Raw genomic sequence first — 258,256 nt, 5'->3', positions numbered from 1 at the left:
TTTCTGCAACAAAAACTAGCCCAAAATGATGTTTTATACCACATTGCAAAAATGTACATATTCATTTTTCATAAATATGCACATTATCTTACTGAAAGGAAAAACTACAGCAGTAGTTTGGTGGTAAAAGAAAAGAATGATGAGATCTCAGAAGTTTTTGTGGCCCTGAAGCTGCAAGGATCCTGTGTCCTGCTTCTCCTTGTGACTCCTCGGCTGCATGTCTGTTTGATTTTGTGCACGAGTCCTTCCATGAAACCCCCCAACATTAGCCCTCTGCCTCGGCATCATTACTCGTCTAATGATAGAGGTGTTACTTCTATTACAACTGCTACTGAGGCAGCTGCACCACATGAAAAGAAAATATGTACTATTAAAGAACTGAGGCTGCAAATGTGTTTGTTTGTTATGCACACAGGGACCCCTAGTGGTGGGAGGAAGAATTCAAAGCAGTGCGGTTTGGGTGAAGATAAGGATAGATGGCCTGAGGGCAGAATGATGGTGCTTCAAAGAATATGTGATTATGATGGATAATAAGAGGTGGCTGGTAGCTTTAGGCAGCACCCCACTGAACGCTTTCCTTCTCCTGTCTCTCTTCTCTGCTCACACACACAAACACACGCTCACTATCTTCACCCGTCTCTTGCTCAGGTTCCAATATCCTTTGTCCTGCTTTGAAGACGCCAAGGAATAATATTGACTTAGTCTCTGGTGAAATGTTATTGTGGTTTCTCTTTCCGGACGTCCTGGGGAAAATGACTTGGAAAGAAGGTGATAGAGGAGGAGAGTAATGTTAGGAGGTGGAAGATGTCAAACGATGTTAGAGGGGTTCCAAAATGAATCTGTTCAAGACATTCACATGAGCTTTAGGTAGAGATAGGTGGTACATGGAGTCAGCTAAATCAACCAGTATGAATCTCCTTAATACACACTGAAGAAGTACACTCTGATGTTGATACTGAAGATTGAGATTGAGATCTTCTCTTCCCGGTATCTGCAGTAACTCTGGCTGTTGGACTCATGTGGATGGCTATCTGTGTATCTTCATCCTCCAGAATGAGCAAAAGCAGGAGGGGAAACCAGGCAGCAAAATATAAAGAGGCAGGGGTCATTGCTAAGATTGCTTTTCTGGCAGCAATGTCTGAAATTAACTGTTTTATAAATTAGTCATTAGTCTAAGTTTTAACTGTTTTTCTTCATGTGGAACTATAAGAGTAGAATATCTATAGAATAATATCTGAAGCCCATTTCACATATAGTCACCCAGACAGCTGACCAATGAAAGGAATATATCAGTGTGTGTGTGTGTGTGTATATATATATATATATATATATATATATAGTATCACTATAAAAATATATATATAGTATCACTATAAAAATATGGTAATTTGCTTTTTGCCAGATTTGGAAGATCCTATACTGACATATCTGTCTGTAAGGCTAAGCTGGCAAACTCAGACTAGCATTGGAAATAGGGCAGCAGCTTATCTGTATTGAAAAAAAACCAAGGTAATGTAGGCCTTTACAGTTTTAGAGGTTCTCATGGATGTTCTTTTTTAAATTTTGTTTTTTAAATGTCATGTGCCTTCTTTTAAAAAAATATGTATTTATATTAAATGTGCCTGATCTCAGGACAAGGGTATTTCGCTCTCATGTATGCTTTATGGAAATTATAATAAACTGAATCCTGAATGGTAAGTCTGGAGAAGCAACATAGCTGTTTTACCTTTGCTATTCTTTTGCTCAGCTACCTTGTTGCCGGAAATAAGTAAGTTGTCCCTCTTCTCCTCAAACTTGTCAGGACAGATATAGTGTATTTTCCAAAAACGTTGCTTTGAAGGATAATTAGAAAGTTGCGGGGATATACAGCAAATTTAAACGCTTTCTTTAGCAAAACAGTGCAGTTCCTAAACATAATTGAAATTCCATCGCTATCCAACAAACATTTGACTCTTTATTAAGAGTCTTTTAAAATAAGTATTGACATTGTTTTTGAGACTTTTTGCAAAACCCCTCTAACTCACTCGTTCAAAGAAACCTACATTGAGGGAAAGATGTCCTTTTATATGTTATCCTCCCTGTAGATGACATAATGAAACATATACTGTCATTATAAAGATGAATCCTTTCCTGAGATTTTAGCCCAGTATCAGTTTTGACTATAATGTTTATTTTGGCTCTTTTTGCAAAAACACACACATACTTACTGCCTCTCTCCACAGAGAGACCCATCTTTTATTTGCTTTCTAAAGGCTTATAATGCGCTCACATCAAAGGCTCTGTGGGCAAAGTCTCCCCATGATGCATTGTGTTTTTTCCCACTGATCATTGGCATTGTGAGTAATTGTATTATCCATATCGGGAACCCCCTTTGCTTTCTTACCTCTCATTCTGCCCCATTTCCTCCTGAGAGCCAAGGCAGGGGGGGTTAGAGGAGTGAAAAGACCTCTCCTGCTGTTAAAAAGATCGAGCTTTGGGCTTTGAATGGTAAAAGAATAAGATATAAAGGAATAATGATGCCTCCCCTCTTCACATTTCTAATACCACAGTGACTGCACATCTCAGCACTGAACAATAGATGTATTCATAACATGATATTATGGAAATGTGATATAGATGTCTAATGTTATTCAATATAATACTTGTATAGTTCATTGTCAATGTCCTGTTTGGGGTTTGGCAATGCAGGGGTTCAACAGAGGCTTCGAAAGAGCCAAATAAGAACTCAGCATTGACAGTGAAAACAGCCTGTTATGATACCATTAAATCAAAGCCTCAGCTTTGCTCTGGTGTGCAGGAACCCCACATGGATTCCTGCCTGAAGGAATCAGATGATCTCTTCAAAAATCTGGATTTGGACTTGACCCTTTTTTGAAGATGGTCATCTGGTCTAATGAGTTTCTTTGAAGATTATCTTGTTGTCCAAGATGCTTTAATGCCACATGTATAGTAAATGCATGGCATCAAAGCAAATAGTATGCTTAATGATCATCAGAGATGGGTGCTCTTCTTTGCTTGTGTAATGTGAGTTTAAAGGACTCACTAGAAAGCAAAGCAGTGTGTCAGTCAGTGCAGCCTCTTTCTGCTTGGATGTAGATAGTTCAGGGTTTGGCGTTTGAGTGAAGCTCAAAGCTTGTTTATCCTGCATTAATCCAAGGTTTATTTGGTGTATGTCTAGCTCATCCCTGTCTGTGGTTGTGTTTTATCCAAGCTGATGTGGCCTCTGTCTGTGGGGGAGTCTTAGTCATGAGCTGTCTCGAACTTTGTTTACCCACATCTGTGAAGCCATGGTGTCCAAAATACCAAACTGTGTAAACTCGAATTTAGCCGCTTTTTTTTTTTTTTTTTGGAGAGGCATGTGGCTTGAGTATACATTTCAATAAAAACACTTCAAATGCACCCTGACCTTTACATTGGCTTCCTTTGGATCATTAAAGACTCCAGCAGAGGCGTGTGCTTTAAACTCACAGAAATAGGCACAGGAGGGCAAACATCTTGACTTTTCTGTGAAAGAGAACCATATAAAGCATTCACAAGTCCTTCAATCTGTGTGATTAATAATACTGGACTTCAGCAGTGAGGTCGGAGCCAGTATAAGGCCGTGGGAGAGAGGGGGTGAATAAGGTGGAAGCCTTTCTTCCACGCATTAATATGCGTTTAATTTTGTTTTGGTAACACAATATGACACTTCATGCTCTCCATCATCTGCTCTTGCCTTTTCCCCATACATCCCCCTTTTGGTTTTGGACTCTGTTTAAGATTAAGGCGCGGCTCTCTAACACTTGGCTGGTCTGCTTTTTCAAACAAAAGACTTAAGTTCATGTGTCAGTGTAGATGTGCATTTGTCTCAATATGAGACATAAAGGGAGGAGAGAATGAAGAGAGAGAGAGAGGGAGCAGGAGAGTGAAGGAGAATTAAAAGAAAATACCCTAAAAGGGAAAATGTGATGATTGAAAGCAAAGAGGAAGAGAGATGATTAGGTGTGGTTGATGACTCTGTATTGACAAAACACAGACATAACTTATTGCTTTAAAGAGCATATTTCAAGTGTCCAGAATTAATGGCTTTAAAAAGAGGTCAAAGGCAAAGGAGGAGGTCGCAGCTTTCAATACCTGTCTCCATAAAAAACAACCTGGCTGTGGAGTGTGATAAACACACGCACAAAACACATAGACAACACCACAGGTGCAAACATTATGTACACACAATCCAGATCTTTCTGGTCTCTCCTGCTGTTACTCTTCACTCACACGTAGAGCTGTTCTCTCTCTCTCTGACAGGGAGCAGAGGAGCTGTCACCAGGCCCTGAGCTTGTCAAGAAGCAGGCCGCGTTACCACACTACATACACACACACACACACACACACACACACACACACACACACACAAACACACACACACACACACACACACACACACAGATATAAACACAAATCCATACATCCACACGCAGTTGAAAAATGTCATACAGCAAGACACCTTTGACAAAATATACACATGAATAGACGGTCAAGAGACAAATTAACAGCATAGTTTAAGGTCTGTATTGTATTCACTCTCACACACATTTACACACACATTTACACACACACACAACTTAAACACATCAAACAGCATGACCCCTATGACTGAATACACAAACACACGCACGCACACACACGCAGAGACAAATACACAAACAATCAGCCCAGTAAAGGTCCAGAGACATAATTTTCTGCTTCCTCAGCTGATCCTGAACATGTGTCAAGGTTTAAACTGTAATCTACTGTAAGAGACTGAGAAAAGAAAATACACAAACTCTGCCTCTCCTTTCATTGCTAGATTTATTTATGGTCTTGCCTGAAGCGCTGTCTGGTATTAACCACTCCACTGCATGAGGCAGATAATCATGGAACATTGTCTTTAGATTGGTTCCTAAAACATGATCATCTCACAGAGTATCCCTTGAAGAGATTGTGCTTTCTTCTACCAAACCTAAGAGAACGTTTAGCTCTATTTCTTGGCCTGACCGCAGCCCATCAATAATGTGACGATGACAGCCTCCAGTCTCCACCTGGCCTTGTAGAAGATGAATTACAGCCTGAATGTGATGGAGCTCTGACGCTCAGGGCCAGCTGGGGGAAACACTGGGAGCCTTAATGCTCCACCAGGGAAGTCAATAACACAGTATGAGAGATATAGATGTGTATATTTAATATATATATATATATCACATAGTTACCAAAACCTCCCAGCTTTTTTTACCCATTTTGTACATAAAGTAGTATCTTAATCTAGCCTGTGTTAAAAAAAAAAAAAAATTTAAATCCCAAATTAAAAAAATGGGGAAGATTCAGTTTCTTAAATCATTTTTGAAGTGTTTGTTAAGACAGAGTGGATGGCCTGTATTTAAGGGATTTTTCTGTATTTTTGAAGTTGTATAAAGAACTTGTCCATAGTAAGTGTACTAGCCACAGGAGAGGCAGGCCAGAGTGCATGCACAGAAGCTAAGCACTATACTTCAAAGCACAACGTCCAGTTTCCTCTGGAAGCCTACATGAGCGACGGACAATTACTTGGGTCTTTAGGTGTGGCCAGAAGTTATTCAGGTAAGTAGTAAGCATAATGAATATATAAGACATAACCATGCAAAGTAGTAAAACAAAACAGATGAAAATATGAGATCAATTAAAATGTAAATAAATATCGATTAAGAGAAGAGAATGTAATTAGGGAGTGATTCAACTTATGGAAATACTGCAATTAAAAGGTTTTAAGCCCTAAAAGAGTTTCTCTGATAGTCCTTGTTAACAAATGCACTAAACTAACATGTAAAAAAAAAGTCATTTGAGAAATAGAAGGGAAAACAAAGAAGTATATGTGTAGACTAATCACATCATCAATTCTAATAATATTCTAAGTGTGTAATAAGAACAGGTGCTGATAATCAATAAATGAAAAAAAAAACAATCAATGACTTTTAAACTTTTCGAAAAGATAAAGAACTCACCCAGCAGTGATCCTGTTGACCACTGTTACCCCACAGAGGCCGTGAAAACTGACTGCAGAGGGTTAAAACATGCATTAAACACTGGAGAGTTCAGGAGTCTGCTGCAGACTTACAGAGACAGTTGCTTGATTTATGAGCCGGAGCCGAGACTAGCACAGTCCACCAGGTCGAGGCACGCCACCATGATTGAAAGTCACATCCAAGCCAATGTAGAAGCTACTCACTCAGCACAATGCACGCGTCCACAGATAACTGTGCTCTGTTTTGATATCGTGGGCACTCAAATGAAGTTGATAGTGTAGCATTTACATAGTAATTTGAGCCCGAGGGCTACAGGTTTTACTGTTGTAGTTAAGTGGCGTTAGAAATTCTATCTCCTCACATTCCTACATTGATTATATCTGGCCCTCTTAGATAGCAGAAACCGAGTAAAGCCTTGTATTATAAACAGAAAGTTCACTTGCATGTTGACATTTCTCAGCCATGATAGTGGTCCTTCTGATCCATTGTTGTTGCAATGCATTTTGTTAGCCTGCATGGTGCATTGCCATTTAATTTTAGTCACACTTCAATATCCCCCTTAGGAATATATATCACTAAAGATCACTTTGTTGGTTCCTTCCAAATCCAGCAGAATGATAGGGTCAACAATAAAATCTGTTCCTATAGTTTGGGTTATGAATAAAGGAATCCACAGCTGATGTCATTCTAAGCAGCCTCTACTGCAGTTTTTTAAGGAAAACTGGTGGTGATTGTATTAACTGCATCATGTTAACAATGCCATAGTGAGCACGGTGTATCCTGATGTAAGCATGTAGTTCAAAGCAACACTGTTCCTTACTCTTGGTTTTTTTCAGATTTAATGGATATGATGTTATAGTGTATATACCATACATTTATCTTGAAGCATTGGATTTGGATTTGGTATGAGCAGTTCAGAATTGGTGTCAGTATAACTCTTTTCATACATAGGCCTACGGAAATCTCCTGAAAAACTCCGGAGATTTGGCTACCTGGAGGGACTTTAGGCTATGTGTGAATACAAACAGCCAAATTTTTCGCGTGGACTTTACCCAGAGTTTCTCCGGCCAGACCCCTAGTATTTTATCCACAGAAAGTCTGAGTGAGCTGATGTCTGAACGCGGCCGCATACTCTGGAGATTTCAATTCGAGCCAATGGGACCCAACTGACGTTTATCTACAGTGACTGCCTAAAGTGTCTGAACATGACCTCTACGATCTCCGTGCACGTAATTAAACGGCTGCATTATGTTTTCTGTTCCTCAGTGTGTTGTTCTCCTCTCTTTTGTGGATGTTGTCATTCCATTGGACTACACATAGCATTGATATAAAGGCAAAGATTCTCATTATAACGTTGTGTAGCAGACTCTATTGCTTTGGCTGCTCGTTCCACATTGTTTATTTACGCGTTGTTTTTCACGTCTTACATCAGGAAATCCCCCAAGCCCCCTCCCCTCTGACAGGGAAAGTCAGAGGGGAGGGGGCACTGTGAGGAGCATATGTGAACGGCTAGGTCGGGAGAATCTCCGGAGCGGTCCTCCTGCAATTGTCTAGATATTATCCGGAGTGCATATGTGAAAACGGCTTATGAGTCAGTCTACCAAACCATCCAAATTTTCATTTCACAGTGATAATATTTAAGATGAGTTTATCCGATACTTCAGGGAGATAACAACAGTTGGGTGACCACTGACCAAGTGACCCTGTGGTCTGTTTTGATGAGAACCTTGTAGCTGACTTGAACAAGTATTTGATTTTCAATAAATTACATACAATTACAACCTTCTGATGACATTTTCTTTTCATTTGTTTCCAAACTTCTTTAACCATTTTTTAAATTATTTTTCCACATCATATTAGAACAACTTACTGAACAATTTCCAGAAATGATTGTAGGGAGTAATTTGTATTTGTAGCCAAATAGTTTTTGCACATAGAAAAATAGATTTGATTAACGACATTAAAGGCCCCAAGTGGGAAAAATCATGTTTCATCAGTGTCATGAATCACTTTACACTCATTATTTTCATATGGGATGTGTATTTCTAAACCCATTTTCTCAGAGAATGTATCTATTGTGTACTATATTGTGCTGCTTCTGAGTCAAAAAGAGGGAACATCTTTGCCTTTTCTCTCTTCTCTTACCTTTAACATCCTCAATGACATCATTAAACATACATTAAAGACTGTTAACAGAGCTAAGAGTTTCTTTTATCTTTAAAGTTGTTCTTCATTTCATGCTGTTTGCATATCACTGGACATGTCCACATGCAACTTTTAATTTTTGCAGCCTGTGTGGATTCAGGGAGTAAATGAGCCACAGAGTCAGTCATTTGAGCTGAAATCCTGCCATAATCCCTGACGGAGACTCTTTTTAGTGGAAACATTCTCCAAACCAGACATCATTCCGGAAAGTGAAGAAGTTGTCGATAAATACGCCTCAATTATTCTAAAGCTACTCTTTCTTTGCTGCTATGTTACAGAAGGACAGAAAGGGGGGGGGGGGTCCTGGTGTTGCACTTTATTAGGGTGGAACATTAAACTGGTGTTAATGATAGTAGCCTATCATGAATCTGCTTAAATTAGTTGTCATAAAACAAAGAACCAATTTAGATAGATAGAAGAAAACAAGTGGGTTCCTGGGTGGGACACTTTTTCATGGTCTACAAGACAATCTTCACTGAGGGTTAGCAAAATCCGAAAGTGCAGACAGATTTAACCTCCATCCAAATTAGATTCAAAGAAAAAACTGTTCATGTATTTTAATTTAAATAAGAAGTTAAAAAAAAAAAAGCATATTATAGTCAAGTCTAACTTTGTAAATACTAGAGAAAATCAAAGGTGAATTTCATTTTTCAAAACCAGAAACGGGGGAAGCTCTATATTGTTACAAATATTGTATTCATATTTCAACTAAAGCACATTTTTCATTGAAGTGCAATGATACGAAATGGTCCCGTCCACTGGCAGCTTACCAAATGTGAAAGGAGGAGAGATGTTACAATAAAATATTACATTTAAAGAACTTCATGTTTTTTGGACTGCAGCATTTCCTCAGAGAGAACTTTCAGTGAAGAACCCTGCCGCCTTCACAGATCAATGGACCGGGAATGACTGAAGTTGCAGGATTATAAAAATGAAGAAATAATCTTAGTGATGAAAGCAATGCAGTGGTTTTGAACTACTACATCATTTTTATGCAAGGAAGTCATTCCAGCTCCATCATCACTTAGAAACATGGCTCAAACTGGGCTCAAACAAGTACTGATGTTTGCATCTTAATGGTTTTTGTGGGAACATGGTGTCACAGAAAGTACTGGGGGATATGTGATGAGAAAAATGTCTCCTGCAGCTAAAAGGTTTCGTGCAAGCTGCTAATGTGTCCTTATGCAGCAAGGCAATCTGAATCATCTCAGTGTAATTTAAATAAATGTCCTGTCAAACACAGCAGGACTCAGGAGCTAGAATTTTGACACCTGTTGATAAAATTACAGTAAACCCCAACATGATAAAATTGTGGGTATGGGTGTGAGTGTGTTTTGGTTTATGAGCCATTATTATTATAAGCCCATGTGCCCATGTGGATGTGGGGGTACTACACAGACTCCCTGTGTTTTTCATTAAAAAAACCTGCTGGAGGTTAGAGTAGATGTCGGCCTTATGGGCTTCTCCTGCATCCGCTGTGATGTACTGTATCAACCAGGCAGTCCAGATCTGCTCCTCATGGGACTTCCCGGCCCCCTACAAACCTCCAGGTAATATGGCCATACAACAGTTTACCATTAAAGCTTATAATTGTCAAAGCTGAGGCTGTTAAAGAGACAGTATACAGTTGGTTTAGAGCAATATTACCAATTAGTCTTCAATTAGCATCTTACTCAATGCCTGACCCCTGGTCAAAGCCCCCTGATATGTCTCCTAAGCAGAGCCAAGCAGCTCCAGTATTAATTGACCGTGGAGCCAAACAGGGGCACTGAGTTATGCAAGGGCAGCTTGTGTGTCCGTACCGTTTCTGTCTCCACCTATGCTATCTTAATATATGAACATTTAGTTATCTCACAGATGTTATATCACTATGTTTTGGCGTCTAATAAGACTCAAAAAATAAGGGGCAACAAAAATATTCTACATTGAAATGCCACAAAAGCAAAGCAGCCCAATACAACACATGCATGTAAGTTTAAACGAGGATCTCTCCTCTGATTGGGTAGATGGCCAATCACTTTTATTAATCTGGGATGGTAGTGTAAGATTTAAAAGTGAATTAAATTCATATATTTGAGTTAATTCATGTATTTAAGTTTAAGTTAAAAATAAGTTAACATTTATACAGTGAACTATTTACATATTTGAGTTTACGAAGTTAATATTGATGTATTTACTTTTTTTAAGTTTTTCAGTAGCACCTAGTAACTGTGACCAAATGATATTGAATCTACTTCTGTGTTTGTCATAATGTTTGCCTTGAGTTTAATCATCCTAACCTCTGATTGGCAACCAACGACGGGACATGTGATGAGTAACAAGGAAGTATTGTGGTGGTTGTGTAGCAGAACAAGGTGGATGACAGTAAAGTGCTGCTGAGAAAGTTATCCGTCTCCATCCTTCTGTTTCTCTTAAAGAGCCCATGTTATGCCCTTTTTGGGGTTCATATATTTAATCTATGTACCTACTAAAGTATGTTCACTATAGCTAAAGTTAAAAAAAAGTGTCTGTTTTCATGTTCTGCCGCTCCATGCACCGGCTCGCTTCTGATTCTCTCTCTAAGGCTCTGAAGTGCCCACGTTCAGAGTCCCCACATGTGCCAAGTCTGATCTGATTGGTCGGTCGCTCAGCGCGGTTTTCGGAAATGTCATGCCCCTTTTACCATATTGGGAATGCAGCCACGTTTGCTCCGATGAGAGCAAAAACATTAACACCTTAGCACTACTGTGCTACCGCAGGCTACGGTATATCATGGGCGTGCTACAGAAGTTAATGGGCATACAACATGAGCTGCTGGGCTTCCACAACGAGCCAATGAGCTTAGATCAGTGATCTCACACTGACAAGACGTCACACTGGCAAAACAATTTCGAGGGGGGCTAGAACCGAACGTTACATGCAGCTAATGCTACAGCTAACAGGAGGACGTAGGAGAATCCGCGTTTCCGCAGACTTTTTTTTTGCAAATAGATGTGCCTAAACATGCACAGGACACTTGGAAAACACACTAAAGAGCATATAAAACCAGAAAAAGTATTATATGGGCCCTTAAACTAGAGTAATCCATCCATCAGATCTCATTAAATTGGCCCAGTCATTACAGGATTTCATTTCAAAACATGTTCCAACAAAAACAAGTACCTGCTGAAAAAGTTCCATCGATCTCACAAAGAGTTTCCCTGAATCTATCACGCATTGTTTTGCTCTGGCAGACTGTAAAGTTCACACACACGGACACCAAGAAGTGGCATAATGAAACCATCTGTCTTCTTGACACTAAAGGCTCGCACACGGAAGGAGTTCACTGTCTTGTAAATCTTTCTCATGGCCCTGGCCAGTTTGCTCTTTGCAGTTATTACTGTAGGATCCAGATAAAATGCACCCTGCTCTGTTTCTCATTCTTGTCCTCCTTGTTTGTCTGTGTTGAGCACAGAGGTCCAGCTGAGAGACTTGGCAGGAGATGTAAGACAGAGGAGACAAAGACATGCAGCAGAGGGATCAGAGTTTTGAGGTTGTCTTGAGAACCTTCCATAGTGTCTCCCTTGGGAGCTGACATCCTTTAACCTATAACCGGAGACCTCAAGTTCCCTATGTTAAGGATCAGCCAGCACACAGAGGAGGCAGTGATTCATGTTCAGATATGCTGTGTGTCTCAGCGTAGTTTTCATTGACGGGCATGTATGTGTGCGTGAGAGAGAGAGATGGAAAGAGATGAGTGTGCAGAGAGAAACTTTTTTTTTTTTAAATAATTTATATGTGTAGGTATGTATGTGCATGACTTTTAATTTTTTTAGTGTGCATTTATCAAAAACAAATCTAGCATGCATTTGTTTAAATTAGAAATAGAAACAGCATGAAAAGAAAAGCCACAAATATTATGAGCAAGTTTTGTGTGTGTGTGTGTGTGTGTGTGTGCGTGCGTGCGTGCGTACGTGTGTGTGTCTGCCGGTGTGTGTTAGATAGTGTGCAGCACTGAGTGTTCGGCCAAGGACAACAAGAAGTGCCTTTTGGACAGAGGAGTTAGTCATGAATCAGGTGTGATACCTGCAACCAGATTCAGTTCAACGCCAAAACAAACACACCCAGAAGTGGAGCTGCTCTCCAGCTCAGCTTCACTCTGCGTGGAAGTAATTACTGAGGTGTTGAAGTTGTCACTTTGCCTTTGCCTTTTAACAACACTGGATTCACTGAAGACTCAGCACTTTAACAGGCTCATACAGGCTTACCAGTTCACCTTTGTGGAGCACTGAAGTTTGCATCAGCATGTGTCTTCAATAACAAGAAACATACTTTGCCAAATCCTTTAAGTTCAGACACTTTAGTTCTTCAAATAATGTATATTTGGTCATTGAAGTGGCAGTGATGATCTGGTTCCACCTCTGAAATACTCAGCAGCTGAGAATGAATTAATATTAATACATTTTAACACATTCAATGAAGTCATCATAATGACCTCACAGTGTGGCTGAAGACACGTGCTTCATCCTTGCAGAATGATAACTCAAAGAAACAATTGCTAGAATAACAAGCAGTTATGCCAGGTACAAGTTGTACCATGTAGACGTCAAATAGCATGGTCTAAAAACCTTTTTAAAAGAGCCTCTCAATTGTAAATCAGACTAGGAGACATTGGGAGTTACTGATGACAACAATGTTTTTACTTCCTGTGAAAGGAATAAAACAATTAGAAAAGAAAAAACTTTGAGCAAAACAGCTGCAAAGCAAACAGTGCTTACAGTAGTGACCTGTTACGTTCATTAGTACACACTGGCCCAGTAGTGAAATCATAGAAATCTGACCCCTCCATGTTTCACTGCAGGAGCTGTGATTTAAAACTGTCAGGACTAGCTTGAATTGTCTCCAGACGGCGTTCGCTGGGTCATGTGTCTACATGCAAATGTTTTAATTAATGAGTGACTCTGTAACAGAGATTTATCTGACAGTTATGGGTTCAGAGCTGAAGTGAACTGCTGGGTTTACAAGGCAGGGCAGCACCAGCGAGGCATTACCCACCGTGGGGTCAACAGTACCGGACAGACAGATCTACAGACCCCATCAGGGGTGGCCAAGCGGACACAGACATTTTATAGGAGAGGAGGCAAGTGTTGGGTTTCAGTGTCACCCCCTGCCCTCCTCACCCTGCATCCCCCATCACCTGTATTCTTTATGTCCCAATATATACCTCACTCCCCGAGTGAGCTTTAGCTGCCATCATGGCTCTCAGACCCTTCATACTCTATTTCACTGCAGTAAATGTCACCTGAGTTACTCTCTCACTCTGCTTTCCACAGACAGCCCTTTATGCGCCACCCTTTTAAAAAGACCCCCGCTCACATTTCATGTTTTCTTATTTTTACTACGTGCCAGAGAACCCTTTTCCTCCCCATGCACTCAGTCAAACGATAACACTCATATTTCTTCTTTGAATGCCAGATTTTCTCTCTCTCGGAATATTTTCGAATTAGAATTTGCAAGAAAAAAAATCACTTAACAGCAAGGGTGAATCTACACAAGGACTGAGCATCTAAGGTTTTACACTTAAAAAAATGGCCAGTTAGAGGCCATTATGTCAGAATATGAAAGTTAAGAAAATGTGCTGCTTATAAGGCAAGTGACTGCGGTTGTAAAAGTAAATGGAACAATTTTCAACTCCATTCATGTCATGTGACGACAGAAAATGAAACATTTCTGTGTCATGAAAAAAGTCTAAGATCGGATCAAAGTCAATGTTTTATGATTCATGATAAGAAGTGAACTGTCTCTTGTATCTTTTGAGAAGGAAAGTCTATCAGGTGTTTGAACATTAAACGTTACCGTTTCTGTTCAATAGGACTCTAGGAATAACAGCAACAGATCATTAAAACACTTACACTCTTGGTTTTGGACCTAACACGATACATTCACACTTGTTCCATGATGCGAGGTCCATATTCAGTAGAGGCTGTGAGAGGCCTGCTCTGACAGTGATGACAGCATGATTAATGCCCACCTCCTTTCCCACTCACACTCTCACTTCTCACAGCACGTCTAAGTGGCCTGAAGAAAAGCTGAAGAAAGCCGCCTACAGGGCCAACAAGGAGAAGCCAGTGTTCATGTGAAGATAAGACATGCTACAGTGTAACTCTGGGGAAGAGTCTGAACTCTATAGAGGTGAATGTTGAGCAAAGTTTGGCAAGTTTGGTAACCATTATTATTTTTGTTATATATTATTTAGAGGTTATAGGATACACAATGTTTTACAAAACTGCTCTGCAGCATTTTTACACTTATCTTGTAGTTTTTTTAACAAACTTATTTTACTTTTTCTTTTCTGATGCACCGACTATCCCTCAATCAATCCAAATGTAACTTTTCCTCAGAAGGATATTTCCCATGCTGGCTTTAACTATTTTTTTCTCAGCTGCAACTGGTTTCTATCTAAAAACTGTATAAAACTAGGTTGCAGAGATGTAAAAAACAGTTGATATAGTTATGAGTTGTCATATTGTTCCTAGCTGTGTTTCAAAGACAATTCAGATGTAAGATATTTTAAAACAGATCTGCAGGGATTTGAGTCAGTCTACACATTATAAATAATAACTGTATCTTTGCCCTCCTCATAGACATAACAAACCTCTACATAGACATACATATGCACACACACACACACACACACACACACACACACACACACACACACACACACACACACACACACACACACACACACACACACACACACACACACACACACTTACTTTCCTTTTTACCACCTTTTTTATGACTGTCTTGATTTTTTTATGTGAATTTTTCTAATTGTTTTTATTCCAAACATTATACTTTAAGATGGAGTGTGTTTGATTTATTGTAATCTAATTTAGTTAACTATCTATAATTGAACATATACAGATACAGCTGTAAGAAAGTGGAAGTAAAGGAAAAAATTGAAAAATTGTGAATAGGATTGTATAAGTTACAAGAAATGAAAAATGAAGTAAAAAAAAAATGGACAAGACAAAAAGAAAACAACTTTAGCAACAAATCTTTATGCAAATCACATCTAAGACAGCATTTTGTCATTAAGAGGTTTATGTGCATTTTGTAACTTTATGCATACCTTCGTTGTTCAATATTTACAAAAGTAAAATAATATTAAAGAATATTTAAAAAACTGCAAAAACACTGCACAGAAAAATCAAACCTTCCCATCTTTCATGAGCCTCATTTGAAAATACTGTACCATCCATACAATTAATCATAAGAAGTTAGAAAAAGAGCAGGCCATAACAACTAAGGCCAGACATACGATCTTCATCTCTAAACATGAATGAACCCTTAAATGTTTTACGTCTGCTTCTTCCCTCAGCAGTCAAAAGTGAGCTACCAAAGAGATGCAGTGATGCAAAGGAGCTCCTTCTGAAACCACCTTTATTCAACTCAACACCTTCATTAATCTTCCATAGGCATCTATAAAGGAGCCTGTGTGCAGAATAAGGAGGTTGTTTGAATCCTACATGCATGCCGGGGGCCAAATGGTAAGTCAGAGTAAAAGGAAACTCAGGCTGGCACACCGATTCTATGCCAGTCACTGCCAATACAAGCTATCAGCCAGACAGACAACAGCTCCGCACTGCAGAGAGGGTTTGCACGCTGCCAAGGTTGATGGCAAACTGAGGATCACTTAATGGAAACCATGGATTAAAACTGCACCTCTGTGTTTTTCTTTCTCCATTTATAGATTTTGTGTCATGAAATATGACATCCTGTAAAATTTAGTCCAAGTGTCAGAAACACACTTTTTAGAGTCATCCAAATATCACACATGTGAAATGTTTTTTCAGTTCTTCAAAATGGGATATGAGTGTTTTCCTTGTGTTTAACAACCATGTCATTAATCATGTTACAATAAGCCTTTTTCCCTTGGCATTTTCACATAATCTATTTATTATATGAGTCACAGTTCATGTTACACTCCTCTCATTTTTATTCCATCATACTAGCCTCCAAAATCTCTTAAAATGTCATATCAACCTCAGCTACTATCAGCATGCTTATCACTAAAAAAAAGCAAAACATTTATTGCTCACTTTTACGTAAGCAAAAATAATTATGCAATGTGATGCATCCAATGTTGGAAAAGTATAGTTGCCATATTGAAATGATTATCTTAACAGTGACTGATCAAGCATTCAAAAGGTATCTGCTGACTTTCTGTCGGTTACAAAAACAGTTTGTCAAAGCAGATCGAGCAGTATGGTTTCCCTTTCTGCTCCTTGAAGACGCCCTGGCTGAGCTTCCGCAGACAGAAAGCACACACAAAGTGCTCCGGGTGAAACTTGTGATCAAGAGCAGAGATACAGCGGCCTGTGATTGGCTCACCGCAGCCTCCGCACAGAGTCCCCTGCCGGGAGTGAAAGTGCAGCGAGCAGAGGGGTCGACCATCCAGCTCCATGAAACAGCCGTCAGTGAAGGGCTTCAGGCAGTCCTGAGGATAGAAAAGGGAAAGCGATGAGGGGAAAGATAGAAGAGAGGAGGGACGATAAGGGAGGAAAGGTTACGTTTGGTAAAATGGAGGAAGAAGTATTATAGTCCAAATGTACTCTCATATGTGAGTTAATATAAAGTCATTTTGTTCTGTTAGCATTTTTTTAAGGGGATACAGTTTGCCTTTGCTATCGTTTCATGTTATGGAAGCATTTTTAGACAAGGCAGCACTGGCACCCCACAGGTCATCACTTTGCTTAGAACAGGAACATGAGCAGGTCTGTACAGGAGGGAAGCTGCAAATGTTCTTGTGGTGTACTACAGGAGTTTCTCTTGGCAGACGTGTCATAGTAAAAGCACAGGTGTAGCCTAAATATTAATACTAGCAATGGCCAGGTTCCATTTCTATGTGCCAGTAAGCCATGACAACAAGCAGGTCCATCATGGAACAGTCCAGTAACGACAGGAGTAACGCCTGTGTTTAACAAGTCAAAATGCCCACTGTGAGAAAGGTCTGTTAAGGTTGGTGTTTGTGACAACTGTGTCTTAAAATATGATCAAGCAAAAACTATGAGGGATTGCGATTAAAAAAGAAAATCTCTTGCAGACTACAATCGAATGAATGTAGAATCAAAATGTTCTGTAATAATCAACGTACTTTAGTTGAAAATGTCACAGCAGTTTGAAAAAGAGGTAAAAAATGACCCTGTTACCCTGCTGTGGGGTTGTGGTAACATTTCATGGAATGGACATCTCTTTACTCTTAACAATACTATGCAGCAATCAACAAAGGTAGGACATTTTATGAACTACCTTGTACAATTATTTAGAGTATTAGAGTTGATTAAAAAGGCTCGGACACAGGTGGGTGGCCTCTTCATCTCCTCAATAGGGTGTGACCTGCTGCGAGCAGGTAAAATTGGGACCTGGCTGATTGTGACTGCTCCATAGAAAACAATGTTCAGTTCCTGTGGTTATGGTGAGTCATGGGTTAGGTGTTAATATTGGAGGCCATATTTGTGTTTTTTTGTTCATTCAATTTATGCAATTGTTTGTGTGGAAGGTTTTAAGAGTGATGTATTTTATGTTCAGGTTTATGATCAGTCAGGAATGATTTTCTTGAGCAGCATAAAATATGAAAAAAGAGTTGCTACCCTCTGTCAGAACATCTCTACTGAGAACATTTTCTGTCTATCTATCACTCGTAGCTGGGTAAAGAGAAGTAGACTGCACACTGAACCGTTTTCAACCAGATGCTGCATACACAAGTAGTTTGGAATAGAATGTAAAAGATACCCACACTGAGGAATATGGTTTCCTTGATTTATTTGCATCATTTCAACCGCAGCGTATTCATCAGCCATAAGGTTCTCATCAGCCTTGTGGTCCAAATGTTGCGAATAAAGCAAATGTGTGGGTATCTATCTCATTTATTCCCAGGCTTGTGCGTGAGCCAGAGCCGTGTGTGTGGTCTGAGGTAAAGGGCTCACCGCGCACACAAAGCACTCTGGGTGCCAGGTGCCATTGGCTGCAGTCAGGTAGTTCTCCTTCACTGACTCTCCACAGCCAGAGCACTTGGGAGCGAAGAGTTGGTAGAAGTCCCTGCAACAATACGGCTTCCCATCCTTTTCTAGAAAACCTGGGACAGGTAAAAGACAAATTCCAAGTTAGAAAATATTTGAAAAAAAAAAAAACATGCCTTTTTGCTGAAGTTTCAAAAAAAGATACATGCATGCACAAGCTTCTCACCTTCAGGTCCAAAGAGGCCTCCGCAGTGTGCGCAGAAGAAGTGCTCAGGGTGCCAGGTCTGGTCCAGAGCTGTCAGGATGTTCTGTTAAACAGACCAGACAAAAAAATATGACATTTCAATCAGAAACATCTGTCTCATCTCACATGATCTGATGTGAGGAAGAAGGAAATGAGGAATGAACTACATGAAGTGATGACTCATAGAAGTCACATTAGTTTCTGATGAATGACTTTGGTCTGCAGAATTAGACTGCAGAATCACAACCTGGTTTTATGCTTTACTTAAAATGTTACATGTGATAAATAAATAAAAAAGATCTGAATAGTTTCGTCTGTCACCATGAAATCTTACTTATCTTTACTTATATAATATAGAACAGAAGGAGAATGTGGTATGGCACCTATGTGTAGGATTTGGACTCAGAACAGTTAACAGAAGATTTTCTCACCTTCATTATTGGCCCCTTGCAGTACGCACAGGTAGGAGAGAAGAGCTGATGGTAGTCTTTGTGGCAATATGGTCGACCCTCCCTCTCGAAGAAGCCTGTGGTGCTCAGCTCCGTCTTACACGTCACACACACAAAGTGTTCAGGGTGCCACACCTCACCCAGTGCGGTTATCATCTACAGATTAAAAAAGAAAAAGAAAAGTTAAAACAGACCAGTTTTTAAATGTTTCATTTTGTTTAAAAAGGTATTTGTTCTGTCTTCGAATCTGTAAGGGTGACAAAGATTTTATAGCTTGCCCATTTGTTAATGTGACTTATTATACCTTTCCCACAATGCATTTGTTGCAGGACGCACAATGGCCCTTGGCTGTGGTGCGCACGCCGATCTTCTCCAGGTCAGAGCTCAGACTTCCAAGCAGGTCATCTATAGCGTCTGTATTCTTCTTCGAGGTCGAACCCTTCGCTTCTGAACCTGCTGTGCTGCTCTCCTTGTTCTCCTGTTTCCCAACTTGTGTTTTATTTTTTATCGATTGCTTCTGTGTCAGAGGTGGTGGGGTTGTAGAAGACTCGGGATCCTATGATGACAATACAAATAGATATGTTGTTTTAGCCGTGTAGGAAGACATAACTGAAGTTCATGTCTTTATAAGGACAGTGTTAAACAATGCTCCTACAATGCAATTCTCATAGTTAATGCTGTGCTGTTTGTACATTAATGCAATTCTGCCCTCTGTTGTCAAGCTGGATAATGACACTCATTTGCGAAAAGCTTCTCTACTACACAGTACACCCTCTGTTCTACCTTACCAAATGAAAAACCTGTATACTTTATGTATTTTTTATGTAAGTGATAATGGGATATGTTTTTATAGATTAATATTGACAATCAATTACAGTCCACATACACTACCTCTTCTCCCATGCTCATCAGATCCTGCAGGATGGATTCCAGCTCCTGAGTAGGTGAGCTGGGGGTTGGGGAAACTGCCACAGGAGCAGGCAGATCACTAAAATCCACACAGGAGGAAAGACAAAGTGTCATATGTCAGAAACTAAAAATGAACCTCCAAGTTTACCACACATACCATAAGGGATTATTGTTAAAAACCTATATTGAGGAAAAATGTGTATTGGAACATATTCTATGATGTGTGCAATTATTGATGGTAAACAATAAGAAAATTGAATTATAAATTAAATTCATAAACATTCAAATATACTAATCTACACCAAAGCCATACAGTAATTGTTATTGAGAATAAACTGTTAATTTTCAATTAATTTATTTAAAATGTGCCATTAATTACTTAGATTGTTCAGTAAATAAAAATGTTTTTTTTTTAAAAAACAAAAGCAGAAGATCTTGTAATTACAACATACTGTTCAATGAATTCATTTCAGTTCCTAGTACTTCTAAATAGGTTTACTCAATGAAATGTCAATCAGGGGTCAACATGAGTCTCAAAAAGGGGCTTCACCTGTAGATATTTGAGCAGACTAGGCCTTTTCCTTTCTTGTTCAGTGCAGAATAAATATCACCTGTCACCTGTGGACACAAAGCCAAAATAAACATCATATGTATCATATCTATCATGAAAGTCCCTAGGTAATGTAATTGTTTTTTAAAACAGTCATTTTATTTTCAGATCTTTGTTTGAGGATTATATTAAGGTTAAACTGAAATAGTTGATCAATAAGAAAAACATTTTTCCTATTTGATTGTTGTGCTTCTATCTTTACCTCTCCATCAGGTGGATTATTGCTCCTGTTTTCATTGACACTCTCTGGACGCTCTGAATTGAAGGCCAACTCCTCCAACAACAAATCTGTGGCAGGATACAGGCTTTAAATCTTATAACCACACATATTCAGATATATTAAAAATAAAGACATGCATACTGTACACTAAACAACCACTAAAACACATTGATTTTGTTTTCTATGTGTTGACAGTTCAACCAGAACATAATATTTGTGCTTGTTAAATACAAATGTTCCTGCTCAGTAAAAAAGAATGCTCCTTGATGCACATATCAAGGTGCTGGAGGATCAGTTTAAGGTTGCTTCATGCAAGTCAGCTTCCTCAGGAAGTGGTTGCTGTCATGCTGCAGAAGTGAAACTTTTCAAAAATGTTGCAAGAATCTGGCGACAATTATGACATTAAAATTCAACTCTCTCCTCCACACAAATTGTACTTAGACATAACATTATTTCTTTGAGGTCTCAGTGGAGAAGCAGACTAAAATAAGAGGAAACACGAGTTCAGAGTTATAGCACTGAAGTCTGTCTTTACATGTCAGAAAACACTGCACAACCTCCATTACATAACCCTAACCCATTTTTAGCAAAAAATAAATTAAATCAAATTGTATTTTACATCATGCTATAGATTCTGATGACTAGGAAAGACCAACCTTTTCTTTTTAAACTTTATTTTATCAGATTATTCTTAACCAGTAGTATACTGACATTACAGCATTTTTAACAACAAAATTAGTATGACTTAACGTAGGTTACAATGAAAAACAAAACAAAGAAACAAAAACAGCATGACAAAGTATTGTCCACTTTTTTTATACTGGATCGATTTTTAAGTACTGTACGTAGTGTATGTGTACACTGTACTTGGTGTCACTCAAAGAATACATAAAGCAGTCATGTTATAGCCTACTATTTTCAATTCTGCATCTCATTGTACATTGATTGATAATAAAACCAGCTTCAAATGAATGTATAAGAATTATAACAGCCATTTTAAATCTAACACTTTGTGGATGATCAGCAATGTAAAGCGTAACAGTTGTCTTACCCAGCTCTTCCATGTTGTCTACGGCTCTCACTGCGAGAGTCTGTTTTTTTGGGGCTGGATTGTTACTAAGGTAACCAGCCAAATTTATCTTCTGGTCAAAATCATCACTTCCTCTGACAAAGTTTTTTTCCCTCTTTCATTTCTTACTGAGCATAGCATTACCTGAACATAGATTGAATCATTGTTGTTTCCTTGTAAAGGAGGAACCCAAGAAGTTTCTGAGTATTTCAGATGAGATGGCAACAACTCACTTAGTGCGCAGTTGTTAAGTTTGCTTGAGTCTAATATAATCATAGAACTTAGATTTTTTTTAGAAATTAGATTTGGCCTTGACATGTACACATGTGTATGTTTATGATAGTATATCCCTCTACACCAACAACTGCACCTCAGGGGACCCTTCTGTGAAACTCCTGAAGTTCACAGACGACACCACCGTCATTGATCTCATCCAGGAGAGTGACGGACAGCCAGGAACAGCTGTTCCTCTGATGCAGTCAGAACCATCTGGAGCTGAACCCACTCAAGACTGTAGCAATGTCAGTGGACTTCAGGAGAAGCCCCCCTTTCACTCCCCCCCCCCCCTCACCATACTGAAGCGCACAGGGTCTACTGTGGACTCCACAATCTCCTGGGACCTGATGTGCAAAGCAGAGGATGCACTTCCTGCGTCAATTCAGGAAGTTGAACCTGCTGCTGATCATGTTTTACACCGCCATCATAGTTTGTTCTCTGCACTTCCTGGTTTGGATCTGCAACCAACTGTAACTGGCCAATAAAGCTGATTCTGATTCTGGTATGCCATATAATACAGTGACAGTTTACAACAGATGACCATCACCTCAAATTATACGAGGTGTTTAATCTTTATTTCTTTATGGGGCACAGTGGCCTATCAAACTTCTATAAATATTACAAATTGATTAACGCATTGAAAAGGTGAAAAGGATAAGCAATTTAATACAAATAAAACTAAATTGTGATAAAAATGGAAAAGTAACCACTACAATGCCCGTGCTCTCTGCACTATTTCACATAGTATAATAAATGGATCCATTAATATTAATTACTTAATTACTTCACCAAATATATATCAATGGAAAAACTAACTGCCTCACTCAGAAATCAAACTGCCAAATTTTAATCTGTCTGGAACCCAATAATCAACAACCTCAACTCATAACTACCCCCACAACATCCCACCCATCAACTCTTTCTTCCTGTGCACCAATTACACCCAACACGCACACAAACAAACACACACACACACACACACACAAACAAACACACACACACACTCAATTTATAAGTGATGGCATTTTCATACACTTTTATTTTTTCTCAAAAACAACCCCAAAACCCCGGCTGCAGTCAACTTCCGCTAAAACATAATCATTACACAAACTCTCACCTCTCACACCACAACTTTGTTTAACATCAACATATTCAACACATACCACTGCTCAACTCTTCAACTCTCTTCCACCTCTCAAGTCCCCTTTACTAAGCACCTTCTCTCCCTCCCCTTCCCTCTCTCTCTCTCTCTATTGCTTCTTTCACTTTTTGTATCCTTTCTTAGGTATTTCATATAGTTTTGTAGTTTTTCTGTTCGTAGTATGATGTGTGTCTATTGATGTCTTATTTTTTATTTTTTTATTTGACTGTATTATGGAGCCGTTGTCCTGACCTTGTCTGTTTTTTTTTTTGTGCCTCATTTGTGTATCACCAGTTTGTCACTTTATTGCACCTAATAAAAAAAAAAAATATATATATATATATATATATAAATTGCTTAATGTTTACTTAACCGATAGAGACCAAATTATCCAATAACGATAGAAAATCCCATGAGGCATGATGGGAAAATATTCAAGGAAAATCCATTATGGTTTGTTTTGACTGGATCATATGCAACAGCTCAAAGAAACCAGGTTTCTATGGAGGGAGAATAATGAGAGCAGTTCCTTTATTAATACATTAAGTTCATTATTTAACTGGTTTGACTTTTACTCAATGGGCTTTAACTTTGTCATTCTAAACAAAATACAGTTATGCAACACCAAGAGCTTCAGCCAACACTAAGACTGCACACACATACATATTTAAGTTGCCATATGGAAGTCTCCTCCGCCGCACATTTCTGATTGCTACCTGCGTTTTCTCACCCCACTTTGGTCCCAACCAAAAGGTTTGAAGGTAGGGGTCTTTGTGAGTTTGTATTATTCTTAAACTTATAATTAACACGATTAATGTAGAAATTTGTTAAAAGGTGATTTAAGTATGGTTTCTAATAAAAAGTAAGTTCCCCCCCCCCCCCCCCCCCCCCCCCACTTAAAAGAGGATTGGAACATTTGCTCCAGTGACTTCTTCTTTCACATTTTAAAGTAACACTCCCCCATCTCAGTGGTTTGGTCCTTTACCGGAAGAGTATGATTAAGAGTATGTTTTGCTACACGATGGCATCGTTGAGCTGACAAGAAGTGACGTGGGATTCATCTTAAGTTTTGTTCAAGCAACCAGTGTTGACGACTTTTAAACAGTGACTGAAATTGAGCGCCGCAACGCGATTAGCATGGTTGTATTCAGGCAGAAGTGTCGCCAAAAACCGAAGCAATGACAAGCTGGCTGACGTAGCGCAGTAGGTTAGCCAGCTAGGCAACAAACAACACTAGCTAGCTAACTTCTTGAATCGCAGCGGCCAACCCAGCGCAGTGAAACAGGTATCAGTGTGTTAATAATACTATTTAACAGTGGTTTATATCTGTGTTAAACTACTGGCAGCTTTCAATGCTTCGTTTGCCTTGCATGCTTGACGTCCCTCTGTCCTCCACATTGTCCTCCAGGTCCGAACACAAGCGTGGCGATGGGTGCAGAGAGCAGCGCGGTGCGACGCTGCACCCTGGAGGAGCCCCTCCTGACCCTGCCGTCCGGACTGACCATGCACTCGGCGATGCTCCAGGATGGAAAGCCCGCTTCCGTGTTTGTTCACAAGCGGGGCAATGAAGATAAAGTAAACAAAGCTGCGAAGGTAGTGAGACTGGGCGTCGTCTTGATAATAGTCGTAAATAAGAGGTGGCGGCAGTTCCTGCTCGGTTTCATTAACATGACTTTACAATTCTCAAGAAGCACTGATTCCATGATGTGTCCTACCATCAGTTTGTGTTTGATTTAAGTTTATAATGGGTTTCCATCAATGGATTTTCTGTCGGCTGCATGGCATAATATGAAATAAACAAATACTCTAATTTCTGCAGCACCTCAAAACTTTGAGGCACCCATGCCTGCTGCGTTTCCTTTCCTGCTCAGTGCAGGACGGCGGCATCCACCTGGTGACAGAGCGTGTGCAGCCCCTGGAGCTGCTGCTGGACAGCCTCTCCCCAGAGGAAATCGGCGCAGGCATCTATGACCTCCTGCAGGCACTTGTCTTTCTGCATGAGAGGGTGAGCATTAAAGAAGCCCCGAGTAGTATCTCCAGATGCATGTGATCCCTGCACAACTTTTTTTATTATTAGTAGTTGATAGAAAAAAACATTTTCATGAATCACAGTAGTCCTAGACCATTTATTGTCTTTCCTTGAGTGAGTGAACAGGCAGGACAAGTTTCTAACCTGTATTTCTTCACCACCAGGGCAAATCAAGCCACAACAATGTCTGCATCTCCTCTGTATTTGTCAGTGACGATGGCAATTGGAAACTGGGAGGGATGGAGACCGTGTGCAAGTTCTCTGAAGCAACACCTGAGGTAAATGATGGAATTAAATATTTCCCAAGGTGCAGTCTGTGTATGCAATTTTGTAAATGAAAAGCACCTGTCACACATGTCAAGACCCTCATTGTAAACCATTGATGGTTTTTTTTTTATTTCTACAACTACTTAGTTTCTTGCAAGCATGCAAAATGTGAGAGAGGCCAGCTGCATTCCTCCAGAAGAGCAGGTAAGCAGATTAAAGGCCACAAATGAAAACAGAAAATGACCAACTCCCTCTATTGCACAGAAGTTCTCATGAAACATGTTGTTGACAGGTTGAGGGCTTGAAAATGCTTCTGGATAAACATGCTCACTCTCGGGACTGTTACTCTTTTGGAGTGATGGTGGAGAGCCTCCTCTCTCTCCTGAATGGTTATGGTTAGTGAAGTGATGGCCTTTCAATATTTTAAAGTATGTTTACTTATGTTCTTCACAGTCTTTACATTATATCTATACATACAGGTTCTATCTCTTTCCTCTGTTTCCAGCATCACAGGAGCTGTCTGACAGCTTGAGGAAAACCTTGCAGGCAGGCCCACTGAACTCTGACCCTCTGTCTCGACCTCCACTCAGCTCCTTGCTGACTCATGACTTTTTTAGGTTAGTGTGGTTTTATTTGGTTTTTTTGTTGGCTGTTATCAGAATTTACAATGGATTTGTTTAAAAACAAACATGTATTTTTATTGAACAGGAATGACTTTCTGGAAGTGATCAATTTTCTGAAGAGCCTTACCTTGAAGACAGAAGACGAAAAAAATGAATTCTTTAAGTAAGAGACAATGTGGTCATTATTTAATTCTTTTTTTTTTTTTTTTAAATCAGTGACACAGAGTTTCCAGCACATGTAAACATTTAGACAAAGACTTCAATATCATTCTATAGTTATTATATATTTTGTATTTACAAATATTAAAAGAAAACGAGTCCTGCTTACCTGAACTCCTTCATTCACATCCACACCCCCACTCTTTCCCTCAACGCGCTGCCAATTTAAAGTGCTTATTCCCGACTGCACAACAAGGCCCTAAGTCTCTAGCTATACTCTTCTCCTCTGGTGGTGGAATGGATTACCAAACTCCATTTGATCTCCAGTCATTTTCTACCTTAAGGGAAACGCTTAAGACCCAGCTCTATGCACACCTCTGTACTTCACAATATTGATTGGACTGATGATATTTATTAATTATGATAATATTGAGAATGGTGTTCATGTTGACTCTCAGATGTAACTTTACATATTATGTCAAAGACTCCCTCACCATGCTCCTTGTTTGTTTGTTTCGCAGGTTTCTTCTTGACCGGGTTCAAAGTCTCCCTGGAGAGCTGATAGCTGCACGTCTTGTCCCAAAACTCCTCAACTCCCTCGTTTTTGCAGAACCCATGGCTGTCAAAAGCTTCCTGCCTCATCTTTTGAAGCCAAAGAAGGGTAGGATTGCATTTTACTAAACTCTTTCTCCTGCTGCTAATAATTACTCGGATCTATTAATCCCCCATCAAGGAGAAAGAAGCACACTCCAGCTGTCAGACCCAACTGTTGAAACTGGAAGGGGTTGATGCTCATGCACCTTTTCTTTATTTGTCTCTGTGGACAGAGTCCAGTGTCAGTGATGGTAGCTGTGAAGAATGCCTGCTGTCTGTGTCCCTTTACCGTAAGCATGTGGTTCCTCAGCTTCTCAAGCTCTTTAAGGTCAACGAGGAACATGTACGGATTGTGTTGCTGGCTCACATCCATATCTACGCCGAGTTCTTCTCACATGATGAACTCAAAAACCAGATCCTACCTCAGGTGGAGTGTTGACTTAATCCCAGATTTATAAACGCTGACATCATCACCTCTACATTTTACTATACGGATCTTACTTAGTTACATAATCATTTTTGTTTTTGGCTGCAGGTTTTGTTAGGAATGAGAGACACCAGTGATTCTCTGGTTGCCATGACGCTGCAGAGTCTGGCGGTGTTGGTACCCCTGCTAGGGGCTCAAGTGGTGGTGGGTGGAGAAAGAAGCAAGGTCTTTAAACGCACCAAACCCAACTTCACCAAGTCTACAGAGGTCACTCCTGAAAGTAAGCAATACTGTCCAATGAATGACCAGAGAAATGAAAGCTGCTTCTAGAACTCATATTATTGAATAGCTTACCACTCTCAGTCAGGGAAGGTTCCAGATTTGCCACATTCTAGGGTCCTCTGAAGCGTGACCATGTCTAAAAATCTATTTTTATCTATTATGCTTACACACATACATCTATGTATGCTAACTCCAAATGTGCAATTTACACCCATAGCACATAATCATGTGCAATACTCACTTTACCTCCCGTAGCAGCTCTTTAACTCTGAAGATCACTTTATCCTGGTTTGTTTAGAACAACATCACACAGCCACTCTTCTTTTTGCTTGTGTATATGTGTCTGTCAACTAATGTTTGTGTTACATTTGGTTACATTAATCTAACTTAACCTTTATTGTTTTTTAGCTTCCCCTGTCCATATAGTTGGAGGCGACCACCCTCAGATGGCTCAGCCTTCAAAAGTGTTGAATTTGTTTCCCAGACCGTCAGGAACTGAAGGTCTGGCCCTTGGTCCCATTGGTGACTTAGTAGGTAGCAAGGAAGCTCCAAAAAGTTACCCATCAGCACCAAACTCAGGTATGACTCTCTCTATACTCATAACTTCAAACGAAATTCAGTTTTCCTTGTGCCTGAAGCTCAGTCTATCTTGCTTTCTTTTTTTTTTTTACAGCTTTAAGTAGACAACTGTTACTGCCTTTGAATGGTTTTCATCAGGACAAAGGGATGAAGCTTCTATCATACAGTCCAGAGCAGGCTGACAGTCTAGAAGGCCCCGCTGAAGACTGGCCTGACTGGAACGAGCAAGAGGAGAGTGAGAACAGAGACGGACAGTCTGTCCAGATCCACATTCAGGCCTCCGAGAGAGAGGATCCAGTCAGCAGCAGACTGCCGCTCTCACACCCCAAAGTGGAAGAGGAGCCGTGGGACGACTTTGAGGACCCTGAACCTACGTCAGATCTCTCCCCCACGGCTCCTTTATCAGACCCTGTTATCCTTGCACCGCCCAGAGAGACCACTGCTACACCTGTGAAACATGCTCCTGAAGCACTGAGACTGGCTTCTTCTAAAGCCCTCAAACTGACCTCAACACTGAGACAATCCTCACAGAGCAAGACCACCTCCTCATGGGACGATGGATGGGCTCAAGAAGAGATAGACTCACACAAACCTTTAAACCCCAAGTCCAACCCTTCAGTGTCACTAAAGCACAGTGGGATTGGAGGATTGGGGGAGGAGTTCACTATTAAGGTGAAGAAGAAAGTAGAGCAGGATCCAGAGCTGGATTTGTTTGCAGACATGGTGCCTGACATCAAACTGTCTTCTCCGGCTCTGCTGCCACAAGATGATAGCTCTGTGACGGAACTTTGTACAGCCTATTCAGAAGCCACTCAATCTCTGCAGGTTGATCCATGCATCGATACTGTAACACTTACTGCCAAGTTTGCAGCGGACAACCTGACTGAGGTGAGTGTATATGTGGTGGTGTGTAAGCATGCTGCTTTTTTTTTTTTTTCCACTTAAATTTAAATTCAAGATAGGAAAAGGGTTAATTAAGCAGGGTGGCCACTACAATATAATCGTGACGATTTCCCCCCCTCTGATGGTAAGCAAAGTCACAATTGTTTCGATGGTTCTAAAGATGATGTCTCCAGATTTTTCTGTGGTATGAAGAATGTTTAGCTTATGCTACATGCACAGCCCATGTTCATGTCGTCTTCAGGACATCATCCTTTTTCTTTTTTTTTTTCCTGACTTTTCAGTCAAAAATAATCCTAAGAATTATAAACAATTCTTCCTCTCAGTTGGCAAGGTTAAGTGAATGCCATTAAAGAGTTGCATTAGCCCTATTTAACTTCTAACTAATTAAACTTAATTGTTGTCACCATCAGTTAAGGAAGGTCTGGGAGTCTCCCTCAGAAAATGTTCTGCATTCTGTTACATTGTTATTGATCAGTTTAAACAATAGACTCAGTCACACCTGCCTGCGCACACTGAATGCAAATTTCGGATGCAAATATGTGCGCACAATTTAGGAATCCGTGCCCACAGATTGCAAATTCAATGGTATTTGTTTTGTGTTTTCTCTTAAAGACTGAAGCTGAAGGCTGGGGAGATGGAGATGAGCTGAACTGGGAGGATGAGAATGCCTGGTGATGACATTTCATCTGTATGATTCATCAAATCCTAAAGACCACTTTAAAACTCAAACACTTCTGGCTCTGTATCAGACTTTGAGTTTTCATTTGACAGCATGATGCAGTAAAAATGATGATTATGGCCTAAGATTTTTATATATATATATATATATATATATATCTAATGATGTTGATTTCCTAGATATTTCTCATAGGTATCTTCATTAAGAAAACTTTTAGTTTAACTGGAAGGATCACTTCAGTTGGTGCTGGACTTGGACAAATGATGCCATTTTTAATTTTTGCCAACTGAAACTTTTCACCTCAAGACAAATGAAGATATACTCTGAGGGGGGGGGGAAATCATTCTGTTTAAATCTTCTTTATAGATTTTTTTTATGTGCCAACATCATTAATGGCATGAAGAGCAAGATACAAGTTGTCCAAACTGTATCTGGGAATGGGTTTACAGGAAGCTTGCACTATGAATGAATGTGAAATTAAAATGGACATAATTTATGAGTAGCTTTTTGGTTGCTGGTGAAAGTAAAGATTTTACTATCGAACATGGCCTGTTCTGTTTTGTAAAACATTTCTTCAATTCATTGAGATTAAGGAAATGTTAATTTATTCAAACACATACTGACTTGGGGTGCACCCTCCTATCCCCTTTCACTATCCTCTTTAAATTAACCCCGGGGAAAACATCATGAGGTTGAGGAAAGATGTCAGGAGAATTCATTAAGAGAAAGGCGATCGCGTTGCTCTGACAATCTGACCGCATTTCCACTAGGAGGTTATGACGTGGGTCTGCCGTGGTGAAACTACAATGTTCTGAAAATGAACTACTAAAAGCGCATCTCAAAAAAGTTCCCCTGTGCTTTCTTACCGGTGAAATAATCTGAATTACCACAAGGTTGGAATTTAAATTAACGGCTACCAGGCTAGAAGTAACAAAAGTGACATCACATTCCTGTCCACTCATAAATCAACATTCCTCCAAAATAGCCCAAGTATGATTGTATGAAACTAATGATAATTTATGAAAGATATACATAATATTTTAGGCATACACATTTACAACTGCACAAAGCATTCTTAAGTGAATTAAATATGTTGAATAAAACTTCATCTGGCTAAAAATGTCCCTTACATGATCTGTGTCCCTTTACAGTCATCGTTAATTTTCGTGAACGGTCAGATGCGAGACTTGCTTTAAATGTTGCGGCCGTAAGAATAGAATAGAATAGAACTTTATTTGTCCAAAAAGTGGAAAATTGTCTTTGGCTTCACAAGAACAAGACAGAGAAAATGTTCGGAAAAACAACAGAACATTTAAGCACAGCAGGAAACCAGGAGAGCGCCTGAAGTCCTCGACAACATCACAGTCAGCATGGTTCGTGAATTTAAAATAATAATTTAGTATAATAATAAGCCAGAGTTTTAAGACATTTCATAAAGTTATAGGTTTAAAAACAGTAATTGCATAAAACAATGTGCAGTTAGAGTTGAGGGGTGTCGTTTTTTCCTTTATGAATTTCATAATTTTTACTGCATTTGGTACAAATGATTTTTTCTAAAAAATGTGTGGCTCTCTCAGTCTGAATCGCCCTACCTGATGGAAGCACTTCGAACTGTGAGTGCAGTGGATGAGAAGGGTCACTTGTTATGTCCTGGGCTTTCTTTTTAGTGTTCAGTACATGCCTGTCACGAAGTGGCATCTGTGGTTTCCCTATGATTTTACTAGCGGTATTGACCACTCTTGTCAGTTTGCTTTTACATTTAACATCTAAATGCCCGTACCATGCGACCATGTTAAAAGACAAAATACTTTCTACCAGATTCTTATACACCATTTCAAGAATCTTTTTACTCACCCCAAACTCATTCAGCTTCTTAAGTAGGTGTAGCCTCTGCAGTGCTATTTTAAAGACATAGTCTGTATTATCTATGAATTTGAGGTGACTATCGATGTAAGTTCCTAAATATTTAAAGCAGTTTACCTTTTCAACAACTTCCCCCATGATTGTGAGGCAGGAGTCAGAAATATTGTTTTTACTGGATATAACCATTTCTTTAGTTTTACTAATGTTTATCTGTAAAGCACTCGATAGACACCAGTTCTGGAGCGAAGCTACATGATTAAAATATATTCTCTCCTTTAGTGTCCCCTGCACATGGGAGACCAACAAGTGCCATATCATCAGCATATTTGAATAAGCTAAAATCTGAGTCTTGGAGTCTAAACTCATTTGTATACACAGAGAAGGAACTGTCATCTCCTTTGGTAAAGGATGGTCCAGTGTATCCTATTCTAAAGGAGGTTATATAGGAAGCATTGATGCACCTTTCCTTAGCTTTTAGAGAATTCGAACGGCTCTTATCATGGCCGCCACTTAAATGCTTCGGGGTCATTTCACTCAGTTAGGAACGTTCCTAAGCAAAAATGACAATTCCAACGCACCCATCGACTTTTATTAGAGCAACAGATAAAAAGGGACTTAATAGAGGGATGTCTAATAGCACATGATAGTGAAGACTACTGTTTAACAAAAACAAATGAATCATGTTCTATATTCAAAAAAGTTTAATAAACAAGAACAAACGTGACTGACCACAGACAAGTTAAAAAAGGAAAGGGAAAGTTTTAAACCGCAGCAACATGTGTACAGAGACTGATGAAGATGTTCTGTACAGTAAAGAAGTTGTGAGTACTCAAAAGAAACCAGATCAGCTAGGTGTTGGGTCTAGCTGTACTGATGCTGGTTATGAGGTTCTGCAGCTCCTGTAGTCTGGACTCCAGCCACTGTGGAGGTGGTGAAGTGGAGTTAGCCTTACCCTCAATAAGAGTGTGAAGGGCTTTCAGGGCACTCTCAGCGATCTGGATGTAGCGGCTGTACTCCTCCTCTGCACTGGTCTCCTGACGAGCTCTTTTCGGGCATGGCTGACAGGGGAGGCATAATCAAAGGAAAAATTATTTATGGGTTTGTTGATTAAGTTCTCACAAGATGACTGAGTGAGAGGATGACTAGCTGGTACAAAATACATGACTTTTGACTTGCTGACTAGAATATTAGTGAAGAGCTTTTCTGAAGTATCTGGCTCAATGAATCCATGTTTTTACAGTACTGGTGTTATGACTGAATAACGTTCAGACTAAATAATCAAAAATATTCAACATAAGGAATGCAACATGCAAATCACACCAATTGATACTATAATGATATTTATAAGGTCAAAGAAAACTACCATGAGGTACAATTAGGTACACAAGATACTGGTTCCATGTATTACTGCACTCATCACCATTATGGTGATTTTCCATTTGAAACAAGAAATTAATTAGGGACATTATGTCCCTAATTAATTTCTGGCCAGTTATTTCAATCACATTAAATTCTCTAATGACAACACTCACTTCTGGATCTGCAATGACTTGAGCAGCCACTTTGTCAGAAGCACTTTCTTTGTTGTTTTCCAGCCTCTTGTTGTGTTGCTCAATAACAACAGTCTGCAGCCTGAGCCTCTGCAGCTGCGACGCCACATCTTCCTGTGCATTCACAGTCTGCAACAAAAAAAAACAGAGTTTACGTGCATCTGGTTGATCAAAGGTTGGTCTTCAGTCTAATATGTTAATAACTCTTACCTTGCTAAGGTAGTTCACGACTTTTGTCTTTGTTTCTTCTTCACACAAACTCTGGGAAATGACCTCTTCGTGGTTTGTAATCTTGATTACAAAAAGAAAACATTTTAGTTTTTTAAACTAGTTTTTAAAGTTTGAACTTTTGTACACTACTGTAACATTAAGTTAACCAACACGTTCCTGCCACACCTCTGCAAAGTGAGAAAAGGCCTCCAGAGCGTGCTGATGTAGCAGCCAGGATCTCTCAGACAACACGACTCCAAACAGGTGGCTCAGTCTTGGCAGAATTTGACTCTGTGGAACATAAAAGTTGGTCGGAAAAAGACAACACATTAACACTGTTATATTTACATGTCATAGAACATCAACTTTACCTGCTGCTATAAACTTTTATTTCACAAACAATTTATTTAGTCTTTAAAAAAAGCACCTCACAAGAAGTAAATACTCAAAGTACAGCTGAGTTTTAAATTCATGGACATGTAAAAGACTAGGTTTATGTTGTTGTTAGTTAGATTGGACTTGTGGATGTTGCAAGGTAAAAAGATGTCTGAAGGAGCTTCAAATAAAAACAGAAGTGAAATAATTTTCCTTGAAAAACTATTAGTGAGAAGTGTGACGAACCAAAACATGACATCCTTATTAACAAACAGTTCACCTGGCTGTCCGGAGGAATAAAGATCTTCCCTAGGGAACAGAGAAATGTCAGAGCAGCCAGCAGCAGCTGATCTGTACACTTCTGAGACACCATGGTCTCCACACACAACAGAGCCTGGGACACACACGTAAACACACAGGTTAAAGCACTGTCAATTCTTCATCTTTATACTGTGAAATGTGAAAACCATGATCATACCTGCAGAATGACTTGATGTTCAATGTCTTTCACTAAAATGGCTGATATAGAGAGGAGCAGCTGCAGAGTACACTGGAGCACAGAGTGGGTTTTCGCCTGCAGGACAACAGGTTCAATGGACAATAATGCATTGATGCTCCAGCTGTATAGGTGTGTATCTGGATCTCACCTGTTCTGGACTCATCCTTAACCAGAGCTGTGTGATAATCCTCACTGAGGACAGGACACACTGCTCCTCAGGAGATGACTGCCCTCCAATCACCACAAGGAGGGGTAACAGCGCCCCATTCTGGACACAAGAGGGACTTTGTAAAAACGATGTCTGCACACATTTTCCATTTGAAACAAACCACCCGTTGCTTCCTCACATTGTGTGGGTTTGTTTTGGCTGTATTCATCCAATCTGGCCTACATCTGACTGATTGTTAACGGGCAAGACTACTTCAACATCCAAAATGTTTTTTACAAAGCTCACTGAGGGAGCATTTAATGTATTTTAATTACATCCTTCAATGTGTCATATTCCAAAACAAACCAGAATAATAAAATTACAAAACTGTGAAGACTAAATGTTCACTCCATCTCAATTGATAGCTTTTGATTATATTCACAATAATGCTTAAAATACAATTGAGGTAATGTATTCCGTGTCAAATCATAGCCATCACGATCAAAGGTGAGGAGGTGAAAGGAGGTGATACAATTTTTAAAAAAAAAACAACAAAAAAAACAATGGAAGGACATACACAGGAGAAAGTAGCCTCATTTGTGCCACTATCAATGACAATTTTGGCACTCACTCCAGTCAGCACTTCAATTTCACACACAGCAAAGGAGAAAGGTCACTGAAAATAATTTTATCTGAGCCATCTGTTTTCAACTGTGAGAACAAACTTATCAACTTGTCATCTCTCCACTCTCGAACTTAATTGCACAAGGCCAGAAAACACAACAAGGTCCTTCATTGTAGCAGAAAGCAAATTTAATCATGATAGTTTGGGATTAAGGATGGTTAGACCTCTGCTAAGAATAATATCTGTCGCAGTCCTCACCACTTTGTCCACTTGTCCTAGTTTGTACCCCCCGTTCTGCCAGTCAGTCAGAGCTTTTTGAGCAAGGCCAATGATGTCGGTCTCTACACGGTGACGAGCATCGCATGACAGAGCCCTGACGAGGACGTGGTTCCATATTGAGAGGTTTTCCACCTCAGATGGTGGGAAGTGCATCACCAGCTCCATCTGGAAACAACAAAGAGACTCATTCAGTTAACTAAAAACAACCTTGTCTCACAGTTATAATCTTGTAGATATGAATGTGTTTTTATTTATACACAAGCAAGCATTCTTCTAGGCCAGAAATAAAAGGCTATAGACTGAGAGTTTCTTACAGTCAGTTTGCTCTTATGACAAAAATAAAAAGTTCTTAGAGTGAGGCTGCTGCTTCTTCATTTATTGATATTCATGTCACATGTAAGTAGGTAAAATGTTAATGATATACCAGATACCTTTATAATTAACTTTTAAGAGTGACGTTAGTAACGATGAGGACCTTGTGAGTATTTTGAAACGCAGAGGTAATTTGAAATTCCTTTTTTTAATTGTATTTCATTTACCAGGCTTTCTAACCTGGTGGTTTGGCGTCATAAGGAAAACCATGCGTTTGAGCAGCAGGCCCAGGTGGAACAACTGGTAACACTCGGTGCTGCAAGCTTTCACCTGAAGGAGAAGAGGGAGAAGCAGAGAGGAGGTGAGAAAGAGAGTGAACATGAGTGTGAAGGCACAGGAGGAGAAGAAGCACCAGGAAGTCAGGCTGGAGAACTGATGGAGGGTGGCGTTTAAGGAATAGAGTGGGATCAGGCTCAACCTGATTACATAATGACCAAACAGGATATGAAAAGGTGTCCAGCAACATTAATTGTCACCTCTGTTGGGGTGCCACAGTGAACAGGCAGGACCCTTTACTTCTCCATAACCCTACAGAGGGAGATTAAGGGGATTAAAAGCTATTTTTGGGAAAGTTGAGGACAAGGCCACAGCAATGAGAAACAGCAATGACCTTGTGGTTTCTATCGAAGTGCTGATGATGAGGTTCTGTCAACTATGTATGTAAAATATACTAATTGATTAATGCTTTGACCTTTCTTTCAAATCAAAACAGAAAGAACCACAAAGATGTATTCTCTCAAATGTCTTTTGTTTACTTGGTTTACACCCACCAGCTGAGCAATGAGGAGGACGTGATGGAGACAAAGTTCTGCTGTTCCATACCTGAAAGACAAAGTCAGCGGCAAAGGTTGAAAAAAAAAAAGAAAAAAAAAAAAGGGTTCAAATCACACTTTTCTAGTCAGGTGATTTCTGTGAACACACTCACCGTGCAGTGAAGCACCACACATCGGTTGCCAGTAAAGCTGTCTGAGTGTCAGCCTGCAGTAAAGCATTGACTAAACAACGCTCCTGAAAAAAGAATGATAAAGGAGACAGGAAGTCAGACCACAAGAGGATAGAGTCACACTGGAGGCAGAAACAACAAAGTTGACAAAATGAAACAGAAAAAGAGAAACTGAAGTGAAAGAATAACTTTCATTGAATGAAGGGAAATCCTGCATTAAAACATTACATGGATTAAAGACCTAAAGTACACAAATAACCCAAACAAAAGAGTCAAACTAAAGTCATGCTTAACCTTTTTGCACATCAGTTTGAGCAGTCTAGACAAAAATATTTGCCAAAATGTCAAGCGAAAGACCACCAGAAATGTTTTTAGTTAGTGAAAAAACTGAGAAAGTGATATATATAGTCATGGCAAGCACTCAGAGGGGTTTTGAGGTCAGGTCAGATCCAAGACTAAAGACGGCTGATTGATTGAAAAAACATCCTGGTATCTTTGAAGGCTTTTAGAAGGTCAGCCCTGACTAATCAAGAACCACACAACTACAACTGGAATAAATCCAGCTTCATTCAAACATTTGTGATTATTGGCTGCGGGTGCCTGAACTACTTTTTTCTTTATTTAGAAAGTGCTTTTAAAAATCAAGGGGAAAAGCTGACTGTGATGTGAAGCTGCAGCGTTTTGACAACAGTATTTGGTACCAAAACAACAGTGCTGTCCATTTGATAAAGTATTCGGCAGAGATGATGTCTTAAACTTGAATTGAACAAATAAAAATGATAACCCTAGGGCCCTAGAGCGCACTCCCCAAGTATGGAGGCTGTAGTCCTCCAAGCGGGCAGCCCAGGTTCAAATCCGACCTGTGGCTCCTTTCCCGCATGTCATTCCCTATTCTGTTTCTCCCTGATTTACAACTATATCCACTGTCCTATTTCTCTAATTAAAAAAAATGGCACAAAATGCACAATAAATAAATATTTAGAAAAATAAATATATAACCCAAACAGCTTTCAGTCATGTCTACTAATGCTGCTGAAGACACAATGTATGTTGTAGCTATGTTGTACTCACCAGTACAGGGAAGAACACTGGAGGAAGTGCAGCCACGTTGGCACAGAGTTGCACACAGATGTGTTGGTGCAGAGTGACCTTGACCTGGGCCTGACCCTTCATCATAACCCCTGGCAGGAGCACTGGGAACTGACGTTCAATATAGCATCCCCTTGAACTAGTGAACAAGGCCTGGTAGAGAGGAAGCCTGAGGGGGGAGAGAGAGAGGGAGAGAGAGAGAGAGAGAGAGATTAAGAAAATACTTCTAATACATATCTAATAACAGAAGACCCCCTTTTTTAGAACTGCTGACTGAAACATACATCTTCATATACTGTAGCCATCAAAGCATTTATTTGTGAATATTGAATATTCAACTCTACGAGTACTTCATAGCTCGTATCTATGATGCCTCATTTGCAAACTTCCTTGCTATGTTACAGATGAACATGACAGAAAATCAAAAACAGACACGAACATCCCTTAGTGGGAGCTGGATCCAAAACGAACAGAAATAAAGAAGCAAGAAGAGCTTCACACCAGCGCCTACATAAATCCTGTTAAATGATTTATTTAGCAACAAGTGACATTTTGAGCCAACATGCTTGAAAGTATATTTAAGATGGGGACTCACAAATACAATTTCAAATCTGAGGGGGAACATGATGGCTTTATCTGTCACTTGTTGCTAAATAAATCCTTTAACGGGAGCTCCCTGGTGCACTGAAGACACAAGACACCAATCTAAAAATAAATGATTTAGTCTCTGGAACCAGGGTTAAATGACTATCATAGCTCATCTTAGTTATTTCAGATCTGCACTGCAATGCAAAACGATCTATTTACATTTACAGCTAGTCCTTGTGCTCTACAATTATTGAAAAACTCATTTAGAATCTAACCACAACAGATGTCATCAAAATCCTATATAATCAGTTATTTTAGAGCTAAAAGTATTATACAGTAAAACTGAAATTAAAACTGTGCATTTCAAAGATTGTATTACCTTGGTGTCTCTTCTGAGAACTGGCTGCCAGTGTACCAGAGCTGCAGCACCTCCTCTGGTTGGGAGTTGAGCTTACCCAGGACACTGACCAGCAGAAGACACTGAGGGAGCTCATGTTCGGGACTTAGCTCTGCAGACAAGTAGAAACATAATACTTACCTTACTTAGAATGCAATCACTTTTTCTTAAAGATACAAATAATCAGATATTTCTTCAGTGTATAAACCTTTTTAGGGCCTTTTTGTTGAAAAGTGCTTGGTGCAAAGAGATTCAGGGCATGTTTGACCACACTTTGATATAGGTGGTGCACAATCTTGTCGCTAAGAGAGGCACAGGGAACAAAGAGGTTTGATGAAGCTGCTTGATTATGCAGACAAGATCAAACAGGATCTATGTTTACTAATGTTCTGTGTGCACAACAACAAATAAAGATAGGCTGCTTAATATTCATTTACTTGTTTTCTCTGGATTCCTTGGCTGTATTCTCTGGTGCGTTTGTAATGTACACTGTACAATCTGTCATAATAGCAGTGGGCTTCATTGTTGGTGGTACTCATAGTTATATTCAAGAGTTAATATATATCCAACTCGCTGTTGCATGAGATTGTGTGTTCTCTGCATGGGTTCTGTGTGTATAAAACAAAACAGGCTTTGAAACACACATAAATAAAGACCCAGCCTAGTGTTCTGTTAAAAACTCAATTTGATTGTATCAGGAAGTGCCATGATACTAAAGGTCCCATATTACACCTTTTCTGGTTTTATATGCTCTTTAGTGTGTTTTCCAAGTGTCCTGTGCATGTTTAGGCACATCTATGTGCAAAAATTCAAAGTCCGCGGAAACGCAGCTTCTCCTACCTCCTCCTGTTAGCTGTAGCATTAGCTGCACGTAAAAATTTGTCAGTGCTGTGTCATTGTCAGTGTGAGATCACTGATCTAAGCCCATTGGCTTGTTGTGGCAAACCCTGCAGCTCATGTTGAAATTTCAGAGAAGCGTGCTGAGCAACTGACCAATAACGACAGAGTGGATCAGCAGACCAATCAGAGCAGACTTGGCCCACGTGGGGTCTAACAGTCTGGGCTCAGCAGAGAGTAGCTGACAGACTCAGAGTGGAGAGGGAGCAAGGACTCGAACTTTAGCTATTGTGAACGTACAAAAGGAGGTACATAGATTAAATATACGAACCCCAAAAAGGGCATAATATGGGCTCTTTAAACTGTGTATTTGTGTGTGTGTGTGTGTGTGTGTGTGTGTGTGTGTGTGTGTGTGTGTGTGTGTGTGTGTGTGTGTGTGTGTGTGGAACAAGGTCAATAGAAGTGTGTTGTGAAATTGATATTGTGTATCACATCCTCTAAATAAAAGGAACATATTGCACCAAAGACTTTAGACAAAGTTCGAGGGGGGGTCTAATGCGCAGTCTTTGTCTGTGTCCTCCAGTAAGGAACGTGCAACTTTTGAGCCTGACCACACCTCATTTTAAGTCCACCACACCCCTGGGCGCTAACGGGGGCACAAGCTCATTGGCTATTGTACAGCTGTGACCCTGGGCAAAAAAATGACAACGGCATCAGGTGTGAAATAGGATAGACGCCTGCACTGCACGCTGATATGTTTTGCACCAGTAGACAATAGGGCCCTTGAAGGCAGAAGACTGCAGAGATGCAACAAACAACATTTTATACAGCCTATCATTCATATATCGGGGCACAGCATATTTGAATAAGAACCCTCTGAGGTCAGTGCTATAAACTCACGTTGGTCCTTGAGGAGAACAACTTCTGCAAAGGGCCTTAGTGGCAGCAGCTGTAGCAGGAGGGCATCCATGGGAACCATAGCGGCTGCATTCAGCTCCTCAGACAGAGCCATGGGCAGAGTTGGTGCACACAAACTGGGCGGGAACTTACTGAAAGACAGAAGACACATCAGAAAAACAGTTTTCTTCTAAAGGATAAATTATAATCTCAAACAGCTTCTTAATAATCACAGCCAAATCAAGCGTACCTGATAATCTGGAGGTAGAGTTGGTGAAAAAAGCTGCAAAACTTTGTCAGGAAACATTTGAATTCCTGCAAAAAAAAAGCAGGTCAAAGTTCAATTCAGCTGCTTTTTTGTTTCTGAAGTAGATTATTATTCTTTTTAAATATGTAGATGTGGAGGAAAAATGTATAGTTAGATATCCTAATTTAAAGTACTTTTAGGTAATGAACCAGAGTGTTGGCAAAGAATCGACACATCTTTGCAGTTTTCTGGAACAGCTTGAACTCTGGACTTTGTGTTGCCTCCTTAAAAAGATCGACAGAGCATTAAGACACAATAGTAACAAGAGCAAGTATTCCATGAACACAATATCTAAAAACTGGCTCATAGACATACACTGTGGAGCTGATCTAGTTGGTATCAGGATTGAATAGACAAAGATACATTGCACTGTACTTTTTTGAATTTTTCTTACATGAATTTTCTAGTCAAACAAAATGCCAAAAAAATCCTATAGAATTAAGTTCATACTCACAAATTAGAGCTTTCTTACCTGCAGACCAGCATTTTTCATTTGTTCAGCCAGCTCCACACAGTTGTAGAAACATGCCAACAGGTTGTCACACAGGCTTTTGCTAATGTCCTCGTGATGTAGATGTTCCTCAACCAACGTCTGGTATTTCAAACTCTGTCTGAGCAGAGTAATAACCACTTATAGTGAGTCACTTTTAATTAAATTAACCTTTAAATTGATCAACTCTCACAACAATTTCATTCATAGCATGGCCAACAATAAGACAGGACAATACGACATGATGAACACAAGTGTCAACGTGAATGTGCTTTCCGTACTTGATGAGGAATTTCCACGTGTTTGCATGCAGGGCTATGTCCAGGTTGGAGATGATAGAGCAGATATCCAGGAGGCTGTGAATCACTGAGCAGAGTGAAAAACAATTACAGTGCATTCAAGATACATTGAAGATGTACAAGCAGTGTTTCCCCTAGGTTTACAGCGTTGGGGAGGGACACGCCGACACAAACACTTGAAGGAATCTTGGTGTTCATGGGTTACTTTTAATGACAGCTGTCCTTTTCTATCGGAAAGGTTTCCTTAAATGACTTCTTTCCCTGATTACAGACTCTATCCAGGGACGTGCCGCCCCCCTAATATAATGGTAGGGGGAAACACTGATAAATAAAACAACAGAGGTGCTTGATAACAAGTGTGCGGTGGTGAAAAACAGACAGAAGCCAGAATTTTCCAGTTTAGACGGACCTGTTATAATATCAGAGACTTCCTCCTCTGAGGCATTGCTGTCGAGGGTGATCCTGTCCAGCAGCTCCAACAAACCCTTCTGGAGTGAGTAAGCCTCTTTAAAGAGTCCCTGCAGCAGGTCAGCCACCAGGGACAGACGGCCACAGTAAAGCACCTCACTCTCCTGATGACAAGGTAAAAAACATGCATTGTTTAAGCTAAACATTTTCACTGTAATTTCACATTTACATATGTAAAATAAATATTATCCTCACAAGACCCACTCTTTCACCAAATCAACTGTTGGCATGCTGAAATTCTAGAGGTTAAAACTGAAAACTGTAAAAACCTAAATGCATGACCGAGGCTTCTTCTAGAAGGTAAGGTCTGCCGAGAAGACGATCAAACTTGACTATCTAGAGGAAGTAAAAGTCGTAACAAGGTTTCCGTAGGTGAACCTGCGGAAGGATCATTACCGGTTTGAGATCCCCGCACCCGAGGCCGCGTGGCCCCTCGGTGCTGGCGGCGGATATGTCAGAAAAAAACATTTGTCTTAGTTTGTGTTGCCTTGGCCCCATTTCCTGCTTTATGATACTTTTCACAGCAGTTTTAATTTAATGAGATTATACTTGTGGTAAGTAAAGACACAATTAAAAGAAATGAGGAGTAGGCACATATTACCTGCTCTAGGAACAACTGTACTGCAAAAAATAAATTTCAAAATTCTGACTTTGACTTATTTTCAATTCCAAATTGCACCAACTTTTGAAATGGTTAATACATGCTGATGGAACATCGATAGCCTAGTGGTTAGTGCGCGCACTTGGAGGCTGTAGTCCATCAAGCAGGCAGCCCGTGTTCAAATAAGACCTGTAACTCTTTTCCCACTTATCATTCCTCGCACTCTCTCTCTATCTACTGTCCTATCTCGAAATAGAGGCACAATAAGCCCCCTGCCTTGAAAAAGAAATAAATGCTGATAATTTCTTTAAAGTTTTTAAAGTAATACTAAAACAAAATGCCAATTTAGAACTTATTTCTGCAACATGTAAGGTCAGATCTGAATACACTACACAATAAACATGCACTACAGATTGTTAGTGACCTTTATACAGTTATACTGGACTCATTACAACCACTTTTGAACTAAACCAACCTTGCAGTGCTGAAAGGTTTCTCTCAGGACTTTCAGGATACATGTAGGTAATGAACGGATTGAATGTAGGTCAGGAGCTTCCTCAAATGTGCCAATGTGACGCACGCAACAGGATAGGGCATCAATTATCTGCATCATTGCCTGAAATAGACAGACACCAGTTTTTATAGAATAAATCATACTTAGCATAAACTTGTTAGTTAGCAATTATATGAATAGGGATTAAACAGCCTTTGCAATAACAAGAGAACCTGCAGGATGTTCCTTAGTGAGGCACACAGTTCTGTGTTTTGACTCGACAGCCCTCCAACCTGGTCCAAGATTTCTTTCATCATGCTGTCAAACATGGTAACTGCCTGCAAACAATGTGACAGAAAAGGACACAGAACAGAAGTCAATCAGTATGATTTAACAAATGCTGCTAAAAGTATTCATATAATAGATCCTGAAGACACTTGTATGCACTCGTCAAGTTGTTTACCTTTGGTAAGATTTTGGAGAAGCACTCATCTTCCAACTCTGACAAGCCAATGTGAGGGAGGAACATGTCTGTAATTATCTTCAGAATACCTGTAGGGATGTTCGGTCTTTAAGGTCATACTAGGATCAAATATCAACTCAAGGTCCAAAAGAAAACAGTTTATGATAACACATTTTGCAATTAAGTTACTTACGTATATGTTCATCCCAACTCTCCGACTTATAATGCAAAGAGTGCAAAGAGTCAAGGAAAACAACAGTCACTTAATTTCCACTGTATAAAGCTGACAAATATGCCAGGATGACAATAGTTTGGGAAAAGCGTGAAAAGCATTAGCTTCACCCCAAAATCATTTTACATTAGCCCAATTTAAAAGTATTACTTGTGATACAATGCCCACCACCTCCCTCTAAAAAAAATGTTGTTTTGTTATTGTGTTCTTAATCCCAGAGACTGTGCACATGAGTTTTCGTTTCGGAGGATATGGCAAGTTGTGGCAGGACAGACTTGAGCTGCTGTCGGCAGGTTTCCTGACTCCACTGCACCACCTCGTCCAGGAGGGAAGTGTTGGTTTGAGACATGATGACAGCAGTCACTGGAGGAAGTCTGGATAATCACTGTCCGAACGAGAGAAACTTTTACAGAAATGTCACAGAGTGAGTCACTCAAATGGAAGTCATTTAGTATACTAGCTTTTAATGAGCTTTCTTCTAAAAAGAGGATATTATAAGATGTCGCTTTGACTGACGGGAGCTCATGTTTGGCTACATATCACATTATCGTTAGCATGGTAACGTTACTTAATATTTGGATACTACGTGTAGAGTCTTACCATTAATGATGCTCTGTGCCTTCTGTTGAGAAGCATAATATCACACAAACGTCCCTACAAGGATTTTTTTCCTCTCAACATCAACATTACATTATTGTTCACCACTAAAAAAAAGGCACTTCTCATTAAAGGAAAAACACAGCAGTCGATAGTCCACTGTGGTAAACATAAACCGCGCGCTGCCGTTTGAGCCGGAAGTGACGTTGTGTGAAAGCTATTCCTCTGCCGTCACTGTGATTGGTAGAGACGCTGCTTGCCAATGTTTTTGACCAATGACCGAACAAATGACTTTAAAGCGCTGAACAAAACAACGGTAACGATGAAATTAAAGGCATAAGATTTTTTTTTTAACATTTTTTTTCGTCTTTTGCAACTCTTAGAAAATTGGGGCAACTGAAATGAGATACTGATGATATTGAGATGGATTTTTTTTGTTTTAAAAAGCCCCATTTATTTAGATCTGCACTGTGTTTTGTGTTTTTTTCATTCAAGCATAATTCTAAAATAATTGAGATAGGATTTTTTAAAAAGATCAATACGAAACACCATCAACAAGTATTTTAGGAGTTGCAGGTATAGGCAGGGGTAATGATTTAAAAAAAATACTGATATTGTACCTATGTATAGTAATCTAAATAATTAAGCGGATAACTTTGATGATAGGTAAACCTCATTTGGCTACCTAAGGCGTGTAGTCGTTTTGGTATCAGTGTGAGGAGTAAATTATCAAATAATTTATATTCTCTCAGAACTAAGAGGAGCGTTAAGCTGAGGCAAATATTTTAGAAATCCTAGTTACTCTGGTTTATAAACTCTCATATCTGATGATCATGATTTAAGCAAACATCTATTGCAGGCCCATGCAAGCACATAGAAAATAGTTAAGCCTTTCTGGGAAATTAAGATTGTATGTAAATCAGTTAAGAGAAGGATGATGTTGGCTGTTCAGAGTCTGGAATTTCTCTGGCCACAGACATGATAAAATCAGTGTCTCATTGTTTCCCTGTTAAGATCTTGGCCATTGAAGTAAATCATCATCCTTTTGGGGGTGTTAGCAGTAGTCCCTGCAGGAAGGGGCTTACTTCTTGTTTAGGATTCAGGAGTCCACACTGATGCTTATCTCTGTACATGCAGTTTATTGCAGTATGCTTCCCAAAACATCAAGGCAGGGTGATCCTGATTCAGTATAGTTCATGACTTAAAGATCTATACATTAAAATAATATATAAGTCTAGTTTCCAGATGGTGAGGGGCATTTTTACATGTTTTTTTTTTAATGGTTCGCCAAGATACTTATTTTTCCTTGCCCTGTCCATGAGATCACAGTGCAGTATCTCTACAGTTAATGTCTCAGCATCACAACAAGTGCTCTTTCACAGTCAGCATTTTGAGTTTAACAGATTTTATTTTTAGGAGGAAAAACCATTTTCATGCTTTTTTACAAATCCTGATGAACATCTTTTAAGAAGATGGTTTTATGGAAAAGAAACTTGGTGTTTCTGTTCTGAGGTAGACGATGCTGCATGGCACATTTAGTTGTGTCCTGGGGACTCTGAAGTTATTGTATGTTAACCTGGGTAAGAGTATGATGTCCATAAACCGGTCTAACCATCCATCAATTTAGGGATAAGATCCTTTTAACTTTTTAAAATATTTTACATTGAATCACTTAGTGCTCACTCAAGTCAGATTGTACTTGTACTCACTGTTCACTTGTAAAGCTAGAGAGTACAGCTTTCAAACTGATAATCTTATCTGAATCTGGAGGTAATTTTATGTAAAACATTTTTGTTTAAATCCCCTGCTTTACATCATGGTCCAAAATCTCTATGGAAGGCAATGTTGCCAGGCACCATGGGATCCACTTATCTCTGGCAAAAGAAAATGACTACATTCTTTTTTAACTTAAATGTTACCTAATACTGTATATTGATAAAGAATATGTAATTGAACTACGAAAGTAATTTCATTGCAGATATAATTAAATATTATAAATAATTTAGCTGTAATGTGTTGCACATTAGTTGTCACTTAAAATCAATAAGCATTCTATTAAAAATTCAAAAAGAAAACTTATTTGATCTTTCTTTTGACTCTACATATGAAAGCTATAGTTAAGGGCACATTTCTTGCTTCAACAGGTCATGGCTTCATAGTAAAATAAAAATGTGTTTCATTATGGCATTTTAATATGTCGAGAGAAAACAATTTGAAATGCTTACTTCAAAAGCACAAGTAAAAAACACTGTATAAAAAGGATTTAACCTCATGAGAAGTTTTTTATGTTCATCAGGATAGTAAAGAATATAACAAGGCCTCAAACTAGACAAAGAATGGCCCATTATACAGAAGGTCTGTTTCATGTGAAATGTCATTAAGGCCTTTTACCGTAACATTAATATTTTCCAAGAAGGCCGAGCAACACACAGTTTCATATTTCTCCCTCCAGGGCTGACCTCCCTGTTTGTAGATAATAGAAAGGTTATCAGTCTGCAGGAAACTGGCTCCAGAATTGGGATGGAAAACATGGAGGAAGATGCTGCTTTGTTTTTCTTTTTCTGAGGTCACACAGTAATTGACACAGTACACTGTTAGTGTGTATGTGTCTGTCTACAGTTCTCTTCAATGTGTCAGCAGGAGCTATTTCTGTTCATGCAGTCGGCAGAGTTACCCGCCACTCTTCCTCCTAATGTTTCCTCACTAGGTAGTCACAGGTGTAAAACCGAATGCTTGGCAGGAATGTGCTCTACTGCTGGAACACGACATGAACCTTTAAAGACTGAGACAACCTAATGTGGGAAAACCCAAAGGAAGAGGATGGAGACTTTTGTTAAACCTAGAGTGGAATCTAATGAGGATCAAAGCAATGATTTGAGGTCAATCATTCTAAAAAAAAAAAAGTCTTGGTCCAATTTGGAAAAAAACAAAAACAAAAAAAAACAAAAAAAAAACTATTCAGTCCAACACACAAAATTGGAACATTTCAATATCTATTACAACCCCGACTCATAACAAGACTATTGATGTATCTTGTGAAATATCTACATGCATTTCCAAAACATACTTCAGCAGTCATGGTTCCAACATGACAAATCACTTACTGTTTATTATCTCATGACTGCCCTTTTTAAGCCGTTCTAATTTTCCAAATGTCTCTACAGATTGTGAATGGATGTAATATAAGTTTTCCAGACATTCACATTCAACTTTTTATGAATTAGAAAAAAAGAGCTGCTCTAATTCTAAATTGTGACAAAATCTCTTATAAATAATCATAATATTATATAGTAGCTAGAATAAAAATGTATACTAATTTACTAATTATAATCGAGAGGAAAATATAGATAATATTGAGTGGAAAGTGGAATTTAGGCTACTTGAAGAAGAAACTGAAAGCATTTTGACATCAAGTGAAAGCTAATCTCACCTCCTTGGTTTATTTTCCTTTAAACAAGAAACATTCCCCTCATAGGATGTTAGTGTTTCCAACTGGCTCACCCCTTCCTGTGTGGACTTTACGCTTGGCACCTGGCCTTAAATTGTTAATTTGAAAAATAAAAAATAAAAAAAATAAAGGAGCATATATATGAATCCTTCTATTTTAAGGGGGAATGATGTTTGTGTCCATGTATTTCTGTTTCCACTTCTTATAGGTGGTTTAAAATGATAAAGCCTGTAGTCAAAAAAGGGGCAAACAGTGAAATGCAGAATGGTGTATTTGAATCAAAGAATGGTTGTAGGCTACAGGAGGATGAAAGCATTAACATGTGGTTTTCTAAAAACAGAACTCGTAAATAAAAGCAGACATATGAAGCCAGATGCTGATTTAAACTCTATTTTTTGTCATCAGACCAGGTGATCTCATAGTCGCTGAAGGTGCTCTTCAACTTCTCCACGGACACGGAGTGGTCTGCTTTACCAAACGCCTGAAAATGAATAAATGAATCATTTACTTGGACACATTTAAACACTGCAGTGTATTTAAATAAAGCTGACATTGTTTCTTAAAATCACATTAACTTACAGTGGATTCCCCAAACACCCTTAGTTTTTTATCTTGGTTGTTGTGCTCTATCTTCCCTCCTCCAAGACATTTACACTCCATCCCCAAGGCCTCCATAGCTGGGTTGACCTTCTCAAATATGTGATCTGGAAAGAAGGCAACTCATCCTGTTAATCTTAAAACATACAATCAAGTTTACAGACAAATAAGCATGCAGTTTTGGAGGAATGAGCAAACTTAGCAATTTGTGTCTGGTCTCTTCTAAAGCTGTTCTCTTCAATATCTGCGAGGCTATATAAATTTGCGTATGGGTTTGGTTGGCAAACATTTCCTGTGCTTGTCTGTGCACTATTCATGCACGTGTGCACGCTGAACGTAAAGACCGGTTTTCTGACGTCTTTAATTAGCCCATTAATATTCTGCAAGAAATCACGAGTAGAGTAGAGTATAGCCTGTTAAACTTACTGTGATACTCTGCACTTTTTGTGCCTCGGACTATGTCTTTATGCACATCGCCATCTTTTACTTTCACTCTGACCAGAATGTACTTAAAGGTTCCTTCTGGATCGATCTCCACATCGGGGATTTTAGCCAGGGCGTCTGCCATTGCGACTAAAGCTTTACTGAAGGGGCCAGCAGACCCTCTCAAACCGATCAGAGGTCTACCGAGGATAGACAACATGGAGGAAGCTCACATTTATTCGCCTTTATTTGGATCAGCACGTCTATGTCCCACTTAAAGGGACAGTGCAAATGAAGCACGCGGCCTTCACTGTTAAAGACAAATGGGAGCTCGCAAACTGTCGACCCCTAGTGGTATCAAAGGGTAACCATTTGAATCGTAAAGCCTATACTTTAAAAAAGTACCAAAGTAGCTTGACAACGTTTACCATGCCAGCACAGAGTCCTGGAAAGAAATCAACAATACTTCCGATGTTGGCAAGCCCCTTTTTTACCCAGGAGACTGCTGCTCGTGTCAATCAGGAAGACCTGGTTGATGGTTCACCTGGTTGTGAGATGCTGCTTTTGTTTCAGGAGGCCTTAAGATTACAGCAGGGCAGGGTCAATGGTGATGGTTAATCTATTTGATCTGAAATCATCAAGTGTTTGGTTTTAAGCCAAAAGAAAGGTATGTGAGACAGTGTGAGACCTCTCTCTGGGAGGGAGATTCCTGCTTCCATCATGCCAAATGGACTGAAGGCACGCTTTTATTTTCTCGAATCTATTAATGTTGACAATATCTTCCTACTGTACTTAAAATATTGTCTGCAGTTAGAAACAAGGTCCCTTTGAAGTGTAGTTAGACTTTTCCCCCATATGGATATAATAATATTACAAAAATAACCATGTTAGTGTTTATTAGGCTACTTATTGTTAAATCTATGCTACCTGTTTTCATAATGTTGCCGTCTGTTTTATTGATGATATTGTTAAATCCATAATGTGCCACTTGGCTAAGTGTTCTACACTCATATCACAATTTTGATACATAATTAATGTAACGTTTTTATTTTTACTTTTAAGTCTTGTATTTTTTTCCCATTACTTTTATTTTATTGTGTAGATCAAAACATTTTTTTTACAGGGACTTGAGTACCTAATTTCTCTCCTATTCATGATGCTCTGGAATGACCTTAAACCTCATATTCATTGAGTCCTTAAAATGACATGAAAACTAAGTTTTTCAATGCATGATGAACTTCAAAAGACTGCAGGATGAATGAAAATAAAATCATGTTAAAAGAGCACAAATCAAACACTTTGAAAAAAAATGATTTTTCTCCCTTGGGTCTTGTTCTATTCGAGTTAATGAGGAAGTTCATATAATTTTTCTTTCGGAAGGGGTGGAGGTTAAGAGGTGTAAAGCAACAGTGGCTATACTATCCGGTGCCTCGGGTCAAAGAGGAAGGATATGAACTCTCTCGCAGCCAGCAGGCGCCTCTGCCTCTGCACAACGCTTCCCGTCCCTGAACAGTCATAAGATATACCAGTAAAGTGTCTGTTGTTTGCAGCTGCATTGTTTTGTTAACCACCTTCTTCTTTGGATGAGCACATCCTTTGAAAGGACAAGTCAGTTCATTAATCTGAACTATGAAAAGCATGTTGTATCTCAGACTGTCTGTAAGCACACTGTGTTCGACTGTTAAAATGCATCAATCCAATTAATCATCATGTCCAGATAAAGCTTAAAATCACAGTGGTCCAAATGGATTTACTGACTCGACAGTCTCATTATTGCTGCCAACAATAAAACTCTTTGTTTTCATTAGCACAAAAATATCTCAAAAGTTCAAACCCAAATGGATGAAAGGAGAGAGAAAGTCTAAATCTCTCTCAAACCCTCGGCCTAATCAGCTCTCAGGATTTCAAAAACCTGCAAGACAGTCATTTCCTCTTAGTCATCTCTCACTTTGATAAGAGTGTTATTACCAATTCCTCAGAAAACCTTTCACTTTCTCATTAGGAGGTATTAGTTAGTCTTGCCAAGTAGCCAAATTTGTGCATTGTCTGTACATGAGCACATTGTTAGACAAGCAATGATATGATTTACTTTTGTAAATGTACCAATAGAACTAAGACAAATATCCAATACATGTTAATGATTGATATTTAATTTTAAGACAAAGTGCAGAAGGATTAACAGGGTAATGTATTTAACCCTCCTACAACCCTATGTGTCGCACTTTTCGCCCCAACGACACAGAAAAATGCTTAGATAAAGACGGCAATTGAAATATTATCTATTAATGCATGATTCCAATTTTTTTTTTTTAAATGTGGATACTATTTACAACTTCAGCTCTTACCATACATAGCAAATATTCATTGTGTTTCTGAAATGTAACCCATCAAAAATGCCAGTTTTATAATTAGAACTTGATTTCAAAATAAGACAAAAAACACAAAAAGTGAATAATTTTCCATCCCATACGTCCAAAAATAGATTTTTTTGTGGTGGGATTATCATAGCCTGGGAGTGTCAAAAATTGGAATCAACATTGATTTTGTTTCATTTTTATTTTTGGTGTCTTGTCAGATTATATATTAAATGCTACATCTTCCTCAACGACACAGAAAAATGCTTGAATAAAGATTGCCATAGAAATATTATCTAATAAGCAAAACAAGAATGGCCCATTTCCTTGGGTAACATTATTTTCTATCTGACAAAATTTAATGACATATAGGTAACATTTTACAATAATGTCAACAGCATTTAATTTTCAAGTTGGTCGAGCTGGAGCCACTTTCTTCTATTAACAAGTGAAATTTAGTAAATCATTTTATCATAGTTTTCAGTTTTTCAGGAGGTGTTTGCACACCAAACTATCTCATGAAGTAGATGTGTAGGACAACAAATTCTCACTTGAAAAGAAAATAATCCTGCACACCACTCTTGCTAAGCATCCCCAATTTATTAGAGAGAAGTAACATTTCGGTCCACACTGAACACACTTGACAGAGGTTCAGAGGGACCGAAATGTTGTGATTTTTTGGTGCTGCTTAGCAAGAGTAGTGTACAGGATCATATAGTTTAAAAAAAGACAACTTACATTTAAAAAGTAAGCATCAAAAGTAGTCAAATGGAGTAAGTGTAAAAAATGAAAATTAAATGATTATTTTAAAAGCTATGTAGCATACAATACTGAAAAGAGAATAAATCCCTTAAAACTTTACAAACAAAACTTTCATAGACATGTATACTTTCCATTGTCAATAATATATTGACTGTCAATAAAAGTAAAAGTAATATTTAACAAAGACAAGAAAAAAGAGAGAGGGAAAGTTCCCAAGGACCACCTTGTAATTAAGGGAGGGGGGGATTTCCAGTGAAACGTCCGGCTGTGATGAGAGCTTCCAGGAAAACGGGAGCAGCACAATGTGTATAAAAGCAGGAACATCGGCACATAAGCCTCAGAATTCATTCATCCTGTTTTGTGCTCAGACTGAAGAGTCTTTTGCAGGCTATCACACATACAGTATCACTGAACATGGTGAGTTAGATGTACCAATTTAAGTGCAAATGTCTTTAATTTTTGCTTGGATCAGAGATACATTTATGGTATAATATTTGTCATTTTTTCCTCACTATTTCTACAGGAGTTCTGTTTTGGATTACTTCACACTCGAGGATCTAAGACCTCTTCCTCATGGATCAGCTTGACCTTTCTATGCTCAAGTATGTAAATCTTCTGCAAACATAACGTTTCCATTTTTTTTTTTTAAATCCACCTGTATTCCTTACATCTCTGTCTTTTTCCTCCATCCTCAGTGCTGTGCATATGGTCTAGTGTAGACTGCTGGTCCTACGTCTACTCAAATAGCACCATGAACTGGCAGAAAGCTCGGACCTGGTGCCAGACAAACTACACAGACATGGTGGCCATCCAGAACCAGGAGGAGATTGAATATCTCAAATTGTGGCTTCCCAAAAAACCCACCTACTATTGGATCGGCATCCGCAAGGTCAATGATGTGTGGACCTGGGTAGGGACCAACAAGGCTCTGACAGAAGAAGCGACCAACTGGGCAAAGGGGGAACCCAACAATGGAAAGAATGGGAAGGGTTCTTGGTCAAATGAGGACTGTGTGGAGATGTACATCAAAAGGGATCAGCAGCCAGGAAAGTGGAATGATGAGAGATGCTCAAAGTCAAAGACTGCTCTTTGCTACACAGGTGAGCAAATCTTATATAAATCTTATATTAACAGGTACATTTAGATGCTTATTTTTCATATTTATGTTCATTTTTAGTAAATAGATAATGAGTGATGGTTTATTTCCCAGCTGCCTGTAAGAACGACTCGTGTCTTCATGGAGACTGTGTGGAAACCATCAACAGCCACAAATGTGTTTGCCATGAAGGCTTTTACGGAGAGAAGTGCGAGCATGGTAAAAAAAAAAAATACAGTCATGTTAATCTTCCTTTTACTTCCATGTTACTTTAAGTCCCTTAAATCCAGGACTTGATATCTTATTGTGTCTTGTTTTCTCTGTTTTCAGTTGTTCTGTGTAACAAAGACGAGGTGTTCAACCCACATAAAGGAAAAGTACATTGCACTCACAAATATGGAGACTTCTCGTTCAATTCCTCGTGCCAGTATTCCTGCGAGGAAGGATATCTGCTGAGTGCACAAGGACCCCAGACATGCACGGCCTTAGGAAAGTGGTCAGAGCAGCCTCCTACGTGTGAATGTGAGTTTCAAAAGATATTACATATGTAACCTCATATTAATCCCATTGAAAGCAAATACATTTTATTATCGCAATGATGCAGCCTGCTGTAATGGGTTTTCTGCTCCCGTTCTCCACAGTGGTTCAGTGTCAGAAGCTGTCGCCTCCATCAAGAGGATCAATGCAGTGCTCTTCTCTGGGCTCCTCCAGCTACAACTCCACATGTGTGTTCTCTTGTGTTGAAGGTTATGTTATTGCTGGATCTTCCTCCAACACTCTGCAATGTGAAGGGTCAGGAAATTGGAATGACTCTCAGCCTTATTGTGTTGGTACGTCCATTTCTTTTAGATTTTTGGCTAGTGTCATATCACTAAGGAAAATCTTTATAATGTTCTTTTATTGGCTGCATTTCTAAAAAGAAAGCATCTTCTGATCCTCTGAATTGCAGCTGTTCAGTGTCCTGATCTCAAGGAGCTAGAGAATGGGGTTGTCAACTGTGGAGACAATGCAGATCTGCCGTTCAGCCAAGGAAGCACCTGCAGCTTCAGATGTTCCTCGGGCTACCGCCTGGTGGGGTCAAGCAGGGCAACGTGCACGTCTGCAGCAGAGTGGAGTGAGAAGATGCCTCACTGTGAAGGTGAGGGGGCGCTTTAAGTCCAATCCAACCCCTTTCTTTACTATTAGGCACATTTGTTTTTCATTTAGTTCTGTCAATACCAGCACACTAAATCAATTGTGTTCTTGTGTTAGCTTAAACACAACTTTCTTAATATGTCTAGGCAGTAGTTAATTTTGTGTAAATAAACAAGCTCAGTTTTTTTTAAATACCGTATAATGATGGTCAATATCTAAATTTTTGCTATCTTTTCCCACAGCTGTGAGATGTCCTGTTCTCGAAGAGCTTGAAAACGGTGAAATCAACTGTTCAAACTGGCAAGAGTACAACTCACAGTGCTCCTTCATCTGCGGCCAAGGTTACTCATTAGAAGGACATGACCTGCTGATCTGTGATCGCAATGGCAACTGGACAGCAGAGAAACCCACATGCCAAGGTAAAGCGCAGAAGAGTAAAGAAAATCCAAGAAGACATTTAAAAAGAACATTACATTTTTAATCCTGAGTGTACATATTTACATGATTTTATTATTTTAATAGCTCCAACTGCTCAGATTACGGCCATTGCCTCTGGTGTGGCAGCAGGGGGTACTCTCTTATCCGGTCTGTCTCTGGCCATGTGGATCCTGAGAAAACTGAAGCAGAAAGCAAACAAGTTTGAGTTGAATAGGTTAGTAAAGCATTTGATTTATCTTAAATAATTTGTTTTCCTTTTCACAAATGATTTGTTTATTTTGCAGTGCTCATTTTGTTTTTCTTTCTTGCAGCAACTCTGAGATAGAGCCTCCCCCACAGACCTACAAAAACAGCATTGACAGCCTCATCTAGGTCAATTACTCCTCAGCTTTTATATATCTTTATCATCACTGTATGTAAAGTACCAGTCATAATAGCTCGAGCAATGGGGCTAATTTGTAACAGTATGAAAACCTGTGGTCAGTAAGAGAAAAGGTATTTTTTAAACCGTTGCATTTCATTTTTCTGTTATGTTTTATTGAATTTCATGATGTACTCTGTTATGTTGTTCTGACACATATTTCCTCCCAAGGGGAGTTTTACATGGAACACATTGTTCTTCAGCTTTATGAGCATTCTGGAAAGGTGGCTTTATCCATGTTAATGTAAATGTTTCATAACAACATGGTTGATAACCTCCTCAATGACTGTGAATCATTTCACTCTATTGATGTCATTATTTATGTTCTATTTATCAGGTTGCATTCATACTGTATATTTAGTCATATTTCTGTGTGAATTACGATGTGCTGCCTCATAATAAAACATCAAACTATCATTTACTCTGGGTCATTTTTATATTTATTTATTTATGTATTTAAACTTTATTTAACCAGGTTATTCCCATTGAGAATGACACACCTTTTATCTGAGACCTGGCCAAGACAGGCAGCAGTAAAAACACAAAGTTAAGGAGACACACACAGACAAAGTACAATTCACAAACAATAAAATATGCATTAACTTAAGTTGAGTCCAACAAATAACTTTCTTGGAATCAGGCAAGCTAAAAACATGGACATCCAGAAACTGCTTACAACCCGCTCTTAATATCATGACTAATCACATCAAGCTGTCTTTATCTGTGTTGCCCAAAATTACAAACCACAATTTACATAAAAAGGCTTCATATATACATCCTAAAACCAAGGGCAGAGACGATATTTTTTTACAGGGGTGGCCCAACTTGGACTAAGTTTTGCATGGGAGGCATGAATTTTGTAATCATATCTACTTTAACTACAAATATTTAAGTATAAAATGTGTTGGTTTTTTTTACTTTCAAAATTAACAAAATTGACTGGCATCTTCTTAATTGTATAAGCTTATATGTATTATATTGTATGTGTAAGCAGTCAAAAAGAAGAGAAATGTCGAAAGTAAAAATTTAAAGTGAACAAAAAAAGGAAATTAACTACATTAAAATACATAAAAAGCTAAGAGCTGTTGTTAAACAGTTGTAAGACATATAGTTGATTTAAACTAAAGTCCTGTCTGTGCTGTGGCTGAGTAGTAGTGTCGGTCGTCTCTCATCGTGAAGGTCTGGGGTTTGATCCCCAGCTACTGCAGTCACATGTTGAAGTGTCCTTGGGCAAAACACTGAACCCCAGTTTTAACTCATTCTTACACATTTACACACTGCTTTGTCATCAGTGGTGATTCTAGAGTCTATTGGGGCCCTAGGCAAAATCAATTGGGGGCCCTCCAACCAGCGTTCATCCCCATTATCTCTGCCAGCGTCCCCACGCTTACTCCTCTTCCACTTTTTCCTTTTTTTTTACGGATCATTCCTCTTCATTATTCTTAGTTGACTTTCATTGAAAAACTTTGGTTTCACAGCAGTAATGCATGCAACGGTTAGCAGGGCAACAAGAGTGAGTGCTATCATATGGGGCCCCCTCAGGGAGGTTTCTTACTGTCATTGCAAAAGTTGAATATTTTGGGCCACTGCTTTGGAATAGGTTTGTTAGCCCTCTGGGGCCCCAAGCAGCGATTCTGTTGGTCATACACATTCACACACTGCTTTAGTAGATATACACAATGTGTATGAATGGATTAGCTAAAACTGATGGACACTTTACATCGCAAACTCTGATATCAAAGTGTGAAAGTGGTACTCGTATTACAGATAGACTACATGTAGAATGGAAAACATGTACTGTAAGGCATGTATCCAGTCTGCACTAATAAGCCATTGAAAAAGGTTAGACATCTACTACTAAAGCCACATAAGCCTATTACCCCCCTGATTTTAGAGACTAAAGTGCTGACTTTACAGTTTATCAGTTGTTTTCTCAGCAGTTTCAGAAGCAATACAACATTGACCTCTTGTCTGTTTTTGTGTCCTTCATTACAATGGTACTGGCAGAGATTAGTAATTATATAACAGTGAGAGGCATGCAAGAAAGGAAGTGTCATACTATACTGCTGAGATGATTGGTTTCAGAGAACATTACCTTGGCTTATTTCACAAAACCGAGTCTTCTTTTCTGCATCAGCTTTTCAGCAGATTCAGAAATAGATGTGACAAATTTGCCTGAACTTTTCCAGAAAAAGTGGTATTTCCCAGAAGGTCTATACAAGTATAACAAGTCATGAAGTCAGCTATTAATTCATCATTCATCACTTGCATACACCCTGTACTGTAAACATCCAGGTATTATGACAATGTAGAAATGAATAGCCTGAGAGAACTATAAAAGCGTAACACTGGTGTGTGCCTGAAGCAAACTAACAGGACTCATACAGATTTTTCAGCAGCGCCTTTCCGAAACCAATACTGGGCAGGTATGCAAATCCTTTGTCACCTTTTTTCATGATGATATTTGCCATTTTTGTGTTACGATTATTATTTTCTTTGAAAAGACAACAGGTGTTAAAATGAAGTTGACATTAACATTTCTCCTTGGTAAGTTTCAGTTTTGACATTAAATCAAAATGTGAACTTGATGGCGTCCCTTAAATTATCACAGTAGTTGTCCTAAACTTTATGTCTGTCATATTTTGTATCAGGTAGCTTCTTAACCGAGGCTACCTTTGGCTGGACATATCATTACTCAAAAACGACCATGAACTGGACAGTTGCAAGAGAGTGGTGCCAGGAGCGGCACACAGATATGGTGGTCATCCAAAACCAGGATGAGAACAACTACCTGGTCAAAAAGCTGCCAATCAAAAAAAAGTACTATTGGATAGGAATCACTAAACAACACAAGAATGAAACCTGGACCTGGATTGGGAATAACAGCACATGGATAGGTAATGAGTCATGGGCACCAAAAGAACCCAATAACAATCACAGCACAGAGTTTTGTGTGGAGATCTACGTGAACAACGACGCAAACAGAGGAAAGTGGAACGATGAGAAATGTGCTAATAAAAAATATGCTGCTTGTTACAAAGGTATGTAAAAAATAAGATTGGTTAAAAGGTTGTTGCAGCTTGTTAAGTGGAAGAGGGGGTTAAAGTATAGAGATTTTTTCCCTACCAGCTCAATGTAATGAAACATCATGCGACAGAGGAAGATGCCAGGAGACCATTGAAAACATAACCTGCCTCTGTGAACCTGGATATGAGGGGGACAGGTGCCAAACAGGTAAGGAAAAGGCTTTCTGTTTGATAACATGCTGCTGTAACACCACAATTTCCCAGTTTGGGATCAATAAAGTAATTCTATTATATTCTATTCTATTTCTGAAAACAAGTCACATTTTTTTCTTTGGTTACTGTCTTTTAACGTATTTTGCAAAATGCTGAGTTTGAAGTAATGATTTTGTAAAACAGTTGCAGTTAAAAGGACTATGACAGATTTTGGTGTTCAAAATAAAGCCATTATGGAAGTGAAATTAAACTGCAGTTTCTTGAGTGTCCAATTTGAGGCTGGTTGCAGAAGCCTTGAAAGTCACATACACACCCATTCAAATATGGCCTTTAGTTTTTTGTTTTTTTAAATAAATTTACATGTATGCAGCCTGGTTCTACAAAACAATTTTAGTCTGAATAGCTCACGTTTTTTTTTAGCACACACTGTATGGGAGGTGAATTTTTATATAATGAATCCATTGTGATTTTATAGAGTTGTTAATATGAAGGAGTCTGGCTGACCTGACTCATAGGCAGGTGTGGTGTTGCTGTCTGTCAAGAGGCTTAAGACCCTCCTCATCTCTAGCTCTTTATCTGGTGTTATGTTGACAGAAAGTTAGGTGCAGACATACAGCATTTCCAATATGGTGACCACCATCGATGAGCTTTTAAAGTCCACATCAGTTTTCAATGGGTGAGGTCACTGGGACTTTGTCCATGTTTATATATAGCAAACCTTAGCTGTTCTTTGATGTAGTTATTGGGTCATACCAATGTTGCTAGGCATATTCATTTTTTATTGTCTTTTAGTGTCTTACCAAGCTACAGATGGTATGATGATAATTTGTCATTTTAGCTTCAAATCCTGAGCATGCGATCAGAGGGGAATGGCTGCAGTGGTGATTTATAGCATCTTCCAGCTATTTTTGATCTGTACATTGTACACTAGCCAAAATGAGCAAAAAAGCAAAGTTTGCTTAAATTCTGAAATAAATGAATAACCTGGAATATAAAGATAAAGAGCCATAGTTGGCTAAGTACTTGGGCATACTTTAGATGAAACGTGAATTGATATTTGGTTCTTAACGGATATGTTTCCTAACATGTCATAATAGTTGAAAGTTTAAGATCAGCATGAGGTAATGGACATTGCTGTTTTTTTCTGTAAGACAAACAGCATCATCACAAAAGTGGAATTTCAGTCTGAGTGAGTCTTTTTATTTTCCTGTGTAGGTTTTTTATCTATCTCCTTCCAAAGAATAACATTTTAATAGTTAACTGACTCACACTGGGATTCTTTAGAATATGACAATTATTCCTAATCTTAATCTTAACATTGTCATTGCAAGTATTGCATCTGCTTCCTCCGTTTCCTGAGGTCAGGCTGAGGATCACACTTAAAACATTCATCAAAAAACCTGCATCAGCATGTACTGTATGTGCTTTGAAAAATGTTTTTATTTTCACAACAGATGTTATATAACTGCATCTTTGATAAACTTTGACCTGTATGTCCCCCTAGCTGTGGAATGCCCTCTCTCTCAGCCTGATAATGGATACCTGAGCTGCTCCAAAGGAAACAGGAAATTCAACTCAACCTGTCGCTATGAATGCTACTCAGGCTTCCTGATGATAGGCTCGCCAGCTGTAACATGTGGGCTCACAGGGGTTTGGAGCGGCCCAAGACCTACTTGTGCAAGTAATTATTTGACAATTTGATTTTGAAGAGTCAAGTATGTTTACAGAGATACAAATCCTAATGATGAATTCTTTCAGGCTACAAAAAGGCTCTGTTGGCTGTGACTGGGTGTGGAGCCCTCTCAGCCCTCTGCTGCATCTGTATGTGCTGGATGAAGCACAGAAAGAGTCAGTATTTCTCAATTTCATATAAGTGATGCAAGCAAATGTTATTACATCAAACCTCTATCGTGATTTTGTCTGTTCATTTCTCACAGGAAGGAGACTTGCCCAAGCAAGGTCAGTGTTGAAATGTACTTGACCAAGGCAGCTCCACCCAATTATACACATTTAGTATTTGAAAAGTTAATTTACTTGAATGTTACAATTCATGGCTGTCTAAAACTACTTTTTTACTGTGACTGTCAGTGTCCCTTCAATGTTGATCTGATTGTCATTCACAGGCAGCCTGAGGAATTTTCAAGTCTTACTAGTGAGGCACTGGGATGAAGGATGACTGCAATGTATTCAATGTTTCATTAAAATATATGTACCATGACCTATTTGCATGAACACTATTATAATTTTTGTACTTTGTTTATGAATAAACCCACCCCTATGTACTCTGAATTCCTCTATGCAAGGAAGGTAGGTTAGCTAAGCATATCTGCCCAATTTAGGCAACTTTACATTTAAGCTATGTCTATAGACCTGCATGGCTAAAGAGCTTGCAGTGTGAAGTTACATTATTTAATTGTGCATGTATTAACTCAGTAAAGTAAATAAATACGCAAAAATAATAGTGTCTCTATGTGCGGGCTTTTCTGGATCAGTGAGTATGTTTCAAAACTGTTATGTGTGATAAAGTAGTGCCCTTCCTGAAGGGAAGTTACAGAAAAAGAGATATTACAAAATTGGTTGTTGGCTCATTGGCTGAAGGTCAGTTAAAGAAAAAAACATTAGCACTGTAGAGTAAATACAGCAGCAACAACAAGTGACTAAGGACACATCAAATGGTAAGACACTTCATATGTCAGTGTAAGTGTTGTGATTAATGATTTTGCACTTTTTCTCCTACATGCAGCTGGACACAATTCTCTCTGTTTTTATTTCAGATGTTTTAAGAATTGATGGTCTGTAACCTAAACTAGCCTCTCATGATGCTGATTGCTGCACTCCTTGTTTTTGCCCTAGGTAGGTCTGCTCTTTCAGTTAACTTTTTTTTTCAGCTTTGCCAGTGCAGTTCTGTCTTATTGATCATTTCTCTGACTTCAGACCTGAGCAGCAGAGGAGGAGCACAGGCATGGTCCTACAACATCAGTTCAAACCGCAGATGGCTTGAGGCCCGTCAGTGGTGCCAGCAGCACTTCACAGATATGGTGTCCATCAGGAACCAGGAGGAAAATGACTTCCTCAACAAACGGCTACTATTTACGAAAAACTATTACTGGATAGGCATTAAAAAAGAGGAGGGAGAGTGGATTTGGGCTCCAAGCAAAAACAAGGTACCCCAAGAAGCTCAGAATTGGGCACAAAATGAGCCAGATAACATTGCAGCTAACAGCTGTGTGGAGATATACATTAAGAGGGATACAGACCCAGGGAAGTGGAACAATGAGCCCTGTCACAGGAAGAAGGGAACCCTCTGCTACGCGGGTAAAACACCCTTTATTTTTTATGTACAACTATTTAACAGACTTCTGTAGACTTATCATAGAATTTTTCTGTATGCATGCAGAGTCTTGCACAAAGGATTCCTGCAATGCCCATGCAGACTGTGTTGAGACTATTGGGAACTACACCTGTAAGTGCCATCCTGGTTTTACTGGATCAAGCTGTCAAGAGGGTAAGAAAAGGTGTCAGAATGTATTCAAAACAGCCATGACCTCTTTTTGTGAAGATCTAAACATGTCTTTGTCTACTTTTTTTGTTTCAGCAATTGCATGCGAGCCCTTGCTGGACCCAGAGCATGGTTCTCATTCGTATATCAATCCCTATGGGTTTAGTCGTTTCAACTCTTCCTGCCATTTCCAATGTGAACTCGGCTTCCAGTTGATAGGAGTTTCCCGATTGCTTTGCCAAGCTAGTGGTCAATGGAACCACCCTGTTCCTCTGTGTCGAGGTATAACTACTCAATGCCAACTGTATCAAAGATAAATGTTATTTCGAATGCACAGGTTATGAGAAAAATATTTGTCCCTGTCTGTCTAAGTTAAAACGTGTCCAGATCTAGACCACGTGAACATCAGCTCAGGTAATATGAACTGCAGCCACCCCGTCGCACATTACAGCTACAACTCCACCTGTGAGGTCAGGTGTAATGAAGGCTATGAGCTCAGAGGACAGGACCAGATACGTTGTGACCATACTGGCAAATGGACAGACAGTGTCCCAGCATGCACTGGTAAAGTGACTCATTACTTATTACTTATTACTCATTAAAAATGTATGTAAAGTCATATCCTGTCTAGACTGTAAAGCAGATTAGAGCAGGGTCACACGTTATCACTTCACTTAACACCCATTTATGCAAACATTGGGAAAACAACATTATAACTTAGAGTGGGTAGCCAGTTACTGTTTCCCATGACTGTAAATTATGCTCATGTTATGTTTATAAAAGGCAAGTCATAATACACTGACATGTTTCAGGACATTGACTTCCATTGAGTGGACTTTGTGTTTTATATTTGTTTCCCACCACAGTGAAAAAATGTTCCCCCATTCTGTTTCCTGTAACGGGCAACATGTCATGTGTGGACACTTTGGGGCCATTCTCTTTTGGCTCAAAGTGTAACTTCACCTGCCAGGAAGGCTACAACCTGACTGGAGACAACACACTCACCTGTCTGGCCTCAGGACAATGGAGCAATCCTACACCGACATGTCAAGGTTGGTCGCAGAGATAATGTCAGCTCTGTCTTAAAACAACACAAATTGTCTGTGCCTCAATTAGTGCACTGCTCTGATGACTAATCAGTTTTCTTCTCCTCCAGTCGTACAGTGCAACAGTCTGAAGGCTCCACCATATGCCTCCATGCAATGCCAAGACCCTTTAGCAGAATACAGCTATGGCTCTATGTGCACTGTAAAATGTGTGCAAGGATTTGACATGGTTGGTGCAAACATGACAAAATGTTTATCACAGGGGAATTGGAGTCATGAAGTTCCTTTTTGCCAAGGTATGACAACAGCTGGCTAGATGCTGAAGTACTCAGAAGAAATGTAAATATATGTTGGTCCTTCAGCTCATCAACAGTCTCCCTTTCTATTATTTGATTTGTTTAATGTGTCTGTAAGCACCTATCCCTCTCAGTGTAACTTTAAGGGAAGACGTGTAATTTATTAAACTCTCCACCTAATGGCTCCCTTAATTATTCTGAGCCAATAATTACAACAATTTAATGGTTCAGGTAGCTTGACTGTTTGTTAGAATGTAAAGCTCTTAAATACACACTATTGGTGTCTCTTCCTCGTTGCTCACAATCTGTTGATAATATCAGTTGAAAATATCATTTGTAGAGTCCTTTGTCTTGACTGGGTTTCTTTATCATGAATGGATCTTAAAAATTATTTCTTGTCTCTGTCTGTATCTCTCTTTAGCTAAGATGTGTCTCACTCGGAGCTCTCCCTCTCATGGCTCCTTACACTGCTCTGGTCCTCATGGAGAGTTCAGATTTGGCTCTCATTGTACAACGACTTGCAAGAAAGGATTTGTCCTGAATGGGATGGCAGAAAATGAGTGCAACTCTCTGGGCATGTGGAGCCGTACAATTCCCCGCTGTCTGGGTAAAATCTCATAATATCACAGAGCTGCACTTCCAAGAGGATTGTTTGGTCTTCAAATGATGTTTGTGCAATATCATCCACAGCACAACCATGCCCCCTTCTGGTCAAAGCTCCACAACACGGGAGGATGAATTGCAGCCATCCATACTTACCTTTCAGTTTTGGCTCCCTCTGTGACTTTGAATGTAATGAAGGCTTCAGGCTGAAAGGAAAGCAATCTCTGACATGTAATACCTCAGGTCGCTGGTCTCAGGATCTCCCCACCTGCCAGCGTGAGTGCCCTGCATGAGTTCACATCTACAATTTCTTTTAATATTCCTTATTCATTGATTACAATTCCATTTTTCTTTCCTGATCTTCAGCTGTACAGTGTGGTACCATTCATGCCCTGTCTTTAATCCTCTCAATGAACTGCTCACATCCTCTGGGAGATTACAGCTTTGGCTCCCAGTGTAATTTCACATGCAAAGAGGGATTCTCTCTGAAGGGTACGGATGTGCTGTTTTGCTCCTCTGGCGGGTTATGGAATGACAATCTACCTCACTGCACAGGTAAATCGGTTCTCAAATGTTGACTATGGAGCTATTATTGTGGCAAAACTATTTGAATTTGCGTGCACAGATCCACAAAAGTGTAAAAAGATCCACAAATGCGTAAACTAATCTGGATCAGGTCAACAAACCCCACTACTGTGTTCACAGATTGTCAGACACACATTTGCAGAGATGTGTATCTAATGTATCATACATTTGTGGATCTTGCACGGCAGGAGTGTTGAAAAAGTCACGTGTAAAATGAGAGCCAATGGAGAGGCCCGCCTCAGTTGTAAGCGATCGTTTGTGTGTATTTTCAGGATTTACAGCTGAAAAAGTTCACTGCCATTACTAAATAAGTAAATATTTCGAAATTGGTCTACATATTTGCAGATTAGATTACGCATTTGTGGATCTATTTACGCTTTTGTGGATCTGTGAACGCATATTCAAATAGTTTTGCCACAATAATAGCTCCATAGTTGACAATAACAATGATATATTGCTTACCGTATTCATATGGTTGATATAGTATGTTAGCATGATTGCATTTGGTATTGAGAGAAAAATACAAACGCCATTTGAGTTTGATAGGTCATTTTCTAACTGATGGTGGCGCTAGAGTGGAAGGCAAGTACTCACTAAAGTGGTCAGAATTCATTGTGAGGTGGCTCTTATTGCAAATTCCATGGCAAACAATACAAACATTTCTAGACATTCTTCTTAAAAACATGAAATGTACGCTTCTAGGCAGCAAATACATAGAACACAAATGCAGATCACTGATGTCATTCAGTCCACTTGGTATGAATGTCAGTACAAAACTGTATGGTCATTTGTTCTGAACTTCTTGAAATAGATAAAGTTGAAGTCCAGACCTTTAGCATGATTCTAAGGATTGCAAATAAATAACAAACTATGATATATGAAGCATATAAAACTTGCATTTCCTGTAACCTTTATGTGTTTCAGTGGTTGGTATGCCATTGGGGACTGCCCTGCTGACGTACACGGGTGTGGGAGCAGCCTCTGTTGCCGTTCCTCTTCTCCTGATAGGCCTGGCTTTCTTGATTATTAAGCGGTTTAAGAAAAGAGGTAAGAGGTACTGCAGTTGTCCCGTGCAGTTTCACACTATCACAGACAGCATCTTGTACTATTCATATATTCATTCTTATTTCTGAATTTTGCAGGAGATGCAATCGTATCTGATTCACCAGCATGGGGAGACAGAGAGAATCCAGCATTTGAATTTTGATTCTTTTTTTATTATCCTTTATTGAGACTTTATTTTTGATGGAATTTATTTTAAGCAACTGCAGAGCGTATAATTACCTGCTTCTTATTGCATATATCTAATAATACAAGGATTGCAGTAGGATTAAGGGCATAAAAAAATAACTAATCACAGAAGCCTTATACTTTACATAATTATCCACATTGTCTATGCAAACCTTTACTCTTTGTTTATAAATAACCCAATCAAGATACACAATTTGTCCATAATATATTTTTCTAAAAAGATGCAGATTTGTGTGCAGCTTTAGCTTTTGCTCTTTGTTGATGAGATAATTGTCAATAAAGTATCCACATTTCTTGAATCGTCTCATTAAACTTCTTTTGTTTCTCTGGCTGACTCAGCCAAACAATACTCCACAACGATACCAATGTTGGAATTCTCTTTAAAGTTATCCAGTGTCATTATGGGTGTGGTGAACCTTTCTTGTTGGTGCAGCAGAGTTTACTTACATTTGGCCTCCGTCACATGCACTAACAGTGGGGTCAATTGGGGAAGTGGCAAAACAATCTCTGAGATTACCGAACTCCCACAAAGTGTCCAGTTCAGCACATTTAGTGTCCTGTCACTGAGTGTTGAAGAGGTGATCTATTATCAGTGTCAGCTTAATGTGTCAGACTGGGCACGAGTCCCACATCGAGTCACTATACCCCCACCATAGCTAGAGTATATTGTACTAAATGTGATGTACTGGCACTTAAATGGATAAGCAATATGACTAAAACTTGGGAAAATTAACATTTAAAGCCTACCTATTTTAATTGAAAACGTATCTGCATAAAATGTGTGAAGTTTCAAATGTGTACATCATTTCTGTTCTGTGCATCTTTACCAAAAGAAAACCTACAGACTTAAAATATGCTGCAAAAGGCTAATGGAGTATCTTCAGCAAAGCGTGTGCATCTGTCTTGGCGCTGCAACAGCATGAAGCCAATTATAGCGGTTAAAAGACAGAGGGTTTGTGGCCTGTGGTTGGCACTAAGGGTGCAATAAATAACCAAACTGTTGACAGGGAACTGTTTGGCTACCATCAGAATAATAATGAGGTTATTGCTACCCGCTGTGACCGTATGATCACGCTTTGATAATTTTTTTCATGCCACCCACTGCTGATGGCAGCCATGTATGCATGCCAAGTGTGCACAGACTCGCACACAAGAGGGGGAAAGACCCCGCAGGTGACCACCTTGGCTTCTTTCCTAATATTTAAGTCTGGCTTTTCTTCCCAAAAGATACAAGGAAATACATTGCGATACTTCAGTGGTCACAACAAAGAGTGACTTTCCTCCTAATACGTACACACTAGCAGACACTTAGTTGATACAGACACAAAAAAGCAGACTAAAAGAAGCACACTCTGTATACTCTGCTGCACACTTCTTGAGCTCTGGTTGGCAGTGGCATACCTCGGTGACAGACAGTTAGATTGTTCCTGACCATTGACTTGCGCTCTCTGCTCTGTAAGGTCTGATTTCATAGTGGGAAAGATGAGACGGGTCCAGGAGAGGGTTCACGGCTGGGGCAAGGAGGCACTGCATACAGTGGGGCTTCATATCTCTGTGTCACCCTGGGCATTCTCCCCTGACACAGCTTTCAGCCCCTCCGTTGTCTCGAGGGTTTTCTCAACCTCCCTCCCCAGGATCGGTGCATTCCAGCTGGGCACAGAGCCTGGGTGGTCTCCCCCTCGCCCCTCCTGTGTGCTACGACTGGAGGAAGGAAAAGGCAGAAAAATGTAGCAAGGGCCTTTGACCATGAGGAGCACAATGTGAGCGTTGATGATGTCGGTGCGGTTGTGATGCTTACCTGCCACTGACCCATACAGCTGTCACAGCCAGCCGTTTTACAATCTGATGATCCACCCAACAGCCAGGGGGAAGATGCCTGGCTGACCTGTCACCTAGATCGGACCGATAAGCACCGAGGATGGACTGACCCGGCTTTAACCCTTAGCATGAACACGCCATCCTCAGCTTGTTCTTTATATTTACTCAATACTAAATACTCGCTGCATCATAACCATTATTTATTGATCACTGATGATTCATTCAAGATTATTAGCATACACACATTGCAGGAATAAATACAAATACACACCCAAAGAGCTATTTACATTAGTAGATGCAGATATAATCTCATGACTAACATTCAAACATAATGAGAGATGTCAGAGGTATCGTGCGTACACAGTCTGTGGGATTATAAAGCGTAAGAGGCAGTAGTGTAATCATGTTAACATGGAGGTGCACACGTTATATTGCATGGCATCACAGTGTACCCATGTCCCCTTGGCAGTCATTTTGCAACCACTTCTGCACAGTACGGGGCAGATACATGACGAGAACAGAGTGCTGCAAAATAAACACACACCTTCAGCAAAATGAGGGATGCAACACTTCTCACTGAGTCTGATCTTCACCACCCTCAGGAGGTGAAGTAGGATACCTGCATGGAGTAGAGGCGGTCGATAGGGGTGAGCAGAGAAGAGTCCCCCAGAGAGAGGCAGTCGCTGTCAGCTACGTGACAGAGAGGGTCTCTGTCCATGTCACCATATAGACCCTTAAAACCTATAAAAAGACACATATTTCATCACTTGGGAATTGAGCTTTATAAAACGATCATTAGTTGATTAAAGAGGCACATCAAACATTTTACTCAAGTTCCAGTTTATACTGTTAAAGCAGGAGGAAAATTTTGTCTGTCGGACTGAAAGGGAGCATCCTACAGTCAGAAAAACGAGCCTTAGTGATTTACCAAAAATAATAAGAATCACTGAAAGGTGCTACTATGTTGCATTATTTTGAATGTCTCAGAATATCTAAGCCTCTGATTCACATATTTTGACTTTTAAGACCTAGCTATTTTGAGCTTCATAACACTGCAGAACTCCTTTAAGAAAAAAAATGTAATTTGGAGAAGTTGTAAAGGTCCTTAAACACGAAAATACTGATGGACAAAAAAAAGTATAGTAACAGGGGGCTACGGAGGCTGTAGTCCTCAAGTGGGCAGCCCAGGTTCAAACTTGAGCTGTGGCTACTTTCTTGCATATTATTCCCCACTCTCTCGCTCTCTCTCATTTCCGACTCTATCCACTGTCCTGTCTCTTCAATAAAAGCCCCAAAAGCCCAAAAATAAATCTTAAGTGAAGTAGGTGCAACTAATAATCAAATTAAAATCCAAAACAAAGGGCCAGCAATCACCACAACCATTGTAAAGTATACTGAATGTTTCACTTTTGCAGCTGTATTAAAGAAGAGTGGATTCTGGATGTTGTTCATGGTTTTGTTTTACTACTTCATAATGCAATATATCATGTTATATGTTATAAGTCAGGTTTTATCCTCATTATTTTATCCACCTGCACCCAATGTATCAGCCAGTCTGGGCATATGAATCCAAGCTAAAAATACATATGCTGCTGTTCATTTCAAACCAATTAATCTTCTGATGATTAAAATCTTTATTTTTACATATCACAAAAGTATTGTTGAATAATACTTAAAACATGGAATTCTCCATCACTGCTCAACAGAGGTCTTTATTTACCGTAGGGGTGCATGTGATCCCCTGGCATCTGAGGAGGGGTCAAGCCCTGTCTGAAGGGGTCCATGTCATAGTCCTGCTGCTCCAGTGTGGTGAGTCCCATCTGCTGCTGCTGCTGCTGCTGAATGTGGGTATAAGAGGACCCCAGGTGCTCCATCTCAGAGGTCAAACCACCACGGGAGGGCGCTGTGGGGCACAAGACACAGGAGAAGGTTTTCCCTGTTGCCTGTGTCAGTATCTGCTTTCAGCGATCTTTAAGGGCCTGTGCTACCTTCAACATGTTAGAACTATTCAGCCTCTTTGGATTCTATAAACTGACCTTTTATGTTTAAGAATTAAAAAAAAATCTTTCATCTTATAAATTGAATATTCAATTATTTTTTTGATATCATATCATAATTAAGTACTGAAGCTCTCATTAAAAAAAGTTTTTCAAAGTACAATACCTGTTTTATGTAATGGGTGCTCGTGCTGCTCCTGAGTCTGCTGCTGCTCTTGCTGCTGCTGCCTCCTGGCCAGTTTCTTCATCTGAAAACACACACACAAAGTACGCATAGACTGTAAAACATTTCCACAGTCTTTCTGCCACCCACGTGTACGAGTGTGTCCACTGAATTGCAGAGTATTAACAGTGAGGTAAAGGACATCTTTCAGTGGAGGAGGGAAACCACACATGAGCCCACTTTGTGAGGAAATATGGGCTTTAATCTGTTGTGATCTCCAGTGAGATGTCATCAGTTTCCTGTATGAACAGATAACCAGGCTGATTTCCACGCTGGCATACAAACACAGTGCCGACAGAGTCCTTTTATTAGTAGTGCATATGACTGTGTGTGTGTGTGTGTGTGTATATGTGAGTGTGTACTTTGTATTACTTTGGCTCTTTGGTTCTGGAACCAGACCTGCACCACCCGGACGCTCAGACCAGTCTCTGCTGCCAAGGTCTCCCTTACCTTGGATCAAGATTGGGGGGGGTTAGAAACAGAGTAAGAGAGGAGGTCATTTGAAGGTTGAGAAGTTAGTACTACATCACCAATTTGACGGACTCAATCTGCCTCATACAAGAAGACAATTATTTTATTTTTGTGAAATATAAATATATTAAGGGTATGACTTTTTAAATGTTCCATCATTTGGACTTTCTCTTATTTTGTCTAAATAAACTGGCAACTCTATTTAACTTCATCATTTAAAAGGAATCAAGTTTTATACCCTTGCATATGATCATTTCCCTAGGCTAGTCTTTATAATGTATAATGTGTGTAATATACTAATTTTAATAAGACAACGTCCTCTAGCTTTAGTGGGAGTTTTACTTCAAACGTATGAAAAAAAATCAATTTTTTTCAGAGAAATAACGTCTATGAAAATTTGAATGTGCAAAAAGTCTTAACATGGACATGAAGTGGGGAAGGGTCTTCAGCTTTGTGTATCCACATACTATTGCATTTTCCTGTGTTCAGCTGCACAGCTGTGCTAAAGACACGTCCTCTAGTTTGACACTTTAATGCATACTTTACAAATAATATATTAGCAAAATCGCAACTTAAAGTATGCACATACTCTTTAATAAATTGCCGTACCTCTTTTCAGACACTGCTGCACCTTATAACAAAAATGATGCTGTACAGCTGTAGGTCTATGTACAGGACTAATTTTACTGTGTTTTTTAAACTGTACATAGGTATCTATTCTTATTCTTGCACAGGTTATTTACATTTTCTTGTCCCTCAGGATCATTAAAGTATCTATCTATCTATCTATCTATCTATCTAGCTATCTATCTATCTATCTATCTATCTCTGCAGTAGCTCCAGACCTCCAGTTAAAGATTTTTCTACCTTTCGGCAGGGTTTGGATGAGACCTCAAAGGAGGCTTTAAAGGTCCGTCTTTGTTGAGTGGTCAGAATTGTGCGTGGCCTTTTAGGACGCTTGCTGTCCAGATCTTCTGATCTGACTCGTCTGCCTGTAATCCTCCCAGATTCCTCTTCCTCCTCCTCTTCTTCTTCTTCATCACTTTTACCTAGAGGACAGATATGAGAACAAAAAAAAAGACAAAAAGAAAGAAAAAATTAATATGTCAAACAGTCCCATTGGTTTAGTATTTTTCTTTTTCTTATTAATAAAGCCATTTCTTCTTGACATGTCTGAACTCTACTTTCATTTTTAACAGCTTAGAGTGACTAAAAGCTTCTGGACCACATTACATTTCTCAATGTGTGAATGGCTAGTTAGTAGAAGAAATAGTTTTAATTAACATCACACCAGGCAATTACATTTACCCTATATATATCAATAATGTTGCGCCTTTTGTTGTTAAGTACCAGAGTATTAAACTATGCTCAGGGTGTGCTTAACTCAGTGTAAGTGAGATACAATGGTATATTCATCACCTGAATACAAATATGTTTATTCAGAGTCTTTAGTCCTAACTCAAGTTTGACCTTTGAACTGTGACAGATGTATTGTTAAACTGAAAAAGATATATTTCAATTTAAAAAAAGATGTCAAGACCGTGCTCACACACTCACACAAACACACGCCTGTACCTGTACCTGTGTCCGAGGAGGCCGAGCTGGCCACACACTGGTGATAGTCATCTCTTGCACACAGTAGCTGTCCCTCTCTAAGGATGCAGCAGTCTCCGGTCTGCAGACGGCAGGAACAAACGCTGCAGGTGAAGCAGCGCAGGTGAAACACAGCGGCCCCAGCACGCATCACCAGCTCTGCGGGAGATACGGCCTCCGCACAGCCCCCACAGCGCACTGCAAACAGACTGCAGAGAGGGAGAGGAGGGTGGGGAGGTAACAAGGAAGTAGAATTTGTGAGAGGTCAGTAAATAGCAGTGAGTAATGCACTTGTCTGGCTCATTAGAGTTTGAGACGTGAGTCCTCATTCCTCAGTAAGAAATACTCCATGAGAAAAAAAAGCTGGGTTGACTTAGAGAATGTTGCTGAGTCGAGCTGTCACTCAAAACAACTACCAACCTGACTTCTCCCCTCTCCTCCTCCTCCTCCCCCTGCCCCGGCCATGCAGACACATACCCTCAGCATGGCGGGTGTGCATCTTAGCGCCTGGCAACCGGGACTGGTGGGCTTAGCCTCAGAGACTGTTGCCGTGGCTCCGGCTGCCGTGTCCGAGGCTGTGCTCCTGGGGAGGTGGGAGAAAAGCTCTCGCCAGGCCATGGCTCCAGGCAGAGGGGGGGGAATCAGATGTCCTGGTGGGAGAGGCTGAGCCTCCAGTCCCATGAATTATCTGCAGAATTATCCCTAAGTCTGCTTAACCAGAGCGGGACAAAGGCAGAGCCAGCCCCCGAGCAGCAGGACCATTGTCCGCTGGCTGACACCACCGCATTTTGGGGTCTGTCATGCAGGATGATGCGTCATCATTCTGGAGCTGGTGTTTGTCTCAGACCTTACTGGGTCACTAGACCAGGGAGCCCATGGCATGACAAAGTGATAGGCTTTTTTAAAGTGTTTTTGTTTGCAACTAAAATTACTTTTTGTGGTCTTTTAGGGAAGTTGACATATACATAAATTGTAAATTGTTCAATATAAAAACTTTTTCTAGCAATAACAAAACATTTGAGATTAGAATGAATTAAAAAAGTAAAATGAATTATGTGAAGTTTGTTTTGAATATATAATTCTGATTAACTCAGTTACTAATGCCTTTACTTGGCCTTTAAGTTTTCATCTTACATGGTCACATATGTGGTCACCTGCAGATATTATATATATATACTGTATACATCTCCTTTGTAAGAAATACTTAAATGTAAAATTATTTTGATAAATAATTTACATTTCTAAACAAAAAATTTTGTAAAAGAAAAATACTTTTTATCCCATTGTGTGACACTTACAGGGGATACTGGAGGCAATTGAATTGTAACAGGTGGCAATCATAACATGCTCAATTCCTCCAATATGAAACAAGCTAGAGTGATGGCACTTTCTCTGCACATGCCCAGCAGCATTCTCTCTCTGCCTACAGAAAATGAGCGGGATTTCTTCACCAAATTTGCCAAAATGGTGGGGGTAATTGTGAGAATCTTACTTCTTTCATTGAATTGAATCAATATGTCTTGTTCTTGATGGTTAAACATATAGAAATAGCCTCATTATTTAGTGCATACATTTATCTTGTAATCTGTGAGTTATGGAGGAAATGTAAAAACAACGTTGCATTGCCCCAGGTCTCCCCTATGCCAAACACTTCTAGTTTAAACTGAATTTAAGTCCACATAATACCGATAAGTGTTGTCCAAATTTTGTCTAAAAATTTCAAGTTAGCTTCATGTAAAAAAATACCGCATTCTAATTTGTTTTTTGAATCTATGTAAAACAACTTTAGCACAATATTGACAACCTAACAAAACCTCTGTCTGAACATAGAGCAAACACTCAGGTTGACAGTCCCTGTCAAAGGTCTTAAGCTTCAACATCCTGAAGACAAACATTGCTCAGACCTCTCACTGTTGCCGTGGGGTCGCTAAGGAGACACTAAAACCCCATTCCCAGCAGCTCAGGAGGGTCAGACGGGCTGCTTGACCCGTCCGAGTCGTCTGTTCCATGGCTTCAATGGTATGCGCTTTAATATGGCCAACATACCGTCTGTGGTATGTTCATTCCTGTGGCAACACAAGATGCAACAAAAAAACATTTTTACAGGAAGTATGGCGGAGGAAATACCCGGAACATTTCTCTACGATGCAGCAGAGTATACTTCATTTAATGCCTGAATGTGATGCTAATGCTAAATGACAGTGATGAACAAACCATGGGCATTAACGTTCTTGTGTTTCGAGAATCGCTTTTCCATAATGCACCTTCTCCCGTTCATCCTATTATACCAAGTATTCCTGAGCGTTGTTAATGCAAAGGTAAGAGTAGCTCCCATACTTATGGAGCGGCTTGAGGTGTTTAATATTTCAGAGTTTCCGTTGGTGTGATTGGCGTTCAGAGACCCTGCGAGGAGAGCGGGAACACTCAGTCACGCTGGATTTAGTCATGGCAATTAGTGACACAATCATTATGGAGAAATAAGTCAGCAAAATCCTGCACTCCTCACAGACACAGCCATTCTTAAGGTGGATAACTTTGAGACACTCGGACACAAACACACACATTTAGTCCAGAGATAAGCCCTCTTTTCTTAATGTCTGTGACCTCAGTGCCTACCTTTAGCAGTCTACAAACAGACTGCTGGTCCAATGGACATGCAGAGACACAGATCCTGTTTCTCGATCAGGTTAACTTGGATCATTCCCTCAACACACACACACACACACACACACACACACACACACACACTATCTGTATCAGGTACAGATCTGCGGGTCAAGTGCACTGACAGTCAGGCCGCTGATCCGACGAACAATCTGATGACCAGTCCACTAGTCACTGAACCGTTCAGCCAATCTGAATCCAAGACACCAAAACATCACATCGCAGGCAGGACATTTGTATTGTGCTTTGTTACATTTCAGTTCATTGCAGTGTGTGTATATTATTCATATGCTGCAGGTCAATAAACTGTATGAGTTTTAGGGACAATCATGTCAGGGGTATTTCCCAATATGTCTGTTTTGCCTGAGAGAACTTTTATGCCAAAGAAACAAAATATGTGTTCATTTTGATTATTATTATTATTTTATCACTTTATCTAAATTACAATTCTTTTCAAATGCAATTATTTGTTCAGCGAGGGTGAACTAGCCAATCTACCACAAACAGCCCTTTCCCTCCTTTTTAACTTTGATGCTGCAAAACTTTAAAACACACTTTTTTTTTTTTTAGATTTAGAAGATTTATCATTTAGCATAACTAAGGCTCTGTTGTCTGTTTAACAAAGACTAAAAAACAAAACAAAACTTCTTCACTGGGTGCTCCAAGGTGTCTGAGTACATTTTAAGTGATGGTCTGCCCTTCTGCAGAAGGTCAGGATTTTTTAGCCCATGCTTAATGACAATATTTGCCACTGTTGTAGTTGATTTTGTTTGTATGAAGAATTTACCTTTACTTGATTTACACTTAATTTTCTCAGATACTGGGCAGGAGTTGGTTTAAATTTGCCTCCTTCATGACAATTTAAACTCCTTTGTTCAGGATATTCACATTCTGGCAATATTGTCTTTGAGTTTCCATTAACTGGCCAAACTTGGTGGTCTACTGCCACAAAAGCACATGGGAAAAACACGCAGAAGATCCAGCGTGTGGTAGGAGACAAATGTTGTCACAGTATGGAATAATCGTCACTTATGAGCTGGCTTCACACTCCTCCTGGAACCTTTGAAAAGAAGGGAGGAGAACACAGTTTGCACTGCGAGAGAAACACTGGCACAGTTTTTAAAAACCCTTATGGTGGACAAAGTGATGCTCATGTGTAATAAGGAGCCGTAACTACTCACAGGATGTAGCGGGAAGGTGGAGATGGGAGAGCTCAGAGGCAGAGCTCTGGCACCCGGCCTCCTGCTAATTGGTCAGGTCAGATAACTCACGGTCGACTGGGCGTCGTCCCATCGCTCGACACGCGGGCTGCTGTGAGCCGAGCCATCCAGATGCCACGGCACATAACGCCAGGGCTCATGGAGCGCTCTTTCCCTTTCAAAATAAGTTCAAACCAGCAGCATTGTCTCTGTTGTAGGGTTGCAGCACACCTTCTGACATATGGCTCTTCTCTCCTAATTACCTCTCAGTCCACATCTCTTCTTTGTGATCTGGCCAAGCGCTTTCATCTCATGCTCAGCATTTTGAATTGTGAATCTTTTACGGGAATCTGATCAGATTTTTATTTCCCATTAAAAGCTGGTTCAAATGTTTAGTCATCCAATGCAGCACATTAAACCTAAAAAAATTGATTTATGATACATGGCTCCTCTGTTAAGTTTCAGAAAACTTGGAAAACATTGATTTAATTGTTACGCTTACCCCCTAAATGTAGGCTATGTCACAACAGATAAATAACATTAATGCTATACCATCAATATATGTCTGTTTATGTTACCAATTACGATAACGTGAAGTCTTGATCAACAGATTTGTGTTAATGTGTTAATGTACCAGTTTGTCAGTTCCTTTTTTTATTGAGTATTTTATTTATAACATGTTCTTTTCTTTTATGTCCATGTAAAACACTTTGTGTGACATTTATGTTGTAAGAGAAATTAATGTTTTGGTTTTAACTGTTATATGATGATCCTGTTTATTAATTTTAATTTTAAATTATTTTGGAAAAATTATTATTGGTCATCAGTTTATGCAAACTCTGCTCAAAAAGGTCCATGGGCCTCAAACACTACGGCGATGTGACATTGTGGACTATTAAAGTGGTGATGAGGGAGAACATTTTGGACTACTAAGTGTAACATTTGTTGTCTTGGCAGAACGAGCGTCCCTAAATTGCTCAGAAATACTGAGAGCTGCTGCCTGTTATAGGTGTGCGGTTATGGCTTTGGTTCTTGAGGTGAAAGCGTGTTTTGGAGGAGAAATGAGAGGATGAGGCAGTGGGCGGCGATGGGTGATGATGGTAGGATTGTTGGGGGGCAGGGGGGGATTCTCAGCGACAAGACCATATGTTGTCCCCAGCTTGCAGTTGCCACGCCGATGGGCCTCCAAATTTTAACACATTTTGACAATGTGTCAGTTGAGCTCTACCCCTGGTTGTGTGCTGAATGTGTGTGTGTGAAGGTGTGACTGTGTTGTTTTGTAGGTGTGTATGTGCATGTGCGTGTGTATGGATGTCCACTATGCAGTAGTGTTCTCACATTCCAGCTCCCTTGCCACCCCTTCCTCCTACAGTCACCTTCATCTCTTGGTACACTGTGCCAAGTTTTCTGGCAGTCACTTAAACCATATACGCAAAAAGATTGTAACATGAACAAAGAAACATAACACAATGCTATTTTCATAAGCTATAAATTACACCCAGAAGTACATATGCAAATTTGTATAAAAAGAACTATATCAAGAAATCCCATGTTTCCTCACTCTGCTCTCTCTCACACACACACACACACACACACACACACACACACACACACACACATTCTTAGTCAAGGTCAAATCTGGACAAGGGTTCTGTTGTGAAAATTATCTTACTGTAATAACACAAAATAACCTTTAGGACCCCTGGGCCAAATAAATAGAATACAATTATTTAAAAATATGTCAAGCGACCAACAAGTAGTCTATAACTAAATAAAAGGGCATTGTTTGACAAAGTAAGATGTTTCGCCAATGCACAATAAAGTATGGGGAGTAGCTACTGTACTTTGCAAATGGGCGCAAGTGCCAGAGCTAACACAGCATGATGACAAGACAAGAAAAAACAAAGACATGGACTGATTTGAATGTAACAACATTATCAGTAATTGTCCTTATAAACAGTAATTAAAATGAAACAAGCTTAAACTAGTTCAGTTCAATTAGGCCTACATTACCATGTAAAATCACATCTACTTCAACTCTTCACTCTGACGAAGTCAAAAATGATTTACCTATTTGTGTGTTTTGTGATTTCAGCTGTAACATCAGGAAGGACAAAACAATAACTTATAAATCGAGTCCGTTACTCACTCAGCATAGTCCCTTTTGCAGTAAAGTTTATGGTCCCGCAGAAAGCAGGAGTTTGCGAGCGCGTCCCCGCACGCGGCGCACCGCACACACTCCTCGTGCCAGAGGCCGTCAGAGACTCTGAGCAGGAATCTGTCTGAGATCAGCCGGTGGCATCCGGCACACACTGCCCTCTGATCCATATCTGCAACGATGGAAATCCTTTAATAAGAACTGTTTACTGATAAGCAGGACGCAGCTGAAATATTGACCTAATATGACTGGGCAGAGTTTGAAGGAGGTCATAACAATAAAATAGCCGATTTGGTTTTTTTTATTAAGCACCTTTTAAACTAAAGTTTACTAGTTCTTTCATTTTTTTTAAAACATTTGCAAAATAATATACTATAATATTTTCATGGTGTAAAGAGAAGGCAGGTAAACATACATATGTGTTTTCATTCAAATGGATAGGCCTATGTGAAACGGAATGTACAGTAAACGAATTAATTAAGTTTGTGACCAACCAGCAAATAAATCGGCTAATTAAAGTTCTGAAAATCCCTTCAAAAAAATGTAAAGATTACATTTTTATCAAGTTTTATCAAAAATAAAAACAATGCTAATCGTTCCAAAACAGCTACTCTAAGGAAACACTGTGAAATATTTTGACTAAAGTTTTTTTTTTTTTTTTTTTTTTAAAGTCGTTATGTTGTGAAGAAAGTTTTGGAGCAGACCTAACCTAACGTTTTAAATGACATTTATAAGATTTCAAGAAGCCCATACCTGTTTAACGCGAGCTTTAAGACGATAGAAAAGTATCCTGGTTCTCAGTTACCGGTTCCTCTCAGTTCTGCTGCAACTTCATGTCCGGGGCAAAAAGCAGCGCGACCTCCCTGAGTCACTGTTATTGAGTAGGCCTGTTTGTCTATCATTTATTCTGTATTAGGAGTAAACAGGAAGAAGAGAGAGAGAGAGAAAGAAAGTCCCTCCATGTGCAGGTGCCGGTTACCTCTCTCTCCCCCTCCCATCTATGTCTCTCTCTCTCTCCCTCACTGTCTCGCTCTCTCTCTCTCTCTCTCTCTCTAGCTCTCTCTCTCTATCTCTCTCCTCCAAAGTTGAAGAAAGTGACCAGAAACGCACATGAACGTTTTTTTTTTTCCATTAGAAAACTGCTTATAGTGCTCAGGAAGTAAAGTACACGTGGAGAGGCCGGAATTATCGATAGATCGATTGATAGCCTCTATAAGGATGAAAAGGGATTGTCAGATTTTGAATCGCTTAAAAAACAAATTGCGATCTTACTCGTGGTATCGTTTCACATTGAATTATTTCTAATAATAAAACTAATAAAGTCCATGTTATGTATCAACACGTTCCAATCTCAACGCTGAAGAAATTGTCTTAAGTAGAATAAAACTAAATAAAGGGTCCTCTGAAGACCAAGAAACGGGGTGACATAGGTGAAATATAATAATGCAAATTATTAGTAACAATATAAATACTGGAGGGTTTGACACAATTCAGGTTTCCTTTGACTGTCGTCTTTAGAGCGTTCTCATATGCCTTTGAAGAGATTATATTATAGGCTGACTCAAAATATCGTTTGCATTGCATTGCTAGAATTGGCAGTTCTTATAAAAGTAGACATTGAAAGTGTTTTAAGTATCAGTGTTAGGAAAATAACAAGCTGTCATATTCATCCGCAAATTTAAAAAAAAAAAAGTTAAACTTTTTTCTTCATCATTAGGCTATCAAAGTTTCTGCTAACTATGTCTTTTTGGTGATGAAGACTCCGACAGACTCGAGGATTCAGGAATCTGCACAGACGGATGAACATCAAACATGCAGTGATGCAACATCGGTCTTTTCCTGTTCACTCTGTGATCGCCATCTAGTGGGCAAAGCCTTATTCAACCCAGAGTTATAGCAATGTTAATTCAAGCGCATTTATTTACTCAACACAGACATTGGGCTACTTTTGTCTGTGAAATAGTAAAGGAGAAAATAGTGTAACGTTTTACACAGTTTTTCTCTATATACCAACAATTCATCATAGAATGTTTTGAACTTTATCCAGCCTTTAACACTATAAGAAATGCCTTTGTGTTAACATGCAAGTGATAACACTTTGATTTTCTATTTTATTTCAATGTTCAAATCAAAAAATAAATGGTTTTCATTCAAAAGCATCGAGCAAAACTTTCAGGTGTTGAAAACTCAATCAAAAATATCCATGAAACAATACTGACTTTAATACATGTTGCATTTATGTGATGAGGTTTTATCATCTATTGTATAATGGGTGAAAATAATGAAGGCACAAACACATTTCAGATATTTTTTTAAATAACTTTATTCCGTAAGAATTCTCAAATGTGTTTTAAGAAATGCAAGAATGTTTCCCGTTTTATACAATTCCTCTTTGAATAAAATATGATTCTTTTTTAAATTGCATTGTGTTGCTCTTTAAATGGACACCTGAAATTATCTATTTACAACAGAAATCTGTTAACAATTCTATTAGAATTCATGTTGACAGTGCACTCCATCCTCCGTCTCACTGCTCCACCCACCACACAACCTCAAAATATTTTTTACTCCATTTTAATTACAATGTTGTGCTAGGTACAAAATATGCTGCTTTGCCAGTTTAATCAAGTCTTTCTTTATTCCATCTTCATGTCGCTGACAACTTGGGAGTATGTACAGGGGGAGGGGGGACTGGTGTCATGTGATCTGATGTGGCGCCTCTAGCATCTCCATCAGGAAGGTGTCGATGGGTGTGTCTCCAATCAGCTTGAAAAAAAACAGATGCTCCAGACACTTGAGTCCGATGGAGCGCAGGGCAGGCAGTCGCAGCAGCAGCTTGGCAAACCTGTGACAAACAAAGGGGAAGGATCAAAGATTCTTCTTCATCATAGTTGTTGATTTCTATTACACTACAACTAGTGATGTGAAAAGCAGTTCAATAAAATAAAATGAGTTGACACAGGGCTCGCGACCGACTCTGTCATGTTCTGTGCAGCAGTACGTTCAGTGGGACGTTCAGTACAAATCGAGTCACTGACTGACCTGCCTCGGAGGCACCAGTATGAGTCATGAAAGAGAGAGGGAGGGCAGGCTTGAGCGACTCACTATACTTGACAAGCCACTTGTGATAGAGAGAGAGAGAGACACGAGACGGGAGAGAGGAGAGCTCAACTGAAGTTGAGCAATGAACGACTCTTTTCAGTAAGTGATTCAATTCAGTTCGTTCACCCAGATGATTTGGTCTTTTTGAACGATTCGTTCACCAACGACACGTCACTAGATACAACAGCTAAAAAAAGTTAATGACATGAACAATTCATTGTGTATGTGTAGACAGTATATATACAACAATGTCCTACCTGCCAGGCTGGTCTGGGTATTTCTGTTTCGTGTATGATTCCAAAGAAGCGTAAACTTTTTCCCTCAGCCCTTCAACTTCTGGTGGGTTTGAAAGACCTTTTGCATCTGAAACACGAGCACAGACTCACAGTCAGGCCAAATGTTAAGCTGACATTACCTTACTGGAAAATAATACATGGGTCCATAGAGCAGCCCAGATTTCTGCCAACTTTCTTTTATGTACTACTACTATGCATGCACTATTACGCAGTTTTGCAGTATGCACAGTATGCCAGTTACATACAAGCACAACTGGAAGACTGTGATTAAAGCAAACTGTTTATATAGAAAACCTAGTTATAAGAGAGGAAATCAAAAATTCAAAATGTCATCTCGGGCTGTGTGTGCGGCAGAGCGACAGGAGGCTGTACGGACCTGGGTTGAAGAGGACGATGGCTCGCAGACAACCGAGCTCCGTCTTATCCATCTGCATGTCTTTCATTTTGGATACCAGCTCTGTCAGGACTCTAAAGGACATAAAATGAAAAACAAGTTTTGAAAAATTGAGTGTAGTATTAGTTCAGGCAGGACATAGAGTCATGCCAGTGTTTGCTTGGTAACAGCTGATCTGAATGCAAGCCCTCATCAACTGATGGCCAGCTGATTCTCTTCTAAGCATCCAATTGGCTAATCAAACTCATGCCGCCTTATCTAAGCTGCTCTAGCCTGTCTACTCTTTGCTGCTCCCTTTGCAGGCTGCATTTGCATACACATTTGCAATTCTCCTCCACCCCAGCTCCTCCTTTAATGGTGTGTCACGATGTTGTCATTGATGCCTTTCTGTTCTGGGTTTTTGCTGCATCTCTCCCTGCCTCAGGCTTTCCTTGTATGCACAGGAAAGGCTGGAATGTGTGCTGTTCCTGCCTACTGCTTTCAAAATAAGCCAGTTAAAGGGCAGGGAAAGCCCAGAACTGAACCATATTGCCAAATACAAATAACTGCAAATCAACTATTTTTCTTGACAAAGTGGTCCTGATTGAACTACAGTTGATGTACATTCAGCAAGTTTCAGCATTCCACCTTAGTAAAATATCAATATGTTTTACATAGAAGCAGCTAAGGCTATAGTAGCAGATGAAAACATCTTAGCTCAGGCAATACAGTGGATTAAAAAGGTTGCCTGCAGTGGTTTGGTAAAGTAAAAAAAAAAAAATAATAACATTATACTTTTTTCTTTTGAGGTCAGATAAGACTTGTTCCAAAACCAGAGACCGAATGATTAAAACAGTCTTACTATTACATTGTATACTGTATATTTTCCCCTAAATATTACTCTTTCTCTCTCTCAGTATTTTTCTGCACTGAAAAGAAGAAAATAAGACTAATCTTTAACCAACTTCTGGAGGTTGTGGCTGATGGTTGTAGTTAACTCTGCCTACCTATCAAAGATGGAGCCCACTCCGGCACTGTGGGCGCTGCTTCTGTGCACGTGGAGGCCCGTTGCCAACAGGATGCCATCTTTTACTGTGACTGAACGATGTGAAAATGAAGCAATTAGAAGCTCGTTCCAGCCTGGAGGAGACAAAAAAAACAACAACTGTGACTTCTCCAGCCTTTATCCCTTTCCTTTTTGTGGTACTGTAAAGGATGTACAAAATAATACTTGAGAATTTAACTTTTAGGAATAAGCAAGGCCTTTTACCTGCCCTTTTGTAACATTATATAACAAAGAGTAAGGTCTTTTACCTGCTTTTTGTAAAGTGTCTTGCGATAACATTTGTTATAAATTGGCGCTGCACAAATAAAGACTGATTGATTGAGACTTGTCTGTGGTAAAATTACAGTATTCGTCTGCTCCCTGTGTGTAAAATCTCTCACCACCAGAGGTCAGCCATGGTGCAGCTGCAAACCACACTGTTGGGACTTGGCAAATAGTCCAGTTATATTTGGTTTCACTGCTCCATTAAACTAGATGGTAAAAATGTGTTGAGCAAATGTAAAAGACTCAAATAGACTGCCTGCCTGGGGATGAATGAAAGCCCTGAAGGAAATTTAACACCACGATGAGGACAATGGGTTGTAAAGAGGCCTGTTTACTGCAAGAAGTACATGTTTGTGTGTGAGTGTGCATTCATGTGTAGGTGTGTGTGTGGGCGGGGGGGGGTTTCTCTCTCAAAATGTCTACACAATACATACCTCTAAATATGACTGCTGCATACAGGGCATGATGTGCGTGTATCTACCTGCTCGTAGTAGGATGACCTGGTCATCCAGGGGGAGTTCGGAGAAGTGAGGGATCCTTTTGGCCCACTCCACTAAAGTGAAGAGCTGCTTGTCTGCTGCTTGACAGATATTAGTTACAGGGTCGTTGGTCTGCAGGAAAACAAAAAAGGAAAAATGCAAAAACAGTCACAAACTGTATAAGCTTCTCCACCACCACTGATAAGGCTTACATGATAAAGCAGCGTATTTTTAGAAGACAGTGGTTCCCTGAACTGTAAGAAGCTGCCTCAGTATCATAATTAATAGTTTATGGGTTTAACCAAATCTAGCTCATCGTCTGTGATTCTTACTGAGTTGCTGGGGCTGCCTTCACTGTACGCCTCTGTTTTGGGCTCCACTGCCACCTCTGCATCCAGGATCTTGTCCACAGGCATTTCTTCATTGAAACTGCTGGTGGATTCCACCTCATTCTCACCCCGCTCCTTCCCACGCTGCCTCTCTTCCTGCACCGCTGAACACACACCAACACACACAAACACATACATTTAAGGTCAAACACCCTCTGCTTACTGTCCAGCATTAAAATTGACTCTAGGATCTACAGATTGATCATTAGAAGGTTATACATACAAGTCCTTTTTAATATATAATTTCTAATACTATAACCGTTATTAAATATCTTAAGATGTTTATGCAATGTGTAAGACACATTTTAATTGAGTTCAGCCTGCGACAAGATGCAAGATGTCTTTGAAAAATTGGACATCTTGACTAGAATTAAAAATACAGTTTCATCACGGTTGAGCAATGTTTATCCCCACAACATGAATTTATCATGATGGTTTGTGGGTTTTAAGATATCAAAGAACCAAAGCCTGGAGCACATATCCATACCTCTCCTGAAGCATGCATCCTCACACATGCACTACACACCTTCTCTCTTCATGCCCATGGCTAGGCACTTCTGGTAGCGACAGTATTGGCAGCGGTTTCGCTGCCGCTTGTCAATCAGGCACTCCTTCATGTCTCGACACGTGTAGGTAAGATCTTTGCGAACGGTCCTTTTGAAGAAGCCTTTGCATCCCTCGCAGCTGTACACACCATAGTGCTTTCCTATGGGAACAGGGTACATAACATCAGTCCTGCTTTAGGCTTTACATATATGTTAACCAGATAATGAACCTGCAATTGGGTACAACATTAGAAAGACAGTGTTGCCTTTATAAGACAATAACAATCCATTTGGAGCAGAAAAAAGCAAGGCTTTATTCATAAGAGCATTTTGAACACAAAGGGAATACAAAGTGCTTTAACAGCATACATTTAATCTAAATAGAATGAGTAATAATGAGTGTTATTTAGGGCACATTTTGACAAACTGTTACGGTAGGCCATGCAAATGGTATGTCTGCACGAATTAGCTTCTCTTCATTTTGTTGCAACACATCTTATTCTTGAATTACAATGCTTGCCTAAGTTATTACTCTGATGTGGTTGCTGACAAATCCAAAGTTCAATATAACGAAACGTATTTAACTTGGAATTTTATCAAGGTAGGTTCAGAATCATGTTGAAATACTCAGCATAGTAATACTCATTCCTTCCTCTTTGTTGCCAACTAGGATGACTTGTGTTTTTTAATTAGTGGCAATTTGATAACACCCAAGTGTTCATTGGTTCTAACGATAGTAAGGGTGTATGAAACAGTAGTCACTTTGTGAGTTTCCTCCGAAAAGCCTTAAAAAGCAACATAACTGAAGAGTATGATTTGACCTTAATGGGGGATGTCAGGTTAAATAAAAGTGGTCCAAGAACTGAACCCTGTGGGACTCCAGATGTCAAAGTGATTTGAAAATTCTGACCACCAATGGCAAACACATTGCCACTGCCTCGTTAAAAGTCTCAAAAACGGGTTATGATCAAATATCATCTAATACTCTGATCAGTGCAGTCTTAGGGCTGTGATGTGGTCTGAAGCCAGATACATTTGAACCACAGCTTATTTCACAGTTATAATGTGTTTGAGCTGAATAAAATGTTCCAGTAACAGGAAGATAAATGATTGGTCTGCTGGTGCTTTGTATCATTAACATAAATGTTGATAGATCCATTTTGTGTTTATTAAGCGACCTACCAACAGATTTCTACAATTTAACGAACCTGTGAGTAACTTTTGGGTTGTGTTGATCTTGCGACCACTGGACAAAGCTGGATTTAATTTCTCATTGCTGGTTTTGTCCTGTACATTTGTAAGAAGTGTTTTCTGACATAAAATCAAATCTTTATTTATATTTATATGGCTAATGTAAATGGACTTGAGTTTATATAGCGCTTTTCTAGTCTTCCAACTACTCAAAGTGCTTTCATACCACATGTCACACCCACCCATTCACACCCTTTCACACACTGATGATCGCTATGTAGTATCATCCATCAGAAGTAACTAATGCCATTCATACACCGCCACCGAAGCAGTGGGAGCAATTTGGGGTTAAGTGTCTTGCCCAAGGACACATCGGACATGTTGCCCAGCTGGGGATCGAACCCTTGACCTTCTGGTTGAGACTCTACCAACTGAGCAGCCGCCCGTGCAGCTCACAATGAATGTTTGGTATGGAAATTATTTTAAGAGGCTTTTTAGGCAACATGCTGTTAATCATCTTGTCTGTGTGTGTGAGTGACCAGCATATAAAATAACTTACTAGAAAGGATCAATTTTCTTTGATGGTCTTGTTTGTATTTGTAAGTCACATGGAGGCATTAGTATAAGTTTCAGTCAGATTGATGCTCACCAGCTAAAAACTCCTCACAGGAGATTTAGAAAAAACAAACACTTCTTCTCCATCTGCTATACCTTTCCGCATTCTTTTTTCTAACTACTATCAGCTGCAGTGTTTCCCCGCATCGTTTCCTGCTTGCAGAAGAGGCTTAACTTTTAAGGCTTAAAGATGTCAATAACTTTCTCTGCTGAAAGAGAAAGTTTTCCTGCTGACATTTTGAAAGGAGAACTTTACATTTCACTCGTGGCCCTTAAAAACAACTGACAAGTAACTTTGAAAGCAGTCTGTCTTTGATAACTTTCCAGTCATCTGTTGTGCAATGTTTTATGGTGACTGGGAGTGTACATTGTCATAGCCATACCTCTCCCCTATCCCCCCCCCCTGTAACATTACCTGAGGAGCGGTCCCCACAAATAGAGCAGATGTGCTTTGACATTCCCCCAGGGCTCGTACACTGGTAGTTGAGGTTTCCCAGGTTCTGTAGGCCCGGTGGAGGCTTGATGTCCTCTGAGCTGCTAACACTGTTCATGGAATTCATCTGAGGACAACAGGAAGACGAAAAAAAAAAAAAACAGCAGAGACAAAGAGTTATAAAGCTGAGGAGGCCAAAGTGAATTTGAACAGAGCAGAAGAGGAAGCAAAGGGGAAGTAAGTTTAAAAAGTGCTAGGCCGTCTCATGATACGCCCCCCCCTTCCCCTATTCTCTCATTTTGTCTTCCGCTCACCCTTACTATTTTTTCTTCTCCCCACCTACAAACTTTATTGTGAAAGTGTCTGAGATCACATGCTCAGTTAGTGGGTTGGGCTTCTGTCTGAGGCTTGTCATACAGGTATTTTAATGTTTGTTGACAGGGGAGGGAGAGGCTATGTAGGGAGTCATGTGTTCAAAGGGTGCAGTTCTCAAATACAAACAGCAGGGGGCACTTAACATGTGTTGTTTAAACATTGAGACACCACATTAACACACAATTTAGCAATAACCCTATCTTTTCATCAGAAGTCAGCGTCTTCTTAGAAATCAAAAGAGTACGAATTACTGGAACTCTGAACCAATCAACAAATCAAATGAAAAACAGACTAGTCCAGGCAACAAATATAACAGCCTTAGACTGCTTCATGCATCTCACACTTCATGTATCTTTCCTGCTCCCTTTGACCCTTCCCCACTTCCGAACACCAGACAGGATACAGATTTTAGTTGAACACTTTCTTTGTTCAATTGTTTATTCGCTAACATCTGAATTACAAGAAGAAACAACAAGCTTGACCTACTTATGTCCTGCCTTATGTCCTATATATTTGATGTGGCATGACATAAAGGACATCGTTCTCACAGTCACCTCAGGCTCTTCCTATCACTTATTTAAAACATGCACTCTCGTCTGTATCTCTTCTAATGGCAGACTGAACTCAGGCCTGTGACCTTAAATACAGCACAAGAGAGATTTTCTTTTTGTGTCTCTCATTTTCTCTGAAGTTTACTAGCTCTCTACACCACCACCTTCTTCTTGCCCAAAAGGCAAACAGTCCCACATGCATGAGCATTCAGCCCCTCATGCCTACTTGCATATGGAAGTCGACGGCATTGTACGACACTGTTTTCACAAATAATTGATTTTACATATGTGTGTTTGGTGAAAAATAAGCCTTGCATTCAAACACACATGTGGTTTCAGACAGACAACAAACTGCAGAAGAATAGAGTAGAAAAGAGCTACAAGCACTGTATATGGATTATTGATGTATCATACATTCTTTATATAACACATGCTACGAAGGACACACTGCATCAGACATAAAATGTTTACAGTGGTATTTAATGGGCCGGACTAGTGTCTCCACTGTTCAGAGGCAGACTTTGATCTCTTAACTTGGCTTATCTTTTGAACAGAATTAGCCAATACATTGATTAGTTGTAGATTAGTTAAGATTTATTTTGGGGCTTTTTGGGCCTTTAATGTAGAGATAGGACAGTGGATATGACATGCGGGAAAGGAGCCACAGGCTGGACTCAAACCCGGGCTGCCCGCTTGGAAGACTACAGCCTCCATACATTGGGAGCGCGCACTAACCACTGCGCCACCAGCGTCCCATACACTGATTAGTTGATGGATCAAGAATTAAACATCAATTTTTCTGATCCCAGATTAAGCATTTAAGTGATTTTTTTAGACAAAAATGCCACAAATCACTCATTCTGAGGTTCCAACATGGGAGTCTTTTGCTGGTTTTCTTTCTTTCCAGTAATACTAAACTGAAAATATCTGTGTCTTGTCAGAAACAAAACAGGAACATTTGATGTGGTAACTTGGGCTTTTGGAAGAAGTGAAGGGGATGTTGTCTGTTTTTAGTCATCAGCTGACTAAATGATTAGCTGAATGCTCATTACTTCCAGGGTTGATACAAAAAAGCATATAAACTATATTACACTTATACTTCGGAGAAACTATTTATCTCAAACTTATTGACTAGTTACTTCCTTCATCAAGCAACAGAATATTAGAACTGTGAGTTGAATTATTCCATATACGTGTTGTATACCTCGATTTAAAAAGTTGGTGATGTCTTATTAGAAAAAAAAGATATCAAAACATAAATGAGCAACGTGTTTACTTACACTCAACTACACATACAACCCACACACTATAGTATGAGTAGTACATTGAATATAGTGACGCTCCTTTGAGCCCAGCACTGCCATGAACTCCAGTTCACCTATGATAACAGCATGGGATGCTACGACACAATGACCTGACGGTGGCTTGGTCCGTGCTGTTGATGAGTAGTGAAAAGACGGTTACACCAAACATACAATCATATCAACCCTGATGGAGCCTGAAGGCAAAGATACATAACTGTGATTGAATTAATGTATAGAACTGTCTGCTGTGCCCTGCAGCACTGGCCTGGATCCCGCCTTTAGAGCACTTCATGTGTGTGCATGTATGTTTCTGTCTGTGTGGCCAATCATCAAAGCACAGAGACCACTTAGAGAATGCAGCTCTATTATTTGTGTGTCTCTCTCTCTCTCTCTCTCGCTCTCTCTCTCTCTCTCTCTCTCTCTCTCTCGCTCTCTCTCGTAGAGCTTTGTGACAAATTGTGAAAAGAGCAGTCCTGTGGGTGTTTCTGTTAATCATTTATTAAAAATTTGCAACCTCACAAGGGACAGTAAGCTGCATTAGCATCCTGATCAACTTAGGCAAAATAGCCTAGACGCAACTTCTGAAAGAGACAATGCTGGCAGGAGAGACGGTGTTAAAATGAGAAGAAATGTTCAGGAACTGCAAAAAATGGCAGAGAAAATGGGGGCTTGCTCTTTTTTTCTCCCCCTTTCCTCTCCCTCAGTAATCCATTAAAGGGGCTAATAGTCGCACTGCGTCTCAAGTCCCCTCGCATGACAGCAGAAACACAAAACTCAGGGATGACCTTTAGGGCGAGAAGTTTAAAGGTCAGCAGAAGGGTAGGGGAGAGAGAGGAAAGCCAAGGTATGCCAGCCAAACACATTGGATATGGGCTAACCTCCAACCTCCTGTCTGCTGGATGAGATTCCAGGAATTAGAGGCACATGATCAACCCAAGAACATCATAGTTTAGTGCAGACGGACCTTGCCAAAAGTAGTAATTTGAAAGCATATAAACCTCTGTGGAGGAAGTGCTTAGGAGAGTGCCGCAATGAATAGAAGGTTAATGTTGAGACTTTTTAAGAACATTTAAAACACAAAATAGCTTTAAACACAGCTTTCTGGTGTTTAAAACGTGGATAAAATATAAAGTGATATGTTTATAACAGCATGCACTGAACATCAACCTTTGAACATAAGCCTTCTACTTATTACTAGTCTATCATATTTATGTCAATTAGAAATGTATATTTTCACGAGTAAAAAGATGAAACTGAACTTTATCTGAAAAAATATTTTTAAGTCAATGTCCATGACTATCTGATGACCATGAAAACAACCAGACATTTTCTCACCTGTGGACTGTGGAGTTGTCCGAAGTTCATACTGGGTGTGGACGGCAGAGATACAGCAGGTGAGCCCAGGGAAGATGTGATGACGGGGTAAGGTGAGGCCAGGCCGTTCATCGGCGAGCCCAAGGTGGACATTGGGGACGGTAAGGGTCTGGAGGTGCTGATGACGGACGGGTGGCCCACCATGCCACCCATGTGAGGCGGGTGGTTGTGGGCTGTGGTCATTGGACCTGTAGAGTCTGGAAAGAAAGGAAAGGAGAAGGAAAGGTGTGTTAAAAAGATCAAGGACATACAATTTTTTTATTTTTTTTTTAGATCTTCCTGTGCAGGGACCACAGATGTAAATAAGCAATAATGCTAACTCTCAGGTGTAGTGTGCACAGTCCCTGTAAAATAAAACTATTCAACCTATAGGCTACAATCATACTCATTCATAATAATAAATCCTGTTATTACAACATGTTGAGGTGCAAGCGGGGGGAAGTGGAAGGTCGGGTATCAGAGTTGAAAAATATATATTACATAAAATGTAACTCAAATAAATGTTTCTTAGTTAAGCTGAATCAATAACTTAGAACCTGAAAAAAAGTGAAACAAGCTGAGGTTTGACAAATGCATCCAAAATAGATTTTAAGTGATTAATTAAAGCTTCAATTACTCCAACAAGCTGCCAACATTATCCTGACAGACATTTAGAGTTAGCTCACAGTGCCAGCAGTTAGCATTCACTTGGAGTCATGTTTAAGGTCACCTGCCAAATGTAATTGGAAAAAAATACGTCTCTTAAGTTGCCAAATAAAACAGCTGCAAAAATGTTCAACAGCTTGTCACAAAGTTTTTCAACCTGCAGTCTGGTGGAATAAGGCAGAAGTGGAGATTTTAGCCTGTTGTGGCTTAAAGCAACTGATGAGGGCAGTAAGAATAAACCATACCTCAAAAGCTGTAGATCATAAAACCGAAAAAGCTTAAAGACAATAAAACTCTGAGTAGAGCAGCAGAAATCAAGAGGCTTAATTTTAGGTACATCATGAGGGGCAACTTTGATTGTACACATACTTCATATATCAAGCTAAACACACCACGTTATCACATTTGGACCTCAATATGCCTTTAATAAGTGAACCAGCAGCTTTTATTAAAATATAACCCAAAGACATCCAAGTGCTTCAAAATAATCTGCATATAGGGAAAACAGCATGCATAAAGCAACAGCCATGTTAACTTCCATATAAATAAATAAAAAAGCCTGAGAAACAGGGAATGCATTGGCAAATATCACTGTTATATGAGCGTACCCGTCGGTGTAGTGTAAATAAAACTACACAGAGTGTAACTCGCCTGACTTTGGTCACAGGGTGCTGACTTCGCTTTGCATCCATTGATGTAAACCGACAGGCTGGCATTTACATGGATGACCTACTTAGAAAAGCTGTCAGTCATCTGGGTAACTGGGCGGGGTGTGTAATTCATCAACAACGAGTATAAGAAATACCATCAGGTACATACAGTCAGTGCATACAGGGACCAACATGTAGATTAGACATAGTGAATATGTTCAAATGCCACAGCCTGTCACTGTTCTGATACAAACTGATAAATGAAGTAGTTTTTCATCTGAGCAATTGTTGATGAATCAATGACATTTTTTTTAGTCACATTTCATAGATGAAGAGCAAAATGACATTTAATGCCGATAAACACCCTTAATAATCTGAAACCTCAGAATCTTAAAAGCTACTGCTTGCATCTCAGTGCACCATCCCCCACCCACCTTCATGTTTTTACTAATTATATTTCCAAATACAGTAAGGGACAACATCACAGGAATCACAATTATTTTACTTTTAAACGGTGTATTACTACACCCAACCTTTTAAAGATGCTATTCCATAACACTTCCATTTGTCAGGATGCGTCTTTTTCTAAGGAAATTAATGCAGCCCCTTGCATTTAAAAAAAAAAAAAAGATATAAAATATTCAGTGTTTCAGTGAACAAGTGAGCTTGCTCAGTGTCACTGCTGAGCCAACAAGTTTGGAAAGTTGCAGGAGATAAAAGTTCAAAAAAACAAGCCAAGATTTTATTGATTCTTGTCAGAGTCTAGCTCCAGGCCGCTCTGATAATTTGACCTGTTTATCTGCAGCGTGATGTCCCCGTTTCTATTGCTCTTAAGACTAAATCTGAAGGAGAGTTGTTCTATTGTGATTCATGTGACCTACGGTGAGAAAAAGATCTTCCTCATTTCCCAGGTTATCTTCCTTTAAAACCTGTCTGAATACTCACTCGTATAGGTTTGTTTAACTTAATGCTCGGTAATCAAAGGTCCTATATGCTAAATGTGTATGCTACAGGCAGGCTCTTCTCTCTCCCCTATGTAGACATGTGATGGTAAATATCAAGAAAAACTAGTTTGACATTCAGTTTAAATGTACTTCAAGTTCACAGTTTGACTGAGTAGACATACTGATCTAGGGGACAGGAACTGACTTACCTCTTGCAGTTTGCATTTGATTTGTTCTTCGAATTCATTACCACTGCTTAGGTTTTATTTCCTGTGTCTGTTATTAGTATGGCTACATTTTAAACTGATTCTGCACAAACAAAGATTAGCATATGCTTTTTACAATCGGTTTGAACAGAAATGCTAACACTGTCCGATCAAATTCATGGAATAATTACAGTAAATCTTCCTCTTGCCCACAGATAGTGGCTGCACAGAAACATCTAAAGAAAAGGGTCTCTGTGTCTTCTTCAGAGAAATAAATGCACATCAAAAAGGCCTGTGTTCGGACTGTTCTGCCTGTGAAGTTTTTAAAGTGATTCCCATTTTGAGACTGTTGCAAAGAACCTATTGCCAAGTAGTTTGCCATTATTTTGAAATAATTCTCTCATATTTAACCTTTGCCAATGAATAAGCACACATTTCTTTTTCTCCAGGGGATGTGACACAAATTACCTCTATTTAAAGGACATGGAAACTGTGAGTAATGCAAGCTTTCACATTTCAAGGAATTGGGAAATTGAGGGGACTGACACATTGTCTGCCTGGATGCAGCACTTTTTTTTGCTTGAAGATACACTCTAAATCACACAGCTGGCCATATACTCCCTCTTTGAATGCCAAAGAACAGATGTTGTGCAACTTCCTGTTTAGCACCGAGACTATAGCCTCCGCCCCCATTTTTCACTCGCCCACTTTCTCCAGCCCTCTATGAGGGATCCCGGGCAGGCAAATATGTATCGAGGCCTCCTTCACTGTCCAACAGGGCTGGCTGGATACACAAAATAAAAAGTATTTGAAAGAATTGAATGCTTTGAACATTATTCTACTTTCTGTATTGCAAAATAGCAGCTTGATTTAATTTCTATGATGTCGGAAGCGTTTTCCCAACTTTTTTTTTCCCCCCGAGTGCAGATTCAACTGAATAATGAGGTTATGTAATGGAGGAGCACTGTACGGCATGTCCTGTGTCGGATTTTGTGCAATGACCCCTCTCTTTATGTGCATGACAAATTCCCTTTGGGGCTCGTAAAGATCTATTCTATTCTGGAAGTGCTGAGTAGGAGATAAAGTAGCAGAGTAATTGTCACTCCTCAGGGCAGAAGTTTGACAACATGCACTCAAAGACCTCAAGACCAACAAGTAGTCTGATCGCACATGGTTAAAAAGAAGAAGTTGACAAAATAAAGGTTATTAGGCTATTTGAACAGATCTGGAACATAAATATGTGCTGGTAAAGGCACACAGCCACTTGACGAATAGAAATGTGCAGTTTTATTATCATTGTCAATGAAATGCAGTTATATTCTAGACTGCATTGTGTCAAAACTTTTCTCATTTGACATAAACTTTAAAACAAGAAAAACAAGCAAGGGAACTAGAACTGAAAATGAATTTTCACTATTTTACTATGGAGGGGAAATGCAGGGTTACTCACGATACCATATGTTATGTAATACATGATATAAGGCCCACAATAAAAATACAGTTATACTGATACAGTTCATATTTGGCAAGACAACTCCTAAAGTGAAGAATACAAAAGGCCCTATGAAGGTTAAGTGCAGGATCAATGTATTTATTCAATACAATTTGGTGTCAGTTTTCTTATTACCTTTTCTCCGTATGTTTGGCATTATCCCTATGTATTTTTTTCCTTCTTTTATCCAGCTGTCAACTTTTTCTTTGGCTAATTAACCTCTGTTCAAGTTACCCTCATCATGTCATAAGCACCACTGTAGGAGTGAGGTCATGACGCTGTGATGTGGTGAGTCAAATTGGCAGGGCAATCCATAATGTCACTGTCATGGGTCATACTCATAGCAGCGTGCCAATGACTTTGCCTCTGTATGTGGGGTGTCTGCTCAAACAACTAGATTCAACCGGAACTCAAATTAAACATTTCTTTTGGGCGCCAGTAGCCAAGCGCATCCCATGTACGGAGGCTATGGTCCACATATCAGCCACTGTGAGTTTGAATCCGACCTCGGCCCTTTGCTGCCCCACTCATTCCTCTCAACATTCGCTGTCTCTCTTCAGCTGACCTATCCAATGAAGACAAAAATGGACCGAAAAAAACTAACAAAACAACTTTCTTCAAGAGTCTTTTTGGTTCAGTATTGTCAAACTTGTGAATTTACTGTGCCTGTTCTTGATGATTTATAAAGTTGTTAATTGAAATTGAAATATTGATGGTTGGATAACAGTTGAAAACAGCTACAGTCATGTTGTGACCTCAGTCAACTTTGGAGGCATACGTTTTCTGAAATGTTCTTTATGTTACCCTAAAAAAACAGGAATCATTAGATTTCTGCCTGAAACATATTCAGGCCTGAGTGAGACAGGGCCTGTATGTGTGAGATAAGTCCATATTTGTATTATGTCCTCATCTGAGAGTCATTAACTTCAGTACAGGGGAGAACAGGAACACATGGACAGTCAGCTGGTGGGATGCCTCACAGGGAATGGCTGACGAGCTGAGCATGCTTCGTAAAGGGAGTGTGTGTTAGTGTGTGTAAAAAAGGCCAACATGTTCAGCAGAGGAAGCATAAATTGGCCCAGAGTGGATAAAAGGGCCTATCCTCGCATGACCCACCTCAACCGGCTGTTCCGTCTCCATTCTATGTAAATCACCTCAACACAAAGAAGCCTCAGGAATGTACAAACTCGCTGTACAGCAAAGAGAGATTTATTAACAAGCACTCTGGGATTGTTCATAGATCACGGACAGCCTTAACTCATAGTAAGGAACTTCCAGCCTTCCCTCGGATTTTGTTCATGCACTCCTCTTAGTCTCTGATGAAATCTATACAGTGCTGCAGAAACATCTATCTGAGAGCAAACAAACAGACCCAGCAGTGAAGGGCACCTTTGACCGCTGGCGCTGCAACTCAAAGGTCGCCTGTTGCCAAACTCCTGAACCAAGTTCAAAAGAGTTCCTATCTGCAGCAGCACGCTCATCATATCATGACCACAAATAACTGCAATGATAATACAATATATTATAAAGGCTATTTCAACAAAATATAATGATAACTATTGTATTAATTTGATCTGTATTATTCTGTTAACTATAACACTGACACATTGATACAATCACAATGGCACCACAAAGTTGGGCACAAAAAAGAAGTGCAAGACATGATCTAGCGCTTAAATCAAGGTTTCACTGTTAATGATAACGAATGAAATTACAAAAAAGTTGTTGTTAAAAACACTATAAACGGGGGAGTTCAGTAGCCTAGTGGTTAATTTGTGTGCTCCATGAACAGAGGCCATGGTCTTCCAAGCAGGCGGCCCAGGTTTAAATCCGACCTGTGGCTCCTTTCCTGCATATCATTCCCCACTCTACCTCTCCCTGACAGTATCCACTGTTCTAATAAAGACTTAAAAAATCCCCAAAATAAATCTTGAAAAAACAACACTATAAACTCCTTATAAGTTAACTGACCTTTAGACCAAAAAGTCAAACAAATTGTGCTGATATTTTAAACTGATAAAACATTAGGTCTGAAACTGAATTGCCAACTGAATCCATAATTTACTGATTGTTTAAGTCACTGCTTATCTTCTCTCCTCACGCATCAGGTTTTGCTGCTTTTGTTTATTTCAGAGCATTCAAATGAAAAAGTTGGAGGTTTTTGACTGTGGGTCTGAAAAAAATAAATACATTTGGAGTTGTGTTCTGGAGAATTAGTATGGGCATAATAAGTCTAATAAGTCCACTTGCAGTGTATTAAAATATAAAGCTGAGACTTGTATTTATCACAAAGTGAGCAAGTAAGCAGAAAGATATCAACAAAGCAAAGATATCAACATCATCATAGTTAAAAAAGATGCTTTACACATTGGATGAACGTTTCGAAAAGGTCAAACCCATTTTACCATTTAACCTCTGTGACAGAGGACAGCCAAAGCCACAAATATCAAACTGATCAACAGGTTCAAAGAAACATCACAGACCACAAACCCTTTAAATCCCTCACTGTTAATTACAGGGTAGTGGCTAGATGGAGCACTCCTCTGTGTGGTAATTCAATAAGCTCATGGCCCACTAACTAATAATATCTCCTGTCTGGAGAGTGGAGCAGTACTGGGAGTGTACGGTGGCCAGAGAAGGATATGTGGCAGAGGTTGGGAGTGACAAATTGACCCCTGGACAACAACACACGCCTCAATATCAATCCGATTAGGGGCTATGAAGACAGATCTTTAGCGTGTGCATCGATCTGTTTGATACCTGCTTTGTCTTTTATCAATGTGTGTGTGCGTGCGTGCAGTACAGCTGCGTGCTCTCATGCTTGCTGTCATGTTTGGCTGACAATGCATTGACCATATGACAGAGAGCAGATCTCTTCCTAAAGTAATCAGAGGGACAGCCTGCGGAGCTCATTAGATACAGCGGACATGTAATTAAGAAATCTCCATGCTGCCAATCCCGCTCATGTACAACAGCTACAAGGCCTTGTTAAAAACACACACTCCACACCAGCACACACACACTCATCTTTTATGTTAAAAAAAAAGAAAAAAACATGCAGATTTTCTACGCACTATAGCATAAAATCACAGCCCGTTAAACATTCATTTCATTGCTAAATGAGGTTGATGTCTGATCAATTGTGTCAGTAAATCCTCTTATCCCCGGGTAAGTATCTGCAGCTCAGCGGGCCAGCTGTCAAGAAGGTGGGAGGCTGAGGAGGAGGGGACACAGCGAGGGATGGAGCCAGATAGGAAAGAGCGGATGGATGGATTGAAGGGACGATGGCTAGACAGGGGGAGGGTACTGCCCTGCTCCGAAAAAGGCTTCCCTCCTGAGCGCTCACATGATCCCACATCACACACACGCTCACACACGATCCTATTTGTGCCACCTGGTTGGCCATATCAGATCATTAATTCAGAAAAGCCCCTGTATTTTCCTACACAGCTGTGATTTAGGAATAAGTCACGGTTTTTACTGGTTGGAGAAATAAATGTTACCTTTCTTTTTGGAGGAACAGCCAAAATAAATATAGCCAATCATGTGATATAACTATATTGAAAAACAGATGCTTCAGTCTTGTACTAACATTAAAAATAGAAGGCATACGGCTGTGAAAACATAAGCAACAGAGCAAGTGAACTTCTCTGACCCCTAAATTCTGAACTACAGTAAACTTGCAAATAATTTCCCTGAAAACAAGGAAAATGAGCCCTGAACATTTTCTTTTTATTCCCTCCTCTCCCTTTAAAGCTACTGTAAATTAAAAAATTTTATAAAACAGAAGAAATATCAGAAAGTCACTGATCATACACGTCAGCATACATTATTTCCCAGATATAAGCCGTGTCCTTGCATCCACAAACTCTGCAGACCTGCAGCAGGATGCTTTTTACTCTGAGGATCGATGAGGAGGCCAGGGTTGAGACAGCAACCAGATAAAGAATGTTTTGCGAGTGATGAAATGAGTTTGGAACTTGAACAACAGGAGATAACACAAGTCCACATGCACAAACAGAACAGACTGACCGAGTACTCCTGGAAAACAAACAAAAAGCATCAGCACTTGTTGCTCCGTCTGATGAGTTAATTCAACATGGTTCCTGGAAGTATTGTTTCCCAGTTTAAGAGGGCTACAGAGACATGGTGGTGTGTTGTCAAGATATACACACACACAAACCCCCCCCCCCCACACACACACACACACACACACACACACACTAACCCATTTATCCAATACTGTGACCCTGCTAGTGTGACCGTGGTGACCTGACCTCTGGGCCTGTGACCAGAACCTGGAAAGACTGGCAGACCAGCTTAAGAGCCACAGTAGAAAGCAGTTTGTAGGGTTAATATGAAATCTGAAAAAAGGAAAATATGTATTTCTTGGTTTTATTTTAAAAAATTGAATAATGCAAAAAGGACTATGGTTGAGGTAAAAAGTTGATTTATCATTAAAACCATTTATGACATGGCGAATAAATAAGTAATGGGTCACATGTTTAAAAAAAAAAGGTGAACCAATGAGTTGAATGAAACCTTTGTCTAAGTGTTATATGAAAAAAATGCTGTACTTTCATAATGTTTTCTATTTTTTTCCCTTTGAACTTTGACTGGTGTTTTTATCATGTCTACTTATGAAACATTTTCTTCTGCAGTGGTTTTATAGGCTGAAAAGTTAATTAGCACAATTAGATTTTCAACCATCCTACATTTGCAGTTGGTTCGTTGTTGGAAAGTGGAAAGGTTCTCCAATTTGCACTTCATTGAGATTTTTTGAAAATTGGGTTAAAATGTGTTTCCCAATTAGAAGGACAATCTGATCTGTAATTAGATTTAAAAGATTTAGAGCAACAATCAAGTGATGGGGCCTATCACGCAACATTCAACATTCGGGCCCCTCCTCGTAGGATCATCACTGATCATCGCTGGTGTTTGGCACCTGCCAGTCAGAAAGCAGGCCAACTCTGCGTCTGCAGGTGAAAGCCAACCCAAGGTTTACCCTAGTTTTGGAACGAGTGTTATCCGTTTGGCATTTGGGCTCACTGTGATTATATTTTCTCTTCTTTCCTGTGACGTCAATATTCTACAGTTTAAATTACGTCCAATTGCTAAATTGTATCCATTCCCAAACTCACCTGCGTGCTGTCATTGGCTGGGGGAAACACATCCACTTCCTGCACAGAAATATCCTGAATCAACCAAAACATCAAAGTCCAAGCAGAAGACAGGGTCTCTGCAAACCACCACACATTACTTTGGTGTAAGACTTTAATTTTTAATCTTAAAACATTATCTGAAAATGTAAGCAAAATGTAATTATTTCCATGTTTTTGCCTTAAAAGCAGCAATATGTAACTGACACGTATCGTTGAAAATGGGTACAGCAGTCCAAATTCAAAACATTGTAGAGAGCTGTCTCCCCCGACCCCTCCTCCTTAGAGTCGCAGGGTGCCATGTTGCTTCTATGTTCTAACTTCTCTCCATTCTTCAATAGCATTTCCAATATTTATCCTAGTTTCTGGTCGTGGCGCTTATTGGAAAAATGCTGAGGCTTTTTAGAATGGGTAGAATCCATTACATCTGAACCAGTTCTCTTGCCCGCTTCCATTGATGCAATACTTGTTGGTTTGCCTTGGCAAACCGAGGGCCGTCCATAACAGCCCTGTGAGGGTGCTGTGAAACTGTGGTCAAAACAAATACACCACTCCGGACCTGAATCGAAACATACCGGAGGACATACTGGCTTCTGCATGGTGTCGGAGAAACCAACACTTCAACATAGCATGTTTCCTTAATGTCTGATGATATAGTAAGGTCATATTATGATTAAATTCAGTATATATCTTACTTATTGGTCCTTCAAGTCCTTAAGTATTTCACAGCTCCTGAAGTCTGCAATTCTCCTGACTTAAAATGTATTCTTATTCCACAGATACATACACACATATGCACACAGAGAGCCGTTTAATAGCCAGACAACAGTCAGTGTGGATGTGAGTTCCCATCAACACTTCCCACACAGGAAAGAGGAAAAGGAAAAAAAGCTCATCAGAGGGAGCATTGATGGAAGGATGCAAGTGACAGACAGCAGACACAAACAGAGAAAAACTCAGGGTGGAGAGAGCTAATAGGAAGAGACAAGTGTTGAGCGATAAACAGATAGTGAAGGACAGAGCTGGAAGTAAGAGCTGGAAGTAAGAGCTGGAAGTAAGAGCTGGAAGTGTCCATTTGAGTGGAATGATATCCCTGCTGACCACACTCACAAGCTTTCGATTGTAAGTGCAGTAGTAAAGCCTTTTACCTGTCACAATTGCTTAAAACAAGCCAATGATTTTAAAGGGGATTTAGCAGTTCTTGGCTGATTAGATCATGAATTCTGGACTTGAAAGTTTGGGGAATTAAAGTGCTACCATAAAAGTAAGCAATGTATCACAGTGAGGAAGAGCCATTTTGAACTACTCAAATAATAACTACTCAAATAATAACTTGATGAATTAGACCTGCAAGTTCCACCCACTGGTAACATAACTTGTTTAAACAGTACACAGGGATTAGAGGCATTACCTAAATGCATTTGTGCAGCCCTAGCTTTTAGTGCCTGCACCTCACTCCTGTGGAAAATCATAGAGCAACAGCAGCGCAAGAAAGCAACATCTTTATACAGCAACTTCAGATCTCTCTATCTCCAACAGAAAGCGTACACACACACACACACACACACACACACACACACACACACACACACACACACACACACACACACACTTACACAAGGCAAGGGAAACTTAGTTACTCACAGTGGCCATAACCTATCTCCCGCCCAGGGCTGCCTCCAGTTGCAGGTGATGCCACGGGATGCCACATGCCTACCGTGCAGGTGGGGAGCTGGCAGGGCGCCAGTCACTCAGGAGCAGGACTGGGACTTGAGTGTTGGCTCGATGTCAAACTAAAAAATGATGCAGACGCTGTGATCAACCGCTTTTCAGGACAGATCACGAACAGAAGGGTCGACATGGAAAAGGGGTGGGGTTGGAAGGGATGGGGTTGGGTGTTAGTGAAGAGCAAAAGAGGCGGAGTTCCCCTGGCACTGGTTATAGGATTACCCAGATTATCCTTCCCCTGAGATCAATCCGACAGGAACTGTTTGCTGCCCAATTGCTGCACAAATCAGCCATAATGCTGCCCACCCGTCACATGTCTCTCTATCTCACTCCGAGTGGGTAAAACTATCTGTGCAGTGACACCTGTTGTAGTGGCAGAATAGCATGTCTGGGATTGGAAGGGGTGGGGTCTGGGTAAGGAGCGTACATGGTGGAGGGGCTCACTTTTAAGAGGATGGTACAACCAGAAGTTTCAGATTACCTCTCTCAAAAGCAGCTGACTAGAGAGAGAACATTCAACACATGATGTTCCTGTAGTCCCCAAAGGTTTTTACATTTCAATGACATTTAAAACACATATCTTTCTCCCATCTTGCCGAGCATTAGTCACAAGCTTATCATCCAACATTAATGTTGGTCAAAATGGCATGTGAACATTTAATCATGAAATAGCCATAGGCCTAAGAATTCAATCAGCCTCACTTCTAATTCCCCTCAATGCAAAGAAATACCTGTGCCAGCATGCATGTTTAACTGTATTGTTGTGGCCTGTGTGCACATTGTTGTGTTTGTGTGTTTAACAAGTGTTATAGCATTCCAGGAAGTCAGGAATTGTCTTTTTTCAGCGCTGTAGGATGGTCAAGCAAACATGCAGCAAAGCAAAAATCCAGATGCAAACAAGGCCAAAAATATACCTTAAAGGCAATGAGGAACAATACATGACAAACCCTCAGTGGAACCTAAATAAACCACAAAAACCCATACAGGGATGGATTCAATCTTTTATTATAGGCTCCATCTACCAGAGCAGTCCTTTACACGCAAAGGCTTTGGTGTAAAAAAAAAAGTAATATAACCAGCTTGCAAAAGTAAGAGTCAATATTGTAAAAAATTAAATAAATAAAGACAAATGCAGCATGTGTTCTCAGCCATTGAAGTATCCTTATCCCAACAGATATTATTCTGCAAGTGCTCCTTTAGATGTGTCCTACTAGACTATCACATGTTAACCAGGTTCCCCCCTCCAAGCTTTTGAAGGACAATTACATTTAAAAATAAGAACAATAACAACTCGAGAAGCCTTGTCCCCATGTGTACATCTATTTTATTTGCATGACTCATCAGTTTTCCTTGCAGTGCACCTGCATGAAGCTGGATCAAATGTACATACAGTGCTCGAAGGAGGGCCACCAGTAACCAGATCCACTCAGTGACAGAAACCTGGCAAGAGACTCTCGAGCACAGGCACAAGGCTAACGGGAACACAGAGAAGGAGACCAGACACTTGCCTCTTTCGGACAAATCCCTTAGGGTAGAAGCTAAAATAATAGTCCTTTTTGAATGAACACTTTATTAGAATAGTGTGTCATGGCCCACATTAAACACGCCAAATTAACCCTGAGAGCCATTATTAGCCTTCATAGATGAAACACTACGATGAAGCAGGAAGAAGATAATTGGCAACCCTAAATTTAGGGTATGCTCTCAAATATTAAATCTGAACTTCTAATAATCTAATAAACATTTGGCATCAGTGTCATGCACATTTGTGTCTAAAGATTATAAATATTGAAGCCAAGCATAAAAAAAAAGACAGGAGTAGTGTACTCAAATGGCACTCAGAGCTTTCAAAATAGCCAAGCGTTTGGGACACGTTCCTTATGTGTCTCAACGGAGAGGTTTAATAAGATCTAATGTACTCTTTGTTAACCTGTGGCTCCTAGTTGTGCTCCTGTTGGGCACAGACCGCATTCAAACTAACTTCTACTAAGTCATTAATTCCCCCTCATTAGTCCCACAACTTTTAATTCAGCTACGGGCTAACCAAAGTGTGCCAACATTAGCCTGCTATCACAACAATGCAATGATTTGTTGTTCATTTAGTGCCCGTTTTAATATAATGTTGATAAAAATGATGGGCTATACGATCTGGAGTCTGCATATGGTGTTTTTTTATTTTGAAATTGACCGGATGTTCTGTGCGATCCCTTGTCTGACTTCTTGTTCGGGTCTATCTGCTCTGTTCAGCTTGACACATGCTTGTCGCTCTGTCAAAAAAAATACTTTTCCTGTATTTAGAACGGAGCTATTTGAAAAGTTATTTCAACATGAAGATTTAACATAATTTTAAACCAAAGACCAACTTATGAACTTAGTTTATCATAGACTAACTAGAAGGGGTAAAAATAAGCTTTACCTCAACCAACATTTGGGACACAACAAGTTTAAGGTACTGTGAGGAGTTTTAGATTCTTAAAAAACCAAATGAATACCACTTTAAGACTGCAAACGAGACTGCTGAGGGGTAGGTGTTTTACAAAACACTGTTTCTTAATTGTTTGGGGGCGGCAGTAGCTCAGACTGTAGGAACTTGGTCCCTGCGCAGACCAAGTCTGGAAATTTGTCTGGTAGCTGGAGAGGTGCCAGTTCACTGCCTGAGCACTACCCAGCACCGAACCTCCACCAGAAGCACTTTCTGTGGGCAGCCCCTTGCTCTAATATCTCTCCACTAGTGTATATCCATATGATCTTGTTTGTGCTTTTAAGCTTGTGTGTGAAGCATTTCCCCCTGCAAGACTAAGAAAATGATATCTTTGAAAATAGAGATTAACAGCATGCTGCAGAAACAGCCTCTGTTTTTTAAGATTTTTTTAGGGCAAAGATACTTGATGAGTGATATTTGATTGGTAAAAGAAAGCAGAATGAGATTTTTTGTAATAAAAGAAACTACTTACAAAATTTGGCTACAGGAAATATAAGAAAAGACATATTGAGTTTCTAATATATCCTCAGAGGACGCCAAAATAACACGAACAAAAAGTTGTTCACATGAGCTTTAACACCGACAGAGGCCTGTCTACATAATGAGTGTTGTATTTTTTTGTTTATACTTTTGTACTTTCTCATAAGTAACACTTTGCATGCAAGACTTTTACTTAGATATATTTCTATAGTGTGGTTATACATACATCTACGGTAATTACTTTTTTCATCAGTGACGATACACTTGTTTTTAAATCTGCAGCCTCTAATGTTTCCTCTCTCTTATGAGATGGTAATTTCTGTTTTATTCCATGTTGTATATTTAGAGGTTGAGCCTTGTTATGGATGAAATCATTAAAAGCAAACGGAAATGGATACATGCTTGACATCAGAGGGATGTCATGATGGGATACATAATGTTCAGTGTACAGAAAATGAAAGTAAGCGCTCATCCATGTGAAACATGTATGTTGTTGCTGCATAATCAGCAAAGAAAATAGCTATTTACATCCCATAAGCGAACAGTGGTGCAGCCTGCAGGCCTCTCAAGGTTCTCTGCTTGATTAAAGCTAGAATTAAATCAAAGCTTTGACCTTCTTCACTAATGACTAATTACTGGCAATTAGCCCAGAGAATGGCCTCCGTATGCCCCTTCTTTTCCTTCATCCTGTTCTCACAATTAGCACCCACTCACACACAGCCAAAACATGCCGGCCCTTTTTTTTCACTGAGGCATAAATACAACACACTCAATCAATCGTGCCCGGGAATAAACCCATTGTGTGTTCTGTGTGCTACTGCAAGCGTCGGCAATCGCAGGTCTCAAGCTATAGAATTCTTGAGCAAATACCTGCAGAGAGCCACACCCTCTACCTGTGTGGTTTATTTAACTCTGCAGGAGTGGGTGGGGAATGCTCTGTGTGCAGGGACCAGCCGTTAAGAGAGTAGGTTAAACACAGTCTTATGGCACGACCCACATTCTTCAAGTCACATGATATCATGGTCACATTTTTTTTGCACATAGGAAGTTGCCATATTTGCAGCTGTGAAGTTTCAGCACGAGAGTGTGTGGCCAAGTGAGTGTGTCCCTCACTGACCGTGTGTGAACTGGGAGGTGAATCATTGACCCCTGGCAAGTGATGAGAGTTCACATCAACTACGGTGACCTCTCTCTTTCTCCAAAACCCTCCCCCCCCACCCCCCACCCTCATCCACTTGTCCTTTTTCTTGCTCCCTTCACTCTCTCATACCGTCCTTCTTCTTTTTGCCACAACTTCCCTGAATGGCGAGCTAAGGATGTTCTCACCGTCAAAAGTAGGGTGTAAGTGCTCGTCAGCGTGTCTAGAATCACTTCCACTGACGGAAAATAAAAAATGCTGAGGGAGAGAAATGCTTATTCTCCTTCAAGGCTTTTAAGTAGGGCTGCATTAGACCTGCTGAAACACAACATGTCTGGGAAAAAACTGAGGGGATTATTAGAACCATCCACACATAATCACCAGAAATGTTTTTGAGTCTCCAAATCAAGTCGTGTTTTTATGGCCTTATTTTCATACTCTGTGTTTGGTGCTTGGTTTGTTGATACAAAAATAAATCACAAATCATAGTTGTGGGCCAACACAGAGACAAAACAAGAACAGCTCTTCCTTGTGATGAGCTTGTGGTTGTGGCTTTCACTCAGAAACAGCTCCGTGGCTTTACTCCAAACTTTTAATACGCAAATGCTAAGAAAGATAACTGTCCTTGTCTAAGGTTCAACCAGTACCATTAAACGACCGCAGAAATGGCTGATTTTATCCATAAGTTTTGACCACTCTTTGCACACAAAAATTACAAATATTGAGCATTTAGCACAGTTTGCAACTGGTTGTGTGAGTTGGGAAAGCTGCCACAGCATTACTGTTAAGACCATAATGTGTCAACATATCTCTTCATTATAACCAAAAATTATCAAAGTATTTGAGAAGAGCATTTCTTTTTTAAAAGCCTAACTCTCCATACCTTGTAAACAGGGTATATAGGGTATATAACCAATGGATCATATCTGCCCTAAAATGCACCGGTCTGATGCTTCCTTATGTGCTTAAATGATAGGATGCCACTACTGTCTGGCCAGACTAAATCTTTAAAGATGGACATGAAAGCATGTCCAGCCCTGGGTTTGCTGCTCTGTTACTTCTGCGCACTTTGGGCTTCCCTGTGCTTCCCTCTATGCTCCCACATCCAGATGTCTGTCACATTCCCCTGGGAGCAGCATTCATTATGGAAACAATTTCCAACCCATATCTCTGAATAGTGCAGAGATATCTCTGATAACATTAAGGGGCTGCACGATTCAGTCTTCAAAGAGTGTTTTTTTTATTTGCTTCCTTGTAATGCTACATCACCCCCCCCACCCCCCCATCCTTAAAAGAGACGGTGGTTTTGAAGCACATGGTATGTTTCTAGCACAGTGGTTTGACAATCTTTCAGGGAGAAAAAAACATCACATGATAAATGATGCATATAGAGTGTGACTCAGTGGAGCTTAAAAAGCCTCACTCTCCAGTTATTTGAAACGGTTTAGAAAAAAAAGGAAGAAGAAAAAACAGGCCTGTTGGTAGGCAATTTTTGCAATCTTTACCAGCATATGTAGGCGACATGAGGTCTATGTATTCCACGTGTTGCAAACTTGCAACCCATATCTTCTTCTATGCTGTTTCTAAGCTGTCAAACAAATCCTACTAGAAAAGTCGATCAGCTGGTTCAAGGGCAAAGTCACAGAGTCAGACCAGAGTTCAGCTATAGGAGCGAAATCACACCAAGCTGTCATTCAGCCGAGTCCAGGCACAGCGCTGACCAGGGCGCGTCTTACACTCGCGTTTCAACATAAATTGCAAATGTGTTTCTCTGTACGAATCCGCCATTCCGCATGGCTCTCTCATGCATTTCTATCTGGACCTGACGGCCGTTCCAGACCAATAAATTGCGTTTCTGTCTCAAACAGTTTAGCAAGAGACGCGCGACAAGCGCCATAAATTACATAAGCGCAATTAAAGTGCCAACCTCTGACCTTGCCTGACCGGCACAACCACGATCACCTGACTTTTGCATTGGCCACAGCTTTCGCTTCAATTGGCACAGCTGCAAAAATGATTATTACCAAAGAGCGACGCATAACAACCGGATCCACAGCCAGGATTCTGCTGTTAAAGTCCGCGGTTGTTTCGCGTACAGCTCGCAGACAGGAGAGAAGACGCCATGAAACAAACGCACTCTCCTCTTAAGTCAAAACAAAACGCAGTAGCCTGGTGAGAAACACTGCAGACAGACTGAGCTCCAAATAAATCGTTTAGGCGTACTTACTGAGGTGTAAATACGGATCATTACTGTCCATACTGTGCGAGTTGTTGTGTCGATTTCCTACAGTTGGTGCTGCTCCGCATCCCAGCGCATTCCTCTCCCAGTCCGACTCAACTCTGCGAGGCGGCTCTACACGGGGGCCCAGCGAGGGGGAGGGGGGCGGCAAAACAGGGCTTCTCCCAATGACAACAGTGGTCGATATCAAGCTCCAACACGATCGTGACGAAACGTCTCTCCTGCAGTGACACTGTGTTGCAACATTTCCACAGTAAAATGTTACTTTCAGAAACCATGACGTTTAAAGGTTGGGGGGGAAAAAAAGATGGTGGTGCGTTTAAATAACCTACAACGTGTTTTTTCCCCCATAGTTCTTTAAACCTGGATATTCTGAACAATCCTCATCAATGGACTACTAAAACAACGTTTACATAAAAGTCAAGGAAGGATGTGTTGCGAGGAGATTTGACGGCATATGGCTATATTCTTATATTTTAAGCATTGTGAGTCGGCTACTTCAAAGCTATAGCATTTTAAAAGGCTACATTACTGTCGTTGATGGGCTTGGGCATAAGCTGCATTTATTGTAAGGAACTTCTTTTATACCATTTTGTTAACATTTGAAGTGAATTTCTTGTGATTCACCTGGAAAATAAATATATTTTAAGCTCAAAAGGTGTCCCCATTACTCGCTGATGATTGTCTCATTAAAAAAGCTGGAATGTATAACTAATGTATAACATGTAGATAATATAATAACGTATGAAATATTTTTCAAACATTTCCATTTGAAAACAGTGTTTATAATCTCCTGCCGGCTTTCTCTGAGGGGATCTCTCCAGTGTTTACCTATTAGCTAGAGCGAGTCCTGGTCTGGGTACCCCCCGGAGTCCCCCTACACCCCTCTTCGGAGTGCGGGGTCATGTAGGGGTGAGGCTCCCGGTACCTCAGAAGGTTATTCAGGAGTCAAGCCGCACTGATGCATTCACGGTCCTGCTTTGCGGAGCAGGCAGACGCTCCGTCAACGCCGGCCCGCTGACCACTCAGCGGGGCCATTGGACTGCCCCGCTAATGGGACAAGCACCCCCGGCTCCACCGTCCTTGTAACAGCGACCCAATAAAAGAACACAGGAGGATGCTAACCAAGATGAATGGCATTTTTTCTCGGCTCATTCTACACTAATCAGAGCTTTTCATTTGTTATGGCCTCGCGCCAGCCCCTCCACCGCAGCCTCCATTAGAGCCGGATAACGTATAAATTCATTAAAGTCAAAGAGGGACATTAAAATGGCCATTTGTCAGATCTCTCTTTGTGTGTCCCTAATGGTGGCACATGGTTCAAGGCATTGAGATGATTTTGGTAGGGATTTTTTTCCTCTCTAGTGCATCAGGAGAAGAACGTGGGAACTGGGGAACTTTGAGGGGTTTTCTTGTTTCACGAATGGTGGCTTATCTATAGGATATATATATATTAACGCCCGCAATTAGGGGAATGTTTTCTCATCATCTTGTTAGTTGTGTTTACATTGTTCTTTTTTAATTCATATTTCACACATAAGACCCTTTATTTTTTGTTTTCCATCCAATCAATCCTTCAATTAGACACCACCCCCCCCCTACACACATAAATACTCACAGTCAGTGAAGCAACCCTTTGCATGAACCCCCTTTGTGATCATACCACTCATTTCAAGCAGCAATGTCATAAAGCCTAATCCCAAAACAAACCCTTCAAACTCGGGCCCACCTGCTGTAGCTAATCAGCAAGTGTGTTCCAGCTAAAAGGCCAAAAGACAACTGTGCACAACTAAAATGCATAGTTTGGAACAGGCCACACTCAATTCTCTAACCCTAACTCTTTCGTTCTGCAAGTCCCCGACACAATTCCTCTATTTCTCTCCTTCCTTGTGTCTCTGTCCTCCCCTGGCTTCAGGATGGAGGTTCTAGCTGCGTCGTCATGGGAGATGGCTCTCTCCATCTGCCTCTGCTGTCATTAGCCAATCTCCATCACGCTTTATCAGAGGGGACCCTGAACATCCCCCCAACCTCCCAACCTCCTGGACCCTCTTCAGCATTCTGACAACCCCTGCCCCCTGCTCCATACACAGGCCTGAGATGATAAGTGTTCTCCCTCATTGTGTCTGCCAGGATAAGACAATACCACACAGCACTACAGAACATCATCCATCTCATAGGTCATTAATCTGGGACACAAAAGATGAAATGTGGCTCCAACTCCTTTGCAAGGCGGTTTCTTTTATTTTGCTTAGAAGAAGCTTGTCCTCCACCTCTCTTGCTCCTTTTCACTGCTAGGTTAGTGGTTCACCAACAAATTCATCAGCCTTGCATGCCTTAATGGGAGGAAAGAAGTTAATGCATGTTTACTATTTTAAGTATTCCTTAAAAAGCTTGGGGCAGGCTGATTGCAACAGCATAGATGCAAAACAAAGACTAGCAACATTTACATTGTAGCCAAACACTGTTTCAATTCCTCTGCAGAACAATATATTGGTTTCTGGGTCCCTTGATTAAAAACTCATCTTTATCAACTAACAGGCCTTTGTCAAATTTACATGTATTTTTGTGGCTGTAAATAATCACTAAAAGCTCTGTCACATTTAAATAACATTATCTTCCTTTTGTTACTCCCCTCTTGTGCCTAATTAGGTTTACATTGTCTCTTCATGAGCGTGGGGATTCTTGTCTTTAGTCGTTGTCAGTGAGCAGCAGTGTATTGTTTTTTTAGACTAACATACAATAACCTCCTTGGATGTAAAAGTGTGTTTCAAAAAAGGCCCAAAAACACAACTTATTATTATTATTATTTTTTTTAAAAGGACTACTATGGTCATTTTAATGATGCACAGTCTTATCTAAGTTTATATTTCAGGCAGTCTTTGCCCTGCAGGAGTTATCAGTAATTACAGCTTCATAGACAGCACATGCAGTTACAGACTTTTGTTTTGTTTACAACAGCGTTCAGATATTAATTATAGGATTGTGTGGACTTTAGAGCTCAAGCAGAGCAGTGTAGATTCTAGTAAAGGGTAATGTGCTGTCTTATCTTGTCTCATCTCAACTTTCCAAATTGAAGGTCAAGTTTTATCATCTTCAGCCATCATGGTTACGGATAACAAGAGGCAAACAGCATTGTTGCCTAGTTTATTTAAATGCTACAAATTGAGTGGTCATGTTGTTAGTGACATAGTGACTGACTGATGAACAAACGTCTTGTATACAGAGGTGCAGTACATTTAAATAAGATGACGTCAAACTCAACATTGCCTTCAAATTGTTTTAATGAAAAATGACAACCTTGCTGAATTTACATCTCTAATATTGTCTGTTTTGTTTAAATGATTGTACCTTGCTATAAATACAGTAGCATTATCAATGTTGATGTATTTATTCAAATGAATACTACAATTTCCCGTATATTGATTTATATATCTGTGTATACATCAAGCATTATTTGATTACTTTTTAAAATTTTAAGGGACAATAAAAAGTATCAGATAAATGTTCTCAGATTTAGAAATGAGTTAAATTGTCTGCAAGACAATTGTCATGATTCGGACATAATATAGACAAAACATTGTTTCAGATTTTATAGTAACAGCAACATGACAGAAATCCCCTCCCTCCATATTATATAAAATGTTGTGTTAAACCATTCGGCTAACATATCAGGTTAACCTGTTAATCTGCAGTCCGTGTCTGCATCTGAGGGGCTTTACACACAATCAATATGATGAGCTCTGATATGTCCACAGACTAAAAACACTGTCTATGCCGTTACTCCAGCACTCTAATCAGACAAAGATGCATTATCATCATCACTGGGACACGTAATATAGGCTTCTTTCCTTTTTTTTGAAGAGTGTTTTGTACTGTGAGGTATACGGCCTCTTTTTGATTTCAACCGGTCACAGTAGTGCCACAAGCACATAAACAATCAACTGGACTGGATATCTTTTTTTTTACATTAGTTGATAAGGTTTAATGTTATAGGAGATGTACAGACTCCAGACAGATGGTTGACCTCAGTGTTGGTCTTTAACCTGCTGTAATAAGTTAATACAGACCGGGGGTTTGTTCTTTTAATATGAAGCTGAACCAATCAAGCAGGGAATCAACCAGACCACCTCAGGTTAATCTCACTGAGACCTGAAATGCCCATGAGGGATTAAACCCAGCTACTGATTTTAGGCACACAATGTCTCTTAATGCTGTGCCAGTGCCATTTAAAAATCACAAACAAAGTCTAAGAATGTACTCTGTATAAGAGAAGCTTTATTCTATAACAGAGTAAACATACTGGTCGGCCTACATGACGTTCGGATCAAACAACACCTGTTCACAAATTATAGGTCAGGAAAACTCTTTTGAAATGACTAAGCTTTTGTCAAAATGATTAATGAGTTGTTTCCGTGTTTGTCACAAGTATTTACAGCATGCAGGATATGCATGTGTTACCATCTGTCGCAATTCAATAATACACTAATAATTCCAAGCACTATAGTGACATTTATATCTACTGATTCAAATGATTCATTAACTCATTCACCCAACAGGCCAATGTTACCATCACCATCTGCTTTAAGTTATTAACAAAGAGAGATTCTTTTTAAAGGCTTTTTCATGACTATCACCTGAAGTTAAATGGTATACTCAAGCAAGTTACACTTCCATAAAGTTTCTGAAACTTGCAAGAGAAATATTTAAAAAAGGAAATGTCAATACTGATGCAGCCAAGGCCAAGCTATCTCCCCTCTTACATTAATAAATCGTGTACCACACTTTTTTGTGTCTTTAAATGTTACATTTCTTCATTGTGGGATAATTAAAGGATTATCTTGTTTAACCAGCACAATAAAAACACATGTCCTTCAAACTATACACCTTGTTTGTAACACAGGGTTTGTGCAAAAAATTTTGAGATACTTCTGAGACTTGACAAATCACAGAACAGGTAGCCTACAGAAGACATTATATAACTTTTTGCTTGTATTTTCCACATGTTTCCTTAAACTTAAAATGTTAGATTTTATACTTTAAGCTCACACATTCTTTTTTGTCCTTCTTATATAGAACAACATAAACATAATACTATCCTTGACTTGTACATAGAAACACAATTTTTCTTTTCAAAGGCTTTAGATTGTGTCTTTAAAGGGGGTTAAAAGCCGGATGCTTACCCTTCCTGCTGTGACTACATTCACATCAGAATTGGCATGTCAGTGCCACATAAGCCCTATGGAAGCATCTATCCATCCAATCATCAATAATAATCTGACCTCTGATGGGCTGCACTGTCCTCAGAGCCATCTGTCATTTCAGAAACTCACTGGCTGTGATACAGAAAGTTGGAGTAAATATTCAGGCTGTCTTTACCAGGCTATGTAGCATTTAAAAAAAAGCCTCCAAGCGCTACTACTATTTATTTAATGGAAAAATTAGTTTTCACAAATGTTGCATTAGAAAAATGTTGGCCTAAAAGTTCATGCATGTATTTCTCTCTCTCCAATACCCCATGTGAAACTGACTTACAAACTGAACCAACACGGACATGTGTCACAAATTCATAACAAATGGCAAAACCAGTGGAAATTAAATGGGTTTGTGGATTAATGTCAATTAACTTTCATTTATGTCTGATCTACAGCTCTCACCTGACATGTTCCCTTTGTTAAATGTGACAACATTTGAAAAGCAATTAGTCATGCTAATGTAGGACTATAGGCTATTATAGTCTATAATGACACAATGCCTATCACAGATTTCTAATGCCAATATAAGAAATACTAAGGCGCGTCCTTATTAAAAATATTTCAGCTGCTCCTGCTCTGTCATGAACTCTGTGACTTTCAACTCAATGTTGCACACAAAGCACAAACACGGTTCCTTCCCAGACAGCAGAGTCCTGAAGTATGTACTATACCGCCGCCTTGGGGCCTCCTTAGGCAGCACCGGTTTGATGTAGCATGATCCACCCTGAGTTGAGTTCCTGTGTTCGCCCAATTGTCCGTTTGCGGCACCCGTAGATTTGCGGTAAAGACAGACGTGTATCTAGCAGCTGAAAGATGAATAGTCCTCTGTGCTGTCACTTTATCGCGGCTTGTTAGAGACAGTATACTCATGAATTCAGGCGAGGATGTCCTCCGACTTGACGTTAGACTTAGAAAGTCATCACCATTGTCCTGCGATGGAGAGAGAAACAGGCAGCATCTCTATCGACCAGGGGGGAGAGTGGGGTAAGAGTCGGATAAATACTCTTTCTAGAAGGTTTCAAACAGGGAAGCAGAATGAACCGTCGCGTTAGCTACCTACTGGGGTTGAAACATCACATGCCAATACATTTTTGGAATAGCCTCTACCCTAAGTGTCGAGGTTGTCGTTTCAGAAACAGCCGACTGAGGTTAACTTGTGTTTCTATTCGCTCTGTGCTAATGTGGTTAGCATTAGCTTACGTTAGCTCCAGGTGATGTGATGATGTAACCTGCTCCTTCTTGAAGTAATGTCAATAAAAACACGATGTGCTGACAGTATTTTTTTAGGCTATGTGTAAAATATATTCGAGTAAGCTGACTCACTTTGTGTTTATGTTTAATTATAAATTATTATGAAAATTGACGGATTTGTCAAAAGTGAAATCGTCACCACAGTTTCTAATGAAATTATGTATTTTTGCCAGATAATTGTGATAATTGTGATAATAATACACTAATTATTGTTGTTGTTGTATCTACTAACTATACAAATAAAAACTACAATAAATCACTGTTTAAAACAAGTGATTTTAAGTTTAATGCTTCATAGTATGCTAATTATTTGTTGTAAATGCTATTTTTTTGTAGTTTGTCCTTGTTTCGTTTGTGCCTTTTAGTTGTTTTGTGAATGCCTCTATATGCTTTACTCATACTGTGTTTATTTTGTTGTTTTGTTATCACTTTTGAACAACGGCATTATTAACTTAAACTAACTCAAAAAGTCTACATTGAGAAAAGTATGCAGAATATTCATACATATATGTATATGTATAGTGTTGCATTACTAAGGAGCCCCTGAAGTCCCGAAAAGTACAAATAAATATATATATCTTGTGCTCACAAGATAATTATGATGTGTGCAAAAGTTAATTTAAATTAATTTGCCTCGGCAAAGAGTTCAGCTCAGCCTTAACTCGACTGATCAAGTTTTACTTTAACCTAGGAATGTCATACAGTGATATTTAGGGTACAAAACTCTGTTCACATGTTTGTATGTGTTAATAAAGTAAGTTACAGTACATTTCTATAACTTATAGAAAACGGGTGCTTTGAAAAGTATTTGACTGAAGTGCTTAGGCAAACCTTACTTATTGACACTTGTAATAATAATTACGTACAACATTTTTTGTGTGCACAATATAAATATCTTGTTCACGTCAAAGTTATCTTGTGCACACAAGAGATATATTTTTTTTACTTTTCGGGACTTCAGGGGCTCCGTACATTACAAAGTGCTTCTTTTGAATTTATTAACTAGATTTTATTTCTCTGTTCATCTACAAAACTTAATTATAGGAGCTTTACAAATATTGCTCATATTTTCTGGTTGATGTACTTCAACAAAGTGAAATGTTATAAATGCATTTCTATATTAGTTCCACTAATTGAAATAGCCTAAGGCATTAAAAGTCTGTCACTATAATCTGTTAAAAGCAGGTTTACTTGATGTTTTGTGCTGTATGCTTTGTGTTACTCAGACATAAGCCTGTTTGATGAGCTAGAACAGCTGGGAAATGCAGATGATCTGCTTGAGGCCCTGGAGAATGCTGTATATGTGAGTAACTCATCATCTTCTCAGTATACAAATGGAAGTTGTCAACTGTACCTGTTTTACTCTCACTGGAAAAGTCCGCAGCAGAAATCTGAAACATGCTAAACATTTGTTTGACGTGTTGCCGAACTGGAGATAGAGGTGCCTCATTAACAAACATGATTGTGGGGTTTGTTATGTACGGACACGTGACACAAGAAAGCCGTCATTCCATCCATTATATAAGTGTCAGGCATACTGCAGACAACAGCAGGAATTGTCAAATTTTATTGATAGCTTCTCGAACACTTGGAGTTTATGGCTTAATAACTTGGCAACAAGAAAAAAAAGGATGATATAATTATGTGCAGAATACTCTTACTGTTGACCAGACACCTGCCTTGTTTTCAAATAGAATTATTATGAGGTCTATCATTTAAAAAATGTGCGTTTGATTCCTTAGGGTAATGAGGGTCCAGACCTGGACTTTGATATCGACATACCGTTGTGGAACGAAGGTGATGCAAGCAGCACCTGCACAGGTACAAGACCATAAACTGCTGTAACTCACAATTATTTTCACATCTGTTCATGTACATACTGTTTTCATAGTTTATTGTTTCCTCATGGCTGACTGGGAATGCTCATTAAAATCTCTCAGCGGTGTCTGGAATTTGCTTCTTTTTCCATCCAATGGTGAAAAACCTGAATCCTCCTCATCTAATACAAGTATAAAAAAAGAGAAGAAAATCCAGTTATATTTGACAGATTTGCTCAAATGATGGCTAAAATGAAAGATTTATTAGTTGATTTATAGACCAGAAAACCGTTGCAGCTTGACATGTCAGCATGATATGAGTAAAATAGGAGCTTTAGAAAGATAATCTAATGTCTGTGATATGGTGTTGAATTTAAAGGGACATTTTCAGGTACATTGTAGTTAGTCTGCTTCAGGCAGCTTTGAGTACAATTGTTTTACCAAGTACCATTTATGACACACTGATGACACAATACAAATATTTTTTTAAGGTAATCTACCCTTCAGTCTTAAATCCGTCTACTTGTCTTGAAAATGTTTCATATTATGACACCATATGACTTGGATTTTGAGTGTGCTCAATGATTGATTTTCAAAGCCTTTAAAGTGTCTTTTTATGGGAAACAGTGGTAAATGAATAAGAGTATTAGTGATCAGTTTATGGGATGTAATCCACTGGGTTAGTAAATATTATCCATCTTTGTGGATAATCTCTCATATACGTATAACACATTTTTCTTTGTCCTTGTGTGTCCAGATGGTGAGCTGAGCCTGGATTCTCTGTCACCTGCTCACACTCTGAGCTCTGTCCCCTCTCCCTCCTCTGTGGAAGCTCTGTCCCCATACTCCTTACACGTAGGTCACTGTTCTTATATCATTGTCCTTCTCAGTTTTTGGCATTTGAGTGCTATTTCCAATGCAAATGTTTTACCTTGGCTGTTGGTTGTGAGGATTTGCATATGTGTCCTTCTTTTCATCCAGATGGTGTCCAAACATTGACAGCTGTTTTTAAAGACACACACATACACACTTGAGACTTTTATCAACAAAAGCCTTAAACACCTTGTCACACTAATAATTTGCCGCCCAGTAGAGCTGTGTCCCGCCCCCTCGTTAAATAAAAGGTGCTGACAACTTTAGCCACATTAGCATAATTTAGCAGGCAGATGTTTCCTGTGTGTCAAAGAGAGGGCCAGGGTTGCATCACCAGCTGCACATGTTTGTCTGCTTATTGAATCACCCTGACTGAATCCAAGGACATTTGTCTACTAGATACTTTGAACATTGTCTAGTGCATGTATAAAAACAAAGTACCTATACTGTAATACATAGAGTAGGAGTGGCTCCATGAAAAACAAACATTTTCTCTGATGTTGAACTGGACAACAAACATATTTTTGAAGACATCTGCTTCCATTTTCTTGTGATTTTAATTGATGCAACTGCAGTAAAACACCATAATCCTAAAACTACTCTCAAGGAATGTATTATTAGCAGCCTTAGAAACTTAGCAATATGAAATTTTAAGAGTCTTCTTTGCCTCTTTATTCAGGATGAGGCCCTCTCTCCACAATCGCAGCTCTCTCCTGTTTCCGTCTGCTCGGAGTCCAGTGGCTCTTCTGCAGTCTCTGCGCCAGCTCGGAAAGCTCCAAAGAGGACCAGTCAGACCACACGAGGTGAGTTTTTCTTTAGCTGGCATCAATATTTGTATACTACTGTACTACTAATATTTGTGCAAATATTGAGGGATTTTATGTACCTCATGAAGGGATTCACAGAATTCTGGCTTTGGTTCAACCATACAAAGAAAGACAGACATGTTCACACATATGAAAAAAAAAATGCAACTACTTTAAGCTACCCTGTATCTGCATAAAATCTTCATTCAGAGTTAGGGATCAACCTTTTCTTATTTTTGCTGTTGTTTTTTTTAATAATTTCTGTTTTCTCATCTAATTCCTTACAACCCCTTACCCCAGTCAAACAAGCTCAGCAAATGAAGAGGCTGATTCAGATGAGCCCGAAGGTTTCCATCCAACCAAGGCCGCTGATTACAGCTGTGCCATTGGCTCATGCAGCTGCTTCCCTGCAGGCCAAGACAATCATCATCCAGCCTCTGCAGACCACCATGCTGCCTGTGGTCAAACCAGCTCAAGTCAACATTCAACCAGCGCCTCCTCCAGGTCAGAGCCCTCACTGCAACACATTTAGACGTATTTCCTCAGATCAAATTGTATTGCATCAGTCCAGTCTGCTAAATATGAGACCATTTTTTTTCCTTCATCTTTTTAAGGGAAAAAATGAGACTTGTAGTATTTGTCATCTCTGATGAATTTGGTTGCGGTTCTTCTTCACCACATTTGTTTTTCATTTTGGTTTTCTGACCAGTAGATGGTGCTTTTACCTCAGTTTTAACTCATCGAGATCTTCAGTCCTCACTGTCCCAATACACTATTACTGTTGGTTTAAGAATAAGGCAAGGCAAGTTTATTTATATAACACAGTTCAGTTAAGCAAGTGCTTCACACGAAACATCAAAAGCATCATGGTAAGGGAAAAAGAAAGACATTAAAGAAGGACTTTTAAAAATCAAAGACAAGATAAAAAGGAAAAACAGATGCTAAAATATAATAAGACTGTATTAAAATACAAGCGTATATATGATGGTGCAATGTTATATACTTAAGTAGATCACAGAAAGTGAATGTTCATTTTTGTTCTTTTGTATTCAAACAATTGTCCAGGTTTTGACAATGTGGGGTTTTTAGGTATGATAGATGTGAATTTTCTAGCCCACTTTTAGACCCAAAAATATTTATTGGCTGCTGTGTGGGTTAATCTGTTTTGGAATCTTCACCATTATTTTGTTGTTTTGTGGTTAAGCCCACCTGGTGCACCAGTCTGGTCTTCTGTGTGTTACATCAGAAGTCCCTAGGCCAGTGTAAATACTGATGCCATTGTGGGGGACCTAACAGGGTTGAATTCCTGACCTCGCTGGTCTGGACTTGAATTTGAGCTTGGCTCTCCTGTTATGGTAAAATCATCCAAGTTTAGGACCACAGATGGAGGTCAAGTCCAACCTGCTCAGTGTCAAACGTCTCCTTAGTTAAAGATCGCCAAAAACGAAACGAAAAAAAATAGTGATGATTTTAATAGAGTCTGACTTTGACAGTCATGTGTTTTCTGATGACCAAAACACTATGACAGTTTTTTCCAAGATATTCAATTTTCTTTTACTTTGATCGTCATGAACTCTTCTTACAGATGTAGAGGTTTGGGTACAATACACAGCTTTGGCACCACACATTCATTAGCTTACACTTCTACAAAATGAGCACTGACAGGTTGTTTAGCATTTGTGTTGAAGGCTGCTGAGTCATTTTGAGGGATGGTTCCTGGCACAGGCTTACTCTGAAGGGTGGGCCACCCTCCTGGAGGCTCCTACATTAACAGGACATTTTCATAAACATGGACAGTTTGTTGAGGTTTTTGCTAGTGTCTTTGTTCTAGGTCATTTTGAATAGTGGCACACATGCCTGTTTATGTGTGCTCATGCACATAAAACTTGCACACCTCTCTTGGTTTGGAATGTGGAAGTTGAAGAGCACAGGTCAAGATGGTAAACATCTTTTCCACCTGTACTTTGAATATAGAGAGTCCTGTTAAAGACAAAGGGTCAATGTAGGTCACAAAGGTAGGGGGCTTCAAGAACCTGGACTGTACCATCTGCAGGACAAGACATTTTCAACAGCGGATTGATGCTGCTAGCATATTAGCTTAGGTTTATATTTGTTGTAGATAGTAGAGCAAAAGTGTCATACACACATAAAGGTCAACAAAACAAACTGACAGACACATATAATCACAGCCTTTGCAGCGTTTGCAGCCTCAGCGTTGATTATTGATAATCACACAGTAAAAATATGATTAACTGAGACCTGTAACGTGTCTCTTCCTCAGGACGTCCCATAGTGCTGTCTCAGCCAAGCCAGGTGCTGCAGATCCAGTCACCACAGGTCACCAGCAATGTGGTCACCATGCCAACACGCAGCCAGGAGAGGCCGGCCCCTGCTCCCGCTCCTCCAGTGGTCTCCATCACACTTCGATCCCCCTCGTCAGACGATGATGTAAGTCTCAACCACAAAATGTGATCTCACAAGTCTCCTCCTGTGTGTCATGTTGTTGAACTGCATGGATGTGTGAACTTAAAGGGGGGTAAATGTGTCAAGCAAAAGACCAAAACATCGAATAGATGATTTAAGAGACAGTAGATAATAGATAAGAACGTCTCCCTCTGCTTCCTCGATCTTTCCACGAAGCTCCACCCACTAAATGCAGCACCAAACATGCACGACAACCTTTGTTCCTAGAAACTCTCTGTTGCACTCAGCTTGTTATGTTGGACTTAAGGACAGAATCGATGACAGCCAATCATAAAACGTATAAACAAATTTTTCTTTAAAAAAGAGCCTGTAACTAAAGAAGCTATTTTGTACAGAGTTGTTGTGATTGGCTAGCTACGTGTAAGCTACCCCTGACAGTGGTTGTTGGATTCAGACAGTGAAACATGTTTCAATAAATACAAAGGGACTCACTGACACAGATAAAACACACTTTAATTTGAAGGAACAATTCATTAAAAAAGTGTGTGTGTGTGTGTGTGTGTGTGTGTGTGTGTGTGTGTGTGTGTGTGTGTGTGTGTGTGTGTGTGTGTGTGTGTGTGTGTGTGTGTGTATATATTAAAGTTAAAATATGAACCTGGTGCTTTATTAGATATTCTCCATTGTTGAAGTGAACAACATTTTGGGATAAATATCAAATGTCTTTTCTTTTTTGCAAACATCGCTTATCTACTTCTGTTGCTTTTTCACACAGAGAATCTTCCCCCTCAAACTTTTTGTGCAATCACTTTATGCGTATCATTATAGTCATTCACAAGGGTGTTGACATTTACACAAATTTCATCAAACACTAACATAACCTTAAAAAATGTGTTTTGAACATTGCTCTAAAATGTTTTCAGACTGCTCACTTAGCCTTGGTTGGTTACACCCTGCATGGTCTCCAGGGGACTCCATCTGTTTTTCTTTGGTTACACATTTAACATGCGGGAGGTTGTTTACTGAGGAAAGGAGTTAGTAAATACAGGTACATACTTCGCATTCAGCGTTCCCAAATCCAATTATTCTTAATGGATACCTACCTACCAGTAATTGCACAGACAAAACGTCAAACACAAGACCACTGACATCGTTGTGAAACATGTTGTCTGTGCACACATGGCTACAATTAATACCACTATGATTTGTCCACTCACTCTCTGTTTTCACTAAAATGCTCACCTGAAGATCCAACTCTAAATTGTTGCCTAAGAGCAGGCTATTTACTACAATAAACAAGGCTTCCTCACAGGCATGGCAAGATTATTGTTATTTTAGCACCATTTGTAGCCAAAAACATTTTAAAGGGCTTTCAATTGAACATAAAAAAATGTGGAAAAAGTGATGCAGAAAAGTAGAATTTTGTAAAAGTACTTTTTAAAGTCAATAGAAGTATTTAGATTCATGGGAAACCAGTGCAAAGCTGTGAGAGAAGAGGCGGTTTGGTTCATTTTATTAGTTTTAATGAAGACTAGGCAGGAACACTTTGAATAAGCTGCAGCTGTTGGATGGATATTTAACAAAGACTTGTAAAGACACAATTGTAATATTCAAGTCCACTGAAAACAAAAAAGCATGGACAAATTTCCCAAAGTCTTGCTGGAGTAGAGGATACGGCTGTGCTCAAAAATGGTTATGGCAGTATATCATCATGTGCTCCTTGCAGACATCATGTATTGATGCAGATGTTATAGAGTTGATTTGGCTGCAGAGCTGTGATGACAGTTTTGAAAGACAATTGACCTGATACAGTTCACAATAACACCATAGCCATAGCTCTGGGATTAAAATAAATATAATAAAACAGTTGTAATTTTTTAATAAAGCAAAGATTTGATCAACACCATCATCAGTTTTTGAAATGTACACTTAAACATAATGTGACATAGGCGAATATCTAAAAGCAAAAACTCTAATGGTATGTACATAATAAGTGTCGTCACATGAATACATTTTTTAAATCGTGATTTATCGCAATTTTAAGGGCATGTGTGAAATTCCATCATTTCATATTTATTTTAAATTGTTTAACGGTCTTAAGATGGGAGTACTTAACTTGCTGTTTGAATTGAACCCTGCTTTTATTTTTAAATAAAGTCAGGACGATCTGTTAGATTGAAGGTTCCGACATAAACTTAACCACAGAAATAAAGAATTGGTCATTGATGAAAAACTAAAAAGAAACAGCTAAAAGGAACAGTAGAAAAGTAGAATGTTTGATGTTATTAGGTATTAAGGATATTACTTTTGACTCATCAACTGAGCTGTCTGACAACTTTCTTTAAAAGTGGAATGAGACATTTAAAGATGCAGGAGTGTCGTTCTTTTCCGTCACTGTGACTACAGGGAGACACTGAGGAGGTTATCCACGGTGCATCTAAAGAGAAAAAATAGCATGTGATGAAAAAAATGTTTTAATGCATTCATTACAGACTGTACCGTAATGAATCACACAAAACTAGTTTATGTCATTTATTTTTCAATGAAAAATATCAAAATAATATCTTACAAAGACTGTTATCCCACTATATTTTTAAGGCAGTAATCTGATTTTTGTAGGACTGGGTAACATCTTCCTCTGCGTTTTGTTTGTGAGGTCTTGTCTGTGTGCACTTGCACGCAGCTTCAGCTTGGGTGTGCACACATTTATCACTCTTCTTAGGTCACTTTGACTTTGTGGTTGCCATGTATATACTTAGTCTGGATCTTATCCAACATGACTCTCTCATTCTAACATATTTGTAGTATTTATTTTAATTTCACAAACCATTAAAGGGGCTATATGTAACTTTTAAAAATACTGTGTTTGTAGCGACACTGCATGGCCGTTAGACGAACTGCACCAGTAACCTGTTGCTCGCTCTCCCTCGCGTGCTCGACATACGTGCTCGTACGCACACAAACGAGCATCATCATCGGCCGCGAAACACTGGATATTTACCAGCATAATGTTTACAGAGGAGGTAAGTGGACATACACATGAGAAAATCTGTGAAGGAGTCTGTGTGTCTGTATTCATTCTCCATCCTACAAACGACAGTCTCTGCAGGCACTGGCTGAGAGCAGGAGTATGTGATGAGTTTGTCCGCCTTTGAGAGCTCGTAGGGCGGATAGAAGTGTGTGGAAGGCGGCCTCTGGCTGTAGCGGGAGTGTGTGATGAGTTTGCATTTTTGATCTCTGTAAGCGGAGCGGAGTGAGGAGGACGTTGAGAACATGCATAAAATGTCACTTCCTGGAGCTTTCGTTGAAAATACGACCCGGGGAAACATTTTATACAGGCAACACAGATAGACAGTGAACAAATACTTTTTCACATCAGTTAACCGTTCGCTTATTAATGGGCGATAAAAAACAATTTATACATGTAAAAAGTTACATATAGCCCCTTTAACTTTAATTTATGCATAAAAATGTGAAATAACCTGTTGGGAGAAAAAGTTTACAACTTTTTATTTTTATCTAGACACTGAAGGAAAGTTGTTACAGCGAGTTAACTACGTCAGTCTGTACAGATACAAGAAGCTTCTTGTCTTAAGAGGAGAAATTGTGTTTTCTGTGAATTGATCATTTGTAACTCTTGTTCTCGTAAAAGCGACACATCTTCTTGGTCTTTGTTTGAAGGATTTATATTATGTAACCGTGGTTCAGACAGTGTAAGCAATGAACTTGGCTCCACATGAGGATGAAACAGGGTGGATCATTCTGTGTGTTGCCTTCAGAGGTGATGTCAGGACAGCTGCAGTAAACAGAAGACACATGCACAAACACACACATTGAAGTACAGATATCCCTGCAGATGATTAATGCTCTGCTCCTTTTCAGCTCAACACCTTAATTTCTTTAAGATCTGTGTAAAGAAAGCAGCACAGGACGGTGTAGAAGAGTTTTCAGGGATTATCATAGGATACTTTAAATTGCATGAGGTACTTTCCTGCAGATTTCAAGTTAATAAAAACTCACTTAAAGTTTGTGAGTTGTGTAAGCTTGTGGTCTCTCAATAAATGTTCCCCATCTTTGAGCTCTTCTTGTTTTGTGTGGGAGATGCTGGTGTTCTCCTGAAGACCTGGGGGCCAGTTTGTCGGCCTGTGTTTCTGATTCTCGTCTCTCTGTTGCTTAAACAAACTGCAAATCTTTCCATTGCAAAGTCATGGAGATGCCGTGCCTTTCAGCCACTTCTCTGTTGTTTCAGGCTTCGTTTCCCAGCACAACAGTTCCTGAAGGCTTGCTGTTGTTTGACCTTTAGCGAGTCGAGAAGGATGTTCTCAATCTGTCTTCTCGTCTGTTTTGTCTTGGTTTTGGAACACGACTTCCACATTTATAGTGTTTCCCATGCGCAGTGTAGCTCACACTGACGTGGCAGGGAGGTTGCAGAAGTGCATCGTGTTTATAAGAGCTGCTTTTCTTTTTTTTTAATTGGGAGAACCATGTGTGTCACATTTGTGGGATGTCCCCTTAATCATCTGCAGGGATATCTGTAGGGACAACACAAGCATGGATCCAATTTACAGGCATTATCATCTTCTGGGAATAAGATGAAGAAGCATTAATAAACCTCAGATCAGTTGTTCTGTTTCACAAATCTACTCTTTATTTATTTTGAAATGATCAGTTTCCCTTTGCCTTTTTTATTGATAAACCTTATCTGTAACTTCACAATTGGTTGCTATTTTATCATTGATTATTGTTAATATGTGGCTGTAAAAATAGTCTGCCCCAAAAATAGCCTGAGAGAAGCTTGTCCAGTTATCATGGGGATAATTAAGTCTAGAGAAGAGCTTTCTAGCCAGACTTCAACAAAGATGTCCGAGAAATCAACAGCCCTGAGGCCAGAACAAACACACATTTGTAAAGCTAACCAGGTCAACCAGTTTAGAGAAGTCGATTGTAAATAAAAAGACTACTCTGAACTGGAGGGGGCTTAATCGTGTAGGGGAAAATAGGAAAGGGCTTTTTTTTTTTTTTTTAACCTTCATTTCTCACGAGAAAAAGTGGAAGATTTGAAAAATAGTAGTTGAAAATTACAAAATTTCAATGTTGTCAAATCTGGGTGAATTAAGTTGAAACTAATGACAGTCAGTGTTGCCACAAGTGTCGATTATAAAATGCATAATGGTAGGTGTCAGAAAATAATGTAGCACTTACACAATTAGTAAGAGTCAAAAAGTTAGCAACTCTCACTTCAATAGCAACATCTGTATAAAGTTAGCTTTCCTTCGACTATTAGCTTACATTAGCCGCTACAAGCTACTGGTCATACCACGCCAAGTGCAGCTATGGTAATAAAACAGCTTATTGTAGTAAAATGAGGAGCATTGTGTGTTTTAATGTGTTCAAATTCAGCTTGACATCTATTAAACATATTTTATAAATCTCTAAAGAGTTACATAGTTTGGCTTTAAACATACTTTAGAGTTTCTTCCATGGCCCACCAAGAAGTTCTTGTGCCGTGTCACACTGTGAGAGTGTGTGTGCTCAGCGGCTGCAGCTGTGTTACTTTATAACCTCGCTGTGTTTTGGCCGCAACACAGTGCTGGACTTGGTAGATTGTGTAAAATGCCTGTTAAAGATGGCAGGCTAGTGCCAGGTGTTACTACTACATGTTGTATCTACAGTGTGTCTGTGTCTGTGTCTGTGTGTGTCTGTGTGTGTGTGTAAGCCTGGGCGGTAAACGGCTGCTGACGATTACATGCTTCAGGCAGGTGCTGTGCGAGATGAAGCTTTTGCAACAGCTGTAAACAGCCATCAGGGATTGGGTCACTGTAATGTAATGAGCTCCTATAACAGTCAGGGATTTAGCTCTGTGTGTGTGTGTCTGTGTGTGTGTGTGTGTGTATGTGTGTGTGTGTGTGTGTGTGTGTGTGTGTGTGTGTGTGTGTGTGTGTGTGTGTGTGTGTGTGTGTGTGTGTGTGTGTGTGTGTGTGTGTGTGTGTGTGTGTGTGTGTGTGTGTGTGTGTGTGTGTGTGTGTGTGTGTTCTGGACTGAAAAACATTTTGGTCTGGAATTGCAGGTCTGAACATCGGACCCTAAGTGTTTAACCAGTTCATCATATGACGTGTCGATAATCTGCTGAATGTTTCAACTTCAGCAACTGAACACTGATGTATCTCTCTCCGCATCACATTTTTGAAGTGCAAACTCTGCTTTCATGTCATATAGTACAGCAGGAAAACTTCAGCATTTCATTACAAACAAAAAAAAAGTGTAATTTTCTGGAACCAATGCGTAAAAAATACAACTTCCTCCAGCAACACACCAGTGGACTGGAACAACATGCTCACTTGCATTTGTTTATCACTTTCAACCACATCGCTTGCTGCAGCCTCGGTCTAGCACTCAGTCGATGTTTAAAAAGAGAGATTTAGGGAAATTGAGTGCCCTAAGCGTGAATTGCCACACAAATCAACCCTTAGAATTCAACATCACAGCTTCACAGTTATTTCACCTGTGGAACGCACGCCACAGTCAAAGTGTTTATGACCGACAGGACACGTTTTCACCCGAGCTTGTAAAACTCCCCTCCCATTTGGGAAGGTTAATGGTTCATCACACACTTCCTCCTGGAGTAACCCTTTGGATGCTGAAAAAAATGGACTCCCAAAAGCAGTGTGACAGTGAGGCATGCTGGAATCTGTTGGTTTTCTTGCTTAAGCAGCTGGAGTTATGCATCAAGCTCAGTTTTCTTTTCAGTGGCTTTTCTCACCATCACCCATCCAAAATGATGTTTGTTGGGAAATGCCACGCTGCCATTTTCTTTTTTTTGCCCCCTCGCTCTTCATTTTTCCTCCTCCATCCTGATGGCAATGCAGCGTTCTCTCTGCTCTCCACTCCCTGGTAACTGCTTACATGCAGTGTTCCCAGGCTCAGACTAGTGGCACAGCTCCCAGATCTGTGGCTGGGAGACAGAGGTTTCTCAGGAGACAGAACACAAATACAGGGATCCAAATAACTTAATCACCAGCGGGGCGATTAGGTCTAGGATCTTAGGGGCCTTGGGGTGGGGGTAAGAGTATAAGAGGGGTAGCTGGGGACTGGTTGGTTAACAAATGTGTTTGGATAATCACCTCAGCTATGGGTTATGTTGATTTGCAATAAGTCATGCACTGTCTGTGTTTGTGTGCAAAGCTTTGATTTTGGTTGTCACCTTTTGACTTTGAGTAACAGGGTTTCCTGTGTCCCATAAACAAGCTGTAACATTCCTCTTCCTTGTTTATTTATTTGGTTAAGTGTTTATTTGTACTTGTGTATTTTCACATGTATTATTGTTTGGTTGCCTCCTTAGGGTTTAGAACAATCTTTCTTTTGGAATAAAGCCTTGTGTAAACAGCAACAACTGAAATGGGAAAATGCTGAATATTTATTTTCAAAGTTACTTGAGTGTATGAGACAGTAATTGCAGCAATTTAGACAGACTATTGCTGAGCATGTTTCTTCTACCTCCAGATCTCTTACATATACGTTTAGTGCCTCTGTGTTTACGTGCCTCAGATGTACACCTCAAAGAGTGACACACTCTGTAAACATACCCCCGCTCACACATAGAACAGAGGCATTGCAGGTGACTTCTTGACCTCTCAGAGGATGTCGGTGTAAATATTTTCGGAGCATACGCTTAATCCCGTGCACTTTACGGCTCCTCTGGGCGATTGCTGATTCGTTGCAGAGGTGTCATTAACCTTGTGACACATCTTGAACATGTCCATTTATTATTCCATCACTGTAGTAAACTGCAGGGGTTGTTTTCCAACAAAGAATAACAAAGTCGACCCCGGCTTTTATGTCGGCGCCCCCCCTTCCAATCTTCTATTTACTTTCTCACTATGTTGTCTGTCTTTTTAGTGTTCTTCTCTCTTTCATGCCAAAAATCCCCTTCTCCCTACCTTCTTCTGCCTTCTCCTACGTCTCGTAAGGAGTTTCCGTGTCGTCATCTTGTACGATGTGCCGCATTCATTCTGAGTGTGAGAGAGTGGGCATTAGAGCAAACTGATCGAGCAGATGTGAGAGGTTTAGGATGGAAACAGCAGTTAATATGGATAAGCACATATTACATGCTCATCTTAAATTGACTTAACTGTCTGTTTTTACGTGCCTGTGTATGCCAGTGTTTCCTACATATTTCATTGAGACTTGTTTAGGTGGTTTTAAATTCTTGTGTCAATGAGACCAATATCAACCCAGTGTGCCAGAGAGCACAGATAAGTACAATGTGACATTAGTAAGAGGAACTTATGATATATCCTAATTGGTCACGGCAAAGCAATTCTCATAGTGAAAGACCGAGCAACGTTAGAAAAAGAACCCAACAGGTGGCTCAAAGAGGTTTAGAGATATTTCATATCCTTCTTGCTAATAACGTAACTTGTTTCCTGTTACGATATGTGTTGACTGGCTGCGTTCACATGTGTTTTAATGAGTAATAAACTCTGTCTAATTTTATTTCATTTCTGTCTTTGTTGTCCCAGTCGAAGTTTTCACAGAGGCAGCAGCGCATGATAAAGAACCGTGAGTCGGCGTCCCTGTCCCGGAAGAAGAAGAAGGAGTATCTGCTGTCTCTGGAAGCTCGCCTTAACATGGCGTTGTCGGAGAATGAAGCACTCAAGTGTGAGAATGGCAACCTCAAGAGGCAGCTGGAGGGCCTGCTGAGTGAAGTGAGAGGCTGCAGCTCTGTTAAAACTTCCACACACTAAACTTATTGGCATGCCTGTGTGCACAGCAACACATTCAGAGAAGTTTCCATAACCCAAATCTGATGTATTTCTTCTTACATAATCTGTGTTTGCAGAACACAGTACTTAATGCAACGGCCCCCAAGAAGAGAGCGGTGTGTCTCATGGTGGTGTTGGTGTTTGTCATGCTGAACGTTGGGCCAATGAGGTGAGCATGTGATACATTTATCTGACTATGGATCTTCCTCTGTATGTCTTTAGATTCAAATTCAGTTTAAAACCAAAGATTGCATTGCAGACAATGGCAGATAAAGCTTGGTGCTATCCAAAAAGAGAGACAGGAAGACATTGTTATCCCCCGACCCCCAATTGAGGTGCAACACCACATGTGAAAACAGAAGCTTATGTTGTAGCCGCTTGCTGTGGATGTCACTTAGACTTCTCTCTCGGCTGGTCTAAGTAAAAGATTTGATTGGTTGAGTAGCGTCCTATGTGAAGATTTTGGACAAATGCATCAGTCAGTTACCATCCTGGCCCCAATACCTAAAGCCTAAAGGCAGATACTTTAGCTGATGGTACAGGACGATTACTTGCAAATGATTGAGGTTGCACAAGAGTTTGATTACCAGAGGGAATCATTTGGGAAGCCCCATGACTCATTCAGGGAATGAAGTCTCTTGTGACATTACTGAAAAAAAACTTTTATTGAAAACAGTGCAGAACGTTTCCTACCGAAGCAGTATGTTCACACAAAGCAGCTTCTCGCACATTATTTAGTTGACAATTAAGTGTTGGCCAAAAAAAGATAGATGACAAATCATAAAATAAGAAATCATTTTACTAATTCTTTTTTACATTAAATCAAACTTCTAGATGTTATTCTTTAAACCTTAAAGCCAAATCAACCACGCCTATTTGTAGCATAATTAGAATGAGTCACAAATGTGTTTGCGTCTCCATTTTTGTCATTATTGAAGCTGATTAGGTTGCTCAAGTAACTGACACTCATTAGTTCATCCATGCCAACTGGCTCTTCTGTGTATTTTCCATTCGTCTGTTATTGTCTCCAGAGTTTATAAGACGTTGTGAGTAATGAGTGAAACACCCTGCTGGATAGTGAGGGAAGTAAACATTTGCTACTTTGAAAAAAAACCCATCAAATTATTTCAGGCTACAAAAGACGAAATAAAGCATGTGTTTATGAGAGTTTTTCTTGTAATGTAACAGTACTGACAAATGAAGACGAGTTACGCAAATCTACATCAGGGGGAGAAAGATCTGATTCCACCCAGTGACCAGATGGTCAGATTGTGTAACTCCACAAACTCAGATTCACAGTCCATCTCCAAATGTTAACCATGACTTCTCTTGTCTCATTTTTTAAAAATGCTTGTTTTGTCCCAGGACGAACGCTCTCAACAAAGATGTGAACTTCTACTTCTCTGACCTGTATTTAAAAAAATAAAATAAAAAAAACTGAGCGCTCTGAGCTGGGATTTGCTTTTTCTATTGTTCTCAAGTTCTTAAAAGTGAAAAAGTTTTAAGAGAATCATGTGATTTGAAGGCTATTCATAGTAGTCCGTATGTGTCTGTACCTTTGCTTGCATCTGTGTGTTTTGTGTTGGGGCTCTCCTTTGGAATTTAAAATATGCCAGCATTGAGGTCAGATCCCTTTGAAATGAAAATGCCACCCAGTGTAGTTATACCATTCAAAGAGACTGTGTGTATTATTGCTTGTGTCTGTGTGTGTGTGTGTCTGTGTGTGTGTGTCTGTGTGTGCTCCACAATGCTCTGGGTTATACAGTCTGGATCAGAGTTCAGATTCTGCTTGTTGCTAGAAACAGGGACCCCTTCCTGTGCACAGGATGTGGACCATTTGGAATTTTGTGGTCATTTCAGTCCAGTACCCAGTCTTTTTTTAAAATATGATTCCTCCATTAAAATGTCCAGATTTGACCTCGCCTCACCTGTCTTCTGTCTCATCAGTCTATTTCAGGGTGGCTCCAAAACAGATGTTTTTACTGCACAACACAACGGCAGACACTTGCTGGATTTCTCCTCAGATGACCAAACTGAGTTTGCGACGGGCCCCGATTCCCTCCGCAGTGGCCCCTCCGAGATCGCCGACAGGTAATGATCTCAACCACCTCTCCCCCCTCCGACACATTTCACAACACAACGCCATGTCAGCAGACCAGGATGCACCTGTGCAGGGGCTCGGTCTGAACTGGTACAGCTCATTATGGCAAGTGTAAACATGCCTGCCAGCCGGTCACCGACTCAGCCCAAAAGACTGCCTCTCAAATGCCTCAAGGCTCCTGGGCTGGTCGGCCCGCTGTTGTGCTCTTAGTGACATGGTGGGAAATTGCGGTCAAGCCTCGTTTGACATCCAGTTTTACATTGCTGGTAACAGTTTGTTTTTCTAAAGGCTTATATATTTTGCTTTCTTTTTGAAATGCAATAGAGGCCCAGCCGTTTCATTTGTAAATTGCATAAATAACATTCTTGTTTGGTACATTACCTGCACACTCATGTCCTGAAAATGATGTTTTGCGAGGTGGTCAGAGGGTCTAATGTGTGCATGGCACGGCCAGCCTGTGTTTTGTCAGATCTCTGTGTAGGGTATGTTACATGTTAATCCAAACCATTCAGTTGGGGTATCATGTTACCAGCAGCATTAAACCAGCGCAGGCAGGAAGGAACACATTAGACTTTACAAAAGGGGTGACAGCACCAAAGAGGCAGGGAGGAGGATGATGGGGAGGGGGGGTGTGTGTGGGGAGGTTGGGGGGGGGCATGCAACCTAATCTTGGGGTCCCACTGAACATGAAGGTGTGCGTGCAGGCAGGTTAATGCGGGCCCCTCAGCTAGAGTTATAATCATGGTCTCTGGTCTGACATGTTGTCTTGCTGAACTATTTCTTGAGCGTTTAGAGACGGGAACGTGAGGCGGAGTCAACATATTTGCTCTGATGAGGGGGGGCCCCGGGGCGAGTATTACGTCATTGGCATACGTTTAGGTAACAAGGCCTCTGCAGGTGGGCACTGACTGTGTGGACAGTCTAAATCATCGCCTCGATCAATATAATCATTCATTTGCTGGAGGTATAACAGTTGTGTTTAAAGTCAAAGTAATGTCTGAGGCGGAAAGCCAAGCCTTGTGGTGCTGTTCACTACTGATCTGTAATGTACAGCAGTGGATGAAGAACCTGAAAGCCACTCTTATGTAGAAGTACAGATATAATACAAGAAAAAGGTAGAAATTAAAGTCAGATAAATTTGACATTACTCGTATTAAAGTCTCTTAGTATCTGTTGTTTACTGTACGTACATGTCAGGAGTATTTTATGAACATATGGTGGATTTCATATCATATGAGACATATCATGAATGAAATATTCCGCCATCCAACACCAAAAAGGCCAGCACCGACATCTTTCACCAGAGAAACTGGTGCTGCCACTTTTGTCTCCGTCTCCATCATACATTCACTATTAGCGTTGAGTGGTTTTCTACTCATGTAGTTGCTACTAGCTTGCATCTGATCATCCTTGCATCACATCCAAAAACAATCTGTTCGACACAAATCAGTCTGGCTTTAAGCGAGGCCACTTTACCGAGACGGTGCTGCTGTTGGAAAAGGAGAAGAATCGCTGCTGGTCAGTTCTTAAACTGCAGCTTTGAAATCCCTTTCACGTTTGCAATTGACTTCTTCTCGTCCTCCTTCTTCTTTTCTTCATCTTCTTCTTCTTCTTCTCTTCTACCTCTTCTTCTTCTTCTTTTCTTTTTCTACTTCTTCTCTTCTTCCCTTTCTCCTTATTCTTCTTCTCTTTCTCCTTCTAACCTCGCTTTCTTCTTCATCTTCTCCTTCTCCTCTCCTTCTCTTATTATATATTAAATATTTAGTCATGTAGATTCCTAGGGAAAATGTAAAAGAGTACAAGTAAACATTTTAAATGGGAAATGTAGTGGAGTAAAAAGTGGAAGTTGATGGGAATATACAAAACTGAAGTAAAGTCCAGATACTCCCAGAAAAAACATTACACCACTGTGTCTGTTAACTCACATTATAGTAACAACCCAGACTGTCGGGCTTTTGTTTTCATCGCCCATGATATTCAAACTGTATATCTGTCTCCCAGCACTTCTCTGTAGCATGTTTATGTTCTATCTAAGAAGGATTGATAGCAGCATGTGGATGTCGTTGTTTTAGAATCCCTGCACTTCCCCTTCTCAGCGTTTTTTGTGCATACGTTCAGCGGCTGAAGCTCTGCCACCTCAGCACATGTCACGTATCAAGCAGCATTTGAATCAATTAAACTCATTAGTCAGCAATAACGTTCAACACATGGAAGCCATGCTTCTCTGTTTGTGCTGTTTTTTCCTTCCTGTTTCTTGGTCTCGTCTAGATGTCTCACCTCCTTCTGAGGGCAGGCGGCCATGTTGGCTCTCAGTTTGCATTCAAAGCATATTCTCAACATGTGGAAAATGTTCTTCACAGATTCTTCAGATGATGTTCTTTTTACACTGATTTGAGGGCAACTGAAGCACCTTGTAAAGTAACCAGATTTCCATCTTAGTGGAAGTTGTCTCTTTTGTCTCTGTTTAACACTTTGTGTCTGTGTTGTAGCTCTGAGGACAAGGCCCTGATGGTGGTGAAGGATCCCATCTACCTCAGACCACCTCCACCCTGCCAGCCTCCTATTAACAGGACCAAGTGTTTGGAGTATGTTGGAAACTTTTACATGCAAAGCCTACTATTTCCTTACTATAAATAACTCAAAATCACTTTCTCCTTCCTGAAATATCAAAAAACAAGCTAATATATTATGTTGATTGGCAGGTTGGCTCATGAGTTGAGGGGTTGGGTCCACCGTCATGAAGTGCAGCAGACCAAAACCAGGCGCATGAGTAACGGCAATCACAAACCCACCAGGACCATTCTGGTAAGTTTTTGAAAACCAAGCAACAAATCTAATTGGCCGTGCAAAAAATAAATGTGATGTTTAGTGTTTGCAATAAAGCTTACAAACCAAACTTGTATTTTAGGCAATTTACTTTCATTATAAATGATTTTTTTTGGCAGAGCAAAGCCTCTCTTTCACCACTGTTTCACCTCCCCTCACACCTTCCCTTTTTTCTGCCTCACATTTTTTTCTTCTTTGGGCTGAGTTTAATCCAGCAGCCCTGAGAAAGTAAACACAACACTTGGAGGGGGAGCTGCAGGATTAGTGCCCCCGGCTCCTATTTTTCCACAATTCTTTTTTTTTCCGAAATCTGTCACAGAGAGTGTAATCCAGTCAGCGCTGCCTGGTTTTGTATACACCTATTCTTCATTTCACTTTAAATAGAAACCTAGATGTGTTTATTTCTTACCTATATTCGGCTCGTATATTCCTTCATCACATAAATAAGAGACTGGGATTTGTGTGCCTGTATGGAGATGTTGAGAATAAAGATTTTATTTATGTGTTGGACAATAATTCCAACAGTTATCCAGCCCTTGTTTGTTGGAGTGATTGAAGAGTATATAATTGCTAATTCTCTTCCTTTATCCTAACAGAAAACACAGAACAAGGAGGCTCAGAGGGCCCAGATTGTGACGGTCCAATACACAGAAACTACTGAGCAGAAGTGAGTAGAGAACTTTTGAGCTGTATCTGAAACAGGGTGAACAACATGAATCATTAATCAGGTTCAAATTATTTTCTTACAAACAATTCATATTCAGCTTTAAAGCTGCATTCAGCATTTTCTTTCTTTGTCCAGAGAGACAAACATACTGTAGATCTGAGAAGAAATATACAGCAATTACTACTTGTGTGGTAAACCAAGGCTGCTGTAATCTGTTTAGAGCTGCGGACCGGGGTGTTTATTGTCGGCAGCATCAAATAAAAAAATGATTTAAAGCATCTGCAGAACATACTGGTATGTTTCACTGCTTCTGAGCTGTGTCGAATAGCTGTAAAGGGAAAGAAACATTTTGCTCCTATTTCGTTTTTGGCGCTGATTTCATTTTCAGATTTTTACAAACCGATGGATTTATGATACGCTGATTTTAAAGCATTGACCCCTTGTACACTGCTGCAGTGATTTGGCTATCAATAAGAAGCCTCTCCCATGGACTAGTCTGTTTAGTCTAGGTCACACAGATTTTTTTTTACTTTATTTTATTTGTAAGGGACCATGTGCAATTAAAACATAAATTTAACCATTTAATGCATTGCACCAGAGTTAGCCTTAGGCTAATTTACATCTTTAGTCCCTTGGCAGGTAACAAATACAACATATAAGAACATCAAACATCCCTCAGCAACAAATACAACATATACACACACACACACACACACACACACACACACCACATAGTCAGAGAGTGTCGTGACATGCACAGCGCGCATCACACACACCCACGACACGCGCATATCGTCAGCCCAAAGAGGAGATAAAACTGAATGAGATGAGAAGTTATAAGGAGTAGCTGACTAACAAACAAGCTTTAAAGCTACCAAACAAACCACAGTTTTTTATTTTGTCCGGAATAATATTCCATTGTTTAATGGCTTTGACAGAGAAAGCTGCCTGCCCCAAGGCTGAACAACGATGGACTCAATCGTTCTTTGGCTACCTATAGTTGTTACCCAGAAGAACGTCTCTGAAGTCCACAGGAAAAAAAAGGGGGGGAAATTGGTTCTAGTGGGCCCCGGTGACATTAAAATTATTACTATAATATTGAGTTAAGGTAGCAAACAAACACACTTAAGACACACAAAGAGAATCTGTTCAGCACGCCTCTGCCACATTCAGACTGAAGGTGAAACATCACAATGGCGTAAATAAAGAAACGGCACTCTGAGTAGGACTAATGATCAGTTGTTTAAAGATGATTCTTATGATTGTGTTATCGTTTTTATATGTATGTGTATGTGTTCATGGTAAACAGATAGCATCAAGTCTTTTTTATGCAAATATGGTATTTCAATAATTAAAAATTCTATCTGCATGAAATTGCCAAATATAAAACAATTCTGTGGCACAAAACATTGATTATTAGCACTGGATCAGTTGCTTCAATGTCTAATGAGAAACAAACTTCAAAACAGAATCAAACTTTCAGTTTCTTTCTCCTCGTTTCCAGTATGTGTCAATGTTTTCATTTTTCTGTTATTCTTTCTCTAAAGGAATCCCGGCAGTGAGCTACAGGTTTACTACGCACCTCATCACACCTACAGCGACTTCTTCGATGAGATCAATCGTCGCGGTGACACTTTCTACGTGGTGTCTTTCCGCAGGGTAAGTTTCAGCTCAGCTGGTCTTTTTCACTGGTGTGACAGAGAAATAAAGGAGCGGCTAACACTCAGACTCTCTGACACAGTGCTTAAGTTGAACACAGAGAGTGAAATTAGCAGGGATTTAACAGAAATTCTTGCAGCTAAAGGCTGATCAAGTCGCTTATGGCTGTCAAGTTTTTTTCTTCCCAAATTGGTCATAACAAAAGACAAATTGATTACTGAAAGACTTACTCATACATCATAAATTATGGGTAATGAGCTTACTCATCAAGAGAGAGCTATGGTTGGAGGGAAAATTTGAGGGTGGGGGATGGGATGAAACGCACATGCCCAAGGGTGTAACTACATTTCTCAAGTCCAGTTTCCTTCGTCCACTAGCACTCATCAAGACCGGGTTTTCAGTCGAGGCCATATGTCATTATTAATCTACTTTGTCTCTTTTCAGTTGAACATATTGTTTCCTCAGATTTTAACCCTTACCCTGTTTTACATGTTCCCTCCTGATATGATTAATCCTTAACATCGTGTTCAGAAAGTGTTCATTTCATTATTCTGGATTTGTTTCTTTGATGGGTTTCATAGAAAAACACATTTTTGGAGACCCTAACCTTACACCTCTTCTTCTTCTTCAGCGCTAACCAACCAAAAGGAAAACCTCATTTGAACAGCCTTGAACAAATGTAGCTTTCTTCACCACTTCTCCAAAAACGCTCGTTCAAGCTTGTATCACACTCTGAGCCTTGTTGGGATGTTAAGCCCTTAAACCCTCAGAATTACCCAGAGGGGCGGGACTTTTGAGGCATGCAGTCAAAGATCAAGACCTCTTGTCACCAAGCCACTAACAAAGGTGTTGTCATGGTGACAGCAGGGACAATGGTAACAATGGTGTAACTGAGCTGAAGGCCTCTCAGGTCAAGTATCCGTCCTTCACTTTCTGACAGCTTTGTGTTGCATTAGCAGGGAGAGTGTTCTGGTTTATCCCAAAGAGAAGGCACATCATTTATTTATAGGGTGAAAAAAACTTTTAAAAATAACTGAGCAAATTCAGTTTGACTAATGATTGTAATTGCAAAATATTTTCCGTATATATCTCCTCTTCCAAAGTGTTACACTTCATCTGAATGAGCATAAAAAACTTAAACATAAAAATGAAATCTGAAAAAGGAAAACAAATAATAATCACAACTGGAAAATCTACAAAAAGAGGAATACAGGCTTATAACAAATATTATTTTAATTCAAAACTATAGGGATGCATCTAACCCCTTTTTTTAAGTTGATAAGCTGTCGGGTCTGTCAATGTCAGAAATTGTGAAAACTAAAAAATTCAAATCTGGTCTCCTTTCCTCCTTTTCTGTGTGTGTACTAAATGCTGTGCTTTTGTTTCTTGTTTTTTGTTTCTGTCAGAAATGACGTTATTACAAGACTGCCAAAGCTCAGGATTAAATTTGGAATTTGTTTATATCGTATCGCCAGTCACTACCAAAATTGCCTCCTCTTTTTCTGCCTTTTGTCCCTCCTGCCTTAATATCATTTATCACAGCCTGCTCTGGTCCTGGCCAGCAGCTGAGGTCAGTCCTTACAGAATGTTGCACGCCCATAGTGGTCATGCTCAGGTCAAGGTTCCTTTAAACCCTCACAGATACATGACCACCTGTGGCTTTGTTAAAGTGTGAAATGAGATGATGGAAAACATAACAAGACCAAAATATGGAACTGCTCTTACTCTACCGTCATTTTGCGGTTTTGTGCTTCAATTCTAGTGTTGTTTTAGCACCTGTGGCTTTATATAAGTGTGTGCATTTAGGTGACGTGGTGGAAACACTGGCTGCTTTCTCTGAATAGGCTGATCCAATAAGGTTTGAGAAAAAAAAAAATCACCTGTTGTCATGGCAGCTGCAGCTGTTATGTCAGCTTGACGAGCTCGACAGTCCTCTGATGATGAGCAGTAATGTGAAATGGTGTTTCCTTCCCTTCTGCCATCCTCCAGACACAGTGAAGGAACCCTCTCGCCTATTTTTAGGATATGATACCCACTTTGGTGGTTTAGACTTCAGCATGAACAGTATCTCATTTAACCCTTTGTTTAAAAAAAAAACACGACCAACACTTTAAAGTTATTTAAGTTTCTATAACTTCCATTGCATGAAGAGCAACACTTGCTTGTTCTCCATATCACGAAGAAAAACCAGTCACATATACATTATATAACACTGTTTATTTTCAGTGAGATTTTCCCACACGTCTGTATGCTTCGTATCTCACAAATCTTCAACATCGCTCCTTTTTTATCTTCTAGCTGTAATCGGTTTCCCAACCTCACACCATCCTCCCGCTTGTCATCGCCTTGACCTCCCTCATTTTTTATTTCACCAAGGCAGAGTTTTGTGTGATATAGTAAAGCAGGTTTTGACTTGGTCTTCTCGTTGTACAATGCAGCAGAAGCTCCAGTTTTGCTATTAACAAGGACTAAAAGATGATTTTTTTTCTCTGCAGAGTAAGGGGCACTCCACTAATTTTACTCAGGAAGTTCTTTTAACTTATTTTTAGTCAAATCAGTTGCATGAAGGCTCAGAAGAAGCTGTTTAAACTTAAACAAATAATAATCAAGTTTCAAGAAGGTTGTCTCGGAATGAATTTTGGCTGACATAATAAATGAGCTTGTATAGCACTTTACTAGTCTTCTGACTACTCAAAGTGCTTTTTTACACCGCAGGTCACACTTATCCATTCACACACTGATGGCAGAGGCTGTTATGTAAAGAGTCCATCAGTGTTAACTAATCCACTCATACACATTCACATGCCACTGACGCAGCAGTTTGGGGTTATGTTACTTGAACAAGGACAAATCGACTTGTGGCTGCAGGAGCTGGGGATCGAACCCTGACCTTCTTGTTGAGAAATGACTGACTCAACCTCTGAGCCACAGCCGCCCCTGAAAGATTTCATTTCAATCTCAAGAGGCAGTTTGAAAAAAAAAAAAAGGGTTTTTATGATGCGGGTTGGTTGCTGTTTCCTTTTTGTTCCTGATTTCTCCTGATGACTTTTCTTCATTTTTAAATGAATGAAGTAATTTCCTTGAGTTTTGTGATCCATCATTTCCTTTGTTATTTCCAGCATAAATTGCTTCATGAAGGTTCAAATGAACAGTTGTGGTATGTGGGTTTGCTGTCATGCTTTGTTCTTTTAGTTTTTCTTGTCCACTGGGCTTTTCCTCCAATCTTAGTCATAGATTCATTCAGTTGTTTTCATCTCATGTAGGATTTTATCTAATTATCTTATTTTTATTCCATTATTATTTAAGAAACAGAACTAGAGCTAAACACGACCATATTTGTGTTTGGAAATCATGTGTGTAGTTGCACATAAACACATCCTCTCCACCATATTTCCTTCAGAGAGAATGTGTTCAGATAAAAATCTTCACTTTTGTTGTATGAGTCGCACAAAAGATATTTTTATAGCTTTACAAACTCAGGTCCTTCTGCTTGTTCATAGTAATTTTACTTCTTGTAAAATTCCCAAACGAGTGCACAAACAACCCAAAGTAAGAGTTGTTTTCACTGTTAAACATAATGGGGTGAGGCATTAAAAAAAACTTGATTTGAAGAATTATCTAACTAGAGAGGCGCTCATGGAAATCTTTGCATCACGCCAGGAACTCCGAACCCCCCAGATGACCATTGCGTCATCGATAGTCTCAAATGTTTTAATTCACCAGTCGGTCTCCTCCTCAGAGTTAGAAACTCTGCGCCAAATCTCGATCAACAACCAGCAAATGAATGCATTTAACCTTTTTTTTTTTTTTTTTTTGATTGATGACCTCCACTTCTTTGTTTACAGGATCATCTCTTACTTCCTGCCACCAGCCACAACAAGGGAAGTCGACCCAAGATGTCTGTGGTTATGCCAGCCATGAACATAAACGGTATGCACTACAGCACTAACACAACAGTTGAGAAGTTTGGTCATTCAACACAAAGAAACAGATGAGAGGCAAGCTGGGAGCAGATTCAGAAACACGTCTCCCAACAAGAATGCATTAAATGTGGCCTCACACACTTGTAAGGGAAAAGTTTTAGGACCAAAATAGAGCACTCAAGACTTTAAAGGTGATATTGATCCTTTTTTTCATCCAAGATGGGATACTGTTTTCTCATATCTACCCTCTTGGATTTAACTAACATGAAAGGTTTTTATTGGCTCTCTTTGCCAAAAAGTTTCTTTGACATCTGGCGTCTTGTTAAAGAAGGTTTTTGCTCCCTCCCTCTGAGCTTGTGGAGGTTTCTGTTTTGTCCTTCGGCCTCTGATTATACTCTCTGGTGCTTTTAGCAATGCTGTAAAGTGTAAATGCAGCCACTGACTGAACCACACACAACACAGGAAAACAACTCAAAGTTAACACTGAAAAGACAAACTATATCAGGTAGGGAGTGGTCTTGTCTTTCCAACACAGTTATTCATTTATGAAAATTCAATCAGGCTTACAGGGAGTTGCGTAATGAATACATTTTTCCCCCCAAAATAACTGAATTGGTTCATTTGATGCAGATGTCCTTTAATTCTCGTTGATGTCCATTGTAATTTCCATCCATGCTGTTAAAGCTGGGCTGTCCTGTGATAGTCACTTCCTCTTAAGAGTCTTTTTCCATTGTCCATTTAAGAAGCAATCACCCATATATTTGCCAGCCTCTAAAAAAAAAACCCATCCAAACTATTTTAACACTGATATAGATGGAATGCGCTTTAGTATCTAAATATGGTGTTGGCAAACCATGGGACTTCCATGGGCACATTTGTTTTATGAATAATTTAAGCAGATGTTTTTAATGTTACTGAGTTTATGATGGCTTTAGTCTGTGGTCCTTCAATGTGCTGGATTATGGATCAGGTCAGTCAAATTCAGGTCATCAGATATTTCAGTGGAAATAATTCCTCTATGGCTAAAACTGCAGATTTAATTATCAGGTGGATTGGTTTTCAGCAAGCTGGCAGGACAGTGAACTGACAGGAAGTCCACTCAAGAGGGATTGTGTTTATTCAAGGCGTGAGCAATTAGCAAGACAGCCTGTTGTTGTTGGCTCTTGACCTGGCATTTTTATCTGAACTCCTCTTGTTCTCCTGTTACATCCCCAACTTGCGATTTGATTAGTGTTTCATCCAGCATGGAGAGGAGTGAGTCAGTGGAATCTGAGCCTCTTACTCAGCAAGGAAGACATGGCCATCGGGAAATAACCTTTTTTTCCCTAGGAGGGTAGTGTTAGAGATGAAGATTGATGAAGGTAAACATTGTTCTTGGTTGGTCATGTCAGGGAGGAATGTTAAGGTCCGTGTCACTCAGATGGCCCATTGAAATAGCAGCAAATAGTGAAATCCAAGACCTCCTTTTCAGCTTATTGTTGAAATGGCCAAACAAAGGTGGCTTTCAGGAAGCGATATTGGGTCTTGAAGGATTCTTGTAAGCTCAAGCAAAGGGTCTTGGAGTTGCATGATCCGTCGTGAATGTCTGCAGTTGCTCAAAAATTCTAAAATGTGGGTTCTTCTGTGCTTTTAGCAGAAGTCTGTTTTTGAATCTACTTTGTTAGCTGGACCATGTGGTATCTTTTAGTGGGTGGACTGACACCAGTTTTATGTTAGCACATTTACAGTAGCGTCAGTTTCAGAAGCAACCATTACTAATGCCGGTAATCCTCGTTGACCACGCAGCAAAGATGTTAGTTAAAAACCAAGCCAACAGACACTGACATATCAAGAAGTCATTGATGATTCCCTAGATGCACAGCAACCACATACTGTAGTCCCACCTCCTTCGACGTATGTGTAGCCCCATGTGTGTACACAGATTTCACCCTTCATGTAGTATTTCAGATTTATGTTGCCTTAGTTTGAATCTATTAAGTGATTAATAGCAAATGTACATATTCAGCTGGGTGTGACCCTTAGCAAATCAGAAACACCATCTTCTTTCTTGAGCCTGATTGCTGCTGCACAGGGAAGGATAATTCTTTCCAGCTCTCAGTTGCTGCTCTCCCTTTTTTGGAATACCTTCCTCCTCCAGTCACTAAATGGTTTCATCTGGAGGAGGTGGGTCAACTCTGTTAATCTCAAGTCTGTCTTGGTCGATAACTGAACATGGAAGATAGAGACTTTGATGTAAGCCATTGTCTGTTCTGTTTCTGTCTTGCTGTGCGTCTACGGTTCAGAGGTTCTGTTAAAGTAACTCGACCTTGACGCTCTTGATTATCTCTGAAAATGTGAGCGGTTGTGAGCAGTATCTCCACATAAGGACTGACGGGACTGTTTATTTGATGATCCCCCAAGTTTGAAAGTACCTCAATCAAGTGGAAGCGACATGTTTTGGGGGAGAGGAATGTTTTTGCGATTACATCATATACAGGTGGATCGACTGTGGCAGACGCACTACAGGCTATTTTTACTTCTCTGAGATTGTACATGTGCACTGGAGTTAACAGGCAGCTTTCACTGGGGTTCAGGGTAGAGTTGCACCACCACTGAAGGAGTCGGGGGGTCAGATTTTCCTTCTCTTAACTAAATAAATATACTCACCAGGGCTCTGACAAGCAGCGCACTCTTAGCAAACCAAATGTTTAACCCTTGCCAGACTTACAAAATAAATTTCAACATGTGCAACTTGTGCCCAAGGGACTTCGTTCTCTGCACAGTATGTAAATAAAGATATTCTACCTGCATGGCTCTATTTGTGTTGCCATTTAGTTCACTGCTTCCATGCAGACTGAAAATCTCACAATTATTTCATTGAGAGCAATAAAAATAATTCAGATGTCCAAGGTACCCAGACAATGAAGCCCACCAATATTGGTTATTCCATGACTTTCCTTCCTATGAGGTTGACATGTTTGTTTTTTGTGCTAAGTCTTAAGATCTATGGAATGCATTGCTGTGATATTTAGCTCTTATATCCATGTCACCCTCAAGATTGTAAACACTTGTTCACCCAGGTATTTCCTTGTAGTACTTCTAGTATAGGGCTTTTTCATTAGATTCTTTAGTATCAGAATGAACTTTTTTGTCACCATACTAAGGAATTACTGACATTCGCAGCAGCCTTAGCCGTGCGAAATTTCAAATGTTACTATGCTAACGTGCCAAAAATGAATAAAGTGGGAGTATGCCAGACCTATTAATATCAGCATGTAAACATCACAACAGTGAGCATGTTAGCATACATATGTTAGCATGTAGCTCAAAGCTGTGCAGTGGAAAGTAAAGTTTCTAGCATGGCGCTTACGGGCTGCCATGTGAGGGAGGAATACTCGAGTCGCTGTTACACCTCGTGTGCAGCATGTAACGCATGGTTTTGGAATGATTGAAAATAGATGTTCCAACACTGATCCGCCATTGAAGGTAGTGAAAGTTGGGTAATGATGGCGGAGTTTCGTTTCGGCGCTTTTGTCAAAACCCCGGTCTGTAACCGCCTATAGTCTTGTTATTGCCTGTGACATTCTTAATAGTAAAACAATGCTTTATGATTCAACATTTTCTTCATCTCTCCATTGTAGATAATGCAACTTGCTCATTAAAATTCTGTTAAGGTTATGCACAATGTAAAGATTTTCTGAATCAAACTTTCCTGAATTTTATGCTGGATTATAAAGTTATGATGTCAACACTGAATCAATCCAGTGTGATCCTTAAATACTTCCATTTCTTTTATCCACCCTTATCAAGCCTTTTAGTTATGCTTTTATTCAATTCAGATACTAAAAGAACTTAGTTTGTTTGCGATGAACTTAATTTTTGTGAAAGCATCAGTGCAAACACAGCTTAAGAAGCAGTTTAAAATGCCAACAGTAAGAGTAAGTAAGATTGAAAATGCAGATACATTGTTACATGTCTCTCTCCTCTAAACATGTCCTCAGTGTTTGTTCCAGCCTTGCAGTTAAAATCCTCCCATGATGCACTCTCAGGTTACCTAAGGTGCATCTCTGCCAGACATGAGAGTTTTATCAGCACACACCAGCTCAGTGTGTCGCTGAAACACTCTGGAAGGTCTCCAGATGGCACTAGTAAAGGGGGAAGGGGATCATGTAAGAGCAGGATGGTAGATTTGGCAGCTTCTTCAAAGAGCTCCTGTTTGAAGTTTGGCCTCGTGGCTGTGTGTGTGTTTCCTGTTTGAGCGTTCAGGCTTCTCCAACAGTTGGCTGAGTAGAATACAGACATTGTGGTAATTCAGGGAAAAGGATTTGTAGACAGACTTTTTTGGCTGTAATATTAATCAGTTTCTTTCTTCTCATTTTCTTTGTACTTGCTGGTTAAAGTCAAGACAATCTGGGTAAACAATTGAAAAAACAAAGCCCTCTTAGTAAAATAAAAAGTGATTTACTCACAGTAATAAAGAAAACTTCAAAATGACTAGAAAACTCCTTCATGTATACATGTGTTGTCTGCTTTTACTACCAAAGATTGCAGCCTCCTGTCCACAGCAGGATCTCTTCTCAGTTATAACAGCCAGTCAGTGAGCTTGTATTTTGTTCCTCCATGGTTGCACTTTTTTTTTTATTATGCACATGCCATATTCACACTATGTGCTGCCATTCTGATTTATTGTTGGGTTGAAATAAGCTGAGTCATAGTTATGTCATAGCAGTTTATTTTTTCAACAGAACAGAATCCTCAGGCTTGACTTCAAAGCAATGACAGGGCCTTGAACCATGGGGGAAAAAATGAGTATCGATATCATCAAGCTATATGTAGATGCACTGAGAATGATTTTTCCAGCTTGGCTTCATATAGAAGGGTTATATGAGAGACTTTGCGTGAGAAAGTACATAAGACAACTCGGAGGAGGATTTCCAGAGATGTCTGTTTAAAAACTGAAGCCAAATTCCAGTTTCACTGCAGGTGCAATAGAGGAAGTTCAGCAGAAGATGAAGTCATACTCTGCATTATGTCTTTTATCCATTTAATGATATAAACATACATGGAGTCTTCCGGCTGCAGAGAAGGCTATTGTATTCTTACAGCATCATCTGATAAGCTCTCTCTGCCGCTAAAGCAAACGTCTGATGGACTCTGCAGAGGCAGAAGAAGCTGATGTCTTGCACAGGTGCTTGGAAAAAGGCTGCAGCTTTAAAACAACTCACAGTGCTCTCAGGCGTTTCAAAGACACAGACAGCTCCTTTTCTGGGTCATATAGAAATGCACTTGGTTTGTTAGGCTTGTGTGCTCCATATGGAGGCATTTTTGACTCTCTCTCTGACATACATAGGAAGATAAAATGTTTTTTTCCCCCCATTGATATAAATACAGAATGTATTCCTCAATGTTTTGTAATGACAACTCATTCTTGCAAAGAATTGTACAAGTTAGTCCACTTCAAACAAAGTTAGGCTGCAGGAGACCACAAACCGAGTCCAAAATCTTTATCCAAACTTAAATGTCCCAGGAGTAAGTCAGTGTAATTATTTTGTAGGTCAAATGTACAAAGGCTGACTTTGTGGAACAGTTTTCCCTTTGATAATTAACTTCAGTCCGTCTTCCTGCTGTACACCATCTGCGGGATGTTGCGGTCTCTCTTTTTTTTTTTTTTTTTCAAACACAAAATCCCGACTCATCAATATACAGTCATATGTTCTACTTTCTTTCATTCTCACCAAAATGTCCCCTTTCTCTGATCAGAAGACGCCTAAAGCCTCCTGACTCATCTTTTGTGATTCTGTGATTCTTTTTTTCTCCTTCTCTCTCCCTCACTTTCCCCAGTTGTGTCCTTTTGTCCTCTCAATTTTCATGTCCCACTGTTGTTTGGAGCAGTTTTGTTTATCTCTATGATGGAGAAATCCAATAAGTGACTCACCTCTGGACTCCATCTGTTATCCTGCCTCCACCAGAACTCACTGTGGTTTTCAGGCCCCCAGCTGCCTCCAACAATACTCCTTTTATGTTCCCAATATACCTCTGAATCGTCTCTTTTCTGCAACAGTTCAGAAAATATCTTCCAATAATAATGACAATGAATACTGTTGACGATTTGGATAACAACATTGGTGTCGAGAGTTGATTGAATTGATTTGCTATTATGTCAATCAACTGACAAGCCTCTGCTTTTCTTTCCTGCCATTACAGACAGCATCATAAGAGACAAAGACTACGAGGTGATGATGCAGATTGACTGTGAAGTAACAGACACCCGGATCCTCCACATCAGGTCTTCAACCATCCCGCCTTTGCTGCGGGTCAACCACACAAACACGTTTTACCAGAACTCTCCTACTGAAAACCAGGCGGCGCCTCCTGTCGGCGTGCTAATGGGGTCTGCTTAAGATCACCAGCAGCACAGGATTCTTTTGGAAAGAAAAACAAAGACAAACAGAACATAAGACCTCATGTAATTTTTGTGTGTGTGTATTTTAAATTTGGTGTACTACCACTTGTTTTCTTATTATGGTTAAGATTTGAATGAAACTTGTCATTGAAATACAAAGGAAAGTCAAATTGTCAGCACCACTTAGCCACATTCCTTATTAGGGGCTAATATACAGAGGTATTCTGTAACAGAGTCCTAGCAGATGCTAGCTCCTTGTGTGGCAACATTGACTTCTCTCTGTAACCCCAGACGGCCTGCATAAGGGTAATTGCTTAGCTGTAGGGTGCCAAGCATTGAACCCAAAGTCACCTCTTCATAACACAAATACTTTACGTAAGAGTAGCTCTTCTCAGTCTGCTCCTTCTTTTTACTTTTGGGACAAGCATCAAAGCCAGAGATAATTCTCACAGGGAGCTTGAACAACTAAAGGCAGAGTAAAACATTTGGGATTTTCATGTTTAATAACACAATAGTCTGTGTGTGACTTAACTAGGAAATGTCGCTAGAATTTCTATAAAAAAAAAAATGAAAAAATGTTTTTTTTAAAAGCTAATTAAATTATCTGAATTAGTCATCTAAAGCAGCAAAAGAGGTGTTCATTAAACTCAGGAAGTCAGGTGATCGACAAAAGTTAGCAGGCTAACCACTATGTTGTTTGTTTGTTTTTTCAGCTTTCAGGTGCTTAGTTTATAGCAATTTATAGATGAAGAATTTCTGTTTTCTTTTTTTTTTTGGGGGGGGGGGGGGGTCTTTGCACTGTGCTTCTTTTATATTCATTAAAATATTCAGACACTTAACATATTTATTTGTTATTATGATAATTAACAACAGTGCCAACTTCTGTGGTTTGAGGCGATTCCCTCATTTCTATTGTCCACGTGTTCTCTATGTTTCTGAGTATGCTTTTGAAACTTTTCTAATAAATTCTGGATTAGAGTGAAACCCTCTTAAATGTTAGTATCGGGAGATTTCTGTATTGTGGGTTCCCTGGTTGGACATCCTCAGATTTCATCCCTCGAAAAAATGTGTCTTCAGCAATGTGAATCTGCCCCCTCCTCATCCGATGAGCAAAAGAAGGTTAACATTAGACTTTTAACAACTCTAAATCCAAGTCCGGACATCTCCGTCCTAAGCAGAATTGCACTTTTACGTGGTGCACTGATGCCTACATTGAAAAATAATGAGTTATATAAAGTTGCACTATACATTCAGAATCTGGGGAGATCAGTTCTGGCTTTGAATGCCTTATATTAATGTGTCTGTGACCTTGCTTTAGGGGGTAGAGATTGTGTCTTACAAAATTATACATCATCAGAATAAGTCACTTTTTTGCTTGTATAAAAGACTGATTGTTCCGTCACATTCTGAAAGTGTATTTCTTTTACAGGACTGTTCAGATTATGCTTCAGCTCAAAGGATGTCCGGAAAAAAATGACTGAAAAGAACTTGCCTGTTGCTTTGGTTTTCTTTAGCAAGGCTGTGTAATTTGTTTTCCCTTTGATTTCTAAGAATATCTATTTTATCCTCCCCATTGTTTTCATTGCCTTTAAACATTACTTGGGGACAAAGCAAGATTTATTGTGAGGTTTTGTTTTTCTGTATTTTACTATGTAAATATACCAAAATAAACACTGGATTTTCTCTAACTACACGCTTGTGTGCATCTTTTCGGCTGTTAAAGGAATATCACTACTACTTTATTTTTTTGTTGAGCAGATACGGTCTCTGGGTGTTTTCTTTTACCATATATTTACTCATATTGTAGCCAGTAACAAACTTCTAAAATTCTGCTTTGTATATCTGTAATTATGTGTTTTTATCCGCACTTAATGGGCCTGGTCCTCTATCCCTGCATCCTTACAGTTAACCAATTACCCAAACAAATACAAAGTGTTCTGTAAGCATTTCCGACTTTATTGTAGCTTCATCAGAACAGTCTGATGTGGAGGGATTAAGTGCTTTCACAAGACAAAAGTCAAAAGCAATTTCTTTGATATCACCTCTTAGAAAACCTGTGGTATATGATGCAGAGAAAAAACTGATACAAAATAATGTGTATAAAAAAAGAGATTGTACTCTCACAAAAATCATTTGGCGACATCTTTAAAGACTACGTTTCAAGAACTTGGTTCTGTTATAAATTGTGAATCTGATGGAAGCTTATTTTTTTCTACATTCATTTAACCAGTAAGGCGTTTTTGTTTTTACAGTATAACAATATATACAGTACATCATGATGTGTTAACAGAGGAATCAGGCTCATCGCTAATTTATTTTAAAATTTTCTTAAAAAAACAAAACATTTTAGTCATACCGAAATATATTCATACATTTGGCCCTCCTTTGTCCCCATACTGATGGCCATGTGGACTGATCTACAATCCATCCAAACCATAGTCTTTAGTTTTTAAAATAACTACTTTAAACCCTCACTAAGGGTCCACGAAGGCAAACTTAATGTCATATGTGACTTGGTGTCCATTGTCCCATGCATATAAAACCCCCTCTTTGGGATTGTAGTCTATCTGTGTGGTGTGGGTGTAGTTGTTGGTGAAAGGCATTCTGGGAATCATCTGAGTGTTTGTGTGCGTGTCGAAGGCGTATTCCAGGTTGGCCTCCTTCTTGTTGTGGCTATCGACAGCGTACAGGACTCCGCACACAATGAAACAGTTTCCATAGTGGTTTCTCCTAAGCCCAGTTCTCCAGGTGGTCTCCCTCTGCATGCTGAGGTCAGAAGGGTTCAGTTGACTCAGAACAACCACTTCCTGTAAGAAGCCCTCGTCATCGAGCGCTGGGTAGATGATCCACAGCCCACTCTCATCCACAGCGAAGTCAACGTCTGAGTGGCTGCGCCATTCCCATGGCACCGACGACTCCTCAATTAGAGCATCATGCAGCATGGTCCAGGCGGCGACATAGCGTAGGCGCAGGTCAAACTTGATGATATCTCTTGAGAAGGCACGGTTATAGTAAAAAGCTCCATTGTAGACCACATGGCCTGTGCCGATCCAGTTGTATGGAAGCTTGTATGAGTTTGTAAATCTGCCTGGAAAGGGTAAAGAGCATTGAGAAGTATCAGGTTAAACAAAGGGAAACAAATTATAATGAAGTCAAATCTTAACTATTGGCTCTTACTTACCTCCTTTGAAAACCTCCAGGTCTTTGAACTCCAGAAGGTTATTCCCATAATAGAAGTTTGTAACATAGATTTTGTTATCGTCAGACTTTGGATCCTTCATCCATGCTCCTTCGTCCCTGCCATAGGTATTGTGAGTCACTGGCTGTGAGATCGTTGCCAAAGTGTCCTTACACTCCCCTTAGAAAGAGTCAGAGAGCCATGGGTGAGGATTAAGACGCAGTTTAACATCATCCAGACCTACGTCAAGGAGTCTTAAAATAATCAAAGGCTTTTGTTTTAACCAGCTTAAATCACGGAAAGAGTTTAGTTTTACCACAAAGTACACAAAACTTCAAAGATTCATGGAACATCAATTTTATATTTTTCTAAATGACCTCTTTCAATAGAATATGAAAAGTGAACTTGTGTTGCCATGCCATTCATTAGGTATTTATTCAAACTTACTACAACTAATTTTAATTTGAAAAGTGACGGTATATTAGCTTTGACTTTAAGCTCCTGAAAGTACTTGCTATGGTGTTTTCTAGCCTCCTCAGCAACAGGGTTTTAGGGCTGGTCTGTTGGTCTGCTATTTGGTCCATTAGTGCAACATCTCAGCAACTATTTGACAGATATAACATTAAATGCATTCATGGTCCTCAGAGGATGAAGTGTGCTGGCTTTGGTGGTACTTACTTCCATCCAGCACAAAATTAGGTTAAAATCGGTAGCTTTAAATGTCTCCCAAACAGTTTGGAGGGATTGGTATTAGGTCTGGTGTAGATGCAATCATCCCGATATCTGCAGACTTTGGTGTCATTCAGATTTTTCAGGCGAACCTTTAAAAATATCCACAAATCTAAGGATGTACTATATATTTAGGGTTGTTATTCCACATAGTAGCAAGCTAACATGCTACACAGATGGGTAACATGGAAAATATACACTAGCTTAACATCATAATGTTAGCATGCTAACATAAGCGTGAAGCTAAAAGGACAGCGAAGCTTAGCTTCTCGGAGCTGCTAGCATGACTCTAGCATAGCATGTTCAGTATCTAATCATCAATCCTTATACTGTAACATATTTGTCCAAGTTTTCTTAATGTTGTATAATTGCAAATATTTAAAACTGTAAAGATTAAAAATGAATGGGGCGCTGATGGCCTAGTGGTTAAGTCGTTCCCCAAGTTTCAAGGTTCAAGGTTCAAGGTATCTTTATTTATTTCAAGGTATCTTTATTTACTTTATCTTTATCTTTATTTACTTCATACATGAGATACCTTTACAAGGTACCCCATGTATGAAGGCTAGACCTCCAAGCAGGTGGCCCGGATTCAAGCCCATCCTGTGGCTTAATTCCCGCATGTCATTCTCCACTTTCACTCTCTCTCCTGAATTCCTGCTCTGTCCACTGTCCTATCTAAATAAAGGCAAAAAACATCTAAAAAAATTTCAACTCAATACAGAAGAAGCTAAACTTAGCATTGCGTTCCTCTCATTTTACAAAAAAAAAAAAACTCTTCTCACCAGGTTTTCTTGAAGTAGATTCCTCCTGCCTTTGCATTGCTTCGCCTAATTCTGGGTGTCCTTCAACGCTTTCTTCCTCATCCCAGCTTATTTTGTATTTCCTTTTGCCCGGCCTTGTAGTAGTAGTTGTGGTGGTAGTGGTGGTTGTTGTGGTGGTAGTTGTAGCTAAAGACGAGGTAGTCTCAGGTGTGGTGACAGGCAGAGAAGTGTGTGGCAAAGTAGTGATCAGTCTCTGGGTAGTTGGAGGCAGAGTCCAGCGAGGAGAGAGGGTAGATTTAATTCCTAAGTCTGGTGTTGTGGCAGCAGCTTGGGTGGAGGCAGCTGTGCTGGAAGCTGTTGTGGTCAGGGCAGCTTGTGTTGTGATTCTCATAGTGGAAGTCGGGCTTGTAGTTGAAGCTTCTGTGGCTGGTTTGGGTGCAAATGTGCTTGAATGAGCTGCAGTTGTGCTTGGATTAGTTTGCATTATGGCTTTTATCTCTACAGTGGAGGTTGCCATGCCAGTGGTTGGTGTATTTGTTGATGTCAAATGTTGTAGTATGTTCTCTGCTGTTATATTTACAGAGGGCTCGGTTGTGTTAATTGTAGTTTTAGTTGTGTCCTTGGCAGTGACACTTAGAGGTGTACCGGTTGATTCAGCCATTAAAGGAATTGGAAACTTAGAGGTTCCAGTAGAGACTCTTAGAGTAGTCACAGGTGAAGTTTCTGTGGTGGTAAGGCCAAACATGACTGATGTGTCACTCTGAACATCTTCAGACAAATCAGCTGATTGGATTTCTATGGCACTGATGAAGTCATTGTTCGAGGTGGGCTCATTTATTTTCTGTTCTGTTGATTTGCTGCTGGTCTTCATGGAACTGGTGGATGGACCTGTTTTCTTTGGTCGAGGGGATCTTGGTCCAGCCCCCTGCCTGGGGAGAGCGGCTCTGTGCTGAAGAAGACTTTCCTCGAAGAGGTTAATTGGGCCATCTCCACTGAATCCATGATACTCAAAAACTAAGAAAGAGAAATGGAAAATATTGAGTAATTTAATTACAGTTATAAAATGGCTTTAACCTTCCATTTACCTAAACATACTTAGAAGCCACTACCAGTAGAAGAAACAGATTCCAACCCATTTTACCCACTGAAATATTTGGAGAACCCGAGAGAACAGCAAGCAGATGTTCCTGACAGGCAGCTCAGATACGCACAGAGGTTGAGTGCCTTTCTTTCCATCCACCTCTCAAAATCAACCTGAGGTGATTTTCCATCCAAACCACTTATCCTCTTCCATTCTAAGCCAAGTGGGGGTTAATAAGGAAAAAGTTGAAGGTATACAGTACCTTCAAAGCAAAGCGGTGAGTTAAATGATCTTTTGAACTCACAGTTCTCTCCAGGTTCCCCGTCATCCGCCACCATCGGATCTGGCTCAGATTTATAAAAAGTCATCCCTCTGATGATCATTCCATTGGGGCCAGTCTTCGACACCTGAGAAGTCTCCTTGTTAGCCACGTTCTTCATAGTCACCCGAGGTCTGACCTCAATGATCTGAGCAGAACCATCTGTCTTTAGGAAAGATGGATTTCCCTCAATAAACTTCTCTTCATACTTTCCCTGTTGGTGGACAGAATGAGTTTAGGTGTCATATGACAGTGCGAAAGCCATTTCAGATGAACATTCTTCCTTCTAATTTGGAAAATTTAGAGAAACCTCACAGCCAAAGGATTCTTTTTAACAGTATTGTGCTTTATTTCTATGTTTTTTGAGCGCACGTAATGATATCAGTAGCAACAAGCAGACAAGCTGTAAACAAACCAACAATTTAGCCAGATTTGTTCAAAGGTTCATCCATCATTCAGCATATCCAAAATGTATCTTATAATACCTCTTTTAAAGATTACCCAGAGTGTGCACAACTTCGGCAAAAACACATGGTCAAGTCTGAACCAAGAGGTCAGTCTGTAAGAACAATATATTTTTTTGAAGATTTCCTGTTGGGCTTAGAGATAGGACAGTGGATAGAGTCAGAAATCAGGGAAATGAAGAGTGGGAAATGACGTGCAGGAAAGGATCCACAGGTCGGATTTGAATCTGGGCCGCCCACTTTGAGGACTATGGCCTCTGTACATGGGGCACATGCACTAACCACCAATTTAAAGCTCCTGTGAGGAACTTCAAGTTTGGTCAATTTGGTGCCGCCTTGTGGACAAAGCAGTACCTCTTACGTATTAGCCTATTTCATTCTGTAAATGTGAAAGTACTGTTTTCTGATGTTGCTTACTTTTCACTTTCAAACGTAGCACTCACTGCAATTTGAGTAAAATGAAAACAAAGGATGTTTCTGCAGAATGTTGGTTTACTCTCAAGAAATTATGACCACACACACTACCTAGTGCAACCCAAGTAACAATAATCCAGAATAATCTTATTATTTAATTAATATTTTATTCTAGTTTCCCTTTTTTTATTTATAACCTTGGTCTATGCTTCTTACAGTAGCTCATCAGATAAACATTAATAACTATATTAGACCTGCCCTTTACCTTAATAACTTATGAAATGTTTTGTCCTTTAGCATGGATACAATGATTTAATGAAGGCATTAGTGGGAGGAAAACATCATTGCCCCTTTAGGACTTAAAATGCTTCACTAGTCTAAGCAGCAAAAATTTGAAACCGAACACTTCCTTTGTTTGTTACTTTTCTGATCTCATTTATTTAATTTACAGTTCATTTAATTGAAAACAGTATAACTGTATCTGTCTCACAATGTGACAATATTGATAGATGTAGCATGCAATAGAACTTAAAAGCCTTGTCAAGAGAATGTTTCACTGTCATTAAGCTGCTATTCTAATGTGTAATTATAGCACAACATATCATACATATGTTTCTGTCTGCATCTTTTAACCTTGTGATATCAGTGTCAAACTAACCTCTGGGTTTTGATACACTGCTGCCCCGCTGACCCCACTGACTCCCTTTTTGTCCTGTTGCTGGTTGGATGAAGGGGTGGGTGGGCGTTCAGTCACATCTACCTGGATCCGAGGGCTCTCCTGGGGCATCACCTCATCCATGGTGTTGTTCAAAGATACCAGCTTCATGCAGTAATGGACAAAATCAAGAGAGGGTAAACATTTAAGTGGAGTTCATGAATCATTAACAGTTATTTTTTTTACAGCATTAGGACTTGTAAGTTGTAGCATTAAATGCTGCCATTTTTATTTTTTTGACACTTTTGAATTTTTTATTAAATATCGCCTACTGAAACGGTTTGACTGCATTTGATGCTTTTCTTGATCTATTATGTTCTCTCTTAGACTCCTTCTAGAACGCACTTTAAACTGCAGTCTGCTTCTTTGTTAACTAAAACTGACATCACTAGACTTTCTTTCTCTGAAGTGGCCTCTAATGAATCATACATGAATCGTACCAGGAGATAGAGACACAGCTGAAAGTAATAGAATTAATGATTCACCCCTACATTTCATAAACTTTGCATGCAAGTCTGTGAAAACGGTTGTGTTGGAAGCAGATTTGTACATCACATCAGGTGTAACTTGTGTTGAATGTGACATCAAGTTCCGTTGCGCCACAGATCCGTATAACTCAACATATCAATGTCCAATTCACCCACTAATTCCGCACACACAGGGAGAGACAAATACAAACATTTGTGGGGGCAATAAAGGATATTTTTCAACCTCACAACAACTGATGTGAGCCAGCATTAGTTTGCTGCAGGTATCCAATTCCTTCTTCAAATCCAGTCAAGTTTTATTAAAATGACAACTCACCAGACTACATTCAGACAGGTGTTAGCAGATTTTTAGACTTCTATCTGTCAGGACATGTTTGTTGCTGCACCTGTTTGGTTGGATAAAGTTCTGATGTCTATGGTGCAATTCAGTGAGTTCACTTCAAGAATAATAAATTCACTGTTATAATATTGGCATTGGCAACTCGTTTCTTGTTTCTTATTTCTCAACTGAAGAATACACTTTTGGATTTTGTCAGTGAATTTCAGCTAAAACACTTTGTTAAATAAAAATCCTGCTTTAAGAAACATCTGATCAGCATTTTAATCCTTTGATTTTGGTGAGTAGTTTCCGATTACAATGGGAAAAAAAGACCAGAAAAGGTCATTTGTTTTTTTGTTTTTTAGACATGTAGTCTGTCTTCTCCAAAACTCTTAACACTTCCATGTGTGATGGAAAGCTTGAACATTTCTTCCAGGTCCAGCCCCTAATAAATCTGAAAACTGGCCCAGGGAGGGTTTTTTATGGACCCACTAAATGCAGAAGCTTTCATTGTTAAAACCACCAATGTGTGCTTTGGTTTCACCAACATATTCTCCAATCTTTGCAAAACTTAAATGACATATGCAGTGTACCTTTTCAATGTGTTCCACGCGACCCATGAGCTTGGTGGTAATGGAGTGCAGCTTGAGTAGATCCATGCCATAGAAGGAGCCCTCCAGCAGCTCCAGGATGCTGGTCAGCTGAAAAGATCAAGTGGATTCCGTCAAAAGGGTTTGGCCAATTCAAGACATGCCATGCGTAATATACGGCCTTGCACCTGACCATAAGAACCTAGGGTCTCTTATAATTTACTACATTTAGCCCTGCACTCTCCTGAATTTCATCAAAAGTCACAGCTGGAATAATCCAGGAATCCATATAGAAATCGACATGCGAGCATACCAGGGTGACTTGTGTGTACTGAGGGACTCTATAGCATGAGAAACGGACTGGGAGAAATCTTCACCTTGATATTCCCTTTCCCAGCTTCCCTAAGTTTTTTCAGCCTGAACTCCCCCTCGCACGGGTTGACTGCTGACGGAGGAGCAATGCAGGCGCACTTGCACTCTGGTCCGGATGAGATCGTCTCCACGGTGTAGAAGTCCTGCACAGAGGCGCTCCCTTCTTCTATCCGCCTGCAGGCGCTCCTGCTCAGGGGTCTGACAACACATTTACAGCGACAGTCAGAGCCTTCCGATAGGGCTTTCACTTTGTCATAATCACCCAGCAGCTAAAAAGAGAAGAGGACGAATGTATTTTTCCACCATGCTCAATCAAAAAACGTTCGAATTTGTATGCACAGAAATGTAACCATATGCAATATGAAATACAAATGGTATTGATCCTCCTACCTTAGAGAGGATGCTCTCATGATCATCTGTTTCCTCCTGCAGCCGCTCCCCCTGCTCTGCGCTGATCTCATACTGTGACCCGGGATCTTCACCCCCGGCCACTGGCGCCGCAGAGCCCCGTGGAAAAAGCGCACAGCACACCACGACGACAATGCATAACTTACCCATGATGAGGCTAGAAGAGCAGCGAATATAGAAATAATCTGCAAGTACTTTAGCAGGCACAGCCCGTCACTAAATAAAGTAGCTGCCAAGAAAGTTGCATAGCCTGCTCGTGGCTCCAGAATAAAACAAATGTATCCAGAGAGGTGTCATGAGATAAGTCAAGCTTTTAAACGCGACGTCATCTTTTTCATTGTCACGGATAACGCGGGGTAATTTCGAGAGTGGAGAAAGTGTGCACTCTGCGAGAGAGCAGCCGGTATCTGCGTCTGCAGCGCTGACAGGAGGCGGACCTGACCTCACTAAAAGGAGGAGCTGCTTCAGAGGACTTCTTCAAAACGATGTGAGGCACAGTTGTCGTGCTGAAGTAAAACGAGTCATAGATTGAGTTTAATCATGAATTATCTACAAGATTCAACATGCTGGTTGTTGTTCTGGAGCACATTTGCAGATAACTTACAAAGCAGCTGCCTGTTGAATGTTGGCAGGCTGACATGATGCTACTCCGTTTAAGCTGTGGTTTTGCTTCCCTCTAGCGGCAGCAGTGTGAACTACAAGGACAACAAACAAGTGGATGCCAGTACTTTATTTGAAAATTAAGGCACATTACATCTATTCAAATATTTACATTAAACGTCTTGCTGTATGTAGTAAGGTACATGGATGTGTGTACAAAACATGGATGGTGGGAAGTTCTTAAAAGGCACGTGGTGCCATCAATGCTTAAACATTGCAGATGAACATGTCATAAAAAAATTAATAAACCTGTGCTGTGATACCAAGATAATAATAATCCTTTTATTTCTTTTTGACCATTATCCATAGGAGAACAATCAAGCTTTACATTAAATATGTTTTAAAATGTACACAAATTGCAGCAATACATTTAAAAAGTGCACACATTCTGGTAAATCCCCCCAAAATTCCAGATAATCGCTCATTTCGCAATTTGTCTTAATTTACATTTGATTATGTACTTAAGGGAAGAAACACCCAGGTCCTTTTTTCCCCATAATAAATGTCCACAGAGATGGATACAAATATCCCTTAATATAATGCTAATAATCCAGTTTTATTTATGCCTGATTCCTTCGTTTGCAGTAAGTTTGACTTTACTTCATGTTAGAAACCTTTGGGTCTTTAATGGCCTTAGAATTAACTCAAGTCACAGTGAGAAATTTGACAAAAGGACAAAAAAGTTTAGTGCTTTGCCTTCAAGTTAACATAATCAAAGAGTGATGGTTCATGTCCTTCAGCAGCCATCACGCTCTATCCTGTCCTCCGCTGACACAGGCAAGATGAGGTGAGAAATACGGCTCCACAGGCCACCGTACTTGTCCAGGTCCATCCTGTCGTAAGACACAGGAAGGCTATCGGAGAGGAACTTCTTCTGAAGGTGGTCGTCCACCATCTCCTCCACAGCACTCAAACGACTTTTTGCAGGGATCTCCTCTTCCTCCCCAAGCAGCACTGTGAAGATCAGAAAAGTCTTCTTGTAGGCGGCGTTCTCGTGGTCACAGTAGCGGTAGAAAATAAGGGTGGAGCCAGGAGGCAGCTCCTCGAAGCGGTGAATGACAGCCACAGGTTTGTCTCCTTCAAACGCTCGCTGCAAGTGTCTGTCGATGTCCAGTTTGACCTGATCGCTGTCCTGGCTGGCTTTGCTGGCTCCATCAATGTGGAGGACGGAGGCGTTGAGGGCAGAAGAGAAGGCGGAGGCCAGGCCCTGAGCAAGACAGTGCAGCGTCTGCTCAGCTCGGAGGCCTGCTGTTAGGATCAGGCTGACCGGCTCTGTGGGCTGGGCGGTCTGGAGGTGCCTCAGCAGGTGGATTCTGCTCCTTTTCCAGAGCTCAGCCCGCTGGTTAGGAAACTGAGACTTTACTTTTTCCATCTGCCGGAGGAAGATATCTATTTGCTGCTCATCATTTTTCTGAGGTGGAGACTCCGGATGGAAGAGATATTGCAGCACGATGGCAAGAACCACCACACCCACTACTATCAGGTATCTTCTGTTTCCTGTGGACACAAAAGCCATTTATTCTCTTAACTGTCTCATTACTATTAAACATGATTGTATAAGGGAGCATTGAAAGAACAATGAAAAGGGGGGGGGGGGGGACTGAATTACCTCCAAGAACAGGTTCAGTAGTCTCCAGAGAAGAAGGACCAATGCTTTCGACATTTCTTTGTTCATCAATATCTTCTTTAACTGAGATTTTGGGCTGCAATTCTATATTCTGGTTGGTTGTGTTCTCCTGTGGATCCTTTATTTCGTCTTCTTCTTCTTCTTCTTCTTTTTCTTTTTCTACAGGCGCTAAACCCTTCTCAGGGCTGCTTCTATTATCTGATCAACGGGATAAAAAGCAGTTCAGCACAAACTACATTCAACAAACATCTTAACAGAAACTCCCAGACGCTCAGCATTAAAAAAAAAAAAAACAGACCGATAATGGAAAAATAATTAGTCAAAGGAAATCCTGAATTTCCAGACTCACCTTCCTCTGCTTCAGTGATTGTGTTGTTAACGTCCAGGGATTCTTCATTTTCTCTGACTTTGGGTCCATCTACTCGGTCTTCCTTTTTGTCTCCCTGTGGAGCTGCTGTTTCATGTGCTGTCTTTTCCTCAGCGTGGGGTTTTACTGTCAAATGACAATGATTTAACTTCATCAACAGCTCATGCATAGTTCTGTCCCGAGGTACATTTAAAGAGTTACATTTAAATAGGGATATAAGAGGTCCAGTGCATCAAGGGTTTCATTTCCAGCCTTGCCTTAACTTAGCCACATTAAATGTGTATCATCAAAAAGCATATTTCCTTCTAAAAAAAACTAAAAGGACAGTTCAGTATTACTTTAAGATTTAATAGAACAAAATGTGAAGCAACCTGTTTCCCAAACTCGAAAAATACAGTACAAAGCCGTGTAAAACAGCTGGAAACAGCACAGTAGGAAAATGTCAATGCTCTGCCCTCATTTCACAGAAACAAAAACCCCTCATTGTGCCCTTTGAGAGGGCAGGTACACAACTTTGACATTATTTAAAACTTTAACAAATTAAACTTGTTAAGAGCTATTCCACATGGAAAAAAATGTACAGCAGTGCCGAGCTCGAAAAGTTGCACATGGCATGCCACTTATGGAGCACCAGCATGCAGGTGTTGTCTTCATTATATACTGCATATATTTTCCACAAGTGTTTGACAACTGAGGGATCATCACAGTAAATGTGTGTGTATATCTATATCTCTCTATCTCTAAAGATCGAAATAGATCTAAGAAAGATATCGGCCGATATGTCTTAATTTTTCTCCCCAATATCGATATCGCCCCCAAAAATCCAATATCGGTCAGGCCCCAACATAAAGCATATGAAAACAATGAATAATGATGTCTCAATCATTTTTAAAATACTTTAATAGAAACACTTACTGGAAATGTCCTCTGCTTTAATGGCCGGCTGCTCATTTTTTGGTGTCTCTCTGTTGCAATCGCCATGACTCTCATCATCAGTCTGTGTTGAGACGCTGCTCTCCTCCATAGTCAGCATGTTGTCATGATCTAGAGAGAAGGATCCTTCTGTGAGAGGTGCCATCTTCTCCTCAGCTGGATTAGAGTCTAAAGACAAAACCAGAAGACACTTTTAGTTATTGTCAAACTCAATGACTCATTTCTTAAGCTCTGGTTGAGAATAAATCCCTATAGATTTTTTCCAAGACCATGATGTTTGTTTATGAAGGACAATTCAAAGGAAAAGAAAAGCTGTTATGAAGAAAGTGATATAATAAGATTGACTCACTTTGACCAACGTCAGCCTGCTCCATGACTTCACTCGACTTGTTTCTCGTCTCGCTGTTCGTGCATGCAGACGACGAAGCTGAATCTAGTCAGGTGAGACAAAAAAAACAAACTGGATTAGTAAACTGGATGCTGAAATACGATGGTAAACAAATGTATTGATGACTATTGATCTTCCTTGTATGGTTTACCATCTGGTTGTTTTAGGTTCAGAGTCTCCTCCTTGTTGAATCCATCACTTGCTGAGCCCTGATCCATATTGATTAACTGTGTTTCTTCTTCCCTGTCATCTAAAATCAAATAAACAACATAAAGACAGAAGTGATGAATGTGTCAGTAGTGTTACAGACTGTTGTGTGTTTATTATATGGACTGTAAATCTACTCTTTTAGAGGGAGGTGTCCTCACAGAGATTACAGTACCTGCTGTCTGCTGGGGGTTGTTGTCGGCAGGTTGCTCTGTCATGTTTTATTCTGGAGACAAGACACAAGAGGACCCTACCTTTAGATTCTGTTTGTCGTTTAAACAATGTTTACACAGATAAATCCTGACTTTGAATCATTTAAAGAAGGGATTCTGTCGCTTTCTTTGCAGTGTTTTCGGCTCATTAAATCCAAACACTGTGCGCAGATAGTCGTTAGCTGTGTGTTAGTTTCAAGTAGCACTTTCAGAATAAAGCATGTAATGTACAACAATGGGAGTAAAAGGTTAGCTAACGTTATGCTATCCTGCTAGCTACTTTAGCCAACAAGCAAAATAATACATGGCTTTAATCAATTACAAATACATTAACTCAATCAACGTATTTAAAGTGTTAAATAGTCGTTGATTTAACTTACCTAAAGCACGGTTAATCACATTGCCGTTGTTTATTACTAACATTACAGTTCCTTATCTTTTTAGTTACGTGAGTCGCCGCACTGACAGCTCGCCAACATTCAGGCGGAACCTTCATCCGTGCTCTTGTTTCTTGTTACATAAATACATGTGGTGGACCTCATTTCCTGGACATCAAGGGTGCGTTCGAATTGACTTCTTTTTTTTTTTTTTGCTTAGGAAGGTTCCTAACTGAGTGAAATGACCCGGATGCATTTAAGAGGCGGCCGTGATAAGATCCGTTCGAATTCTCTAAAAGCAAAAGGAAAGGTGGGTCAATGCTTCCTTTATAACCTCCTTTAGTTTAGGATGCACTGGACCATCCTTTAACCAAAGGAGAGGAGACATGCCGCCCCACATTTAAAGCGAGTCGCGCATCCGACCGCTCACGGAAATGAACGATGATCGTAAAGTGACACAGATCATGTTTTATCAACATATTTCATCCACTTAAGAATGCTGTGCAGTTGTATATTTGTATAAAACATTATGTGTATAAATGTAACAATTAATTTCATACAATTATATTTATTTTGATTTCTGAGTGGACAGGAAGCTGATGGTTTCACTTTTCTTACTCGTAGCCTGGTAGTCTATATTTCTTTTATTTCAATCCCAACCTTGTGGTGATTAGGATTATTTCACCATAAGGAGGCACAGGGGAAAAGTTTTTTAGATTATCTTTTTGTAGTCCATTTTCGGAACATTGTAGTTTCTACGCGGCGGACTCACGTCATTAACCTCCGCCGGCCCGTCGCATTTAATGACGTCGCCTAGTGGAAATGTGGTCGCTAAGTGGTTCCCTAAATCCTTTATGAATTCTCCTAACATCTTTACTTAACCTCATGAAGTGTTCCCCCCCCCGGGGTTAAGGTGAAGTGGACAGTGAAAGGAGATAGGAGGGACAATTGGAACGCACCCCAGCTGTCGCCTTGTGACAAATTGATTCCCCTCACAACCACAGGGAAGTCAGGTTTCTGTTTTTTTGTTATCGAGCACGGTGTTTATCCGCGTTGTTTAATTCATGTTTTTAGCGTCACTCGAGTCGTAGCAGATCATAAATGGATTCCAGGATGACAGAAAGTCGCTCCTTAAGGAGATCTACAAGACGACCACCAGGTAAACCTTCATACTCAACATAGCTAGCTGAACACTCAAAGCTATCCTTAAACTTTAACAACAAACTCTTTTCACTACGTTTGGAACTCCTGATTGCTATCTTTTCCAGTGTAGACTACAGACTGCACTACTGTGTTGTATTGAGTTCGTTAATAAATACATGTGTGTTTTGCACGTTTCCAGCAGTGTGTGTTGAAGCACCGGCCCCCAGAGGCCCCCTCAAGAGGACCAAGAGGACTTCAGGAAGTCAAGCTCCACTTCCAGCTGTCAATGGGTCCAAAGACGTGGAGAATGGCTCTGAGGATGAAGGTGAGATGCTTCGATTAAACGAGTGCATTGTTTATTACACTCTACTCTGTGATTTAATTTAATTATTGTCTTCTACATTCTTATCAGAGTATTTTTGTTTTGCTTTGTTTTGTTTTTTGGTTATTTTCTCTTTTTTATTTTCTTTTTCATGTATTTATGTGACTGTGAGTACATATACATATATGTTGAAAAGGAAAAAGGTAAATTGTATTTCTGTGATTGGAAGTATCGTTTTGTATTTTTTTCAATAAAAATATTTTGGAAAAAAAAGAAAAAATTTAACGAGTGACGAAAGTCCTTAAGTGCTGTAAATGTAAGACCAAACCATTTGTGTTTTTGTTTTGTTACAGGTTCCCCCAGCAAAAAGAGCCGTCTGGATACTGAAGGAGGAGAAGAAGGTGGTGGGGGTGATGAAGTTGAGATGGATGTCCAGGAGTCAGCTGAAGACCTGAAGAAAAGTAAAGACCAGGACATGAATGTTAGGCAGGAAATCTTTCTTCAACCAAAATCATACCATGGTATGTATGATATGCAATCAATGAATATACTTACTATTTTGTATTAAAGTATTTAATTAATATGTAAGTTTGTATACATACCCCAAAAGAGAAATATTCGTATTCCTTATTTCATGCAACATAGGCCACTTATAAATGTACATAATTGAGAATTATGTAAACACTAAAAGCAACACTGAAAGTTTAGTGTTATCTGTCTAAGTGTGTTTTAATATGTCATCTATTGTACATACTCCTGTATTATTATGTGTACAATGTGTTTTCCTCTAAATCTTCCAGGCGCACTTGGAGATGTGAATTTACTCCCTCGGGTAGCTCTTGGAGAACGCTGCCGGTCCGGTCATGCTCTTATAGAAAATGCAGACCTGACAAAAACAAAGATAGGTTTGGAAACACTTTTGCTTCATTCTGCATGGGAAATACTTTGTCAGGGGGGGGGAAATAAAACTATCATCTCATCTTTTCCTGTTTGTTTTCAGTAAAACCGTCGTCTAAAGGACCTGAAGCCCCCGCTAAATCTGCCGTGCGGATCAAACTTCCGGCGCAGAGACATAATGTGTCCATTCCTAAGATCAGCAGCATGGTTGAGTACCAAAGGACGATGGAGGCCAAAGCCAGGAGCTCTGGTAATGTGTACTTTTTTTTTTTTTTTTTCAGAATTATTTATAAAACAAAGTTGCATTTAGGATCTGTAAATTGATTTCACATCTCAAAATGATCAGATATATGTAACAATATGATCTGCCTAATCTTTAGGTTTACCATCAGTTAACCATCATCTTAGCGGTTGTCCAGCCTCACAGGAACCGCTTATAAAGAGAAGACATGTGAACAACTTACCGAACCAAAAAGATGCTGCACGGCACAAAAAACAAGGTATCAGCTTCATCCAAATATCAAAATCCTAAGCAACATGTCATGTGGGAGTACCTTTCTTAATTAGAATGTGTCCGACAGAAGGGAAGAAGAAAACTGCTGTGATCAAAGAAAGTGAGTCATCTAGAGGTAAGCGCAAGGTTTTTTTTATATACAATTATATTTATATTTTCATATAGTTGTTAAACATGATTAATCTACCTACATTTCAACACTGCCTTTGCTTTATTTTAGGATTCATGTGGTATTTTTGGTGTTTGGTTCTCCTGGTGCTGCTCAGTTCTGCTGTCTTTCTGGCATACAAGAGCCACATGGTACACAGAAATACTGCATGTGAGGGCGAGTCTCCAGCCAGGGTTGTGAAACCGGAAATGTTTGCAGATCAGTTGTCTCTCCTTGAGACTCAATTTCCCAGTCAGCAAGCTGAGGTGTGGAAAAGGATCAAGATCCACCTGGAGAAGCACCTCCAATCAGCCCAGCCCACAGAGCCGGTCAGCCTGATCCTGACTGCTGGGCTCCGGGCTGAGAGGTCGCTGCACTGTCTAGCTCAGGGCCTGGCCTCCTCTTACTCTTCTGCCCTCAACACCTCTGTCCTCCACATAGATGGAGTCAGCAAAGCCAGTCAGGACAGTGATGAGGTCAAGCTGGACATCGACAAAGAGCTGCTAGCAGCCTTTGAAGGAGACAAACCTGTTGCGGTAATACACCGCTTCGAGGAGCTGCCTCCCGGCTCCACTCTTATTTTTTACCGCTACTGCGATCATGAGAATGCTGCCTACAAACGGGTGTTCCTGTTGTTTACTGTGCTTCTGCCTCAAGATGAGGTAGGGGCTGATGTGAGCCTGAGGGATTTGGAGGAGATGGTGCATGACTTTGTTAAAAAAAGGCTCGTCGGCTCCAGCAGCCCAACTGACTTCAATGAGATGGACAATGACAAATTCAGTGGACTGTGGAGTCGCATCTCTCATCTCGTCTTACCTGTTGTGTCTGAGAAGGTAGTAGAGCAGAAAGGATGCTGATGAACCATGGTGGCACTTTGGAGAGAAGTGATGTGTACATACTTTGTGTTTGCTGTTAGATTTCACATATAAGTTTGACCGAACATGACTGAAGTTTGCTTTATTAATTTTCTCTTCAAGAGATAAGATTTGACTCATTCAGTTGCTGATTTCTTGCTTTGCCTTTGTTTAAAGGCTTTCCATGAGGATGGAAATAACATTTCCCTCACGTTACATATTAAGTATCGTTAGATTTATTTGCTTCTTGTTGCCTGTCATGAATCAATTTCATCAATTTGTTCCAAAGCCTTTTGAACATGTCTCTTCTCAAACAGATTCCTGGGTAAATAATAGCATAGGTAACACTGTGGGCTTCTTCAGAATAAAACTTTATTTTTTGAGGACCCTTTCTATTTGGGGTTGAAGATCACATTCCCCGTCCATCAACATATCTCTGGACCCCTGCTGGTTTCATTTATATTTCCCATGGAGATCTGTTTCCCTTCCTTGTGAACACATCTGGAAGGGTTTGCACTAAAAAATTGTGATTTTTCTTTTTGACAACCATGTAAGAGTACAACTTTTAGGAAGGTGAATATTTGAAATGCTGTATTTCTTTCTGAATATGCTTCATACTTCTGATATGTTGTATGTTTCTTGGAATATAATATTTTTGATAGTTGTGTATATAGATTGTATATTGCAAAGGTTTATTTTTTACATCTGAAGTAACCACTGGAATGTTCTGTTTTAGTTCACAAACTTCCAGGTTGACACAAAGTGAGTTGAATTTGAAACATACATTTGTAGATGTTCTGACTAAATGTTAGTCAGTGAGTCACACAATGTGCCTTAATCATTATTGTCAAGCAGAGTGGAGGTAGAATTAAAAAAAAAAAAAAAAAAAAAAAAGCACCAAATCACTCATGAATGATTTGACATCGTGTCCCGGCAAAATGGGCACCCTAAGGTTCCATGCTAATTTAGACTATTGAAGAACAGGTAAGTGTTTTTATGATTCTACCGTTCCTCTTATGTCTTGAATCTGAATGTCATCTTCAAATGTCTGCAAATGAACTTTGTTTTGCTCACGTATATTTGCGTGTACATTTTCAATAAAGATGTTTTTGATAACTAAAGGAGTTGATTGTGTAACCCATGGCTGTGATTTACTCTCAATGTGTACTTTTCTTTATAGAGAGAAACATTTTCACCACCTTTTAATGATATAAACTTAAACTTAAAAAGCAGGAAGTGTAACTCTAAAACACAGCAGGAAGTTAATGATTTATAAAGCGGTTAGAGATAGCAGAGAGATTCGACTCTGAAGTCAATAAGTATCAGGAAGCAGAATATGGTGATTGTTACAGTCCATGTACCTTGTCTTCATATTTGATCTAAACGTATTTGGAACTGAAGTATGTCAAAATGTTTCTTGTGCCTTTTCTGACATGCTGCATCAAATGGAAAATTAATGTTTATCTGCTGCAACATCTGAAGTTTTGTTTTACAAAACAAGGAAGTTGCAGCAAGCTAGCTAGGTGGGTCAAAGTTATGCCTCTGTATCTCGGAATTGATTTTATTATTGAGTGAGTCAGTATCTTAACGGTGACATACTTAACAACACTCCCTTCTTAAGAATCATAAAAAGCAAGAATCATTGTCATGCAGTAAACACAACACTGTAGCTTTATAACCAACGTATTTATAAAGCTTCAGCACACATTCACATAGTCAACGAATGTGATATAGACATTAATACAATCAGGAGCAAACATTTACATAAGTGTATTGTGAATGGACATTTCTCCGTCAGCAAAAAAACACCTTGTAAACAAAATAAAAAACTGTTCACTGTGAAGATTTTCCATTCGAAGCCCTAACGTAAAAAGGTTATTCAGTATATGGTCAGATTTGAGAGACACAACAATCCAAACATGTTTGATCAGTGATAGTTACAGAACAGTCATTTAAACAGGTCAAAGTTGTATAAAGAGGAGTATTTAACATGGAGGCTCACTGCAGTTCTAATGTATTACAGAAATAGACAGTTGCTGTTAAATTGCCCGTTTTATGTTTACAACTAGAAGCTCATACTTGAGATAAGTAGACTGACACAGACTTTATGACTTTAGAATCTGCTGATCTACTTACCTCTGGCCTTAAACACAAGATGTTATTTTTTGTCGAGTGCTTCATTTTTGGCATCCATTTTTTTCTATATTCATGTTGATGAATGCGGTACTACAGCTATAATATGTTTAACAAGACTAGTTCTTAACAAGAGAAGCACATTCCTCAAAGCTACTCCCTAAAGAACATTTCCTCATGTTGGTGCCTGGTGGGTGCAAGGAGATATGGCGCTTGACCAAATGTGACCTCAACAGATATTTACAGTTCTTTCTCTATGAAAGGTTCAGTTCTGATTGAATGTGATCCAACCAACCTGAACAAACTCCTTAATAGAACATCACTTTTAAAGCTGAAGCAATAACTAGGTCGTTTAAATGAGCAATTACTCTGTACTGTTTTTTACATGTCTTAATAACATTCATAAAAAAACACTCAAAAATTAAACGCAACATTAAAAAAATACAATATATTGATTTGAAAGTGCAGATGTTAAGATACCATTTTTCCCTTTCTATAAACAACAACATAACTAGGCTAAAGTGTCTGCTGATACTGTCTGATACCAGTGTGGGAAAAAACACAAATTTTGTACTTTGAATAATATTTCAATCTCTGCTTGCAATTGCCTTGTTGTGGTTTGCCATTGTCACATAATAATTACAAGTGGATATTTTTTAGGGGTGCTTAAAATTGTGGTATCAGATTGGTGCATTGACTGGTATTCTTGTATATACCAAATACTGCATTTAAAGCATATTTGGAGGCAAATAACGATACTGGTAATGATGTCAAACCACCTCAATTCAAAAAGCAATTGGAATTAACATACAAACCAGCTTATCTCAACATAAATGCTTACTTTCCAGTGTGCCATAACATCCAGACAATGCTAGCTATAGCCAAAGCACTGGCTATAACGATGAAGATACCTGAGGCTGCAGTTACAAACACTTTATGGAGCGTCTTCTGAAATGCAGAGGTGTTTTGATGAATAACAGACAAACTTGCAGTTGCATTGTATTATCTTGTCTATAATTGTAGTTGTCATGACGTTATCTAAACATACTATGTTGTCATTATTTGGACAATTCTCACCTTTTTCTTTTGTTGCCTGTGTTGTGTTGTGTTTTTTAAACTCCCTGTGAGACAAAAAGTGCTTAAGATGACATACTAGATCTAATGCATGAACTCAATTTCAGACAGAACTGTGCAATAACTCATTTACCTCTCTTTCTGCCCTGCAGAATGACACTTCTCCAAGTGGTGAATACCAAAACCCAAATGAGAGACAGGAAAATCCATACTGTGTAAGTGTACAGCAATTCCTCGATCTCCGAATAACCGTCATAGATAAAAGCAACTGTGTAATAAGAAATGTTTAAACAGATCAACAAACAGCTAATGTGTCCACTGACAATCTGTCTGGTAAGTGTGCAGCTTCAGACAGATACTGGTTAGCTTAGCATTAGTGTCAAGACTGTAAAAACAACAACAACAACAAATAACAGAAATCAACCAGCCTGGCTCAGTCTGATGTTTTGTGCAATAGCACTTATGAAGTCTACTTACAAACATGTTATAGCTTATCCTTTTAAATAAAGGTGTACAAAATTATATGTTACAGAGTATTTCTTAGTATTAGGATGAACCAAACAATACAAACTGTGGTTTGGCCATTAATCTTTCAAAGAATAAGACCAGGTATTTTCTGTCAAAATGCATAAATATTGCTCTGAAAACCTTTAAGAAGTCACAGACGGTTATAAATGAAATAACATTTACCACTGTAGGGATGTTAATCAAGTTATTCTCCTTACTTGTAAAAATCTGGAGGATGACAGAACACACTAAGGCAGCAGGGATACTCATCTCCTTTCTTGAAAGGAACAAAAGAAAAAGAAAAAACAGGATTGCAAAAGTGTTGATGTGTGATGAGATGTTAAGGTTAAATGATTCCTAAGTTAAACTTACAGCTCATGACTCGGTCCGATTGGCAGAGTGGTGAGTACTATCAGCAAGACATTCATGATGATCACCACGGACAACAGGGCAACAAGATTGACCTAAACACACACACACACCCAAGGTTGAAAAAATAATGAATAACCCAAGAACTATCCAAGTTTTATTTCCAAGAAATAACTAAATGTTGTCCTGTAGTTATTATTACTTACGTGTAAGGACTCGCACACAATTAACAAGACCATTGAGGATATTTCCACCGCCTCACAAAGCATACAGAAAATGATATTCGACATCTACAATAAGAGAAAAAGAAAATTCAGTTATCTTTAAAAACCTGAATAGATTGTATTTATCTTTTGGCAGATTTTTAAATAAAAAGTCACTTAAACCGAGGATGCTAGCTGAGGCTACACATACCATTTCTATCTTTTGTGGATTGTATGCTGGTCCCTAAAAAAGGTTATATGCTTATGCACTTGTGATAAATGAAAAAATATAACAAAAGGTGCAACAAAAATGACCGCCACTCACTAGGTCAAATCTACTGTAAACACAATGTCACCTAACCAATTTAAAAATAACCCTTTTTTTAGGAACTATTTAATCTTGTTTTATTATCTGCAAAATCAAAATGGTCTCACTTCTGAAATGATCTCAATAAACAGAAGCTTACTTTTTAGTCACACAATATGCCAGTTAAGAACCAGACTCATTTGACTACCCATGCATGAGGAATTCACAGAAAAGTAGAGCTACAACTCTAACTTAAGCCTTACCCTGTTTAGACGACGAGATAAGATGCTGTTGCTGACAGTGGTTGTGATGATATTTGACATTTCCTGATGAGAGGATAGAGTTAGAGAGATAGAAACCTTGTTGTATAACTCTTATCATCACCATGCATTTGGTTACAGCGTCAACAACGCAAGTATATCAATCATACCATTTTCATGACCACCAAAAGACTGTTGATTACCATGAGCACAGTGACTGGCTGAAGAGAAACAAGAGAGGCAATGAGAAGTTCAATAAATAAAAGAGTTCCATATTATATATTCATACACATACATCTGCAAAGTCGTAAAAAAAAGTGTGTCCCATCTTACATTATACCTTTTTGCATTTGATAGTATGACATGGCTCCGGAGTAGGCCTTGTAGTACTTGCTGTAGGCTTAAAAGTTGTAGGAATTGCACTGAGTAGCTCAGTAGTAGTTTTAGGAATAGTGGTTGTTTCAGGGATTGGCTCAGTAGTTTTAGGAATAGTGCTTGTTTGAGAGATTGGCTCCGTAGCTGTAAGAATAGTTGTTGTTGTTGTTGTGGCTTTCAGAGTTGAATTCACATTCACCCAGAATGTTCCAAATGACTGAATAACTGTTGCTCTGAAACATAAAACACACACATACAGATGCTAACGACAATAATTAAGCTTTTAATGTGACCAAACCAGTCAGGCTTTTCTTTTTAAGAATAGTCACTGTGTACAAATACCTGAAAGTGATATCTGTGCTTTGCCATGTTTCCGGCGCTGTCCACTTAACTCTGAATGACCTCTTAACCTGATTGTTTGTGTGAGAGACAGCTGAGGCCTGAGGAGAAAAACAGAAGTAAATGACTCATCACTTCCTCAAGAATTGAAACTGCCGTCAAATACAGCGCTTGTGAGAAAATGTGTGTTTGTGTTGATTTTGGGGGCCCCTGTAGACAGAGCAGCATGTCTTTTTGCTGATTTCGTCCTGTACATGTTGAAGTATTGTTTTACTGACAAATGATCTCATCCGGATTTCTTAAACAGTCAAATGCATCACTCATTGTGAATCTTGTGAATGCCGTGGAAAAAGGAATACAAACTCAAGCATGCTGTTAATGACTTTGTATGACACCTTACCCACAGCAGCAGTTTCAGAGATTAAAAATATCTATTAGAGTAGTTCATGGTAATGCTGATGGTCTGCTTTGCTTTTGTAGGTCATAAAGAGATATCAGTATTCATTTATTTCATAACCCCCATTTGTCTATTTACAATAAATGCAGAACGTATGAATATTCAGTTTATCTATTCATGAACTCACAAGTTTACCTTGAACAATAATGTAATGGGAGGGTTACTTACTTCTAAACCACCGCATTTCAGGAGTCGAGTAACTTTCAAATCAATTGGAATAAAATGTCCTACATGATTGCCTCCATCATCTAGAGCCGCCAACATAAATCCTAAAAACGCATTGGAGTTGTTGCCCTGGAGAGAAACTGGAGAATGGTTTGAAGAGCAACAGGGCGAAGGTGGAGGGACAGAAAATGAAGTCAGTGGTATTAATACATTTTGCAATTAGAGCATGACCACTGCACATTGATTGTGATACAAAATCCAATAGTCTCTATACCTATAAAAGTTCCATTGCCCCCTTGGTAATAAATATTAAAAGGGGGGGTCGTTTCCTTAGGCTTAAAGGTCCTATGGTTAGGCACCATCGATTCACATACTGCTGGGATGGCTCCACTTGCATAACCATCAACGTTCATGATGAAGTTAAGGCCAGTTAAAATCCACAACCACATCTGTAAAAGTCAGTAAAAGATGTCAGTAATATTCAGCTGTGGCACTGTCTCATTTGAAACATTTGATCAAGTCTATGCTTCTTTGTGCTCATTGGCTATGACAGAGTAATTCAGTTGAATGTTACAGCTTTGCGTGTGTTCAGGGATTTCAACATACTAACACATAAACAGTGCAGGAGGACAACGACAAGGCTACAATCCCAGTAAAGGTCTTAACTTTATAGTGATTATTTCAATATGCAGTTTTCTGGAGAACATAGAGCCAATGAGTGCCCCTTGAAAATTCACTGAAAATATGAAATGAATTGGATGAATTTCTCATGGAAAATAGGGATCATTTCATTTAAAGACTCAGTGTCCAACAATTAAACATAAAAACAACTTAATAAGCGAAGTGATTAATGAATGTTTTCTCTTACCTTCAAATCCAGTAGCCTATAATAAGAAGTCAAATACCAGGATAAGCAACCGTGAATAAGATGCACTGTATTTTTAGAGTTGGAGTGAAAACACAGCAAACTTGGGTAATGTGGTTGCTTGTCGGTCCCCGGGAGAGGCTATATAATGGTGACGTAATCAAGCGCCCGCCCACTCTAACCTGTGTGTAGAACAAGGAAGTGCAGCGTGAGGCGAACTGATTACAAACAATTGCTGGCAGTAAGTGATCTATTGAGCTTAAAACGTAATTATCCACACAGTATGAAAGCACATGCAAGAACCGTGCTAAAGTTGAATGTATTCGCTCTTGTAGATCGCGGATTACAACAAGTAGGAGGACGACTGGACTCTGCAGTGACTCATTGTTTTAACATGAGAGTCCTCATTTTGTTCTATGAATGAAATCATCTCTGTTGGGCTTTAATAATTAGTTTGTATTTCATTATCGCGCTTAATCAAAAACGGGAGTAAACTTGCAGATTATTATTGTGCAAAATGAATGTATCAAATTATGTGACACTGTGTAATTATTTTCTTATATATGTTTTTTAGTATGGCTCATCACAACATTAAAAGCACACTGCTGGTCCGGGTGCTAAGTTGATGAATTAAAGGTATGCTATTTTGGGTTGACACTTTTTTAAGAAATGTAATTAATATGTTTTTGATATTGATTTAAAGTCTTGTTTATTTCTCTAGGACTTGGAATTAACTAAAAACTGTCACTGTTTTTCCCCACTTTCATATTTACTTAATTGTTTATTTTTAGAAGTAGTTTCAAATTAGATACTTTGACGGGCCGCGGGCAATAGACTTTGTGGGCGAAGTGCAATTCATGAATTCATAGTAACTCTGAAAGCCTTGATACCTTTTGCTGTCTTTATTAATTTGTAGTGTTATGCATGAATTATTTGCTGCGTGAGCAGGTGAAGTTAGTGATTTTTAGGGAGTGTTGTTAAATGTGTAAGTTGGATCTTGAGTGTGATTAGGAGCAGTGATTTTTCCCTGCGTACCTTGTTGCTAGGGGGATCAAGTGATTCATCAGTCATCCCTGCACACTGCCACAGTAATGTATGTGTGACTTGTCTAGTGAACAGCGTATATATATATATATATATAAAGCTGCTGTGTTGCCTTTATTGGTCATTCATTTTAACTTGTTTAACGCTGTGTTACATTCTTAAATAAATACTATGTTGTTAAAACTACCATCCTCTCGTCTACTTAATTGAGACATCAACCGGTTAATTTTTGGTGTGTGTAGTAGCTCGTCTTGTAGCAAAACTGTAATATTTACAGTCTGTGAGCAGAAGGCTACAGTAAACTTCCAAAATAAATATTGCTAAATGCTAATGTTGGCAACATGTAGGAATTTATGTTTGGCAAGAATGACACTTCAAAGATGAATGTAAGCAGTGCTCAATCTGACAACAGTAAAAGTTGTGTCCAGACTGTAGCCTATGACGAGTGTTGAATGATCTGCATTTATTAGCCCTATGTGACCTTCAGTTAATTTCTGTTAATTTTCATTTTTACACACTTAAAGCCTCTACTGTATGTAGGCTATAGACAACTAATGTTTGAGAATATGAATTGGAATTATCAAATAAAAAAAAACACTGAAATAGAATCTTAAATTTCTTATTAGAGTAACGATAATATAAGTAAAGTTGATGATCTTTTTCTACATGCATGATCTTTTAAAACAAAGTTAGGCCTACAAATTGATTCCAAGACAAAATAATGATTAAAAAAGGATATGTAGTATACCCTATGTGATGATTTATGATATACAGGATTAACCTATAGGGAATACCTTAATGCAAAATCATTTATTGTGGTTTCTGTTGTTTAAAAGATTATTTACATTTCTTAATGTATGTTTACAAAAAATCATGAAACTTACCAGGCTGTACCCATTCTTAAATTGTTGCTCCTAAAATGACTCATTTAAATTGGTTTGTAGATAAAAACATTTTTTTAATTGTCACATTGTGGTATGTATTTTAATTTAATCCTCATCAAGTAATGTGATTGTATGTCATTGAATGTTTTATAGGCTATTTTATACTCTCTGTTTACTGAAAGGTCAAACTAGAAACAAGAGTTGTAAATTATCAATTGCAATAAACTCTCCGTGTAGCACATCAGTTTCATGTTTTGTTTTGAAACTATGTTAAATTACATTGTTGTCCCTATTATATAAAAATAAATTAAAAGTCAACAAATGTTTGAGTTGTGAGTTCAGTGTACATTTATGACATAGTTACAGCAAAGACAAACGTCAATAAACAGCAAAATTATGATTTGAATAGTCTCTGTCCCTTACTACAATGGAAACATATGAAGCAGTTTGTTTATTTTGACGGAAAGGTATTTTACCAAATGCATCCTTGACTATTTTTTTTTTTTTTTAAATCAATGGTGCAGTACTTAATTGAAATAAATAAAATACTTCAACAACAACTAGTACATTGATCCTCGTGAGAAGTTTTGCATCCTAATTTGCTGTTCTTCGACTGGACTTCTACAAATACACATTCGATGCAGCATGGACTTCAAATGATTCCTAAACTTTACACCAACAAATGCATAAAAGACAGGGTTCAGGCAGCAGTGGGAGAAAGCAATGAGCCTACACACGTTGAATGCATAGTCCAGGTGGATGCTTGTTTCACAGTCATCGAATGGCTTAACCAAATTTTCACCTAAAATCCTTAGGAAGATGACAACATTGTAAGGCACCCAGCCGAGGAAAAACACAGCAACGATACAGAAGACTAACTTAACAGCTCGGTTTCTTGTGCTAGATCGGGCTTTCGTGATTTTTCCCAGTATCTTAATGTAGCAGAAAGCTATCACTGCAAAAGCAATCAAGAAGAAAACATTCTGTTGGGTGACAGAAATGTTTCTCAACAAGGTCGTTTCGTATTCGCAACCCAGGGAGTGTTTACCATTGTGGTGGATTGAGACTATGGAGCTGTAGAGCAGATAGGGCATGGCTGCTCCAATGCTGATCACCCACAGAAGAAAAGACAAAAAAACTCGTGTGCTGAATCTCTTTGCCCTCAGGTCAGAGAGAGGATGGACCACCGACAAATACCTGTAGACGGTCATGCTGGTTAGGAAGAGGACGCTGCTGTAAAACCCAGTGAAGAAAACAAAATTCACAATTTTGCACAGAGTCTCCGAAAACAACCATCCATATATGTGATAAACTGCCCAGAATGGAAGACCGATGGTGAAGACGAGGTCAGAGATGGCCAGGTTTAGGATGAAAATGTTGGTAAGAGACTTGAGGTTTTCATACAAAGCCAGGATGACAAGCACCAGGATGTTTCCCGTGAGGCTCAGTGTGATCACGATGGAGAAAAAAACAGGAACGGCAAAGGATCCAAACTTGACCACCTCATCTTTTTCACAGACTTCATCCTCATAGTTAGTGTCATATATGCTGTCATTAAGAGATTCGTTCATTTCTGTTCACTAGAACCTAAAAAAGAAAATAATGATGTTGTTTTTTAGCTTCAACACAGTTAAACAATAATATTGTTTCCATATGTCAAATCAAACACAAATATGATGTATAATGATATTATAAAGCAAAAATATGGCTTACCTCCTGCACAATGGGAGATATGTTGTCTGATGGGACACCCTCTGTTCACTCAAAAGAGAGCTCAGAAAGGACCAGAAATACAGCCAACTCGTGACAGTGTTTTCTGTTCCTTTTCTGTTATGGTAGTGAAAAAACACAAATGGCAGCTGAAAGTTTTCTCGCTACCCCATAGACAAAGATACTTCGCTGCTTGTAATCTAATATGGCATATATCAAATGTCCTGTTCTTGTGGTTAAGTTTGACTTTAACTACTTTCAGTAATATTTTAGATGTTGTACTTTGCAGGTTTATGTACAACACTCGATGCTAACTTGTTCCTATTTACATCATAAAAATGTCAAGTTGCAGACATTACATTTGGGGCAAGGTTTCTTCAAAGTACAGTTGGAGGCTTTATGTGTTCTGACTCATTCCAATACGTTTTCTTCCTTCAGCCATTTTGTCACTTTATCTTTGCTTATAGTTCATTTAAGCTTTCACAGTTTGTCAGGCAGTGGGAGGTAGACTGGCAGTATGAACATGAGTATAAATGGGGGTTGTGGCTGATGTCCTGGTGTAGTTGGTCCATATTAAGACCTCTAGTCAGCACTAAAGGGCATGGTAGCAGGGTGATACTTGAATCTTTGATTCTGCAGTACGTCAATTTGTAAGTTGCAGGCTTGAGCTACCACTGCCTGACATTCTCCTTCTCTGTCAGTCCATTGCTGTGGGTCATGGGCAAATGAAAGTGCAATATGGTGAGCTGAGGGGAGATCCAAAAGGATATGAAATTGTACAGTTCAGGTGTTCAACCCGTAATGTGTATCTTGTCTGCTGTACAGGAGCCACTGAGGTTAAGGAGAACTCCTGTTGAATGTAGACAGTCAGCATGGTAGGAGCTGGCTGATGCACAACATGCTGGGTATAATGCTGGGAACTGACTGATGAACCTTGAGGTAGGGGCATAGGAGCAAGTTGAATGACATATGATGGGAGTAGAGGCCCCTGAGCTGATGGTAACTGACTGTGAGGGGCCTGCTGGGGTGTAAATGTAAAGAAGAGGCTGGTGGCATTTGCATAGAAATTGGTATATGTAAGGTTTAAGGAGGATGAATAGCAGGCATGCTGGAAGGATGGACTGTGGCTGACTGAACAGATCTTGTGGGTATGAAGGGGCGATGCCTTGAAATTGGTTTGCCTGAACTTTGAGGTATAGCATTGGGATATGATGGGTGTGGTGGCATGTGAGTTGATGAGGATGAAGTAAATTGACTTGATGGAGGTGGTGTTCATATCTCGCATGGGAAACTGAAGCAGGTATTTTATGCTCACATTGAACAGCAGAAGGCTTATATGGGAAAAGGGTTTGAGCAGATTGGGAACATTTTCCAGGTTTCAAGATGGGTAATGATTCATTTAGGTTAGGTTCAGATTGGGACTTTTCACACTGAGGTTCTGTGACAGTCAGTATGTGCTTCATTTTGTTCACATGGAGATTGCAGGGCTTATTGGGAGTCACACTGCTCCTCTGAATCTCCCTCTGAGTAGCCATGTTAATAATGATCAACTCTTTTATTTAAGACTTAAATCATATCCTTTAAATGTGCTATTTCTTTTGTACATCTCTGTAACATGATCTGAACACTGTCTTAAATGTTTGGGTTGCTGGCCATAAAGCTCAGTTTGGTAATCCTGCAAATACCTGGGAGGCATTCTCTCTCGTTGTAGTCTTCCTGTCTGCTGATTATTTTCAGGCCGAAAATAACTTGTATCAATTTGCAACATTAATGTACACTTCGGCTTGAAATACCATGAAAAAACTAAGATTTAATTGCTGCCATTCCATGGAACATCATATGTTGAGTTAACGTTTAATCACATGTTCCAATGCAGACGAGTTTCAAAGGTTTTTTTCTTCTTTTAGACATAGTGGATGATTTTACATCATTAATGCATCAACTTCATGAGTACTTGACTCTAAACAAAAGGTAAATGCGACGGGAACATTTAGGTTTTCTTTGTTCTCTGTATCAGGTCGGGCATGTTGGATAGAGTCGAGGAAATTACAGGCCTGAAGGCAGGCTTTTTTCAAAATATTGTTAGGTGGACACTTGTGACTTAGCAGGTATCATAATGTGTTTTAAAATAATGGGCAACTTGTGCCAGATTACTTGGCAACTTCACATCATAAAACCAAACAAAAAATTGTAATATAAATACCAATATAAATGTGGGTGGGAAATTAATGTCCCTCAAAGAAATGAAACCAATAAAATTTAAGTGTGTTTTTATTGTATCGTCACAGGCAAGGACTGGACATTTTTTATTTGATTATATGGTTATGCCGCTACACAAACCCACAGCTAAATGCTATCCTTGAGCCTCTGACTCTAAGGCCAGTGAGCCCGTAACTTAATGCCTCTCCTTTTGTGTTGCGTAAACGTGAAGGTGTATCCTGCCTTTCCTGAAAGTGTTTGCAACTGTCCTGTCTGTTTGAGGGGTGCGTGTAGGTGACTGACCGCCAAGACCCTTCTATGTGCCACCACCAGCACACTCAGACAACTCGATCCACGGAGTCACTTGGAGTACGATCTCCTCAGCCAGCCCTTTCTTTCATATCAGTTTAGTTCATGTGTAAAAAGAACCCGTGAAGTGTTGACACAAAAACAAACGTTACTTCAGATTCAGTCTCTCAGGTGTCTTGCGTCCTCACGTCTCCCTCCCTCCCTCTTCCACTCAAAACCAATTTCAGCCGGCTCCTCCGCAGGTCCTGCTAATGAAGGTTACAGAGACAGAGCCGCCACCCGCCCCCCTCAGGTGTGACATCAGTACTAAAGACACTGAAGTGAATCCTCCTAACGCCTTATCATAACAATATCAATGAACTAAATATGTCTGAAGTATTCTATACAAATCACAAACTGAATATCATACAATTTCAAACAAACTTATTGAATGGTGGAACACTTTCCAATCAATTTAAACATATTTCAAAGATTTAAAGCACAAGAGGCACTTCATACCACTAGGTTGAAATATCTCAAGCCGAAAGCTTCGGAGACAGCAGTGTGTGGAGTCGATCAGTGTCATGGCAGAATATGATGAAGGAGTTTGTAGGTTATATTCAGGCGCAGTCATGTCCACCCCTTCCTTGCATTGATTCATTTATATTTTTCTGTACAGAAAATCATCTCTCCAATCATCAATCTATCCATCTGTCCCACTCACCATGTGCTTTTACTAAATAAATGGTTAAATGGCTCTTGAATTCATGTAGATGTGCACGCCAACTAATTGTCTAACCTGATCTGAGAATTAAAGACATTCCCTATAAACTGAATTTTGTAATAGACTACCCGGAAACGATTACGTCTGTCCTGCCGTCAAAGGCCGTGAGAAGAGTGGGACAACCGGGACAACATGTTTCTGAATAACACTGATCACATGACAGCTCTGTTTACTCTGCCACGACAACTAAACATGGTGCGTCAGAGTCCCGCCTACAGACCTCGCTCTCATTGGTCCGAGGGCTACACGGCGCGTTGTGAGTGAAGGACACGACGTCAATCAGAAAAAACTCAACAAGTTTGGATGCACACTCAAACGTCCTGGATTGTTATGCGCTTGAGTCATATCTGTAAAAGTATGTCGAAGTTTGTTTCCTTTTATCATTCATGTTTGCGTCAGTCTTTTGTCAAAATGTGTCATGTTTGACCAAACTTTTCAGCGTCTCATGGTGTTCCGGTTCGTTTTTAAATGTTTGTCAAAGGATCAGATCTGAATATGTCGTCACCAGGACAGAAATACACAAGTCGTCTGTGAAGTCTTGAGCTGCCCAGCTGTGCGTTATTGACTGTGGTTTGTCAAGTAAGCTGCAGTAACGTTGTAGGAGTGTAGTGAAACTATGTTTTTTGGTGTTTTCATTAATTAAACTGTTGGTTTTCTTTGTGTTTATATCTGTAAAGCGTAAGTTTGTATCTAACAACAAGCAGCTCATGCCACAGGCTTTGTTTACTTCATAGCCTAATGACACATTCACATATCCGACACATAACCAGCAGTATGCAATATATCCTACCTGCTGTGTGATTGTTATTGTCTGCATAGGATTTTCATCAGATCACATTGCATTCATAAAGGATCATGTTATTTCTGTCAGACTTAATTTAACATTTTTCTGCAGAGAAGCACAACTTTTATTAATGTGTTACGCATTGGTGTGGCATGACGTGTCCATGTGTTCCGGAAAGAGAGTACAGTAGTTTTGCAGCATTCAACTTTTGTTCCTGACTGGCTCTAAATCTCTTATTCAGCAGACTGGATGTGAACCTGTGACCCCTGGTTGCCTGGGAGACAGTGGTGGGGCCATGGCTGCTGGGGCTTCAGCAGGGGAGAGCCAACTCCAGAGGATTATCAGAGATCTGCATGGTACGTCATCTTTGTGTGGGTGCTGGTCACTTTAATTGTGTGTGAATAGATAGACTGCAGGCAGTTTTTGTGCTTCCATGGTGTGACTAACAAGAGAGGAAAAAAAGATCCAGGAGGGTTTGCCATGATGAAAGTACCTGAAAAGTCTTAGTTCAATCCTCATGCATGGAAATATCCAATCTCTTCATTTGAGCAAATCCTTTGGAAAGACGTCTGGTCTCATGTCCCTGTAGTCAGGGTGTGGTGGAAGCCTCCGTCAGCATGCAACGAGACAGAAAATGCTTACTGAGGGTGCACCCATCACAGGTTTCCTTCCAGTTTTTGCGGTGGATACGAGGCAAGTGATCGATTTAAAAACTAGCTGATGAAGGTAAAAGTGGAAAAATATGGAAAGCAATTTGAGGGGTAGGCATCAGTAAAAAAAAAAAAAAAGACAGCAATATAACTTCATATCAAACATATTCATAACTACATACTAAGTCTTACGTAAGAAACAGTCTTTTCTGCCATCATTTAAATGTGTTGTTTTTCTGTTATATATATTTGTAATTTTCCTGACCCTGTGTTAATTTATCCCTCATACTTGACTTTGTTTATGTACTATGTGAATTTTAGATGCTGTTACAGAGCTAGCAAAGGAATACAGAGAAAGTGGGGAGCCAATCACCGATGACAGTACCAACCTGCACAAGTTCTCCTACAAACTGGAGTACCTTCTGCAGGTGTGTTTTTACTTACTGTTAACCCATGAAATCACAATAACTTTAGGAAGATGTGAATGATTATTATGATGTAATAATAAGATAGAGATAAGACAAATGTGTTTTCTCATTTAAAATTGAGGAAAATGTGCATTTTTGTAATTCTCCTGAATATCTGTATGGGGAACAAAACCACAAACATTATTTTGTACTCATTTAATTACTATAAATTCAAGTGTGAAAAGTGGTCAGTGTTTGACAGTTTTTGGCTAAAACTTTTATAAATATGATTATCTTTCATCCAGTTTGACCAGAAGGAGAAAACCACATTTCTTGGTACGAGGAAAGACTATTGGGATTACTTCAGCGACTGTTTGGCTAAGGTCAAAGGAGCCAATGACGGCATCCGCTTTGTAAAATCCATCTCTGAGGTATGAGAGTGAGCTTTTTTTTTTTTTTAACAATTAAAGCCTTTAAAGAATGGAATAATCTTCCAACTAGTCTGAAACTTTGCACAAACTTAGTAAAAGTAAAAAAAAAAAAGAAAAGGATTTTAAGTAAGCAGTCTTGTCAGCATTAATGTGTCAGCTCAACAACCTTTTTCATCTCAGGGAATCTTGTACATAATGTTTTAATATCTGTATATTGTTCTATGTCTTTCTTTTCTCTTATGAATTGAGTATGAGCATGTGTGGGTGTGCGTGTGTTCATTGCTGGTTGATTTGTATTTTACTCTTGCCATTATCTGCCCAGGGACAATAGATGGAAATTAGCTAGTTAGCTAAATCTGGTACAAAGCATCTCTTCTCTTCTGAGACTAATGGGTTTTTTTGTACACTGTCCCTGATTCAAATAAACTAAACAAAAAATCAAAAACATTTTTAAAGAACTGCTTACATTCTGATCGTTTGCATAATGAGATCATCCCATACACAGTTACACTCACTATGACTTAAATGGGTTTTGTGATTCATTTTACTCTGAATCAAAGTAAAGATACTTCATAACATTTAATTAGTATTACTTTTATATTACTGATTAGAAGCCAGTTCTTCCAATAGACAAGAAGAAAACCACCCAAGACTTACATCCCTTTAACACATTATTAGATTTCATCATTCTGAAGTGCTTTTCTATTTGTTGTGGATAAAACACATTGTTTTTTACTTCCATAACTTGTAGGAGACATGAATAATTTGTGTTTTGTACACTTCAAATATCTTCCTACTGAGATTTTTGGTTTCACCACTTGAACAAATGTTGTTATGTTGTGTTTGATATGTTGAGTTTGAGAGCAGAATTATCATCAATGATTCAATAATGTCATTAACTTAGTAGTTTGTGATGTGTGAAGTGTTAATCAACCAAAAAGTCTTTTCTCCTTTTAAAGCTGAAGACTCCTCTGGGGAAAGGCCGAGCATTTATCCGTTACTCCCTGGTACATCAGCGACTGGCTGACACCCTGCAGCAGTGCCTGATGAACCAGAGAGTCACCAGGTAAAATACTCACAGAACAGACGCATTTACAAAGTTTTTTGGTAGAGTTTAGAACAGATTATGAAATCATAAAAGGTTAGGTTGGATGTGGCTACATGTGTGGTGAAATTGATGAACATGTTACTTCTGGTTTTGAACTTCAGCATCTCATTGTTGATCATCTATAGTTTTACTTCACTTTATGTTAGATGGGATCACTACTGGAGAAAATGAAGCCAGTAGAAGTTATATTTGAAGAATGGTCTAAGAGGGATAAAGATACTCACTTCATAACAAATGTTATCTCAAGAGCTGGTCCAGACTTTACTCTTTGCTCTGTTATTTACAAAGACCCAACATAAATCCATCACGACATGACACTAAACAATCAGCAAAGTTACAGTGGCAAACTATTTTCCTTATAAGAGACAGAAACCTCGAGCAGAACCAGACTCTTGTTGAACAGCCGTCTGATGAAACTGTTGGACTTGGAAAGTGGAGTAGAGGGAGATACAGAAAGAAAGATTTGAATAGAGACAAACAGCAACTATAACAACAAACAAGGGTCTCAATGACTTAAAAAAACAGAGATAAAAATATGTTAAGCACATAAAATAAGACGAAATCCTTCTCTTTAAAGTCAAGCCTCAGCTGACCAAAGTGTTTTACAGACTAGGCATAATAGATAGACAACAAAGAAAGACAATTCTTAATCAAATATGGGATTTGTTTTAGCTCATTCCAAAGGTCAGGGAAAAAAGGTGTGTCTTGAGCTGTGCTTTGGATTGATTTAATAGTCAGTTTAAGAGTTAGCACCTCTGATGAGAGGGGGCAATTGATTCCACAGACAACTGAAAAGTCACAGTGGCCCCCGAGTTTCCTCTGCGCTCAGGGGACGACAAGGAAAGACTGCTCAGAGGACTTGAGTGATTGTCCTGGGGTTTAAAAGATTTAAGGTTCTGATAGAGAAGAGGAGGTTAAACCATGGAGTGACTTAAAAACAAGTAATACAATTTAAAAGTGAAGGGAGGCGAGTGCAGGGCTGATGTGCTGCTGTGTACGTGTACCTCTTAAAGGCACACACCTGTCATTTGGTTCCATAAACAATTTGCTTCTATCCAAGCTATGTCATCTTACTTATGATTGAGGTATTCCTGCAGCTTCTGAGTTTTGAATTCCATCTTATTTATTAATTGATGTATTTATTCCTGTGCCGTTTAATTCATTTTGGAAGTCCCTTTAACTTGGCAAAGACGGCAAACCAGTTAAACTAAACAAAACCAGCAGGGTGCAGACATCAAGCACACACAGAGACAAGACTAAAACCATGTTCATTAAATCATAATGCATTTCTAGGTTACATGGGCTTTCCTTTTAGCTTTCCATTTTTCCCAGGGGACTAATTAATGAGATGTAGAATTCGCTGACATTTTCTCAAGTCCTGGAGGCAAGGTAGGAGAGGTTGTTTTTTTTCCCCACGCTCAACCCTTGGAACCTCATAAGATGCATAAGCTCTAAAAGGAAGTGGTGGTGGTTTGTGTGTCTGGGGTGGGGGTGGGGTTACAAGACTTAAGATCAATGTAGATCAAACACTCAAAAAAGAAGCCTACAAAAGTTGTTTCCCCCCCAGCAGAGATATGCTTACATAAGACTGAATTGGAGGCTCCTAGATGTGTTGAATACACTTTAACCCATGTAATGACACTTGCAGCTGATGAAGTTATCTGAAGCTCATTTCTCACGAATTTGAGTGCCGAAGGTATAAATAAAATATAACCTTTTTTTCTTTCCTTTTCTAACCACTCCATTATTTTTTTCCTGCAGTGACTGGTACTATGCAAGAAGCCCCTTCCTGAAGCCCCACCTCAGTGTTGACATAATCAATCACCTGTACGAACTCAATGAGGTCCAGTTTGATGTGGCTTCAAGAGGTTATGATCTCGATGCCTCCTGGCCTACTTTTGCAAGGTAACAGACTCAAAGAAAAGTCCAAACAATATTTAGAGCACCTTTATACTACGGTCGGATATTGAAATAAACATCAAGAAATTACTTTAAAACAAGTACTTCACAAAATGTTCAAGTTTTATGATGTGTACTGATTTATTTTCTGATTGACAGGCGAACACTTGGAAGTGCAAACTCACCCGGTCACATGTGGAAACCACCCAGTCGTAGTTCAAGCATTAACAGTTTGGCTAGCACCTACTCCCAGGTAACTGAAGAGTATCTTTCAAAGCATCCTGACATTTCATCAGAATTGAATATGGTTATATGAAGTCAATCACACTTCCTCTGTTCTTTCTCCTCACCTCTTCCTTCCTTGCCAATAATGCAGCAAGCACCCGAGTTCCCCTATAGCCCTGACTATGGCCAGGGTCTACTGAATGACCTGAATGAGTCTCTGCCTGCTTGCGCAGAAGATGACAGCACAGTTGAGGACCTTCGTCTGGAGCTGGACCAGTCAGAGCTGAACCAGCGAGAGCTCCTGGACAAGATGAAACAGTTGGGTGAGGAGGCTGCTGAGCTCAGGGGGGTCGTTGTGGAGCTCCAGAGGCAGCTGGATATGTCTCTCGCTGCCCAAGAGGAGCAGCAGGGACTGCAGGGAGAACTCAAAGCTCTGCAGGGGAGAGAGAAGGTGCTGTCCAGAGAGTTGGATGCACTCAGGACTAAGGAAAAAGACAGAGAGGCTGAACAACAAATGCTTCAGGAAAAGCTGGCAGCTGCTGAAGGGAAGAACCTAGAGCTCCTGGCCAAGTTGGATGGGGTTCTGAATGAGAAGGGCCAGCAGGCAGCCAGTCACTTTGATTCAGCACAGAAGATACACGAGCTGCTGGACAGATTAAAAGAGGCAGAGAAAGGGAAGATGGAAGCTGTAGCTAAGGTAGAGGAGAATAAGAGACAGACAGAGAGGCTAGAGGATGAGCTGAGAGTCAAGGAAGAAGCTGCAAAGACTGGTGAAACAAAACTTGGAGCGTTGGTTACCTCTGTGTCCGAGGAGAAGGCAAAGTTAGAGGCAAAAGTGGAGGAACAGTGCAGTGCACTTGATAAGCTGCAGGGAGCCTTGACAGTGAGAGAGAAGGAGGCGAGCAACCTCCAAAGGCAGCTGCAGGACCTCCAAAGATCCCTGGAACAGAAGGAGGAGGAGTTTGAGGAGGTGAAGAGGAGGACACACCAAAATAAAGATGAAATGCAAAAGAACGCTGATGCATTAAAGGAATCTTTAGGTGCAGAAGTCAGTGCACTTAAAGAGCAAGTACATATAAAAGAGGCAGAGCTAACCTCAAGCTACGAGACACTAGAACAGCTAAAGACCAAGAACCAAAGCCTGACCACAGAGAAGGACAAACTGACCTCTAACCTTGCTGAGCTGGAGGGTAATGTTAAGGAACAGGCTATGAAGATAGAAGACTACAAGACCCAGTGCGGCAATCTAATGGAGCTCTATGAGAAACTACTGGCCTCGTCAAAGAGAAATGAAGAGCTGAAGAAGGAGATGGTGGAAAAAAGAACTGCGCTTGAAGCTGAACTAGCAGCTCTTAGGGCCTCTGAGAAACAGCTTCGGGGTCAGCTTGATGATACCAAGATGACAGTGGATGAGAAAGAGAAGCGCCTGCGTGAAGAGAACCGCAAGCTGGATGAGAATCTGCAGCGAGCAACCATCGCCGCAAAGCTCTCAGAGGACACATCGAAACGGCTGGAGCAGGAGAACCAGAGTCTGAGAGAGGAGCAGGACAAGGTGAAGGCAGCTCTTAGCCGCATGCAAGCTGACCTGAAGAGTGTCCATGGGCAAATTGGAGATTTGGAGCAGAACTTAGGAGTGTCACGCAAGAATGAAGCAAGCCTTCAAGAGCAGCTTCAAGCCAAAGAGGCACAGCTACAGAGTAAAGAGAAGCACTGTGTTGAGCTGCAGTCCAGGTTAAAAGCTGTTGAGGCCAGGGAGAAGGAGGTGGAGATTGCCAAAGCTGATATAGAAGCAATTTTGGTAAAACAGACAGAAGTTATTGAAAGGGTCACCTCTGAGAAGCAGGTAATGGAGAGATCTCAGCTGGAGAGGAGTGCAATCCAAGTAAAGGAGAACAAGGGAGTAAGCAAAAAACTGGCTAAGGTTGAGAGCCAGTTGGAAGTGAGCATGAAAGATGTAGCAAGGCTTCAGGGAGAGATGCTTGACCTCAGGGTGCAGACACAGAGATGTGAGGAGGAAAAGCTCAAATCAAGAACACAATTGGAGGTGACAGAGGCCCAAAGAGATGAACTCAGGACTCTGACTGAGCAACTTAAAGCCCAGACAGAGGCTCTCAATCAGAGGCATATAATGGAGCTCATGGAGTGCAAAAAGACAGAAGCGTCGCTGATCGAGCAGCGTGATCGAGAAGTAGCCGCCCATGCCGAGTTGGTTATCTCTTCTGCGGCCCTCAGAGAACAGCTGTCGACCCTAAAGGCAGAAAATGACAAGTTAGTCTCAGACAACAACGAGACACGAGAGGGTCTGCACAGGGCGAACACAGAAATGGCCGAGCTGGGGATCACCATCTGTAAGCTAAGTGCAGAAAAAGAGGAGGCCAGAGAGTATTTGGTGGGGGATGCCGCCAAGATTGAAGAGTTGGAAGAAGAAGTGGAGCGGCTGGGAGAGAGCATGTCAGAACTACGTCTTGAGAATAACAAACTTAGAGAGGAGCTGATGCAGAAGGAGAAACTTCCAGACACAATAGTGGAGCTCCGGGAGCAGCTGGAAAAAGCCCAGAAACAATTGCAGAGTGTGAAGGACTCTAGCCGAGAGGAGGCGGGTGCCATCAAGTTCCAGTTGAGCTCTGAGAGCATGAATTATCAGGTCCAGATGAAGGTGAGCGAGTCAAAACATGTTCATCATGAGGGAGTCAGTTTTGCTGTAGTGATAACTTTGGACTATAGTTTTAGTTTGCATGGCTCTTTAACACATGGAATAAACTGTTTTATTCATATCTGGTTGAGTGCACAGATGTATCTCTTTCTGAGTGAAGGAAGAATCCCTTAGAAGGAATTTAGTCAATCCCTGACTTTAAATCTGTAGTTATCATTCAGTCATACTTATTTTAAATCCAACACTCTGGTTTATGATCAAATACAGAGGTCATGACTATCACTTATAAATGGTGTGTTAAGTGTTGATTAACAGATATTAGCATGCTGAACACCTTACACTAAAACAGTGAGCATGATAAACATGAAGCCTGTTAGATCTCTGTGTATTAGCATTATGATTGTAAGAGTGTATTCACTAATGTTCGAACAGGTGAAGTAGTTTTTCTGTCTTCAATGTTTTCTTTTTAAGTCTAAAGCTGTCATACAGAGGCAATCAAATGATTAACATCATTATAAATAACATAAGAATTGGGCATTTAAATAAATCAAATTAATTTATGTCAAAAAAAGTTTCAGCAATTACTTTTGTCAAACGTTTTACCCCAGCATTCGGAGTCATGCACCTAAAGCCCCGTTTTCATCAAGCGGCTCAGTTGAGTTCGGTTTGGTATGGTACCCGTTTATTTGCGTTTCCACCGTCAAAAGTTGGGAATGGTACCAAAATAACTGATCCGTACTGTCCTGCTTTTTTGGTACCTTTTTGTTAGGGTGCCAAGGGTATCAATCCGACCTTAAGGCTCTCTTGCTTACTGTGTCCTGTTCATATTCTTCGTTGAAATTAATTAATAGCGGGCTACACTATGTTGGGCTTTTATGATATCACACTATTACATAGCTGATGCGGCTATCTCCATCTGGCTTACACTCCGCTTACCAAATAAGGGTACGGTTGGCTGTGGAAGTTCAGGGTTTACCGTACCGAATTGTACAAAACCAAATCGGACTGCTTGGTGGAAACGGGGCATATGTGTTTGACTTTTCAGAAGTTGTTCTAACTGGAAGTGTGTTTTACTCAGCATTGCCATTTGGGATCTCATTTTGCGCCATATAAATGCTTATAGGCTTTTTTTCAAAGCAGGCCTCTCTTTATTTTCCTTGTGTCTCTTTTTACATTTCAGAGTTTGAATGAGCAGTTGGAGAAGGTCAAAGCCCAGCTGCACAAGGAGGGGAAGAACGTGTCCAGCTTGCAGGCCAAAGTGTCTGAACTAGAGGTCAGTGTCTTTAAGATGCAGTGATTTATATTCCGGTAATAACGAGATACTAAACAGGTGGCAGGAAGTGCACCTTTTCATTCCTTTACAGAGAAGTAGCTTTACATACATACGTTTACACCCATCATTAGGAAAAAAATATGTTGTACTCTTTAACACTTTAAGTGGGGAAAGCTTTGGACTGCAAGAGAATCTGTAGATAGGCAGGTTAAAAGTGCAGCATCTATTCATAACCTGGAACCTGGACAGTCACAGCTGTATCATTACCTGATTTACAGAAGTGATGGAGAAAAGGAAAGTAAAACACCACATAGGGCATACAGAATATTTATGCAGTGCTCAACGTTAGAAGATAACATGAGAGATTTTATTTCAGGTTTTTAATAATGAGACACTGCGGTTGCATAAGCAGATGTCTTTGATGGCTGAAGGTAGAGAGGGTGCGAATGCAAAATCAGTACAGTAAACTAACCTAACACAACAGGTAGGTCAGTGAATGTCTTATGAGATCATGTTTTTCTCTATATGGTTCCCTTTTTTTTATAGATCTGTATGAACAGACCTGATTTAGAGCGATGCAGAATGTATTTGAATGTCCTTTACCCCAACATGCCTCGTTAGAAAGATTTATTTTTGGTCCATGAAATGTGTTGATTGTAATTTATCCATCCACTAAATGTGTGTTCCTGACTTTACTTTTTTTATTTAAATAAAGGCTGTGAATGAGCAGTACTTGCGTCTGAGTGGCGAGAAAGATGCTCACATCACAAACAATGAAACAACCATTCGTGACAGTGAGAGTGAGATTCAGCAGCTAAGAAATGCCGTAACCAGGTACCATTATGACCAGTTATCCTTGCTTTCAATCTTCCATTGTAACAAAACCGCCTCTGAGTTATATTTCTTTACTCCCCAGGGCTGAAGAAGCACACTCGGCTGCGCTGAAGGTCTCCGAGGATTTGAAGCAGAGACTCAACACAACAGAAGCTGCCAAACAAACCGAGTGCCTCAAACTGACTGCAGAGGTCGATGACCTTAACAGAACCAAGACTAACCTCGAGGAACGGCTCATTGAGCTCATAAGGTATGACTTGTCTCTATTGCAGCGGTCAGTGGTGCAATGTTGTCTTTTGCAACAGACATAGTTTCTTCATATTAAGGAGAAGTTGTCTCTGAGAATGTCTAACCCTTGTTATGTTTGGTTGCTGCCAAACATAACATTGAAAAACATTGTAATTCTTTGAAAGCTAAGACATTTTAGAGAGAACAAAGGTTTGACTGAGGATCCAGGAACTCCTTAGGGATATGCCCACATGATTTCTGTCTACTTGTTTATATTTCATGCCTTTATTGTTCTTCTCAATTTCATGTTTTGGGGAAGTTAAGCTACGTTGTGTGTTCAATTTAGACAGCTTGTTAGCATTGAATTACAGTCTTCATGTATGGGTCCCCAAAGTTTATTCAATGGGAAAAATTAGAATGAAAACACAGATAAAGTTTAAGTCTAGTTTTGTTAAGGAAGCATCAACAGGCATTAACACTTTGTGCACTTGTCTTTTTTTCAGGGATAAAGATGCTCTGTGGCAGAAGTCAGATGCTCTGGAGTTTGAACAGAAACTTCGAGCAGAGGAGCGCTGGTGGTCGGATAAGGAGAGCACGCACTGCCTCAGCTGTCACGGTCAGTTCACCTGGTGGCTCCGCAGACATCACTGCAGGTGATTTTCAGAATTGATAAAGAATCCTTTTAGGGCAATCTAAAACTACAAGAATAGTAGAAATGATATTTGAAGAATCAAAACTTGAGTGGATGTAACCCTGCTTGTTCTTTTCTGCATCATTTTTAGGCTTTGTGGTCGCATCTTCTGCTACTACTGCAGCAACAACTTTGCAATGACCAAGCACAGTGGGAAGAAGGAGCGCTGCTGCAAGGACTGTTACACGCAGCACAGCGCTGTGGTGGAGAGGTTCACAGAGGCAGAGCTGAGTCTCTCAGAAAGTGAGCCTCCACCACCAGGAGCTGGGCCTCAGCCCCCTCCTGAACCTGCTCCATATAAACCCACACCAAGGGTAACAGGTGAGAGCCAAGCAATGAACAAAAACACATGCTAGGTACATTTACTGTCAATATACTGGGAAGCAGAAGTGAAAAGACTGACTTTATACAATTGAGGAACAAGGACAGAAACTATTGTCTGAAAATTTGGCAAAAGAGCAGTAGAGGACATTTCTATTGAAACAAGGTGTTGTTTGCTTCTGTTGTACAGACATTTTTTTTTGTGTGTGTTTAGTACATACAATATGATTTTAAATGGATTTTATCAAGAGGCTACAACAAGGTAACAGATGTTGTCGCAACAATCCAGTACCTCAATTCATTCATGATTGACCTCCCAGTTTCAGACCCCATGCCCAGAGCTGATGATGGAGCTTTTGATATAATCACAGAAGAGGAAGTGAACGGCGTCTACGACAGTGACACCACCTCCCAGACTACAGGAGGCTCTATGGAGGGAGAACAAGACAGACAGGCTTCAGGAAGGCTGGATATGTAAGTGTAATATGTATTTGGGGACAGAGCGGGGGGATCGGGTGAAGGCGAGGACTTTGCTCAGATGGTCCTTCTCTGAGTCTGTCATTTTGGATGTCGGTTAGACGGACATGTCACAACACAAGATACTATCCAGCTCCTGAGATAGTTTTAAGGCCTAACTTCCTTGAGATATATGAATGTAAATTCAATTTACACATCAAACTAAATGCCCCCATATTCAAGTATTGCACAATGAATTATGTTATGTTTGAAAATCAGAGCACATCATAGGTCAAACGTTTCATCCTACAAACTATAAATTGGGAAATTTGTGATTATTTTAAAGCAGCCAATAAATGAGGCTTTCTTCCATGGTGCCTTCTTGTTTACACCTTAACACTTCCAGAGGTGGAAAACAAGAATGAACCGCAAATGTAGGACAATGTGTCAATACTGCCTAACAAGTGATTATTAGATATAGTAAGATATATAGAATAAACATTGAATATGCTGTGTGTCTATAGCTAGTAAACACAGCTTATTCAAGGTGCTTATTCTGAATATTGAACATTGTGTTGCAGATTTTTCAAGTCAAAGCTCAGAGCTTGTGTGTTCTCAGTGTCATGAGCTGCTACATCTTTGCTGTGCTCAATCACTCTCTCCAACAGTCAGGTTCAGACATGTGAAGAAAAGAAAACATCTGCCCACACATAAACTTCGCCTCTGTAGTTTTCTTTTGATTTTTCTTTTAACGGTTTCTTATTGTGCACACATACATTATAGATGGAAATGAAAGCAGAGTATGAAGAGAAATCATTATTTTATCTGTAAGTGTTTTTACAAGAGTGTGAAGAATACAAGTTACAAGGTGCTTACGGTGAAACGGTGATGGGAAGAAAATTAAGCATTCACTCAATGCTTGTAAAGTATGCAAAAACATTTCCAAATCATGATTCATGTACTGACATCCAAGAATGCGTGCACCACACATTAAAAATGTGCAAAGATGTGCTTGACTTCAATTATATGTCATTATATTTGTCAAGCACAATGTCAAAAGAAGAGAATGGGATAAAAGCTTTAAATCGTTAAAAAAAAAAAAAAAAGAAGAGCCATGGTACCTGTTTATACCCGTTTTATACTTCTAATGCACAAAATGAAATGTGGAGTGTATGAGCAACATGCTCTGAGAGATGGTTTTTGTTGGCTACACCAGGGGACTTTTGTATTTTCATCTGCAAACAGGTGAAGAACATCCTTTTTGTAGTATGAAACATTAGTCCGAAACATTAAAAACCTATGTTTGATTCTGCTGCAGCACAGGAGATGTGACACCTGATGATCCTGAGGATCAGATATCCACTGTTCAGGATTCAGAAATCAACCTTCTCAGATCAGGAGAAGTCACGTGAGTCTGGTCCTTCATGTGTTTGTGGTCTAAACTGATGAGTCACCTTGTATTAATCCCATTCTTAAATATATTTTTAACCATTTCTTGTTGCAGGGTTGCGGTCCCTCTCAGCATTGAAGATATTTCTCAGTTCGGCGATGGTTCCAGGGAACTTTTTATCAAGTCCAGCTGTTACAGTGTGATCACTGTTGCTGTGGGTGACTGCGGGCCGACCATCAGCTGGGTGTTTTCCTCTGAACCCAAGAGCATCTCCTTCAGTGTGGTTTACAGGGAATCTGCTGAGACTCAGGTGGATCAGTCAAAGGTAGATGAGCTCATTGTGTGCTTTTTATGTCTGTTCAATGGAACTACAGGCTACTTATAAGCCTACACAGTAAAGGCGCCTTATGACTGTGGACCTTCATTGGCATCATTTGTTTCTTTTACATTTGACACAGACATGTAAGGAAAAGGCAAAAAAAAAAACAATGACTATTTTTTTCCCTGCCCCCATATAAGAAAACATCTTGAGGCTGAAGGAAATGCTTTTCTATTCATAGAAATTGCAGCCACTTGAAAACTAATAAAAACATTTTATTAGCACACACAAAGGACTGACCCTGCACCTCCTGCAGAGGACAGGACTATTTGCTTGATCTTTCCACCTGCAGTTTCGAAAGAAAGAAACTGCAGGTGGCCAGTGTTGCTCAGCAAGATGAAGTAAACATCCTGCACTTCCAAATGTCAGGGGCTATAAATGAGTTCTGACCTTACCTTTCCAGTTGTATTTTTCAGTTTCTTTTATTATTTATATCTTCATAACTACAGTACACAATGATAATGACGCTCTAGCTGTCCAACATGTACAGTCGACAGTAGATAAAGTAATTAGAGCAAGAAGAGATCATTATAAAGACATCTGTTTGTGTGGCCTTTGTTTGACAATAAGTCTTTACATGAAGTTTCAGTTCAGACCAATCTTTCTGTTCCTCTCCCAGGTCCTGATTCCTCTCACTCGCTGTAATTCCCATAAAGAGACAATTCAGGGGCAGCTGAAGGTCAGACATCCTGGTCTCTACACGCTTATCTTTGACAACTCCTTTTCACGGTAATGAGCTTATCTTTCATTTTTAATTTTTAATTTAAAATAGATATGAATGAAGACAGAAAGTAGAATTACATGGGAATAAAAGGAGAATGTGTCAGCAATGGATCCCTAAATATCCATCTATTGCACACATATGTTAAATCTTGAGCCCTTTTAACAGTGTGAATCCACAACGCCTAATCAAAGCTCCACCGTCATTACGTCTTGGTACATTCATAGTGATTCAACAATGGCATAATATAGATGTACAAGACTGGTGAATTCAGTGACTTGCAGCGTTGCGGAAGCAGAAGTTGTAGAGAAACAGCTCCACATACACACACACTTAGACATGCACACACACTGCTGTTCTCCCCTTCTGGCTCTGGTGATCCCGGCTCACCCCTGTAACGCCTCTGTTTAAACCTCCAAAGGCGGCACAGAGTTGGGATCACTTCATCCCCCCGTTACACCTCTGTCGCACCTTTTTATGGGCCGTCTGAACAGTGCTCTAGTCATGCACGTCACATTCAAACACAACAAAAACCTTCTATGAAAGTACATACAAGTATACAATCACTGTGCTGAACAGACGTGAATCAGGACAAGCTGTCAACAACGGTCCTTGTCCTGACTCCTCTTCTAAGTGGAGAATTTGTTGTTTACAGAAATATTTAAACTGTCATTGTACAGTATATGCCCTTATTTCCCGCCACCATCTGGTGTTCTTGTGTGCGGGTTTTTGCCCTAAAACCAGCTTCCTGTTGTGTCTCAGCATCTGATTTCAGTTGATCGTATTGCAGTACTTTGATCCGAGAACTTTCTCCCAACAGGTTTATCTCCAAGAAAGTCTTCTATCATCTGACCATGGAGAAGCCCATCATCTATGATGGAAGTGACTTTCCCTGAGACGCTTCTGCAGAGGCATCAGCTTGATGTCACAAAGACACTATCATGATGTCAATGTGGAAACACACTAAAAATGGCAATTTAAGGACTGTTTCAAACCTAATACCAGGAATTACTATCGTGTCAAACACATGTTTTTACCCAAGTTTATCATGATTTATGTTTTAAATGAGTTCCTTTAACTCTGTGGCATCATATCATATTTTAACTGTTTGTGAGGGGAAGTTATGTCTAAAGGGGTTTGAAAATGAAACACATAGAGGAATGTTTTTTAAAATTATAAACCAAGTAGTACAAACATATACCTTTAGTTCACTTAAGTTTAAATCACTAAGTTGTTCAGTTAAAGAAATGTGTAATTTTCCTTCTGTAATCTGCATTCAGTTTGGCCTCGCTTGTCCCCAAAAGTCTCCTGTGTTGAAAAAGAGACTGATTTTAATCTTTTAATGTTTTCCTTGAAGACCCAGGAAAGATTCTAACATGTTTGGAGTCACAGCAAGTTTTAAATATTTCAAGATTTTTACAATCAGAAAGTTTAAAAAAAAGCATAAAAGGTGCAGATATGTATCTTGCCAGTGGCAGGTTAAATTATTATTTTTTTAACACTATTTTCAAAACCAAGGCAGTGGTCTACGAAACAACACTTTATCTTTCATAAAACAGCATATATCTCAGGGGACAGACTTAAAACGTTTACTCACATGGTCTCATGTCTTTATTTAAGAAAAAGCTGCCATTTTATTGAGTGTTTTACTTTATTTCAGGAGATCTACAAACAGCTTTATTCATCCTGCTTAGAGGTCCTAATAAAGCAGAGTGCCTGTTCTTACTCAGGCTGTGCTGTATGGGACTTTACTCTGAGTGAAAGAATATTCACTCTCAGCTTATGTTCTTTCAAAGTGCCTTTAACTACAATTGCCAGCTGTTGGTTTTCTTTACTAACTCTGTTGTAATTCACTCAGAAAATGACACTTTTTTATGCATTTAATTCACAATGAGCTCAATATAATACACTTAAGTTTCATCAGTTGATTTTTTTTTTTCATTTGATTTTTTTCATGTCATGTTTACCATCTATACTGTTCTCTCTGTGACACGATGAGTTTGATTTTTGTGTGTTTATCGTTGTTTTTTTTTATAGCAAAGCAATAAGGTCACTTTTGGAAACAACCATTACTTATTAGAGAATGGGCTTATCTATGCTGCTTTTGTAGAGATCTGTTTGGCATTTCAGTGAGATCTCTTCCATTTTTCAATGGTGCAATTTTTATGCAAAGCTTGTATTTTCTCTACAGAGCTGCACATTTGTGAGAATTATTTTATAAATTGTTTCAAACAATATTTTATCTATTAGATATACACGATCTTTGAAAGGAACTCAAACAGGGACAGATTTTTTTACATGCTGTCTTTGAAGGATTACTTTTGAGGAGTAAATTGTACATGAGTCATCACTACACATGCTCACTTTAAGTGGAAATAGGACTGTAGATAACAGCCGGTAAACATGAATAAAATGTGAGAGTGACTATGGCTACGACATCCGCTAATCTGTGTCTGGTTGAGTGTTTGACAGCGTGGAACCTCAGAGCAACAAGACTGACACATTATCTCTGTGTGACGTCTCTTTCATTCAGCAACTCTGAGATAAAGAAACACATCAGCACACAAACAAGTATGTTTCCTGCCATACACACCACCTATTCACATCAGAGGGGGGGATGAAGAGGGTTCTCTGAAAAGAGAAATAAGTCAACACAATCCCAGAAAATAGCTTTAGTTTATAACACCATACTCATGTCTCCTGTATTCTCTTGTGTTTTGAGTGACATTATCAGAAGTCAAGCATTAAGACAGCCTGCCAGGATAATACTCGGCGAATTAGCTTGATTGTGATTTTACATGTGAGACCCTGCTGGGTAAATAATCAGTGCCAAAATAATAAGACTAATTGTTCTTTAGTTTGATTGACAGGACATCATTCTGCAACTGCTTTGAAGTCAATAAAAAATGTTACTAAGATGGTTATATACCAAAGAAAATGTTAAAGAAAATATTTGAAAGATACACAGAGTTGTCACTTGAAGCCAGATAGTTCTTACATAGCCAGGTTCTTTTAATTCAGAGTTAGGGATTTTCAATTCTTCTTAATCTTCTTTTATTATTTCACAGTTTTCTGGACTAATTAAAAACAATTTTCAACACAATTTAGAGTTACTGCATGAACAAATAAGTACATGAATACCGGTTTATCCCGGTATTCACCTACCTTTAAGTTTCAGTTCTAATGTTGAGATTACCTCAGGAGATCAATTTTATTTTCGCGTGTATAAAGACAAGAGTGCTGTTTTTTTTTTGTTTTTTTTGGAGAATCTCTTCTATGAATGTCATTAAGTGCGCAGACAGCCGCTCAGACCCTGATGTTAAATTTGCCAACCAGACTGGTGACGGAAGTGTACCTTCAAAATAACAGACAGACGTCTCATTTTCAAGTCGTGTAAACCAATGGGCGATGGTCATTGAAGTGTAATCACTGATGATGGAGTCGGAGGTATTCGACCAGACCTTTGACAAGCGGCGAGGAGATATTTTTTTACGAGCAGAACAACAGAATCAACAACATGAGTTTTAGTCTGAAAATGTTGACCGGAAGTGAATTGTTTTCATGTCTGTGTGTTTGACAAGTTGTATATTTGGGCTCAGCTTCCCGTTGTAGGAGTGTGGTGAAGGAACGAAGGAAACCGACATGACCTGTCCGCTCATCAGTGGGATGTTTCTCACTCTTTCTTTGGCTTCAATGGTGAGTTGAAAAAATTACATTAAAAAGATTATATTTGCAACGTAGAAAACTTGAGGCCTCCCTTTGGAGGAAACTACCAGGATTGTATATAATAAAAAACTCAGCTACTTCGAAAACTACTGATGTGATAAAGTAAAACACCTAAATTAAAATTTCCATTATAAATTCAAATGTATTTCCATTTGAAACACCGTAAGTTGATGCAATTATATTTGTTTCTTTCTTTCTTCTTCTTTTTTTTTTTTTTTTTTAAATATAATGACGATTTGTGTTATTCAGTAAGCTCAAATAAAGACAAATCAGTGCAAGCTTTGCACTTAGGAACCAAACATCTGATGAGCAGATGTTTGGTTCCTAAGACATTTCTTTATCATATTATTTTTTGAGTGTAGTAACCCATAACAATAATATGTTGGATTAGAAAGAGTCCCCTCTGTGTATGAGTGCAAATAACATGAGGGGTAATGTGTTTGTTTAGGCTGGGTTTAGGCGAATGTTATTTGTATAGGCTATGGCATGTATTTAAATCATATGTGATGTGATTTTCCATTGGTCCAGCTCCATGTATCCAATATTCATGATACAAGTTTTACTTGATACAAGTAGGCAATGTAAAGCAAGTGAGATGAAAGTATGTTCTGTCTGTCTGTCTGTCTGTCTGTCTGTCTGTCTGTCTGTCTGTCTATTATTCAATTGATTATATTTCAAAGCAAAGTGACTCAGGAAAGTGAAAATGACTGATTTACTTTTGGTCACTGATAGCACCACCAATTTGTCGTGGCTAATCAACTGTGAAGAAACAAGAGAGGCAACAAACCACACACATGCATGGGCATTCACACACAGCGACACGCACACATAGCTCTATGAGATTATTATTACATTGCCACCTCGCTAATTTCCATAATGGAATAGAAATATGAGAAGCACACACACAGGTGGTGTGATATTCAGCGTGGCAAAATCAGAGACACTCATCACTGTGCTCTTCTTTTTTCTTTCACTGCGAAAGACAGCAGATAATTCAAATGAACTCTGTGCTCCATAAATACACACAAACAAACACTCCCATATTAAAAAAAAAACAGTCTCTAACAGTGATCTAATATAACAGTGGAGGTCATCCTTTGAATTGTATGATTTATTGACATCCTGCACTTTAGGCAGCACATAGAGAAAAAAAAATGGTCTTCCTTTTGGCAGCATGACAAAAATATGAGCCAAATGACTTTAAATGCACCTAAATCTAATGCCATAAACCTGACATAAACCAAGGGGAGTCCCACTGATGTTTTTTTTTTCAAAAGATTGAATCAAAATTGGAAATCCACCTTTTTTTTCTATCCATGATCAGGTAATCCAATTTACTTTTGTCTCAGTTTTTTAAGAACATTAAATATGATCAACCTGATCCAGGTGCTTACTTTTTGGACTTCTAAATGCAGATTAACAATTCAATAAAAATGACCACTTTGTCCACCTCAAAAGTAAAAAACAAAACAAAACAAATGATGATTTGAATATTCAATCTAAAAGTTTAAAATGAGACAGATGTTTTTTTGTTTGTTTTCTTTTTCAGCTGTGAGTTAGATACCAGTGTCATGTCTTCAAAATGAATCTGAAGCTAGTGTTAGGTTACATCCAGTAGCTGTATCGGCAGGTGTCAGCTTCACACAGAGACAAGAAAACTCTTATTCTGTCCTCAATGTTAGTACACTTGGCTAAACTTACCATCTTCATATTCAGCATACATATATTAAACTGTATCATTCTTCTTTACTCTCAGTAAAAAAATGGAATAAATGTAACTCCCTTGTGATGCTTTACTTACATAATTCATATTCTATCTATCTCTGAACTTCAGAGGCTGTGAGTATATGTGCTCTATTTCCGACTGACTGAACATGTTTCATATATTTATACAGTGCAGCACAAGCGGAAAAGTGATCTCATTTGCTGTTGAAAATAGACGGCAACATCTGCAAAGTGAGCCCAATCCAATGGCCCCCTTTCACATAGTTAGTGGATAATGGGCTTTACCTCTCAGAGAGCATTTTTACAGGAAGCTACGCGCGAGCCTGGCAGTGTGACAGGGGGGCTTGTCTTTGCGTTTGTTTTCATGGCTCAGTGTATCCAGACTTACCTCATGGAGCCCCCTTGTTATTTACTACAGCTCGAGTTTCTTACTCTTAAATGCAGCAGCGTCTTCCTTTATCCTCCTTGTGCAGTTAAAATAAATGAACACATCATGCGCCCTCTGTGATAATAACCACCCAGTCTTGTCTCTCACTTGGTTCCTCGCCCCCCTCTGCCACCAAGGGCTTTGCTCACTTCCCGTCAACTGCGTAACATTCACATGTAGGATAAAATGTCTTCACAGTGTCCGTGATTATCCGACATACCTTGAGCCATTTATCTGAGGTTTTTATTCTTGAGTGCTTTGTGCATACAGCGTTCTGATTTGAATATAAATTCTGAAACTCTAGAGTTCAATCTACCATATTGCTATATCTGCGTACACATCATGCCCTATACAAACACATACGACAATTTGGGAATATCTGAAATAGACTTGGAGTTAGGAGTTAAATAAAGACATTACTTGTGCATACCTTGCTGTTCTTTCAACAGGAAGAGCAGCAATTGATGTAAACATTTAAAACATCCCATTCAATTATGATCAGTGCATCATTTGACAGGCAGAAATGTACTCTTCTCACTGACAGAAGGAGAAATGTTGCTGTCAGCTGATAAAATAATTTTTAATTCCTTTTAGAAAAAAGGGGAAACTTATTTTCTGTCCATCGACAATTTGAAAGATGCTGTTCTGTTGTCTTTTAATTCTGTACGTCTACAGTGGTTGATTTGTATCCACTAACACAGGCCCTTCTGTCATTGTTAAATTGAGGAGAATGATCTGAGGTGAGCAAATGTGTTTGAGAAAAGAGAAAGAGTTTGGGTCCTAACCAATTTCACCCAAAGTTCCCTTTGTCAATTGCAAAAAGGACGTCTGTATATTCCCTTAAAGAAATGAATGTTCAAATCAATAACTGTATTCCGATTTTTTTAAAGGAAGCCATTAATATACTTTTCTTTTACATATAAAAATGTCTCTGTACTATTTGTAATACATTCTCACTTTCCAAAGTGACTCTGACTTTGCCTTTCACAGACCCTGAAAGTCGACCCTGAACTGACCAGCAAGGTTGATTTACAGTTTCAAACAACATTCCAAGTGTTTACTCAGTTCAGATCTGTGCACAACATTATGATTATATAAAAGCTACGTCAATGCAAGTCGTACTCAGCTACGTAATTTCATGTAATGGCTCCAGGTGTAGTAGCGCAGTTGTTGCTGTCCTCCCTCTCCCTCAGAGAAACTCATGGACCTTTTTAATGCAAGTGTTTATTACACATAACTCAAGCATACTTTATGATGGCTTTCAGAAAGCTGGTGAGGAGGGTAAGCCAGAGTCCTCCAAAGGGAGTGTTTGTGGTCTCAGGGGAAATTAGCTTCCAAAGCTTTTTTCTCCATTCAGTTGTGTTAGACTTGTTTTACCTCCAGGCTTTACATGTGATCGAACTAAGCTGAATCAAGGACAACAGTCTGTGTAACATGCTTATCAATGTCAAATGTGGCTGTATTTAAACTTTGTTTGTTGCTCTCATTGTATCACTAAATATGTATGTGTTGAAAAACCAAAGGAGACACTTAAAGTTCAGAATATTCTGCAAAGGACAAAATGATATGTTCTATTGCTATTCTATGGAGGAATATTGTGATCACATGTCTGAATATAAGTACCTTTTAGTTCTCAATATAAGTACTTTTGTCTTGTATATCTTAATGTGCCCATCTCTTCTTCTAACACCCAAATGAACACTCATTGTGCCTTTCCCTCCCATTAAGTCACTGTAATTAGACAATCATGTCTTGAAGGCTCTTGCAGAGACTTGTTTTGTAAGAAGTGTGGCCTTTTTCCTTTTCCATAGCAAATGCTGCACCACAATGAATAAACAGCATCATTATAGTGTAATAATTAACCTGGAGCTACAGTCATTAGAATAACGGATACTTCCAATCATGCATATAAACCTCATGCTTTACTTTCCTGAATAAAGAAGATAAACAGTTGTTCTATATAAAGCAAATGGAAAATTACCTTAATAAAATTTAAAAAAGAACATTGCCTAATCCAGGCAGTGATTACATTGCCATTACAACATTAACAGTTTATCATTCAAGTTATTTGCTAAAAAATGAGCTAGTCAAAGCTAGCAGAAGAACATCCTGATGTTTAAGGTCTTTGGTTGAATGGATATAGCTCTGTCTTCAGGCTGATCAAAGTGCTTTAACATCGCAGGTCACATCCATTCACACTGATGGCAAAGGCTGCTATGTAAAGTGGGCATCAGTGTTAACTAATCCATTCATACAAATGTACACACTGCTGACAAGGCAGTGGGAGCAAATTGAGTTTAAGTGTCTTTCCCAAGGACACATCGGACAAGTGGCTGTAGGAGCTGGGGATCGAACCTGCTTCCGGTTGAGAGACAACCGACTCTCTGCACTGATCCACAGCCGCCCGCACAGCTTGTGATAAAACAAAATTACGGTTTAATGTAAACCATAGAATTTGAAACCATCTAAACATTCAATCAACACCATCAATCTGCTCAGTAAATTAACATATTCAAACATCTTTAAAATAATCTGAAATCAGTTTTTTTCTGTGTAAAATATTACTTTATTTAGAACTTAATATACGACTTTTACACAAGATTTTTTTTTTACTCTTGATATTCTAATTTTAATATGTGCATGTACCTCTTGACATTTTGTTTTGGCAACTGGCAGCATGATGATGATTTGCTTTTGTGTGGTTTGGTTGCAGTTGAAAAGTTTGACATTTTACAAATATGGATTAAAACTGGCGATGTTATGCATACTGGAGAGTCGAACAGCAGACAATAAAACAGCAGTGATCGTCTTTTTGACCTCAAAACAGCAGTGGGCATTTCCCAGTCTGCCAAACACACTCTATTTTAATCCACACTGTGCTTTAAAAACTTTAGTGATGGGACAATCAAATGTCTTCACTTCAAATGGTCAAGAACAACATCCAGTCTATTGGCTCTTATAGACCACATGAATGTGAATGTTTGTGCATTCACATTAAGCAGGTTAATATGAGCATATAACCTTTTTTTTTTTTTTTTACATGCCAGCTGTTCACTGACAAAGAAGCAACAGGCTCATTATCACAGTTCAATCACAGTTCGGAGGTAGAGCCAAAAAGATAATTACCCCAGAGTCATGTCATGACAGTTCTATCGTCTTTTTGTTCCTTCATCCTCAACCCATGTTACCCTCCAAACTACATTCATAACATGTCTCAGAAAACGTGACTAATTTGAGATCAGTGTCAATCAAATTCAAATACACTTATATTCTTTTAATAATAATAATAACAATAATAATAATAATGATAATAAAAACAAAGTGACAGAAAAACAGACTGATCTTGACAATAAGTGGAGGGAATAGAGCTCAGACTTTCTTTGTCCTTAGGTATTTTAAAGAAAGTTAAAAAATATTATAGTTCCCCTCTTTGTGTTAGTACGTAGTTGGGATGGATGTGTTTTGACAAAAGTTTATGTATAATTGGGGAAGCATTTCCTGCTAAAGGCATGACATAAAATGAGTGACTGAAGTAATGTTTTTATGACGTGCCTTTTTCATGTGAATGCCCTTTATGGTTTACTTGAATGTCTCCGTATTAAAAGAGCGTCCCCTCCTTGTTTTCTTCTTCCCTGTCTCCTATCCTACCTCTAGGCTTTGTCCAGCCTGCACCCTGAGTGTGAGTTAATATTTCAGCTGGAAAGAGAGGAGCAGAACTGCCTTCAGTACATCGTCGAGCAGGGCAACAGAAGCATGGAGGGTGTGTTTATTCATTATAAAATTGCCCTGCTGTTGTAGCGAATATAAGTTCCAGCATAGCTTTGAAATAAACGCTGCAAATGTTCCCATTATAAACAAGAACCTGACCGTCATTAATGCCTAAAGGTGAATCACCATTTTTATGAACATGTTCTTGATTGTTTCCCCTGCAAAATAAAAACTCATTGTGTGATTTATAACTGTAATGCATAGGAAACCATTGAGAATAATGATATAAAGATGTATGTTTGTAATCTATCCCAAGATATATGTTTTTGCTTGGTGACATACTTCTCTGTTCATCACTTACAATATTCTTGTCTGTATAGAATTTACAGAGACGTACAACTCGGGTATTTCACTTGATATATGGGTATATATTCTATGCTTTTAAGGTAATGGTGTGCACCAGTTATAAATGTGGGAATTGTTGTTCTGATAAACTTAACCTGTCAAACACTTATTGAAACCTGTTTTCTCCTAAACCTCTTCTGAAAAGGCTGTCCGCCATTCTGGGATGCAGTCGTGTGCTGGCCTCTTGCAGTGTTTGGGGAAACAGTCCACAGAGCTTGTCCTGCAGTCTTCTCCCTCTTCAAAAACAACACAGGTGACTTAAAGATTGTGGTGAAAAGGGGATTCTGTATAGTGATAAGGCAATGGACCTTAAAGAAGAACACAAGTGCACATAAGGGTCAAAATTAAAATACCTTTATCATGATGATTTCACAAGTATGTTTGTTTCAGGGTTTTTTTTTTTTTTTTTTTTAAATCGTTCTTCATGTCACTCAACCGTTTGATTGTTTTCTGAATAAGAGAGTTCTGGTCACAGGAGTCTGAAATCAATTTAGTTTTATTTTAAAAAGTGAACTAGCAGCTTTTAGGTAGAATGCCGACTGTGAAGTATGTAACAGAAGAACAAAGAACTAGTACTATTGTTTTTATGTGAGGATATGTAACAGTCTAACACAGACAGAGAGTCTAAAACCGTAAAACCAACATCATCATCATCATAAAAAATATCAAAACCATCGTGATCATCATTAAGGTCGTAGTTATTCATGAAAGAGCTGGCACTTAAGCTTTTTCTATAAGGTACAAAGGGACCCAAAAACATGTGTGTTCCATAACTGGCCTACATCCAAGTGATGGTTGTAATTGGAGTCTCAAGCAGAGAGAAACAGTTCTCTTTCAGCCCTCCTCTTCTAAACAAAAGATATCTTTGTGTTACATAACTCAGTTAAAATACTGAAACAAATGAAAAGGGTTGTCAAGCACAAGATTTTTCTATATATTCTATTTGTTTCAATCATCATTTTCTTCCATCCAAATCCAAGCCTTTATTCACTGGCTGGGTGAAAGACTTATAACAATTGCAGACCTGTTTATAAATGATCATTTTGCATCTTTTATAAAGCTGAAAGAAACATACTCCTTTCTGCAAGTCCTTTTTTAAGTTATTTACAGGTCAGAAATTTAGTTAAGAATCATTTGAAATATTTTGAAAGCTTTCCCAATGACGACTCTTTTTATGCAACACTGTGATTCTGAACATCTCAACTCAAAATTAGTGTTATTGTATTATAATATGAATCCTGTATCGTCTGATGCCTGAGAGGTTGATCTTGGTGAGGAGTGGCCTGAGGTGGTGTGGACGGAGGGAATGGAAAGGATCCACCAAGGCTCAGTTAATACGAGGCTGCAGTTTTTCAGTTTAAAGTTAGATTACACTAATCTAAAGAAAAGATGAACAAAAGGTATGCTAGTGTTTCTGAAATTTTTATGACAGATGCAATATAGCAAAGGATACTCTAGGGGGTCATGCTTTTTGGTTGAGTCCAAAGATTGTCCCTTCCTGGCAGCTTATCTTTAGCTGGTACTGTAAAATGTGTGGTTTAAAGATTTAACCAGATACATCGATTGCCTTGTTTGGTTGCTCTGAAACTTCTGTTACACTACCACAATACTGTGCAGCAGATTCTCATATTTGGTCTGTTAGAGGCTAAGGGAATAACACTTAAGGAATTGAAGGCTACTAGCGCTCACTGTTTTTCTAGGGGGGTTAGGGAACTAGTGTCAGGAATACATCTTTTGATTTTGAAATACTTTATTATTCCCTGAGGGAAATTCTGCTTTACACTCTGTTATTGAGAGACCTGCTTCTCAACCCACATAGGCCTGAAATACACACTAACAGGACCTGTGGACAAGCATTAATGGAGAGATGTCAGAGTGGGGCTGCTACACACTGCTACTCAGGGAGCACCGAACCCCCTTTGGCTGCCGATGCCTTCGGTGCCTTGCTCAAGGGCACTTTGGGAATACTGGCACCTCTCCAGCTACCAGAACAACTTCTGTACTTTGGTCCGCACCGGGACTTAAGCTGGCGACCCCCAAGTCCCTACAGACTGAGCTACTGCCGCCCCATCTTGAAAGGCTCTGTGGCCACACTCATGGGGATTAGTGATAATGTGAAAATATCTGGAGCCTGGTCTTCTTAATTCTTCCACTTCTTGATTGTAGTCCCTGCTTAGTGATATCCAGGTGTGACATCCTTTGTCATATGCTATGTTGAAGCTGAAGCTTTGCTGTATTTTTCACTGCCTAGTCCATTGTTTTGTTTTGTCTGTGTTGTTTTTTTAATTTATTTTTTTATTGTGGGTTAGTTTGTAGTTGGAACTTTTTTTATCTGATGAAAACTATTTATTTATTTTTTTTAAGGAATTTTTTTGTGATATTTCACTGGAAAGGTTGGAAGCTCTATCTTCTCATGGCGCTACGGGTGTCTGGAAATTATCATAACTATTAGAATTCCTCCTCGATGGAAATCCTTACCACCAAACAACCGCAGCTGTCCAACACTACCATCCCAAGAGCCAAGTCACGAGCATGACCACAAACACAAAACATGTCTTATCTTTTTCTCTTGACAATGTAGAAACTCTGATCTGAAGAATACATTATTATGGCTTGGTTGACTTTTCAATCTCCTTACCTCTGCTTCAGGTTCAGTGAGCCGTAACTGTACCACTGAGGGTTGGTCCAGACCTTTCCTGCCGCATCACATCGCCTGCAGTGTGGATGCTGACATCCCTGAGGTGAGGGAGCTGAAGCTTAACAAAGATGTCGGACAGGATACATGCTACAAGATGTTCAAGTGGTCCGAATTCATGTGCAGTCTGGTAGACTGTAATAAAGTGAAACTACTTTACCTACCTTTGTTTTTGTTTGAGTTGTTGAGATGTGAGTATATGTTCACTGGCCCGATGCCTTTGAGGAGTATAGAAACTCAAATGTTTTCAAGCATTAATGTCCCTCATCCAAAACTCATCAGGTATAGCAGACATCATCATGTTTGACAAAGAGAGAATGGCGCTTAAATGTTCTGAATATTGTTTTTGGAGGATTATGTTGAGAGAACTAGCCTACATTATATACTATAAGAAGCTTCTTCTGTCCTGAGTTAATAAAATACTTTTAATAATACTTCTTGAAGCCAGGGTGGAAAGTCTGTAAGTGACATTCTAAAGATCCAATTGTTACTTTTTCATTTATATTTATATATACAGTATTTGTCAATCCAGTATTAGTTTGTATCCAGTCATATTGAATTCATCATGGTACAGTCTTATCTGAAGCTTCTCTGTTATTTGGACTCATTTTGTCATGTTAAAGCTTCAGCATTTGGGATCCATCACCCTTTTTAACAAACTCTACTTTCTATGTCATGATTTCAGGCCGAGCAGTCATACTATGCCACAGTGAAGCTGATATACACCGTCGGTTACAGCATCTCTCTATTAGTGCTGACTGTTGCTGTGATGATCCTGTTGCTCTTAAGGTATGTATAGATTACATTAAAATAGATTACGTTTGTAAAAAAACAACAACTTTGATTCCATTTTTAACTGTACCAGTCATGCGAAACAGAGAACCAACATTAGCTATCACAATTCTTAAATGGATGTAAGTAAATAAAATGTTAGCATGACACTATGTTTGTTGTATAATGATAAAAAGGATTAAAGAATTGTAACTCTTACAAGGAAGGATAATCGTCTCAGTCCTGAGCTGTATTTTTTTATTCTTTTATTTAAAAGCATCACATGGAATACATGTTTGTAGCTTTGCCGGATTTAAATTGATATCAAGGGGAATTTGTCAAAGGAATACTTCGGTATTTGTAAAATCTTCTCCATTTTATTGTCATCAGTAGGTAAAGAATACTGGATCTCACAACATTTAGACAAAGTATTCATATTTCCCAAAACGCTTTACTTTTATTTGAAGGAAGGAGAGTAATGCTGTTATATAAAAACAATGTAAAGCTTCTTATTAGGAAACCAAAAAGAAACACCGAAAAGCAACCATTATGGTGTTAAGGATAAGATGTTACTATTTCCATTACGTGCTGCTCCATTCTCTACCTCTCAGCTGTAACATTTACCTTTATGGGTGTCATCCCTGTTTGAAGTTGACCTGATGGTCCCTTTAGTCCATTTAGCAACTGAATGACACAATGTCAAGGGTCTGCTCACAGCTGCCCACCCAGCTCTTTGGTTCACTGAACAGAGAGGAGCAGGAGAGTTCAAAATTACACTATCCCCTAATGAATGGTTTGGTTCTTTCTCTGTCCAGCAGCTTTACAGATGAATGAATCTACTCTGTTTGTCTTTGAAATAATTCCTACAAATGATGGTGTTGTTTTGTTACTAACTGGTTTGGGTTCCCTTTTATTTATTTTTTTATTTGGGGGGGGGGGGGGGGGGGGGGGGGGTAGTCTGAATTAATATCATACTCTATTTACTAACCAGTCAAAATCTATGGAATCTGAGATTATTGCCATGATGTCTATTAATTTGTAACAATGTGTTTTAAAATGTGGATCTTATTTTGGCTCTCTGGCTGATTAGATGTTTCTTTCATTTAACATTACAAACATACCCTTGAGTATATTTCATTCCTTTTTTCTCTTACCTGTCTCTTCAATAGGAGGCTCCGCTGTGCCAGGAACTTCATTCACATCCAGCTCTTCATCACATTTATCTTGAAAGCTGTGGCCGTGTTCATAAAGGATGCTACTCTGTTTTCAAGTGACGACACCAACCACTGCACCCTATCCACAGTAAGTTAATGATATTTAAGACAAGAGGTTGTGGATTATGTTCAAGAACTCCTCTGGGCAGTTTTCTCTCTCGCATATTGACTGTCAATCTCCTCCCTTATTTCAATCCCTTAATTCAAATTCACTCTCTGTCCTTCTTTGCTTCGTTTTCTTTCTGTGCAGTTTGCCTGTAAGGCCTCTGTGGTCTTCTGTCACTACTGTGTAATGGCTAATTTTTTCTGGCTCCTGGTGGAGGCGCTTTACCTCAATTCTCTGCTGCTTTCGTCCTTCTATCACAGCCGCCGATGCCTCTGGGGCTTCAGTCTGCTGGGATGGGGTGAGAGACTTTGGCATGCAGCTCCCTTTACATTTGTATTGATTAGATTTAGAGTTTGATTCAATTATAAAATATACCACATTAAAAATATAGTATTGTATGAAATTGTTCATTATATGATACAGACTATTTAAAAAAAAAAAACTCTTCCACTTTAAATTTTGAAAGTAAAAGTAAAGCAAGTAAAATGCTTTAGGGAAAAAATGTGATGATTTAAAAGACTAAATCATTGATATTGTTAATCCAGATCAAATGCATGTTAGCTCAAGGTAAGTAACAGGACAAAATTATAGAACGAAAAAGAGTCACGTAAAAAGTACTGACAAGCTTAAATCAGACAGGTTGACATTTATCAATGCAGAGTGCCTGAAAGTTTTGCATGCCCCTGAGTCCCAGCTGATTTGGGTTGGTAAAGTTTATTTTGTCTACGCAGCCAGTGCATTATGTGCAGAATTAGTTTCTGCACTTTTCATTTCAGAAAGAAATACGCTTTTTTATTGCTATCCCGATAATTTGATTCTTCCGAGGCTGCTATTTATCTCCAAGCGCACAAAAACTTACTATGTGTCATTTGCTGTTTCCAGCCCATTGTTCGAGCTTGTGGCGACACACAACTTTTCATAAAGGAAACTATTTCCTTTTACACGTTTCACATTCCAGGTTTCTTTTTTGATTTTGTTAATTAGTTTTGAAAGTGATTAATGGATATTTAGAGGAAAATTAAATCAAAAGTTCTTCACAGTAAGGTTATGTCTTGGGTCATGATCCCTCTAGTGTATTGTTTGCGTCTCAATGCCATTGTTTTTGTCTTTTTCTGTGCCTCTACAGGTGTACCTGCAATCTTCATTGTTCTCTGGATTGGATCCAGGGTGTACTTTGAGGACACAGAGTTTGTTTGAATGTCCACCTCAGTCTACGAGCACATTTATTTTTCACATCCAAAGTACACATAGACTTAATGAGCAACACTTTGCATTAAAAAGACAGTAAGGTCTTCAACAGTGCTTTAAACACATTTACAAAATAGGATTTATTATAATTAACTTTTTTAAAATAAGAAATTCAACATTAGATGTGATTGTTTTTTTTTAAAGCCTTTTTTACTAATTGGTGCTTGTTACTTTTCCTGCTCAGTTAAACTCACTTATCAACAGACCTTTGAAATTGTTTTCAGACATACCAAGATACACTTTTAAAAAATGTCTTCATGTGCAGATGTTGGGACATTAACGAGGACTCGCCCTATTGGTGGATCATTAAGGGACCCATTGTTGTGTCGATTGCGGTAAATGCTCACATCGTGATGTAACCATAGGCTGCATGAAAAGATACTTTTATTTATATATACAGCAAAGTACTGTAACAAACAGAACTAATGGCTTTTAATAAAACACCAAGCAGATTATTGATTGGTATTTATTTGACTTTCTTTTTAGGTTTTTTGTGAGACAATGTGAAAATCTTATTTTATGCACAGGGGAAGTTCCAAAAACTGTCTCGGTCAATTACACACTTGTCTATATATTATATTGCACCGTGACATTAAAACAATATTTTAAGTGAAATTTGCTACTGTGCCTGTCAAGTCTTTCAAACACAAAGCATAACAATTATGTCCTTGATTTCTCGTTTCTTCTATCAACAGGTCAATTTCATGCTCTTCATGAACATCATCAGAATCCTGATACAAAAGCTCAATCCTCGGCTGATCCAGTTCAATAATTCGTCTCAGTACAGGTAATCATTAAGCTGCTGACACGCTGGGGGTCTGAACTTACTTTAATACAGCATCTACATTTTCAGCGTTTTGATTACTGAGAAACCTGAAGAAGAACACGGGATCATTCTCCTGGTTTTAGATCTGCTTTTATCCAATTCAGCTTTCATCTTGTCCCGCATTTTGAAGTTTTGCCTGTTTGCATTTACAGTTTGTCCCTCTCTATTGAGCTTTTACAGACTTACAAACACATTTACAAAGACTGTCTGAGTCTCTTTGATACTTGATTACTCTAATAAAGAGACACTTTGATGTAGGGGAAGATGGGAGAAGTGTGAAAACTGTGATACACCAAAGTGGGCAGCAATGTTGAATTCATTCAGTGTCTACCTCAAATTTAGTCAGTCTGGCCACGTCTACCCTCCTCTCCTCAAGAGATTTATCAGACTTTCTAATTGAAATAGGCTTGCTAATTGGCTGAAAGTGTTCAGAGGCATCATGCTCATCCCGATCTAAATACAGACATGCCAGGGGTAAGTTAAGTGATGCTTGACTAAATTACACCAGCTGGATTAATATGTACATGTAAAAAAAAACATTACCTCTGCACTCACATTTTAATAATCTCCATTTGGATCGTGCACCTGCTGATTTCTTTCTGATCATCAACAAAAGTTATATGCAAGCTGATGCATCACCCAAGTATCTTCCTGATTGGCGTCTGTGTGTGGTCATGCATGATGCTATCCAAAGAAGCACTCTGGGAAAAAATATGCATTCAATGGACTCCCTTCTCACACTTAACCTTCTTCTTTTTATTCTACACAACAGACGCCTGACCAAGTCCACGCTCCTCCTCATCCCTTTGTTTGGTACTCACTACATGTTCTTCAATTTTCTGCCTGACTACTTTAATGTCAACCTGCGCCTCTGCATCGAGCTCTGCATGGGATCATTCCAGGTACACACAAGTAAAACACGGCATACGTCTATTTTAAAATGTGCAATTAAACACGTGCACAAGCTGCAACCCATTTCTAGAATGTAATTTCATAGGACCCCTGTATTTTGACAGAAACCCCTTTTTTTTTTAAATTAATCAGTGAACATGGCAGTGGATCCTGTCAATCAAAATAAGTGCATCTGATTTATACAATATCTTGCCAAGAACTTCATGCTTACAATTTAGAATTCACTTGGTCTTGTTTTGCTTCCGGCACTTTCATTAAAACTCCAATTAGGAATCAGAGCCATATTTTAAAGTGCAAAGTCTGAAATGTGTTTTCAGACTTTCACCTTCAAATTCTCGTGTACCCCAGACAGTTTTAGTAAACAAAATTAAGATTCTACAGCCATGCTAGCATCTCTGTGAGGCTGTACTTGGACACAACAAGGCTTTGGGTTAATTGCTAACATAAGTATGCACCCACCCATTGTGACATGGTAATGTTTGGCAGGTTTAATGGCTACCGTGTCCATTATCATATTTTAAAATGCTATCACGCCATAATGCACTGGCTGTGTAGACAAAATAAACTTTACCAACACAAATCAGCTGGGACTCAGGGGCATGCAAAACTTTCAGGCACTCTGCATTGATAAATGTCAACCTGTCTGATTTAAGCTTGTCAGTACTTTTTACGTGACTCTTTTTCTTTCTATAATTTTGTCCTGTTACTTACCTTGAGCTAACATGCATTTGATCTGGATTAACATGGTAGATTAGAGTTTTACAGGAATGCTGATGCGGCTGATGGAAATGTTTGCAGATAAACCAGAGGACAACGTGGAGATTGTGTCTGATGATGTCTCTAGATCAAAAGTCACTAGATCATCAACGTGATTAACTTGAGACGAACTAATGTCTTGGTACAAAGTTGAATTACAATGACAAAGCTTATAGGGCTATAAACATTATCACTGGCCTTTTCATATGAATAGCAGATTAATTCCCAAATATATTCAGTAACGTTCTTTAGTAGTGTCAACGTTTTACAAGGATTCATTTTGTAAAAACTTTTTAATTACTGGAAAAGGGCTTAACGGTAATCCGTTGTTCGGAATCAAAGTGAATTCTGGAACATTGTGCCTTCCTTAACAGACACTTCCTGTCTCGTGTGGCACAGGCTGGGTTAGTTGCCAAACTTACTAAAGTTTGTATTTTTTCATATTCTCCTTCATATGGAGAATTCAAATAAATTGGTAAACCCATTAAAGTGTGAAAAAGAAAGCAGTATATTACTAATTGTTATATTGCAGACGGTGTGTGCTAAATATTATAAACTATCCCTCCCTGGTTTTACTACTCATTCTTCAGCCTATCAGCTCATTTTTAGGTCTGACATTTAGCGCATCTCTACATAGGCAACCTTTAAGTCTGCGGACTGATCCTAAGTGTTAATGAATAACACTCTCTCTCTTCCAGGGGCTTCTTGTTGCAGTTCTCTATTGCTTTCTTAATCAAGAGGTGAGTACAAGCCACACCACTTCGAAGCATTCACTGAAGCAATTACACAAATCTAATGGAAATGTAACTGCTCTCTGTTGTAGTGAACCTGTCTACCCAAACCATTTGCCAGTAAATTACAGCTTTAGCGTTTTCACAGCTTAAAATGCAAAAATGAATTTGCTACTACTCTATTCCTCATAACATCAGGTAAGACCTGAATATACATAATCATGTATGCCTTCATATCAACCTTCATATTTAATTCAAACAAATTCAATTTTATGCAATAGTTTTGTAATTTTCCTTTCAAATAGATAAATGAGAAGATCGATAACACACTCATGGCCTTTAAAAGTAAGTTAACAGTTAGCACTCTGTTAGCTTAGCTACAAAATACGCAGTAGGAAACTGATAATCTGGGCCTGAAGGTCACAAAACTAAGTCCAAATTCAAAAGGGAACCCTTCATGTAATGACACTCGTTAGTTTTACGATTACTTTCAACAAGCAGCTGAGATTTGAATTTAACAATGACTTGTAAGTTTTCCATCTAACCTTTACCAAGACAGCAGTCCCAACGTTTTCACATATTGTTTTTAATAATCTACTGTTGGATTTCATATCAAATTAGTCTTAAAAAAACAAATCACACAACAATTGGAGCAATGGGGCATATGAATTGTAGAAAGCATCATCTTAATCAGAAGCATAAGGCTGACTACGACATTTTTCTGTCTGTGTATTTGGCAGGTCCAGAAAGAGGTCCACATGCTGTGGCTGAAGTGGCAGGAGAGGAGCTATGGTGTAGTGCCACCTGCTGTAAAGGGCAGCCAGATAGACACACCTTTCTAGTGGTCTCCTGGCATGTCAGTCTTCTCCTTCTGGTTCCAGTGAATGTTCACTGAGGAACCCTGCACCATTGAAGTCTGTCTGTTCTAAACATTTTTAATAATTCTTCTTCAGCCAGAATGGAGAAACTATACGGTAAACTACAGTATAAAACAAAAATGTCTCAAAACAGATGTTTTGAACTCATATTTTAAGGCAGGTCCTGTCTATTTCCCATAACAACAACTTTAGAAAGATTAGCTGTAAGATAGCATTGAAAGAAAAATAATTTTGCTGAGCAAAGAGCCTAAAATCAGTTCTAGCTACTGTCGATGTGATGCTAAATTGTTAAAAGTGCTTCTCACTGTACGCTTTGACGTTTAAGTCTATTAAAATGTGTTGTGTTCTGTGATGCCTCATGGTCGTGTTAGCCGTTATAAAGACAACCGCGGCCATTTGTGATTGAGCAAAAGACTGGCAACATGACCAGTAACAGTATAATGGTGATTATTCTAAACCATTTAAAGTCCATAGGTATACCTGCTAATTGTTGTACATTATTTTGACATGATTTAAATAATAATGAAAGAACTGGTTATACCATTCCCATGTTCATTTGTAAACCATATGTGTTGTCACCTGAAAATAATTTTCATTGCGATGTAATGTTGTAAAAAAATATTAAATTACTGCCATGCTCGCGAGGACCCCACTATACTTGTTACAACAACGTTTCTTTTATCTTTCATTTCCTTCACATAAATGAAGGATCTGCTTTTAAATGATTTCATAAACGTCTTGCTGTCAGATGATTATTATGAAGTCTCTTTTCACATTTGTTGCATGTGAAATGTTACAGCTCTTCTTGGGCATTTGTCTGGGAGATTTTAATACCTTGTCGAAATTTTTGCTTGATGAACATTTTTTACTCAGCATCCATTTAGCAAAATAAAGATATCGTCAGCTTGCAACTACTAAATATTGAATCACTAATAAAAGGTAACGTCATGAACATAATTGTGGCCACAATTAATCATAAGCCATCTTGTTACATAAGTAGATCGTCCAGCAAGGATAAACCTTCTGCAACCGCCTAAACTATTTCTATTTGGAGAAATGAGCTAAAATGAGCTGATGAATTAAATTCCCCCCCACACCCACGTAACACCCACACATCGACTTTGATCTGAGAGAAAAAGAGAGGTTCAGAAATAACTGATACCACTGAACAGAAGTAACCAGAGCAGAGTGCTTGTAAATTATTTTCTCCATAAATCACATTTCACCAAATCCACTTCAAAGTCCCCCTCTAGAGAGAGGGTATGGAATCTTTCCATCGCGATGACTGGATTTGTAGTTTTTCTTTGGCATTTGTTTTCTGTGTGTGAGTGTTTGTGATCATGCAATTTTCATGAACTATTAGAAGCTTGTTTGGTGGAAATGCATTTGATTTGGCATCATGTTTTTGAATTGCCAACATTCCTAGATTCGCAGCCTGTTTCTCCTCATGGAAATCGTTTGGTCCTTTACAGCACGTTTGCGTTTGTCATTTTCTGTTTTTAGATGCACTCGAGTCATATATGAACTGATTCACAAAGGATTTTTTTTTTTGTGGAAAGATATTGTTAATTACTTGAATCCTTAGACAGCCTGCAGTTAAACACATAGGCCTACAGTATCAAAGTATTTTGTAACATTTTTATTTTTGCCTCATACAGGAAAACCTTAATCATTTTTATCTTCAAAAGCTCTGACCAATAATTTGAAAAGAATTGCTGTTATTGCAATATCATCTTTATTTCCAAATGTTGAAAGATTAAAGTTTCTAAATCTTTTGAATTAACATGTAAGAGCAGGAAAGCAATTTGAAATATTTATAGTTGTATATTTACTGAGAGGAGAGACATCAGCAGCCACTAGGATAATTGTAATTGTTTTAATTAGTAAAAAAAAAAAAAGATACACAAATACATGACACATTGCATAGAATAACTAATGTGGGCCATGAACGAATTTCCATTTTGAGATCTATAAGTTGTCCATGTCGAAATGATAAATAGTCACCTGCTGCCCTCATGTGGAGTTTTGCTCTTTGATGTTTTTCTTGAAGCAGTTTGTTTTACACCTCGGTGTTTTTCGCTTGTGAAGTGCCCCATGTCTGCTGGCTTGTTTATGACCTCCATGTCAGGGTTCACATCAGGGGCATCTTGAAGCGTTCTGCGGGTCTGCCTGACTGCTGCTCCTCTTTAAAGCGTTGTTTTTGGGAGCTGTGGAATGGGAAGTGCAGATTTCTGTGGACAGGATGTAGAGTCACTGCTGTAATGTAGGATACAGCCCCCCTACTCCATTCTGACACAGAGCTGGCTCACGGCTGCACGAGTCCGCATCTGGAGACGACAGGAAGCGCATTTCTCTGCATCTGGATTGAAGTCATTGCTTCTGTGGCGGCTGTTTATTTTTCAAGCACGAGAACACGTAACCCGGGTAAGTCGTTGAAAACGGGTTTGTTACACGTACTCGCATTTATCACTTCACAACTTTCAAGTAGCTTTAAGTTCCTCCCACTGTTGATGGTGTTTCGTTTTGCAAAAGTTTTCGCAAAATAAATGCACGTTTTACAAACCATAACATTCAGACTAATTTTTCATAACATTCAGACTTTAACGTAGGCCTAAAGGACTATTGCAGTTTCTATTGTTCTGAGGAGACAGCCCAGGGGGTTGATGTGAAACGTAATAACAGGGTGCTCTAACCTCTGTGTTGTTTGGCCTGCCCAGACATGCATGGCTTTTGGCTGCTGCATACAATACACTAGTAAAGTTCCAGTCATTTTGCCCTCAACAGAATTATATGCATTATTAAACCATCTGAGCTCCTTCTGTAGGCCTGCAGATTTGATGGCTCTGTGAACTCATTTCATCCCTGTAGGCCGGATACAGATTCAGGTGATGATGACTCACCTCTGGACCCTTCTCTCAGTCCTGCTGTTGGTTTTGTCTGTGGCTGAAGCGCTGAACAACCCTGACGAAAATGATAATGAAGTTATGAAACTCACAGAGGTGGAGCTCTCACAGAGCCAGGTCAGTAACAAAGCAATACCTTTTAGTTTCTTTGTTGTCCTTTTTTTTTTGGATGTGATGGATTCATTGAATGCAACTTAGTTTGTCAGTTTACCTGTTTTACAATCAGGTGACTGAAAATGCCATTGGAAATCTGAGTGAAACACAGAGCAACACACCTACTACATGTGAGTTTACTGACTATTTCTGTGCCCCCCCACACCCCCCCCCCCCCCCCCCCCCACACACACACACACACACACACACACACACAGTTGTCTTTAAATTCCCTGCCTTTTTCATTCACAGTAGCAGCTCCCTTGAGCACAACAGGTTCTGTGAGCAGCAGTTCAGCGCCTCAGTGTCCAGGAAACCAAGTGATGCTAGAGAACATCACACAATGTGGCTGTCCTTCTGGTATGGTGAAGGATGGAGACAACTGCACCTGCCCTGTGGGCTTCTCTCTGGATGGAGCTGCAGGCTGTAAAGGTAAGAAGAGGCGCGTGGGAAGATGTGTTTTTCCTTTTTCTCGCAGGACTTTTCTTAAGGACAAGGTAACAGCTTGTCTTAGCTGAATGAAACTATAGGTTATATTCGTATTTTGTCCTAAAGTACCCATTTACAAACAAGTGGAATTTTTTTGCCAATTTGCATGCAGTGATGCCAGCTACACTTGGCATATTATCTTCTCTCCCCTCGACAGATGTTGATGACTGTGAAGCAGAGGAGCCAGGACCATGTGGTCTCCATGCCAGCTGCACTAATACCCCTGGCTCTTACTCATGTAGCTGTCTCCGTGGTTACCTGATGGGTTCTGGAGGGTGCCAGGGTTCGTAGGCATCTGAGAGGATTTACTGTGTGTGTGTGTGTGTGTGTGTTAGCGAGCATGTTGATAAGAGAGTTTTGGCAATGTCTCTCAGTACGCTTCAGTTAATTAGCAGTATATAGTTATGATGCATGTGTGTCTTTGGGTTTTTCAGACATAGACGAGTGTGCTTTGGCTGCAGTGACAGGCCTGCAGGCCTGTCAAGGGGATGCAGAGTGCACAAACACCCCTGGTTCCTTCACATGCTCCTGTCGTCATGGATATGTAATGGCACTTAATGGAAGAAGCTGTGTAGGTGAGGCTGATGTTGACATCAGGTTTGTGTGTTTCTGTCCATATACAATGAAATAGTTTTTGTTCAGAGGCATTTTAACAAGCATGTCTTCAGCACCTGGGCTGAGCTAGAAGTTTGGGGTTACACATCGTTCCCGAGGACTTGTTGACAGGATAGAAGTATCTTATTGGGGTCTAAAACAACATATTACACTTTATACAGACAAATTATGAACCAAATGTAAAGCAGCAATGTGATAAATAAACATTTTATGACATATTTTGGACACCTCAAAACCACTTTAAGTTGATTACGTTTTTGAATTGTGATCATGTTTGTGACCCTGATGCACTGTATTATTTATTTGTGGCTGTAAAAGAAAGTTTCTATCTTTGGGTTCCCCTTCCTGCAGACGTGGATGAGTGCAGCTTCGAGGAGCAGTGTCGTCGTGAACTGGGAAATGTGTGTGTGAACACTCCGGGCAGCTTTGTTTGTCAGTGCCAGCCAGGCTTCAGAGCAGAGGCCCCCGCCTGTGTCGGTAAATTTGTCTTTAAGCTTCTTCACAGCTGGATAACACTGATGTCTAGATTTGATCCAGTGTTGTGGGTTTCTAATATTTTGCTTGATTTGGCCCAGATTTAACTCCTGCTGACAGGGACACAGGCTTTGCAGGAGTTAAATCGGCTGCTTTACTGCCTACTCTCTTGCTCTTTGTTTTGTTTCCAGGCATCTATCTCTACTTTGAGGACTTAGTCCCTCTCTTGTGCTCTTTTCTGTTTGCTCTCTTTTTTTTAACATCTTCATTTGTTTTTTCTGTGACTTTTCTGCACTCGTGGTCTCAGGTCCTGTGTGTCCAGACTACACCGTGTGTCAAGGTATGTTGGCTTCCATGTTTAACACGAGCTGCTTGCTTTGATGAGGGTTTGGATTGTTAAGGTATACCAACCAAATCATATGCAACATTCACAATTTGGATTTGGTGTTCCTCCTAAGAGTTTCTCGTAATATATTGTTATCTTCTTGCCCATACTTGAGTGTTCCAACTGCAAAATTCTAATGTGTAATGCCCATTAAAGACCTGATTGGTGGTGGGTGGCATGGAAATAATTTAGTCACTCTGATGTTTGAAGTAAATTACTGGGTGCAGAATACTGCTTTTAACAAGCAATAAAATGTTTTATTGCATTACGTCAGAGTGAATTGTAATTAAAACATTTTTCATTCTGCTTGTGGTAAAATAATCTTCTTCTGGCGTCTGTCTCTGTCCCAGATGTAGATGAATGTGTGGAGAGTCCTGCTGTGTGTGATGGTCAAGGTGTATGTGAGAACACGCTTGGGAGCTACAAGTGTGTTTGTCGACCGGGTTACCGGGGAAACGGCACACACTGCGAAGGTAAGCAATTAGTGCTGATGTCCCTCAATGGAAAACTCTTTTTCTGGTAGATGGGGTCAACTTCCTTGTGTGCCCATGTTTTAATGCCTTGCTGTTCTGCATTCCATTCAAATGATCCAGAGGGGCAGAACAGTGTTCTTTGAGTGGAAATGAAATGAGTGTTTGAAAGTTTTCTTGTTTCCAGACGAGAACGAGTGTGCGTCAGGTGGTCACGGGTGTGACACAAATGCTCGATGTGGCAACATCATTGGCTCGTATTTCTGTCAATGCTACCATGGCTATAACGGCGATGGACACTCTTGTTTTGGTGGGTAAGCAGTGTTTGTGTGTGATTTCCCAATGTGTGTGCCTCTAATGGAACTTAGTGACTCTGAGGCTCTGCCAGCAATACTTGTTCAGTACTAACAAGTAGAAGCACTTGGGCACTCTCCACTCACAACACAGTGCTCCTTTGGGATTTCTCTATTTGCAGACATAGATGAGTGTGCTGTGAACAACGGCCACTGTGAACACCACTGCTCCAATGAACAGGGAGGGTACAGCTGCCAATGTAGCTCAGGCTTCCAGCTCCGCCAGGATGGACACAACTGCACAGGTAAAAACTGGGGAGGAGGGTGCTGATTAATATACTGCTAGTGCCAACATGAGCTAATCCTTGATTCTTGCTCAACGCTTAAATGACTTTACTGTATTTTATTGTGGGCGAAACGAATGGTATGTTACCGCAACCATGGGCACCTGAGAACGTCCAGGCCATGCCCGGGATACCCTGTTGGCCTCTTAATAATTCTACTTCTGTTGTAATTATTAACATTAAAAAGCTTCAAGCAGGTCAAAGCCTGGGCTTTAAGTATTTCTTTAAAACAAATAGCAGGGAGTGTTTGATGAGTAGCCCATCTGCCCCAGACAAACTGAATATCCAGCTAGAATCCTTAAACAGTTTGCTTACCTAGGCTAAGCCTAGCAAAAGTGGTTGGACTCAGGGAAAAACAGCTAGGCTGCCATTGTAAAAAGAAAAAACAAATAGTTTTGCTTCGCTTGGCTAAAGACAGCTTTCACTGTTAGGCTGCAGGCACTAACATAGCAGTCTATTTCAATCAACTCTCAGCAAATAGTAGAGTACTAACGAATGTTCCCTGTTGATGAGTGACTTCTTTAAGCATATTTTCTTCATATATTTGTAGTGGCACATGTTGCTTTTTGTTATTAGAAAACTTAAGTCCATTAATGTGCATTGTTGAGTACCACAATATTTATTTTCATAGTACCACTTGGGGGCGCCAAAGCCAAAGATTTTCCCCATAATTGTGTGACCAGCTTTAAGAGGTTACTCTTTTGACATGTTCTCATTGATATGTTGAAGCAAGTGATAGAACGACTGGGGAACAGAGACTGATTTAAGTCAAAACGAGCCTTTACAGAGAGTCCGGTTTTGCCATTATTTTAAGTAATGTCTCTGATCCCACAGATGTTGATGAGTGCTTGGCGCAGAATGGGACCTGTGGGCACATTTGCATCAACACTCAGGGATCGTTTCAGTGCTCCTGCAGGCCCGGCTACCAGCTGCACATTGATGGTCACACCTGTGTTGGTCAGTCACTCAACATCACTCTGTCTCTTCACCACTCAATGATGTGTACCTGCTCATTTACATCATTTAAGCTTGTTTATTTATCAGCATGCAGCATAGCCTAAAACTGCCATGAATATTTTGTCTCACTCTCTCATTTTGTGTGTGCATCTTTTCTGCCCAACCATGAAAGGATGTCTTTCAGGCACATTTTGTAGAGTGAGTGAAAGCCAGACTCAGTTTGTTGTCAGTTGCACACCAGAGTTAATGATTTCCCAAACATTTTTTACATGTGTGTGCAGACATTGATGAATGTAAACTCCAGAATGGCGGTTGCTCTCACACCTGCAGCAACTCTCCAGGAGGACACACCTGCCACTGCCCTCCTCCTCTGCTGCTCGACACAGACAACCTCTCCTGCAGCAGTATGTCACATATACACTTTCCAGTTTTAAATATTATAATGCTTTGTGAATATCATGGGGAAAACAAATCGTGTTTATAATTTGAATATGAAGACTTCACAAGACAAGTCAAACTGTTCCCATGGTGTTATTGTTTTCCTGTGTCCATACTTCTCATATTAAGGTCTTGGTTCACACTGAGGTCCAGATGTCACAGATTATAAACAGGTCCACAAAGAGCACACAATGCTGTGGAAAAACATACAGAAGTTCCATCATACAATCTTACAACAGTTAATGCTTAAGGGTTAAACAGTAGCAAAGTTTATCCATATAATTCTGTCTTTAATCATTTGACAGTATTACCATGTATATAATTGTTATAAAAGGCTACAAATTGGAGCATTAAGAAAATGTTTTTGTTCGATAAAGATACAACTTGTCATCTTTTAAACATGTCCAACAATTTGACAGTTAAGCTGCTCATAGGCAGACGATAATTGATTATTTTCATCAGATTAGCATCATCTACCGTTTTGATTAACTCAGACAATTTTTGTCTAGGAAATGTAATAAAAGAGACAAAAATGCCTGTCCTCGTTATTTAAATAATATGAGCAAATTTCGCAAATTTCATTAAAAAAGGATGAATTTTTGAGTTCTCCACAGATTTGTACTTTTTTGCTCTTCATTGTTAAAACCTTTAAAAAATTAAACTTGCAAATAATTCCTTCTTTTCCTTTTTTATTTGTTCTGAACAGATGTAACATCTTGCAATCTTAGAAATGGTGGCTGTGACCATGTTTGTGCGGTGAATGCAGAGGGACAGGTCCAGTGTAACTGTCGAAAAGGCTGGAAGTTGGGCGGGGACCACCGGAGCTGCGTTGGTGAGATCCCTCACACTGGCATCATCACATTTTTAAAGACACTATGAGCTTTTATTTGATATGAAATGTGAATGTTAATTTTTAGTACACATCTGCCCAGTTGGATGGGGTTCTTTAATTTTAAGTATGCATTATGTTGCAAAAATGTTTAGCCTTGGCCATTTGTTAAAGTAAACATATAAGCATTCATCAGGCACATACAACAATTATTGCTCTGGTCCTTTAGATAATAACAGGGCGGAACTGAAAAGGTATAAACAGCTGAAATAAACTTTTTAAATACATTTTACATTTGCCAGGCCTCGGTGTTAATACGATGAAATGCCATATGAGTTTGAATGTCTGCTGACAGCTGATTATTCTGAGCGCTTTAGCTGTGACAACTCCGTATCAGCGGTATCAGGTGGTCGATCAGCCGGAAAATAAAATGAATAGACTCTGGATTTTGTTTGTTTGGGTTTGTTAAAATGTACAAATGAAAACCTTTGAAAATCATAACTATCCTTCTGTTTTTTTGGTTATAAGATGTGAATGAGTGTGGGGACTTTACGAACGGAGGCTGTGAGCAGCTCTGTTTGAACCACCCAGGTGGATTCAACTGCACCTGCAGAGAAGGGTATCAAGTACAAACGGACGACCTCACAAAGTGCAAGCGTGAGTCAAACGTCAAACATGTCAGAGTCAATCATGTCCGAGTCAATCATGAAGCATGTAAGCAAAAGGACTTTATTAAGAGTCTATTAATTTGATTTGTTCCCTTTTTACCTCTCTGCCGTTCCAGCTGTGTGTGAGCCTCCCTGTCAAAACTATGGAGTGTGTGTGGCCCCAAACAGCTGTGACTGTCCTCCAGGTTACCCTGGACTCGGCTGCTTAGGTAAGAATATGGAATGCTGTATATGTTTATTATATGTATAGGTGTTAATTTCACAGCTTTTAGCCATTCAGTGGATACTTAAATAACTAAATCATACAGTAAGGGTAGCATTAGTCCCAAAACTAAAATTGACATAGTCACAATGTGCCATCATCACTCGATTGAGGACATAACACTAAGAGAGACAAAACATACTATTAGCCATGGTTTAGAAACGTATAACTCTGTATGTCTTCAGCCTATAAGCTGCAATGCACTAAAGCTCATTGGTTATATCCAGTGTCCTGTTTACAGAGGCCCTTGAAGCAGCTGCCCAAAATTCACCCTCTCCCACCCTCGGCCCTCATCAATCAATCTCTCATCCCTGTTTCTGACTCTATCCACTGTCCTGTCCACTCTATATAGGCCTGAAAACCCCCCAAAATAAACCAAACAAAATTGATTAAACTGATTAAAAAAAACATGGTCCAATCTATAATGCATTACTGGTTAAGGTATGATATTCAAAATAATTGCATTTCATGTATTTTTTACACAGCTGTGTTTACTGCAGATATAATATTTGGTTGCAGAAGACCACTGCATGCAAAAGGTCTTTCTAAAGCCCAGCAGATTTCATTTGTCTGTTATGTTGTTGGCAAAAATCATTGGTAACAATTCATATCCTTGTGAAAGATTGGGAATGGATTTACTTAAAAGTAAGTGCTGATTGTATGCCTATTTAGTTCTGTAAATGAAAAAATGTAACATTGCTGTGAAACATGGTTGTACTAAACCATGCTGGTTGTGTGTTTTTAGCCATGTGCTCCCCGCCCTGTGCTCATGGAGGCACCTGTATGCGCTGGAACGAGTGCCTGTGTCCTCCTGGTTGGACCAGTGCTGGCTGCCACACAGGTATGTCACCTCTGACCAGGATGTCCCTGTAAAATGCCCCACTTCTGTACCATCACACACTGAAGAGACTGTGTCTATACACAAGAGGATATATATATATATATATATATATATATATATATATATATATTTTTTTTTTTTTATGTTGATCAAAAAAAAGTATGGTTGATACATCTTTTCCTATCATTTGTTATTTGTCTATTTCTGTGTGTGTCTTGCTCAGCGATGTGTGAGCTGCCCTGTGCTAACGGTGGGCGCTGTGTGGGGCCCAATACCTGCCAGTGTCCCTCTGATTACACCGGCCCCCAATGCCTCTTACGTGAGTGACACAAACCACCAATACATCTGGCATAGTTACACCAGACATGCAGAGACTTCTGTGTGGTAGGCTGGTAGCTAATCATTTCTACCCCTCCCCCCCCCCCCCCCCCCCCGAGTAGTGCCTGGTAAGAATTAGGTTGTACTGAAAGTTTATAGATAAACAAAAAGGAAGAACTAAGATTATGCTGTTTAGTTTACTCCCATGTTCCTGCAGAGAATGACTTCTATCTGGTTGTTTTTGCAGCCCTGTGCACTCCTGCCTGTCTGAACGGGGGAAGATGTGTAGATGTCAACCAATGCATATGTATTGGTGGATGGCAAGGCGCTCGGTGTCAGAGAGGTAAGATTACACCCACTGCATTCATAGCTAGCTATAGATACTGAAATAAAAAAAATCCTTTTTACATACAGGAGTTACGATAAACTCACATTTTAGAGGTCTAATATGTTAGATATTTAGTGAATTAAATAATAAGAATAGACTGAAAGGAAAGTGCTGGCTTCTCTGGCAACAACGAAGCAGCCAGCATGTCCTAAGTTTCCACGAAGGTGCGGAATGGTTAGATTTTGTTTTGACCAGATAGGTAGACGGCACCCCTACACGGCAGTATTGCCCCTCGTCCCTCAGTTTGCCTGGCGAATGGCAAACCAACAGGTGTTGCAGCGATGATAAGGACAGATGCTTTAGAGAAGAAACTTGGCGCTACATTTGTTCTTTTATTTCATGAGCTTTGAGGCTTTTTAAACAAAGCCGGATTTTGGTTGTTTCCTACTTTTGATGCTGCATACTCACTTATTCCTGCTTCTTGTATATTTTATGCATGTTATGAGTGAAAGATGACAATGGCATGTATGTTCCGTGTATTAACCTTTGAGAGGTAAGTATTATTATTGGCTTCTGACAGCAGTTTCCCTTTTGGAAACAACCTTTACAGTAAACATCCAAATGGACCCTCATTGACCCATAATCACGTGAAAATAAAAACTGTACACCATAAACACAATGTCCATTTTATGGCAGTAAATCCAATCCAAAAAACAAGTTCTATCAAACATTTACACATTTTTATTATACTCTTATTTCTCCTGTGGGGAATACTTCAGATACTTACTTGTTTTTCTTCATGTCCTCTATAACCCTGAAGCTGAAACAGTCTCAGAGGAGGAAATTCCTGCCCAGTTAATCTGTAACATTTATTGTTTGTCAAACTTAATCTGAAGGCTTCTAGAGATTATCAGATTGGAATTAATGTATGAAGCAGTAATTACCAAAAAATACATATTGAGGCTTTAGAATGGAGATTTTAAATAATCTTTGATCAAAGAGAATTGTTGAACTCTTGCTCAACAGGCCGTTTACTATACAAACCAAGCACAGTCCAGCTGCAGTCCAGATTAAATACTGATGACCCAGTTTAAATGTGTGTTTTTCATTCCAGTTTCAAGCGTTCAGGCGGGCAATAACCCCTGGAGAGACTCTATGTCTATGAGGGTTGTGTGTCAATGAATATGTCCTCTTTCTCTACCATTCTTGTAAATATGACATCAAAGGATAGGATAATATGCCCCTAAAAAGGCCTGTTACACTTTCATTCTGCAAAAAAAAAAAGATGGATTCAATTGATCAGTTAAAAGGGGGCCTTCAGCTGCCAGGGGTCAAAATTTTATTTTTTTATGTCTCCAACAGAGCCTGTTGTGTGTCACAAACCTTGTAAGAATGGTGGAGTTTGTGTGGGCCTCAACAGGTGCCAATGTGCCAAAGGATTTACTGGAGACTTATGTGAAACAGGTTAGTATTTGTGTTTGTGTTTGTGTGGGTGTGAGTATTTAAGACCTTTATTAGCCTTTACATTAAGAGTCATGCTGTGTGCTACGTCTACAGCTGTGACCACCCCCTGTATACCACCCTGCCAACATGGGGCTACCTGCAGTCCTCACAACACCTGTTCCTGTCCTGAGGGCACAGCAGGCCTGCGCTGTGAGAAACTGTGAGTATGAACACTCAAAAGACTTAAACGCTGAGAATCAATAAGAATCGATCAGCAGGTTTTCCACTATCTGCCTTGATTACCCACATATACACATGTGTAATGTCTTCAGAACACTGTAGCTTTTCTTCATGGATTTGAGTGTTTGTGTCTTTCCTAGGACATGCCCTGTGGTCACCACTGTGGTCAGCATGGCTCGGGCAGTGAGAAAGGCCTTTAGGGAAAGTTATGTTGACCGGTGTGGACCCCTTGGAGTTCAGCTTTGCACTAAATACAGGTAACATGTTTCCTTATTTCGTCCCCTTAATCTGGATTATACTTAATTATGTTTGTTTCATCTTTTTGAAGAAACAGATTGGTGTTGATTTATTGCAGAGCTGTTTCCTACAAAGTTCAATGGACTTCCGAGGACTTGCTGAGAACCTTCCTACATCTCACTTTCTTCTTCACATGAATTTACTGAAATATAAGGCATATTGACATGAATAAAATATACTATGAAAGTATTTGTAAAAAGTAGTTCAAGCTCAATTTGAAACCCTATGTACAAAGCAAATATAAGGTGTTCAATATGAGAATCATGATATATAAATGAGATAGATCCCAAGAGGTGAAACTGAAGAGTTACATCTGAGTATAATCATTTATGACAATGCTTTGTCTGCTTCCAGAATAAACCAGGCACGTGTGTACCTGCAAGCCTACAGAGTGGGCTACAAAATCCAGTGTCCACAGAGGAAGGGCAGGTGAAGCATTTGCATCTCACCCTGAGGAAACAACCAACAGACAACATTTGGGGAAACATAATAAGGCATGGCACAAGAAATTGAATGAGATGTTCAAAGCAGTCAAGACCTTTAATAAAGCCTCTATTTGCCTCAAGCTTGTTTATATGCTCTGTGACGTATTCTGAAAACAATCTTTGAACCAATTTTCTACACTATAAATTGTTGTTAGCGTTGTGATATAAATATTCCTTAAAATAAATTATGTGTGGTTTCATTATTTGCCATATTTTTATAAGGTAGGCCTAGCTAAAACCTATTAAATGTGACTATACATAATGGTGTCATATTGTGATGTGTGATTTTGTAAATGACAGGAAATACCTTTTTTTTTTGTTTGCTCAAGCATTGTGCAAATTGTGTAAATGTGAGATTAATGTATGGCCTAAGACAAAGTCCCTTAAACTAGAGGATCACAACTACTGCCAAAAGCTCAAATGAAAGGTTACAACGTAGACCAAAATCAATTGTGGAAAGAAATTAACTCAATCACAGTTATAAGTCTTAAAGAGTATAATTTGTCAATTAAAACTTTTCCAAGCGTGAGGTTGCACAGATTTCATAGTGGCATGGTGCCAGAGTGATCCCAAAGACGAAGTCCAACACAGGCTTTACCCCAGCAGGCATTGAGAAGGTGAAGTGCTGCATAAAAGAGGTGAATGAAAGGAAAAGTTCCATCTTTGCCAGGTTCTCACCAAGACACAGCCGCTTACCTGAAACAGGAAAACATGTTATTTTCACAAGGTCTTACTTACTTTTTAACGAAAGCACTTGTAAGAACTGCTTTACAGTCTGCTGATGCCTGGGTTGCTGACAAGCCTGTCTCTGCTTAGCCAAAACAAATAATCTCAAGATGTTTTGAGCCTTCAATAGGAAATTATTAATGTGTTAAAACTTTCATCTGATAATAATTATTATAATAGTGCTCATTTCTTGATCAACAAAATGTATTCAAGCCTGGCCAATACTTGAACATATATAATATATAAGAGTTTTCTTTATATTGTGGGTGGAGAGCAACTATATAAGACCTATGGCCTGTGGTCCTGCAGAAAAACACTGAAGTTCTGGCAGATTATAAAGCGGGAATGATTATGTCTACTAGCATAAAGGCAAGGCAAGGCAAGTTTATTTATATAGCACATTTCAGCAACAAGGCAATTCAAAGTTTGAATGGGGTGTGTATGTGACTTCCTGGGCTTCTGCAGCCAGCCTGAAGTGGACACTCAATGAACTGCGTGTCAGAACAAGCTCTGATCTAAAAACTAGGAAGGTCTTGTCAGCTAGGTGGGTGAATCGAAACTTGCTTTGAGTAGATATTGATAGTGGGTCGTTGTCAGGCTTTGTTTGGACTGAGCACTTAAGTTTCATTCTCTGAGCATCAACAGGAGAGGCAGTTGACGCGTGTCACACCCTCTGTTGATTGCAAGCTGAAAATCTGGGGCGTCTGACGCTTCAGCGTGGCCACAGAGCCTGAGCATCCACGACTACTGCTTTGCTTATTTTCTCTGGTCATCTGCTAAACGCAACATGTGCTACAAAGAAATCTCTGTCATTCATGGGAACAGGAAAAGACACATCTGTCATAGACAATGAAATCTCTGCTTAAGAAAGCCTCTTCTACCCACCCTTCATTTACTTTTGGTCTCTGGGACTGTCAGTCTGCTGTGAATAAAACTGAATTCATCCAAGCACTTGCAAAAATGTCAGACATTCAGGCACTTGCCCTTACTGAAACCTGGATCTGCCCAGAAAATACAGGCACAGCTGCTCTTTCTGTTGACACAGTGTTCTCACACACACCCCGCTCTGTTGGACGTGGAGATGGTACAGGTATTCTCATTTCTAATACCTGGAAATTCAATAAACTCTTCACACTGAGCAACAACTCATTTGAATATCACACAATCTTGGTCACTGCTCCTATTAGAATGTACATTGCTATCATTTACCGCCAAAGAGGGTGTAATCTGAATGATTTTGTTGTGAAACTGGACATGCTACTCTCAGAAATCCCTGATGATGGAACACCATGGATTGTAATGGGAGACATGAATATACGCACTGATAAAGCCCAGGCAACAGACTTCCTTGCTCTCCTATCCTCATTTGACCTCACGCAGGTCCCAACTCCTCCTACCCACAAAGCTGGCAACACTCTAGATTTAATTCTGACTCGGAACTGCTTGACAGCAAACCTGACTGTCACCCCTCTGCATCTATCAGACCACTTCTTTATTCAATTCACAATCTCCTTGCCGGAACTCCCTCAGGCACACCCACAAATGGTGTCATACCACCAAAACATGCGCAAAAGGTCTTTACCGCACTCTCTACAGACGAGGCTACAGACACACTCTGCTCCACACTAGCCTCATCTCTGAACAAGCTCTGCCCTCTGGTGTCCAAACCCGCTCGCAAAACCCACCCTAGCCCATGGCTCACGGAAGTCACAAGAGAGCAAAGAGCAGGGCTGAGGTCAGCAGAGAGAAAATGGCAAAAATGTAAACATACATGATCTCAATGACTATAAGCAAAGACTTGAAACGGTGAAAACGGCCAAGACAACATATTATCAGAACAAGATATGCAATGCCACAGATACAAGAAAAATGTTTTCTGCCTTTAACTCACTGCTTCAACCACCTCCTCCTCCACCCTCCGATCTGTTCACACCAGACATGTTTGCCTCGTATTTTACTGAAAAGGTTGCAACCATCAGTAACCATTTTTCTGAGCCTGACCAACTCAGCCCAAAGGCACCAACCAAAAGTGCCTCACTCGACTCATTCTCCTCTCTGACTGAGGATGAAGTCTCTAAGCTTGTGCTAGACTCTCGGCCCACCACCTGTCCTCTGGACCCAAAACCATCAAGCCTCCTGCAGACCATTTCCTCTCCGCTTAATGCTGCACTTAAGCATATCATCAACTCCTCTCTGTCAATGGGTGTGTTCCCCACCGCATTCAAGCAAGCTTGGGTCATCCCTCTGCTCAAAAAACCCACACTAAACCCAGCCCAGGTTGAAAACTACAGACCGGTTTCGCTTCTGCCCTTTCTGTCAAACATACTTGAGCGCACAGTCTTTAAGCATGTCTCTGAGTTCCTGTCCAGAAACGATCTGTTTGACCCAAATCAGTCAGGCTTTAAGCGGGGCCACTCTACTGAAACTGCACTACTGTCAGTAACAGAATTGCTACGAGTTGCCAGAGCTGCGGGTCAGTACTAAATTCTATTACTGCTAGATCTGTCTGCTGCCTTTGACACAGTCAACCCTCAAATCCTTCTATCCAACGCTCTCTGAACTTGGCATCTCAGGATCTGCCCTCTGCTGGTTTGTGTCCTACCTCTCTGGGCGATCCTTTAGAGTGTTGTGGAAGGGAGAAGTGTCCAAAGCGCACAGCTTATCCGCAGGGGTACCTCAAGGGTCAGTGCTTGGTCCCCTTCTCTTCTCCATATACACAAGCTCACTTGGTTCAATAATCCGCTCTCATGGCTTCTCATACCACTGCTATGCTGACGATACCCAGCTCTTCCTGTCATTCCCGCCAGACGATGTTGCAGTCTCTGCAAGAATCTTGTCATGCCTTGCTGATATCTCTAAATGGATGAATGAACGCCACCTTCAACTCAATCTTTCAAAGACTGAGCTCCTTGTCATCCCAGCTCTATGCAACCACAGATCAATATCCAGCTTGGAACAACCAAACTCATGCCCACAAAGTATGCCCGGAACCTGGGTGTCATGATTGATGACCAGCTAACTTTTAAGGTTCAAGTAGCCTCGATTGCCCGGTCATGTTGATTTGCCCTGCACAACAACAGGAAGATCAGACCTTACCTGTCAGAACATGCTACACAGCTCCTGGTACAGGCTCTTGTGATATCACGCATCGACTATTGCAACTCTCCACTGGCAGGTCTTCCTACATGCACTATCAAACCTCTGCAAATGATACAAAATGCAGCAACATGACTGGTCTTCAACCTTCCTAAAAGAACACGTCACTCCGCTGTTCATCTCCTTACACTGGCTCCCAGTTACTGCTCGCATCAAATTTAAAACTCTGCTGCTCGCTTACAAAACAGTAACAAAAACAGCTCCTCCTTACTTTAACTCTCTCATCCAGGTCTAACTTGAGATTTGAAAGACTTGTATTTGTATTTAATTGATTTGATTATTTTAGGCCTCTTGGTGTCAATGACAGAATAAGGTTAGTGGCTGATAGCGTCTGTACACAATTTGACAATCACCGCAACATCAATTAGTTCTAAATGCTGCAGAGTGTGAAGTGTCAAAGGGCATGCTGGGATATCTCATGACGGGCGCCAGGCTGACGGTGTACATTCTTTAATATGTTAATCATGACAGGGTTCCAAAAAATATGAGTTCACCAATCCCAATCACTCTTTTTCCGTGATCCGCTCCTCGGACATGACAACAACATAACTCATACAAACACAGCCTAGTACTCCAGGTTTCTGTCCTAACGGTGTGTTCCCACTACACATTTTCAATTTGCTGTAAGAAATAGCAGGACAAATGTTAAGTGTACGCTGTGTTCGCAACAATAAACGACCCAAATCATCAGGACCCAAGCAGGGTCCCTGAACTTTGCCTTGTTCAAGCGTCTGGGTTGGTCCTAAAGTTAGCCAGAAGTAGGGAGGTTCGACCCTTTTATTTGAAGAGGTTGATTTCCAGTGTTTAGTTGTTTCCAAGTTTTAGGATGCAATGGTTTTGCATCAACTGCATCCATTATGTTGTATTTTGTCAACCTGTCTATTCACGGTTGCTGTTGTAACTGTAATTGGAGATAGTAATGATGCGAGATTGCTCATTCCTCAGCAATTCAGCTCCGGAAAATTATATTCTATTCACCATCCATCATGAAAAACAAGCATGATGACGTAACTGAAGAATAATTGCTAGCTTAAGGGTCATTCTGCAATAACTAAGGAAGGCTATATTTTGCCTTTTTAATATCCTGTAATTACAGGTAAATAAAGACACAAATAAGACAAGGCATTGTGGTGCTCCTCACCTGCAGAGAAAGGGATGAAAGCAGCTTGTTTCACAAACTTGCCCTCCTCGTTCAGAAAGTGTCCTGGGTTGAAGGTAAAGGGCGTCTTCCACTTAGTCTGGTCATAAAGCACCGAGGTCAAATTGGGAATGACTGTAACTCCCTGTTAATTAGAATATTATAAATGTAGGGTAGCTTTGAAGGTCGAAACACACACGCTAAAAACATTTTGTCAGAACACAACAGTCACAATCAAATAAGTCATTCCCTACCTTAAACGTTATCTGACCATAAAAAGATGTGTTTTTTGAAACGTCTTTGTGTTTTGTCAAGTGTTGTACTGTGATATGTTATCGTAACCTGTAAAATTTTGTTGCGTTTTGTAGTGGGGAAAATGGGGAAAGAATTCATTTGAGGCCAAAATAAAAAATGTATATAATGTGTAAAATATATTACCTATAACTATGGTACTTTGTACTTCATTTGTTGAAAATCAAACTGCAGGATTAAGAAGAGCCAATGAGAAGTATCCTAAAGAGTGCATGCAGGGAGTCTAATTCAGGTTAGGGCTGCCCGATATAGGTAAAAACTGACATTGTAATATTTTTTTCCCTGCGATATATATTGCAATATTTGTAAAGTTTACTGCTTCACTCTGTTCAGCTGAATTCTCCATGACTCTCCCTGAAATGATGATTACAGACTCTCACCTGTCTGCATCTGTCTCTCGCTGCCTCTGGAAATGCTATTTGTGTTTGCAAAGAGTTTAATCATGTTGATGATCTGCTGTTAATTATTGATATTGATCTATAATGTTTCCTTCAAGTGATTCTTCTCACATCATGTCAGACTTTTAATAACATGCTCATGCACTGAGGTTCCATCATTTAAGTTTCCCTCCGCGACCAAATAATATTATGGGGATATTTATTAAATATGTTAACGTGCTGCATTGTAAAGTAATGTAATGTAACGCTCTCTCTGGCGCATGCGCACATCGCGATGACGATGCAGAAACAATGTATTGTGCAGCCCTAATTCAGGTCATGCAGTCTGATCAATCATAGAAGGCAGCACTATGGGTTTGAACTATATGAAGGTAGTCTAAAATGATCAGGGCAAACTACAGTATAGTAAATTCAAACATCTTCGAAGTGGAGACAGCTGCACAGCCTTGTTATGAAGTGCACAAGTTGCAATGATGTCTGTGTGTTTGACTTTGTGTAACATGCATGATGCAAAAGTGAGCTTCAATCATATCGTAAATCAAAAGATAAGCATGACACTCTGTGGTTTCTTTGATTCTTTGTTCACAACCCATAAATGAGCAGGGATCCTGAGTGAGAGAATTCAGTTTGATGTTTACTCTAGTAAGCATGATATAAACCATTTTTTGTATCAGACTCTGATCATCTCCTGTAAAGTTCCCTTGTCCCTCTTGAGGTGTTTTTAGATGTTTGAATATGGACTCTGTTGCTGTGCTTTACGTTAGGTTTTGTGTTCACTAAATGTGGTTGGTTTCTTGAATTTGTTCCATTATGACCTTCAGGGCCAACCTATATTTTCAAGATGGTTTGGCCATGGAAGTGTGTGTGACATTTCACATTTTCTGAGAAATTACCTTCGGGATTGTGTAGCCTCCCAGCTGGATATCCTTGTTGGCCATATGAGGGACACTGAGAGGAACTATGTTGCTCATTCTCTGGATTTCGTGGAGGACAGCATCTGTAAAGGGCATGCTTACACGATCTTCCATTGATGGCTGTCTGGACTGTCCAATCACTCTGTCTATCTCAGCCTGGACTTTTGCTTTGAGGAAGGGAAACAGATATATTAGTGAATAGATAGATATGTTTCTGTTTATTTAAAATCATTCAACCAGCCAAAAGAGGGCATGTCCTTTACATATGTGAAGGACTCTGGTGTTAGCTCAGGATTTCCTTTGTATAAAATGAAATGATATCATGTCTCAAAGTGATGATCTTTGCATTTTTTTTAAATACATGTTTGTGACCTTATTGGACATTTTTGAGCCTGGTCAGTGCCTGGTCAGTGCTCTTACCCTGGATCTCTGGGTACTTGGCCATGTAGAGGAAAGCCCAGTGCAGGGTGGTGGATGTGGTCTCAGAGCCGGCCGCAAAAAGATCCAAGACGCACTCAATCAGGTTTTCCTCGTCAAAAGTGTTGTCAGCTCTTCCCATATTCTAAAAATAAAAAACAAAATATGGGTTTTTTAAGATCAATAATTCAAGACCTCTGCACACAGCATTACTAAGCATATAAACTCAACAAGAACATCCAGTGTCCAACAGCACAGTGTCACAAATAAAGCATCATCCAGTGCCAGTTACCGTCTGTATCTCATTCAGGTAGCAGTCGATGTAGTCTCTTTGATCCGAGGAATCCCAGTTTTGTTTGTGCTTCTCAAGCTCTTCTCTTATGAAAACCTTGATATCGTTGCAAATGAGCAAAAATGTCTGATGAGGTCCTGGTAAATGTCTCATCAGCCGAGGGAATGAGTTGTAAAACTGCAGAGTAGAGCAGATTGTAATGATAACATATGGAGGAAGAACTTCAACATAAGACTTTCTTTTTGTAATAGTCAATGCTTGAGATTGGATTCCAGTAAACTTTCAAGTATTTTAAACATATTAGATCTTCAGTTGTATCGTTGTTTTTAAATGCAACAATCATATTAACCCATCTGCATTGATGATACAGTTTCCCACTAAAAATATACATTTCATACCAATGGTACACAACTTAAATACTGTACCACAAGCTTAAAAATGCCATACATGTGCCCAGATCGATGCTTCAATCTGGAATGCTGTTTCAAAGTAGCTGATCAGTTTCCTGAACTTCTCATCGGTGTACTCAAAGCGATGCCCGAAAACCAGGGAGCAGATGATGTTGGAGATAGCGTTGCTGAGGATGAGGTGTGGATTGAAACGCTTACCTCCACAGAAACACAGAAAATCAAATAATAATTGGTATATGCAGTTTTCTCTTACTGAATTTGTTGTCTGTATAATGTATTCAATATTCACCTTTATACCCATATAATTCTTTTAAACAATAGTTTAATTCATCCAAAACAACAGGTTCAAGAGACTTCTTGCCAATTCCAAAATTTCTGAGGGTTGAAAGTGCGAAACGCCTCTGCTGCTTCCACAAGTGCCCACTACTTAAAATGACACCTGATGAGAAATCCATGAATGTGAAGTGGGAAAAACATAGAAATTGGCAGAATGTTAAACACATTTTTTCATATAATTAGTCATTGATCTGCATTTTCTTTTGGTTTAGACCTTGATAAAATGTAATCATCTAAGTCATAGAGGAGACAGCATATTTCATTCAATTTCACAGTCAGGAGAGCTTTTATTAACACAACACAATTACACAGGGGATGGAGTTAAAAGGTTATCTTTACACATCAATTTTTTGTCAATTTATTATTGCAATAGAAAGCTCCAATCAGCAACTTGAGTTATTCAGATATCTATTCAATACTGCCTAATGTTGTTGTGGGTATTCACCTAGTCCTTTGGTCATATCCATATACAGAGGGAGGGGTGGCCGGTCAGCCACACTGTCTCCTTGATTTACAAGAACTTCTTTCAGAGCCTCAAACCCATTCAAGACAACCAACCACTCCTGCCCCATCCGCAGGCTGTACACTTCTCCATATTTCCCTGCTAGCTGTGAGTAGATTCAAGAGAGGATATGATCTCAATGCTCATTTCACATGGAAAACATAAATAGAAGTGTCAGGTGACTGGTTATGTTTTAAATCATGTATTTTTTACACATGCTCATTAACCTGGGTCATACTCTCATGGGTCCTGTTGTGGTCCACCGAGAAAATGTTGCCAATGATAGGTAGAGCCCAAGGTCCTGGAGGGAAGCTGGCCGGCCGGCGGTTCTTAATATAATCTGCAGTGAGGATAAAAATGGCAGTGAAGAGAAGGAAACTTTGGACATCCCAGTTCACATAGGTTCCAATGGCAGATGAAATTGAATCCATACTGCAAACCAAGGCTCAAGTCTGATTTACAAGATTATGCCTTCCTTGCTTCTTCAATGAGTGAAAAGTCTTGTGTTGTCCTTAACCATAAAATGTAACCTTTCCAACTGCTCTGGGGGATTATTCAATGGAAAGGGATACACAACACTGTAAATCAGTAACAATAAGTCAATCATTCAGGTTCAGGTTCACATTTTATTTCACTAAATATAAAATTTTATTGACAGATCCACGTCATCATAATCATTCAAACCGATGGTTTTATTTAGGCTATAATCGCGCATGTAGTGAGCCGTTTCCGATAAGTAACTTTCATTATGACAATATATAAACATAAAATAAAAAATAAATAAAAAGAAAGTCCGCCTCATACATATTGCATCAGCGCCGTCTCGCCCTCATTATCGCCTTCCGGACCTCAGAGGACCGGACTTGTACACTAATGTAATCACTGATGTAGAGTTAAACATTAGACTAACACAAATACCATAGAGCCACCAGTTTTCATTAATATCTTTCAATATCGTGCATTTATCATCAAGTGTGGTTTTTAGTTTTAATAAAGATGACCGCGTCAAGACGCACAGAGCGCACAGAGACACGGCGTGGCTTCACACATTTCGCCTCCTCCATACTCAGCACATCATCATCTGCACGTATTTATTCTGTAAATAATTCAAGTGTGGATATTAAGTTGGGGCATCTCTGACAGGATCATTAGGCCTATATATCCTCATAACGAGTCACAGAGCAGACGGAGATGCCCACGAAAAAAAGTGGCCAACAATCAAACGTTTTTGTTCGTTGATCAAACCTTTGATTAATAATATTAAACAGTGAGGGAGACTGCTGACTGATGTGTCCTCTCTGCCACTATATGAAGAAATCAGTGTGGGTCCCGTAAACATGTAAACATTGCACATATTCTCGTGCGTAATGATGAACGGTGGATGTTTTGGCACATAGGACAGGGTGAATGCAGCAGCAACGTGGTGTCATTCTCTGATTTTTCTTCAGTTTGTGATCCTCCTGCTGCAGCAAACTACCGATATATCCATTTTAACCTTCACTTCATTCACAAGTTCCTTTGTTTCTGGGTCAGAAAGTTTCGTTTCTTTGTCTAAACCTCCGGGTTTCGACGCGATCCAGCGCTGGAAACATTTGATCGTTTGTATGCTTTTTCATTCACGAGCTGCTTTGCATTGACCGTTTATGGTTGATTGTGGGCGTGTAGAGGGCGGAACATGGGACTAATCTACGTGCGCACATTGCCAGGTGGATCGTGATTTATAAAGGGAACATTGCGTGCAGGTGTGCGTACGTGTAATTGCAGCGTTTCAAGACAACTGGTGAGCAGCGGAGCGGCGTCTTCAGGCGAAATGGATTTGTGCAGTGGTTCCGCTTTCTCAGAAGTTTTTCTACAGGTTCTAAAATAATATTCAGCTATGATTTCAAAGTCTAGGGTCATGCTGCTTTTTCTGACAGGATGATCAAAAGTTTCTTTTTTTTTTATTTCTTAGATTTAAAACCTCCGAAACTGTGCGCATCGATAGAAAAGCTCAGAACAGCTGTGAGTTGTATCAGTCTTTTATAAACAAGGTAGACTGCTTAAGTAAACGGACAAAAATGAGATCACACATTTTGGTGAAATCAAATTAAATATTCTCAAACAGGTTGTTGGTATAAAGTTGTCATTTGTATTGTGCTGCACTTTTTTTTATTTGGGCCACTGTCAGTGTTGTGTGGAGTTTAAGTGCCAGTTCTAGTGATAGCCCTTCGCAGTCCTACAGCGTGGCTGCCAACAGTCAATAATAAATAATATTATTATGAATATATAACAGAAAGATAACCTACATTAAAACAAATATTAATAAAAACTTATTTAATTTTCTTGACTCTGACCGTCCATGTCCGCTTCAGCTCTGATTCAAGCTCAACAAAGAGGGCTTGAGGGGGCCTGCTTTGTTTTCCCTTAGTGGTTTTAGGGGCATCTGGGATCTGTCCCTTAAGGAGGGGGTTATGTCATGATTCGGTATTATTTAGTTTTGTATTTTCAGTGTTTAGTGTTTCTTTAAGTTCTAGTGTGTTTTGTTCATTCTTGAGTTCTGTGTGTCTTCAGTGTTTCATGTATTTATTTTGTAGTTGTCTTCAGTGTTTCTTGTGTCCATTCCTTCCTCTGTGTTTCCCTCCATTGTGATTGCCCTCATTGTCGTCACCTGTGTTATTAGTCTCACCTGTGTTTGATTAGGAATAAAATCAATCAAATCAAAATACACCTGCACCTTGATTGTGTCGAGGGACGGGCTGCACTTCTCCATCAGTTTATCCAGACACAGCTGTGAAGAGCAAATCAGTGACTATAACCCTTAAAAGATGTATTTTTTCTATGTCAATTCAAAATATAAATGTTGCGGCTTCGCCTCATGACATCAGTATTTAGAAATTCCTGAAACAACATAAATCTCAAGAAGTGTTTTTGTCTAATCTTTCTTGTTTTTATTCCAATGGTTTATTCTGATGATTTATTATTTTATTTTTAATCTCTGTAGCACTTTGAGATTTATTCCAAAAATATAAAGTGCATTACAAATAAAATGTATTATCATTATCATTATTATTATTATTATCTCTGGTTAAAAAAATCTAATTCCATGAATTACAAGGCACATTTAATGACAAGTCCCTCCCACCCACCCAGAATGTGCTCCGGCATTTCTTCATAATGTAACTGACGTACTGTATAGAGAGGGTTTTTACACAGATTTTGAAAATACTCATTAAAGTATAGGACTTATTGTTCATGGAAAATGGAAAACAATTAATATAACTGTATGGTTTTTAATTCTGTTGTAATCTTTTGTATTGTTTTTCAGTGTTACCAGTGTTTGGATAGGCCTATTAGTGCGTGTGCTTGGCTGTGAATGCTTTAACCACCTCCAGGGACGGTAGTCTGGCACCCTTATTTTGGGGGTTGTGAGCTGGAAATGTATTAACTTTAAGAATATATTTTCATATGGTAATTTATAGATACATCAAAATGAATTTACTAATAGTCATCAACAAAAATGTTTTTTTTTCTTTAATACAAGAAGAAGTGTTATAAGGAGAAAAAATAATTGAACACTGTAGTAAACTCACCTCTTCGAGTTTCTGCACATCTTGTTTGGTCAGTATCCGGTCCACATTAAAGCCATTTCTAGGGTCCAGCACCACAGCTTTCACCTGACAAAATGCAAACAGGACAAAACAATGCATGTATTAAATACAGTATATAATTAGTATATATAATAAATATAAATAAACAGTTTATAAATGGAGTTTTAATGTCCTCCACACATGCCAGACTGGTTAGTAGAAGGGGAGCTGTAGCCTATATTTAGGTTTAAATAAATATAAAATGACATTTTGAATTATTATTTGAAGGGTTTTAACCTGTTAACACATGAAAAAGATTGATGACTGTCTTAACTTAATTCATATCAAGCATTAAACATGTTGAACTAGTGGTAGTTACCAGCTAACTTTAAGCTACAACGTAGTTAGCAGGTTAGTCCTGGTTACTGACCATGAAAGCCACCAGAGTTTCAGACACCGCATGTCCTCTCACCGCACACTCCCGCACTATGTCACCAATAATGTTTTTAATGAGGGTTTCTGCGTGACCTCCAGACATTATGTCGTCAATGTCTGTTGTTAATCACACAGACTGGGTTAAATGTGCCAAAACAGCTAGCAAAGCCGAGAGCAACCTGTTGATAATTGGTTACCACAGTAACAGGGCCAGTCTCGGATGCATTACGTCAGTCTCTCCTCTCGAGGGCGGTATAATCCAGCTGTACGCTTCCGCCATTAGTTCGTAATTTATTTATTTATTTTTTATCTTTATTTTGCGAAGTTTTATGAGGATTAGTGTGACAGTGACCTAGCTAAAAAAAGACAACCGAAAAATAAAAAAAAGTTATTTAAGGGAGGTTATTCATAGACCTCTACTCTTCTTTAAGAGACATTAAGCTTGTGTTTTTGTTTTACACCAGGGGTGCCCAAACAGTCGATCGCGATCGACAGTAGATCGCTGACTGATTCTCAGTCGATCGAGATGTTTCGTCAATATAAAATACAATTGTAAAATAGAAAAGTGATTTCAATTTCATCTCATTGCACTGTTTCCCACACACGATACCTGTGTGGGGAGCCCAAGTATACTTCCGACCTGTTTGTATTTAATTTTTCATTTATTCATGAAATTGCTGCGTGCATGAGAGAGCGAGCGAGAGAGCGAGAGCGCGCGCAAGAGAGAGAGTGGGCACACCAACATACAGCGCAAACGCACACACATACACACACATACACACACACACTTGCACTGGAGCGCCAGCCACCACGCGAACCTTTTTACTTTTTACTTTTAGTGCTACAGCACACAGTTGATCCGTGATCCGTACGGACCGAGGCGTGAACACACGTGACCCGGTCAAACAGTCGGTTGGACTTTACTCCGTTCACTCTCACCGTGTCTGCAGCTAATTTAACAAAAGCAAAATCATCTCACAGCAGCCTGCTGTAGTCTGTGAACATCTCCACACAGATTAAAGTTGTTTGTTGTAAACTAAATTAAGGGAAAAACATATGTGATATAAATACAAACGTAATATTAAAATGTAGCCTATCCTAAAATAAGAGTTTAAAAAAAGTATGTCGATATTGCATTATTTTTTACAGAACTCTCATTTATTATATCTGATATTATTTTCTGTTTGTTGTTTGAGTATTAAATGCGTTTGTAGGCTGTCGGTAAAGGCTATGGCTCACTATGTGGACTGGTAGATCTCGGCAGACTGGCAACTTTAAAAGTAGATCTTGGTTCAAAAAAGGTTGGGCACCCCTGGTTTAGTATATTCAGTAATAACACGAACAGCTGTCCTAATTGTGTTTAGAGATCTACAAACTAATTGGGTAAAATCATAACTGTAAAATACAGGTTTCTTGAGACTTTTTAATCCGAGTTGTTTCAACAATCTTTCTGATTTAAAGTAAGAATTCAGGTTAAAATGTGTTCCTTAGAAATCTGAATGATTACAGTACATGTCTGTGTTCAATCTACTTGTTTGTTGTTGACAGAGCGGCTTTGTGTCCCGCTTTGGAGCGAAGCAGGGCTTGGAGAGCCAGGTGAAGGTGTGCTGTTGGACTCTGCTGGCCTTGGCGGTGAGCATCCTGACCTACTGCGTTTGGAAGAGTGATTTAGCCAACACTGCCACCTACCGACCACAACCAGGAACTGTCAGACTGAGCGACAGTATGGAAATGTCTGCAGAGGTGGTTTAAGATGCATCCAGATTTATAAGATTTATTAGTAAGCTGGATAATCAATATGTTACATTCAAACTATCAGTAGAGTTCAAACGCCAAACACTGCATGTGATATCTGATGAACACTTTCAGCTTGTAATTTAATCATATTAAATTTTAATTATTTTTTAGTGTAATTATGTATGTGCTCTTTGTCTAAATTTCAGCAGCACCTTTATCTACAATGAATAAAAATTACAAAACATTGAATGAACCACATTTATATCCAGAATCTCCATCATGGTCTTACTACTTTTCATTTAAGTCACATTATAACAGATTTTAAATGTTGGTTTACTTCTGTATTTCTGGCAAAACACCAGCCATGCAACTACACCTTATCTACAGTGTAGAGCCTCTACTCTAATAAATACTTTGACTTCATAGTTATATCTCATGAATTTGAAGGTAGCCTGTGAATACTATTAAACACATTAAGACTTCAAAAATGCAGAAGAATCTTTTATTCACATGAACAGCAGACAGAACAGTGAAAACTGGAAAACAAGAAAACACTTGGTTAGAACATTCCATTTTCATGGCAGATTTGCCAGCAAACCTTTGGACAATTTAAGGTTTAGGCAAGCTCCTCCTCGCCTTCCTCCTCAAATTCTCCCTCCTCCTCTGCGGTGGCGTCCTGGTACTGCTGGTACTCGGACACCAGGTCGTTCATGTTGCTCTCAGCCTCGGTGAACTCCATCTCATCCATACCCTCGCCGGTGTACCAATGGAGGAAAGCTTTGCGCCTGAACATGGCTGTGAACTGCTCAGAGATGCGCTTGAACAGCTCCTGGATGGCTGTGCTGTTGCCGATGAATGTGGCAGCCATCTTGAGGCCACGGGGAGGGATGTCACAGACAGCGGTCTTCACGTTGTTGGGGATCCATTCAACAAAGTAGCTGCTGTTTTTGTTCTGCACGTTCAGCATCTGTTCATCCACCTCCTTCATGGACATGTGGCCACGGAAGATAGCAGCCACGGTCAGGTAGCGGCCATGACGTGGGTCGCAGGCAGCCATCATGTTCTTTGCGTCGAACATCTGCTGGGTGAGCTCTGGTACAGTGAGGGACCTGTACTGCAGGCTGCCTCGGCTTGTGAGGGGAGCGAAGCCTGGAATGAAAAAGTGGAGACGAGGGAATGGCACCATGTTTACAGCCAGCTTCCTCAGGTCAGCATTGAGCGGTCCGGGGAACCTGAGGCAGGTGGTAACGCCACTCATGGTGGCAGAGACGAGGTGGTTGAGGTCACCATATGAGGGGGTTGTAAGTTTAAGGGTGCGGAAACAGATGTCATACAGAGCCTCGTTGTCAATACAGAAGGTTTGGTCTGTGTTTTCTACAAGCTGGTGGACTGACAGTGTGGCGTTGTAGGGCTCAACGACTGTGTCTGATACTTTGGCTGAGGGTACCACGCTGTAGGTTTTCATAATACGGTCGGGGTACTCTTCACGGATTTTGCTGATGAGCAGTGTGCCCATCCCAGAGCCAGTACCACCACCAAGAGAGTGTGTGAGCTGGAAGCCCTGCAGGCAGTCACAGTTCTCTGCCTCCTTCCTCACTACATCCAGGACAGTGTCCACCAGCTCTGCACCCTCTGTGTAGTGACCTTTGGCCCAGTTGTTGCCAGCACCACTCTGGCCTAGAAGAGGAAAGAAAAAAAAAGGGGGGAAATTAAGCTTAACAGTACTTAAATCCAAAATGAGAAGTAGCTAGTAGAGAAGGAATGCAAGGACAAATGAACAATTACCGTTAACAAAGTTGTCTGGCCTGAAGATCTGGCCGTAGGGTCCGGATCTCACAGAGTGCATGGTTCCTGGCTCCAGATCCACCAGCACAGCACGGGGAACATATTTACCACCTTCAAGAAGCATAAAGGACATAATGGCAATGTTCACAAAAAAAAAAAAAAGCCAAAAAGTTTATGCGCCTATTAAAACATCTAATTCAACCTTACCTGTGGCTTCATTGTAGTAGACATTGATCCTGTCAAGCTGCAGGTCACTGTCACCGTGGTATGTGCCAGTTGGGTCAATGCCGTGCTCATCACTGATCACCTCCCAAAACTGAAATACAATAAAACATTGTTGGCTGATAAAACATAAACAAGTGACAGGGGAATGAGTAGGCAGTAACATTCAAGTGGACGCAGGTCATTATGTATCAGTTTCCTTTCATTTTTAAAGCTGACATAGCAGTTCTATAGAGGTTGATTCATGAGAGCAGTTGAACGTCACTTCTGGCTCTCCAGAGTGACCGCCCGCCCGCCCGCCCCCACGTAACTGTCACATAAATATGTTGGTGAAAATGTCTCTAAACCAGGGGTGTCGAAAGTGCGGCCCGTGACTTCAAATGAAGAATCAGAAGATTTTGATTAAGATCGGCACATTATCTTATTTTTCTTTTTCATGTTAACAAGCGCTGAACAATATTCCTAAAACAGAAAATGTTCAGTAACTTGCATGTTGTGTTTTTTTTTTAAATCTAGAGCTTTTACTATTTTCCACTTTATTTTGTAAACTATGAAAAAAAAAAAAAAAAGTATGTTAAGTTTTTGCAAACAAGCAGACTGTTGTTTAACCATTTAATGACCTGAGCTAAATGCAGAAAGCTTTTCCAAAAACATGAACCACGTTACAGGCTTGATTCTGAGAAAAAACAAATAAAGTAGAACGAAGAAATCAAAATATTTGATTTCCTTTTATTAAAGGGTTTCTTTAGGGAGCCTTTTGATTCTGATCTACAAAGCCTTACTATTTTTAAAACTATATTTTAAAAAACAAAACCTGTGGCACACGACAATTTTGGCCCGCAAGCAAAAAAGTTCGGACACCACTGCTCTAAACGAAGGAACACTACATTAAATCCTCTTACTGAAAAATAAATGTCAAAATAAAAAGTTTGCTAGCTCGATATAACACCTCGTCTCGTCCCACTCGTCATTATTTACACTCACGTATGAATACAAAATGTTTTAATCTCATCCAGGTGACTTTTCACGTGTTATTCTTTACTAAATCAGATGATAACTCAGAGTTTGTCCCCTTTTCTCTAAAATAAACGTCTGTAACCACTCCATTACAGCTATGAACACTGTTAGAAACTATTACAAATACATATTTAAAAATAAAGTTCTCCCTCGGGTAACACGGTTAATAATTACTCATCAGGTGTTTAAAGTCAGTTTCCACTGATGACTCTTTGAGCAGTTTGACGGAGAGAGATTAAACGGACACTCACGTACATGGTTAATTTTATACCGTTATGATGCCAATCTCTGTTCAGAAATGTCATATTTTAAATGTTTACATCACTGGTCATCAGATTTAGGCTCATACTTGCCGTTTTAAAGTACGGTTTTCGTTTTTTAAGACTTTAAATAGGTAATGACCCCAGCTTGTCCATTAACCGCCATTCATTCAGACGGAATGATTTCACCCAGAAAGGGAGCGGAGCCGGCATCGTTTGGGCAAAGTACCCGGATGGGTTACTTTCAACTTCCCGCCGTTCAGCAGTCCGCGCGCGGCCTCATCGCTCATACGTCATTAACCGCCAACTTGGTCACGACTGCGGACTTTTTGTTTTAATCATAAACACGCAGAACTTTGTTCAAGTTACATTACAGCCCAAGACGAGAGAAAACACTCACTTCCTACATTTCGCATTGCGGGAACAATTACGTCACCGAGTAAGATGAAAATAATGATTTTAAACCACTCAACGGTCAATCCCATCCGCAGTTGTTAACTGACATCTAACGGTCGTACAAATTAACACAATTTATCAGATTTGTAAATTAGGTAAAAATCGATTTATATTCGTTACAATTCGACGCATCACAACCCATAAGAGCAGCTCTTGAGATTTTAGGTTTGGAGTACACCTTCACAAAAGCACAGAGGACGCAGCGTTTCTTTTCTAAAATACATCGAGTTCAACCGAACAAAAAACATAAAAAGCTGTACTAACCTTGGCACCGATCTGGTTCCCGCACTGGCCGACCTGGAGAGGCACAATTTCCCTCATTTTCTTTTATGTTTTAAAGACTGCTTCGATAAACGGATTAAAATGTCTGTTAGCGTGTACAAATGACGCAACCATCTCTTTTATACGACAGCTGAGCCCCGCCCTCTACCCTTCAGCTCGAATGTTGGTTGGCTCATTTCTTTACACTTGACGTACACGAACAGATTTAGACCAATGAAGTCGTCACTGTCTTCTCCACTATTGGTCCAGTGTGTCTGTCAATCACATTCGTGTCAAACGTATGACTACCGTCTAATCAGTCGACGTTAGCCATGACGTTGGCCTACGTCCATCATGATGGCGGAAAAGAAATGCTACACCGACAAAAGATTTAATTCATTTCACAGCCTCATGCAAGTCATAGACTGTAAATATTATTATATATATATTATATTATGATATATTATTATATATTATTTTATTTAAAATATTTAAAACAAAAATACACTGTTGGTCTACTAGATATTAAAAAATATTTAACAGCTAAAAAGAACAGAACCATTTATTAATTAAAAAATGTCTACAGTGAAAATATATCTTTATATCTTAAACTGTATTAATTAATTTTTCACTTTGACTTGACTGTGATAACTTTTTTTTTATTTATGACGATTTTATAGTTTTTATGTAGCCTACTTATAACTTGGGTTTTAATTAAGTGCTATAATATATATACAGTATATGTAATATATATATATGTAAATCTATATATTCAAAAATAAAATTAGACACATTATTATACATTGTCTTAAACTGAGAGATCTTCACTTGCTGTTTGACTGCTTTTATTTACCTTCTGGTGCATCGAAGGTTAAGACCATAACTTAACCTCGTAAAAAGAAACTGATTATCATCAAGACACTAATATTGTAAGCAGAATTAATGATTTTTTAAATAAAAAAAATATGGGGTTTTGAAAACAGGACTATGTATTTAATTTGGAGAGCAGCAAGAGACTTTAAAACTGCGTTTGATGCTTTATTGTACCAATCTATAAAAAGCATGTAACAGGAGAGTAGAAATTCCCTAGTTTCTGGAGTATTCACCTTTTATTTCCTGCTAAGACTACAACACATTGAATTACTCAGAAAATAATTGTCTGTATTAACCCCACTATTTTTGATGTGTGACAACACAAAAGAGTGATGACTAAATATTTATTATAAAACGAGACATTACATACATAGCATGGTTTGGGTGAAAAGTTGCAAGACTCAGTCCAGACTGTTGCAGTACATTTAGGGGACAAAGAAGACGTTTCTTTTTCAAATGAAGCCAGTAAACGAGGCAGACTGAGCTGTTCATCCTGGCCTTTACGCGAGGCTCTGACTGAAAACACTACAGTCACATTTAATGGTGAGTCCCACTTCAGAGCTGAGCTTTAGGTCACATGACAACCCCCCTTTGCCTTTTAAAAAGCAAAATACAAAGACAAGCAAGCACACAGAGGAAAACATGCAGAAAAAGAGCAACTTAATTACATGCAAACAAAATAATTCAATGCAAAAACTCCACATTCAAAAAGTAAACTTAATATTTATATACATGGCTTAAGGGTTCTTCAAGGTTTCATGGTAAAGAGATAAATACAGCAGATTTGGCAACACCCTTCACAAGTAATGACCACTATTGTGAAAGAGAAAAAAAACATGCACACAACTTTTAACAATTCTAAACAAAACTCAGGAAATCATTTATAAGACACATCACTCAAATAGAGAAAAATGATACATCAAACAAAAACTGTTCCTGCAGTAGTAGCATCAACTTCATCTGCTTATTCTACAGACATGAGAGGTATTAGCACTCAAATACCTCACTTCACATCTTACACCATGAACACAACAAAAGACATGCTGACCAAAGGGCTCTTCAGCTGGAAAACAACCATTAAATTTACCAATGACTCAGCTGCATGTTTACGAGTAAAAAAACTTCATATCCCACAAATCAACACATCTCTCCCCACCGGTTCACACTCCTGCAGAAACAGCAAACTTGCATGTACAATGATCTTTAACCAAAAGAGGGAACCACTTTATGTCACCTGGCAAAGGTACAAGCAAACATTTTCTTGATATTTAAGGGGAAAAAATGGAACACAAAATCCAGAAAAAAGTTTGAGAAATGTGGTTTTAATAATCCATCTTAAGATCATTTAATGGTGTTTCTATCCAATATTTTAGATTGTGAACACTGCACAGCTGCACTGATCCAAATCATTCAAAATCCAACTTGCACCATGTCACACACATTAAGGTCAAACTGTTACACCAACTGTGTTTACATCTTTGTATAAATATATATTTGATATTTGATTATATAGTCAGCACGTTGAGTGATTTATCTTTGTCCCTCAATCGCTTATTTTGGAAAAAAATAATTGGCAGACATCAATTAAAGGCCAGCTTCAATTCTTGTCTCTTAAACACAAACATTTCTATACTTTAAACTCTCGCTTATTAACTGATGGGACACAAAAATAAAACCCAACTTGGGAAGGTTTAGACACAGTTTAAGGCGCTTAATGAACAGTGACATTGACGGACAACATTTTAAGGGCTTAAATATAAATTTCATCCATGCCATGTTTGTGGCTCTTAGCAACAGGACTTAGAGCAAAGAGCCTGGAACCTCGAGCAAATAGCTTAAGAGTGTGCAGCGGGTCAGTAGCAGCTCAGGTGATAGGTAAGAGCACACTAGTCAGGATCCACACTGACGGCAGGTTTAAAGCCGTAAATACATACAAGACAGATAAATGTTAAAGGAGGACCGGTCCATGACACTGTTTTCGGGCTGTTTGTATATTGCACTTTGTGTAGTAAAAAGTTAATCAGTACATTACTCAGAGTTCATCTCAGAAGCATTTCCTGAAGAAGATCTGTGGTCCGTACTCCTCATGTTCTTCCTGACTGATCCATGCGGAGCTGAAGGTGGGCAGGTTGGAGAGCACTGCTCCTCCACACTGAAAAGTCTCTGTCCTTCGGGCTGCTGACATGAACACTCTCCCCCATGTTGGGGGGAACCAGTCCTTTGATTTCAGCCTGGAGCCGCTCAGGCAAGCCGTCCAGCAGGGTGTTCCCTCCTACAGGAGCAGATAGAAAGGAAACTCAAAACATGACCAAAGCAGTGCTATAAAAAGGGCGTGTACTCACTGCTATTAACCATCATTTTCATATTTGTATTTTGGTGTACTGTGACTTTTTATTTTATTTTTATAGGTACTCTCCTCATAGCAGGTTCTCTGGGTTCTTCACATGATGGAACTAAATAAACAGAGTTACTGAAGGGGCACTTCATGAAGCTAACGGGTAATCATTCTACCTCACCCGCTTTCCTCTAACTGCTAAAATAAATAGCAAATGTTCTAAATCTTCACAGCAGGTACACACACCTACACATTCACACACTGATGGCAGAGGCTGCTATGTGAAGTGACCATCACAAGTAGTTAATCCCTTTCATAGACATTCACACGCAGAGGGTGCAACTTTGGGTTATGTATCCTGCCGAAGGACACATTGAACATGTGGCTGCAGGGGCTGGGGATTGAACCCCGACCTTCCAGTTGAGATATGACCGACTCTACCAACTGAGCCACAGCTGCCCAAAATCCATTTGACATGCATCCATTTCATTCAACAGTAAGACTGCTACTTTGAGCACTGAAGTTTAATTCATAAAGTTCATAGGTATAAAGGTTTTAGGATCAAATAACTTTAGACTGTGTGCTCTCTTTTTGTCCAGGGCAGTACAGTCTTTAGAAATATTGATGATTTAAAATGCAGTGCCCTGACATCTGTAGTCGTAATGGGACACTTGGAATTACACACTATATCATGTGAAAAGATGATAGAAAAAGCAGGAATCATGTTAGACGTACAGTATGGCTGAAAAAGTCTGGTTCTGTTTGAGGTTTTCTGCCAGTCATATTCGCTGGTTTGAATGGCGTCCAATCGCTGAATTGTTTCAACTTCTAAACTCATTGGAGCCGTCATTGGCTCAGAAAAAAAGTCCTGCCTCAGCCAAAACATTAAAATCCAGACAAAGTCTCTGCAGACACAGTCACCACCACACATGTATGGAGGCCCAGGAGTGATGACTGAGCAACATCACTTTGGTATAAGTCTATTTTATTTTCTAATGTTCAATGAAGCTTTTGCAAACACAGCACACTATTGTTGAAGGAAAGTACCGGTACTTGCACTTGTTTTATTATCCACTTCAAGCTCTGGACCAAAGAAAATCACAGCTGGAGCGCACCTTTAGACTGTTGTGTAACACCATAACAAACATCAGCTGTTACCTGACAGCACAATGTTTCCCAGGAAGCAGCGCCGCAGCATACAGCACATAAAGTGCTGACAGGGACCATGCACCAACCATATGTACACACACACACACAAAGACAAACTAGCAACCAAAGGCACGAGAGTAAAGCAATGTTTTAAGACCACTCTTAACAGACCTCAGGTCATTCCATAAAATTGACCATGGTGACTAAATGCACCTTCACCAGATTTAGTCTTGACCTTTGGTAAGTTCAGCAGACCCATATCTGCTGATCCAAGGGATCTTATTGGGCTGTAGTCAATGAATAGGTCTGAAAGATATTGAGGTGCCACTCCATGTAATGTTTTGTAAACCAGAAGTAATGTTTTGAATTCTATTCTGTAGTGAACTGGAAGCCAATGAAGAATGTTTTTTAGGATCGGTGTGATGTGTTCTATTTTCTTTGTCCCGGTTAGCACTCTGGCTGCAGCATTTTGGATGAGTTGGAGTTTTTTAAATTTATTTTTGGGAAGTCCAGCATAGAGGGCATTACAGTAATCTAGTCTGCCGGATATGAATGCATGGACCAGTTGTTCGGAATCAGATTGGGTCATGAAGCACCTGAGTTTGGATATGTTCTTGAGATGATAGAAGGCTGTTTGTAATAGCTGTAATGTGCTTCTGAAAGTTTAGATCCGAATCAATGATGACACCTAGGTTTTTGACATGATCACTGGACTGAAGAGGAAAAGATGATGAAATGGATATGAGTTCTTGCCTTTGTCTTTGTGGGCCCACAATCAGAATTTCCGTTTTATCCTTGTTAAGCTATAGAAAAGTTTGTGACAGCCAGCAGCTAATTTCTTCAATGCATTCGGCCATGAAATATAAAGCTGTGTGTCATCGGCATAGGAGTGATAGGAGATATTGTGTTTCTGTATGATGGAACCAAGAGGGAGCATGTAAAGACTAAATAGTAGTAGTAATAGACTATATTAACTTAGCGTAGGTGTTTATGAAGCTGTACAGTAAAAGTAAAGATTTCACAAAGACAAATGAAAAGATGCTAGCCTAACAGTTAAACAACAGTCTAAATGTCTAAGTGTCTCTAAATGACCAATAATAACGACTACTTTGACAATATCAACGTATATATGACGGTGTGTAATGTTAGACAGTGTGAATAAACTAAAAAACATTCATAAGTATATATATTTTTTAGATTATTTAACGATTCTATGCTTCCCTGATATGAAGACATGTGGAGTGCAAAGGTTTTCCACAGGATGGTCTCTCCCTTAACTATAAATCAACGACTTATCAACTGTAAGTCTTTATCTCCCGCTTAAATATAAATAAACGTCTTTTCAGCCTCTGTGTCGCAATGCTAAATCAATCATAGTCATAACAACTATAGATCCACGTTGTTTCAACATCACTGTCATAAACATTACTTTGATTATTTATTCAATGTTTATTTTGCGTTGAGATTTCAAGGTCAACCAAAATGATGATTCAGACAGAAAATCAACTTAGTTTCAATGATTGTTTAATAATAGGGATACTTTTAAAGCCTTAAGAGAGATCATTACTAAACATCATGCCGTGGAATGTATAATGAAAGCAAAGAATTCATTAGAAATATTCTGTACCATAAAGCAGTCACGCAATCTTAAGGACAAAAAAAACCCATTATGCCAATTACTTTTTGGACTTTTTTGTCAATCAGTGCTTCTCTTAACTTGAGGTTGCACAGATTTCATACTGATGGGGTGACAGAACTATGCCAAACTGTGAGTCCATTGCGGGTTTGACCCCAGCAGGCATAGAGAAGGTGAAGTGCTGCATGAAGGAGGTAAAGAAGAGGAAAAGTTCCATCCTGGCCAGGCCTTCCCCTGGACACAGCCGCTTACCTGAGGCAGGAAAACAGAATTAGACAAACCGTTATCGTTTTTAACAGAAACTGAACAAGAGTCATGCAATAAAACAATAAAAAATTCAGCTGTTTTCTCTCCCATTTAATGACTTAAGGACATGGAGAAAAAATGTGACTATTTTAACACCTGAATCATGTATTTAAAAAAAGAGAATGGATAGCTAGAAGAGGAATAAGTTCAACAAAGGTGACTGTATATCGACTGTATAAAAAGATTGATGACATGACAGCTCCCCAAATGTGAAGCCAAGACATTTGGAGCGTCCCCTACTGACTGGCTGCAGAACAAGTCATAAACCCTCACCTCCTTCATGTTAATAGAAGACACATGAGTCAAACTACAAGAATTACACAAGCCATTTAACTAACTAAAAGTGTGATTATCTTCTTCAAACTGATTCAAGAAGATGTTATGCTCTAGACTGCGTGGACCTTTCTGGTCTTTACCAATTTCTTGAAGGTTAAATTTTTGTTAGCGGTAGTAGGATGTTAGCGGACGCAGGATGTCAGCATCCTGAGCAAGTGTATTTTGGCTTCAGCTTTGTACAATGGAATGAGGTAGAGATGTATTGTTTATTTTTAAAACAGTCATAGGTTCACAATATTATGGCAAAAGTTATGATAAACACCTATCCAGCTTGATCTTTTAAACGCCTTGTATACTTTGAAAACATACTGCAGAAAATTAAACACCATGAACATACTAGCCTGGCCTTAACATGTTGGTTGACTTAAAGAAGAAATTATATTGAAATGATAATTGGGTTGATACAATCCAGTCAATTCTTACTGTAATCATCGCAGGGAGCAGCGACTGGCATTTATTGGCATGGTTATTATCCCTGACCCATTTCTTTTCATTTCCTTCTTGGCCAAGAGATTTAGGCATTTTTGTAAAAACAATATGTGAGGACCACCCAAGGGTCCCAATGAATGCTGGGACTGACAATTGGCACATTTACTTATTGTGAAAGAAGTTAAGTCAAGAAGTGGTCGGTTGCTTCTCACCTGCAGAGAAAGGAATGAAAGCAGCTGGCTTCACAAACTTCCCCTCCTCGTTCAGAAAGTGTCTTGGGTTGAAGGTAAAGGGGGTCTCCCACTCATTCTTGTCGTATAGCACCGAAGTCAGATTGGGAATGACTGTGATTCCCTAGTGAGAAGAATAATTACATTTTATATAATAATTTGAATTAATAAATGCTGGAGGTTTATGAATCATAAAAAATGCATTTATAAAAACGGACCTTTGGAATTGTGTATCCTTCCAACTGTATATCATGGTTTGTGATATGAGGCAGGCTTAGAGGTACTACGTTGCTCATTCTCATGATCTCGTGGAGGACAGCGTCAGTATAAGGCAGGTTTACACGATCTGCTGTTGATGGTTCTCTGGACTTTCCAACTACTTCATGTATCTCAGACTGGACCTTTGCTGGGGGGGGGGGAGGGAAACAGCGTGGAGTAGAAAGATAATTCTTCAACAGGCTCCAAGAGTATACAAAACTTGTAAAGAGATGAGGCACAATTTATAACTACTACATTAGTGAGTACGGTAAATAGATTTGCGCTCTTGTTGATTTCAAACAGTAGTTTAATTTTTCAATGTGTAGCAAAGACTTGCTTCGGAACAGTATTAAATTACACTATACAGGGAATTGGTACGCTGTCTGCATTAAAAGCGAGAATTACTATACCCTTCATAGTGGACTCCTTGTATCTATCAGTGCATTGTGAAAAGTAGCTGACAAAACAATATATACTGTCATGCATTGCTGTGCAAAGGAAATTCATCTCCTTATCAAAATAATTGGAATAGGAGTTAGAGGAAACAGAAGAAATAGTATTTGGGTGTTTTATAAAGAGTAAATGATTTTCCAAGTAATTATATTTTTTCCTGATGATGATGCCAGTTATGAGACCATAATCTGTGTGAACGTGACTAATAATTGAGTTGTAGCACAAACAAATTGTTCTTTATTTTATCAATTATGTTATATCATTTTATATCTAGTTATATTGTAAAAAAAAAAAAAAAAGATACACTCAGTTTAAAAGAAGATATCACTGAAATTGGCTCAACAATTAGCTCACTACAGACAAGCCGGAAGATATGCAGGTATCTTCAGCAGCAAAAGCTGAGTTGCACAGCAAATATGGCAGCCACCACAACATGGCACTGCCCACAAATCAACTAAAGTCCTCCACTGAGAACTCAATAGGGAGTAGGTAGTAGTGAATATGTGATTCCAAATACAGCCTACCTACAGTATTTACCTACCTACATACCACTAAAGTGTTTTAGTTTCCCACATATCCCCATTATTGAGTTAAAACTGGTCAGTGCTCTTACCCTGGATCTCAGGACTCTTTGCCATGTAGAGAAAAGCCCAGAGTAGGGTGCTGGTAGTGGTTTCAGAGCCAGCAACAAACAGATCCAAGACACACATGACAAGATTTTCCTCTTCAAAAGTGTTGTCAGTCTGGGCCTTACTCTGAGAATATATCCAAATACATGTCAAAGAATTAAACAAAATCATCCAGAACAAATGTAATTTCCACATACATCAGTAGTGGCTGTACTTTGAAATTAGTCGTTGTCTGTGCGTTGGCTTAGCTACAGTGCACAGGTTCACAGGAAAATGACGCAGCATCTTCATAAAAAGCAAAGTCGAGACCTCACAGCATTCATGTGTACCGCGTTTTGTCAACCGCGTGGTTCTCAACAGCTTGTTCAAGTTGGTTGTCACCGGTTTACCTTACTGAATTAACAGTGCTCAGCTTGTACCCATCGTTTGTGTTAATATGGCTTTCTCTGTCGGCATTTCTACTGTGGGCGACTGAAAATGGTCACTTTCAGTGTCTTCAAAATGCAGCATATTCACTGCCTGGTACTTTTGGAAGGAAGCTGTAACACTCCTTGAGCTCTTGGCAAAAAGCTGACTTCCTTTTCGGTATGACAGCTAACCTACCTGTTGTTACACAGCAGGTCCCTTTCATATGATTAGCTTGGCTAGCTAAGCAACAGTTGGCACCCCAAGATTGATTGACAAATGTAGAGAGAGATGTGTTGATCTTTGACTTGCGGTGCACAAGGGATGTTTTTCTATTGGTTAAAACATTTTTGAGACAAGGACTGTTACAAAACCAAGAATATTAGTGTTTTATGGATATTTCCTTTCTGAGGTCGATTTGATCATCATTTGGTGCTTGTTTTTACGTAATGTTGATATAGTGATGGTATATATGATCAGAAATCAGTACATGGTGTTTTATTTTGAAATTGACCGAATGCTCTGTGAGTTCCCATGTCCAACTTTCAGTCTGGGTGGATCTGCTCTGTTCAGCTTTACACGTTCTGAAAGGGCCTCAGTTGAAAATAGACTTGTTTTTCTGGTGGAGCAGAGTGTCAGCACTTCTGGAATGCACATAAGAAGGGCCACAGCGCATACAGTTGGAACATTAGCATTAGGACGTGATCAGCTCTAGATGCATGGCGTGGCCAGAACATGGCGCAAACGGATGCTGTTCGGTTTCAGTGTAAGAAATACAACTAGTATTGTGCATATTGTGCCCATCACCATCTGTATCTCATTCAAGTAGCAGTCGATGTAGTCTCTTTGGTCTGAGGGGTCCCAGTTTTGTTTGTGCTGTTTAAGTTCTTCTCTTATGAAGTCCTTTATATCATTGAAGATGTGCCGTAATGTGATGTGTGGTCCTGGCAAATATCTCATCAGCAGAGGGAATGAGTTGTAAAACTGTAGAGTAGAGCAGAATAAAATAACATTTTGAGGTGACATTTCATTACAAGATTTTCCTGTTTGTAACAACCAATACTCATTAAAAATTCCATTTGTAAATCATGCATTTTAGAAAAGTCTTTCATTCTGAGAGATATATATTACAACCATGGTGCACACATCAAGAATAGGTCAATTGCTTAAAATTGCCATACCCATGCCCAGAGTGACATTTGTATCTGAAGAGATTTTTCAAAGAAGCTAATCAGTTTCCTGAAGTTCTCATCCGTGTACTCAAAGCGATGTCCGAAAACCAGGGAGCAGATTATGTTTGAGACAGCGTTGTTGATGATGGGGCGCGGATTAAATGGCACACCTTTATAGATAAACAGAAAGTGAGATGCTAATTTGGTACACATGAGGGGTTCTTGTTTTAAATCTATCACCTTATATTTCATTTACCTTTATAGCTATGAAGGTCTTTTGAACAATAGGTAAATTCCTCCAAGATGACAGGTTCTAGCGCCTTTTTACCGAGTCCAAAATTTCTGAGGGTTGAAAGCGCAAAACGCCTCTGCTGCTTCCATAAGTTCCCATTGCTGGATATAATACCTGATGGGAAATACATCAAAAGTAGTTCAAATGTATCTGCAGTAATATGGAACATTATGAGATGTTTGCAGCCTGTTAAATAAATACATATTTTTTTCAAGTCTACTTGTGGCATAAGAACCAAGAATCACCGGAGTTACAATAAAAGTAAGACCAAAAATGTGAATAGAAAAGCTTTGCATCCTCTCACCCAGTCCATAGTTTAGTTCATTCGTCAAAGGCATGACTGGGCGGTCCACCAGGCTGTGTCCGTGATTTACAAGAGCTTCCTTAAAAACCTTAAATCCATTTAAGACCACAATCGGCACCTTGCCCATACGCAGGCTGTATACATCTCCATATTTCCCTGCTAACTGTGAGTGGATTTTAAGAACAGAAGAAAAGAAAACATTGTCAATACAACAGAAGACAGAATGAGTCCTATGAGTTGACCTGCCAAATTTTGAATGGTATTATTTTTGTCAAACATTTGTTGAATTACCTGCATCATACTCTGATGTGTTCTGTTGTGGTCTACAGAGAACATGTTGCCCACGATCGGAAAAGCCCATGGTCCTGGAGGAAAGGTGGCAGGCTGGCGGTTTTTGATAAAATCTGTTGTGAGGATGAAAACTGCAATGAAGAGAAGCAGACTTTTGACATCAAAGTCCACATAGGATCCAATTACAGAAAAGATAGAATCCATCATCCAAGAAAGGGCTCAAGTGTTTTAAACTGAAGCCTGTGATACAAAAGTCCTGTGTTGTTTGATTAAAGCTGATCAGCTTTTCAAGGGGAGATAAGCTTTTCAAGGGGAGAGAAAGGCAACATTCTGGCAGAATGGAGAGGCCGAATGAGCTAAACCTGTTCTTCAACGGGTTTAGTTCACAGCCTCTCCCACCTCAAACAACACCTCTGTCCTTCACACCCCCCAGCCTCCCTTTCTATTTTCTCCCTCCCCCCAACACCCCATGGTGAACTCTTTGGACTCTGGCCCCGCACCACAGGAGTGCACTTCGCCCCCTGAGGTGAATTGCTCCATCCTCCCCTGACTCTAACAACTGGCTAGGGACAGCTGGAGAAACTACACCTCAGCAAGGCTCCAGGCCCGGACGACATTAGCCCAAGGGTTCTGAAGACCTGCGCCAGCAAGCTGAGATTCTGAGATTCTGCAACACCTCTTTAACCTGAGTCTGAGCCAGGAGAGGATACTGGTGCTGTGGAAAACGTCCTGCTTGGTCCCGGTCCCAATTTCTTTTTTTTTATTTAACCTTAATTTAACCAGATAAATAACCCATTGAGATCAGGATCTCTTTGACAAGGGTGACCTGGCCAAGAAGGCAGCAGCACACGTCATAAAAAGCATTACATGATAAAGAAGACGACACCATCTGATCTTATGAATTTTATCTTATTGATTTTATTTGATCTATTTTACCTTATCTTATTTTACCTTATTTTGGTTGTATTGCACAGCGGGACGGAGACAAACGAAATTTCGATTCCACTGTATGTCTGGCATATTTTGAAATTGACAATAAAGTTGACTTTGACTTTGACTTTGATCTCAAGTACTATCGACCAGTGGCTCTCACTTCTCATGTGATGAAAGTGTTGGAGAGGCTCGTCTTGACCCACCTCAGGCCACAGGTGAAACCATTCCTTGACCCTCTACAATTTGCCAACCAGCCACACCTGGGAGTGGACAATGCCATCATCTACATGCTGCAGCGTGCTCACTCACATCTGGAGGGAAACGGCTGCACTGTGGGAATCACCTTTTTTGATTTCTCCAGTGCATTTAACACCATCCAGCCACAACTGCTGGTTGATGGGTGTGGACTCGTCCATCATCTCCTGGATTACTGACTACCTGATAGGCAGACCACAGTTTGTCCGACTTGGCAGAGTAGTGCAGGAGCTCCACAGGGGACTGTGCTGTCTCCTTTCCTTTTCACCTTGTACACCTCTGACTTTACGTACAACTCCAGGTCATGCCACTTGCAGAAGTTTTCTGATGACTCTGCGGTGGTTGGGTGTATAAGTGATGGGCAAAAGGGGGAGTACAGAGAGCTGGTGGATAACTTTGTGGAGTGGACAGGAAGAAATCACCAGATTCTGAACGTGGATAAGACCAGGGAGATGGTGATTGACTTCAGAAGGAAGAGGACAGCGCCACCACCGCTGTGCATTCTGGGAGAGGATGTGTCTGTGGTGGAGGAGTACAAGTACCTGGGTGTCAACATAGACAACAAACTGAACTGGAAGGCCAACACTCAGGCTGTGTACAAGAAGGGGATGAGCCGACTCTACTTTATGAGGAAGCTGAGATCCTTCAACGTGTGCAGCAAGATGTTGGAGCTCTTCTATCAGTCTGTTGTGGCCAGTGCACTGTTCTCTGCTGTGGTCTGCTGGGGAGCAACATTGGAGCTGGTGAGACTAAGGGCACGGTCTCACTGCCCATCTGCACCGTGCCCAAGCACACTTCAACGCTAAAGTCCAGTTCGTTTGGCCAGTGTGACCGCTCCTTATCGTGCTCAGGCACGGTACACTTCCTTGGCTTTGGCTTTGAGTACAGCATGGTACAGATGACCGTCCCTGCTTCTCCCTTACCAACCATTCAAAATCAAGACGGGGGACTTCAAACATCAGCTTTAACAAAAGGAAAGGCAGAGGAGACCCAAGTCTGAATCGCTTTTTCAAGGGTACATTTCCAGGTGTAGAGCTGCTGCTGATACCATGACAAAACTCCTTTATATCATTTTAATGTTTTCACTGTGATATTTCCATGAATTAAAGCAAAGATATCCAGTGTTTCCCCTAGGTTTACAGCTTTGGGGGAGTTTATTAGAAAAATGCACAGACATTTTAGGTCAGATAGAAATAGTTATATCTGCACCAGTTCGCTTGCCTGCATTCATCGCTGCAACATCTGCTGGTTAGCCGTTTGCCAGGCAAACCGAGGGGCGTCCAAAATGTTTGCGTCGAGGTGCAGTAAAACTGCCTTCTTCTCTGGTCAAAATATAAAACAAACCATTTTGCACTACATTCAAAACTTAGAAGGAGGACATATTGGCTGCTGCATAGTTGTCAGATGATATAATAAGGTCATTTTATGATTTAATTCAGTAGATATCTTACACATTGCTCCTTTGAGGACATCCAGTGTCATGGTGACACATGGTGAAAAAAAAGATTCTG

General features: G+C 39.6%; 20 protein-coding genes and 1 long non-coding RNA gene across 31 annotated transcripts; 9 read left to right on the top strand and 12 right to left on the bottom strand.

Moving 5' to 3' along the window:
* Positions 1–15,221: 15,221 nt before the first annotated feature.
* Positions 15,222–21,827, bottom strand: lpxn (leupaxin). Its single transcript, XM_020647578.3, has 9 exons — positions 21,686–21,827; positions 20,617–20,702; positions 20,355–20,422; positions 19,787–19,883; positions 19,200–19,451; positions 18,878–19,051; positions 18,429–18,510; positions 18,170–18,318; positions 15,222–16,680 (listed from the first exon to the last, which is right to left on the bottom strand). The coding sequence occupies exons 1-9, from the start codon at positions 21,696–21,698 to the stop codon at positions 16,414–16,416; spliced, it is 1,188 nt and encodes a 395-aa protein (XP_020503234.1). The 5' UTR covers positions 21,699–21,827; the 3' UTR covers positions 15,222–16,413.
* Positions 21,828–24,102: 2,275 nt separating this feature from the next.
* Positions 24,103–30,205, top strand: scyl3 (SCY1-like, kinase-like 3). The gene is made up of 14 exons (XM_020647628.3): positions 24,103–24,405; positions 24,529–24,713; positions 24,940–25,125; positions 25,314–25,427; positions 25,564–25,620; positions 25,709–25,811; positions 25,922–26,033; positions 26,125–26,202; positions 26,720–26,859; positions 27,026–27,219; positions 27,328–27,499; positions 27,910–28,080; positions 28,175–28,968; positions 29,596–30,205. The coding sequence occupies exons 2-14, from the start codon at positions 24,549–24,551 to the stop codon at positions 29,656–29,658; spliced, it is 2,349 nt and encodes a 782-aa protein (XP_020503284.1). The 5' UTR covers positions 24,103–24,405; positions 24,529–24,548; the 3' UTR covers positions 29,659–30,205.
* A 2,003-nt stretch (positions 30,206–32,208) lies between these two features.
* On the bottom strand, positions 32,209–44,486 carry firrm (fignl1 interacting regulator of recombination and mitosis). Of its 2 annotated transcripts, none has more exons than XM_065955970.1 (25): positions 44,288–44,486; positions 43,942–44,090; positions 43,649–43,689; positions 43,456–43,544; positions 43,226–43,330; positions 42,975–43,115; positions 41,840–42,002; positions 41,413–41,497; positions 41,114–41,252; positions 40,776–40,865; positions 40,585–40,649; positions 40,338–40,486; positions 38,583–38,712; positions 37,598–37,784; positions 36,509–36,591; positions 36,354–36,405; positions 35,764–35,853; positions 35,191–35,376; positions 34,308–34,427; positions 34,139–34,234; positions 33,941–34,054; positions 33,472–33,576; positions 33,286–33,366; positions 33,058–33,204; positions 32,209–32,583 (listed from the first exon to the last, which is right to left on the bottom strand). In XM_065955970.1, the coding sequence occupies exons 2-25, from the start codon at positions 44,034–44,036 to the stop codon at positions 32,374–32,376; spliced, it is 2,763 nt and encodes a 920-aa protein (XP_065812042.1). In that variant the 5' UTR covers positions 44,037–44,090; positions 44,288–44,486; the 3' UTR covers positions 32,209–32,373. The 2 variants fall into 2 exon arrangements, with proteins under 2 accessions (XP_065812042.1, XP_065812043.1); XM_065955971.1 differs by having other exon boundaries at positions 43,942–44,072.
* Positions 44,487–47,985: 3,499 nt separating this feature from the next.
* si:dkey-51e6.1 lies at positions 47,986–49,016 on the bottom strand. The gene is made up of 3 exons (XM_020647584.3): positions 48,756–49,016; positions 48,312–48,436; positions 47,986–48,213 (listed from the first exon to the last, which is right to left on the bottom strand). Exons 1-3 carry the CDS (start codon positions 48,970–48,972, stop codon positions 48,121–48,123), a joined length of 435 nt encoding a protein of 144 aa, XP_020503240.1. The 5' UTR covers positions 48,973–49,016; the 3' UTR covers positions 47,986–48,120.
* Positions 49,017–52,212: 3,196 nt separating this feature from the next.
* On the top strand, positions 52,213–65,775 carry LOC109994332 (P-selectin). The gene is made up of 21 exons (XM_065956329.1): positions 52,213–52,285; positions 52,392–52,470; positions 52,564–52,968; positions 53,079–53,183; positions 53,295–53,486; positions 53,606–53,794; positions 53,914–54,102; positions 54,341–54,517; positions 54,621–54,750; positions 54,848–54,897; positions 61,131–61,511; positions 61,594–61,701; positions 61,792–61,977; positions 62,068–62,259; positions 62,562–62,747; positions 62,852–63,037; positions 63,459–63,644; positions 63,728–63,916; positions 64,007–64,195; positions 65,150–65,272; positions 65,368–65,775. Exons 1-21 carry the CDS (start codon positions 52,283–52,285, stop codon positions 65,430–65,432), a joined length of 3,510 nt encoding a protein of 1,169 aa, XP_065812401.1. The 5' UTR covers positions 52,213–52,282; the 3' UTR covers positions 65,433–65,775.
* Positions 57,287–60,478, top strand: sele (selectin E). Of its 2 annotated transcripts, none has more exons than XM_029280014.2 (8): positions 57,287–57,383; positions 57,462–57,504; positions 57,609–57,998; positions 58,087–58,191; positions 59,701–59,877; positions 59,955–60,044; positions 60,134–60,155; positions 60,320–60,478. In XM_029280014.2, exons 2-8 carry the CDS (start codon positions 57,477–57,479, stop codon positions 60,363–60,365), a joined length of 858 nt encoding a protein of 285 aa, XP_029135847.1. In that variant the 5' UTR covers positions 57,287–57,383; positions 57,462–57,476; the 3' UTR covers positions 60,366–60,478. The 2 variants fall into 2 exon arrangements, with proteins under 2 accessions (XP_029135847.1, XP_020503285.1); XM_020647629.3 differs by having other exon boundaries at positions 57,327–57,383; positions 57,613–57,998.
* A 133-nt stretch (positions 65,776–65,908) lies between the features above and the next one.
* Positions 65,909–78,574, bottom strand: lmx1a (LIM homeobox transcription factor 1, alpha). 2 transcript variants are annotated; one of them, XR_010666545.1, is made up of 9 exons: positions 78,353–78,574; positions 77,591–77,771; positions 71,567–71,787; positions 70,853–71,034; positions 69,887–69,964; positions 69,458–69,539; positions 69,015–69,197; positions 67,275–68,035; positions 65,909–67,177 (listed from the first exon to the last, which is right to left on the bottom strand). XR_010666545.1 is itself a non-coding variant. In XM_020647598.2 (8 exons), the coding sequence occupies exons 2-8, from the start codon at positions 77,767–77,769 to the stop codon at positions 67,893–67,895; spliced, it is 1,068 nt and encodes a 355-aa protein (XP_020503254.2). In that variant the 5' UTR covers positions 77,770–77,771; positions 78,353–78,574; the 3' UTR covers positions 65,909–67,892. The 2 variants fall into 2 exon arrangements, 1 of the variants encoding a protein (XP_020503254.2); XM_020647598.2 differs by having other exon boundaries at positions 65,909–68,035.
* A 1,330-nt stretch (positions 78,575–79,904) lies between these two features.
* rxrgb (retinoid X receptor, gamma b) lies at positions 79,905–107,267 on the bottom strand. Of its 3 annotated transcripts, none has more exons than XM_065955968.1 (11): positions 107,108–107,266; positions 100,697–100,845; positions 89,918–90,153; positions 86,335–86,479; positions 84,096–84,274; positions 83,512–83,685; positions 83,182–83,311; positions 82,378–82,510; positions 81,374–81,465; positions 80,959–81,064; positions 79,905–80,444 (listed from the first exon to the last, which is right to left on the bottom strand). In XM_065955968.1, exons 2-11 carry the CDS (start codon positions 100,761–100,763, stop codon positions 80,297–80,299), a joined length of 1,410 nt encoding a protein of 469 aa, XP_065812040.1. In that variant the 5' UTR covers positions 100,764–100,845; positions 107,108–107,266; the 3' UTR covers positions 79,905–80,296. The 3 variants fall into 3 exon arrangements, with proteins under 3 accessions (XP_065812040.1, XP_020503256.1, XP_065812041.1); XM_020647600.3 differs by having other exon boundaries at positions 83,512–83,672; positions 84,095–84,274; positions 107,108–107,265; XM_065955969.1 differs by lacking the exon at positions 100,697–100,845 and having other exon boundaries at positions 107,108–107,267.
* Positions 107,268–113,131: 5,864 nt separating this feature from the next.
* atf6 (activating transcription factor 6) lies at positions 113,132–147,547 on the top strand. The gene is made up of 16 exons (XM_020647605.3): positions 113,132–113,355; positions 114,849–114,925; positions 115,365–115,443; positions 116,197–116,294; positions 116,992–117,115; positions 117,419–117,622; positions 119,400–119,566; positions 128,059–128,244; positions 128,379–128,470; positions 130,249–130,392; positions 132,892–132,987; positions 133,105–133,207; positions 133,825–133,895; positions 135,443–135,554; positions 139,400–139,484; positions 145,661–147,547. Exons 1-16 carry the CDS (start codon positions 113,256–113,258, stop codon positions 145,855–145,857), a joined length of 1,935 nt encoding a protein of 644 aa, XP_020503261.2. The 5' UTR covers positions 113,132–113,255; the 3' UTR covers positions 145,858–147,547.
* Positions 147,548–147,794: 247 nt separating this feature from the next.
* On the bottom strand, positions 147,795–156,119 carry olfml2ba (olfactomedin-like 2Ba). Its single transcript, XM_020647579.3, has 8 exons — positions 155,680–156,119; positions 155,295–155,558; positions 154,921–155,028; positions 153,464–153,625; positions 151,913–152,141; positions 150,549–151,541; positions 149,041–149,217; positions 147,795–148,947 (listed from the first exon to the last, which is right to left on the bottom strand). The coding sequence occupies exons 1-8, from the start codon at positions 155,845–155,847 to the stop codon at positions 148,334–148,336; spliced, it is 2,715 nt and encodes a 904-aa protein (XP_020503235.1). The 5' UTR covers positions 155,848–156,119; the 3' UTR covers positions 147,795–148,333.
* Positions 156,120–156,412: 293 nt separating this feature from the next.
* LOC109994314 (torsin-1A-interacting protein 2) lies at positions 156,413–160,603 on the bottom strand. Its single transcript, XM_020647604.3, has 8 exons — positions 160,472–160,603; positions 160,055–160,105; positions 159,824–159,922; positions 159,634–159,717; positions 159,267–159,452; positions 158,334–158,477; positions 157,967–158,182; positions 156,413–157,854 (listed from the first exon to the last, which is right to left on the bottom strand). Exons 2-8 carry the CDS (start codon positions 160,095–160,097, stop codon positions 157,094–157,096), a joined length of 1,533 nt encoding a protein of 510 aa, XP_020503260.2. The 5' UTR covers positions 160,098–160,105; positions 160,472–160,603; the 3' UTR covers positions 156,413–157,093.
* A 39-nt stretch (positions 160,604–160,642) lies between these two features.
* On the top strand, positions 160,643–165,471 carry LOC109994305 (torsin-1A-interacting protein 2). Its single transcript, XM_020647585.3, has 9 exons — positions 160,643–160,778; positions 161,543–161,627; positions 161,811–161,936; positions 162,287–162,454; positions 162,734–162,838; positions 162,934–163,080; positions 163,211–163,330; positions 163,412–163,459; positions 163,565–165,471. The coding sequence occupies exons 2-9, from the start codon at positions 161,570–161,572 to the stop codon at positions 164,347–164,349; spliced, it is 1,557 nt and encodes a 518-aa protein (XP_020503241.2). The 5' UTR covers positions 160,643–160,778; positions 161,543–161,569; the 3' UTR covers positions 164,350–165,471.
* A 542-nt stretch (positions 165,472–166,013) lies between these two features.
* Positions 166,014–171,532, bottom strand: LOC109994306 (uncharacterized). Of its 2 annotated transcripts, none has more exons than XM_020647587.3 (13): positions 171,404–171,532; positions 170,810–170,984; positions 170,539–170,675; positions 169,917–170,014; positions 169,540–169,807; positions 169,370–169,420; positions 169,203–169,265; positions 168,636–168,719; positions 168,433–168,524; positions 168,279–168,337; positions 167,687–167,821; positions 167,557–167,600; positions 166,014–167,427 (listed from the first exon to the last, which is right to left on the bottom strand). In XM_020647587.3, exons 2-13 carry the CDS (start codon positions 170,982–170,984, stop codon positions 167,317–167,319), a joined length of 1,317 nt encoding a protein of 438 aa, XP_020503243.2. In that variant the 5' UTR covers positions 171,404–171,532; the 3' UTR covers positions 166,014–167,316. The 2 variants fall into 2 exon arrangements, with proteins under 2 accessions (XP_020503243.2, XP_020503244.2); XM_020647588.3 differs by having other exon boundaries at positions 166,014–167,424.
* Positions 171,533–171,588: 56 nt separating this feature from the next.
* On the top strand, positions 171,589–172,630 carry LOC109978735 (uncharacterized). The gene is made up of 2 exons (XR_002277547.3): positions 171,589–171,641; positions 171,736–172,630. It is a non-coding gene; the product is annotated as an uncharacterized lncRNA (long non-coding RNA).
* A 1,022-nt stretch (positions 172,631–173,652) lies between these two features.
* xcr1a.1 (chemokine (C motif) receptor 1a, duplicate 1) lies at positions 173,653–178,419 on the bottom strand. The gene is made up of 2 exons (XM_020647623.3): positions 175,042–178,419; positions 173,653–174,915 (listed from the first exon to the last, which is right to left on the bottom strand). Exon 2 carries the CDS (start codon positions 174,897–174,899, stop codon positions 173,889–173,891), a length of 1,011 nt encoding a protein of 336 aa, XP_020503279.1. The 5' UTR covers positions 174,900–174,915; positions 175,042–178,419; the 3' UTR covers positions 173,653–173,888.
* A 163-nt stretch (positions 178,420–178,582) lies between these two features.
* Positions 178,583–195,188, top strand: fyco1a (FYVE and coiled-coil domain autophagy adaptor 1a). 2 transcript variants are annotated; one of them, XM_065955967.1, is made up of 19 exons: positions 178,648–178,664; positions 178,791–178,888; positions 179,335–179,449; positions 180,065–180,171; positions 180,456–180,581; positions 181,541–181,647; positions 183,451–183,594; positions 183,748–183,841; positions 183,965–186,469; positions 187,647–187,739; positions 188,455–188,573; positions 188,656–188,823; positions 189,305–189,454; positions 189,584–189,813; positions 190,134–190,287; positions 191,588–191,677; positions 191,774–191,984; positions 192,658–192,767; positions 193,580–195,188. In XM_065955967.1, the coding sequence occupies exons 3-19, from the start codon at positions 179,389–179,391 to the stop codon at positions 193,653–193,655; spliced, it is 4,545 nt and encodes a 1,514-aa protein (XP_065812039.1). In that variant the 5' UTR covers positions 178,648–178,664; positions 178,791–178,888; positions 179,335–179,388; the 3' UTR covers positions 193,656–195,188. The 2 variants fall into 2 exon arrangements, with proteins under 2 accessions (XP_020503248.2, XP_065812039.1); XM_020647592.3 differs by lacking the exon at positions 178,791–178,888 and having other exon boundaries at positions 178,583–178,664.
* A 1,059-nt stretch (positions 195,189–196,247) lies between these two features.
* ghrhrl (growth hormone releasing hormone receptor, like) lies at positions 196,248–213,539 on the top strand. Of its 2 annotated transcripts, XR_010666543.1 has the most exons (15): positions 196,248–196,455; positions 202,292–202,397; positions 202,896–203,003; positions 205,400–205,491; positions 206,131–206,234; positions 207,386–207,518; positions 207,681–207,834; positions 208,663–208,723; positions 209,050–209,119; positions 209,480–209,571; positions 210,383–210,512; positions 211,977–212,018; positions 212,102–212,207; positions 212,315–212,354; positions 212,750–213,539. XR_010666543.1 is itself a non-coding variant. In XM_020647595.2 (13 exons), the coding sequence occupies exons 1-13, from the start codon at positions 196,402–196,404 to the stop codon at positions 212,849–212,851; spliced, it is 1,248 nt and encodes a 415-aa protein (XP_020503251.1). In that variant the 5' UTR covers positions 196,257–196,401; the 3' UTR covers positions 212,852–213,539. The 2 variants fall into 2 exon arrangements, 1 of the variants encoding a protein (XP_020503251.1); XM_020647595.2 differs by lacking the exons at positions 212,102–212,207; positions 212,315–212,354 and having other exon boundaries at positions 196,257–196,455.
* A 1,136-nt stretch (positions 213,540–214,675) lies between these two features.
* On the top strand, positions 214,676–226,304 carry si:ch211-221n20.8 (uncharacterized protein LOC100034409 homolog). 3 transcript variants are annotated; one of them, XM_065955963.1, is made up of 23 exons: positions 214,676–215,311; positions 215,756–215,907; positions 216,017–216,074; positions 216,199–216,375; positions 216,590–216,715; positions 216,867–217,007; positions 217,399–217,524; positions 217,829–217,861; positions 218,257–218,379; positions 218,564–218,686; positions 218,852–218,974; positions 219,848–219,970; positions 220,252–220,374; positions 221,115–221,240; positions 221,766–221,894; positions 222,022–222,114; positions 222,913–223,008; positions 223,232–223,327; positions 223,574–223,669; positions 225,017–225,118; positions 225,212–225,317; positions 225,478–225,594; positions 225,989–226,304. In XM_065955963.1, exons 2-23 carry the CDS (start codon positions 215,776–215,778, stop codon positions 226,065–226,067), a joined length of 2,448 nt encoding a protein of 815 aa, XP_065812035.1. In that variant the 5' UTR covers positions 214,676–215,311; positions 215,756–215,775; the 3' UTR covers positions 226,068–226,304. The 3 variants fall into 3 exon arrangements, with proteins under 3 accessions (XP_065812035.1, XP_020503273.1, XP_020503272.1); XM_020647616.3 differs by having other exon boundaries at positions 214,682–215,311; positions 216,196–216,375; XM_020647617.3 differs by lacking the exon at positions 217,829–217,861 and having other exon boundaries at positions 214,679–215,311; positions 216,196–216,375.
* On the bottom strand, positions 226,149–235,250 carry LOC109996110 (cytochrome P450 2J2-like). The gene is made up of 9 exons (XM_020650067.3): positions 234,948–235,250; positions 234,664–234,826; positions 234,172–234,321; positions 233,920–234,080; positions 233,473–233,649; positions 233,184–233,325; positions 232,743–232,930; positions 231,143–231,284; positions 226,149–226,815 (listed from the first exon to the last, which is right to left on the bottom strand). The coding sequence occupies exons 1-9, from the start codon at positions 235,149–235,151 to the stop codon at positions 226,628–226,630; spliced, it is 1,515 nt and encodes a 504-aa protein (XP_020505723.2). The 5' UTR covers positions 235,152–235,250; the 3' UTR covers positions 226,149–226,627.
* Positions 235,251–240,946: 5,696 nt separating this feature from the next.
* LOC109996083 (tubulin beta-1 chain-like) lies at positions 240,947–244,566 on the bottom strand. Its single transcript, XM_020650025.3, has 4 exons — positions 244,463–244,566; positions 242,451–242,559; positions 242,244–242,354; positions 240,947–242,135 (listed from the first exon to the last, which is right to left on the bottom strand). The coding sequence occupies exons 1-4, from the start codon at positions 244,517–244,519 to the stop codon at positions 241,075–241,077; spliced, it is 1,338 nt and encodes a 445-aa protein (XP_020505681.1). The 5' UTR covers positions 244,520–244,566; the 3' UTR covers positions 240,947–241,074.
* A 5,723-nt stretch (positions 244,567–250,289) lies between these two features.
* LOC109996109 (cytochrome P450 2J2-like) lies at positions 250,290–255,977 on the bottom strand. Its single transcript, XM_065955965.1, has 9 exons — positions 255,558–255,977; positions 255,267–255,429; positions 254,927–255,076; positions 254,680–254,840; positions 254,306–254,482; positions 253,078–253,219; positions 251,972–252,159; positions 251,736–251,877; positions 250,290–250,704 (listed from the first exon to the last, which is right to left on the bottom strand). Exons 1-9 carry the CDS (start codon positions 255,762–255,764, stop codon positions 250,529–250,531), a joined length of 1,506 nt encoding a protein of 501 aa, XP_065812037.1. The 5' UTR covers positions 255,765–255,977; the 3' UTR covers positions 250,290–250,528.
* Positions 255,978–258,256: the final 2,279 nt, after the last annotated feature.

This window comes from Labrus bergylta, chromosome 6 (genome assembly GCF_963930695.1).
Source record: "Labrus bergylta chromosome 6, fLabBer1.1, whole genome shotgun sequence".
Taxonomy (NCBI): Eukaryota; Metazoa; Chordata; class Actinopteri; order Labriformes; family Labridae; genus Labrus; species Labrus bergylta.
This window is presented reverse-complemented; position numbering and strand designations above follow the sequence as displayed.

Bases quoted from the DNA above. Each gene is read 5' to 3' on its own strand.
- lpxn (XM_020647578.3), bottom strand. The intron at 19,452-19,786 runs GTAGTGTATGTG...TTGTCATCATAG, and splicing joins TGATGAGCATGGGAGAAGAG to GATCCCGAGTCTTCTACAAC. The intron at 18,511-18,877 runs GTGAGAAAATCT...TCTGTTTAACAG, and splicing joins GCAAGGGGCCAATAATGAAG to AACATCCTGACAGCTCTGGA.
- scyl3 (XM_020647628.3), top strand. From the start codon at position 24,549: ATGGGTGCAGAGAGCAGCGCGGTGCGACGCTGCACCCTGGAGGAGCCC. The intron at 26,860-27,025 runs GTAGGATTGCAT...CTCTGTGGACAG, and splicing joins TCTTTTGAAGCCAAAGAAGG to AGTCCAGTGTCAGTGATGGT. The intron at 28,969-29,595 runs GTGAGTGTATAT...TTTCTCTTAAAG, and splicing joins CAGCGGACAACCTGACTGAG to ACTGAAGCTGAAGGCTGGGG.
- firrm (XM_065955970.1), bottom strand. From the start codon at position 44,036: ATGTCTCAAACCAACACTTCCCTCCTGGACGAGGTGGTGCAGTGGAGT. The intron at 34,055-34,138 runs GTATGATCATGG...TGTGTGTCCCAG, and splicing joins AACATCAAGTCATTCTGCAG to GCTCTGTTGTGTGTGGAGAC. The intron at 32,584-33,057 runs GTGAGTGTTGTC...CTCCCCTGTCAG, and splicing joins AAGTCATTGCAGATCCAGAA to CCATGCCCGAAAAGAGCTCG.
- si:dkey-51e6.1 (XM_020647584.3), bottom strand. From the start codon at position 48,972: ATGTTGTCTATCCTCGGTAGACCTCTGATCGGTTTGAGAGGGTCTGCT. The intron at 48,437-48,755 runs GTAAGTTTAACA...CCTTCTTTCCAG, and splicing joins AAAAAGTGCAGAGTATCACA to ATCACATATTTGAGAAGGTC. The intron at 48,214-48,311 runs GTAAGTTAATGT...ATTCATTTTCAG, and splicing joins GGGTGTTTGGGGAATCCACT to GCGTTTGGTAAAGCAGACCA.
- LOC109994332 (XM_065956329.1), top strand. The intron at 52,969-53,078 runs GTGAGCAAATCT...TTTATTTCCCAG, and splicing joins GACTGCTCTTTGCTACACAG to CTGCCTGTAAGAACGACTCG. The intron at 62,748-62,851 runs GTTGGTCGCAGA...CTTCTCCTCCAG, and splicing joins TCCTACACCGACATGTCAAG to TCGTACAGTGCAACAGTCTG.
- sele (XM_029280014.2), top strand. From the start codon at position 57,477: ATGAAGTTGACATTAACATTTCTCCTTG. The intron at 57,999-58,086 runs GTATGTAAAAAA...TTTCCCTACCAG, and splicing joins ATATGCTGCTTGTTACAAAG to CTCAATGTAATGAAACATCA. The intron at 59,878-59,954 runs GTAATTATTTGA...GAATTCTTTCAG, and splicing joins CCCAAGACCTACTTGTGCAA to GCTACAAAAAGGCTCTGTTG.
- lmx1a (XM_020647598.2), bottom strand. From the start codon at position 77,769: ATGGATCAGAGGGCAGTGTGTGCCGGATGCCACCGGCTGATCTCAGAC. The intron at 71,788-77,590 runs GTGAGTAACGGA...CCCTCTCTGCAG, and splicing joins TGCAAAAGGGACTATGCTGA to TCTGTTTGCAGTGCGCTGTG. The intron at 71,035-71,566 runs GTACAGGTACAG...TCTGTCCTCTAG, and splicing joins CTCGGCCTCCTCGGACACAG to GTAAAAGTGATGAAGAAGAA.
- rxrgb (XM_065955968.1), bottom strand. From the start codon at position 100,763: ATGTGGCATCCCGTGGCATCACCTGCAACTGGAGGCAGCCCTGGGCGG. The intron at 83,312-83,511 runs GTAAGAATCACA...GTTTTCCTGCAG, and splicing joins AAGGCAGCCCCAGCAACTCA to ACCAACGACCCTGTAACTAA. The intron at 81,065-81,373 runs GTCCGTACAGCC...CTCGTGTTTCAG, and splicing joins CATCGTCCTCTTCAACCCAG to ATGCAAAAGGTCTTTCAAAC.
- atf6 (XM_020647605.3), top strand. From the start codon at position 113,256: ATGTCCTCCGACTTGACGTTAGACTTAGAAAGTCATCACCATTGTCCT. The intron at 128,245-128,378 runs GTGAGAGGCTGC...CTGTGTTTGCAG, and splicing joins TGGAGGGCCTGCTGAGTGAA to AACACAGTACTTAATGCAAC. The intron at 135,555-139,399 runs GTAAGTTTCAGC...CTTTGTTTACAG, and splicing joins ACGTGGTGTCTTTCCGCAGG to GATCATCTCTTACTTCCTGC.
- olfml2ba (XM_020647579.3), bottom strand. From the start codon at position 155,847: ATGGGTAAGTTATGCATTGTCGTCGTGGTGTGCTGTGCGCTTTTTCCA. The intron at 152,142-153,463 runs GTTAGTTTGACA...GTCCACCAACAG, and splicing joins CAGTGTATCAAAACCCAGAG to GGAAAGTATGAAGAGAAGTT. The intron at 148,948-149,040 runs GTAAGTAAGAGC...TACCCTTTCCAG, and splicing joins CCTGGAGGTTTTCAAAGGAG to GCAGATTTACAAACTCATAC.
- LOC109994314 (XM_020647604.3), bottom strand. From the start codon at position 160,097: ATGACAGAGCAACCTGCCGACAACAACCCCCAGCAGACAGCAG. The intron at 159,923-160,054 runs GTACTGTAATCT...ATTTGATTTTAG, and splicing joins CAACCCCCAGCAGACAGCAG to ATGACAGGGAAGAAGAAACA. The intron at 159,453-159,633 runs GTGAGTCAATCT...TTTTGTCTTTAG, and splicing joins GCAGGCTGACGTTGGTCAAA to ACTCTAATCCAGCTGAGGAG.
- LOC109994305 (XM_020647585.3), top strand. From the start codon at position 161,570: ATGGATTCCAGGATGACAGAAAGTCGCTCCTTAAGGAGATCTACAAGA. The intron at 161,628-161,810 runs GTAAACCTTCAT...GCACGTTTCCAG, and splicing joins ATCTACAAGACGACCACCAG to CAGTGTGTGTTGAAGCACCG. The intron at 163,331-163,411 runs GTATCAGCTTCA...TGTGTCCGACAG, and splicing joins TGCACGGCACAAAAAACAAG to AAGGGAAGAAGAAAACTGCT.
- LOC109994306 (XM_020647587.3), bottom strand. From the start codon at position 170,984: ATGTGGTTGTGGATTTTAACTGGCCTTAACTTCATCATGAACGTTGAT. The intron at 170,676-170,809 runs GTATAGAGACTA...ACCATTCTCCAG, and splicing joins GGGCAATGGAACTTTTATAG to TTTCTCTCCAGGGCAACAAC. The intron at 169,421-169,539 runs GTATAATGTAAG...GTTTCTCTTCAG, and splicing joins ATACTATCAAATGCAAAAAG to CCAGTCACTGTGCTCATGGT.
- xcr1a.1 (XM_020647623.3), bottom strand. From the start codon at position 174,899: ATGAACGAATCTCTTAATGACAGCATATATGACACTAACTATGAGGAT.
- fyco1a (XM_020647592.3), top strand. From the start codon at position 179,389: ATGGCTGCTGGGGCTTCAGCAGGGGAGAGCCAACTCCAGAGGATTATC. The intron at 186,470-187,646 runs GTGAGCGAGTCA...TTTACATTTCAG, and splicing joins ATTATCAGGTCCAGATGAAG to AGTTTGAATGAGCAGTTGGA. The intron at 188,574-188,655 runs GTACCATTATGA...TTTACTCCCCAG, and splicing joins CTAAGAAATGCCGTAACCAG to GGCTGAAGAAGCACACTCGG.
- ghrhrl (XM_020647595.2), top strand. From the start codon at position 196,402: ATGACCTGTCCGCTCATCAGTGGGATGTTTCTCACTCTTTCTTTGGCT. The intron at 206,235-207,385 runs GTATGTATAGAT...TCTCTTCAATAG, and splicing joins ATGATCCTGTTGCTCTTAAG to GAGGCTCCGCTGTGCCAGGA. The intron at 208,724-209,049 runs GTTTGTTTGAAT...CTTCATGTGCAG, and splicing joins GTGTACTTTGAGGACACAGA to ATGTTGGGACATTAACGAGG.
- si:ch211-221n20.8 (XM_020647616.3), top strand. From the start codon at position 215,776: ATGATGACTCACCTCTGGACCCTTCTCTCAGTCCTGCTGTTGGTTTTG. The intron at 216,376-216,589 runs GTAAGAAGAGGC...TCCCCTCGACAG, and splicing joins TGGAGCTGCAGGCTGTAAAG to ATGTTGATGACTGTGAAGCA. The intron at 217,862-218,256 runs GTATGTTGGCTT...TCTCTGTCCCAG, and splicing joins AGACTACACCGTGTGTCAAG to ATGTAGATGAATGTGTGGAG.
- LOC109996110 (XM_020650067.3), bottom strand. From the start codon at position 235,151: ATGGATTCAATTTCATCTGCCATTGGAACCTATGTGAACTGGGATGTC. The intron at 232,931-233,183 runs GTAAGAGCACTG...CCTTCCTCAAAG, and splicing joins CAAGTACCCAGAGATCCAGG to CAAAAGTCCAGGCTGAGATA. The intron at 231,285-232,742 runs GTAATTTCTCAG...TCTAATTAACAG, and splicing joins GAGGCTACACAATCCCGAAG to GGAGTTACAGTCATTCCCAA.
- LOC109996083 (XM_020650025.3), bottom strand. From the start codon at position 244,519: ATGAGGGAAATTGTGCCTCTCCAGGTCGGCCAGTGCGGGAACCAGATC. The intron at 242,560-244,462 runs GTTAGTACAGCT...ATTGTATTTCAG, and splicing joins GGAACCAGATCGGTGCCAAG to TTTTGGGAGGTGATCAGTGA. The intron at 242,355-242,450 runs GTAAGGTTGAAT...TGCTTCTTGAAG, and splicing joins CTACTACAATGAAGCCACAG to GTGGTAAATATGTTCCCCGT.
- LOC109996109 (XM_065955965.1), bottom strand. From the start codon at position 255,764: ATGATGGATTCTATCTTTTCTGTAATTGGATCCTATGTGGACTTTGAT. The intron at 255,077-255,266 runs GTGAGAGGATGC...ATTTCCCATCAG, and splicing joins TGAACTAAACTATGGACTGG to GTATTATATCCAGCAATGGG. The intron at 254,483-254,679 runs GTATGGCAATTT...TCTACTCTACAG, and splicing joins AAATGTCACTCTGGGCATGG to TTTTACAACTCATTCCCTCT.